The sequence below is a fragment of the Barbus barbus genome (assembly GCF_936440315.1).
Source record: "Barbus barbus genome assembly, chromosome: 31".
In the NCBI taxonomy this organism is placed as follows: domain Eukaryota; kingdom Metazoa; phylum Chordata; class Actinopteri; order Cypriniformes; family Cyprinidae; genus Barbus; species Barbus barbus.
Window position 1 is genome coordinate 10224383 of NC_136759.1, and position 288358 is coordinate 10512740.

Genomic DNA, 288358 nt, shown 5'->3' on the forward strand with positions numbered 1-288358 from the left:
GGCCAGGCAGCGTCTGTACCATCTGAGACGCTTAAAGGACTTTAGACTTCCCTCTCGGGTGCTTAAGACTTTTTACACCTGCACCATCGAGAGCGTCCTGACGGGCAGCATCACTTCCTGGTTCGGGAACTGCACTATGCAGGACAGACGAGCCCTCCAGAGGGTGGTGCGTTCAGCGGAACGTACCATTCACACCGAGCTCCCTAACCTGCAGGACATCTACAGTAAGCGGTGCCTGACCAGGGCCAGGAAGATAGTGAAGGACCTCAGCCATCCCAACAATGGACTCTTTTCTCTGCTGCGTTCAGGGAGACGCTTCCGCTCCATGAAGGCGAACACAGAGAGAATGAGGAGGAGCTTCTTCCCGCAGGCCATTCGGAGTCTAAACCACTCTCCACTCTAATCACATCACCCCACACTTCCACTTTGCACATTTTTCAAGTACAATCTGCACTAATTTGTAGAAGGTTACGGAAGGATAAATGAGTGGGACTTACATACCATTTGTCTTTGTCTTTAGTATCCTTTTACTCACTTATACACTTTACTGCACTGCACAGCACAGCACACGGACACTTTATCACTGACATACACTTTACTTTTTATAGAATCTATATAGAATCATATTCTATTTTTTATTCTCATATCTATTTGTTATTTTATTTTATTGCTAGTTTATTCTGTATATATGTTTACTGTACTTTTTCTATTTGTATTTTTGTAAACTTGAGGTTTTTCTTAATTTTGTTGGACAGTCGTACAATACATTTCACTACATGTCGTACTACGTATGTATATGTATGTGACAAATAAAATTTGAATTTGATTTGAATTTGATATTTTTTTATTTAGGTAATAGAAATGTATTTAATTTGTAATTAAATGGTCAAATATAAAGCAATTGACAAGACACAGATTGCTATTTACAAGTCAGCACAGATCTAAAAGGTACCAACTCAAATCTCACTTTTAAATCACTTTGAATCAATCAAAGCTCGCTCACTTTTTGCCTGATATGGACAATGACTCAAAAATGAGTCAATTTCCTGGAGTATATGATGGCAGCTATATTACTACTATTACTGACTAATATTACTACATTGATAATGAATCTATCTGAAGTCAATTCTCATTTAATGTTTACAAACAGTATTCTCAAAAGAAATTATGTAGACTTCCAGTGTCAAAGCTATATATAGTCTCTTCTGTGTCTCGTTTTGAAGGCTGGAGGTCACATTTGTCGGCCAAATGCATCATCGTCTCATTTCAGAGAAGCAACTATTATGAAATTGACCATTATTCTTCATGAGGCATAATTACTATCATTAATTTCTAACGTTAGAACTTTAGAATGGTTGCTTGTCTGAAATCAGAGGCTATGACGTCTGCAACTGATAAATGTGACCTCCGAAGTACACAGCCTTCAAAATGAGACAATTCTTGGAGTCTTGGAGTAATTTTTGGCTGCTATTTTTGATATTTATTATCCATTTAGCAAGCTACTTTTTCCATATATTTTTAGTGTAGCTACTAGTCTAAAGGCTATCTTTAATCTTAGCTTAGCTAATTGAGTGGTAATCAAGAACATGATGCACACGCTGTCCATAGTTGTATGTTTAACCCCAGATTTAATGGCACTACAAACAAAGCAGGTAACTAGAAGAAAGTGACAAGAGCACTGAGATTTAACCATGGAAACAAATTAACGAGACTCAGAAGGTGAGGTGTTAGAGACAGGCTTTATCTTATATGCTGACAGCGTTTAAAATGAATACTTGAAAGTGTCTAGAGTTCAGCTCTCCTGTTAAGCTAAAAGCATCTCACAAATAACAGTGCCTTTGTTGCTGATTCAGTCTCGTCCATTGAAATGCATGCAGCAAGAAGTCAGCTAACAGGGAACATTCTTTGTTCAAACTTTGGCTAAGTGTCTAGCAAGGTTTTCTCAAAGTTATGAACAAACATACTAGCAGTAATGTTAACAGAATATTTGTTCAGGGTTACCTGGGCCCGTATTCCTAAAGATTCTAAGAATCCTTTTAGAGAGCTCCTAATTTATCAGAAAAATTTCTAACTAGGAGTCTTAGCTTAAAAGTGATTCAGGACCAATCTGAGAATAAATCTGAGGGAGGAAAAGACAAAAACTTTTATCTTCGTGAGAATGCGGGACCCCGTTGCTAGCTATGACACAGTCTTTTGAAGACTGTGATTGGTTGGTTGTCAAAAAAAGGTGGACAACGAACCACCTTCTTGGACAACCTTCTTGGAAGGCGCTTTTAAGAGTAGGGTTTATTATTAGACTTCACTTTGAAATTACAGGCATAATTTTTCCATACTCTCTCTCTCTCTCGCTCACAACGTATTTTATAGGAAATGAATAGTGACATAATAAGTGCTGTAACAGACCCAAATCATCACTGCAGCATAATTGCATTTTTCCAGTTGCCAAATATGTTAATGTAGTGATTTACATCCATTTCTGGCGCTATGGCATTTCAGCGTGGTGTCGGAGATGTTAGCATGTCTTTCATAAGATCGGTCACAAACATGATCCCTGCACGATCTAATGTGTAGCGTCATATTAACTCACTGTCATGCATTGTGTGCAACATATTTCTTCTCCCTCTTCATGTTTCGTCCATTTTCTCCGCTGCTAAAGAAACTCTTAATCCCCTTAAAAGTCCTCGTCTGTACTCCTAACAATTTTGGACCTTAAGACCTCTTTTAAGGGTTAAGATGCTTTCTGAATTACTTTTTTCTTTACTAGGATATTTTCTTTAATTTTAAGAGGAAACACCCACATTTCAAGAATTTTGTTACTAGGAGCAACTCTTAGCACTAACATTTTTCATGAATACGGGCGCTGGTCTTTAATAATGTTCTCAGAATGTTAGCAAAAAATCGTTATTTATAAATCCTTCATAGAACGTTTTCTGAAATGTCTAATTGTTTAAGAATGCACAGAGAAGGCATTGTTAGCAAAATGATCAAATGGAATGTTCCCTTAATAATTTCCATAATGTCACTGTTACGGTTCTGTTTCTGTTCAGTTTGGATTTGCCCATATTTGGTTCTTCCTGTTTTAGTTCCTGACCTAGTTTTGTTAATTAATGATCTTCCCCACCTGTGTTAGATTAATTATCTTGTTTCCTTGTTTGCCCGATCCCTTTATAAGTCTTGAGTTTTCCCTTAGTCCTCCGTCCGTTCTTAAGTTAGTTAATGTCTAGAAGTGTGTTGATGCCACTTAATAAAGAATACGCCTTTTATTTGATTCCTTCATCGAAGCGCCTTATTTACCACAACCACCCGACGCATAACAGTCACACAGCCAAGAAAAGAAAACATTTTACAAATGGGACATTTTGATTGTTCAGAGAACAATCAGAAATAACATTAACAATGGGACCGTTAGCAAAATGTTCTCAGAACATGATTTTGTAAGCAGAAGTAGGAACATCCATACTGAACACTTTAATTAAAAAAATGTTTGCAATATTTAAGTTACATAAACAATAGTTGTGTTAAATGAATAAACCATGAGTTGTATTTATTATAAGGCATTCAATATTACTTTACTTTACTTTTAGTCATTTAGCAGACGCTTTTATCCAAAGCAACTTACAAATAAAAAGTAACTAAAACTAAAAGTTAACACTCTGTAAATATTCTATGCACACCCATTTAAGAATACTCAATATTGAGATATGCACAAAAATCAGTCCAGTGTTTTGCCATTTAAATGTGGTAGATGGCTGATAAGAAGGAAAAAGTTATATCTATATTGTGCTTCTGTTATCCACTCTCGAGGGGAAAAAAAGTCATTACTGAACAATAATTCACACTTTTAAAGCTTTTAATGTTGTCATGGAGATTCATCTAGAATTTACAGAGGAATATATATGGAGGTCCTCTGACTGTACAGCTCTGAAAATGTTCATTAGCAGCATTATTTATCATGTTTCCCGTATGACCAGAGGAATATTTGCTGCAAGATTACATTACATTTTCTGTATGAGTATCGGAATGAATTCCTGGGGGATAGTATTGTTGTGAAAAATATACTGTATTGCATTGCCTCAAAATGTTTTGTTTACCTCGCTGAGATTCTCTAGATGGATTTGCTGGATCATTAACAAATGAAAATGCACAGTGTCTCTCTACATGCTGTATTTGGATTCACAATTAAATCACATAATCACAACAGGATCCAAATATTTTTGGGACATTTTACAGCAAGAGAATCTGCCCACAATGTGCACACCAAACTAAAAAGTGCTCTTCTACACACCCACACACAAGTAAACACACATTGTGGGTGGACCCCAAATGTAGTAACAGTACGGATGAATTTATCTAACAACACCACCTCATGGCTATTTTATTTTTAGTATTCAGCCTTATTATTGAAGTTACAACAATGCTCCAACTCCTTCATTGCTCAGTGCTGTTACCAGTAATATTTTGGTTCTGCAAGTACTCATGGGATTCGTGTTCTCCGTTAATCAGAACAGACTTAAGTAAACAATGGAAAAAGGCACATGGCAAATGAGATTAGCACATATTTGCGATGGAGGTATAGGCACGCACATAAACATCTCAAATCCTCGAACTCCATCAAACTCCCAGCCTCCTTTCTTAGCACTTTGTGCTTTGTTAGCATGCCAAATTTGCATATTATGACTTGCACTAATTACAGGCCTCATTAAGGCAGTGCTCCTCTGAGGTTAGCTGCAGCATGTGCTTGTCTGCCATTGTGAGCTGCCACTTGAACGTTCCTGCTCGCTTAATGATGAAAATGTGTCCTGCTTCATAATTAGACATAAAAATGATCTAGCAACGACAAAAAGAGACAGACGTGTTTGAAAGCGGGGATGAGGAATCGCGTTTTGAATTATTTGTAATTTACATTTTTTATGAGGCACGAATGCAAATGCGGATTCTAATGAATTAAGACAGCTAGACTGAGAAAATACAACAGAACAGCTGTAATTATAACACCATCTTTCTAAATCATGTCCTCAAAGTTATCATTAGCATACAGGATTGCTGATGGTTTCCGTAAGGGAGACCGTTCACTCATGAATGTGAATGTCAGCGGAGAGGAATCTATAATTAATCTCTATTTGTGCTTAACATTTTTTCACATTTCTAAGATAAATATGTGTTATTAAGAAGTTTTGTGAGCTCAATCTGTAATATCACTACACTAATGCTGCCAGCTGAAACTGTTAATGTTGTATTTGAATGAGTATTTGTCTTGTACAACTGGTTCTAGACATAGATGAAGTCTAATCATTATTTTAACTGCTCAACAGGGGCATTTCATCAACAAAACAAATGCAGTAAAAACAGAGACTTAATGTATTCAAAAAAGGCCTCAATCTCACCAGTAACATTTCAATTACTAGCCTTACTGAGCTGTATAGCCAGCAGTGTTGAAGTCAACACTTCATTTATTTTATACCTATACACTTAACAAAAATATATATTGGGCTTGTTGAATTCTAAAATTAAGTGTTAAGTTGAAGTGCTAAACCAAACTGTCCCTTTCAGTCACTATCAATTGCTTTCTGTCTCATAACAGAGTTTAAGAGCCCCTGTGAAACATTCTATTACAAAAACCCTATTCAGTTGCAGTTTATGCTGTCAAGGGAAAAATATACATGAATGTATGATTCGGTATAAAAACTGGACTATTTAATACACAGTTTCTGTACAAACCACCCACACAGACTTTTGACACTTTCTTTGGGACAGAATATTTTTGCTTTTACAGAGGCTAGAAGTCTAATGAACTACTAAATGACTAAATAAAACTGCACATTCCTTGAGTTCAGGTGAGGTTTTTGCTCTGTTGTTCACTATACAGTGTATACTGAATGTTTGAGTCAGTAAAACGATTTGACTCATTAGAATCATTCACTCATTGCAAGTATGCCTACACTGGCTGCACTGCATGTTTTCATTTTCTCATTAGAGTCATTTTTGTCTGTACTCCGTTACCTTGGTTTCATTGTATGTTTTTGATTCCCTAAAAATAATTGATTCGTTAAAGTCGTTTGTTGTCTATTTGGTTTACAGTAGTTGGGTTGTGTGTTTTTGACTCATTAAAGTCATTCATTTTAAATAGATCAGTGTTGGCTGCGCTGTTTTGGATTCACTTAAAAGAAACAATTCATTAGTCATTCTTTTTAGTGTCAAAGAACTGATTCATTAGAGTCATTCGTTCTAAACAGATCCACACTAGTTGTGTTGTTTTGATTCACTTAAAATAACTGATTCGTTATTCATTCGTTTTGTATTCAGACTATGCTGCTCTTGCTGTTTCACGCTGTAAATTCATTAATCATGTTGTACTGACTTTGAATATTGCAGGTAAGTATTTAAGTGCGGTCTTTTATCTACTTTGGTGGAAGAATTCACATTTAACAACCGTTAATAGAACCAAAAATCAATCACATTCACAAGTTAGCCAACAAATTGCCTCCTAATTCAGTCTGTTTCAATTTGCAGCGCGTATTTCAGCGAGCTTCACATGACAAAGAATCGGGTTGAAGAGTCATTTCGTCTGTCACCCCTTTCATTCTTAATTTGTAAGTGTGACAGACCTCCAACAGAAGAGGGACGAGCTTTCAACCTAAAAGAGTCGGTACGTCTGACATCACCCACCAAAATAGAGTTATTTTGAGTTAGCTATAGCGGGCTGTCTTTACGGGTGAGAAAATAGATGGGAAACTAAGGGAAATGACAATGACACTGAAAAGCTGCGAATTGAAACTAAAACTGATGCTGAGAGAATTTATTTCAATGTTTCTGTGACCGCCATTTTTATCTGAATGACGTAAGGTTTTACCAAATGGGAGTTCGACCTGAGAAGGACGAGTGAGCAGATGTCAAAGCCTGATGTGAAACAGCATTTAGCTGACTCCAGATTGTCTGTGGGAATAATCAGCTCTAAGAAATCAAGCAGAGCACCCATTGGCTGCATTTTAATAGTCTGCCAATCAGATTGTGACCTCACCACAGCGCACTCACAAGTAATTTGCTTTCATATAAATCACAGAAACGCTTTCAAAATACCTCTCTATTTTGGTGGTTGAACCTCTATTTGGTGCCTACTCTTAAATGTCATTGCGAGTATTATTGTCATTGCACTGAGTGCACCCCTTTCTTTACTGCTGTGTGTGTGCACATTGGATGGGTTAAATGCAGAGCACGAATTCCGAGTATGGGTCACCATACTTGGCCGTATGTCTCTTCACTCAGTCACTCACTCACTCACAATATTTGCTGATTTTATACAGTTATGAGGGCATCATATACCTACTTATTAGCTATATAGTATGAAAAATTTTATTTCATATCTAAACAATACTATACCAAAGTTAGGGGTCAGTAAGATTTTTAGCGTTGAAACCCTATTGTAATTGTTAGAATGGTCACGAATGAGCGATTTCCACATAAAACTGATTGTGCAGACCAAACCGTAAGTCATAGAGACTTGAAACTTGGAGGGATGGTATTACTCTCACCACCTACAACGTGACCGAGGCTCGCCCCAATCGCCCTGAAGGTGATCGAAAGTACAAAATCGCTCATAAACCATCGGTCGCAAGCTCAATTCTCTTATGTTGTTGGAATCATTAGCTCATGCCAGACAAAACACACAAAATTTTCGGGTATTTCGCATTTTTTGCAAAACATACTTTTGCGAACTAGTCCTAGGTTTTTCGCCCGATCAGAACCAAACCAGTGCAAAAAGATTCTCTGGAGAGTGAATATCAATAATTATCAAAAAAAGTTGATCTTTCGACTCACAGTGGCAAAGGGATGCCAAAACGTTCGAAGGGGGCAGGGCTACTTTTAGTAAAATGCCTATAACTCCTGAACGGAATGAGATATCTTTACCAAACTCGGAACATTTATGAGCTCAAGAGCTGAGGTCACAGGGAAAAAAATGCGGAGATTGGCCATTTGGTGGCGCTATAAGAGGGAAAAATAAAAAATTGGCTATAACTAGGCAAACATTTGTCCTATTAACATGAAAATCGCTGTGCACGGTCTTGGTCCATAGTGCCACAAGTGTCTATGGGGACATTTGCGTAAACATAGCTGCCATTGGCCGATGACGTTTCACCACCTATTAGACAAGGTTAACGGAGGCCATTCGGAACAAAACTTGGTGGGCCTGTTCGACTCATGGTCTGAGAGAAATTCAAAAGAAAGAAAGAAAAGAAACTTGAAAGAAATCGGCCACTGGGGGGGGCGGTATCGCATTTTTTGATGGCGTAAACAATTGTACATTGCACGGTTTTCCGCACTTACACGCTATATTTATATCGTATGATAGACCTCTTAATTCTGAATAACTTTGCCTGTCAACCACTGCTGTCAACCAAACCGTTTTTTTAATTATTGAGAAAATGTGAAAAACCTACTTTTGCGAACTAGTCCTAGGTTTTTCGGTCTGTCTGGAAAAAAAACACCACAGTGCAATTCTCTGGATTCTCTAGGTCAATAATTATCAAAAACATATTGAAATTTACCCTTTGGGAAGCTATAACAGGGTCCTTTAGAAAAGGAAAAGACTATGAAGCCTAAACGAAAACTCAAAACTTCACAAAACCCGCTGAGCACATGCGGCAGGTGAGTTTAAACAAGCATGCAGAGTTTCAGGGAGATCGGACCACAGCTGGCGCTATAACAGTCATAAACGTAATATAAACATCATATTTATATGGTAAATCACCAAGATTTAACAAAAATGCTTTTTTAATTATTAATTTAGGTGGTTACAGGCTTACTAAATAATAAGTAATGTCTTTTTCCTTATGAGCTTAAATACCTAAAGCGCTTGAACCCCGGTAATTGCTGCTTGCAGCTTTATTTTAAAATGTTTTTGATAGAGGTCTCTTATGCTCACCAAGGCTGCATTTATTTGATCAAAGATACAGTAAAACAGTATTTTAAAATTGTATTTATTTCTGTGATGGCAAAGTAGAATTTTCAGAAATCATTCTAATATGCAGGTTTGGTTCTCAATAAATGTTTTATTATTATCAATACTGTTTATTATTATCAGTACTGTTGTGCTTCTTAATATTTTTCTGGAAACTGTAATACAGTTTTTCAAGATTTGGTCTTGTATCGGTTGTGGCCACCCACCAATTAAAACATCACAATGCGAGTGGACTTTGCACATGCCTGAATGATCTTGAGATACTGAGGCAGTCTGGTATACAGTATAATTGAGTATAACAACACATTTGAATCAAATACATCAGTTTATTCAATGTTCAGTCAACAAGTTCTAAAATTTGAGGCTTGGGTTTGTACTGAAGCCCCTTTCTGAGTGCAAATGTGATTCTGTAAACGATAAAAGTCCTCTTAATTATGATTTGGTGTCTCATAACACTAAGAACATTTCTCATAATATTGAGAAAATATGTCACTATTGAGTAGAAACCTCAAGTAAAGAAAAGAAAATACTTAAATATAAAAAGTATCTCATAATAAGTTTTGTCATGATTATGAGAAACATGAGTAAAAATGTCAGTAATGTAAAATAAATGACATAAGACTAACATTCTCTAAATAATGAGAAACATCCTTATAATATTAGTGTCGTAATTGAGAAAAAAGTATATTTTTTATCATATTTCATAATTCTGCCATAATAACTTAATCTCACAATATTAAGAATATTAAAAATCATTATTATGAGAAAATATTCATAATAATGAGAAATAAGCCATTAAAAGGCGAAAGTATCTCATAATACCCTTCTTCATAAGTAAATATGTTTATATTAAGAAAAAAGTATTATAATTATGACCCAGTATCTCATAATGATAAAGTTTATAATAATTATTAATGTCAATACTGAGAAATAAATTTCATAATTAAGACGGTCTCATATTAATAAGAAATGTTCTCATAATTGTGAGTATATCAATACTGAGGACATAAATTGCATAATTATGGCATATTGTACTTCATAATGAGTCATTATGACAAACTGAAGTCTTAAAATGACTTAATATATCATAATATTGAGAAACTGAGTCGTTATTATGCTAAAGTTTAGATGCTAAGTTATTATTATGAGAAAGTAATGATGAGAAAGTCATTATTATAAGAAAGTTTCTCATTAATATGACTTAAAGAATCATGTTTTACTCAATTGTGGAGGAAATGGGCTTCCATAAGGTCGTGCACGCGTATTGTTAGCACACACTCTGGGGTCCTGGAGTCCGCAGTGAGGCCAACTTAATTGCAGCGCAACACAGAAAGAATTGCCAGTCTACTGGAGTGAATCATTTGTAGCCCGTAGCACTTGTGAGGTGTGGAAATCGGTCTTCTTTAAATACTCAACTCTATATCTGTAATTATCGCTTCCCTTGTGAGCGCTAATGTTTCTAATTAGTCAGTTTTACATTTTACGGCTCATTGGGACTATCGAACGCATGGCGCTTGTGTACGGCTTCCATGATAGAGCAGATGCAGCGTTTCCCCCAGCAGTCTCACATCTGTCGTGTGGCAGGTACACACACACACACACACACACACACACACATAGACCAATCAATAGTGGCACTCGGAGTGAGATGTTTGAGAATTGCACTATATTGAGAGCGTTTGCAGGTAGCGAGGTAAAAGCTGCCCAGTGGTGAGCATTGACCTGCCTGTTTGCTGACGGAGACAAGCAAGATAAAGTTGGCCAGGGCGCTGTGACCTCATTTCAGAGGCTTATCTCCTCAGCCGTCTGATGCCTGGGACTTTATTGATCAGCCATGTGGGGATCCATCATGCCTTGGGACCACCTTAGAGCCTACCAAAAAGGTAAAGATTGAGAGGAAAAAGAAAAAAAACAGAGATAAAAAAAGAGACAGAAAACAGACAGGCAGAGAGAAGAGGCAACATGAGGACAAGACATTACACAAATCGTTAGTCAGCCTTGTGGTTTGGAGGCTGGTTTCCAGCAGGATGGTGCCCCACCAGACTTCTTAACTATAGTTTAATGAGCACATATATGGCAAAAATAACATTTTCAGACACATTTTACAATATTTTTTTTTATTTGAATCTTACAAAACATTGCCAAAATTTTCAAATATATATATAATGCATTTTGTATTTACCCAAAATGCATTTTAACAAGGAAAATATATTTTCTTTGAAGTATATTTACTGTTTAGTTTTCTTTTTTTTAACGCTAAGTGTCTAATAGTAAGGCTGTATTAATTTGCCCAAAAATGCAGGAAAAAACATATTTCAAAATATTATTACAAAATCCCATGATCCTTCAGAAATCATCCTAACATACTGGTTTGGTGCTCAAGAAACATTTCTTTTGATAAATTTGATAAATGTAAAGTCCAAAAGAGCAGCATTCTTTAAAATAGTGTCTTGAATAGTAGTGTATCTATGTAAAGTACATCTTCTAATAGATTTTTCTTTTTTTAATTTGAAGGTTTAAATAAAGTATTTTGCAACTTGAAAAAATATATTTTCTTAAGCTATTTTGTTTACAATAAAGTTTGCCTGATTTTATTTATTTTATTTTATTTTAAGTTTTATTTAGGTTAACCAGCTTTATCAGCAAAGCCTGGAGCAGAATGGATATAATGTCTGGTCTAAACTAGACATTTCTCTTTTCAGGGGGAAAGAGAATCATACTAAGCAAGAAAAATGAAACAAGTAGAAGGAGACACTGAGCCACAAAAGGAGGGCATTAGATTGGCAGGGGTTGTGGACAGAAAGACAGAATAAATATATCTACTATGCAGCCAAGCATGTCCAAACAACACAAACCGAGGAAACTTGAGTAATGCAGTACAAAGAGTAGTTACTATGATGATTGCTCATGTTTGGCAATGTCATGAATCAAATCTGTACATCCCCAATTATCTAAAATGTTTTAAACACTAAATTAAATGATGGGGAAAATCCACCATACTGTAGCTCTCAAATCATATGTATGCTTCCATCAAATTTTAAATGCTGAAAAACACTGGTCATGAGACAAGGGAAACTCATATGGCTTTAGTATAGCTGAACTATAGTGCGTGAGTCTTTTTACAGAACTTTGTGAAGTGTGACGGTCACATTCATTGTATAGAAAATAGCTCTACTTTTGTGTTCCATGGGAGAAAGAAATTAGATCTGTTTATTTTTGGGTGAGCTATACTGTTATACCCATAACTATTTTCTGACTGTGGAAATAAATATAATAGAAAATAAGAAATATATGCTATTGGAAATTATCATTCTGAAGTAATTTTTTACTATAAGCTCCATAAGCTTCCATATAGCTCTAGGATGCAACATTTTTAGCAAAACAATATTGAAGATGGTAACAAAGCAGACAAAGAAAAGAAAAGTCAAAAGAAAATTCAATGGTGACATTGTAGACTACATTACAGAAAGCAATAACTGGTTCTCTGAGCCCAACACCCAAGCAAACACTCCTCAGACTGTAAATTGGATCAAAGAATATAATCTTTCACGGTACAGGGGTGGCCTTGGTTTTAAAGAAATCATTTGCTTCTGTTTTCTCGTTTCTCATTTGTATGTAACAAAAGAGAGAGCATCATTTTAAGAATTTGACTCGCTGTTTTTTTTTTTTTTTTTAAACTGCCACGCAAGCAACATATCCAACTTATATCACTGCAAAAATAAAAAGCTTTTGTAAGTAATTTGGGGATTTAAGGACCAACATTCTCAGTTTAATGAGGCAAGAGAAAGGAGTGCAAGCAGACAGAGGTTTATCTCCACATTAAGGAAGAAAAGGTAGAAAATAAATGGACTATAACAAATATCCATTGATTCTGACAGTTCGGCTTCATGGAATTTAGTGAGAGCAAGTTAATTCAGTGAGAGAAGCTTCTGGATTTCAGGTGTTGCAGTGAAAAGAGCAAGGTTTCCTCATGCTGTAGGAAACATTTCACACTGAATTTATGATTCTGGGAACAAACTCAAAATCACACAAAGCCTGTATTCAGGAAAACAAATACTGCCTGACACATTGGAAAATTGTACAGCATATTAAACTGTACTGCAGCATCGTCTGTGAGAATGAACATTAATGAATTCTGTCATTTTTGTGATAAATCTTGAATATTTCACCCAAAATGTAATTTCCATTACATTTCAAATTATGTATTGCATTTAATTGAATTCTGAGGTGGAAGTGACAAGGAAATCTTTGGAATAAAGCTCCTTTGTCTTGCTATAAGTTTGTTATAGCTAACATATGCTGGTCACTGACATTTTTGTATTTTTGGTTAATAATAATAATAAAACTTTCCTGAGCAGCTAATTAGCGTACTAAAATGATTTCTGAAGGATCACGTGACACTGAAGACTGGACTAATGTCTGCTGATAATTCAGCTTTAAGTATAATATATTAAAACAGAAAGCAGCTGTTTTAGGTTGTAATAATATTCACAACATAACTGTTTTTACTGTATTTTTGTTTAAATAAATGCAGCCTTGGTGGGCATGAAAGACAGCATTAAAAAATTATATCAACCTAACAGCAGTGTAAATATATAAATAATATAAATGGAAATACAAATGTAATTAATTTTCATTGTGGACTTTAATATTTCTCAAAACTGATTATTTTTATTTTTTTTCAAAAACGCTTTAGAAAACGAGTCGGGCCGAGTAACAAAACAAACTTGTAGCCAATCAGCAGTAAGGGGTATGTCTACTCATGATGGGGTGGAGAGAGCGCTCAGTGCACAGGAGCCGAGCGACGACAGAAAGATAGCGATAGCGAATAAAAAACAAAAGAGGAAAAGGTCTGCGGAACAAAAGAAGGCTTATACCGTGTCTACACCAGACGTGACAGTTGTCGTGTTGTGCCGGCTAAAGTCTGTCTGCACTGGACGTAACAAAGCGACCATTGAAAATCATTAGAAATTTTTGTCAATGTCATAAATAGAACGAGGCAGCACTTTACTGTTGGGATCCAGTGTAGACAGCATTATTAGTGGTTATAATGAGTTCTATACCACCCCGCTCACGTCCGGTGTAGACACAGTAGGACCCATGTAAATATCAGATCTGGGGTGTATTCCAGAAAGCAGGTTATGTGATATACCCGGGTAAATTTGAGGATAAGCAAGCGCATAAACTCAGCTTTCTGTTCCAAAATCGGAGGTTACTTTTAGGGTATGTATAAGTAACCAGAGTAACTTGCTCTCTGAAGATAACTTATATATATATATATATATATATTATTATATAGATTTTATAATATAGCATTATATAATATAGCCTTATATATATATATATATATATATATATATATATATAAGCGCTAATATAAGTAATAAATAAGGTAGTATATTAGGTCCCACTTTATATTAGGTGGCCTTAATTACTATGTACTTACATTTAAATTAATAATTTGATACAATGCACTTATTGTGTAAATACATGTTTTTACATTGTCCTTATATTTTTAAAAATACCTATATGTAATTACATCTGTAATTAATTTCTGTAATTATATTTATAATTACACTGTTGACCCATCCCTTACACCTAACCCCACCCTTAAACCGACCCATACCACCAAACCTGTCCCTAACCTTAACCATCTCCCACCTCAATAGCAGCAGAAGTGTTTTACAACTACATATGAATACAATAAGTACATTGTACTTATTTTTTGATGCAAGTTCATAGTAGTTAAGGCCACCTAATATAAAGTGTGACCGTATATTATTCTAATATGGTTATTTTATTGGTATATATAACAGTTATCTGTATAAATTATAAAACACTATGACCAGGTAATGTTTAATATATTATATATACTTATTACATTTTATATTATCATCTCACACTGTAACAGAATGGCCCGTCTCCACCGTCATCACGATCACTTTCACCTGCACCTTTTTACTAATCCTGCTCCTTATCACCACCGTCATCAGGATCACATAAAAACACACACCTCCAGTCACTCAGGGTCCGATCTTGTTGATCCATTGTGGACTCCATTCCTGCAAGCCTAACTCGATGAGTATTACCTCCAATCCTTTACCTGTTGTACTTACCTCCTGTTCTCCGTCCCATTGTCTCCCTGTGTCCAGATTGTTCCTCTCCGTGGTCAGTTTCTCTGTCGCCCCGATCCTCATCGGATGCTCTGCTCCTCGCTCCTGGAAAGCACAAAGACAACACTCAGTTCCTTCCCCATTGGCATCCCAAAACCTCTTCGAAGCGGACTCTCACCTCTCATCCCCAGCCGCACTCATCCACTGCATGATCTCTGCAAATAAAGTCACTGTGTGTTACACTTACCTTTGTGTCCGGCGGCATCTCTAACACACACATGGACTGGCAAGAAAGAAACAGCATGGCACGCTTTTTCTGAGTGTCCGTTTCCATAGTGACTTGTCGATTCATCGCTCTGTTGAGAATGTCTTGAGTCTTAACCGGGAACATACTCTGAGTTGAATGAACTTACTCCTGGACGCGGTTTTGGAAGCAAGGTTTGGGGTTAATCAACCCGAAGTTCAGGGTTTAGCTGAAGGTAAGTTAACAGTGTTTTCTGGTATACACCCCAGTTTTCCAGTGCTGGAGAGAACTAAAGGAGCGGGAAGGCCTGCGATCGGACACCGATGTTGCCTTGTTTCTTCTCGATAGGTGAGTAACATTGGTTTCGCTTTGTTTCACAGAACTAATCGTTGCCTGGGTTGCGTAACATTACTTATGTGTGGGGCGAAGCTATCAATATAGGGGCGAGACCCTTTTGGGGTAGGGGCGTGTTTGTTTTGGTGATTTCAAATATCAACATTGGTTACCAGAAATCATTTAACCCACCTTCAGGGCTTAATTTGTGCTCAATTTGTCGGATCCCCCTTCTCACACGCCAATGGAAGATGTTTGTGCTGACCTATAATGTACATAATATGAAAATTCCTCTATAATGACCGCGCTTGCGGCACATTTACATTTGACATAAAGAACCTGAGCATGCAAAAGACGCGACATGTGAACTGCTCTGCTCTCACAAGACATAATGCACGGATCCATAGCCTATACACATGCGTTTTCTTTCTCAGCTGTTCACATTTACTTAAGAAAAAAACTGGATACTGGCCAGGACAGCCCATTTTTGCGTAATTTTGTGTGCATTTGGCCACTTATATAAACTACGAAAAATAACTCAATATGATACTAGCTAGGGGCCTTTGGATGTGATTGTGAGTGCTCAGCCTTGAAACAGCCTCTGGAGCACACCAGTGCCTATTGGCTTAAAAAGACGTGCAAATTACACATTTTTGTGAAGATGCAACAATGACCCGATTAAGCAAGTGACAGTTTTGACATCTGTCCTGAAATGCGAGTGCAAGCCTTGGATCAACGACAGCGTGCAGCAGCTCCTATTGCAGAGGAGATGGAGGAGGTGCGCTGATGTCAAGCTGCTTTGAGAGGGAGAGAGAGAAGACGAGGTCCAGCTGAATCACTCATGCTGTTTTCAAATGATTTATTTAATCTGCTAGTTTGTGTGGATTTATTTACCCATACAGGGCTCTAGACTCATTCTTCCCACTGGTTGCACTTTTGCGACTAACTTTCTCAGTTTGTCGCACAAGCACATAATTTGGTCGCAATTTTTTTTATTATTATTTTATTTATTTATTTATTTTGCTACGACATTTGATTAATCAATGCATGCTGATGAACTTTTATCATAGTTTATATTATAGTTATATGGTAACGAAAGTGTTCAACATTCAACCCGTTCTTTTTCATCAGTAGCCTATATTATTTGTGATTTAAATTTTGTGAACAGGAATTCCTTTTTTCGTGTGCTTTCACTTTCAAATTCGCGATCTTGGTGTCAAGTTTTACAAGAAAAGATAAATGTCTGTTTTGCTTGTATCTATACACCTTTCGCTTTTTGAGACTAAAACAAAGATGGATTCATTGTTATTCTTAATTAAAAAGCACAACAACAATAAAATAGTAGGTTACAATGACAAACTAGCTTACATAACATTTATTAACAAAAAGGAATAAGAAGAGGCATAGGATACATCACATGCTGTATTATTTACTGACTAATAGCCTAAATTACAGAATGTTTAGCAAACACTGAGGAATCAAATAAATAATAATACAAAAAAAGAAAAGCCTCTATAGCATAATGTGAGGTAAACAGCAAAGATAACATGCTTTCAAAACGAAAACAAAAAGAAAAGTAAAACTAAACTGGCTGTCGCTGACAGGACTTGCATGTTTTGTTTTTTTGCTTTTTTTTCTACAAGAATATCAACATGTTAACCTTCTCTGGTTTAAGAAGCGGTATTTTACTTTAGTTTGAAAACCAAATTCTCCATTGCGCGAACCTTCGCAGGCTCTAAGCGCTCGCGCTGAAAGCGCCCCTCTTCACGTGATCAGTGAGATCTGACTCCTACAATGTGCCGCGGCTCTGCAGCTCAGCTCGCGCTGTATGAAGCAGACGCTTTGGAGCAGCGCAGACCATGCACTCGCACAAGTGCGACCACGTCAAATTTTAACTGGCACATTCTCAAAAAATGGTCGCAGTCTAGAGCCCTGCCATACTTGCTATACTGAATAAATGTTTGCAGGAATTTCCCTCATTATAAACTTGAAAGCTGCGGGGATGAGTAAAACTGTGATATACACACAATCCCCCACGAAATTCTAGACAGGATTTATTATAACTCTACTACAGAGATTTGTGAAATAAAATTCCATAATTGTTTAGTAGCCTACCCATAACACCCCCCCCCCCCCCCCCCCCCCCTCCCCATGCTTAAAAATCCCAGAGTAGATCTGCACAGGAGGATTGTGACAGTAAAGACGATTCTGTGGTTGTGGGAGGTTCATGGTGAATATGACGACAGAGAGCAGTCCTGCCCTCCTGCTACAGATGCTTTCAACCGGAAAGATGAGAGGTCAAGTCTGACTGAAGTGACAGCACGTCTGGAAAAAAGCACTTCTGTGTGTCCTTGAGCAGCTGGGAGAGAAAAGTCTCTTGATGTCTGAGTAGGCAAAACTGACACACATATACACACAATACAATGCTGTGAGAGGTGTCTAAGTGTTGCTCTGATCGCCTTAAGTCCGGTTACGCTGTGACAGCTGACAACATTGTCACGAATATTCTTAAAATACTTCTGGAATAAAGTATTCATCAGCCAGTACCTCACACCAAGACTCTACAACAACAGCAGCTCATCATTGAAGCATATGCATTTCAAAGCTGCTTCCGTATTCCTGTGAACATCTCTGAAATCACTGCACTTCTTGCCAGGATCCTGAAAATACAATGCAGAGACCTGAGAGATTATGAGAGCGATCTTTGCAGCTGTTTTAGAATGAGCAATTGGGGCCTATACTGGCAATCATCCTGATATTATAATGAACCCTTTCATAATTACAAATATAGCTCCATATAAACAATCAGTGATTAGTAACCTCAATCTGGACTCAAACAACACCTGTTACAATACAAAAAAATAAATCAAACGATTTAAATACTCAAATTTCCATTCAGACTTGTTGCATGTGGATAGTTCTTCTATCTCATACATACAAAATATGATGGTTACACTTTATTTTAAGGTGTCCCTGTTACAGTGTAACTGTACATTTAAGCACTGAGTGATATTAATTAACTACATGTACTTACTATATGGTTAGGATTAGGGTTGCTTGTATGTAAATATTCATAATTTATTGTTATTATAATAGTAAATACATGTAACATGTGTAACAAGGACACCTTAAAATAAAGTGTTACCATATGATAATTTAAATCAAATTAAATAGATAGAAAGAAAGAAGTTAATAATAAACTATGCCATGAGGTTTTGAGTGCAGAAGTCTTACCTGTTTTATTAAAGTATAAATGACAGTCAAAGTTGCGTCATATTAGTTATGATGAGTATGATGCATGTAATTTTCAAATAAGGCCAATGGCTCCTGCTTCTTTCCCACGCACTCCCCAAAACGTCTGTTTCAGATATTTCGTAAAAAGAGCGGATTGCTTTACTGCAGCAACATTGAAAAATTTATGACAGTAAATTTTGCTCACTTTACTGTAGGGGGCTCCGAAGTAAAAAAAAAACCTACAGTTGCTTTAAATTTATTAGTTTATGTTAAAATTGTGAAATCCAAACGCACAGGAATTTTATGTGCAATTCAAACTTCAAATTCAAAATTTATATGCATTAGGTCTAAATATTTTTGATTGTTAAAATGAACTTGAACGTGCATTTCTATAATTGTAATATTTTATGTAAGTAATTGTATGGCAGTTGCATATGCCATCCTTAAGTGTACTTTCCCAGCACAAACATTTCTGTCATGTTTCCTCCTCAGCTTTAGTTATTTGCAGTGAGTGGACATGTGCCATGAGAGATACTGTGCAGTACAGGAAGGCAGCGCAGATGTAATCATCAAACAAATCTCCTGCCTTCTGTTATTTCCTGCCTTCCTTTGATCATTTTTCTACTAAATATGAATGTATGTTTCCACTCAAGATTATGGTGAACTGAATAGACAAGCTCTCTAACACACTAGCACAGTACTGGTGCAGAAATGGTCAAAGAAAACGTTTGAAAACACTAAGGGGTGAAAATTACATGCTAATCTCTTTTACATGCAGTACATCAATTTAAAAATGTTAATAATTGTAATATAGTACAGTTCTGTGTTATCTGCCCTGTATATAATGGTTTCTGTGCATGATGTTTTTAACTTCAAACCATTGTCCCCTTATTTATGATATTGCTTTCTCCAGTGAAAAAGTTGTGCTTTATGAATAAGGAGAGAAATATGCACAGATCAAGCAACGTTTACTCCTCTAAACACATCTGTAAGAGGATTTTAGTTTGAAAAGACAACAGGGGATGGAGCACTGAAGCACTGAAAGAAGCATTATTATGGATTATGGACTTGTAATTTGGCCAGAACCAACAGTTTCAAGTTCAAATGTCTTAATGATGCATTTGTTTCTTACAAACGTTTCGCTTCACAAGATGTTAATTGATGGACTGGAGTTGTGTGGATTACCTGTGGATTATTGTGATGTTTTTATCAGCACCCATTCACGGCACCCATTCACTGCAGAAGATCCATTGGTGAGCAAGTAATGCTAAATATCTCCAAATCTGTTCTGATTAAGAAACAAACTCATTTGCATCTTGGGTAGCCTCAGGGTATATATATTTTCAGCAATTTTTTTTTTTTTTTGGTTGAACTATTCCTTTAATTGGTTATTAAGTTGTAAACATAGTTGTCTAACATGCAAAATTGAATTGCGTTATCTTCTTTTGTAGTAGGAATTTATCTCTAGCAGTGTGCACATTACGAATCAGTTCATTTCCCATAATCCCCAGGTGTCCAAAAACAGTAGGAGCTTGATGTGGCTCCAGAAACTACCACGGAGTGTGCCAGTGGCTCATGGTGCAGCGTGAGCGTGACATGACAAGAGTAATTTATCAAACTATTACTCACGTAATGTGCTCTTAACTGGAAGCGGCATGTGCATACATATCGTCATAAATGTCTAGAGAGTGAGGATACCGCGCCTGCCATCATCACTGGAGAAGCAAGAATAACTACCCTCATCACTGACGAATACAAGACATTTAGATTTATGAGTCTGACTGAAGCTCTCTCAGGAATAGTGATGTCTCTGTGGAAACGAGTGGACTTATGCACGTGTGAACGCATTCTTGCGTTGCCATGTCTCACTGATGGCTGATGCCATCCTTGTTTGCATGTGAAATGAGAAAATGCAGGCCTAAGGACAAGATGTTGTTGTCCCTGATCATCTTGACATCCTGCTGTATCTGTAATGGTGTGATAAAGTAAGTGTTATATGCCCACACTGATCTGATTATTAGACTTTTTACAACAACAACACGGCCCCTGCTGTGCATCTGCTTTATTGTAATAATGCTAGTCACCGTGAGAAGAAGTTTAGCTGATTTATTTCATCTGAGAAGAGCTGAGGTGATGTTTTCTCTATGATGGCATATATCCCTAATGTTATTTTCCCCCAGTTGTCCTTCTGTTTCCAAACCAGGAAGCTCAAGATGGCTCCTCTCTTACTGTGCTGCATGAAGAACATCTGCCGGAACGTTCCCCGGCCTCATAAAAAAAAATGCTTTCTAGATGTTTTTCTTTCAGGGGTATCAACAAAAAATCAGCATTGACAGACACGTTGGCAAATACTCAAACTGTACAGTATATTATAGCTACGGTTTCAATCCATGTTGTTACATTTTTAAAAGTCAATAGTCTACACCTGGCTGGCGTTCCACTTGAAATCACCTGTCAGTCAACCACTAAACAAAAACTAAAATTTCATTCAATATAGTAGAGAGAGAGAGAGAGAGAGAGTGCAGCTTAAGGAAATCTTGAAAATAAATGCTATTTAAAACTTCAAATTAAAGTAAATCAAATTGAATATAAAAATAGGCAAAAGCAAATTTGGAAAAATTATTTATGTTTGCATATTTTATGTTTATGTTAAATGTTGGCCATATACGATGCAGGTACTTTGATAATGCTTACAATCAAGTAAAGTAATAAAATTTTCATTAGAACTAAATTTAGGCGAAAGATTTTATTTCTTTTTCTTTTTGCAATCACCAAAAAAGTGTAAACTAGTGTATACAGGGCCAAATTGTTTGCAAGCACCAAATAAATTTTGTTATGGACACCCAACTATACTCTAGATTCAAAACAAGTCAACTTTATTCTTTCCACTCATTTTTTTATGCTGTGGAAAAGGCAATGATGGTCAGGATGAAATGCAAGCTAAAAGACTTGGGTGTTAGCCATTCCACTGTGTTTGTCCACTTGTCTTTGTGAGTTAAAGCTCTCTGCTGGCTATCAGGAGAGTGACCAGGCTGTTTGTCATCACATTTTGGCAAAATATCAGCCAATTTGCCAGTTCCACACTGCTCTGTCTCGGACAATCGGGTCATGTTGTCCCTTGGACCTCTGGGGAGGGCATTAATGAAAACTCAGGGGAGTGCCAGATTAAAGTGCAGCCATCCTCCATCGCCTCCACCGAAATGATTTATCGCCAACAACACTAACCCCCCAACTCCTACTGAACTAATAGCCTTTGCAGAATAAACCATGTCTCAAAGTAGATAAAAACGCTTGTGGTGTCAGATAGCACTTTCCTATCTGCCAGATTCTGTGCATGACAAATATATCACTGCCTCAACAAATAACAGCCCTATGCTAGCAATTGCTTTTTTGAAATGTTACACTCTTGTAACATCCTCTTATAACTAAAGATAAGTCTGGCCAGCTCTTTGAGTTGCAGTTGCAATTGCAGTTTTACACTAGCCACTATTGCTATCCATAATTAAATTCCTTAAATATAATTAAAGTAGTTCACTTAAAAATGAAAACATGCTGAAAATTTCTTCACCCTCAGACCATCCAAGGTGTAGATGACTTTTTTACCAATGGATCCTCTGCAGTGAATGGGTGCCGTCAAAATGGGAGTTCAAACAGCTGGTAAAAACATCACAATAATCCACACAATGTTTTCTTCAGAAATCAGGCTGAGCACTTCTCAGGTGCTATGTGAGAAAGTGGGGCGTTATGTGAGAAAGTGGTGTTCTCGCGAGACAGGTGCGCGATTCAACATGGCGGCGCATTGCTCCAGTCAGCTCAAAAAGTCAACAAATTTTTTTTTTTTTTTTTTCTCTTTCTCCCCCTTTTACTTTACCTACTACAAATACAATACACTGGATTACAATTCGGACCTGGATCATCTGGAAGACTACATCGACGAATGCTACAATAGACTCTGCATCATGGGACGCTCTCAAAAAGCCAAAAAGCCATGCACATCGGGCTCACCCGCTTCATCCAACTCTCCTCCTTCACCCACATCCCCACACCCCCCGTGCTGTTCCGAGGTAAGTGACATACTTACATCCATAGACAATAAACTATCCGGACTGGACGCCAGAGTAGCCTTAATAGAAGTATTGCACAAAGAATTCCAACAACTCCGCCACAGCCTGGAATACAGTCAACAACAAATCGACACATTCGCACAAGAAAACAGCTCACTCCAGAACTCAGTCACAGCCTTCACAACGCAGCTGTCCACTGTTACCACTCAGCTTGCATCAGTCACCTCCGAAAATAAAACGATGAAGGAAACAATTCTGGATTTACAAGCACGCAGCATGAGGGACAACCTGATATTCACCGGCATCCCTGAACCACCCACTGGCGATCCAGAGAAAGCAGTCAAGGATTTTATTGTTAAACAGCTCAAACTCTCAACGGAAACTGTCAACAACATCACTTTTCACCGCGTTCATTGTCTAGGGAAAAAACTCAGTAATGTCGCCCGACCTCACCCAATCATTGTCAAATTCGAACATTTTAAGCAAAAAGAACTGGTTCATCGACAGGGCAGGCAGTTAAAGGACACTCACTACGGAGCACCCCTCCCTTAACAATATCATCTCCGCTATAATATATCGCCCTTGCTGAGTTCTATAAACACTTTTAGTCCATTTTATCTCCATTATTCATCAGAGCAATAACAGAAATAAAAGAAAACTCAAGATTACCAGTGCACATGAACACAGCCACTATTTCACTCATCCCCAAATCTAATAAAGATCCAACCCTCCCGTCAAACTACCGTCCTATTTCTCTCATCATTAACGTAGACATTAAAATAATCAGTAAAGTTCTTGCACATAGAATTGAAAAAATGATCCCATGTATAATTCACCCAGACCAGACCAGTTTCATCAAAGGTAGGCAGGCATCCAACAACATACACAGATTATACGATTTAATCCATTATTCATCACTACAACAGGAAAACACCATTATAGTTACTTTAGATGCAGAAAAAGCTTTCGACAGAGTCAACTGGAACTTTTTATTCACGCCATTAAAAAAATTTGGCTTTGGGGAGTCATTTATTCATTGGATCAAGATTTTATACACATTACCTTCTGCCACAGTCACCACCAATGGACTAACATCACAAAGTTTCACACTGTACAGGGGGACCAGGCAAGGATGCCCACTCTCTCCTTCTTTATTCACCACCTTCATTGAACCCTTAGCAGCAGCCATCCGCCAGAACCCACTCATCAGAGGAATCCACACACCCCAAGCACAACATAAGATTAGTTTATATGCTGATGACATTTTACTCTTTTTGCAAAATCCTCAATCATCTATGCAAGAAATAACTAAAACCATTTATTTATACTCTACAATCTCAGATTATGCAATAAATTGGAATAAATCGTCAATTCTTCCACTACATCAAACCAAATGGGATGTGGCCGCCCAGATATCACCCATCCCTCTATGCACAGGTCACATCACCTATTTAGGCTTTAAGGTTTCCTCCAGGCTGTCAGAGCTGACTGGATTCAACTTCACTCCTTTACTGAAAACATTAGAAGGCGACCTTCAACGCTGGCTCAATCTACCACTTTCCATCCAGGGAAGAATAGCTATAATTAAAATGACAGTACTCCCAAAAATAAACTACCTATTCTCAATGATCCCAACCCAACCTACTCTCACTTGGTTCAAATCTTTAGACTCCATCATCACCCGATTCTACTGGAAAATAAACCACCACGGATAAAACTAAGCACTTTACAAAAACCAAAATCTTTAGGAGGCTTAGAAGCCCCACATTTTTACCATTACTCACTAGCAAACCAACTTCAATACATTTATAAATGGACCCACCCCACTCAGTCAGACATCATATGGCTAGATATAGAACAATCACTCTGCGAAAACTTATGCATATCAGATATCCCATTTATCAGTCAGTCCATTAAACACCACCCATGCTTCAAAGCCTTGACAATAGCTTCGTCTCTGACAGCCTGGTGGAAATATCTCCAAATCACAAACACCAATCAGGTTCCATCTAACCTCACCCCACTCTGGAACAACACTGACTTTACAAGCAATAAAAAATCACTCAATTTCCATAAATGGGCAGAAAAGGGTATCACACACATTAATCACATCTTTCAGTCTAACAACCTGGTTTCATTTTCCTACTTAGTCCAGGAGTAGGGTATCGAGAACAATCAATTCTTGAATTATTTACAACTCAAATCAGCCGTTTCATCTAAAATCAACACCAGAACCTTCAATCCTCACCTTCCTTCCGCAGTAGCAGATTTAGTTAATATATCCTCCCCGAAAAAAATTACTTTCCAAAATATATAAAATTATAACTAATTCAAATAAAACCATAACTTTACAAACAATCAAATGGGAAAAAGACCTTTCTATTGCTCCCGATGCCGATTTCTGGACTCAAATCTGTAAAAATATTTATTCCATGACTAAAAATGCCAACCTTCAGCTAATACAGTATAAAACTCTTCACAGAACACACTATACTGGGGAAAGGCTGTCTAAAATGGGATTCACATCAGAAACTTGCTCGCACTGCTCACAAAATTGTCCAGACACATATATCCACGCCACATGGCATTGCCCACCCATTAAACGTTTTTGGAAAGATGTCACTGAATCCCTATCTGCCGCATCCCATTATCCCCATTACTCTGTCTACTGGGTGATTTATCAACTCTCAATCAGGAAATAACAAACAAAAGGACACTCCTTGTAGCTTTAGCCATCGCCAAGAAAACTATCTTCTTGAACTGGAAATCCCGAAACACTATTCACATAGCACATTGGAAAAATTTGCTCACAGAACACATCTCCCTAGAATATTTTTCACCTCCTTACAATACTTCGGAACCACAACACTCCAGTTCAGACCTCTTTCAACTTTTACAAATGTGACATGCTGATTCTGATTATTTATTTACCCGCATATTATTATACATATTTATACAAGGTTTTAATAATACTATGAGTGTTTTCATTACTACTATTATTTTTATTAGTAGTAGTAGTAGTAGTAGTAGTAGTATCTTAGAAACATTGAGCTGTTGATGGAATGATGTTTGGTATAAGGACGGTAACGGTTTAATGAAGATCATAACACTAAATATACTTAAAATATATAAATATAACTAAATCAGATTTGCCCCCAACATATACCATACGTTTTTAATGCACCGCATGCTGATTTTAATGCACCACAGCCCTTCTTTTAATGCACCACCTCAGCTTAGACATATATACATATAGTTATGTCATCGTGAATGGGAGGAGAGAAGGAAGAAAAAAATTAAATATAAATAAATAAATAAAAATACACTGACACAGAAGTTAGAATAGGTGTGGTATGTGTTGGGTATATGCCATTATTACATTATTATTACTATTGTTACTATTATTATTACTTTTATCTCTATTGATATTACTGTTGCCGTCATCTCATCACAGAATATTGTTATCATCACCATCTTTAGTATTTTCATTATTATTATTATTATTATTATGCATGTTCTCCTCCTTGAACTGCCACCTTAACGTGGTGGAGGGGTTTGAGTACCCGAATGAACCTAGGAGCTATGTTGTCCGGGGCTATATGCCCCTGGTAGGGTCTCCCAAGGCAAACAGGTCCTAGGCGACGGGTCAGTCTACGAGCGGTTCAAAAACCCCCTTATGATGGACAACAATCAGAGGACCGTGACGTCGCCCGGTATGGCGCAGCCGGGGCCCCACCCTGGAGCCAGGCCCGGGGTTGGGGCTCGTATGCGAGCGCCTGGAGGCCGGGCCTCCCCCATGGGGTCCGGCCGGGCTCAGCCCGAAGGAGCGATGTGGGGCCGCCTTCCCGTGGGCTCACCACCTACAGGAGGGACCGTAAGGGGCCGGTGCAAAGAGGATCGGGCAGCAGTCGAAGGCGGGGGCCTCGACGACCCGATCCCTGGACACAGAAGCTAGCTCTAGGGACGTGGAATGTCACCTCGCTGGCGGGGAAGGAGCCTGTGCGTGAGGTTGAGAGGCTCCGACTAGAGATAGTCGGGATCACCTCTACGCACGGCTTGGGCTCTGGAACCACACTCCTCGAGAGAGGATGGACTCTTCACCACTCTGGAGTTGCCCATGGTGAGAGGCGGCAGGCTGGTGTGGGTTTGCTTATAGCCCCCCAGCTCAGCCGCCATGTGTTGGAGTTCACCCCGGTGAACGAGAGGGTCGTTTCCCTGCGCCTACGGGTAGGGGATAGGTCTCTCACTGTCGTGTGTGCCTACGGGCCGAACGGCAGTGCAGAGTACCCGGCCTTCTTGGGGTCTCTGGTAGGGGTGCTGGAAAGTGCTCCAACCAGGGACTCCGTCGTTCTACTGGGGGACTTCAATGCCCACGTGGGTAGCAACAGTGACACCTGGAGGGGCGTGATTGGGAGGAACGGCCCCCCTGATCTGAACCCGAGTGGTGTTCAGTTATTGGACTTCTGTGCTAGTTACAGTTTGTCCATAACGAACACCATGTTCAAGCATAAGGGTGTCCATCAGTGCACGTGGCACCAGGACACCCTAGGCCGTAGGTCGATGATCGACTTTGTGGTCGTTTCATCTGACCTGCGGCCGTATGTCTTGGACACTCGGGTAAAGAGAGGGGTGGAGCTGTCAACTGATCACCACCTGGTGGTGAGTTGGATCCGATGGCGGGGGAGGAAGCTGAACAGACTCGGCAGACCCAAGCGTACTGTGAGGGTCTGCTGGGAACGTTTGGCCGAGTCTCCTGTCAAAGAGATCTTCAACTCCCACCTCCGGCGGAGCTTCGACCGGATCCCGAGGGAGGCTGGAGATATTGAGTCCGAGTGGACCATGTTCTCCACCTCCATTGTCGAAGCGGCCGCTTGGAGCTGTGGTCGTAAGGTCTCCGGTGCCTGTCGAGGCGGCAATCCCCGAACCAGGTGGTGGACACCGGAAGTAAGGGATGCCGTCAAGCTGAAGAAGGAGTCCTATCGGGCCTGGCTGGCTTGTGGGACTCCTGAGGCAGCTGACGGGTACCGACAGGCCAAGCGAACTGCAGCCCGGGTGGTTGTGGAGGCAAAAACTCGGGCCTGGGAGGAGTTCGGTGAGGCCATGGAGAAGGACTATCGGCTGGCCTCGAAGAGATTCTGGCAAACCATCCGGCGCCTCAGGAGAGGGAAGCAGTGCCCTACCAACGCTGTTTACAGTAGAGGTGGGGAGCTGCTGACCTCGACTGGGGATATCGTTGGACGGTGGAAGGAATACTTCGAGGATCTCCTCAATCCCGCCGTCACGTCTTCCATTGAGGAAGCAGAGGCTGAGGGCTCAGAGGTGGACTCGTCCATCACCCAAGCTGAAGTCACCGAGGTAGTCAAGAAACTCCTCGGTGGCAGGGCACCGGGGGTGGATGAGATCAGCCCTGAGTACCTCAAGTCTCTAGATGTTGTGGGGCTGTCTTGGCTGACACGCCTCTGCAGCATCGCGTGGCGGTCGGGGACAGTGCCTCTGGGGTGGCAGACCGGGGTGGTGGTCCCTCTTTTTAAGAAGGGGGACCGGAGGGTGTGTTCCAACTACAGGGGGATCACACTTCTCAGCCTCCCTGGGAAAGTCGCCAGGGTACTGGAGAGGAGAATACGGCCGATAGTAGAACCTCGGATTCAGGAGGAACAGTGTGGTTTTCGTCCGGGCCGTGGAACACTGGACCAGCTCTATACCCTCTACAGGGTGCTGGAGGGTTCATGGGAGTTTGCCCAACCAGTCCACATGTGTTTTGTGGATTTGGAGAAGGCATTCGACTGTGTCCCTCGCGGCGGCCTGTGGAGGGTGCTCCGAGAGTATGGGGTCCGGGGTCCTTTACTAAGGGCTGTCCGGTCCCTGTATGACCGAAGCAGGAGCTTGGTTCGCATTGCCGGCAGTAAGTCAGACTTGTTCCCGGTGCATGTTGTACTCCGGCAGGGCTGCCCTTTGTCGCCGGTTATGTTCATAAGTTTTATGGACAGAATTTCTAGGCGCAGCCAGGGGCCGGATGGTGTCAGGTTTGGTGACCACACGATTTCGTCTCTGCTTTTTGCAGATGACGTTGTCGTGTTGGCTTCATCAAAAAATTATGTAAAAATATGGCAAAAGATCACTGGGCAACTGATACAACTGGTACACACAACATTATCAAAAATCCATAGAAAAAATATTTCTACCAGCATTATCCAGTAACTTTATAGACATTTCCTTAAACACTAAAACACAACAATTCCACGTGTAATTCAAAATACAGGTAAAATGGCTGTGAAAAATTAATACAGAAAATTTCTTCATATTAACAGCACATTGGGTCTTATTTTCTTTTGTTATCAACATTTTTTTTTCATACATAACACAACATTTAAAAAAAACTATATATAAAAAATAAAATAAAATAATAAAATAAAACAACAGACACATACTCAACATCTCAAAGTCCAGTCAAAAGGAGGGAGAAAAGGAAGGACAGAAAAAAGAAACCCACAGAAGTCACTCCTCCATACAGTCACGTATTTCAAAGAGAAAGCACTGCCAAGCATCAATGGTAGAAGGCTTGGCCCCATTGATTCGTGCTGTTGTACATTCACAAGACACTATTTGCCAGAGGCTACGGATCCAATATTTTTTCCCACACATATGCGGTGTAAACCAGTTCTGTATTATGGTCTTCTTCGCAGCTGTAAAACCAGCAAACAACATTCTCTTTTGCATCGAACTTATACAGAGACCAGAATCATCATTAAGAAGACACAAGCTTGGGTTAACTGACCAATCAATTTGCAGTAAGGATGATAAAACCAGGTTTACATGTATCCATAGACTGATAGTGATAGGACATTCCCAAAACATATGCAGAAAAGTACCTGATGATGTAGTATTACATATATGGCAGTTGAAATTTAATTGTAGTTTCATTTTGAATCTTTTGTAAGGAGTTATGTATGCTCTATGAATGACTTTGAAGTGAATAAGACGATGAGCCAGATTTTTAGATGTTAAACTGAGATTAGATCACACCCTCTCCCAGTCGACAGATAAATTAAGGTCAGATAATTCCCTATTCCAAATAGTTTTAATAGAAAGAGGTTTTATAATGCAATCAAGAATCTTATTATATATTAAGGAAACAGATGGCCGACCAGCAGATGGTGCAATCCAGTCCCGCATAGGATGAGAGGAAACGGGAGAAGACCGAGGAACGCCATACGCTTTGAGAGCGGAACGTAATTGAAGAAAGACAAAATATGGAGATGCTGGTAGACAAAATTTGGTTCTTAACGTCTGAAATGAACATAGCCCCTGGTTATCATATATATCACCGCACGTGTTTACACCTAAAGAAGACCAAGAGGGTTGGACAAATGGACGATTTCCGCATACAAAATAAAAATTGTGCCATAAAGGTGTACTATTACAAAATTTGAAGGGTCCTCCTATCCGACGTTCAACCGTTTTCCAGATTTTAATAGAGTTGGCTACAACCGGACCAAATTTATAATTATCGCCCAATTATAAATATACATAATTATAATTATGTCCCTGGCAATCTTATGAATGTTTTTATATATGGTAACGCTCAGATAGGTGAAAGAGTCCTTAATAGGGATGAATGAGGGAATAGAAGAATTAACTTTAATATTGTTAATTGGCATTAAAGCAGATTTGCTCCAATTTATTTTATATCCTGATAAGCTACTACAATTATCAAATTCCTTAATTATATTAGGGACTGAAACATCAAAGTGGTCTAAATATAGAATAATATCATCAGCGTATAACGAAATACTATGATTATGATCATAAATCTTAATCGATACTTCAGACTTCCTGATGGCTTGTGCTAAGGGTTCAAGAGATAGACAAAACAATAAGGGGGAAAGCGGACAGCCCTGCCTCGTTCCCCGCTGTAAAGGGAATGGGGGGGGGGAAATAACATTACCACTTATGACTGATGCTGCAGGTGAGTGGATATGTCTTAATCATAGAAATGAAGTGTTCACCGAAGCCGAAGCATTGCAAAACTGCCCACATATAATTCCACTCTAGCCAGAAAGGCTTTTTCTGCATCAAGTGAAAAGACTGCACAAGGGGTTGGGTGGGAGTCTGCAAAGTCAAGAATATGAAGGAGTCGACGCATATTATCAGATGCATTACGCCCCTTGATGAAACCCGTTTGGTCCTCCTTGATCAGACTATGAATTACCTTCTCCATACGAGAAGCAAAAACTTTAGCATAAATTTTTAGATCACATGAGATAAGCGAAATTGGTCTGTAGTTGGAACAATCTAATGGATCTTTCCCTTTTTTAAGAAGTAATGAAATCAGTGATGTTTTTTGATCTCTATGAAATACCCCATGTTCAATAGCAAAATTAAATTAATTAAGCATAAGTGTCCCTACCAAATCCCAAATTTCTAAATATAATTCCGGGGGGAGACCATCTAGGCCCGGCAATTTGCCCTTTTGAAGGCTTTTTAAAGAGACATGGAGTTCCTCCAAACTTAATGGGACCTCCAAAGATTCTTTATCCATCTGTGAGATCCGAGGCAGTTCCAATTTATCTAAATACTGCTTACAGATTGATTCATCAAAATCTGTTTCGGCTTTATATAGATTTGTGTAGAAACCTTTAAATATTTCATTAATTGCCACAGGGTTTGTAGTGACCTGCTCATCCGATGATTTTATTGCGCTAATATATGCCTTAGACTCGCATTCTCTCAACCTAAGAGCCAATAAATGACTAGGTCTCTCCGATTCAAAATAATATTTTTGCCTAGTCCTATGTAAAATAAATTCCGCCTTTGATTGTGAAAGCAAATCATATTCTTCTTTTAAAGAGGACAACTGTGTAGCCTGTTGCTCAGTAAAATGTTGTTTTTGTAGGTTTTGTAATGATTGGATTTTATTTTCCAATTGTGTAAACTGGCGGGTTTTTGCTTTGGCAAGAGTAGAAGAGAAAGATATACAGAAACCTCGTATAGCACAATTAGTCGTCTCCCACAGTTTTTGAGGATCCATTAATTTCAAGAAACTCCTTAATATATTCTTTTAAAGAAGTAATGAAAGTCTGATTACTTAATAATGATATGTTAAAGCACCATCTAGGGGACTTGGCTTTAACATCGGAAAGAGGAACACTGCATAGCACAGCAGAATGATCAGATAATAAAATTAGTAATATAGAGATGGAGGAATCAGACGAAATTAAAGATGGGCTGAGAAATATGTATATCCTAGAGAAAGTATTGTGTCTATTAGAGAAAAAAGTGAAGTCCTTAGATTTAGTATTCTGAATTCTCCAAAGATAACGTTAAGCTCAGTGATAAATTTATTCAGTAATTTAGAGGATGGATTGGCTGTTGTATCAGATTGATTTATGACAGCATTAAAATCCCCACCCACCACTAGAGGGCAATCAATCTGCTCAAGCAGAGTTTTGAAAATCTGTGAAAGGAATAAACTGTCTGTCTCATTCGGACCATAAATAGAGACCAAGGCTAACCTATTATTATATATTTTGCATCGGATAAAAACAAATCTACCCTTCTCATCACTACCAAGGTGTTCAATTGTTAAATTTAACTTCCGGTTAACAAGAATAAGCACCCCCCCGAGTTTTATTTTGAGCGCAGGAAAAAGCTGCTAATTTGTAATACTTATTCTGGAAACGTGCCACGTCGGATTGCTTTAAATGTGTCTCTTGAATTAGGGCACAGGAAATAGATTTACGATGTTACCATTCACATTTAGAGTATGCATTGAATATATAGCGTGTAAACATTGATGTGTATTTTAGATACCAAACCTCCTAGATGAAAAATCCCTTTAGAAATAAGGTAAAATAAATAAAAGTATAAATGTCTGTTGTAAAAAGTAAAAACCACATAAAAACATGAACAACCGACAACCTTAAACAAGGAACAACTCAGACCGCACATTACCCAGAACATAGGTCTGACTGAGCAACAAAAAATAGTGATGGTTCGTGACCAATCCACTCCAACGCAGGACATGTCTCCCAAAAAGCTTGTACTGCCAAAAAAAAATATTTTAAATTAAACCAACTCTCCATTAGTCCCCTCAAAAAAAGAAAAAAGGGGTGTCAGTCTTGACAGCAATGAGATCGTTGTACCGGATATATAGGAACAATATCTCAGTAGTAGAGGGGAGAGAAGAAAAAAGCAAAAACCCAGTTTAGTCAGCGTCCATGTCCATTCTGCCATCATCCGCTCCTGAGCAGCTGGAACCATGTTCATCCCGACCATCAAGCTCCGCCGGGCTAGAGAGACAGCGCCCGCCGTTCCCCCGCGCAGAGCCGCGGCATACGTCTTCTGCTGGGACAGGGAGCTAATAAAATCCTCAGCTTTCTGAGGGGAATCGAAGCTTTTCTGTTCCCCCTTGTGCCGTAGCTTGATTATGGCCGGATAGATGAGGAAGGGCTGGAGACCAAGCGCTGTTATCTTCTTCAAAACCGGACCAAACGCCTTTCTCCTGATCACTGTAGCTGGACTAAAGTCGGGAAAAAATAGCAGTGTGACATTATTCTGTGCGCATTTCACCGGATAAGCCTTTCGAGCACCCTTCAGGATATCTGATCTGTCATGCCATCTCAGTACATGGAAGATGAGAGTGCGTGGTCGAAGCCCCTCCCTCCGTCATACACGCGATGTGCCCGGTCGATCTCAATGTCACGGCCCTTCAAAGAAGGAATCCACTTAGAAATATTAACTCTGAGGAAACCAGCCGCGTCGGATCCCTCAGCCCCCTCTGGCAGCCCCACCAGTCGTACGTTGTTCCTCCTGCACCTGTCCTCCATATCCGTCACCGTCTCTGTGAGTCGCTCCAGCTGATTTCTTAAGCCCGTGACTGTCCTCCTATCCTCACGTGCAGCTGCTTGAACAGAAGCTACGCGGTCACGTGTCTGCTTCGCCGCGGTAGCTATATGGTCTCAAACTCCTCTCTTAGCTCTTTAACAGGCTTGTTGGTCGCTTGTATGTCTTCACGCAGTTCGCGTAATGCTGGAATCAGCACAGAGTCCATCGCCTCTCTTACTGCCAAATTCACAACCGAATTCAACGTGTTTTGCTGCTCTTTAAATGCTAGTTCGATGCGGCTAGCAATAGCATCATCGAGGTCTTCTCTGGAGATGGCGGAATCTCTGAATTTTTTCTTCATTGGCGATTGCTCAATCTCTCTTTTCCGATCCCCTTTGTCTGCCTTAGCACTCATGACAGGTCCAATGCAGAGTGGTTCAAATTTTACAGGATCATACAAAATATGGCAAAGTGAGCAGAGCGAAAGACTCAAGCCTGCATCGCCGTCGAAGGGTCACGTGATCCCCCATTGGGTCTTATTTTCAAGTACTTTTCTTAAAAGTGTTAGTCCTTATTCCCAAATAAACACGTAGAACTTACAGAAGTAAAAAAAAAATAAAAAAAGTCTCAGATATGTTACAATATTTTTTTACTCCAAACTGTTGCTAGGATACAATCATTGGCTAAGATTTTTACTTTAGTGCATACAACACAAAACAATCACTTTCAAATCAGTTTTTTCTATTTTCAGTTGACTGTGGGAAGTATTTGCCTCGATTTGCCTCTGCAATTACATTGTAATATCACACTTAATTCCAGCCAGTGTGAGAATAAAATTAATTCAGCCTTATCGCTTTATAAACAAATCTGACTAAATATCACGCTGTTCAAAGAAATCTCAATTCATTCCAAACATGCCGTAAGGTTTGTCTAAGCCAGCGACAGAAACTAAAGTGGGTGGAGCTTAGCAAATGGTTGAACATTACAATTTGGCTTTGTGTTCCATGCATGCAAAAATCTGTACATTGTGCCAATTTTTTTTTGACGTCAATAGAATATGTATTGAATTGCACACTTTAGAGTCTGAATAAGTACCTTTGATGTTTGTGATAGAAAGCCCAGACAAAGAGAAGAAAAAAATCTTGTTATTTCTCTGCCATTATTTGGAAAATTGAGCTATTTCACACAGAAAGGTTTGATTGAGTTTAAGGGGACATTACTGAGATACTTTTAGACCATTTTCTCTCTTGCTCTCTCTAAATTGTGATGTGCTTTTTATTTTATCCCATGTCTGGCTGGTCGATGGAGAAAAGAAGCTGAATATAAAGATTGTGATGAAGAAAATGACCAATAGCGCATGGTGTGTGTAGAGAAATTAATTGTGTTGTTCAGGCAATGTCTGTCACAAGGCCTATTGAGCTCTTAGCAGCTTGCCAATGATGTCATCTATTCATCGACAGGCGCTGTTAAAAGCCCTGGATTTGATGGAAATGCAGCCTCATTAACAGCTAAATCCTTTGAAAAGATTAAATGCTGGCAAGACTGGCTTCTCAATCTTTTTATGAAACAACAATCAAAATGGGATTTTTTGTTCTCTGATGCATTTAGTTCTTGTTATTGTTGCTTAGGAATTAAAAAATGAAAAACAGGTTGCGATCTGACATTTTAATTCACTTCACAATTAAGTATTAATAAACTAATTGGCTTTCATCTAATTCAAATAAAACCATAATTTTGTGTTTGTGTGTATAGCAGTCTGGAATAAGATTTTTGGGGGTTTCTGAAATAAGTTTCTTACACTCACCAGCACTGCATTTATTATTATTCATTTAAAATTCAGTAAAAACAGTAAAAATAAAATCAAAATTTTCAGCATCATTACTCCAGTCTTCAGTGTCACAAGATTTTTCAGAAATCGTTCTAATATGCTTATTTGGTGCTCAATTATTGGTACTCAAGTATTAATAATGGCTATTATTATCAATATTGAAAACTGTTTTTGTTGCTTAATATTTTTGTGGAAATCATGTCAAGATTCTTTGATTAACAGAAAATTGAAAAGAACAGCTTTATTTTTGTAACATTATTATGTCATAAATGTCTTTACTGTCATAGTTGATCAATTTAATGCATCTTTGCTGAATAAAATAAAACACACATTTATATATATATATATATATATATATATATACACACACACACACATTTTATTTAAATGAAACAGTTTTTTACAATATTACTGTTTTTAATTGTATTTTTGATCAAATAAATGCAGCTTTTGTCAGACATTTCTGGCAGTTTGTATTTATTTATGTATATAAAATACAAATTTGGTGTGTGTGTGTGTGGTGGGGGGGGGGGGGTGTTTCAGTATATGTGTAAATTTTAACCTCTAGATTAAATTGAAACCCTTTAATTTATCAGACCTTAAGTGAAGAAGTAAAATTTATAAATTAAAAATATAACTATATATTATAATGGAAACTGAACTGAGCCCTGTTCTGACCGACAATAAAGGTGTTCTTTACTCTTAGCCTCAGGACTGCCATTAACCAGAGGATGTATTCAGGAAATGACACAGAACAAAAAACCTGCCACACAAGTGGTTAAATTGTTGCTGATGAGATCTTGACAACCCCTTGCACAATAGCTTCAGATTTCACACCGTAAGAGTTCACAAATTACACACTCCCTCTGATTGGAGTAAATGAATAAATGAATGAGTCTCAATTTACTAGTCAAAATGATATGAAAATGCTTTGATACTCATTCTGTGGCCGACTGTGACAATCCACGTTCGAAGCTTAATGCCCTATAAACAATAATATAGTTAGTACCATGTTTCGTAAAAGAAAATGGTCATTACCCCAAATTAAAAACACTGAATAAATACATAAATTATTGATTTAATTATATATATATCAACAACTAAATGAAGACTGCAACACTATAATATGAGTATTTTGAAGTTGTAAATAAAACAGATATTGGAGTATATTTCACAAGAAAATACTGGCTAAATTTAACAAATAATAGTTGCATAGATGCAGCAATAACACATTAAATTAAATCTGAAATTTTGAAGAAGAAAATATTAAATCATATCTGAAATAAAATCATTTTTAACAGTGTAATGCCAAAGTTCTCTGAGGACTTTTTCACAATAATCAATAACTGGTGCGTTTGTAGTCCGAGGTGCAATATGAGAGACATAAAAGTAACGACAATGAAATTGACAGTGAAATATTTGACCTCTGAATGCTGTGATTCACCAATCAGAATTCTGTATTCAAGCTGTGTAATCAAAATAAAGCAAATTGTGGTGTGCTCTGCATCACAATCGTCCGAACTGATTGCGGTGGGAATGTCACGAGAATGACATTGAGATTTGGGATAAAACTGCTACACTGCTGTTTTACTTATAATACAACCTTACCATATCGTTCCCCAGTTCCCAAGTGTATCCCTGATTCATGTTAGCTGCCATTTAGAATCAGTATTTCCTCTAGAGCCTGCAACCAAAATATTGTACGGTATTTTTATCTTATTCCAGAACTGATGTATTTCTGGGAGCATAAAAACATTTGACTTTGATACGTATCTCTATTTTTTATCACTTGCCATTGAGGCACATCATAAACTGCAAAATTTAGCGAACTGCTTCAATGAATAGCAGTTTGATACTTTAAAGGCCCTTAAACAAAACACAAGAAAGGATCTTCTAAGACCAGTCTCCTATAAGATCCAGCTATTGTCTTATCAGTAGCACTATATCAAAAACCATCACATTTAACTGCTGTTTATTGCAGCAAATAGCCCAGAAGCACCTGCAACCACACAAGAGCTGCATACTTCCAAAATGAATGAGTCTCCTTACAGAATAATTAAAATTTAACTGCCTGATCGATGGCTCTGGTTATGTGTTTGATAGGGTTGGCCCCAGGGGCCGGCTGGAGCCTGGAGCTGCATGCACAAACATCTTTGCCTCGGATATTAATTAATGCATGGATTTTCTGTCAGCCAAGGCAACAGTATTAGAGGAGCCCAATAATGCTTTTAAATACAGTATTTTACATCTGCATTGATCTCTGCACCTCAGGGCTTGACTTGTTCAGCAGAACAACAAACTTAAGAGTTGGGAAAGTTTTGACATTAGATAAGACTATTTAACAGGGGGGTGCAGAGATTGTCCCTGCGTTGCAGTATCTTCTGAAGAAGAGAGAAAGAATTGACTCTGCATAACTTCAACATATGTCCATGTCTAGAAAATGGAATATCAATGTACTATGGTATAATGGGGGGGGGGCTGTAGCTAATTTTACACAATGATTACAAAATTGGTCTCATTTTTAAAAAGGTTTCTATTTAATTAAAAATTAGCCTTATTAAATGAACTATTATTTATAAGGTTGTTGTTTTTTCCTCTGGGGTCTAAAATAGAGGAATTTTGGTCAATATTGATAATTAAACAATATTTTGCTGAATGTGTTTTTGTGCTGGCACCTTGGCTGGTTGTATAAAACTAAAAGCACATTTGTGCTCGCGGCCTCGCGCACATGTGCTGATATACAGAAAAGTACGTGCTTGTGCAATGAATATAAAAACGTAAAAACTCAAACATTGCTATTTTTTGTTTCATTGCTGGAATTATAAGGGCATTCTAACTGTATTCTAACGGGCTTCATCGTGCAGTGAATGCTCTTGGACTCTCAAGACGTGTTTTTTTCTCTCTCTCAAAGTTGGATAATATCAGCTGTCCTATCGTCTCTCGGTCCCTCACAGTCACACATACATTATGGCAGGAGAATGACATTACAGAGGGGATGCTTTGTCTTTTTTTTTTCCACCAGGATGCCAGGATGGTGGAAAAGGATGCTTGGATGGTGGAACCAGGATGCTTTGTCTTTTTTTTTTCTCGGTCAAGTGTGTTAAAGTAGAGGTTTTCAAGGGCCAATGTGAATAAATATAGATTTAAATTAAAAGAGAAAAGATAGTTACGTCGTTTTGGATACGTTTTATTCTCATATGAGAAGTAATAATAACTTTTGACAGGCATCACGCTATTGCTGAAGCTAAGCTGAATAACAAGCATAAAACTTAACTGATGAAACGTGAAGACGATATGGTTTGTGTGTTTTTCAAGTCTTCTCCAGGTGATAAATATAAATGATACAGTGGTAATTGACAGCATTAATTACAGTAGCTACAGAAGCTCAAATATATTTTCTGCCTTATTCTGTGATAAAAATGGAAAAAGTCTTTGTAGTATATGATTGTACAATCATAATCATAAAATTGTCATTAGTAAAATATTTATCAAAAAATTATAGAAGACACATTTTTGGTTATTGTCCAGCAGTGTATTGTATTTCTTTGCCAATTAAAAGTAAGATATCTTTTTTTTTTGTCAATTATACATACATAAATAAATATAATAATAATAATAATAATTATTATTATTATTATTACTACTACATTCAACATTTCTGTTCCCCTCACTTCTGAAATGATTGCTACTCCCCTGCCCTGTAACAACTGAATATGAAACTTTAGCTATATGCCGTGTTATCTTTATTTGGGCATCAAATATTTTGTGGCTCCACGGGTATTTTTTTGGTAGAAAAGGGGCCAAAATGGCTCTTTTGACGTTGAAGGTTGCAGACCCCTGTTCTGTCCTAACAAACCATACATCAATGGAAAGCTTATTTATGCAGCTTTCAGATGATGTATAAATCTCAGTTTTAAAAAATTGACCCTTATGACTGGTTTTGTGGTTCAAGGTAACATATATGTTTTTTTTTTGTTTGTTTTTTTTCCAACTACAACAACACTACTACTACTACTAATAATAATAATAATAACAACAACAAGACTAGGGATAGGCCAAAAATCCATTAATTATAAAATTAAATAGAATATAATATAATTTAGAAACATTCAAAATATTGAACATTCTAGACAACAACAACAATAATAATAAGACTAGGGATAGGCAAAAATTAATTCATAATAAAATTTTAAAAATACAATATTTAGAAACTTTCAAAATATCGAACATCTAGACAACAATAATAATAAACTAGGGATAGGCCTAAAATTAATTAATGCTAAAATAATACTTTGAATCATTAGAAATATTGAATATTCCACACTATAATAGTCAGTTTATTGTGAATAATATGTTTATTATTATTATTATTAATAATAATAATAATAATAATAATCATCCTGAAACAGTCTACACTATTTCTAGGTCCCTAATCAAATATTATTGTGATTAGTAAATGACTGTGTTTCAGATCACATGTGAAGTTAGTTGGTAGAGTTCATGAAAGAAATTCACTTTTAACTTAGAATTCATGTTGGCTCCAACTTGAGTCCAAAAATAATAAAAAAAATCAGTTTTTACTTCCCCTATCTCATGACGCAGGGGGTCTAGGTAGAAGCAAGGTCCCATATCGGCGGAGAAGGCCAGCAGGGAAATAACACTGGCCCAGCCTGTGTGGGCAATAGCTGCTTACTGCCATCCAAAGAACAGTCACATTTCCCAATCCCCATCTGTTCCACCAAAAGAGCCATTGGATGCAGGATACTGGCTGCAGTGGCTGACAGTGCGGTCCCATTTCTTTCGATCAGCACATTACTCAGATAGCTCATCAGGGTGACAACTAACCTGCTCGCAGCTGCCAGGCACAACAAGCTGAGACAGTGATAAAGATGCACTTTCAAATTCCTGCAATTGTGGTCTGCGAGTAGAGGTCTTCGTTGTCATTTTACTGATGTTGATATACAGACTGCTTGTGTGTCATATCTATTTTTAGCACTAGGGAACATTTTGAAAGTTATGTCACGGACGCAGAAGGAAGGGTTGATGAATATGTTCTGCCGTTTATCTTCTGTCACGGATTCTGGAAGAGAGATGAGGCGAGGAGTGCAGGAGAATGGTGGGTCCTTTGGTGGGCCGAGACTGCAAACACACACACGACGTCAAACATCTCACATTAAACAACGAAACAGCACAGGACTACAGACACCAGGAGAATAAATAGGGAGACAAACTAGGGAGGGCACAGGTGAAGTCACTGAAACAATAATGAGATAACAAGGAGGGCGGGGTCAGACAATAGACAGGAGAGCACATGGCACAAACCACGAACAACAAGCCATGTACTCAAACAAACACAGTGACATCTGGTGGCCAATCAGGGCACACCAGCAGGCCCGTAACACAACCCCTTCTTTAAGGAGCAGATTCCAGATGCTCCACACACTAAAACTGAAATCAAAATGTCTAGGAGGGAGGTGGGCCAGAGGCGGATCAGGGGAGGGATGGTGGGCCAGGCCCGTGTATCGGCAGAGGGCCTGGAGAGACCTCTGTGCCAGGGTGGTGCCGGCAAAGCAGGAGGCCAAGGCGGGGAAGGCAGAGCAGGAGGATTGTGAGAAGACACTGCCACTGCCTCAGGAGCCTTGTGTGTGGACAATGCCGCCTTGAGGAAATCGTAAGTGGGCACCACCACCTCAGGAGGAACGTGGGCAGAAACCGCCGCCTTTGGAGGTTCGTGAGCGGGCACCGCCGCCTCGAGAGGAACGTGAGCGGGCACCGCTGCCTCGGGAGGAACGTGAGCGGGCACTGCCGCCTCGGGAGGATCGTGAGCGGGCACCGCCGCCTCGGAAGCCTTGTGAGCAGGCACCGCCGCCTCGGGAGGATCGTGAGCGGGCACCGCTGCCTCGGAAGCCTTGTGAGCGGACACCGCCCCCTCGGAAGGATCGTGAGCGGGCACCGCCGCTTCAGAAGCGTTGTGAGCGTGCACCGCCGCCTCGGAAGCCTTGTGAGCGGGCACCGCCGCCTCGGAAGCCTTGTGAGCGGGCACAGCCGCCTTGGAAAACCACAAGCAGACCACGCTGCTCGCACCGACATCAGCGGGGGATCCTGCACGCTGTGCATCAGCCGGAGACGCTCTGAAAATGGACGCGAATTACTGGGTGCGGTAGATGAGGTCTCTGACACCCCTTGGCTAGCAGCTTTGTCAGCCCTCACAGGGGGCGCTGCAGCTTCGGCGAGCACTGCCTGAGGCACACCAGCCACCCTATCTGGGGAACGTGCCAGGCATTCAACAAATTCACCAAACGTCAAGTGGTCCAGCCCCTTCATCCTCCACCTGTTGAGGAGCCCCTCAACAGGTGGAGGATGAGGTGGTCCAGCCCCCTCATCCTCCACCTGTTGAGGGGCTCCTCAAGGGCACTATTGAAGAGGTCCTTGAGGGCTGCATCATTGTACCCCAAACCCTCTGCTGCACCACCGAACCTCAGGGCAAACCTCCTCACGTCAGTGCCCTGCTGACGGAGGGAGCTCAGGGCCTGGAACTGGAGGATGCATTGGTAGAGGGGGCTGCTGACGTTAGAGGCTGGTGGATGGTGTGAGCCCATTCTCCGCTGAGTCCTCATTTGGCTGTTTCGTTCTGTCACGGATTCTGGAAGAGAGATGAGGCGAGGACTCAAGTGCAGGAGAATGGTGGGTCCTTTAATAATAAAATGAAACAAAAACTGAACAAAAACCACCCCAAGGGGGAAAAACAGGCAGGCAGGCAGAGACTGCAAACACACACACGACGTCAAACATCTCACATTAAACAACGAAACAGCACAGGACTGCAGACACCAGGAGAATAAATAGGGACACAGGTGAAGTCACTGAAACAATAATGAGATAACAAGGAGGGCGGGGTCAGACAATAGACAGGAGAGCACATGGCACAAACCACAAACAACAACCCATGTGCTCAAACAAACACAGTGACATCTGGTGGCCAATCAGGGCACACCAGCAGGCCCGTCACGTCACGTGTCCCACTGTGTTTTATCACAAGCCATGCATCTGGACAGGAAAGCCTGAAAAGTCAATGAGCTTTTGAGTCATTCTGTAAAACAGTGCCTTTCCGGTTTGATAAGGTGATTTTATAAGTAAACATTCTATAAGATGAAAAAATATGTGTTAAAGTATTAAACTGGTTTGTGCCAACTCAAACTAAATGTATAATTTATAAAAACTATATATAATATCTATTGGGACATAATTATGTCTTCAGAAAGCTGACAATTTTACAAATAATACATTTAAGAAATAACAATATATTGCAAGCCTTGTGCTGATGGGTATGAAGATAAATTTTCACTTTATTATTAAATTGTTTATAATACAAGTGCATATATATATATATATATATATATATATATATATATATATATATTATATATGAAGAGTTCATTTGCAAAACAGATATCTCCGTTTTTAACAATTCTCAGAAATCATGTTTTTTCATTGTGCATTCCAATTAATCTCAGTCAAACTGCAGTTGGGTTATTTTGACTAGGTTAAAAATAACAAAAAAACTGCTAATTTGCAGAATAAAAACATGATAAGATAATAAAAAAACATAAATGGGTATGAATATAAATGTTCACTTTATTATTTAATTGTTAATTGCTGTATTTAGAAAACAAATCTCTATTTAACACATGAAATAAAATATAATAAAAATAAAATGTAATTAAATTAAATAATTATATTGCTGTGTTTAGAAAAAATCTGTATTTAACACACAGAATAATAAAGTATTATATTTCTGTTGCTGTATTTAGAAAAAAATCTGAATTTACACAATAAAATAATTACATTGATTTTGCTGTTTTTACGCATGTATTTAAGGAAAACAAGTGGCACCTGTTTTGAAGAATAACCTTTAAAATGCAGAAAGCATACTATAGCTTACTAGATTATTTTGCATGGAAGAGCTACACAGCCTCTGCACCACATCTAGATCTACATGAAGGACAGCCACCTAGTGACCTCCATCTGATTACAACCATCCAGGCATTTCTTAATCTGCCTATTTGGGCTGAAATTTCACAGCTGTCACTTTAAAAGGACATACTTTTTACAGCCCAAGAGGTCATCAACCTTTATAAGCCTGACTATTTTTCCAATGCCAGTTCGCAGAGACTGCATCAACGAGCAGCTGCCTACACGGCATTTCATTACAGCTGTTTGCGAAAAAATATGTCAGTCAAGCCATACGACGGCGGCGGGTGCTATCTGAGAGCAGAAATAACCTCTAACTCGGTCCTGATGGATAAGTAGATAGGAAGGCAAGGTAGTGGTGGTGCATGTCGTAAAAGACATTAATGTAATGGAATAAGTTGAGGGCCCTCTGTCAAACTCAGTGCTCTTCGCTGCTTCCTTTCCTGCTGCTTGTCTGTTGATTCATGCCAGATGAATTGCCCTCTTTAACTCGATGTAAAAGCCTTGAGCTCAGTGCATAATTCATTAGCAATGTGATTAGCTTCAAGTGCTACACTGATCGGTTGAACTGAGCTGGAGCTAGAAAAGAGTAAGGCAAGGAGACTTTCAAATAGCTCCAAGCTTACACATTAAACATGTGCTTCTAAATCCTAACCACATAATTAACTACTACAAGTATTTCAATATTTTGTTTCATGTCGCACGTAATGCTAACATTATGGGATGGGTGTTATTATGCTTATGCTGCTCTGTTTTGATAGAGGCCATAAACTATAATCGCTCTTGAGTACCAGCCTTATTAACCTCTTCTCAGATGGATTGGTACACAAGTCATCAATTTGCTCCTAGAAAACTTGCTTTAAGTTCGCCATCCGTCTTTGTCAGGAACAATCGCCAACTTCATAACTCAAGCCAGGGAGGCCAGCGAGCGGGATTGGCACGGCGGTTCTTGTGACTTTCTTACTCCCTGCTGCCTATTTCGGCCTTCTTCCCATACCCTGTCAGAGGGGTTCTTCCAGAAGGTTGTCAAGGGCAAGGATAGAAGTGATGCCCCAGTGGTAACATTTCCAGTGGGCTTTGCCAACCCGATTATACACGCTATCTGCAAGCGGTCAGGCCTCAGCGGGGTGTCATGATTGGACTATCCAGGGCCTCCCTAATCCGTTAGAAGCAGTTGAATATGTGTGGTCAGAGAGAGGTCAGGCTTCAGCACCTAGCAAAAATCTGCTGAAAAGAGGGTACTTTGGAAGAGACGAGCATGTTCATAACAGGGCTGTGCACTTGAGAAGGTCTCCTAAACTGCACTTTAGATCCTAAATTTGAACTGAATTTGAAGTGAGGCTGCAAACATGATGCAGTATTGGAGGAAAGAAACTTTAAATGTAGAAAGTAGTAAAAAAAGATTAGATTGCTGAAGTTTCATTAGCGTAACAGATAGAATGAGAGATGGAGAGAATGATAGATAGATAGACAGACAGACAGACAGACAGACAGACAGACAGACAGACAGACAGACAGACAGATAGATAGATAGATAGATAGATAGATAGATAGATAGATAGATAGATAGATAGATAGATAGATAGATAGATAGATCGATAGATAGATCTTGTGGGATATAGCCAATATATATCAAATTCAAACTTATGAATTGAAAGGGTGCTAATTGAATTTGGCAGAACCCAGGAAAAAGGAAGACATACAAGAAGGAAGAGAAATACCTTGGTCATCTTTTTTCTAATTTTTTTTTGCGCTCACAGCCTCACAGCCTCTCTGATCACAAGCTTCAGTTCACACCTTATCGAGTTTTGTGCAGTCTTTGCAATTTCCTGCAAAGTTGCCTTTTCTTTCCATTTCACCCTGTGCGAGCACGAGCCGGAGTCTGTCGGGAGCTGTCCACGGTGCTGAAACTTGAGCTTTGCCAAACTAAACTGAACACTTTCCACTCTGTTCAACTGCTTTTGTTTCCCCCGCTAAACTCCTGGAGTGACTGCTTCTATTTTGTCACCAAGTCTTCAGGGATGACATGCAATACTCCTAACCTCGTCTTTAATCCACAGTGCAACAGTAAAGAAATAAAACTCAGAATTGCACTAAGGGCCAATTTACACTCAGGCTGACTCTTGAGGTTTTTAAGCTCGGGGAGCAAATGAGCCCAAACGATCAGGAATGCCGTCTCCTTTGGTAATGAGGAGACACAGGCCTCCCTGTGAAGAGAAGAACCTGGACTGCACGCAGGCTGGAAGGCAGCCTATTCACAATGAGATCCCTAGAGAAAAGACGGTGGCCCAAACAGCCACAAAGGGCTCTACTAGAGACCAATTAGGGACATTGCAATGTCAGGTAGAAAGTGGGTGAGCTGAAAAGGTTGCATCTTTAAACCTACAGTAACAAGTCAAAGTGCATTTTTGGGTTTACGACCAATGTCTGGAGTAGTTGGTGTAGCTTTTTGACCTTTAACTTTTTATCTAACAATTCAGACTTTTTTCTCACAACTGAATTTCCTATTTTTTCTTTTTTTTACAATTATTAACTTGCAAGTCTGAGTTTATAGCTTGTAATTCTGACTTTTTTTCTGAATTCAGAGTTTACATCTCGCAGTTAGCAAGGAAAAAGACAAAACTGTGAGAGATAAAAAATTCAGAATTTTAAGATAAAAAGTCAATTTTACCTTTACCTTTATATTTTTATCCCGTGGCAAAAAGAAGCTTCCATAATTGACACAAAGACTAAAGCTTGAGAGGGTTCCACTCACTCTCCTCCACACCGGTGGAGAAATCAGCAGGCGATGATGGCTTTCATATTCACACCCTAGCTATCTGACAGGCCTGAAGGAACTATGTTTTTATAACATATCAATAGCTGGGAGAAACTCCATCCTTACAGCAGCTAGAGCTGACAAACTACCAACAAAACCCAGTTTTCCTTTCAAACGTTAATCTAACTCAGAGGTTTTCAAACTGTGGGGCAGCACCTGTCAAGGGGGGCGCGAGCATCAATTAATTCAGAGACATTGCCTTGAAGATTTATGAATACCGTCTTTCGGATGAGACGTTAAACCGAGGTCCTGACTCTCTGTGGTCACTAAAAATCCCATGGCACTTCTCGTAAAGAGTAGGGGTGTAACCCCGGTGTCCTGGCCAAATTCCCTCCACTGGCCCTTATCAATCATGGCCTCCTAATAATCCCTATACACTTGATTGGCTCTATCACACTCTCCTCTCCACCTGTAGCTGGTGTGTGGTGAGCGCACTGGCGCCGTTGTCCTGTGGCTGCCGTCGCATCATCCAAGTGGATGCTGCACACTGGTGGTGGTTGAGGAGAGACCCCGCCACATGATTGTAAAGCGCTTTGGGTGTACGGCAATACACAATAAATGCGCTATATAAATGCATCATTCATTCATTCATTCATTCATTCATTCAATACGAGCTTTCAAATCTTCAGCCATCCGCTAGGGGGCAATCTGACTCCCGCTGTTAGGCGACAGTGAGAACGGTGTAAAATGATTTACGGTTAGTCATGTCAGAAATCCAACCACGGATTGGCATGTTGTTATCTCAGAAACAGGCTCAGCCATCACACTGAATCAGGTAAGCTGGTTATATGTTTATGTTTCTTAATGCTACGCACTGGAAATGCAGCAAACAATATGTGGGCTCGGGGGGGGGGGGGTTGTGTTGGGGGGTGCGAGTGAAATTAGACAAACTTGGGGGGCCCCATGTCCTAAAAGGTTGAAAACCCCTGATCTAACTCAACATGTAGCACAGGAGGAGGTAGCTGAGAATACAATCTGAAAGAATGGGTGCAGCGAAACAAGGATATTCCATGAAATGGTAATGGGAGATGTAATGATGAAGATATCAGGAAATTATTTCTATGATATGAGATATAATATGAGTGTTTAATTGAAACATTCAGCTCTCCCCGCGAGTTCTGCTTTCTAATCGATAGTTTTGCCTCAGGCTGGCTTAACAGTTGCTGGAGAATGGGGAGGTGGGATGGGGGCAAAAGGGAAAGGAAATGTGCACGCAATTAATTATAAATGGAGCTCTGCAGATTGAGCAAACTGCATGGGTCATAGAATTCGCAAGAACGCAGTGCAGCTGCCGTTTCCCTCGTAGATTGAAGCCCTCCATCTTGCGCTATGGGCTAATGAACGGCCTGATTGCTTTCCCTAATGAGAACCACACTCTGGGAAATAGGTTCCTGCATCAGAATGGAACAGTGGGTCAAGAATTAGGAAAAAAAAATCTAATTTGTCACTGATACAAACTGCATCACTTTCTCTGTCCTATTTTTTTTTTCTCTCAGTATTTTACTATAGCCTTCCTGTTTGCATTTTACAGCCCAATCTGGCAAAGCCAAGTCAATTGCACAAATGCCCTGACTTGCACAGAAAACACTCATAGGTATGCACAATATGTGTTATTCTATATCAGTTATTGGGCAAAGTTAGTCATTTTATAATTTAATGTGTCAGCTGATATTGGATATTCTGCTGTGCATGCATAAGCAAAAAATCAGCATATTAGAATGATTTTTGTAGGACAATTGAAGACTGGGATAGTGGTTGCTGAAAATGTAGATTTTTAGTCAAATAGAACAGTTGTGTAGTTGTGTTCTGTGTGAAAACTGTTTCAACACCATTTATTTTGCAGTGAATAATTTCAGTATCATTTTATAACATGAAACTAATTATCTGCTTGTTTGTATCGACCAGAATTGTGATATCAGTGCATGCCTCTCTCAATATTGTTAACAGTTCATGAATTGGGAATCTACATTGGGAGGAGTGGATGGATTGTAGTGCCTAAGGCCCAAATAATAAGACACAGGCCTCATTGTCTTGGAAGTGATGGTTATATCAGGGCTTATTCTCTGGAGAGTCACTTGCATCTCTGTAAAAATAACCACACTGTGTCTGCACTAGTTATTGTCAATTAGACGATTCTACATGACTGCATCTCATGGTTCAACCTTGCTTACAATTACAGATTATGTCAAGCAGATGACCACAACCCCTCCACTTGCCTGATGTGTGCTAACAAGCTGTTTTTACTCTCTGGTTTTAATTAACACAGACATAGCACACTGTAGACACTAACTCTGGGGAACAGCAGCATTTCATAGACAGATGAGGCATGAGCTGCTTTTCCCTGAGCGCTGTGCTTTACTCTATGAGGATGCCGTAAAAGTCAAGTGGATATATGTAGCAAATGCTCTAACATATCAGGCCAGGCACAGCACATGCAAATGAGAGAATGCAAGAAAATTGGATCGCAGAGCTTTGAAGGTTATCACCGTGCGTCTGGCCACTGGCAGCTCTGTGGTAAATAAGCGTTGAGAAAAGACTGAGGTCTAGTTTTAGCAAGTAGAAAGGTGAGTCACTTGAATCTAATAAAGATATACTATCAAAGAACTATCTTTGCTTCAAATGCATTGCATCATCTGCAGCAGCTGGACATGTTCAAGGATTTATTCCTTAGAAAAAAATCTATGAACAAGATTTTTGGTACTTTTGATGATCTCTTTTTTTATCAGTACATGTACATAGAGTATGGGGCCCAAATGTAACACTTAATAATCATTTGAGAACATGATGAATCAAATAAGAAACAGTCCAAAGATGTACAACACAACTGTAAAAAAAAAAAAAAAAAAAAAAAACATGCTCACTCTATAGTTTGGGGACAAATTCTCACTCTTAACTAATCTTAAATTTTCTTTAAATACTAATAAACAGTCAATATGCTAGTAATATCATATGTATGTTAATGAGAAACACAAAGGAAATGAGACACAAAAAAATACACTGTAGATTATTGAAGTACGTTTTACAAGAAAATTGTATTTTAGTTTTTTACCTCAAAATGTCCATGTAGATAATTCTATGAAGAAATCAAGTGAGAAACCCAATAAATAAACTGAAAAAAACGATAAATCAATCAAGCAATCAATTACCAACGTGAATAAATGGACAAAGAAATATACAATTTCATAATCAAAAATAGTCAATTGATAAACAGAAAAATAATTAAACTGAAAATACTAAATGCAATATACAATATCAACATTTTATGAAATGAGTAGTTTTAATTGTCAAATTGCAGATTTTTAAATCTATTTATGCACATGCTAATAACTGTTTTTTTAAATGATTTATTTAATTTTTTAAATAATTTATTTTTTAAAAGTTGTAATTAATACAGTTCTAGATTTTTCTACAGTTTCAGTTTCAGTTTTTGTTTTATGTGTACAACATTCTGGAAATGTTGAGACATTTTTAAAATGAAAATTAAAAGAATTTCAAATCATATGAGCCAATATTTTATTCACAATAGAACATAGATAACATAACAAATGTTTAAACTGAGAAATTTTACAAGTTTATGCAAAAAATGGGCTCATTTCAAATTTGATGCCTGCTACAGGTCTCAAAATAGTTGGGATGGGGGCATCTTTACCATGGTGTAGCATCTCCTCTTCTTTTGAAAACAGCTTTAAGATGTCTGGGCATCAAGGTTATGAGTTTCTAGAGTTTTGTTGTTGGAATTTTCTCACATTCTTGCCTGATATAGGTTTCCAGCTGCTGACGAGTTTGTGGTCATCTTTGACGTATTTTTCGTTTAATGATGCAACAAATGTTCTCTATAGGTGAAAGATCTGGACTGCAGGTAGGCTAATTCAGCACCCGGACTCTTCTACTACGAAGCCATGCTGTTGTAATAGCTGCGGTATGTGGTTTTGCATTGTCCTGATGAAATACACAAGGCCTTCCCTGAAATAGATGTCCTCTGGAGGGGAGCATATGTTGCTCTAAAACCTTTATATACCTTTCAGCATTCATAGTGCCTTCCAAAACATGCAAGCTGCCCATATTGTATGCACCCCCATACCATCAGAGATGCTGGCTTTTGAACTGAACGCTGATAACACGCTGGAAGTTCTCCCTCCTCTTTAGCCCGGAGGACATGGCGTCTGTGATTTCCAACAAGAATGTCAAATTTGGACTCGTCTGACCATAGAACACTTTTCCACTTTGAAACAGTCCATTTTAAATGAGCCTTGGCCCACAGGACACGACGGTGCTTCTGGACCATGTTCACATATGGCTTCCTTTTTGCATGATAGAGTTTTAGTTGGCATCTGCAGATGGCATGGCAGATTGTGTTTACTGACAGTGGTTTCTGGAAGTACTCCTGGGCCCATTTAGTAATGTCATTGACAGAATCATGCCGATAAGTGATGCAGTGTCGTCTGAGGGCCTGAAGACCACGGGCATCCAACAAAGGTTTTGTCCCTTCCGCACAGAGATTTCTCCAGTTTCTCTGAAACTTTTGATGATGTTATGCACTGGAGATGACGAGATATGCAAAGCCTTTGCAATTTGACATTGAGGAACATTGTTTTTAAAGTATTCCACAATCTTTTTACGCACTCTTTCACAGATTGGAGAGCCTCTGCCCATCTTTACTTCTGCGAGACTCTGCCTCTCTATGTTACAGACCTGATGTCAATTAACTTAATTAGTTGCTAGATGATCTCCAGCTGAATCTTTTCAAAATGTCTTGCTTTTTCAGCCCTTTGTTGCCCCCGTGCCAACTTTTTTGAGACCTGTAGCATGCATCGAATTTGAAATGAGCTCATTTAGTGGATAAAAGTGTAAAATTTCTCCATTTCTCCATTTATGTTCTCTATGTTCTATTGTGAATAAAAAAATATTGGCTCATGTGATTTGAAAGTCTTTTAGTTTTCCTTTTATTCAAATTTAAAAAAAATGTCCCAACATTTCTGGAATTCTGGTTGTAAAATGTATTATTTCTGATAGAAAATTATTGCTACATCACATAATGACCTTATAATAGTTCAATATGTAAACATAATAAGTACCCAGCAGTGTTGGTCATTAAATAAGCAGTTTAGTGATATTCCTTAATATTTCAACTGCAAGCTGTTTATAAATGCTGTCCTGGTTGGCATATCACAGTTACAAATAACACCAAGCACCTGGGTTCATCCCCTTGGTGTTGCCTGCCAGGCAGATAGGCAAAGCTGGATGTCCCCAGGGAGGGAAAAGAGATAAGAATCTGTGCTTGAGGAGAGTCAGCAGAAGGCAGCACACAACGCCTGCGAGCACTGGCCTCAACACCTCTACACCTGCTTCCTCTGAGGAGCCCATGTCACCACACAGCCTGAATGGCAGCTCATACAGTAGCCCAAAAACATTAGTAACACATAAAAACGTTTGAATGTCATTGTATAAGATATAAAATATGACACCATCTCTAAATAAATGACGCTAGAGCTCAGAATTACCTTGCCTTTTCTTAGCCATTCTTGCAATTAAAGGGATAGTTCACCAAAAAATTTAAATTCTGTCATTAATTACTCACCCTCATGACATTCGTTCATCTTTAGAACACAAATTAAGATAATTTTGATGAAATCTGGGAGCTTTCTGAGCTTCCAGACAGCAGCTCAACTACCACGTTCAAGGCCCAGAAAGGTAGTAAGGACATCATTAAAATAGTCATGTGATATCTGTGGTTCAACCTTAATTTTATGAAGGTGCAAGAATACATTTTGTGTGCAAAGAAAACAAAAATAACGACTTCACTAATTTCTTCTCTTCCATGTCAGAATTCAAAAATATCTTTATATGTGTTCCGAAGATGAACAAAGATCTTATGGGTTTGGAACGACATGAGGGTGAGTAATTAATGACAGAATTTTCATTTTTGGGTGAACAAATCCTTTAAGCAAATGGTGTTGATTGTTTTTTTTAGTTTGTTTTGTTTTGATTTTTTTATGTATGAAGACTGTCATTTTGCTCAATAATGTGTTATATATGCATGTATAGAGAATTAATGAGCAGAATGACACAAATAATTGTAATAATGTTTTAAAATATTACTGTTCTTACTACATTTTTTATCAATTTCAGCATAAAAGACAAAAAAAGAAAAAAAAATAGCAGATCCCAAACTTACTGTATATTGTATATAATAAAATTTGAATTTAGATTTAGATAGAGATTTCCTTTTTTTTCTAAAAGCTCTTCCTATGTATTAATTAAAGGTTTGTAGGAACATTATGAGCAATGCTCAAATCTTAAAACCTTATTATGAGACATTATTTAAATATTTGTGCTGTCCATTTTTCCCAAATAAATGTCACCTGGTTTTACATTTTATCTGATGTAGTGACATTCAGACATGAAGTGTGACTTAAATATCCAAACACTTTGATTCCACTATACAGTATATTCATACTGCCTGAGTGCCTGTAAAGCACAGAGAGAGATAACAGAGAGAGAGAAAAAACAGCAACAACCTAAAGAAGAACCAGCCATTTTGAGATAGGGACAAAGGAAGAGAGAATAGGAACCATTACATTCAAGGAGAGTGCATTTACAGTTTGGACAGATGGCAAAACCTTTTAAATGCTCCCGGAAGATAAAAGGCTATGGAGAAAAGAAGGTAATGATATCAGTCAGCAGCTCTGGCAGGTTGATATAAGATCAGGTGTCGTCTTTCTTTGGAGCCACGGCGACATCAGAGGAACACATCTTCAGCCAGACTTGCTTCCTACCACGCCACTCTGAACAGACTGTGACTGAGGGCTGAATGACTCCGGCTGTCTCTAAGATTGAATAGTCTAATGCTGCCCAGAGCACAGTGCAAAATCCCATAAAAATGATTTTCACAGCACAATTTCTGTCCTTAATTGTTTGTTGATGTATTTCCTGTTGAAACAGGAAAGTGGGAGTTAAAATAAAAGTGCATGCATGCTGCCCGAAAGAAAAAATGCTTTAATCTCAAGCTAATTTTAAAAGCTAAAACCTTTGACATCCTCTCAAAATGCAGGGAATATAATGTAATATAACTTGAACATAAATTTTTTTATTATTATTCAAATGTGATATGCTAATGTAAAAGTCAGTTATAAATGATTTCACTGATGTTTAAACACATTTCAAACAGATCCTCCACCTCCTCCTATACGCCTGCCACATCACACTGGCATCAACGCCACAATCCCAGTCCAAATTTCAGAGAACGAGTGTTATGTTGAAATAACACGCTGTCCGTTTCCCTGTATGGAGCATGACAAATTCATACTGTCTGTCAGCCCAGATCTGACACGTTGTCAGGATTGTGGACTGTTTTGTGTGTTTTGCTCCCCATGTGTTCCCTGTGACCCAGTTTCTCCCTCATGTTGATTGTTAATTTGATTCCAGGTGCCTTGTCTTCCTCCCTGATTACCCTGTGTTTATAAGACCCAGTTCTTTCAGTTAGTATTTGTCGGTTCTTGAATGTCTTCCTTGCCCGTGCTCCCTGTGCTCTGTTTTCCCGTTGGACTATGAAAGACTCTAGATTTGCTAAATTCCTCGTCTCCTCGTTCCTTGCTCCGTGTTCCCTGAGTAAGTGTGACAGAAGAACCGACCTAAAACAGTTACCTCTGCGTCTACCCTCCGTTTTGTTTTCCATTTTTTTCTCAGTGTTTTTCTTTCCGTTGTGCCCATGGATCCCCTCATCCAGCCCGAATTCCTCCTCCTCCTGCTGGAGCAGGGGGACCGATCGCTCGAGGACCATACACGACTGTTCCTGATGTTAGCTAATGCCACCAGCTACCCAGACGACGCGCTGATGTAGTCCGAAGATGGTCCTCAAGAGGATTTTGCCGCCTTCGTGGAGTGGACCCTGGCGAGAAATGGATTGCCCCTCACCATCTCCCACTCCAGACCCAGAGCCCAGCCCACCATCTCCCCGCGGTGCAGAGCATCAGCCCGAGCCCACTGATAACAGAGAACCATTTTCCGCCGTGAGCCAGCGCAAATCCGAACGACTGAGCAGAAGATCGTCCCGGAAGTTGAGCCCAACACGTCAGATCAGGTGCGAGAGCCGGCGACAGTGTCCACCACGAGGAAGCCAGCCTTGGACGGTGTGAGCGTGGAGTGGAGCTCCGCCCCCTGCACCGTGGCTGAGGGTGAGCTGATGATACATCTGGGACTGCTGGACAGGGAGGGGGCGTCAGATCCTCCAGTGCCCGCTCCTCGAATGTGCCCTCCAGTACCCATTCCTCGAAAATGCCTTCCAGTGCCCGCTCCTCGAAAATGAGCTCCTGCCTCCTCCACCGCTGTCGGCTGGCAGCCCCCCCCCGCTCGTCCTGAGACCCCTATCTGTATGTGTGAGCCCCGTGGGTTATATTATATTAGGATCCCTCACCTCCGCCTCCGAGGCCCGGACTCCGCCTCAGCCCGTGGACCCAGTGGCTCCACCTCGGCTCCTGGCTTACTCGCCTCCACCGTCACCCATCGATGCACCAGCTCCACCGGGCTCCCTCGGCCCTCGGCTCCACCCTGGCCCCCCGGATCCTCGGCATACCCCTGGCTCGTTGGCTCTCCGTCTCCACCTCGGGCTCCTCCACCACCTCCTCCGCCGCCATTGGTCGGCCCCCTGGAGTCGGCGGCCATCCCTTCTTCATGGCTCCTCCCTCCATCGGCTCCACCGTGGGCCATCATCACAGCTTGTCGGTTCTTGAATGTCTTCCTTGCCCGTGCTCCCTGTGCTCTATGTTTTCCCGTTGGACTATTAAAGACTCTAGATGTGCTAAATTCCTCGTCTCCTCGTTCCTTCCTCCGTGTTCCCTGAGTAAGTGTGACGCACGTCTCTGTGGATTGGCCATGTGTTTATGCCACTGTTATTTAATGATTAACAGACCCAGTCTTTATTGTGATGGGGCACAAACTGGGCTTTGTTGTGCTGACAGGCTCACTTAACTCTCAGTGAGCGAACTGAGGCAAGTGTAACCGATGGTGAGTTTCACTATGGGATGTGTGATTATCAATAGCCTACTATTTTCTCTTTATGTAGGGCTAACGTAAAGGATTCTCATCATGTTTTATCATACAAAACATTTCTTTCTGCACTTTATTCAGCTACAGTGACAGCTGAATGTCTTTGACCATATAAGGGAGTTCCTGGAAAGTAATTTGTTTCATTACTCCTGTGAGTCAGGCTTGTGGACTTTCTGCAAGGGTGCCCTCTGGTGTCGAGTATGAATGAAACACATGAGAGGGGTCATCGGATGCAAAATGTACTTTTTTGTTGTTTGAACATAAATGTGTGTTGGAAGTGTGTGTACACATCCATCCTATAATTATAAAAATCCACCAAGTGTTTTTTTAAATGCCTATTTTAAAATCCCCTTACTCAAATCAGGCTGTTCTGAGATTCCTGTCAGAATGACATAGTTCTGTACAGGCCACGTGAATGCTGGCGGTCGACACATGCGCACTAGAAAGCTTCATTCATGTTCAGTGTCTGCTCTATTTTTCCTTGTTAAGTCATGACTGATAACAAATATTTTTTAACTCTTTTCAACCAAAGCTGAGCTGTCTCTTACCCTCTCCCTCACAAGCGCTCGTCAATGTGAGCGTCTGTTGTTGCAGTCTCAGCTGATTTGTTGTCAATGTCCGTCTCTTTAGTTTCGTTTTCTACTGTGAAACAACGGCCAGGGACAGTGTTGCTGCCATGTGGGAAAACCCGATTACTGCAAAATAACTTAAGTGCGCATGTGCGACCTGAGCGTACAAAGTACGCGCAGTAACTTTTAGACGCTGCAGAGGCTACGTAAAACGTGAAGGAACAAGCTAACGATAAGCAATTTATTTTTGAAGTAATTGTGGTGGTTAGATTAGCCTGTTTGTAGCTAGCTAAATTAAGTTCGCAGTAGAACAGGACGGAATGCATTTGTATCTGCTGTAAATTATGGTGTTCCAGTTTAAATGGTGATTACCGCGTGAGGCTGTTTTTTGTTTTGTTTTGCGGGAGGCTGCTGATTTGTTTTGTTTTGCGGGAGGCTGCTGTTGCGATCGATATGAAGATTGTAAGTAACATAATCGCTACATTAGAAGTCGATTTGAGAACTGTTCGACCTACAAGTAAAGCATAACGTTTAATGAACAGTAATATTAGAATCACTCAGCTCGAGTGGAGGGAGCGCTAGGTGTCAGCCAGTAACAGCCTGTTTCAAGATGGAGAAACACCTCGCGTTTAGTCAGCTGCTTCAAAAATTTGAATGCTGAAATTAAGATTTACAGTGGTTTATTTGCCCTGACTAAATTCATGTAACATCTTAACAACAATCCTTTTTGATTGTAGACCATAGTTGTCGCTCAAACGTCTTTTAATCATATAAAGGTGTTTATCCTTGAATGGTGCACTGCAAAAAATGCTTTCCTACTCAGTGTTTTTGTCTTGTTTCTAGTCCAAACATATAAATATATTTTTAGTTTAGTTTGTCACCTTTTTCACCCCTGACGAGTTTGCACCCCTGGTCTAACCTCGTGAGCTGTAAATAGTCACTGCCACTGAAGATGCAGAGGATTAACGTTACTTTTGTTTTGAAGGGAATGCGCTGATCCCCAATCTGCCTAAATGCTTCTATGTTCGCGCGAATCATTCGTGATCCAGCTTCATCTACAGAAGAAGTGAGTATAAGGGTTTTTTAATGAATCTTTGCAAATCGCCTTTCCTAATAATGTTGTCTTTCCAGTTTCGTGGCTAAAGTAAACAGTACTGCTAGTCACCCCACAGAAGAGAGGTGTGGGGTCAGCAGAGCTCATTAGCATTTAAAGCAACATGGACTAAAAAAAGTCTTGCTGAAAACAATGCTGATTTTGACAGGGTAAAAAAGGTGTTTTTACATTATCATTGAGAAATTTTAACCAAAGTATGTTTGTATAGACTTTTAATTAAGACCCTAAAGAATCATATCAACTTGTGCAAATTGAACATCCGATGACCCCTTTAACACTCCATAATGGCACCGGCGCTAGATTATTGCATGTCATATTGTCATAAGCATACTGTTAACTTTTAAATATTGTCAGTGCCGATATATTGCAACACCCCTAAAACACAATAACAATATTTCATTATTTCAATATCACAATTATCATAAATATCGGTATATCACGACAGCCCTAGTCAACACAAATGGATGATAATATTTTGTTTATTATACTGTAAACGCATGCTGGAGTTTCATCGTCTGCTTTAAATTTTCAAGTTCCTTAAAGACAGATGGATTCTGATTGGCTGCAATCTGTTCCAATAAAGAAACAAACCGAACTACAACAGTTTTGGTGACCTTTAATGTATGTAAAAAAAAAAAAAAAAGAGAAATTTCTCAAAATATCTTCTTTTATGTTTCACTTGCATAGTTTTAAAGAAACGTTTTTGTTTTGGAAAGATAAGAGGGTGAGTAAATGATGACAGAATTTTCATTTTTGGGTAAACTATCACTTATCATATAAATATAAACTATAACATATCAACTATAACATATAGTATATATTCTAATATAATATAATACTTTAGATGTTACCAAACATTCACATTTTTAGGCTACCTGACAAAACAGCCTTTTTGTCATTATGAAAACAGCAAGCATTTCAAATCAGTCTCAAAGCAATTACCTGGAACCGAAAAAGGTTAGTGGTCAGTAAAGGGTAAGATTTGTGCAGACAGAACAGGTTGATGTGCACGTCACTTCTGTCTCCTGCCGTCATCCATTCACCACTGTGGAAAAAAGTTCTCTCTGCATATTTTTTGTGTCTTACCCTCAAGGCAATAAATCAAAGAATCGACTTTGTGCATGTATAACTGTGTAGTTGTATCTGTGTGTGTGTTGAGGTGTGGGAATAAGTGCTGATCTGTCACAGGAGCTCAATGACAAGAATGACTTTGTTGGATGTAAAGGAAGGACACACTCAAAAAAAAACTTGCAGCAGAACAGACGGGTTTCTGTATCAGGCTCTCACACAAATCTCCTGACTGGCCTCCACAAATTCATGGAACGGGAGCTGGAGAGGAGGGGATGTGAAAAAAAGACATGGAAATATTTAATATCTCTCCGTGGACACGCCATAGCCTTGTTCTGTTATCTCTCTCTATTCATCCATGGATTATTTTTGGAGCAAATTGCAAATTAAGTTAGACCTTGTTCCAGAACTGCAGTCAGCAGCATTGAAAATACCTTTTGATTTTTAGGTGACCTTATCTCCCAATTGATTTACCTTGATGGTTGTAATTTATTGTTTGCTTTTATCTTCCAGAGAAACTTCAAGTAGAAAAAGAGAAAAAATATAAAGAATATTTGAAATGAGATAAATGGTGAGCCATAGCACAGCAGTTAGTGCATATGTTCTTGTGGCCAATGTACATTTAACTCTAACGTTCAATTTTTCCAATTCCAATAACCCACTTTCTGCACAGTGATTCATGTTACTTTCTAATGAAACAGTCTAACGAAAGAGACAAAAAATAAATAAATAATAGGCTATAATTAAATTAATTCTAACCAATGTGTTATTTCTGGTGCTGAGTAAAAACCAGGTTCACTAAGATATAGGAAAGCAATATAATGTATTACTAGACGTTCCTACTGCTACAGTAGATGCTCTAACATTATTGTATAGATGTATAACTGGAAATAACTTCTGAACGTCTAGATTTACAAATCAAATTTTACAAATGATATGCATTGGCAGAAAAAAAAGAAAGTAATTTGCTTTGACAAGGAATCAATTTTCTAGCTCTAGGAAGTGTCTGTACATAAATCGCAGCAGCGCATAATACATCATATCATGAACACGATCAACGATTATCAATGCATCAATCAAACTCATTTAGAATGGTGTCAATGTCTGACACAGGTTTCAATGCATTATTTATTTTTATAATAATTATATATTAAATTAAAATAGCTCGACATTAAAGTATTTTATGCTCACCAAGTCTGCATTTATTTGATCAAATGTACAGTTTAAAAAAGCAGTAGTATTTTGAAATATTACTGTATTTTAATATGTTAATATACATTTTAAAATGTAATATATATGCAGTATATATATATCAATGTTGAAAACAGTTAGGTTGCTTAAAGCTGTGGAAACTATGCTTTTTTTAGGTGAATAGAAAGTTCAAAAGAACACCATTTACTTTAAATAAAATCTTTTATAACATAAACTTGTCACTTTTATCTAAATGCATCACTGCTGAATAAAAGTATACATTTTTCAAAAATTCTTACTGACCCCAAACCTTTGAAAGATTTGTGTCTGGGCAGAGGCAAAACATACAAAACAGTGAAACTGTTCCCAGTATATTGTCTTGCTTAAACATGCAGAAATTAGGTTATGGAACTTCACTGACTTTGCCACATCAAATATGTACTAATTTGCATAAAGTTAAATTCTTCTAAACTTTATTGTATCGCTGAACATGCCCCCAAGTTGCTGTCACTCACATGGTTATAAATACACTCTTGTTACAAAATAAGCAGCAAAAAACCTTGCTGCAAATGGCTCAGTATAAACACCCTTTTAGAGTTACTGAAGGTCACTGATCAATATCCTAATTTCCATTCAAACAGCGTCACATAGGTCATTTTCTTAGTCTTGAGCCTAATGGCACAAGCCTATAATGGGCTCATTAGACCAGACTAGCTCAAACAACCTTCTCTGTACAAGACAGTGACCCCGAAGGCGATCATCTCCACTGTCACTGTGCAATCTGTCATTTAGTTGGCTAGTAGTTAGCCTTTGCCAAATCCATCAGGTAGTGTGTGCACTCCAGTGTCAGCTGGACTCTGAAAAACATGAGATTTGCTGCTCGCTGGGTTGTTTATGTTGCGATGGATTCATCTGTCTTCTATGCCGTAGCTGGCTTTTGTTAATCTTAAACTGTTTATGCTCCCATTGACATACTGTATTAGTCATATAAAATGTCTGAAAGAAGGTTGTCAGAGAACTGAGGCCTTAAAAATATTCATGGCAAAGACATGAATTTATTCCACCCTGCCATTTGATAAAATGATAATAAGCCCTTGACGTGTGGGCAGTCTGACTTTTAAGTAAAAATAAATGTGAACTTTGTGCTAATGGTATCTTGGGATTCAAGTGTGGGGGTTTAATACAAATCAGTGGTATATCTGAAGCAATGGCAAAGGATTTTGAGAAGGCACAAGCTAAAGGTCAAAGCAATAGTTCACCATTGTCATGTTATTTCAAACTAGCACTCAACTATCTATTAATGACTTCAAAATATACGGAAGTTTGAAAATAACTCCTTTGGTGTTACAGATCAGAACAAATTACATGAAATTGAGATGATTATAATTTTTTGGGTGAATTATTTGATCTTTTAATCCAATAACAACTTGTAATTTCAGCAAGATTAACCTAAAACATACAGGTTAACCGAGTTCAGAAAAAATCTAAACTGTGTGTCTTTTTGAATAAAAACATGATGCTATGTAGACTGGTCTTGTATGTATTTGCTGCCCTCAAGTGGCCCACTTGTGTAACGACCTAAAAACATAGTAACCTGCAAGGTAAAAACCTGCAGATTTCATTGGGTGTTTGGCATGACTTCATTTACAAATACTTTCCCACAATTCTTCCTTGCAATCTGAACCCGTTATTTAGCCCACCTGGCTCAAATAGCAATGCTTTTGAAATTACTGTACAAATAGGCAGTTTTTACTAGTTACTACTTGGCTGCTAGTTCTGTCAAGAGCGAGAGACATGTCACCACACCATGTGAAGGGGGTGGAGAGGAACAGAACCTGAATTTCCCCTGACTGGACTTGATCAAGAGACAAAACTGAGTCACATATCTGCCTCGAGGGAGCGCTGAGCTCCTTCCTGTTCCTCCTCATTCTCCCATCTTACTGGAATCCCCTCCCTCTATCAGTCCTGAGGGGGAAACCATCACTACCCCCTTCTGCAGGAATAACTTCTCTGTTATATTATTTTTTAAGACACTTGCTAATTTGCAAATCTCAAAAAGACTGAAAACCATCTTAAGAAGGACTTTCTGGCTCTTAATGAGGAAATGCATTTTGGTGTTGAATTCTTCAACTGAATCAAGTCTAAGTCAAATCATGTTAGAATGATTACAGAACAAGTTTGACAATAGAAACCTGATTGTGATTTCATGTATCAGTAATCATGCTTTGTAATCAATTATATTAGGCTACACATTTATTTGCAACTGTATTGTTTGTTACATAGATACAAGTCTTGCTGACATTTTTTCGCTGTCAGTAACCTTTTATTGACTGTGGCCACTTTGTTTAACAGCAAATAGTGAAAATTATGACATCCATACTGACATGCAGCAAAGTCTTGCAAGAAGCTTAATGCCACAATATGCAATGCAAAGTTTAACTGACACTGACGGAAATTATATATTTGTGTTAAACACATTCCATAAAGGAATTTTGCAGTCTTCTCCCTCCCTCAAGAGTGCAAATAATTTTGGTTATATCACATTTCCTGCATTACTAGCAGTCTTGACTTTTCTACATACTGCAGCAATGCTTGACATATGAAGACCTGCTACTCAAACTAAAAACATAAAACAGGCAATAAAAACAATAAATAGTCAAATAACACTGTGAAATAAAGAAGGCTAAACTATTAGAAGTAAAGTAGGAAGACAAAGCTACAATTGCAAAATGTAAAATCACAAAGCGAGATTTAAAGTCATATTAGTACATGGTCATATTGTGAGACAAAGTTATATTTTGAGAAATAAAATTGCAATGAGGAAAAATAAAGTTTCAGTTGTGACCTCTTCCAATGAGGCAGGAACAGACTTCCATATTAACATGGATCAGGGTCAGGTCTCATTATGAAAATAATATGAATCTTATTCAGTGTTCTAATGGTTTAATCAAAATTAATTTGATTGCACTTATGTTATATCATATTGGTAGAAGGAGTACATAAAATGTATTAGATTTAAAATATATTTATACTTTTAACTACAGTGGTTTGAGTCAGGTTTATAATAAACTGCTTTATTTGGGGATTTGTGCATGTGAAAAACTGGTATGAATTATTAAGTACTAACATAATCTAGAATATACAATAATCAAAATCTTACAGAAGATTTTTTTCAAAGGCATTTGCTGTAATATACAGTATATGTTTTTAACCTGAGAAGTGGATCCAAACATAATATTCACATTATTATATTTACAAATTGCTAATGCTTTTTAACATAACCCTAGCATGAGAAAAGTCAGTGCATACTCAGGTATTGCTGGTATCCATGATATTGAAGGTAACCCAGCTGCCAAGCCAAAGACGGGTTAGCAGAGTCTGCAGAAGTGTTCATATGGTTCTGATGGCAGGTGACCCTCGTCCCATGTTGATATCCAGGTCCTCCACTGTAGTAATCACTACTTTGTTCCTCCCAGTGGTGACTGAAGTGTCCATGGCTGTTGGTTGTGCAGTGGCTGTAGTGAGGGGATGGTACATTGTTCGATATGTCCTGGTACAAAATCCCAGGAGGTATCTCTGGAGAAACTTTGAGAGGCTCTGGCTGATGGGGAATGTAGTTCTCCATCGGTTCCTGAAAAGTTCCTGGCTTCCTGTGCAAGGAAATGTTCTCTTCTGGCTGCCAGTAACACTCCGTATGGGTACACTGAGCTGCATGTTCTTCAGTGTCTGAATGTGTCTGCAGATATAAAGACAGTGTTGAAATGTGGTGGATGGCACGGCGTAGAGTGGCGATCTTGGAGAGACGCTTTCCACCAAGGTCATGTTTGAGGACAGTGCGCAAGGTGTTGAAGGCCTGGTTGTAGTCCAGGATGCGCTTCCTCTCTCGGACATTGGCGGTGACTCTCCGTGCTTTGGACCGCATGGGCCGAGTACGCTTCTTAGTCGCTTTGAAGCCCTCTGTGTCACTGGGGCTGGATGACACTGAGCGCTCTGAACGAATCTTTGCAGGGCTTTTGCTGCCACAGTTGTCATCCTCACCCAAAGCACAATCCTCCAACTCATCCTCTGAAACTTCAGATTCTGTACTGGTGCTGCCCAGACTCATCGTTGTAGATTTTTGTCCTCTGCGAAATGCAAATCTTAGCTTTGGTATAAGAGATGAGAGCTCTTTTGGCCTGTGTGAACTATAAACAGCAAGCGTTGCAAAACAACTGCATTTTGAAATCCTCTCCTCACCTTCTAGATCAGATCTGTCAGTCTCGGAGAGGACGAGAGGGGTTTTTAAAGGCAATCTGTGGATATGTCACGTGAGCCAGCTGCCTATAAGCAAAGGTGTATTCTGTGTTTACAAGTGCCCTCCAGGCAAGCGTAGACATCAGTCAACAGGTTTTGACACACCTCCTCAACACACAGGATCTGATCTTTCCAACTAAACCGTTCCGAAAATGAGGAATGGCATTTGCACGTAACTCCAAGTTTGTATGTTTGGTTTAGTTATGTACTGATATTGCAGATGCTTCCTCCTCATAAATATTATGGAATCAGGGTTCATTCATAGTTGTGTTCAGCAAAAAAACTATAGACGGATACACTTTTAAAAATAAAGGTGCTTTATTGGCATTCATGGGTCCATGAAGAACATTTAACAAAAAATGTTTTTTTTTTTAACAACTTTTTACTAAAAGATTCTTTGTCCAATATTGCTCTGCAGATTTTAGCTCTAGTCTGTCGACTAGATTAGTTTATTTAGGTGTGTTTAATAAGGGTTGGAAACTAAACTCTGCAGGAACAGGTTTGGACTCCCCTTTCGGAATTTTTATTTTTATTATATAATTGATCCAGTAATGAAAATGAATACATGACATGGGGGTAAGCAAATTAAGACACAATTAGCATTTTGCGGTAAATTGTTTTTTTTTTTTTTTACGAAAAAGGGGTTCTAAACGAACCAGATTAGGATTCTTCAAATTACAACCAGTTACAATTTAAAAGCTCAAATTTGTAGACATATTTACAAGCACTTCAGATATACCTGTATGCCGCTGTGGATGGTTGAGCTCAAGAAAACCAGTCAGAAGCTGCTTTGAAATAATTTTTTGACAGATTTAAAAGAAAACAAAAGGGTGGGAATACAGAATCCTTATCCCCAGCTTAAAGAACCATTTCAGCATAAAAGGGTTTTCAAGAACCATATGAACTATGATTACAATTATAGAACCTCTACACCATTTTTTTTTAAAAGCATAACTATGAAAGTGCAGGTACAATCCTGCAGTGTAGAATTCATAATAATGAACACTGGTCAGTCATAATGCATTCCTAGTTTTCCTCCTCCTTGGTCCAGATGGATTGTCTATTAAGCTGTGTCGCCTATAAGGGTGTTGAGAGAAAAACTGGAACATTCATGACAAATTACAGCTTTATCAGATAAGCCTCTTTTACCAATTTGCCTTTACACCTTTTCTCTGCCAGAGGGATGGAAAAACACTTATCATATGTCACATAAACTTCATATCTCTGCATGGTTACAATTAGCTGTTGTGTATTAAGTGATTACTGGCCTTCCTGGGCTGCAGCGAAGGACAGTGTAATTTGGTTGTCTGCAAAGTCATAAATCTAATGTGCGCTTCCTACGGGGCAAGAACAGACAGTTGCCACCTCACTTCAAAGCTGGGGAAAAGGAACAGATATTTTACAGTTATTACCAGTGATGACTGTGAGTTAAGGGCTTCGGACAATAGTGTGAAATTTGAACTAGCTGACCTCCTTCTATTATTTAGTATTTGGTGTGAATAAGAAATGGAAGTTTACAACCACCATGTTGGAATGTGGTCTCAAACCTGACATTTATCGCAGGAGAAAAACCTTCAGCTCAGTGCTTGTAAACTTGTCTCTGTTACTGAAAGGATCAAGATACACTAACGTTTTGCTTCAGGACAAAAAGTTTACTTCAGATCCAACACAAAATTGTTTACTATAAAACTAATGTCTGACAAAACACTGGAATGTTATTTTATTTTTGTATTTTTGTATTTTGTTTTGTATGAATACAATTCATGTAGTGTAAATAAAATCATTAAATTCGTGTGAATTTGATGCAAAAAAAATACAATCTCATATCTTTTAAAATTTTCAAGATTATATAGTTATTATAGCCAAAATTATTAAAAAGAACTATTAAGACATATGCTTAAAACAGGACTTTGGCGATGTTTTGGTCTGACTTTTGGTAGTCTTGGAAACATTCAACTAATAATTCTAAGCATTATTAGAACTAATAATACTAAGCATTTCCCAACATATTGTACTGTTTAGACTAACATTAAATGAAAAATACAAATATCTATTTAAATGAATAAATTGAAAAACTGTTTATTGTGTTTGGGCCAGTAAAATGTTGGCAGGGCAAAAACAAAAATCTAAACTTTTTCTTTTGTTTCTTCTGTGGAAAATGAAAGAAGATTTTAAAGAATGTTGGTAACCAAGCAGTTAGGGTTACAAACTTACAATGGAAGTCAGTGGGAACAGAAACTGTTTGGCTACCAACATTTTTCAAAATAGCTTCATTTATGTTCTGCAGAAGAAAAAAAGATGAGGGTGAGTAAATTATGACAGAATTTTCATTGTTTGACTGAACAAACCCTTTAACAGAATGGTACAAAGTCACAATGAACTGAGGAAGCCACTATAGACAGACCTGCTGTCAGGTCAAAATGGCAAAAATGTTCCCTCTTCTCTTGGGCTGTACCGATCTTACAATTTTCAAGCCTCCAGTCGAACCAGTGGCTCAAGAGTGCTTTCTAACAGCTAAGATTATATCAGCAGTGGGTGGTGGTGCAATAACCTTTAAACAAGAAAGAGACACCATTTCAGACATTGCTTCCTGTCCTTCCTGTCCAACTTTTACTGCCCAATCATGACTTCTGCCATGTAGGTTTAGGTGTCCGGCTGATATTTTTTCACACAATGCATAACTGGCTCATGTTAAACTACAGTGACTAAGCCATCTTTCAGCCCAGTTTTTAACAAAAAACAATCAGCCGGACCAAATCTATTCAGCCATTTACAGTGACAGATATGTAACAGAAATTGTATCTTATTTGCACCTTCATCTGCAGTTTTACATTGTGATGGGGAAAAAAGCATATACATATTAACAACCTCTTTCCTGGTAGCTGAGAATGGTTATTCAAGTCATTTAGCTACAGTATAACATGTTTTGACCGATAGACGTGTTGACTTGATGTCCCTCATGGGCGTGGGGTGTTTTCCAGATCTCCAGTGAAAGGCAAATCAGTTTTTGGTAGCGGAAAATATAGTTGCTTAAGTGGGAATTACAACATCCTCTTCCTTTTCTTGTTCTGCAATTATAATCCAAAATGCAGGTTTGCTTAAACACAGGGCTCTGGATTGTGTCATACTGTGTTTGCTCTATAATTTGAAATTAGTTGTAAAATGCCACAACCTTTACATGTTAATTACAGCCTCCTTTGGGACTTTGCACTCAAACGGCAATAAAATCAATCAGACTTTGGATGTTGGACAGCTTTGTTGACCCGATAAACATAATGATCCCCAAATGCAACAGAAAACACCAAGGTAAGTAAAGACAAAAACAGACGTACCGCAACCAGACAGAGAAGAGCGTGGGAATGTCAGTGTAATTGTTTTTGGCACTTTTTCTCAATGACCATGAGAGGAGCAATTAGGGGTCATGAGCACAGAAAGGAGAGACTGATGTACTTGGTAATTGAGGGGTTTGTTTGCAAGGTTTGGGAACTGAAATACTTCAAAGAACAGGATCTTTTCTTTTGCAGGTATCAAAAACAACAAAAACACCATCTGGCTATATCTAAAATGCTTATTGAATCTAAAAAAATAAAATTTCCTCAGTGTCACCCAATATCTAACCCGTCAGCCAAAGAGTGGTTTTTAATAGTAACAGCTTTGAACTGTTGATGGCCATGTCAAAGCTTAAAGAGCACCCTGGAGCTGGACACTTAACCTGAAATGCCCTTCAAACCAATAAGAATTGATTCCCAGGTCATCAGATCCATTATTAGTATTATTGGAACAAAACTGAGATTGACTTTTAAATTGTAATTTAAATTGATTTTGAATTAAGGAAGCAAACAGGATGCAGAATTGAATTTTGAATGTATAAGGAAGTACAGTATTAATTGCATATGAAAAGCAAAGTTTGAGTGTTTGGAAGTGTAAAATTTTTTTTTTAAATAAATCACATTTAAAAGTTTGCAGAACTTATGGACAGATGAAATGCAAGACAAACAGAAAGGCGGACAGATAGCTACACTAAATGAATTTAAAAGTGAGACAATTTTTCAGTTCTGGATTTTTCACAGCCCTGTATTGAAGCAGTATTCACACTAGTTCACAAGATAAATGTGTTTCATTTTCTCTACCTCCTTGTATTTATATTAAGTCAGTTGTTCCACTCCATGAGTGTGATTCTCTGCACTCCACAACCAGCAATGTGCGATTAATTTGTAATAGAAACATTTGCACACTTGAATCACCTACTGCCCCAGTCTAAGTGATGTACATAAACAATGATGATTTACAAGAAGGGTTGGCAGATTAATTGTCTCGTATGGAGAACTTCAAGCATGCTCTTAAAACCCATCCCAGCCTAGTCCTTTTTTGACAAATGGGAAGACACTAGCAATTATCAGTCGCCATGTATAAATCAAGGTCGTTTTAGATAGTCGTGCTCTCGCTGGGAGAAGCAGAGATAGCCCGGCCATAACTGTGAATTGTCTAAAGATTTGTAAATCTTGAGTCTGAGGTTAGATAATGAGAAGCTGCTTTCTGGCAGTTATTAGAAGACAGAGACAATTATTTAGATACATGCTTTTAAAGGGGTGGTGAGGCTTGAGAAGTATGCAGGGAAATTAGAGGTCCACATGGAAAACATGGATTCGTTACAACATTCTTTAGAACATTTTTGGCTATATACTGTAGGCTACCAGCCACTAATGCTGAAAGTGCTGGCATTTTTTACTCTTCTGTTTTTAAATGTGTTCAAGCAGTGTTAATATTGTGCATCTTTCAAAATTCATAGAGAATACTAGACAAAAACATTTTGTTAACTGAAATAAAAATAAAAACTATTACCGGAAAATACTGAAGCCAAGATAAAATGACTCAAAACTAAAACTAAATAAAAATGCCAAATTATTTTAAGTTTTCATTTTTAATAGTATACTATAAAACTGGAAATTAAATGTCACTAAACAAACAATCAATATCGTAAACCAAGATATATGTCACATTAATCATAACAGTGACTCAACAAGCAATTCTGACTATTATATCCAATTCTATACAAATACAATTGACTCAACTCTATAATAACATTAAACTGTGCTGTAAGATTTAATGACATTAAAAAAAACTATTTATGCTGGTTAGCGCATTAACTTTGGAAGCCCTAATATAACTAAAAATAAGATAAATAAAACACTAAAACAAAAATAAACTGAAATCTTAAATAAAAAATAAAAAAATGAATTAAAAAAATCTAACTATAGTATCTCAGCTCGCAACTAATTCCAATCCTTTCTGCAGGATCAAGGCTAGAAAAATGCATTTACAACATGTCAGGCATGCTCATATACATTCTTGAAGCTTTAACGGTACAAGAAACGGTACATCACAATCCTTCCTTTGGCTAAGTGCATTCATTTCAATACAATACTTTCTTAGTCTGTTTTGATTAGCCATACTGTTCATTTACAGTAGGGGGTTCCCAAACAATATGCTGTGATCGCTGCGGGCGCATGTAGCGGTGTAATGGAAATGTCTGGGACCTCCTTGGCCCTTGTAAAAGAGTACAACAGTACATTGTTGACACATGCCTCCTGATCTTCACTCACCCTTGTTAGCTGGCATGGCTGCCTGAGGTTTGATGAGTCTTGTCAGGGGAGGATGGGCGGATCTTTCTCTTCATCCCCTGACTCACAGCACTGGCTGCTTCTGTTCCATCTACAGATGTCAAAGAAAGAGGCGGCCCAGAAATGAATGACTCCCAGACAGAGTTAGAAGTGAAAACCACTCTGATCTATTCAAGCTATACAAGCTTTCATTCATTCTTCTATGAAGACAGATCTTTGTTGATATTTTACAAAGCCATTATGTAATGTGCAAGCACTACAAATTACATTACAACTACATTTATACATTTAGAAAATGCTTTTATCCAAAGAGACTTTCAAAAGAAGAACAAAAATCAAAAATATTTGTACTAATTTAGACAAATACACTGTAAAACATGTTCAAAGTTGCAAAAACAAAGATTGTTGATGTGTTGTACAAGAAAAATGCATTTTAGTCTTTCTACTTTAAATTTCTTTGAATTTAAAGAAATAAAGAATATTATTGTAATGTTTTTATCAGCTGTTTGGACTCTCATTCTGACGGCACCCATTCATTCCAGAGGATCCATGACCAAGTGATGTAATGCTAAATGTTGAATGTTTTGATGAATTATTCCTTTAATGTGTTACTTGCAGTTTATTTGTAATTATTTCTGGAATTTACAAGCAATTTCTGAGTGAAAATTGTTTCAAAATACATCCTACACCAATCGAAGAGAAGAACTGCAGAGAAGAAAAGAAGTCTTGTGTGTGCACGTGTGTGTGTAAGTGTATTGGTTTATAACCTATGTATCACTGGTAATGCTTGCAAGCCTTATTTTTTAAACGTTTACTGCTGTAACACATAATCTGATTTTGCACATCAAAATGCGTGTGCATGAAGACAATACTACCTCTATTAAGATGAAATTTGCCTCACTAAGTACTGCTATATTTGTGATGAGCTCGTCTCCATGGTGACAGCCAGCAGGTGCAAGAGTCAAATTGACTTTTTACAGCCTGCACCTCACTTTTTCCATATCTGACATCAAGTAATGATTTCCCTTTCAGGTTTACCAAAGCGAGCGCACCTTCCAAACAACACCACAGGCATTACAATTAAACAAGTTTGAATTGATCCATACTGTAGCAAATTCTTAATATTCACATTTGTTTTTGAAACAGTACTGTATCAGAACATTCCAGAAGAGTGAAAAATGAGCTGTTAATGATACTAACTGGCGTTCAGATGAAAGCGTGTTGACAAGACGCAAGGGATATGAAATCACTCCTAGCCTTTCAGCGGCATGCTCAAGGCTAGTCGCCCCAATACCTGTATAGCAACATTACAGAGACAGAGGACTAGCATTATTTGAGCAGCTCTGTGCAATTAAAAGAACCAGCCTTTCACTCCAGGATTGCTAAATTGCTAGATTACTAGAGCCGAGTTATGTGATTTATGCTCTGGCTGGAGTCTGTGTTTGACAGAACTTAAGATGCGATGACATGGCCTGTAGGTAATACTTGTTATGAATGCAAGTTGTAACCTTTCTTCATAGTTCAGACTGCCCTGAAGATATATGCATTAAAACAATTGCGCCTAAACACATTACATGTCTAAGCGTATTCAAATTTCTTAATCTTTCTCATTTAAGTATCAGTTTATACTGATAATGATAGTTTTCCTGCACATATTTGTTTTCTTTGAAATAAAACACATTACCTATTATTTTCAGCTGTGATAGTCCAAGAGATTCATAGAAAAACACATTCTGACATGCTCAACCATAAAAGGTGTTTTGAATACACTATTAAATCTGCGTTTAAAGACACATTGGTGTCTGACAAACACTGTGATCATGCATCAACTGTTTGTGCTATTATTGGAGCTGCTTTGCTCAAAGGTCCACCAATGCCGATTACGCAAGCAGTACAGGAAGGCTAGAGAGAATTCTTAACACATAAAAAAGAAGTGAAAATACATACCTAAATGTGGAACTTAGTAGCTTTTGCTTTCAACAAGTCCTAACACTCAGGACAGTTCAAGAGTTCACACAGGAGTTCACAGAGTTTGTTGTCCATGTCATTCCATCCTGAGAAATCTGACCACTTCAAAGGATTCAAACATGCTAAAAATAGTCGAAGAACTTCCCCTGCTTTATTATAATGAATGGAATGCCAGACCCTGTATGCCACTGGACAATAAATATATTCCTATTATATATTAAAAAAAAAACAATGTTGTTTTTATGATTCTAAGTTAAATAAACAATTACTACTTAATGAAAAATGTGATCTAACAATGAATATAATACCATGCTATATTTAGTATGAATATATATAAAGATACTAATTTTCATAACAGTGTTTGTCTGCCCCCCTCTGGTTAATTTAAGAGAATGCATGGAATTTAAAGCATCTAAAAATAGCAAATCACATCTAGAAAATAGGTTTTTGGGGAAAAACATATAAATGTAATTTAGTAGAAATTATATTGTGAGAGTATGTGAACACAAAAGTTACTTTGATGGTACACTACTGTTCAAAAGGTTAGGGTCAGTATGATTTTAAATATTTTTAAAGAAGTCTTATATGCTCACTAAGGCTGCATTTAATAGTTTTAAAATGCAATAAAAACAGTAACATTGTGAAATTAAGTAACTGTTGTCAATTTTAATATATTTCAACTTTAATATTTTAATATTTTTGTGATAATTATTTTTCAGGATTCTCTGATGAATTGAAAGCTCAAAAGAACAGCATTTATTTTAAATATATTTTTTGTAAATATGTAAGGCTTTACTGTCGCTTTTGATAATGCATCCTCACTTAAAAAATGTAACCTAATTACATAAATCATTAACAAAATAAAACTGACCCCAAACATTTGAATGGTAGAGCACACAGCATTTGGTTCAATGAACACACTGCCCATTCAACAGAATTGTCACCTAAATACAAGAACTGTCAGAAAGGACTATAAACTATAGGATTAATCATGTCCTCGTTCCAATTAACTGTCCGCAAATCCTCAGAGAACAAACAGAAATGTCCCAGATCTACAATCTACCCCCACTCTGCTATTAAACGAGTGTCGGTCCAAAGTGCAACATTCTAGAAGGATAACCATGGATATCTATGGTTTATTCTATCACCTTGACCTCTGTAAGTTTAAATAGGCAGGCAATTGCTTTTGATTAGTACTCTGAGATCAGAGGAAGAAATGTGCACGTGTCAATCAAACTAGACTGCCAATTTATGCCTCCAGCCAAATGAACCAAAACTATACCACTCACATAGGCTATATATAGTGGTGATGTTTCATTTGTGCATAAAACAGATTCAAATAAAAGTGAACAAATTTGAATTTGAATATGAATTTGAATTTGACTTGAATATGTCACTCACACACCACATAATCTTACCCATGATTTTCCACTAGCCAACAGTTAATGGAGATCGCTGACCAAAAATAGGGGGGAGTAGGTGGTTGTTTACCATTGTTATGCTTTAATTATACAGGTGCATCTCAATAAATTAGAATGTCGTGAAAAAGTTCATTTTTTTCTTGTAACTTATTTCAAAAAGTGAAACTTTCATATATTTTAGATTCATTGCATGTAAAACAAAATATTTCAAAGGTTTTTTTGTTTTAATTTTGATGATTAGAGTTTACAGTCAAAAATCAGTATCTCAAAATATTAGAATATTTACATTTGAGTTTCAATTAATGACCATCCCTACAGTATAAATTCTGGGTATCTCTTGTTCTTTGAAACCACAATAATGGGGACGACTGCTGACTTGGCAATGATCCAGAAGATGAACATTGACGCCCTCCACAAAGAGGGTAAGTCACAGAGGGTCATTACTGAAATGTGTGGCTGTTTACAGAGTGCTGTATCAAAGCATATTAAATGCAAAGTTGACTGGAAGGAAGAATTTGGGTAGGAAAAGGTGCACAAGCAACAGGGATGACTGCAAGCTTGAGAATACTGTCAAGCAAAGCTGATTCAAACACTTGTGAGAGCTTCACAAGGAGTGGACTGAAGCTGGAGTCAGTGCATCAAGAGTCACCACGCTCAGACGTCCTTCAGGAAAAGGGCTACCAAGCCACTTCTAAACCAGAGACAACATCAGATGCGTCTTACCTGGGCTACAGAGAAAAAGAACTGGACTGTTGCTCAGTGGTCCAAAGTCTTCTTTTCAGATAAAAGTAAATTTTGCATTTCATTTGGAAATCAAGGTCCCAGAGTCTGGAGGAAGAGTGGAGAGGCACAGAATCCATGTTGCTTGAAGTCCAGTGTGAAGTTTCCACAGTCAGTGATGATTTGAGCTGCCATGTCATCTGCTGGTGTTGGTCCACTGTGTTTTCTGAAGTCCACAGTCAACGCAGCCATCTACCAGGAAATTTTAGAGCACTTCATGCTTCCTTCTGCTGACAAGCTTTATGGAGATGCTGATATCATTTTCCAGCAGGACTTGGCACCTGCCCACACTGCCAAAGGTACCAAAAGCTGGTTCAGTGACCATGGTGTTACTGTGCTTGATTGGCCAGCAAACTCTCCTGACCTGAACCCCATAGAGAATCTATGGGGTATTGTCAAGAGGAAGATGAGAGACACCAGACCCAACAATGCAGGCAATGAAGGCCGCTATCAAAGCAACCTGGACTCCCATACCACCTCAGCAGTGCCACAAACTGATCAACTCCATGCCACGCCGAATTGAGGCAGTAATTAAAGCAAAAGGAGCCCCTACCAAGTATTGAGTACATATACAGTAAATTAACATACTTTCCAGAAGGCCAACAATTCACTAAAAATGTTTTTTTTTTTTTATGAAGGTCTTATGAAGTATTCTAATTTGTTGAGATTGAATTGGTGGGTTTTTATTAAATGTGAGCCTAAATCATCACAATTAAAAGAACCAAAGACTTAAACTACTTCAGTCTGTGTGCACTGAATTTATTTAATACACGAGTTTCACAATTTGAGTTGAATTACTGAAATAAATGAACTTTTCCACGACATTCTAACTTATTGAGATCCACCTGTATAGTTTCAACCATCACATACCAAAATATCAAAATGTAATTCATTGGCACGAAAATACATAGCCTAGATTTATGTGTTATATGTTCACATAGACAACAAAAAATATTTTTTCTTACTGAAGTATGCTTACAAAATATATATTTATATTTTTTAAATATACTTTCAAAAATATACTAAAAATGGCCAATAAAATATATTTACTTATAAAAAAAATATTTACTTATATACATTTTTAAACATATTTTCAATATATATTGGCTATATTTTGTATATTTAGAAATATATTTGCTTTAAAAAATTTGCCATATGGGAACATGTTTTGTGTGTGTGTGTGTGTGGTGGTGGTGGTGGTGGTGGTGGTGGTGGGGGGGGGGGGGTGGGATTGGGGTGGTGGGGGTGGGGGGGGGGGGTGATAATTGCTGTAATTTGTGAGGAACACGTACAATGCTTAAACGGCTCCTCTTTCTGTGGTCTTACTAAATCTGTATTAAATTGTAATAAAAGATAACAGAGTTCGGAGATGGTGATTGTGAGTTCATTAAGGAGTGTCCTGATTCAATGGCTTGCTCATAAAACATAAATTTGTCGCCACCTACTAGCAGAAAGGGGCACCAAAGAGTGACCAAATACATTTTACTCACTAACGAATGAAACTTCCCAACAGTACACCACAGACAGCACTGACACAGCTCTAGGGTGATTGCATGACAGCTTCCTGCGGCCTTGACTGGGAAGCTTCCACGCCTTTTGCATCGCGACGCACTAAACACCGCCCGCCTCTCTCTGGCACCCCCAAACGCATGCGGTGATTGGGCAGTGCAAATGTCTCAACTCCCCTCGTCCACCGAGCACCGGTTGAGCACATTTTGTCATTTGCGCTAGCGTTAAATGGAGGAACGTCCCTGCGAAGGGGCAACCGGAGTATATATCAGTCATGGAGCAGAAAACGGCGCTGATCGATCGAACATATCGGTAAACAATGATCAGAACCACAGTCAGTTCCAGAACGAGAAAACGCAGACGAAGAAAACAGGTTGGTAACCAGCAACGCTCCTTGTTTTTTTTTTTTTTTCCTCTGACAAGCTTCAAATACAAGTCGTAGTTTGTTTGCTTACAGCAATACAGCATTAGTTAAGTCAAATGAGGAGCAGGTTTTGCTGACTGTACTGTTTGAAATAGTTATATCCCGTGTTAGCCGCAAAGCTAGCTAGCGTAAAGGGACATTGACCTTGTGCACCGGTCTTTCAGCACGCATTACACATTTCCCTGACTTATAATTCATTTGCAAACATGCCTCTCAGTTTGGGTCGTTTTTAAAAGGAACGCGGCCGTCAGAGATCCAGAATAGCCTGTTAGCTCTGCCCGTCGCTGCCACAGCAACATGAACCGGCTCCTGTGGAATGTTCCTGCTCGTAGCTTAAGCTTGTTTCCTGTCCGCCATGATGGACGGACAAATCTCACAAACTTCACCGCTGCCCATTTCTCTCACAAACCCGAATACTTTGGGAATACAATTCGAGCGGTCAGCCATGCAAGCATTTGCTGTCAGAGTCGCTATTAAATGTTGTTTTAGGGGTGTACGTTTGGTCAGCTTAGCTCGAATCGCGGCCTATTGCTCTTTGACAGTCATGTGAGGGGCCTGGCAGTGTCTGGGCTCGCGCGTACCGTCTATTCGAACTCGGCACCAAGTGGCCTGAATAGAACGTGTCGGAAAATTCTAAACCTCTACGGATACAAACGTTACAACCCCGTTGAGTGGAAGCAACCGGAAAATCCTATACACAAACTGTCAAGATGCACGCGATGACGTTTAGATTTACCAAATCTTTTGATAAAAGGATTAACTTACATTTGTTATTTTTATTTTAAAGTGCATTTTCTTGACCCCGTTTACCCTGCATTATACTTGTATGCAACGAAGCTCATGGCGACGAAGGCTGCCAACTCTTGTAGAACTCTCACGTATGTTCGATTTCAATCAAAAAGTGACAAACAGCTTTATTGTGTGCATTCTCTCCCGCGACTGTGAGCCTGTGTGAAATGCACCACATGCGTGGGGTTAACTGTAGATATCAAGCTATTTGGGACGATTCTGTTGGCTATTGTGACATGTAAAAGGTTTCGCAGGAGTACACCGCTGCATATCGCTAAAACGGTTCATATTAGGTCCATAAAAACGCTTAGCGCCTATTGAAATGTATCTTTGCAGTTGTCACTTTGTAAAAGCGTTGTGATGTACACACAATCACATCTTCCTGTGGCTAATCATTCAGGCTGCCCAGTCAGCATGCTAAGCTAGCTGATGACTTGGCCGGTTTGTTAACAGAATACACACAAACATGGTTTCAAATAAATCATTAACATTGGTAAACAATTTTGCAAGTGGTTTCATGCAGTATAAACGTTGCTGACTGCCATGTTGCGATTAACCCACTTCAACTAGGGTGACTTTACCACACAAATGAAAATAGAAACTGGCATGGCGTTTGAAACAAACAAACCACACTAATGTAAGCTCACAAAAGGCATGAAATGTGTTGAAAGGGGTTTTGTGTTCTGATTTGCGTTTTGATTAATTTCGGGATTTTAAGACTCGTCCACCAATGCTGGGGAACTACCCAAATATGACTGAGTACTCCATTTTGACACGTCATACCTCTGGTTAAAAATAGGGCGATGTCAGACTTGAGAAGGACGATGAAAGCACACTTGCATGGGGTGCTCTCTTCATGCCTAGTATTTTCAGTCTCAAAGGACAGAGGTCGTTAAGACCGGTTTTAGTGCTCAAACCACTTTTTACCGCATTAATACATTGCACCCTTGATTTCGGTATTACATTCCCCTGATGACTTGTTGATTCAGTTTGTTTACATATACTGTACATGGAAATGAACTGTTGCTAATACCAGTCTTAATTTCCATTGAGGACATTCCATCAGCTGCCATAAATAGTTTCCATAGAAATCATGAAGTCAAGTACACAGTATTGCACACTTGCTTTTTTTATTTTTTATTTCAAGGACATCCAAATATAATGATCCTGTTGCAGAGGATCCCTCTGGATACGGACTTATTTGTTTATACTGTTAATTTTTTATATTACTAAGCAAATAAAATAGACCATATATTTCACATACAACATAAAATATATCATATTTTTTTCTACAGAAACTTTAGATTTTTTTTCCAAATAAAATGTACTTGTATAGCTCATAGAAAAAAAATTAAATTGCAGTAATATTTGCAATAATATATATATATATATATATATATATATATATATATATATATTTATATATAGGCATACACAGGGCTCGCAAAATCTCTAAATCCCTGGTAGCCCTTCGGACAGGTACTCTTCAGATTTTGGTAGCCCGAAAATTTATTTAACTAGCCCAAATAAAATAAAGACCATAAATGTCAATCAAAAACATTTTCAATACACGAATATCAAGGAAAGAGTTTTATTTTACTATTTACAAGGTATCTGCAGAATTCTTAAATCTATTTAAGGCAATTTGAAAAATTATTTCTTAATTTTAAATACGTTAAATGGTAAAAGGCCTTAATAACTCTTCTGTTTAATTTCAAATTTAAGGACCCGTGGGAGCAATGTTCCCTCTAATTTTTTTTCTTGCTGAGCAAAACTTTTCTCTATTGGGCGGACATTTCAGGCACCTGAGCAAAAGCATTCTTTATACCAGACCTGTACAGCACGCACACAAAAAGGTGTGTAACTTTGAACTTTAATGTGCTATTTATATTTGATTTGACCCTTGATGTAACTAAATGATGTACATTTTAGGTTACCTGAGAAAACACTTTTACTGTACAATACACTGCAGTTCAATAAAGTTTTTTAAAGAAGTTTATGCTCATCATGGCTGTATCTATTTGATAAAAATACTGAATATTATTTCACAAAATAATATTGTGAAATATTATTGCAATTTAAAATAAATGTTTTCTATTTTAATATACTTTAAAATTTAATTAAATCCTGTGAAGCAAAGCAGTATTTTCAGAGTCACATGATCCTTTAGAAGTCATTTTAATATGCTGATTTTTAATCAATGTTGGAAACAGTTGTACTGCTTTTTTATTTTATTTTATTTTTTATACTGTATTTTTTGGGACCTGTGATATTTTTAAAAAATAAAAAGTTAAAAAGAACAGTGTTTAGTCAAAATAGAGATTGTGTGTTAAAATATAAACTATTCAAAAGTTTGGGGTCAGAAATTTTTGTCTTTTTTAAAGATACTTTAAAAAAGTTTAAAGAAAGTTAAATAAACTTTATTCAGCAAGGATGTGTTAAATGGATAAAATTGATAGTAAAGACTTCTATTGTTAGAAAATATTTCTATTTTGAATAAATGCTGTTCTTTTGAACTTTTTATTAATCAAAGAATCAAAGAAAAAAGTAACAGATTCCAAAAAAATATGAAGCAGCACAACAGTTTCAACACTGATAATAAATCAGCATATTAGAATGATTTCTGAAGGATCATGGGACACTGGAGTAATGATGCTGAAAATTCAGCTTTGATCACAGGAATAAATGCTATTTTATAGTATAGGTATTAAAATAGGAAACCAATATTAGAAATCGCAATAATATTTCACTATATCACTGTTTTTTTCTGTATTTTTGAAATGAATACAGCCTTAATGAGCAAGAGACTCAAAGTCAAAGACTCAAAAACAAGGTCAATTATTTATCAGGTTTATAATATAGCCCTAACATTATCAAAACAAACTATTTAAACTGATAGAATAGAATACAAACTGAAGCAAAACTTAAGATCTGTAAGTTAAATATTAAAAAACGTGAGCATATGAATTCTTCTATAGCGGTCTACACATTGTTATGAAGTACAGTTTGTACAATACTCTTGTGTGTGACTGTACATGTTTCAGAGTTTTGTTTCCGTTCTTTGCCCATCCTCTGCTATTTCCAGCACTTAATCAAGCCACTCTTCTTTAATACATGAGGATGTTTTATTTAAGATGTCATCGCGTTTGCGTTGTCTCTCGTGTTGAGCGCACCGCAACTATTGAAGTATTCAGTTTCTACAGCGACTCATTTGGTGCACATCGTTCCCTTTCTATGAAACCGGTTCTAACTCTGTCGTGACATCAGCTCTATAGCAGTTTGCCCGAGCATTGCTATTCTTTCCCTTTTACTGGCGGCATTCAATCAAATGGCTTCCCAACTCATTTTTGTGTGCGTGAGGCACATTATTCTGCGCGGCCGCGGTGGAAGAAGAGCGCGGTCAGTTTAGAGGGAACACTGCGTGGGAGCCCTGTATTTAAGGTAGCCCGTCGGTAGAGCTGGAGTCAAGTCCAGCTTTGTCGAGTCCAAGACCAGGACTAGTCGAAACAGAGTCAAGACCGAGTCCAAAGAGGCTCAAGTCCAAGTCGAAAAATTTCGAGTCCAAGTCAAAACCGAGTCCAAATGAGAGAAAAAAAAAAAGGATCCTCTTCAAGACCACATACTCAATTATTGATAATGTATGTGATGCGAGAGACAGCATATCTATTCTTCTATCTTCTATATATCTTCTATTCTAAGAAAATAATTTTTCTTTTAATTACCAACTTTCAAGGAACCCTTTTAATTATTGAATACTGTAGAATAACAGGATTTTTATAATCAACAAGGTAAATCTGACTGTTTTAGGTTGTAAATGAGTTTGGCGATATAGATCAAATGATCATTATGTAAAAACATTACCAACACAGGGCTCCAAACTGCGACTAAAAATATTAATTTGCGAGTGAAGTTTTTGCTGAGGTCGCCACTGGCGACTATATATAATTTGCATGAAAGGACTTTTTTCCCGATTGTTTTGCGCTCACATCTTTTGTTATGTTCACGTATTAAACTTAAGACGATGCGCATCAAAGTTTTACTGAAAAGAGTTTCAAACAGTCCTCGTCTCTGCCGCACACAGTCTGCTGAACGCAGTGAGAGAGACCTGAAAGGGCCTGTTTACACCTGGTCACTTCATGCATTTTCTCTGATCTATATGATTTGTTAAAACGTTTCCCCATTTACACTTGGCCACATAAATGTGTCTTCGCAAAACGGCTATAAATCCGTTCTTCAATTCCCGCTTCATATGCAAATATAACAGAGTTCACGTCAATGAAAGCAATGGATAATTTTATTAATTATCAGCTAATTTCAATATCAGAGACCGTATCAAGAGAGCGCGCGGCATCAGCACCGGAAAGATAGGCTAGTCTCGCTACTTTTAATGAAGAAGATTGTGTTGAGCGTCTGCGGCTTACTTTCAGGTTCATTCAGTTTGCGTGTCGCTTGCTGAAGAAATACTCCGCTACTCATCCGCGGTGATGCTTGTTGCATTGCGCTGTCATATCTGACTATAACATGCCATATAGCCTATAAAACGCTCTCACACGTCTATTATTTTAATATTATGGGAGGAGTAAAATTACCATATGTGGTTTCAACAACCAGATGCATTTACACTTGTCCGGTTTCGCCCAGACCACCTCCTGAAGTGGTTCGAGCGATTGGATTTATATCCGTCTCGAATGCGTTTCGGACGGCATTTACACTTGGTCTTTTCAGGATCAGATAGCTATCCGATCAGGAAAAAATGCATGAAGTGACCAGGTGTAAACAGCCCCAAAGTGCAAGTGCAGAAAAGCCGTGTCTATTTGGTGCACAACTTGAACAATCTTCAACAGGTAAAGCTGTCAGCTCTGTGGATACTGGCAAGATCGTCAACAATTCTCATTTATAATCATTACTAATATGGCTTCTTCTTATCGAGATCTTAGTCTATATGCTGTGTTCTGTTAATGCATGGACTTCCTGTTATTTGAAGCGCACTTGCCATCCAGTAATCGCAAAAAGCTTTGTGCTGTCTTACTTTTTAATAAACAAAGTATCAGCTTTAAAATGCTACGAAATTCAAATTATGCGGTTTGGGTGCTCTTTAATGCGGACCACAAGCGCACACTTTCGGTAATATAAACACCAGTACCCCGCGTCCACACGGTCCGTGTATGCGTCCGGGTCGCGCGAGCGGAGAGTATCGCACTTAATGCTAGGCAAAAGGTAGGCAATAAGAAAGCCTATAGTACAACTTACTGAAATGTTTTATGTAAAAGCTGTGTTTCAGTGTTTCAAACTGAGGAAATGTATAAAGCTTGTAAACATTGCATTGTAATACATTTACCTCAGAATAACCACTCAGTGTCCATAAACTCATCAGTCAGCTAGAAAAATAACTATAAAGAGGAGCGTTTTGCTATATTTATGCGCTGTTGCATATTAATATTTTTACTTATTCTGTTGTACATGATTCAACTCCTCCTATAAAATTGCATTTTACTAATGAAGAAAAACAGACTGAATGTGTGAAAGACGTGACAACATTTATAGCATGCACTGCACTCAGTTGCCAAGTGATGCTTATGGTCCATGATATTGGTACAGATTCTGTGTAACGAACAATTCTTTGTGACTGTATATTTCAAGTTGTAAAAGACATTTAATTCACACTTTAAGTGAACCTTAGTCCCCCGGTCGACCTGATCATCTACAAGATGGATTAAAATGCTGATAAAGCCTAGAAAAGATAAGACATAAACACATGACAAAATGAAAATAAGGGGGAAAAATAAAATGATGATGATAATAAAATAAACCACTTTTATTCTGTGGCACCTAAAAAAATAATTTGACGCCTAAGTTTTTCTTTTATAGGAGCCAATGGCTCCTTACTCTATTTTTTTGTCTGGAGCCCTGCAACATCACATGACCCCTTTTTTCTTTTTGTTTGTCTCTCTGTTGTAACTCAGTTATGGCAGCCAAACAAAACCTAACTTCAAAAATATAAGGGTCAAGAGCCCAACTAAAGTAAACGCTGACCACTATAATGGTGACACAGAAATTGTGATTTTCGTCTTTGGTGATTCTGCTCGTTAACATCAGGTGTCTTAAATAATGGTCAATCACCACTCAATGAATCTCTTAATTACCTCATTAACTCTGCTTCAGTGTTAATTTAACACCCTTATTTTAACACTCTTGAGTGTGGTCTCACATGTACTCCCAGGAGAGTTCATTTCACCCTGGATTTTTTGCTGTGTATAGCAATTTCACACAAGCTGAAGTGCAACTTCACATTTTCAGTCTTTTTATTATAGTGTAACAGTATTGTTATACAATATTATATATAATATATTATATATATTATACTGCTTTATAATAATAATTGTGTATAACATAGACATATCCACTGATTTGCATTGATTTTACCTTAGTAATAATAGTCCTGCACGAAATGAGGAAATTCTGCGATGTGTGATAACAGTTTTTTTTGTTTGTTTTTTTTTTTTGCAATGATGATTACTTGTGATAGATAAATGAATAATTAACTGTGCATATTAGGGCCAACAAAAAAACTTATTTTTAATTTTTTTTTTTTTAACAGCGGTGAGCGTTACAACATACGATTCCATTGAGTTTATTAATGCAATGGCCAATCAAAGGCGTTCAGATGAGTCAAGGCTATAAGGGATGCGTTTGGCGCTACTGGGCATGCGCACATAAATACAGCGTAATTTTTGTCACACTGTACAACAATAATTATTTCATTATTGTAAAGAGTAAGTTTAGGGCTGGGGTAGGTGTAGACGTTAATAAAACACAATCTAACAGATAGAAAATTAAATTAGAAACATCTAAACTTTTCAGAACCAGCAAGTGCACCGTGGGTCATGTGACAAGAACCAGCCAATCAGCTTCATCCTTTCCCGTAACAAAATTGAAAGCTAAGCCAAGATGGAGAGACAGCTGATCATAGCTGTACAAGGATAGCCATTTTTTAAAATAAATTTAGTTGCAGAGCTACTGCAAGGGATTTTTAGTGCTGGAAATCCATTTATTCTTTGCTGAAACCGCCGCGTCTTCATTTGAGCGCACAGGTCATGGTTGCTTAGCAACGGCAGACGCCACAGGAGCGCGAGCATAGAGCGCAGGCTACAAAGTGCTTTGGAAAGAAGGAGAAAGCCGCGCGCATAGCTTTTTCCACGCGTTTTTAGGCACGACATGCGAATGTGGTTTTGTTTTGAAGGAGAAAAAAAGCATAATGCTGGACTCGGTCGAGACCAACGAGAACATTTGGCGAGTCCAATAACCAAATCCGAGACAAGTCTGAGTGCAAACACCAACAAGTCCGAGACAAGTGCGAGACCATAGAAAAATGTCTCGAGTCCGGACTCGAGTACTACAGCCCTAAGGGCAGTGATACATTTTGGTAGCCCGACTGGAAAGCACAATAGCCCCGGAACGTCGGGCTAGCGATTTTGCGAGCCCTGAATACATATAATGCAGATATTTGTCTCAGTACATAAAAAACAAGTTTATTTCCTTTTTTCTGATAAATTTTCTGCAGACCCAGTATGAAAACCGATGATATCTGATTTCACTTTATTGGCAGAGATTTAATTTGATAAACTAGCTCTGTTCAGATGTAGGTTGGTTATGGGTATCAAATCACAGATATTCCAACATTTGAGTCATTTTACACTGGTTTTAATTGGAAGGACAATTAAGCTTGTCAGCTTGTCATCTGCCTGACCCTGGCTTGGTTCCACAGAGCATACCTAGTCTAAATATTTGATCTTGTGCAAACATTGACTAGACTTGACCCGTTTACTGACCCACTTACTGGAACTTGAGATCTGATCTGGACTTTTGCCAAAAGTTGTTGGTTCGGTGAATCAATTGATGCAGATTTGTGGTTTGCATTCCATCTGTTTATTGCTTTTTGTTTCTCCTCTGTGCAGAAAATGGCAAAGTAAATGGAACTCTGAAGGAGGGAGAGGTGACTCCCACTTCCTTTAACCCAGACAGCTCCCTGCACCCTGCGAACAGCAATGGCGACAGACAACTTCTAGACATCAACTTGAAACAGAAGCCCACTCGACGGGCCTTCACCGCTGACTCAACAGGGGACAGAAAAGGTAGAAACACTAGCAGAAACAGCATGGACTTCAAAAATGACAAGTCCTCAGAGTTGAACACACTTGAGGGCAAAAAAGAGGCTTTGTCTACTCTGAACGGTGTGGTGTCGCTCAACTCTGTACCACTTACCAACGGTTACCCTAGCAAACCCGGAGCTGATAATGACGGCAGCGGCTCCGAGAGTGGATACACTACTCCCAAGAAGCGTCGGGCCCAGAGGAATGGCAAAGCTGGGGACAATGTGACTGCTTCTGCCCAGGGAAAAGTCATGCAGCAGGGCAACAAACAAGACCACTGGCCTGTGGCTCTGGACTCGGCCTCTGGCTCTCAGGTGGAGGGCAGCAGAACTGGTTCAAAAGTCGAGCTGCACCTAAAAGCCAAGGAACCACCTGGCAACGCCACCCCACCTCCTCTGCAGGTGGCTGAACTTCAGCGCAAGAACTCGGACAGCAAAGCAGCTGGCAAACGGTTTGAGGATCGCTCCAGCAAGGTTAAGGTGGCTACCTCCACCAAAGAGGACTCATGGACCTTGTTCAAGCCTCCGCCTGTCTTTCCTGTGGACAATAGTAGCGCTAAGATTGTGCCTAAGATCAGTTATGCAAGCAAAGTGAAGGAGAACCTCAATAAGACTGCCCAAACTGGCGGGGAGGCTCTCACTCCTGCTCCCCAGGTGCCTGGGAGACCACCACAGGTCCCCATGTCTGCGGTGAAAACCATCACCTCGGCTAGCTTTACGAACGGTCCCCTGCCGGGGGAAGGGAATGGCTGTCCCCTGCCCGGCACCTATTTCAGCGCCGGTTCTCTGCTGGCAACCCCGGCTGTTGCCGCTGAGAATGTAGCATCTCCCCCTGGTAGCGGCACTTCGGCCGTTGGAAGTTCCACAACCTCTGTGGCTGAGCCCAGGAGGCCCAGTCTGTTCGTTTACCCCATCACCTCCTCCAATATGCAACTCTCGCTCCCTAGCGGCCGCCAAGTCGATCCCCCTGCTGCTCCCACAAATCAGAAGTCTCTGGGGGACATTTTCCAGAATCAGTGGGGCTTGTCCTTTATCAACGAGCCTAGCGCCGGACCAGAGGGCATGGCGTGCCGCTCGAATGGAAAGGACGTGCCGGTGGAGGTGAGCATTCAGGGAAGCTGTCCTGCTACAGTGGCCACTCAGACTTCCAGTACCTCTCAGAGACCAGATCAACCACCCTTCCCCAAGGCTCACGAGCCAGACAAACGGACTAACGCTCGGAATCTGAATCGAGGTACGAGCGGCGGTGCCACGGCGGTAAGCGAGGCCATACCGGAGACCTCTGTCTCCAGCCTGGATGCCCAGAGCGATGAGACGGGGATTCATGGTGCAATAGTGTTTTGTTCTTCCTCTAAGGATATTTGTGCCGAGCTGCCTCCCACCTCCCTAGCTGCACCTAAGGTGGCTTTGGCCAAGGACCAGGACCATACTAAGGGCTTTGACAGGAGGTCTAGTTGGGGGTCGTTTGATCTAAAAGCTGCTGTAATTTATCACACTAAAGGTAACTCACTATTTAAGTTTCTTCTTAAGTACTTCACTTTATTATGTACTACAAGGATATACTGTCTTATGAATGTACATTAGAGATGGACTAATACAATAAATGTGACCCCGGACCACAAAACCAGTCATAAGTAAGCACTGGTATATTTGTAGCAATAGCCAAAAATACATTGTATGGGTCAAAATTATAGATTTTTCTTTTGTCAAAAATCATTAGGCTAAGTAAAGATCATGTTCCATGTTCCATGATCATGTTACGTTTTGTAAATTTCCTACTGTAAATATATTAACTTGTTTTATTAGTAGTAATATGCATTGCTAAGGACTTAATTTGGACAACTTTAAAGGGGACCTATTATGCTCCTTTTTACAAGATGTAAAATAAGTCTCTGATATCCCCAGTGTGTATGTGAAGTTTTGGCTCAAAATACCCAACAGATGATTTTTTTATAGCTTGTTAAAATTGCCACTTTTAGGGTATGAGCCCAAACGCTCTGATATTGAGTATGTTGCTTTAATGCAAATGAGCTGGCGCTCCCGGAGAAGAGCTCAAGCTCCGCATTAGCAGTGCTAGCCTTTGCAAATAAACATTCCACGATTAGTGCAAGGTGGTTATCTTTACAGAAAACATACTCTGTTTCAAAGTCAGTCATCTGATTGTACTGTGCATAATAAATTCGCGTTTATGAATTACACAGATGGGAGCACAGTGGGATAAAAATAACAGCATAGCTGGTCTCATGGTGCATGGCATCCTATCACAAACTTTATAAGACCCATTCGTGATTATGAGCTCAACAAACTCAAGCGATCGACTCGCATTGCTTTCATATGCAACTTTTAACTACCACATTCCTATTCACGATCATTCATGAAGACAGCACCACTGAAAATAGGCAGAGACAATGGTAGCTTTAGCATCATTAGCCTTACAGAGTGCCAAGAATCTCTTTCAGAAAGGCAATTTGGAAAACATACACGTGACACTTACTTTGTCTGGATCTGACGTTCGCGCACGAAGCGTTCGTATTGATTCCTACACGTTTTGGAGACTTTACCAATTTTTTTCCAGGACATTTCCTTAGACAATGAAACTTAACAACAGCTTCCTCAGGCTCAGATGGAGGGAGTCTATGGAGACTCTTATGTTCGTTAGTGCATCCCAAAACACAACACTTGAAAAGCCTCTTTGGTGCTGACCATTGTATATCTCCAGCAGCTACAGAAAGTGATCAGTAATGGCAGTGGCGGACCACAGCTTCTCACTCAGGGCTGTGTCTATAGGACAGCGTCACTAAAGGGCAGGACAGAGGGAGAATCTGAAACGTCTCCTCCTGAGAGACTGTTTATAATTTTTTAGATTATAATAAAATGAGTTGGTGGATTTTTATCATTATAGGCTGGTTGTTTTCACACACTGTGGCCACACAACTGTGTTCTAACACCCATTATAAAAGTGATTTTTGCATAATAGGTCCCCTTTAAAGGCGATTTAACAGAGTAAATATCTGAAAAGACATAATACAAATCATTTCATTTCTGGGGCACATGGCTTTAGAGACATACCGATTGGCAGTGCTGGGTAAATTACTTACTGATTACAAATTCCATGACAAATTGTAGTTAGTAACCTGGATTACACACATTTGGTAATGTACTCTTACTACTTTTTTAAAAAAATTACTTTTAGATTACTTTTGACTCATTTATCACACAGATTTGAATGGGATTATTGTGTTCCATGTTGATAAACAAAGAGAAAGAAAATGTATTCCATTCTTTATAAACATCACAAAATGTATTTAACATTACATTATAGCAGGGTTTCTCAAACTGTGTGCAAGTGGCATGTTCATTTAGAAAGCGAAAAAAAAAATTTTTGAAGTGAATAAATTATGAATAATTTACTGACATTGTGTGAGTACTCATGCATTCCATAAAAAAATAACTAATCTGATTATGAGCATTTTAAAACCTAATATAATCTAATTACAAGCATTTAATTTTTGTAATCTGATTATGTGATCCTAATGAGAGCTGAGCGATATATCGCATGCGATTGTCATTCGCATCTCGTCGGTAAAGCCAGTTCCGTGATTAGTGGTAAATCTCCCATCACCTGCTTTCAAATGGAGTGGCATTTAATACACGGAGCCGTAGTTCACTGACAAGCTACACGATATCGCGTTCATTATAGAAGGTGATTCATCTGCGATAACGAACGCAATATTGCATAGCTTGTCAGTAAACTACGGCTCTGTGTATTAAATGCCGCTCCATTTGAAAGCAGGTGATAGAGATTTACCGCTAATCACAGAACCGGCTTTACTGACGAGATGCGCATGATCATTGTGTTCGATATATCGCCCAGCCCTAATCCAGATTACATATAGTCAGTTACTACCCAGCACTGCTGATTTGTGCCGTTATGGCCGACCCAATTTAAAAGTGTAAATATCTGTATAAAAAAAATATTGTTCAAACTAATTGTCTCTAATGTACAAAAATTGGCCTTTGTGTTATCAGTTTGTGTGCTGCAGTTAAATCGGTTTAGATTGTAACCCAAGTTGTTACTTGGGCTCCTCAAATTAGAAACTTAAGGTTGTATATATAAATGTTATTTCTGTGTGGTTATATAAAGCAGCAAAATAGCAGTATTTTGAAGCTTTTCTGTTTGTTGAAACAGCTCAATCCTTTAGTTCTTTCAAGTTAAATAAAAAGGACCGATCTTGTCTGATTGAATTGTAGCTGCACTTGGGTATTTTTGCACTGAACTTTCATCTTTCTTTTCTTTGCAGAAATGGAATATATTTTGAATTTGCAAAAACAAGGTAAGCTTATATTAGATATTGCAACCCAATGCCCCATCTGCTCACATTCCTCAACCCGTCCCATATCATTTTTGTTTGTGGTTTTTGAGTTCCTAGCTCTCACCTACATTCATCTTTCTCACTTTCTCGCAGATCCAAATCGAGTAGTCCTCTTCAGTGAGTCATGGGACGGACCTGCTCAGTGAAGCTGTGTCTGGACACTATATCTCAGATGAACTCTGCTTCAAAAAGATGTGCTTGAGGAAACATGGCTGCTGCCTCTGAACATCCTGAATCAGAACTAATCCAATGGTTTAGAAAGGACCTTGTTACCCATCAGCAGTCAAGGCTGAGCGCAGAGGAACAGTGCGCGCTTGGGAACACGGGTTAGCTGGTTTTAGAATATTAGAATGGATGAACGGGAGCTGTGGAACTCAACTGTAATGCGCATATATTGCTGAAGACAATTTCAATGACTTTGGGGACATACAACTCAAACGTCAAACACTCATGATAACCCCGTCATGACATTTGGTTGGGCGGAAGCTTCTCCTTTAAGTACTCACGGACCTAAAGAGAGCGTCCAGGAGGAAAGCATGTCACCGTGTGTGCCCTCTTGAATTCAAATAATCATGTAGTGGTCACATTGAATTCATTTGGGCACAGAACCGAAGAGTGTCGCTCTCCAGTGAGTTAACATACTGTGGCCAGAGGAACTACATTGCTTTGTTTGTTTGTTTTGTGTTTTGGAGATTCATGGGAATCGAACTCCATTTATGTGTGGGGGCAGTTAGTTCAAGCCTTTGGGATTAAATAATTGTCTTAATTTAATTTCTAGACAAGATGTGGTCAGTCTTGTTAATGAGGCATCTCCACTTCATTTGTTTTTTTTTTTTTTTCATTTCATTGAAACGCTTAACTCCCAGGGCAGGTTATGAGGAACACTCGGATTGGGAAACCACACGCCCTGTAGTGTGCATGTGCAGTATGCTGCTCTGTGCGTCCTCTTTTAGAAGAGTTCAAAGTGCTATCGTTCAATAGTCTTATTGTCGTCTCTTCACGCTTCTGTCACCTGACAGCCGTTCGAGTCTCTTGCTCGTTGTGTGAGTGTGTAAACGGAGGGCAGAGATCACGCTATACTCTTTTATCTTGAGTGTTTTATGTTTTTAATTAAGTAGCAGTTAGAACCCAGAACTAATCGATAAGATGTGCCACACCACAGAGTTGCTTTAGCTTCAATGCTATAGGTACATTATGGAGGCTTTAGTTCGTTTTGGTTAAGTTCTCTAGAGCTGCTCTTCGAAATAGGGTTTTGTTTTTGCCTGGAAAGGCAGTAGCGACTACTTTTGCTTCATTTGGGACTACACCACAATTTAGAGGGAACCTAGAGAGCAGTCGCTGGCGAACGATCCAGACTTTTTATTTCACTCAAGAGACTAGCAGCCCCTAGTACCACAAGCACCACAATCACACTTTTATACTTTTTATTTCTTGTATGTTTTAATTTGTTCCTGGGTTTCCATGCTTATCGGTTAAGCGCTTGCTAAAGCACATATGAGCCTCATCAATAGAATCGCCGTTGACAGGAATTCTGCCGTTATGTAAATGTTTCTCTTTCTAATGTCAGAAAATGCATTTCAAACTTGCAGTCTATCCTCTGTTTTATCATTTCACAGATTAATTGATTTATACATAAGAATCAGTAGCACTTTATGTATTATGTTCTTGAATTGTATTTCCTTAAACATTGACATATCAGTACATATTTGAAATTCTAGTAATTAATCATAGGCTACTAACTTAACCTCTACCTAAGGACTGTCGGTCCACAATCTCAAAAGAAAATAAATATAAACAAAAGAAAATTAAAAAAAAAAAAAAAAAAAGTGAAAAAAGAAAGAAAATAAAAAAGACACTCAGGTAGAATTAGGGCAGTGTTCTTCTATCTAACAAAAAAAAAATGCACCAACAGTGTTATTGCCAAAAATGAAAAGAACGTCCCATGTTTGTACCAGCTGTTTTTTAAATTGTAACCTTTTGAGGGATTTAATTTTTGCCTCAAAGCCAATGCTTGCATCTTTACAGGTATCATTTGGCATTAATGTTTTCTGTACATGACCATGAAACACTGCCAGGTGAAAAGATTTAACTACACATGGAAGACGTTAACCACATTACGTATCTATATGTCTTTCCTTTTGCAAGAGTTTTTTTTTTTTTTTTTTTTTTCTCATGTTTTAAATGCAGCATGCAATGTTTTCCAGTGTGGCCTGTCTTCAGAAAACGTGGGATGTTTCATGATGGTTCTTAATCTGTTTCTGTTCTTGAGGTATCCGACGTCTGTTCAATGTCTTGGTTCAAAAGATATTGCAGCTGTCGATGAAACCGATGTAAGGTTGTTAAATTCTGCTTCATCTGTTCTAATTCCATTTGGATTCCACTTAAAAGCTTTGTGCAATGTAGAGAAATCCTGCGATTGATGATTAGCTCGTTCCTTGGCTTTTTAGATGCACATCTCTTCATTGCTTCACTTGAGTTTTATTGTAGTTATCTAAATTTTGTCTTTAAACAACTCACATAGAGCTTTTTTTTTTTTTTTTTTTTGATATCCAAGGGATTTGCTTAAGGAGTTACTGATATAGGCGTAATTTATAACCATCTGTTATTACATTAAGTTAATTATGAAATACCTCTGTGAACATGCATTGTCCCGGTATCCCTATTTCCCCTTAAAGGGATCGTTCACGTAAAAATTAAGATCCTGTCATCATTCACTCAACCTCATGTCATTCCAAACCTCTAAGACTTTCTGACCCTGTCCCAACGTATAGTATGTCCTGTCTGTTTCTTTCACTGTATAGACAAAAACAGTTTAAACCGGTTAGGAATAACATGAGGGTGAGTAAATAATGTCAGAATTCTGATTTTGGGTGAGCTGTCTCCTTAACTCAGTTACATCTTTGTAAACGCTGTCAGCAGAATGAACTGAACCTGGCCTTTGTTTCAAAAAACTCAACTCCAGGGGTCAAATGCACATATAGACGTTATATGCACAGAATGCAAACAGAACAGAGTTTATATTTTGGGGAGTTGCACATTGCTTAAGTTCCTCAATTTAAATAAGCACTTAACTACCCCACAAATGATATAATTGTAATATAAATTATTTACATAAATCTTAAATAGCTCCCCTTAGTGTTTAAAGCAATGAGAGCACGTACGGATGGGAGAGAGGTACAGGGAGACTTAAATGGTGTGTTTGATTGCGAAATCTACCGAGAAAATGCATCTTTGTGAAATTTGAATGCCAACGTTTTCTTGATGTATGGATGATTCTTGTCCTGTCCTGACAACTCAACTGGTTTTTTTTGCGTGTGAATGCATATGTGTGTTCGTGTGCAAGCATGTGTATTTGTCTTCATTCATACGCTCAATTATATGCAACGTTAATATTGCGAACTTCTCAAGTTCAGGGTGCCTGTGTTAAGCGATATATTAAACGGAATCACATCAGAACATGAAAAACTCTTGCTTTTCCTATTCCCCTGTCCCTACACCCACATTACCCCCCAACAATCTTCAGTTGTGCCATGTTTCGACTGTTAAAAGTTTGAATTAATATTTCATTTTATGTTTCTCTCTCTGAATTTCCTACAGTGGATATGAAGAGGGGGTTACGTTATGTCTCAAGAATCTTTGTCACTGCTAATAAACTTGTTGAAAAAACTTCTTCTGAATGTCTACTAAATTTGCCTTTTTCTTTTAAAACAGGAATATACCGGGTTCGATACAGGCTTGATCAAGCCTAATGCTGATTGCCCAAATTTCATTTTGTCCCTGATTTTAAGAAACCGAAAAGTGCAAATTACAGTGGCGGTGAATGCCTAATAATACTCGAGTAATAAGCATACCTAACCTGCTCCTTGGATGTACAGCAACACACCCCCCACTTTCTATTTCCGTCTTCCCCTTTATAGCCTTTACTTACTGTTATTATAGCATTAGAAACAGGCCAGACGGAACTTGTGTTTCCCCAGGGAAAGTCCCAGCACCACTCTGGCGTCTCTGAGCTGGCACTGGTGTGAAGGTGAGTCAAGGGAACAGAATGCTGGAAGCTGAGGTGTTTATAAGGACATAGGGATGATTGGTAGCTTGTCTTAAACTAAACCATTAGTGGTTATTTGATTCTTGGATATTTCTTATTTGTCTACGCATTTAGTTGCACTCTAAATGTAGAAACCTGACAATTTTAACCGCTGCCTCGCGTTAAATGTTATTAAAGTGCTTCATAAAGATGGCTCTCGCCTCAGTAAGAATTGAAAAGTGTGACACTAGATGTCGCGGTTGCCCATCATAAAATGAAAGGTAAGCACATAAGCCATCAAGAGTGAGAAGTGTACTACAAGATGATTAATGGAAGACAAATAGGCTTACGTACAGAAATCCAGAAAGCGTATTCAAAAACATTCAGCCATATATTCAAGTGGAAATAATTGTCTAATTCAGTCATACTGTAATTTGTCTTGAAAATATTGGATGAAGAAAGTCACTGAATTATATAATATAATGAATGTATTAAATTCATTGTTCTTTCTTGTTTTTTTACCACTGTAATGTTTCCCAGATTTAAATATTCGCAAAATGAGAAGTTTATAAGAACATCAGTGTAAAACATGGCAAGATGAAGCGAACTGTTTTGCTGTAAATCACATTTGAAGGCTTTTTTGTATTATAACAAATCAATACAAAGAATCAGGCCAAAATTGTTGGGTAGAATTAAGGAATAAAATATATATATATATATATTTTTTTTTTTACTATTATATATCTAAAAATCCATTCAAAATGAAAACATTGCATAAAAATGTAGGATACATTAGATTTAAAAAGTGTTTTTGCTCACTATACATATGCATAGGCATCTATTATTCAGAACAAAGATGTCTTGATTCACATGCCTATAGGGAAAATCCACTATGAAATACATTAATGATAAATGTATGAAGCCTCCAGGGGTCCTGACGTGTCCCAGCATCTCCTGCGAAGATGATAAAAGTAGAACATAACGCTTCAGTCCTTAGTTTCTAATAATACCATTAAACATCACACAAACCTACTTGCATCAAAACAGCACTTCATTTTTGGACCGTGATTGACACATCTAATAAAAGCAAAGCGTGCTTCCTCCAAAGTGATAGAATTGTCGCAAACGGCAATGATTTCAGTCTCCTCCCCCCGTCTCCCGTCAGAAATATCCCCAAGACGGGAGAATAAAAATAGACAGCAGAAAGAATCCTTGTGCTTTAAATAGAGCTGACTCTCAGAGTATGAGGTCAGTGTCACTGAATGTCTTTGTAGGCTTATTCTATGCTTCTGTGACCAAAGCCAAGCAGATACTGCTCTCTTTCTCTCTGCCACAGGCTGAGCAACAATGCTTCAGTCTCTCAGTGTAACACTTGCAGCCTTAGTCACTATGTACACAGTACCACTGTGATGTGTGACGAGCACACAGCGTTTCGCTCTGAAAGAAGGCCTGAAGGCTTCTGTGACTGTAGCTGCATGAACGGCGACATTTTTTCATTATACAACCTGATTTTGCAATTAAAACTTGTACCAAGAGTATTGGATTCATTAAATCCAATCATTAATATTTTACATGCACATAATTTAAAAAATCAATTAATACTTCCATGACATTCCTCATGTGGTCTTTTCTTCGTTTTCGAGCCATGTACGAATTATGTTCTTTTGTTCCGCTCTGTAATCTTTACTACATGTTATGTTTGAATGACTTACATGTACAATAGCTGGCCGAAAGAACATGTACAAACCATAAAACATGAAACTGGGTCCCCGTCTGACCTCAACAGTATGGGATCAAATCCCTGCAGCCATGCTCCAGCTTCAAGTGGAAATCCTTCCCATGGAAATTTAAGGAGTTATAGCAGCGAATGGATGAGCAGTTTCTTATTAATGCCAATGGCTTTGAAATGAAGTGTTCAACTTGGGAGTGGTGTTTGGGTGTCTACTTACTTTTGATAGTGTTGTGGAGCTTAGGACAGATTATAGGCAGTAATTTAGACACATTGTAATTTATTTTTCACATTGTCATTAACAAACCAGTAACCATGCCTTGTGCCTCAGTATACTCCTAATTTGCTGCTTATTAATAGTTAGTAAGGTAGTTGTTAAATTTAAGTATTGGGTAGGATTAGGGATGTCAGAATATGTGCTTGTGCTTCAAGTCTGAGGAGGAGGGGCGAGGTGAAAAACCCCTCTCCGATATTTTGAATTTGGACTGCAATACCTAGTTCAACCTAGTCAATTCTACATACAGCACCTTTAATAGTGATAATTTAAAGTGTTATACCATTAAAACTTCTTCCGATTATCTTAATAATTGTGGTTGTGAGCTGATCTATGATTCTGATTGAGCACATTGCTGGTGCACATCATAGGATTGGAAAATGAGAACCTGGGGCCTGTTTCATAAAACAAGTTTACCAAATAAGACAGGTTTATTTCAATTAGTCTGATTTATTGTCACTTTATTTGGTTCTAAATAAGTCAGACTAACTTAAATAAGCCTGGCTTGTATGGTAAACTTGTTTTATGAAACAGGCCCCTGACCTGGTTATTATTGAAATCTGATTGGTTTGAATTTAAACAAAAGCCCCGAATCAAATGACATCTGGTTCTGTCAACATATGACTCTAGTGAGTCTATTCTTTATAGTGACTCAAAAACAAACAGCGTAGTGTAGTCCAACTCATGAACACATTACTCTGATGAGACGATTCTTTTTAATTCATCAAAAACATATATAGCACAATCAGTGAAGTCTGATTCCTGAACAAATTATGAGATGATTCTTTTTAGTAAATCAAAAACATACAGAGCAACCAATGTAACAATTCCTGACTGAATAATTGTCATGAGTCAGTTTTTTAGTCAAGCAATCACATTAACAGGCATCAACTTTAAGTTTTCTAAATGTGGACATTCCATATTGTTTTTATATACAGTTGTATATAACCTAAAACTTACAGAAAACGTAATGTATTTTTACAGTTTTAAGAAAAAAACTCCTGTTTTGTGAGGTTTCATCAGATTAAGCTCACATCTGGATACAAATTTGTCTCCAAAATATGGTTAAGTAGGTGCACACACAGAGCTCATTTAACTTAAATTAGTAGCTGTTATGAAACAACATGCAGTTATTATGAGATGTGCCAGTATTATGAAATATGTTACTACATTTTTCTTTGTTTATTGTTGTTGAATGCCAATAATGCCAATTATTGTCTGCATAACAGGATGTGTTTCCAACACTGTCCACATGGTTTTAAGGTCAGGATTAGAGCATGTAGTAAAGCCTAACGCCATATCACACCATATGAACGTTATGCTGATAGCACATTATTTTCCTGCTACCTCCGTTTTCAACACATTTCACACTGTGATAGTACATCCAACAGCTTCTCTCATGCCTCACATGTTGTACCAATATTTTCATTTGAACTGTTTTTTAACTACACATGCTGAGTAGGTAGCACAAATTTTCAGACCACCAATTCTATAGAGACTGAAAGTCATTAAACCATTTGTGTAAACGTTCTGTATGCATTTATTATTGAAATTTTCAGCTCTTTTTTCCTAATGTTTATTCCATACATGTAGTAAAATATTGATTAATGGAACAGTTAAGGAACCAGATTAGTAATCTTTACGATTTCTACCCCTAATCATGGTGCACCACCGATTTGGATGATTGTATCCAATGAGCTACTCTGTGTTTTGATGTGTTTTCTTTTGCATGCTCAGGACCATCTGTTTTGCAGCTTCCCCGCCACAGTGCCCCAAACGGTACTCACTGTCAATGCCAGGGCCTAATTAGGACACCGAATCTCTGTGCAGATCCCCACGCCTGGGTTATCCTCAAACATTCAGTAAATCCTTGTAGCAAAGAGAATTTCACTATATCATTGTCCGCTATTAGATTTATGTGTGTACAGGCTTAGATATTATGGGATATGGTCAAGAGTGCAATCATGTTTTTCCTGTGCATCCTTCATTCTTTCAACAGGATGTGAACTGAATCTCTCAGTGTGTCTGAGTAGCTGGTCAAACTGAATGAACAATGAAAAATGCATGTTATTGAATTATTGATCATGCGTGGTGTAGAAAATTATGGGCTGTATTGATGACATCCTCAGCCACTTTTTGCACTCCTATGATACTGTATATCTTAGTCAATATGTCAAACCTTGCACTTAGTAACAAAAAGTTTTAGCCCTTAAAATAAGAAAACTGAACATTTGGAAAAATATGATTAACAAGAATAAAGGAGTCATGCACCCATGCCTATCAAAGAAGCATTTCTACAATGGCATTGGAAAACTTTTGTCTCCATGCCAGTAGGTGTCAGTATAAAGTCTAAGACCTCAGTTATATTCTCCAGTGAAACATTTGCTGATTTCATGTCTCTACAATCCTTTTACTAATAGTACATAATTACACAGTGCATGCATCTTTAAAATGTTTTGTTTTTTGAACAGACTTGACAATCTAGTCAGAATACAATTAAAAATAGCTTTACTTTTCTGGGTGATGCTGTTTGCTGCATTGTGCTTGCAAAGATACACTCGAGTGTACTTGAAGAAGACATTTTCTTGGCATAAACAAACATCAAACAGATATCTTATGCATACAGAATGTCTAAAATGGGTTGTGTTGCCTGAGAACCTCTCATCAAAACCCATGGACACAAAAGCTTGCGTTTTGCATACCACTTCAAGGCAGATTAATGCATTTAAACATGGTGCGTACATAATGAGGTTTATTTAAACCACAATTTAAAAGCATAAAACCCACTAAGCACACGTCTGTTAAGAAGTGCAGCATTTAAAAGCATTACATATATCATAAAAGTCATAGATAGTCCACCCAAAAAATTTTAAATTCTGTCATTATTTACTCACCCTTGTTCCAAACCAGTATGTATGTTTTTCTTCTGCAAAACATAAAGAGGCATAATATGAAAAATGGCAGTTCTTTCAGTTCGTATTGACTTTTATTGTATTTTTCGTCCATATAATGAAAGTCACTGGGAATCGAAACTGTTTGGTCACCAGCATTCTACAAAATATCTTTTTTTATGTTCCACAGATGAAGAAAGTCATAGAGATTTGGAACAACATGAGGGTGAATAAATGATGAAAGTATTTTTAGTTTTTGGGTGAACTACAGGCCGAATGTCCTTACACATTCCAAATAGGAATGTTTTTAGAGATATTTTGCAGACACCATCTACATAGATGAAAATACATATCCGTGGCCTCAATAAATACACATATTATGTATTCAGATACAATAAACGCAAATATTACAGTTTAATATTTTTTTAAAAACTCCCTAAATAATCACATATATGGCAATGACTCAGAATTCAGATTTGGTTGAGAACCCAACAGTGAGATTCAAATTTAAACTATTCTTGAATTTCACAACATCCTATATGGACACTGCATGAGTAAATCACTCCTGCTGCTGTGACAAAACATTTCTTATATTCCTCCTTCATTACTTCATTGATAACCCACCAGCCTAAAACTTATTTCTGGCTGAGATGCGTTCACCTAGGAACATCCATGCGTTTGTCTCCAAGATCATTGTCCTGAAGTTTACTGTTTTTGAAAATGCACAAAAGAAATCTATTAGGAACTGTTTTTTGCGGTGAAAAGTGAGGCTGGACATGTCCCATTCATCAATGTACCTAATAACTGATTTGACTTGGTCTTATAACAGCATGCAGCCTAGGAAATTGCTGTATCTTCATATATACAGTAAAAACCAGCAGGGTTCCTCTATATTGCTTTAATCCAGTTTATCAGCGCTCAGATACTATCAACACTAAACCCTAAATTAATCACAACAATCCAGCAGTTAAAGGGATAGTTCACCCAAAAATTATGATTGTGCCATCCTTTACTCACTCTCATGTTGTTTCAAACCTGCATGACTTACTGTCTTCTGTGGAACACAAAATACAAGATTTTGAAGAATGTTGGTAACTAAACAGTTTCGCTTTCCATTGGCTTCCATTGTTTGGATAAAAAAATACAATGGAAGTCAATGGTTACCAACAGTCTTCAAAATCTCTTCTTTTATGCTCAACAGAAGAACGAATCACAGAATTTTAATTTCTGGTGTACTATTTCTAGGTTATGGAAAATCACCTTTAGTATAGGTTCTGCCAGATACGTCCAGACTGTTTCATTGGTTAGCAGCATTTAATTATTGCAGGTTTTACAAAATGTCCTTAATTGCCCAGCTCTATGTGTTTGCATTCATAATAAAGTCTCACATTGAAGACACAGAGGGATGCTAATAAAAGTTTCATTGTTTTGTTTCTATCTTTCAGTGTTAATTAATTAACACAAATATATCTTACTGTGAACCTTTCAGGGTCATGGATCATTTGTTGAACAGACAGTGATCAATTAATTCATGCATATTATGACTAAGAATGAACTAACTCTCTGGAAGTTTTCATGTGCCATATGCTGCCTGATGAAAAGATGAAACACTGAGAAAGATGAGACAGGATGCAGATAGACCATATAGACCATATTTAATTTTTGACAGGCTGTGAGGAATAGAAGTACAGTGTGTTCAATGGATTGTACTGTTGTTTGACAGCATATCAATTGTTCAGCTGAAAAAAAAAAGTCTTTCTGGAAAGAAATAAATAAAGAAAATGTAGTCAGACTCCATAAAACAGTTTTAAAAGTTTTTAGTCCAGACTCATTTTCATACACATTAAATTCATATGATGTCTAACCTGACTAAGGTCTATACCAATTGGGGATGCGGTGATTTATTTATATAGATTGCATGTGTGTGCAAGTGCAAATTCAACACGATGTGAAGTCATTGTGGATGATGCCTTGTCATTATTGATTAAAATACTGTAGCTGCTACATTTTCAGACAGAACTATGTCCAAATCCATGGGGCCTGATTTAGTTCTGGGAATGTCTTTTTTTATTTTTTGAGGGACAGTTAGCATCCTCCCTCTGGTGCAGGCGAACTCAATGTAGAGCACGTCCCAGTCATCCATAAGAACTGCACTTAAAGGAGGGGACCAGTTTATTTTGGACCTTGACAAGGGGATTAATTATTCTGTTCAAAATATTTCCAATGGTTAATTTCCACAGCTGATCGCTTTGCTTTAGTTTCAGCCTTTAATTCCCTGGTGGTTAAATTCCAGGAAACTACCAAACGTACATATAGCAGAATCACACTGCAACACTGGTTTGCCAAACATTTTTAAAAGGCCATAAAAGCAGATTAAACAAGGTCTATAACCTCATATGTTATCAAATAATTGTTGAAAATTACTCAAAGATTCTGAGTTTCAGTGGAACCATGGCAGAGTTAATGCTTAAACAGAGCTTTAAGTTATATCACGAATAAACACGTCACCTGCATGCTTCAGTACACTGCCAGTGCTGTGAGAGCCAGCTGAGATTAAGCATTTATCCTTAAGAAAACACATTTGAGTTGAGGTCAAAGGTGTGGAATGTACAGCTGTACACTCTAAACTGTTTTCCAGTCTCATAATCAAGCCTACTCCAAAAAAATGTGTGCAAAATGTATGTGTAAGCTGATTTATTAAATTATGCTACCTAATATTTTAATTTTAGAGGATGATGGGGCTAGTTGTCACACTTTGTACACACTGAATAATTCTCATATTGTCAACTGATGTGTAGATACATACCTAAACATCTTTGCTGCAAAATAATCAAATGACTAGAAAAAAAAAGTTTGACACATCGAACAGTGGAAATAATGATAATAATGGAACAGTAAATTAATTAGGCTACTTAACGTGAAACAGCAAAAACGTAATATAATACAAAAAATAATAATATTTACATTTATTTTTTAGGGGGGGCAACGTAGGCAATTGTCATCTTCAATTGACTTAACATTTATTTAAAAAATAAAATAAACACACATTCAATAAACATTCCCACAAGTTTATAGATGTTTTGACCATTAATAGTGAGAAATTGGATCCGTGAATGTGTAAACATTTCTCATTATGAGCAAATTAACAAATTCTGATTCTGATTATTCATTAAGTATTCCCATTTAGACTTCGAATTAAACGTTACACTTCATCTTTCAAAGTTAAATATATTTTAATGCACTGTAACAACAAACTATACACTTTGTAAACTCTATATATTTCTGTTATATAGATTGTATAATGTTTGACCGTCCTTGTTACTTATGGAGGACCAAACCTGCAAAAACAATAAATACGCAAAAATAAATAAATAAATACATAAATAAATCCACAAAATAATACATAAATAGATAAATAAATAAATAATGTGCAAATAAATACATAAATAAATATATAAATATATTCCTGTATAAATAAATATATAAATAATTAAATGTGCGAGAAAATAAATAATTAAATAAATTAAATTTTGGGGGAATGTTGGGGAATGAGAGTAACCTGTTCCAGCTTTTCGAGGACAAAAGGATCTACAGCTACATCAAATGTAGCTGCTAACTGACCTAAAGAGTGTATAGATGAATCTACTCTGAAGAGAATATAATCAGCAGATAGCGTACTACTAATTTGAACAGTGTCAGCTAGCCTTCGCAAGTCTCTGGCAACTGTTAGCATGATGACTTCAACCATCTCTCTAAAACACAATGCTGAATCGATGCTTGTCAGTTGCCTTTACGTTAACGGGCATTGCACAGGCAAACAATCGAACGCAGAACTTTTATAACAATCAACCAATGGTGGCATAAAGACCGCCTTCTCTGATGCTTGATAGACACCCTCTCATTAGCACGTTGAGCTGAGGAAAAATAAATACGGAACTACATTCAAAAATGAATAAACATTTGATGGGGGGGGGGGACTTATTTCCCCCAACATTCGTTTAATTTATTTAATTATTTATATATTTATTTATACAGGAATATGTGGATTTATATATTTATGTATGTATTTATTTGCACATTTATTTATTTATCTATTTATGTATTATTTTGTGGATTTATTTATGTATTTATTTATTTATTTGCGTATTTATTTATTTATTGTTTTTGCAGGCTTGGTCCTCCATAGTTACTGTGCATTTTCCTTCGATTTGAAAAACGATTGGACAGCGAATCATGGCTCTCCTTTCAGATAAGGGACTCACTTAAATGGCAGGTGCTAATTGGATGGCATGTCTCGCGTAATAGCGCTGGGTAAGTGAGGCCCTTCGCGCTCCATTTCGGCTCAAAGCCTCCATAGACTCTCATTGTCTTTTACAGTATCGCGTAGCCGTAATGGCGCTAGCTTCCACATGCAACAAGGGCCGTTTATTATGGCTGGACCGCCGTCTCTTCCTCTCGTCCGCTGATTGGCTGTGCTACTTGCGAAGCGGAACGCGATTGGCTCAGAGACCTGTCGATCAGAAGAGGAATAGACGGGTACCCAAGACGGCAGGGTTGCGCGTGTGCCTTCCCAGGTCCTGGCAGTACCATCCGGCGAGGAGGTGAGGACGCTGGCCGCCTGTTTTATGACTGCAACGAACACTGGATGTTTTGATTTTGATTTCTTCTTCACTGGATATACATGCCCACGATACTGAGCGCAGGAAAGCCGGTGAACGAGCACAACGCTATCGATGGGGAAAATAAGTTGAAGGCTTCGGAAGAATGTTTTCCTCGTTTGTTGATCAGCGTGATGGGTGTTTCGAGGGGATTTTGACATTTGGAGCGGATCTGGAGCTATCCATCTACAGCTTCGGGCTCGAGCGCAACTGAAAGCGGCAACAGAGCGCCATACTGCAAAACAAGCTTCCCGGATCGATACAGTGTAGCAGTCTAAGTAAGCTGGCGAGCAAGTACCAACTCAGCAACGGTGCCCTGATTGAGATCCACGTAACTTCTGCAAACTGCATGCAGCCCTGGCGGTGGAAACAGGGCTGGATGCGCACAAAATGGCAAATATGAAGAAATCTAAAAGATGAATGTTGCATTTCCCCCTTAACTCGTACTATCCACCTAATTTCCCTTTCCATACAAGCCTGAGTTTCGAGCGGAAGCAAGGTGCTTCTCATGCCTTCAACATGAGGGAGGTTTAAGGCCGTGCGGAATTGATTTATTATGGGGGGAGCGCATTATTTTGATTTGATCCCTCTATCCTTTTTTACTTTTCTTTTGTTTACCCTCCGCGAGGGCTTTCTCGGATGTCCGAGGTTGTCATTTAGCTAGTCTGGAACATATAACGCGAAAGATCCTCCGAAGTAGGTCAGATCAAAGCTGGAGAGTTGTTAGTATGACACCTTTTCACGCTCATCTCGATGTATGCCGGACATTTCTGCTTTGATTTGACCCGTCGTTTGGCTCGATGACAGCCAAATGAGAGTTTGACATCTTGGCAGCCTCCCTCTCCATCTCGTTCGCCTCTTTGTTTTGTTTTTCCACCTCTCATTTCGGGCTGTTGAGTGAGTGAATGGCTCTGTGCGGAACGACGGCTTCCAATGCCGCGAAAATGATGGCTGCGTACAACGGCGGCAGCGCGGCAGTGGCAGCGCATCACCCGCACCATCACCACCAGCTGCCCCATCTCCCGCCACCCGCCCATCTCCACCACCATCACCACCCGGGCCAGCATCACCTCCAGCACCCCGGCTCGGCCGCCGCCGTGCACCCAGTACAGCAGCACGCCTCCGCGGCCGCTGCTGCTGCCGCCGCGGCGGCGGTGATGCTGAACCCGAGCCAGCAGCAGCCGTACTTCCCCTCGCCCGCTCCTGGACAAGCTCCGGGGCCGGCGGCCGCTGCAGCCCCAGCGCAAGTTCAAGCCGCCGCCGCGGCCGCCGTGAAGGTGCATCATCATCACCACCACCAACACTCGCATCACTTACAACAACAGCTGGATATAGAGCCGGACAGACCGATCGGATACGGAGCTTTCGGTGTGGTTTGGTAAGCGTTTAAATACCATTCTAACAACTTCTGCGAGTGAATGTTGGAAATGAGCACATGACTTTGTGACTCTAAAAGTGAACTTTATTCAAGACACTTTTGGGAAGCGTAATTAAAATGATATAGGCTACACACTCATGAGAGGAAGTCTCAAAATCTTCTGTTATTCCACACAGAGCTGGTCTCCCCCTCATGGGTGCCGCCATGTTAATGTCACATGACCAAGTGTGGCATGCAGTTGACTACCACAAATATTGACGATATTAATGTTAATCAACGCAATGTTATGAAAAGTAACTATTTTACATGATGCCAATTTTATAAAATGTGAATAATGTGATTTGTATGGAAACGTATGGTTTCTAGAAAAAAACAAAACAAGCATAAAGGTCCACCCCTAAATCTAGCTGATTGTGCAAAAACATACAAATTAGATTTGTACACATTAACTGTAAAATAGTTACAGATTGCCATGAGAGTGTGTTGGTTTTCTTTAAAAAGTGCTCTACAAACAAGTGATGGATCAACAACGTCAAACAGAATAAGTGGACAAATAGTGTAACAATAATCAAAGTTGCCCATTGTGACAAGTAAGAACAAACTAAACCTAAACCAAAACTTACTGAGTGCACCTTTAAAGTGTTTCACCTGTCAGGCTTGTTGGGAGGGAGAGGTTCTGTATTTTTATATTTCTGTGTGACAGTTCAAGGGGAACGAGGAACAGCTTTTGGAAAAGAATTTAAGATGTACACTAAGGGATAAGCTCAGACTTAATTCTCAAGATTTAGTGCATGTCAGTTTGAGTGTCTTGAGAATAGTTCCTAACCCAGGTGTTTACTTCACTCCATGTTTAAACCTATAGGCATTGAACTTTTGGTTGAGTGTGTGATTGAATCTTATATATAATGCAGTCACATTGTCAAGTGCTCAGTGAATAACTTTGATATATGCGGTCGGTTGCTTATTAAAAAGTTTTTTCCAGACGCAACAAAAGTGGTTCACAAGGCTACATCTCCAGTGGCGTACAATTCAGACCAAAGATGAAAAGTTGAGTAATATGTGTAATGCTCAAAGGAAGGAGAGAGTGCGTTGTTCTCAGAATGAGTTTGTAACTCAGAGGAAATGCAATATCCTTTTAAGCACACACCCTCCTGCCTTGTAGAAGTTTTAGCCATGGCTTCTGTTCAGAGGTTAATCTGAGTTAATTTCTTGGGAGAGCAATGTTTTCTTTCACTGACATGCTACTTATTCTAGCATATATTTAGATAAGTGCATTTATCCATTAAGGAATCACCTGTAACTGGTGCCTGCAGAGTGGCCACAAAACTACGGGAGCTTTCACCAAAAGCCACTCTGCCTACCTCCACCCATGTAATCTTAGCCTGACCTTTCCTCAAAATCGCTTCCTGTTGCTCATTGTCTGCTTTTAATCTGCACTGTTGGCTGCTGGTATATTTATAGCTGTCCTCCAGAGACTCGGCCATAGAGGAATGATCATTTAAAGTTTGCACCCACTGGAAAGGGGGTGAACAGATCCATGGTTAACTAAAAGGACAGTTCACCCAAAAATGTTTATTCCGTCATTATATTTACTGCACTCACCTTTATGTAGTTCCAAACCTAAATGACTGTTTCTTCTTTGGAATACAAAAGAAGATATTTTGACCAAATGTGTTGGTTGCGCTTTTCCTTACAATCACAGTGAACAGGGACTGGAGCTGTCGTGCTTCGGAAATGATGCAAAAGCATGACTTTCAGTGCATAATGGCTTAAATGTCAGTTTGTCACACAAAGTTATTGTTTGGTTTGAGAAGACTTAAAGTAAATATGGTCATATTGGTCAACCAATACGTTTTTCAAAATTTCTCCTCCTGTGAAGAAAAATACTCAAGTTTGAGTAAATAATTACCGAATATTCTTGCTTGGGTGAACTATTTCTAGTGCATCCATACATCACAGGAAGTGAGGATAAGGAAATGTACCCACCTATCATTACTTCAAGAAGTTGGACGAAAATAAACAGTAAAAATAATATGTTTTTTATTTAGACTAATTAGTCTCAGGTGCGGTTTGTACCCCTTTGTTCATGGGATGTGATAGTTACAATGCAACGATTATGATTATCATTAAATAAGATAATATACAAATCCAGTATAACCAAATATAACCAAATTTATTTTCATATTACACAATAACGACAGACATTTATCATTCAGCTAGTACTTTTATATGATATGTATGGTCAAAGACATAAAGGAAAAGTTAAAAAAGAGCAAAATATTAAGTTTGGTCCCTGTGTTATCTATAGAAGGCTGTTTTTGGATGGTGCAGCCTAGTTAGTGCCCTTTCAGTCGAGAAGCTGCAAAAGTTTAGATAAATTGGCTTTGGCTCTGCAGCAAAGTGTGTGTGTCATATACTTGGTTCTGATGCAGATGACGTTGGATTTGAATTATCTTTGACTCAAACTATACATAATCTATATTATCATTTTGCATTTGCTTAATTGCTGGATATATTGCTTTATTAAAGTAAGCACATTGCACAGTGAATTTGCAAACAGGTTTGGACTACATCCTGTCCTCAGAATGAAAATGAAAGCAAAATGAAATGGAATATAATTTATGGTTTATGCTAAAGAGACCCTGTGCGCTAAGCGTTACTCGATCATATTCTAGTCTGCAGGAAACAAAGTCCAAACTGCTGGGTTTGATGCTTTCTGAGAAAAACCCATATCTGTCATTCACACTGCCCTCAAAATTGTCACTCTAGTATGATTTTAAAAGCATGGAGTACTTATGTGGAGGACATAATGGCATAACACTCTTTGTCTTGGTGCTCAGCCAAAAAGTTTATTTTGAAACCTATTGGCCTGCATGTACTGTTTACGCTTGTAGTTTGAGATTGACTCATAGAGTATGTGAACAAAGTTACGGGAAACAGGAGCGCTAAATGCTAAACCGCTGTAATTTTAGAAGGCTTCAGTTGGCGGTGATGCCTCATTTGTGGGTTCTGGGAATTCCATGTTGTAAGCCAGGTTTAGGATGCAGCTGTGGTCACTTCTTGACCGTTGATAACTTTTACATTTACATACGTTTTATATTTTTGTATCTGGTACATGCTTTTAGCCAAAGCAACTTCCATTGCATTCAAGGTAGACATTTTATCAGTGACCTATCATGACCTTGGCATTTTTTTAGAGTTATGCTTATTTGAGCTACAAGAAGGCACTTACACTGAAATTTTTCGCTATAGCAGATTTGTGTTATTCTCAACCTGCTCCCTAAATCTTAAGTAAGCACACTACCCAGGGAGTCAGACATTTCTAGGGCTGTCTCGTTGCAAATTATTTTGCTCTCACTGATATACTATTATATAATTATATATTATTTTTAATTAATATTATAAATTATTTTCCTTTTGTATATTTTCTGTTTCCATTTGGATTTTAGTTGCATTATTGGTAATTTTATTGTGTTTGTCATTTGTATTTATTGCATGTTAATAGTTATTTTTTTATTGGTTTAGTTTGTTATTTTAGTGCTTCAACCTAAACTAAAAAATAGAGAAATGGCCTGTTTTTATGCTTTATTTTCAATTATTTCAAGTAATTTTTCATGGTTTTTACTTTAACAATAATAACCCTGTCTCACTATCAAAACTTTTACAGTAAACTGAAACTTTTGCAGGCACAAGTGTATTTTTTTCTTCAGTCTTTACAAAAGTTTTTGTTTGTAATGTGCATGAAAGGGAAATTTATTTTATTATTATTTTATTATTTATTAAGTTTATTAAAAGTAAATTTAATAAAATATGTTTTTTTAGATATTATGCATTATCATTATACATTATGAATATATGAATTAGAATTGTTAGGTTAAAATAATCATTCTTTATTTGTTAATTTTTATTATGTATTTTTTATAGTGCTGTCAAACAATTAATCGCGATTAATCACATCCAAAATAAAAGGTTTTGTTTGCATAATATATGTGTGTGTGTGTGTACTGTGTATATTTATTATGTATATATAAATACACACATGCATGTACATATTTCAGAACAATGTTATGTTTATATATGAAATATTTATAATATAAATTCTATGAATATAAATCTAGACTTAAATGCATGTAAATATTTTCAAAATATATACTGTATGTGTGTGTATTTACATATACATAATAAATATACACAGTACACACACATATATTATGCAAACAAAAACGTTTATTTTGGATGCGATTAATCGTTTGACAGTACTAATTTTTTAACATATTCCTTTAATATTGAATAACAGTTTTGCGTCGTAAAAACTGCAATGAAGAATACTGCCATTTAATGCAGCAATGTTATTGCTGTATTTAATGTATGATCAGCTATATTTAATATATAACCTTTCAGTCATGTTGCAGGTAATTGTCATCTGTGTCTTAATGTTTTGTGAATCAAGGCCCTTGCTAATCCTCAAATTCACAACACGGGGAACTAGGGAGCGGAGTGACACAGACAGCAAGTCTGTTGCCAACAGTTTGCTCATATTTATATTAACGATGCAAATCAAAAAAACAGATTTGGCCTGTTCAACCTGCGTCCCACAGGCCTCCTGCTGCTCAAACCAGATCCAAAAACAGAGACCTAGTAGATAATAATATCTCTGTCTCCATCTTAATCACAGCCCTCATGACTTACTTGTATTTACCCGTGTAGCCTCCATCCATGAGCTGTTAGAGCCAGTGCTGATGAAGATGAAATGCCAGACACATGCATTCTTATGTCATGTGTCCTGTGTAGGCTATTGTTTATTTGTCATTGGGTTTAGTCGATTTTCAAAATGTGTAGTTTTGACAAATTTCTAGTATTTAGTGCAGATATAGCTAAAGGAGCAATGGGTTGAATTGCAGTTCTCATCTATGCCCCCATTGGCCCCTGTCTCTCAGGGAAGAGGCATGGTGCTGCACAGGAATGTTGTCTTCGCTGGCTATTAAAGCGTCTGTTGCGCTCACGGTTTGGTCTGAAGGGGAATGTTAGCGTGGTCACAGACAGCTTGACTGAAGCGTGATGTTCTTAAGATCTTGTCTGGCAGATTGGTGCACCAAAAATATGCAGTCTCTTCTTGTTGTAGACTGGTGAAATGTCTGTATCCTGTTTTGTTGATTAGCATCATTTAACATGACGCTTGTTGACTAAGTGCTTTAGTTTGCATGAATGGAACAGAAAGTGTGATTTGTGTGTTGTGAGTTGCTAGCACACTTCAATTTGTAAAAAAGTTAAAAATAAAGAAGTCTCTTATGCACACCAAGCCTGCATCTGTTTGATAAAAAAAGTAAATATTATTACAATTAACACAACTGTTTTCTATTTGAGTATATTTAGAAAAGTAATTTATTATTATAATGGCTAAGATCAATTTATAGCAGCCAGTCTTCAGTGTCACAGTTCTTCAGAAATCATTCTAATATGCTGATTTGTAAGCATTTCTTATTATTATCAATGAAGAAAATAGTTGTGCTGCTTAATATTTTTGTGGAAACAGTGATTCTTTTTTCCACATGTTTTTTGACGAGTAGTTTAAAAACAGCAGTTATTTCCAGCAGAAATCTTTTGTAACATTAAAATGGCTTTAATATCAATTTAATGTGTCCTTGCATTTCTTTCAAAAGAAAAGAAAATCTTCTAGAATGATAATGTATGTGAAACTAAGGTTGTGTTGTGTAGTTTTCAAATAATATCCAGGCTTGAATTTTAAAAGATTTATGATGACTTGTAAGTTTGCATAGACTCCAAATCTCTCAAGGTCACTGAGTTTGCTTGAAGCACATTAAGTTTTGGGAGAGCTTCAAGAAAATGAGCACTAGTGGTAGCTGCTATTGATGTAATGACTAATTTATTCCCGTCTCCATTGTAAATGTAAAATTTAAATGAAATGTGAATGATTAAAGTTTGATGTGTTTTCTTTTTTGGGAGAGGAACCTCATATCCTCCTCGAATTGTCTCCCTGAAATGAAAATGAAGTCATTTAGCCGCTGATCAAACATGCTTAACGTTATAACATTAAAAATGATTTGTCATGCAGAGTGTGTTTCTTCCCAGTGTGATGAGCAGCATGATTGAACCCGAAAATCTTTGATTTTTTTTTTTTGTTCTCATCATCTATTATCTGAAATCTAATAACATCTTAATTAGTCAGATGTGATCGTTTGTCAATATCATTCCCATAATTAAAAGAGTCATTACATGATTGTCAAATAGATTTGAACTTTCTCTTTTGATCCCATGCTTTTGCTGCAGCTTTGTGTGTGTGTGTGTGTGTTTAGGGATATTATATAATGGCAGGTGGCCTGGAGCTTTTATACCCTGAACTTGAAAGGTTCACAGACAGGACAAGGTTTTTTTTACAACCACAACAGTCAAAAGCAGCTCTTAAGAGGCTCTGGGTTTGGCAGATGCAGAGAAATGACTTACCTTTGAAGTGTTGGGGGTGAAAGCGTGCAGGAGTGTGTACATTAACCCTTCACTCACCTGCCTCTCTCAGCCTATTCTGGGCTGCACTTATGTAGTCATATTGACAGCACTGCTGAGTTTGAGTGAATGTCACCAAATAAAAGTCATATTTCACCCCAAATTCAAAAGAAAAATATGAGAATTGCATTTTACGTAAAGAAAATGTTTTAAAAGTAGTATGAAATTTTGCTAAACATTTAATCATCCTCAGGCATTTCTTTCTTCATCAGAAAAGATTTGGAGAAATTTAGTATTACATCACTTGCTCATCAGTGGATCCTCTGCAGTGAATGGGTGCCGTCAGAATTAGAGTTCAAACAGCTGATAAAAACATCACAGTTATCCACAAGTAATTCACATGACAACAGTCCTTCAATTAACACCTTGTGAAGAGAACATTTCATCAAGCCATTTTAACTTTAAACCTTTGCTTCGCAAAATAGATAATCCAACCCTCTACACTGCTAGTACATCACTCACATATGCGACTAAATCTTCACCCTGTTGTCAAAATAACTGCACTCCTTTGGAATTCTTCGGCTTTTAAGAACTGCCGGGTTCTTATTAGGTGGAACTAATGCACATATGGCAATCTCATTGGTTGGCGCCCCCAAATTATTGTCCCTGTTTTGATTTCAGCAAATCAGTTTGTAGACAATGTGACTGATTTACTGTTCATGAACCCAGCAGCTCATTAATCCTTAGTGCGTTTTATATTGATAGTAGTAGTAGAATTCGTAGTTGTGTTATTGTTATCTTATCGTTTCCTTTTTTTATAAATGTATGACAAACAATATTTTAAGCACCATCACCAGTCCTAAATTCAGTTAAAATGACAAATATGGTTATTGTAATTACTAAAGTTCTAAAGTTAGGTTGGTATCTTTTGTGGATTATTATGCTTTTATCAACTAATTGGACTCTAATTCTGACGGCACCCATTCACTGCAGAGGATTCACTGGTTAGCAAGTGCTGTAATGCTAAATTTCTCCAAATCTGTTTCAATGAAAGAACAAATGAATCGACATCTTGGATAACCTGGGGGTGAGAAAAATTTCAGCAAGGTTTCATGTTTGGGGGGACTTTTTTTTTTTTTTTTTTATTTAGTTATTTAATTAAATTCTGTATAAATTCTGCCATCACGTATGGATACAATTGTACTTAAACAGTAAATGTGCTTTACATCTTTCTCGAGACATGAGCCCCCCCCCCCCCCCCACACACACACACACACACATTAAAATAGGCCTTTGGATTTGTTGTTTTGGATTTGTTGTTTTGGTTATATTGATTGATATGTCAGTGGATTCAGTGTCAAAATTTGCAATTAATCTCAATCTTATTTTTGTAATTTATTGTAACACTGCTGCTGTCTTCTCATTAATTTTTTTTGCAAAAATGTGATTTCATACTTGATTTTCCAAAATAATTGCACAACCACAAAAGCTAAACAACTTAGGTGTGATTTATAAATTACAAAATGAAAATGAAATGTCACATTCGTTCAGGTGAATTATAAATGTATAGTATTTTAATACTAGTTCTTTTGATGTTGGGGTGAAATATGACTCAGACGTTTCTTAATAGTTTTCGTGAGATTCAGCCATTTCCGCTTCATCCTCTATTTGTCCTCTTTGGCTCATTTTCGGTTCCCACCTTTCTCTGTGCTCATTAAAGCGTGAGTGTTTGTTGTAATGTTTCAGTGCTGATGGAGATTTCACCAGTGCCAATGCTCAGACAACATACAGAATTACCAGATTTTGCCATAAGTTAAATATATTAAGGTTCTGCAATATATAAATATATTGTGGAAACGTAATTTCCTGTAGAGCTGCTTTGCAACAATTTGTATCTTAAAAAGCGCTATACAAATAAACTTGAACTTTAGTCACAACTGGGGCAATGCAATAGACTTTCAGAGGGGATGTAGTTGTGTATCGTGTCTGGTGTGGAGCAGAGGTCTGACTGCTTTAGCTTTAATACTGTGAAGACCATCTCTTCTTCAGAGGGCAGAACTGTTCATTAAAAAGCCCTCTGCTCAGACTGAACCTTTCCATTTAGAGCCCTGACACCCCTGACAGTCCTTGTGCTTATTTATAGCTGTCCTATTAGCTGCCCGCTCTCAACTCTGCCAAAAAGCTACCTGGATTCCTCTGAAGCGTACTATAGACGAATGTTATAGATGTGGTTTGGATCTCCCTCGGTCAGATTTGAATATAGAAACAATATCCACCAACAGGATGTCTTTTAAACAAGGAATTTGAATATATCTCTGGCCATGTGTCTGGTTTGTTTGCCATCCATTCAAAACCGACTTCTGAAACACACCCTTAGAAAAACGTTTTTGTACCCTTCGAAATTCAGATGAGATCCTTGAATGTGTTTTTTTTGGTTCGAAAGGAATGTAAAATACTAGACAGTAAGGCTGCACGATATTGGAAATACAAGACTTTTGTCTTGTTTTTTTTGCAGTACATATTGTGATATGAAACAATGCAAGAATTCTCACCAAATTTCTTTTTAACTGTATCTGGAAAGAATTAAGCATTCTTTCTAGAATGATTTGGGTGGTTTTGTTAAGGGAGTGCATCTGTATATAAAAAGTGAATTTATAAAGAAATCTCTTTCAACTTTTGACCCATACATTATGATTTTACAAAAAAAAAAAAAAATGTATATTAAAAATGACACAAAATAAGAAAAATGTAATTATAATATTATTGTAAAATGAAAAATGAGTATTTATTTTAAAAAATAAAATGTATTCTATAGTATAACTGTAAAATTACAATACTAATATTTACATTTCATTATTTAAACGTTAAGATATATAAAACATAGTATACTTCTATGTCTAAATGTAATATTAAACATTTAAAATTAAAAGATTTTCAGCTAGTTGCCAAGGCATCATTTCTTATTTTCTTTTAGTAACAAACTAAAACTGAAATAAAAATTAATAAAATATGCTTTCTATAGATTTGTATGAATATATAGTATATTTTATAGACATAAATGAATAAAAATTCCAAAAACACAACAAAATTACTAAAACGTTAAAATAAAACTAGAATAGTATCTCAGTGATACTAAAGTAACACTGCTGGATGCGTGTAAATGAATACAGTGCCGCGCTTAAATCTTAAACTGGCAGCACATATATTTATTTCATTAAATCGCAGCATTTGCTATTAGACTATTACATTAAACCATATCTGGTATCGATTTTATTTCATATATCGAGCAGCCTTACTTGGCAGTTTGAATGCAACAGTGGTTGATTTACATGAGGGTCATCCCTGTGAGGTTTCAGGTTACAGGCTCTCACCTGTAAACTAGCTTTAGCTTGCTGCTCTGAAGTGGACTCACGACAGGCAAATGGTTGCTTGACTCAGGCTTGAGTCAGTCAGTGTTTGCCTTAACACTTTTCTGTGTGTGGTGGCGAGAGGCCAGGAATGCCCCCACGCTGTGTGCAGTGGGCCGCTCAGGCATGACTGTCCTCAGGGCATCACCAACATTTTGTGATCATCACGCTTGCTCTGAAGTCCTGCTAGCAGAGATGCTCCGGGGAAAGCAAGAAAGACTATCCGTAAGTGTGATTGCTGATTGGGAGTGATGATGGATTGTAGGAAGTTAGGGAATGGATGGGTGGTGGTGGCTGTTTTGGCGTAATTATCTCTTCACCCATTTCCTCAGCGCAACAAACACCACCCTGTTTTTGGCCCTGTCAGCGCACAGTTTGATTAGGAGCTCCAGTTTTTCTCAAGCTACGCCTAGCTGGACTGAGCACGATTGGTTCTTGGCGAATGCGGGAGGAAGTGGCAGCGGCATCTGCCATTACTGGAACCGTCCTCAGTAGGAGAACTCCCTGGATAATAGCATCCATTTATCTAAAGCATGTTTTGGCCTTCCTAAGTGGCTTCAAAGGGTGATTGAGAGTATTGGTGTTATCTGGACTGATTTTTTTTTTTTTTGTTAGTTTTCATCTCCTAAAATTAAATGAACCAAAACCTCACTTCCACACATCACTGCATTATTAGACCACATCTAGGACTGGTATGTGATGCAGGTAGAGATTCTGCTCTACCATGTATACCGCGGTATTCATACAGCTGTCAGTGCCAAGGCCTGCTTCAAGTTATTTACATATAACAATAGAAAAACAAATAAAACCGTTTCTGTTGGTTATGGTTGCCAAGGTATGTGTATGGGTTGGATTTTTAAATCGGAATTTAAAATTAGAATAATTTTTTTTTATTATTTTGCTTGTTTGAGTATTATGGTTTTCATCTGGTTGTATGAATACACTAGTATTAATCATGAATCAAAAATTTTGATGCCTATAAATCCACACAATTTAAAGCTCTTAGAACAATTGATTAGATTTTTTTTTTAAATATAAATTTAATTTATTTATACAAAATAATGTTGAATTTGAATGTCTGCATTTTTTATTTTTTTAAGTTTGAGGTTGGTATTTTACGTTTATATATATATATATATATATATATATATATATATATATATATATATATATACAGTGGGTACGGAAAGTATTCAGACCCCCTTCAATTTTTCACTCTTTGTTATATTGCAGCCATTTGCTAAAATCATTTAAGTTCATTTTTTTTCCTCATTAATGTACACACAGCACCCCATATTGACAGAAAAACACAGAATTGTTGACATTTTTGCAAATTTATTAAAAAAGAAAAACTGAAATATCACATGTCCTAAGTATTCAGACCCTTTGCTCAGTATTTAGTAGAAGCACCCTTTTGATCTAATACAGCCATGAGTCTTTTTTGGAAAAGATGCAACAAGTTTTTCACACCTGGATTTGGGGATCCTCTGCCATGATGCTGCCACCACCATGCTTCACTGTTGGGACTGTATTGGACAGGTGATGAGCAGTGCCTGGTTTTCTCCACACATACCGCTTAGAATTAAGGCCAAAAAGTTAATCAGACCAGAGAATCTTATTTCTCACCATCTTGGAGACCTTCAGGTGTTTTTTTGTGTCTTGCACTGAGGAGAGGCTTCCGTCGGGCCACTCTGCCATAAAGCCCCAACTGGTGGAGGGCTGCAGTGATGGTTGACTTTCTACAACTTTCTCCCGACTGCATCTCTGGAGGTCAGCCACAGTGATCTTTGGGTTCTTCTTTACCTCTCTCACCAAGGCTCTTCTCCCCCGATAGCTCAGTTTGGCCGGACGGCCAGCTTTAAGAAGGGTTCTGGTCGTCCCAAACGTCATCCATTTAAGGATTATGGAGGCCACTGTGCTCTTAGGAACCTTAAGTGCAGCAGAAATTTTTTTGTAACCTTGGCCAGATCTGTGCCTTGCCACAATTCTGTCTCTGAGCTCTTCAGGCAGTTCCTTTGACCTCATGATTCTCATTTGCTTTGACATGCACTGTGAGCTGTAAGGTCTTATATAGACAGGTGTGTGGCTCTCCTAATCAAGTCCAGTCAGTATAATCAAACACAGCTGGACTCAAATGAAGGTGTAGAACCATCTCAAGGATGATCAGAAGAAATGGACAGCACCTGAGTTAAATATATGAGTGTCACAGCAAAGGGTCTGAATACTTAGGACCATGTGATATTTCAGTTTTTCTTTTTTAATAAATCTGCAAAAATGTCAACAATTCTGTGTTTTTCTGTCAATATGGGGTGCTGTGTGTACATTAATGAGGAAAAAAAATCTGAGTATTGTGAAACCTGTCTAGAATACTAAGCAGTTAAAGTCTAGTTTTCTGTGTAGTCAGAATGCATAGTTCCTTTGGGCCGCTTTTCCAACAATTGGCCTTCACAGCTAAATGGTTTGGATATAAGAACAGAAGTGTTTTATCCAGATCCTACTGTGAACCCTCATTTTTATTCTGCTTTCAAGGTTGGCATCTGATCTAACCCAGTTAAATACTTCTGGGTTTTCTCAGTTTATGACTGTCCTTGTACTATGTCCTGTTAGCAAAGTCTCACAAATGCGATCTGTGTTTGTCTCACTAAGTGACTCTCGATGTTGCGAGCGTAAAAAGGGTGTGAGCGAGCTAAAGTGTCCGGCCACTCCACCTCGGGGCGTAACCCAGTGCTCACACTGCCACTGTTATCAGTGTTCAACACATTCTCCTTCATCGTCATTCACACGCAAACACATACCCACTCCAGACAGAGCCTGGACAGATCTAGTAGCTGAGCCCAAGTTTTCGCTGGCACTGGGTCTAATGAGTGCTTGGGGCCTCCGTGAGGAAATTAACCATGCAGTTTCAAAGCCAAACAAGCCACAATCAGCCTCCGATGATAACTCATCTTTTAGTCTCTTTGCTTTCGCTGTCACTCCTTTTCCCATGATGCACTAAAATGTTCCAGCATTGCAGACTGTGCCTGGTCCATGTATGCTGTCCCTTTTCTCTCCCAAGCTCTGTTGGCAATTTGGTGCAGCCATGGTGTGTTTACTGCTTAGTTGCATGGCAGACCTTTCGCAATTATTTGTGTTCTGATTTATAATTAATATGTATTATTAAACATGAATTATAAATCTTGAATCATGTATTATTATTAGTGATGATGATAATAATAATAATAATAATATAAACATACATTATTATTTTATTGTTATTACATGTTAAATATTAATACAACTAATTAATGTACTTTTATAGTTATTATTATTATATTATTATTTACCAATATCAACAATATAATAATAATACTTATTACTGTTATATTGTTAATATTAGTAAATACTACTACTACTACTACTAATAATAATAATGTACTATTAATAGTAAATTATTATTTACTATCATTAATATTTACTTAATATTAATTATTATTTACATTTAGTCATTTAGCAGAGGCTTTTAAGTGACTTACAAATTAGGACAATGGAAGCAATCAAAATCAACAAAAGAGCAATATGCAAGTGCTATGACAAGTCTCAGTTATTCTAATTAATTACAAAATAATAATAATTATTATTATTTAAAAACATACATTTAAACTTGAAAAAAAATATTATTTAAAAAAATACATTTGAACTTTGGCAATTAGATATTAAATTATGTATTATTATTTATTGTTATTAGCAATATCACTTTTGTCATTGTTAATATTATTTATTGTTATTATTATTATTATTATTATTAACAACTTTTTATTTGAACTGAATTCTATATTTAATTTGTTATTATTATATAGTTAAAAAATAAGAATAATATAAACATTTTATTGCTTAATAATAATAATAATAATGTCTATTTAAGGTGCATTTGAATTAAATTAACACTGTAAGTGACATGAACAAAACGGGACTATCATACTCTAGCTTGTACTTTTCTCTGTGCTTGGCCTCCCCCCACCACCTTCTTTCAACCTGACAATCCTCTCCAAATTACCGCTGTTGTTAGGCTGCCATATGTTCGTCTCTCTGATCCTATTTGAATGGGTTTACCTGAGGGGTTGTGTGAGGATGGGAGGTGGTTGGGGGCAGGGTGGTGTGCACTGTGGGAGGGGCACATGCAGGACTTGCCCTTGGCCTGGCATGTTGGTGTCCCTCCCATCGTAGGCATGTGAGTCCCACAGCAGAGCCGCTGGTTACTGCAGCTTGACCGTGGCCCCTTGGACGTTCATTGGCACACACAGAGGAACACTCATTGTATATGATGTATACCCAGAGGGGCCTGTAATTCAGAATCTGTCTAGTTCCACTAATGGGCTCATGGAGGTTTTAAGCTTCCGGCTGACTGGAGGAAATGTCTAGATTGCTGGAGAACAGTTCTGATGATAAAAATAGAATAATAAGTCCATTATTATGACAAGCCATTTATGAGTCAGTTTTAAGTGATAATTCACCTAAAAATGAAAAAAACTGTCATCATATACTTCTCTCATTTTCTCTCTTTTATCATTCCATTTGACTTTCTTCTGTGGAATACAAAAGGAGATGTATGGCACAGTGTTCGCACTGCTGTTTTTCTTCCATTAAAAAAAGGATGAACACTCTTCAAATGACAATTGTGCACTAGTCTTTTGAAGCCATACGACAGCTTTGGTTCAGGAAAAAAAAAATAAGTTGGTGCCTTTTGTAATGGTATTTTCATTGTATTGAAGTTTGCATTTGTTTTGCATTGAAATAAAGTCTTAGGAGTTTGAAGCAAGATGAATTTTAGTACATTTTATATATGTAACTCAAATTGTGAGTTAGAGAAGAAAATCTGAAAATAAATTGGAGAAAAAAAGTCGCAATTGTGAGAGATAAACTCGGAATTCTGAGAAAATATCAGTCTTTTTTATCAGTCTGGATTTTCTAACTTGCAATTGCGAGTTTATCATGCCATTCGGAGGAAAAAAGTCAGAATTGTCAGGTTATGCCTCACAACAGAACAACATAGTGAACAGAGTGCACTAAATATTGCATCAATTCTGACTAAGGTTTATGAGCAAAATAAGATTGCATGATGGGAAAACTTCATTTCCTACTCATATTTTGCTATTTTGTTGTGCTGTAGCATACAGCACATGCTATAATCTCAGCCATTGCGTATTAACCGCTTTGAGAGATGAATGAAAGGTGGTTAAGTCGTTCTATGTAAAACGGCACCAGTCACACTACAGGGAGCAGAGAAAGAGCCTCACTTGTAGCACTTTGTATTTAACATCCTCGGAGAGCCACTGTGCATATTCTCACTCACTCTGCCTCCCTCTACACGAGCTTTGTTTTCTCATCCTCTGGGGTGCTTTGAAGAGAGATGAAATAAAATATTTGATTCTGGTTGGAAGGAATAAAACAAATAACACAGAGTATGGATTAGAGAAGCACTTTCATCTTTCCCTTACTGTTAATGCCCCCCCTTAAATGAATACTTCCCCTAAATTTTCCAGTGGCATCGAGCCCTCCAATTGTCCTCCTATGTTTTTCAGCTGCTGAGCCGGAGTGAGCACAAAAGAGTTGCACTATAATCCATTATCTGCCATCTTCCCCTTGGGCCTCTACTGTCTCCCTCTGATCGATTCTGACAGTGCCACTGTCGTGTGTATGTGTGTGTGTGTGTGTGTGTGTTTTGTGTGTGACTGTGTGTGTTTGTCTGTCTGGGTGTGTTTTGTATGTTCTGTCTCTATGCTTTCATTTAGCGTTCATCCAGCCTGTTAGTAGTTTCAAATTGGGATTTTCAGAAGAATAAACAGAAGAGCAAACAATAAAATTCTTCCTTTTACAGTTTTAACATTTAAATGTTGTTATATTAGTGATATACCAATTAGGAATGCATAATATATCGGTAGAATATCGGTTACTGGCTGATTATTATTTTTAATTTTTTTAGCATCAGAAAATTAGTATTGCACAATATTGGATATACATATTAATCAATAATGGACTTTTAATTATTCATGCATTGCTTTCCATATTTTAATGTTTAGATTGCTTTGCCATCATCTAATGCTCACTTAAAATTGTTTTGTTTTTTTGTTAAACAACACATTCATTTATTAAATGCTTCTATGTTGCATTGTGCATTAAAATAAAGTCATAAGAGCCTGAAACAAGATGAATTGTAGTACATTTTATATATATAAACTGTTCAAAACTATGATTTAAAAATAATACTTTTATTCAGCAAGGATGCATTAAATTGATCAAAAGTGATGATAAATACATTTATAATGTTACATTTCTATAGAAAATAAATGATGGTCTTTAAAAAAACATGAAGAAAAAGTATTATGATTTCCAAAATTATTGATTTCAACATTGATAATAACAAGAAATGTTCCTTAAGCAGCAAAGCAGCATATTAGAATGATTTCTGAAGGATCATGTGACACTGTCATGACACTGATACTGAAAATTCATAAACTTAACTAAAATAAAGCACTAATTATTTAATAACACTGCTAAATGGAATCTTTAGCAAATCCCAAAATTATTATTTATTTTTTTGCGGAAAACATCACTTACTCATTCATTAAATGCTACTATGTTTTGCACTTCCATTTTTGTCAGATAACTTTTTTATAGTAACAGTAGACAAAATATATGAACTCAGTTTTGCATAATTTAATTATGGTTAATCGTTTCAAGAGGCATATGAGCAAAATAATTGTTTCTGCCAGTGTTTAAAATGACACTGTTAACATGTTTTCAGAAAGAGCACGTTTGTATTCATCACATCTTGTACTTCTACCATCTCAGATGCACTCGTGTTTGTAGCTTATAAAAATATAAACCTGAAAACACCATATGTTGATTAACTTTAATAGTCATTTAGCAGATGGCAACATGGTTGAAGCCTTAAATAGACGTTTTTCACCAAATTAATTTAAAATATTTTCCAAGACAACAAAAATGATTCACAAGAAGCATTTTTTTACAAGAAGCATTATTCTCAGCAATAGCATTATAGGCATTACTGGCACTGGACAAGACTGTGCAATATCACTCTCTGTATTATTTACAGCCTCTTCTTCACAATTTCACTGCTTCCCTTTGGTGTATTTTTTAGTTTTTGGGTCAATAAGTACACTGTCTATGCTTTCATTTAGCTGATTGCAGGTTGCAAACAATTTATCTTATTTCTCTTTCTTTCATTTATTCCCTCTCCCTTTTTTCCCTTTTTATGTTTTGTCCTATTCCTCTTTTTTTCATTTGAGCAATAAAGGAGGGAAGATTGTTTCTGTAATATTTACAGCTGTAATACCATTCTGTAGTTGTATGCAATCTCTCTTTATACTGGCTGAACGGGCTTCTGGAACAACAGAGTAAAGATGAATCAGAGGCGGGGTGGGTGCTTCTCGTTGCCCCACAGGCTTCTGTCACACAAGCACTACACTACCTCAGCCTAACACATCAGTAATGCAGAGGCCTGGAGAAGCCAGAGCTGCCACATGCTTATAATACAAACTTATTATTTGACTGAGATGTGTTTTAACTAGATAATAGCGCAGGCAAGTTTTAATACAATGTACATTAAAATACCGACATGAAGAAATTTATGTGTAGGTGATGTAGTTTTTTTACATTAATATATTTATGTCAAATATATAAAGAAAAGCACATTCTTTACATTACTTTGTAAAAATATATTTTTTATTTTTTTTATTAGTTTTTGTTAAATAAATAATAATGACAAGTATACTTCATGTAGCTACTTCACAATTAAGTAAACACTGCAAAATCTTACTCGGGTATTTATTCAAGTAAACATAAGAAAGTGGTCACAATTTAAAGAAAACTTAATGCAAACAATAGAACAAAGATGCAAATCAAGTGAACAGTGCTTTAAGTTTTTTTTTTTTTTCAGGTGTTTGATAGTGGCATGTAAACTTCAGGAATAAAAAAAAAACAGCAAAAGAAAATAAAACAGAACAAAAGTAATCAAATGTAGAACAAAACTACCTGAATAATTGCTGTAGTCTCCACTGCATGAATATTTGATATAATACATTGCTGATTTGAAGCTCAGTTTGACTGTGAAGCAGGTCTGTAATTAAAATTAGCTGTGCAGTTTTTATTTTTTTCTTTAGGCCTAGCTTTGTTCGTGTTTGATTGGCTTGTTAAACCTTCAACAGTTATCCTGCCAAAACCATAAGCAGTGTTCTGGTTTTCTTGTCAATATTGTGTTTTGATTAGTATTAACAACATAATATACAGTATAGTGGCAGGTTTATTAGGCTGCATTTACACCTAATGCACAGATCCAATCATTTAACACCCGTTTTGCACTGGTATTTAAACAAGTAATGGGATGTATTTGATTGCATTTATTTTGTGATTAACTTAAACTGTAATGTACTACACTGTAAACATAATATCAGTACCCCATGTTTGATTATGAGGAAGTTTTTTCATGGACAGACAGCTGTAGAAGTGGGGATGGGGACTACAAGTAAGGCTAAAGTACTTCAAATCTCTGTGGGTGAAAGCATCTGCTTTAAATGACTCATATTTTAGATGTAAAATATCTCTTGACCGATGGCAACGCAAACCACCAGTTCCTCGCAAGTAGGGCTGGGTATCGAGTTCGATACTTTTTAGGCACCGACCGAATTGCCTCGATACCACCGAGTATCGAAAAATGTCTAGTCGTTCGGTACCAAATTTCGATACCTAAGGGGTTAATCTCATCACCGTCAGTGAGCCAATAAGCCTGCAGCACTAGGTGTGTTTGACTAGAAGTGACGCGGCGCTGATTGATCAGTGATTGACATCCGCGATAGCAATTGGAAAGCGTACGGAGCAGTCAGTTTCGCTTACTAAACACAGACTGAAGCTCGCGTGACATTTCAGCGTCTGCCGTCTCACTAAATGAGGACATAAACACATGAACAACAGCTCTAGAACTGCTCTGAGAGACACTTCATGAGCATTTTACCATTTGATTTGAGTAAAAAGTCATATCATATACACACAGAACTGTAAAGGTATTCCCGGAAACCCATCTAAATAAAAGTTCGGATTAACTTGGAAGGCACTGCGGCAGAAATAAATGAATATTATTCAGCAGAGTGTACACACTGCTACTATTAAAATGATTAAAACTCTTATTTTTTAATTAATGATCACACAACATTTCTTCCATGTTTTAATTTTAATAGTAAAATTTTGTTTGCCAAAATAAATAAATAAAGTTTTATTTTCAATAATTTAAAAGAAAAATGAAATTAATGTTTTATGCCTTCATTTGAAAACCAGATACAGAACACAGAATTTCTGAGGAAAAAGAGAACATTTCATAAGGCTGTTTTAAGAATAAATTTGAATAAACAAAGTAGTTTTTATGCATTCAAATAATTAGACATACTACAACATAGAATTTAATAACAATAAAACATATTGTGAAAGAAAATAAAACATCCACTTATGAAAGTGGATAAATATTTTAAATTTCTTGAAGTCTTTAACAACCTAGAATAAATTAATAGAAATGATGATTCTGTCTGAGCTATGCGTTTTAAAACGAGCACGCACAAGTGTAAACTGAAAACTATTTGAGCTGTATTAAAATTATTTGTACTAATTTATTGTGTTGGCTATATTTTGTTCCTTTGTGCAGTGGCTCAGGAGATGAGTCTTTGAGTCTGTATACATGTCAACAAGCTGAAAAAAATAAAACCAAAGTTTTTTGAGATCATGTAATCTTGTTAAAACTGTTTTCATAAAATTGGTATCGAAAAAAGTATCGTTCAGGAACCGGTATCGAACTCAAGGTATCGGTATCGGTATCGGTATCGATATCGAACATTTTTGAAGATTAGATTTGAGAAAGTGAGTCTATGAGCACGACTGAATGTTTTTTCCTCTTTCTCTATATGTCTCTCTTACACTTTTAATTTCCCTAATAACTAGGTCATTGACCTAAATCTACTGCCAGCTAGCGAACGATTTGTCAAAGCCACTAGCTGCATTCTAAAACCCTTATTTAAATAGTGGAGGATTGTGGGACAGATGCACTGATGTGTGTGCAATCTGGTTATCACACATCTGTGTGTGGGTCCTCGGATCATTCAAATCTGCAGCAATTCTGTTTCTCTTTCTCTTAGAGTCAAACTGACATTTGAAAGGCTGGCATTATATAAAGATGTTGGGATATTCAAATTGTGTGTAATTGGCTAGCAAGTGACAATGTGACATGCCACACTTTCTCTAAAGCTGTTTTAAACTATTTTTCAATAGTCTAATAATTTTACGAGGTTGCAAGACATCCCTAGTCCCACTATCTGTCCAACATGCACTGTAAAAAATGACTGTGATTTTAATGGTAAAAAACTGAAAATGCTACAGTGAAAACCTGTTAAATGGTTAACGGTAAGTTCCTGTAAAATTTACAGAATTCCATAATTCCCTGTGTTGCATTTCAAATTTAGTTTGAATTTGATGTTTTTTCTTTGAAATAACTGTTTCTTCTTAGTTTTTTTTTTTTTTTTATCAGTTATATTTATTAGGGTTGTATGTTACATATAATGTTGTTAAATGAGTTTAATGGGTCTCACCATGATGGTGTTTCACCATGATTGGTGCTTGTGTGAATGATACTGTGCACCTTCTACACTGTAAAAAAAAAAAAATTGAGAATCTCCAACAAAAATAAGTTGAGAGAACTCAAAAATAGCTAGTTGCCTCAAAATTTTAAGTTGGCTCAACGTTTTTTTTTTTTTTACAGTGTATATATGTTATTTAAAAGCTGCCTTTAAGCCTTTAAGATCAAGAAAAACACTGATTCAATCAAATGTGTTTTGTATTCTAAAATCTTGAAGTTGAAAATAGGCATTTATGGACATTTTTATTTGTCAAATATCCACATATTATATACTATATTGTATCTCATCATACTGCAGTTCTCCCCATGGGAGTTTGACAAAACAGGTCCTTATTTGCTCACATTTGGAGCTAAAAGGACGTTTTACCTCTGTTTTTCAGTAGAAGCCAAAATTGTTTTGTTGCAGTGTGAGGAAGGTGAAATTTTCACACTGGCTCCTTGTTCTGAGCGCTGGTGGAAGTGTGTCACATGAATCGTGCAGGGACTTCAGATCATCTGACACGATATGCTACTGCCTTTTTCATTCATTATGCAGGCATGTGCTAATCCTTGCTAGGCTAATTCAAACACAACCTTCAGACCCCATCCACCTCAAGGGGCCAGCGAATTAAACAGTCGACATGCGTAACGACTCTGACGCAAACCCTGACTGACGTGCTGATTTTAACTCGCGCCCCTCGTCACCCCCGCTGACAGGAAGTGTACATCAGCGAATCAGACACCGTGTGTTATTTGAGGTTGAGGGGGAAGAATCTGTGCAGAGGGCTGGAAAAGAGGCCGGGCTCTGTAGATTAATTAGGAAAATCAAAGTGGCTGGGGACGGAGAGCTGTGTGGCACTGCCAAAAACCCTACAATCACTCTATCCTCCCAGGGCTCGCAATGAAAAAGCCAGATTCTCTTAGCGCTTTTCCTCTGCGACTGCAAAAAAGGCAGTGTATCATAAATCAACAATGTCTGGTTCCTCATCAAAATGTTGCCCATGAAGTATTCAGGCTGTGATTTCCTGAGTGTGTGCACTTGAAACAGCGTCTGTCATCTTTTGACATACGAGAAGCCATTAAGTATTAATGCGGTTAAGTAAGCAGTTAATTGTCAAGTGCCACTGAATGTGTTTTATCCCTGCCTGCTTGTAGATCTCAGGGCTCAACGGTAAGAAAGTCATCGGACCGGTGTGAGAGGATTTCAGACCAGCTGACTGAATGGTCACAATGTGTTTTAACTTAACTCCTCTTAAACGTTTGGTTTTCATTTGAAGGGAAAGTTCATGCATTGATCCGTTAAATCTTTTTGTAATGCTAATATGACATTTTAACTTTCATTTTGTTGCTCAACAAGTATGAAATATTGTGTGTGTGTGTGTGGCAATATACATTCCTACCATTCCAAGGTTTGGGTTTGGTAAGATTTTGAAAGAAGTATTTTATGATGACTACAAGGCTACAGTTATTTATAAAAATACAGTAAAACCAGTAATATTGTGAAATATTATTATAATTTTAAATGTGTTCTCTAGTTTAATATGCTCATAAATGTAATATTCCTGTGACGACAAAGCTGAATTTTAGGCAATATCGTGAAATATTAGTGTCACGTGATCCTTCAGAAATCATTTTACATTTACATTTGTTACATTTACATTTATTCATTTAGCTGACGCTTTTATCCAAAGCGACTTACAATTGCTATACATGTCAGAGGTCGCACGCCTCTGGAGCAACTAGGGGTTAAGTGTCTTGCTCAGGGACACATTGGTGTCTCACAGTGGATTCGAACCCGGGTCTCTCACACCAAAGGCATGTGTCTTATCCACTGCACCCCACCACCCCACATCCCATTTTAATATGTAGATTTGCTGCTCAAGAACCATTATTATCAATGGAGAAAACAGTTACTGCTGTCTAATAATTTTGTGGGAATTGTAATCATTTTCAGGATTCTTTGATGAATAAAAAGCTATAAAACAATTGCTATAATTTTTAAATTAGTTTTAAATAAATAATGTATCTGTTTACATGTATATTTTGGTTGCTGTTGTATATTTTATTGATTTATATATTTATGCGTGTATTATATGCATGTGTGTTTGTAGTCAGCAGGAATAGAAAAAAAAAAAGAAATAGTGAATTATTGATCTTTTTTTAGTCCTAATTAGCTCTAATACCACAGTCACCAGAGACTGTTCATTTCTGTTGACCAAGGTTTTGTTTTAGTATTGATACCAAAATACCAGATGCTGAGATCTTACCAAAAGCAAAACTTTGGTATCCATTATTAATTCAACCCCATTATAATCATGTCATCTTCATTCTGAGGGACGGTTTAAGATCCATGGCTGACTTCCGCCTACATAGATTTACAGCCTACATGGAACCACAACTTCAGTGCTGCATGTTTGTGGCCTGAAATGCCTTTGAAATGAGTTCTTTACAGTAGTTGACTTCTGTAAAATATGTTATTAGGAAGTCTGAAGTGCCGTTTTGAATGCACAGAACATACAGCATTATTTTTCTGAAGAGTTGTTTTGTGAGCAATTTTAGTTGCAGTATAGACTCCGAGTCTGTTTGCAGTTTACAGCGAGAGCTTTTATACTTTCAAAGCACTGTGCTATTTACCAAACACTTAGAGGAAAGTTCCTTTAGCGACAGGGTAAACAAAGTTTTTCAAATCTGAATTGGCCTGTATTTGTTGTCTTGAAACTGTTAAATAAGCCTCTTGGAAAAATACATCCTCTCGCCAGTGCCCTGAATTCTTGTTTGGTCTCTAAAAATACTTTTTTTTTTTTTTCAAACATGCCATTGTCCCGCAGTACCAATGTGAATATGGTCAATGTTGAATTATTGACGACTGAGGTAAAATGGCTGGCCTCAGATTACAGACTGATCTCTATAGGTTTCACCCAGTTCAGAACGCCCAACCCAAAGAAAAACACTCCACAAGAGAGAGGCTTTTTATCACGAGATACACTTCAGCAGGAATTACCCACTTATTACATGGCTCCCGTTCTCCTGGTTTGGGGCAGATTTTCATCAGCACATTGTTGTATCCACTAACTGGTATTATATTGATACAAAACACGGCAATCTGTCTGCGATACAGATCTGCATGTGTTAGCCAAGCAGAATCAATAGCCTTTGAGACTAGAACAAACCTTCAAGGAGCGAGTCTCGGCTACGCAAAGAGGATTCGGCTCTTGTAGTATTCATGAGATGATCTGGGGTTTTTTGTCTTATGGATTTTTGCTTGCAGAATTCACCTTGAGTTTGAGCTTTGCACTTGAGAGGTTCTTCAACATTTCCTAGACCAGCTTTGCAAGTTCTTATCTCTACGTAAACGGCATAATTGTAGAATTACACATTACAGTGGCATGTTATTATGTGTGTCAATGAATGTGGTGAAAGATACCTTTGTTCAAAAGTGAAAACCACGAATGGTTCGAGCATTAGGGCTGTAACAAGGTCAAGACCTTGAGTTGATATAAACTGGCTGATTTGATGAGAAGGTCAATGACAGAGCATTTGAGCTTGTAGAAAATTTTTATATACACTTCCGTTTAAAAGTTTGGGGTTAATGTTTTTTTTTATGTTTTGAAAGAAGTCTCTTATGCTCACAAGCCTGCATTTATTAGTAAAACAGTAATAATGTGAAATATTATTACTATTTAAAATAATTGATGTTAATATATGTAAAAACATATATTGTGATGACAAAGCTGAATTTATTATTATTATTATTATTATTATGTTCAAAACAGTTGTGCTGCTGAATACTTTTGTGGAATCTGGGATCTTTTCAGGTTTCTTTGAAGATGTAAATAGCATTTATTTAAAATAAAAAAAATTATATCATTAAGATTTTCTAATGATATAAATGATCTCCATGTTGATTAATAAATAATAAAAAATATTAATTGATGATGATTTAACTGATCATTTATGAACAGGTATATATGAACACACACGCATATATATATATATATATATATATATATATATATTAGTTTATGTAATGTATATGTTATGCATGTATGTAAACCCTAACCCTTACATTTTAAGTATTTATTAAATAATGTTCTTTAAAAATTATAGAAATTTAATGGATTTTAATATTTTAACATGAATAGTTATAATAAAGTGATAATGATATATCTCCTACGAGGAGCTCTTAAACTACCTCTCATTATTTATTGCTAATCTCTGTATGCCATGATTTATGCAAAGGTTAAAACAAAGCAAAGCCTTTGTACATGTAAATTAATTACATTACATAAGGTTCACCCAAAGGCTTAACTTGCTGACTGAAAGACATGTTATGTGCACGCTAACTGAAAGACATGTTATATGCACGCTAACTGAATGACATGTTATGTGCACGCTAACTGAATGACATGTTATGTGCACGCTAACTGAATGACATGTTATGTGCACGCTAACTGAAAGACATGTTATGTGCACGCTAACTGAAAGACATGTTATGTGCACGCTAACTGAAAGACATGTTATGTGCACGCTAACTGAAAGACATGTTATGTGCACGCTAACTGAAAGACATGTTATGTGCACGCTAACTGAAAGACATGTTATGTGCACGCTAACTGAATGACATGTTATGTGCACGCTAACTGAAAGATATGTTATGTGCACGCTAACTGAAAGACATGTTATGTGCACGCTAACTGAAAGACATGTTATGTGCACGCTAACTGAAAGACATGTTATGTGCACGCTAACTGAATGACATGTTATGTGCACGCTAACTGAATGACATGTTATGTGCACGCTAACTGAATGACATGTTATGTGCACGCTAACTGAAAGACATGTTATGTGCACGCTAACTGAAAGACATGTTATGTGCACGCTAACTGCATTGCATGGCTAATTTGTGCATTCAGAAACATCTGCACAACAAAATGAAACAGAACACAACAATCTCAAAAGATGATTTAAACGCTGAATTATTTTGAACTTGATTGGCTGCTTTAAAAGCACAGCACTGACAGCAGAAAAAAACATTATTCCAGATTGATATAACTACTCTTTAGTCCACTTGTAGTCAGCTAGACCTTAAATCAACCTCTACATTACTTTTTGGAACGTCAAGCAAAAGAGCCATTTTTGTTTCTGAGGACATATTCATGTGCTCTTTGAGAGAAAAGCCATGTTTGAAGTACTCAGATAATCTTTTTCCCTTTCAGAAAGTCTTTTCATCTTTGAATAGCCAATGATTAAAAGCGGAGGGAAAAGAGAGTGAGAAATAGACGGAGCGATAGACGCAGAGTGAGAGTGAGGCGTATCTTTCTATTTTAGACGTTTCGCTCTGCTATCTCCAGGAAGTAGGTTCTGTGTGTGAGTCCTGAAGTGCGCTCGGGGAGCTCGGGTCCAGGCGTCAGTTGGGCTCACGTGGCTGTGTCGTTATTTTTCTGGCACCTGGAAACGGTGGAGAGGGAGGGATTTTGAGGCAAGGCTGCTGACGAAGCTTTAATGAGTTCAATTAGACAAGTCTATCTCGTGTATGTCTGTGAACTAAGCTTAGAAAGATAGAAGATAACGGAACTAACTAACATCATCACACATATGATTAATATTTAATTCTTAAATGCAAAACATTAAATTGAAGTGTTGCCACTAGCATCAAAACTCAAACACACAGATAGTCCCGCCCCTAAAGCCACACCATTGGTCGAGTCACGGTTGCTGTGACAGGCTGGTTGGGATGTGGGAAAATAAACTCCATCCTTGTTATCCCTGGATAACTTCCTGTGCAAATCTATTTAGTTGTCTGTCACATTTTCATTCAGTGCAGATATCTAAAGACTGTCTTTCTTTATTGCTCTATTTTCCAAGAAACTTGTCTTCATTTCCTGCTGCAGCTTTTGTTTTGATACTGAGGAGAGATGGCAGTGCTGTAGCGACTGCCTTTTTATCAAAGAAACATCTCTCTCTCTCTCTTTCTCTCTCTCCTCCCCCTCTCCCTCGTGCTGTTGTCTAATCCAGCTTGTGAATCACATGCCGTGACCAGGCGTGCGTGTGCGAGAGTGTTTGTGTGTCAGAGCGTTTTCTCTGTTAATCATTCATTTTCCCGGTCAATGTTTCCTCCGACTCTAAATAAACACCTCATTTATTTTTTAATCCCTAATATATTTATCTGTCACTGCTCTGTTCCACTTTGTCTTACTTTCCTGCCACATACATTGCTCCAGTAAACACATCAAGTACTGTGTAATTTATAACATACTGTTCAAAAGCTTTTTTTTAAGAAATGAGTACTGTATTCTCTAAGGATGCATTAAATTGATCAAAAGTAACCGCAAAGACATTTCTAATGTTACAAAAGATTTCAGTTTCAAATAAATGCTGTTCTTTAGAACTTATTTCTCAAACAATCCTGAGAAATAAAGTCATGCTTCAAAAATATTAAATAGCCCAATATGTTCAATATTGAGAATAAGAACAATAAGAATGTTCTTGAGAAGCAAATCAGCATATTAGAATGATTTCTGAAGGATCATGTGACGCTGAAGACTAATGTAATGGCTTCAATATTATTAATATTTAAAACATTAGTTTAAAATTGTAATAATGTTTCACAATATTGCTGTTTTTTTCAAATATATATATTTTTTAATCAAATATTAGAGACTTTTAAAAACATTTAAAAAATGTTACCTATGCTAAACATTTGAATGGTGGTGTATATTAATATTTTTAATATATATGACTTTTATTCTTATGTAAAACACAAAAGAAGATATTTTGAATAATGTTTCCCATACGGTGAAAGTCAATGACTTTGGTTTTCCACATATGGACAAAATTAAAAGTGTGTGTGTGTGTGTGTATGCATTTTTGTGATATATGAGGACACAAATTTGTATAATGACATGGGTATGACATAGGTATTACAAGGAGAAGGTTACCCCATGTCCCCATATTTCAAAAGGCTTTTAAATCATACAGAATGAGCTTTTTTGGGAAAATAAAAATGCACAAAGTTTCCTGTAAGAGGTAGGTTCAGGTGTAGGGTGATAGATAAAAACCACAAGTCACAAAAACAAAGGTGTGTGTGTTTGCGTGAGCATGAATTGTTTTTAAGTCTGAATGTTCCATTCAGTTTTAGGTGAGGTGTACATTGATCACACCTCTGAGGGTTACCAGTCACATTAAGACAATTATAATGCGACAAAAACAGCTAAAGCATTCGGTGTTGTGAAAATCTTATACATACATTATATATGACTCGTCTGTGCATTGGTTTGAGACTTATTGTGCACTTTATAATTTTCATAAATACATGCAAGCTCTATTTTATAATCATGGATGTTATCAATTCAAGAGAGAAAATGTATTTTCATATATAGTCAATACATAAAAAGGAACAGGCAAACAGGTATAGTGTGTAAACGACGCGCTATGCTCTGGAAATGATAGATGTATTTGTGTCATGTGTTTAATATTGCTGTGGAAAATGTGTCACTGTTCAGGGAAGACAGAGGGGCACTTATACCAATTGGCATCTCTCAGTAAGGTCACATTGAGCTGCTCATAGCACAGTGACGACAAAAGATGTTCACAAACTGGCAGCATTCAAGGCTGTTACTGAGGGCCCTTCAGCGCTTACCTTTTTAGCAACAAATCATCTCTCGCTTGTTCTTCTCTTCTTCTTTTTGTCATAGTCATCAAAATATATAATTAAATTGCAGATTAGTTCTGGCCTATATAACAAATATTCACAATGTATTTGAAAAATATGAAAATCAGTTACTTTAATGCACTTTTTATTTGATCATCAAGTTTCCACGTCATGAGACTAATTTCGCAATCACTCCTATCGTGACAAATACTAGTTTTAGAGCTGATAGATTCAAGACTTTAATTATTATGAATCACTTCAAACTGCTTCAGTGAATTAATTCATAATGGTCATTCAATGATTCATTTGTGTCATCAAAAATTGATGTAGATAAGTTGAAAAGCACAGCCATATATATATACACTACTGTTCAAAAGTTTGGGGTCAGAAAGTTTCTTTTAAATTTAAAAAAAAAATGTAAACAATAAATTGCTCATATATTGCGTAAGGATGCATTGTCAATAAAAAGTGACAGTATAGACATTTATAATGTAAAAAAAAGCTTTTTATTTCAAATAAATGTTGTACTTTTGAACTTTCTATTCATCATAGAATCCAAAAATATTACACAGCACAAATGTTTTAACAATGGTAGGAATAAGAAATGATTTCTGGAGGATCGTGGGATACAATTATAGCTGCTAAAAATTCAGGTTTTCCCATCACAGAAATAAATGACTTTGTTATTTATTTATATAATTTATTTATTTTGAATTCAATAAATGCAGCCTGATTGAGCACAAGAGACTTTCTTTCAAAGCTTTAAATATTTTGAATGCTAATGTATATAGATATTTTTTGGTATGAATGTAGACATTAAGCCCTGCCTAATGGCTTTTTCTCATCTTTTCTCCTCAGGTCGGTGACAGACCCCAGAGACGGCAAACGCGTGGCCCTCAAAAAGATGCCCAATGTCTTCCAAAACCTTGTCTCCTGCAAGAGGGTTTTCCGCGAGCTGAAGATGCTTTGTTTCTTCAAGCACGACAATGTGAGCTTCCCACCATGCCCTTCTGTTTTTTTTATCAGTTAGTGTTACCTAACTCTCGCTATCTACGTGATGTCCCCATGGTGCCATTAGCGGGAGCCTGGCTAGCTCTTGTTTTCCCTGGGCTGCTGGTGCCTGGGAAACGAATGTCATATGAAGGCTGGTGTCAGTGCCCACGTTCTCTGGCGTCAAAGCTGACCTCTGGTGCTCTGTCTTTGTTTCTCCACAGGTGCTGTCAGCTCTGGATATTCTGCAGCCTCCACACATCGACTACTTTGAGGAAATGTATCCTAAACAGAAAGCTAATCTACCAGGTGCTGTCAAATGAAGTGATTTTGATCCCAAAAAGTTTGGATTTCAAAAAATGTATCAAAAATAAACATTAAGGCCAATGTGATGATTATTTCTGGCCGATAACCAATATGATGGTCTGAAATCCACAATGTGAGAATAATCTAAAGAGAATCTTCAAGAACATCTGACATCTGACCGTCACAAATTTACACATTTTTAAACTTAAAGATTTTTTTATATAATTTATTTTTAAACCTACAGGTTAGATGTACTTTTTGTAGGTCAAAACAGTTTGACCAAAAAACTGATTCTGATTATATTATTATTATACTGAAAAGATAGTAGCAGTATGAAGCAATAGCTTAGCTTTCAGAACTTCAGCGTTAAAAGGACATCTGAGGTCTTGTTTTAAAGTCTTAAATTGCTGCACAAATGCTTTTTTTGTGCCTTTTGTGGTTGCTAAAGTGGGATAAAGCCTAACATTATGGTTAGAGAGGTGATTGCTTGCCTCATGCTGTGCTTGAATGTTTTTGATGCAAGGAATGATCCAGTGTACTTATAGGAACTAGTATGCCATCTGCAGTATAGGCAAAACTGTTCTGTATTTCTCTGATTATCACAGGTTAAAAGGGGTCTTCTTTTCTCCTGCTCATTTTTCTTTTCATCGCCTAATGGTTTTGTTCTAATAGTGGAACATTGGGATGGCGTTTCAGATGGATTTCAGAAAAAGCTGACATGTTATTTTTAAGGCCTTTTCTTTCCTCTGATATTTCCTAGATGTGGTCTGCAGGACGCTAAAGGCATCCCCAGCTTCTTAATTTGGTATATAATTTATTGAGAGGAATTACACGCTTTCCCCATTTACCGCTCATACCCGGTCACCCGATACGCACTCTGTAAGCCACTTTTCTAACAGTATTTTTTTTCCATCAAATACCAAGAAGCTTTCTATGATTTGAGCTGGGCAGTCTTCCTCTTAAATTAGCTGGAATTTTAGCTCTTCAAAATCAGGAACAAAAAAGGCTTTTGTGTTAATTAGCTGGGAGAATTATCCTGCGCTTTTGTATTTTTAGACTTTTCTCATGCAGCGTGACCGCTGGCTGTGGTCTGGATTCGGCTTCGTGTTTGGAATCATCTAAAAGAAGTATAACATTAGTACACAATGTTGTGTGCAAGTAAATCCACTAAAGAAAGGGTGAACGTGCCAGACAACATGCATATACAGTGATTGATTTTTATAGCTACGAGAGTGCTTAGAGATGTAATGCACATTCAGTTATAGTGCATGCTTGCACTTCTCCATTTTGGCATCAGAATTAAAGTGGACGCATCATGAGAAACAAGATTAATTTAACATATATGCAAAAATAACATGAAGAAACTAAAACTAAGCTTCAAAATTGATTGTATATGTAATCTTCACAGATGTGATGTATTTCGCCCATAATAAACCGAGATCTGCCTTTTTTTGTACATTTGTACACTTCTTTTATATCCATTCTGCAGAATTCCATAAAGTTTACCCCTAAAATCATTACAGAAAATTAGATTTTGGCTGTTTTGCAGAAAACAATATGATAACGTGCAATATGTCCCTTAAAAAAAGGTGAGGGGGTGTATGTGCTTCTGAAAATGTTTCAATTTGTAAAATTATCATCGTTCTTCATGGCTATAGTGCTCATGTTTTCCATTACGTTTCAGACGCAGCATAATAAGAGATTGTAAACACTTTTAAACACACACACACAGGTGCAAAGGAACATTCATATTCTGTGTGATAATGTTCCCCCTCAGTGCCACTATCTTTGTTCTGCTTAACGTATTTATTTACTCGACAAAGACTCATATCCTTCTGCTTGTACACAGCACAGTAGAACCTTTGTGCTCTCATTTGAATGGATTAAGAAACAAAAACATCAATGCATTCTTTGCGGTCGGCTCCTTGAGGCATATATTTTGAAGCCCCGTTTGGTTAGAAATGCAAAAATGTGTGTTCCTCCACATGTACACGTACCATTCACACACAAAGTTAATAAAAAAGCCATATTCAGGAGTCCGGGGATCTCGCTCGTCCTCAGCAGACCTGTTTGGAAAGGTTATTTCATACAACGCTGCCACTGTGTATTCCAGCTAATTATATCTTTTGCTGAATGGCGTCTTTCTCAGTGACTGATGTGTGAATTGCGCTCAATGCTCCTTGTCGTAATGGCTGTTATTTCTTCATCTGACTGCTCGACTGCCGTTTCATATACACTGCATTTTACCAGACGCCTGCGGTGAAATCAATCAGTGTTTGTGTTACAAACATATTTCCTTCTGTTGCAGGAATGTACTTTTTGGTCTGTTGTTCAAAACCTAGTTTGCTACCTACTTAGGGAGCATTTTAAGGTACGCTCACAATGCAAAGGCAACATAACTTAATTATGTTGCTCAAGATACCTTGTTTTGTGCAAATTATAAAGCCTGGAATACACTACACAGCTTTTGTTCAGATCCAATACAAATTTGTGTTAATTTGTTGCATTAATTTTCAAAGAATTCATTTATTTATTAAGTAATTAAACTTAATTTATTTCTGAAAAATGTATTTGCAACAATAATTATAAAAGTTTTAATTAAGACCTAATACATTTTTAGCATTAAATTATAGTTATTTTAAATAAAGCTTGACATTGAAATGAAATATATTATATATATATATATATATATATATATATATATATATATATATATATATATATATATATATATATATACATTATAAATTATATAATGTATAATTTATACATTATAAATGATAGTTATAATGAAAAACTATAGTTATTTTTAAATAATTGAATTGTTTATATATATATTTATATTTCATTTCAATGTCAAGCTTTATTTAAAAATAACTATAATTTTTCATTATAACTATCATAACTATAATTTATAATGTTTCATAACATAAAATGAATATATTTTTGTAGTAGAACCAGTGGTATTGTTGTCTAAATGTTTTTTAAAGACCTAATAAATTACTTGTATTAAAGTATGTTTGTTTTTAAAGAAAGCTTAACATTTCAATGAAAAATAAAAACATGTTTTTCTCACATAAAATATTGCTAAAATAAAAAAATTTGTGTTGCTCAAAACATGACTCAAGTTTCAGAACATGCCAAATTGTGTTTTCGAACAGCTTGAAATTTGTAGTATGTGATCCTTAGTTGTTTTGGTGTAGGATGCCCAGTTTTTCTGTAAACTTTTACAACATCGACAAGTGTATAATACCTTGTATTTTAAAACCTGTTCAGTTTTTGAAAGTTGTGTAGTGTATCCCAGCCTTAAGGCAGCATTGTGTGTATCCTTTGCGAAGAAGGAAATCCATAATACTCAGTTAAAAAAAACAATCTAAGATGTTAGACTAGGTGAAAGAAATGTCATTGATCAATGAACTTGTGACATTCAATACTAAAAATATCTAAAAAAAAATACCTGTGTATATAAATAATAATGAAACATTTCACTCAGTATTTCTGATCGCTCTATTGAAATCAATTGGGAATAGAGTAGCACTCTATTTGTGTGTTGTGCAGAGTTGCTGTCTTGGTAGAGCATTCTAAATTGGTCACTTAGGAGGTTACATGATCTTTAAAATGCCTATGTAGGCAACTCACTAGATTTTGGAACAGAGCCCCTCTTGTTTATGTGGTTTTATGGTGCTTCCTAAGGGTTGTTTTTGTTATGCTTGTGTTTACTTCTTACAGTTAAACTTAGCTTGGTTTCAAAGCTGTGTCAGTGGTTTAGCTACATGAACTGGGTTTCCAACTTCTCAAATGTGCTTCAGCTATGTATGCGAGAGCATGCTTCCTTATATTTGCTCTGTATATACAGTATGCTGTATAAGTAGGTGTTTTTTTTGCCACAGTACATGTGTGGGTACACGTGTTCTCATGTACTTGTATCATAACAGAATCCCTAGGGATGGAATGTGCTGGCTCTCCTCCATTGGAGCCTGCACTCGCTTTTCTGGAACACAGTCCTGCAGGATGTGGTTAAACACACACAAATGAATTAGGGGTGCGCATTTTGGTCGGCTCGAGAACTAAACGGATAAATCAGCAGAGTACTCAGGGTGGGACAGGGAGGCGATGGAGAGAGTTCCATCTGTGGTTATTTTAATTGTATATGTGTAAGACAAATGTCTTTTGGCAGTTGCGTCGTGACTTTTTTCAAGGTCTCTAATCATGAGAATCATTTTTAGAGGCCATTATTTCATTTTCATGATCTGAGTATTTGAGTACAGGTGCCCATTCCTAAATAATTCCTTCAACTGTAAAAAAAAATGTTTCCCCCATTTGGACTTTTTTTTTTTTTCATGCCCTGACAACATTTTCTGGGGCCACACAATATAAAGAGTGTTTTTAGCATTATATGTGTTCATTTAAAAAAAATTATATATATATATATAAAAATGAATAATTTTTAAAAGATCATAAATAATTTGCATAAAGCTTGACATTTTAATTAACAGTAATAATCAACTGTCTCTATTTTTGTGGTGGACTCAATGGCCGTGTTGTCTGTTGTTTGATGCTGTGATCAGTAAAATATCTGAACTTAAAGCAGTGTTCACCACAACCTCTTTCACACTGAGGTCGCGTGCCCCCAGATGCTGTCTTAGCAGGCTATTTAAAGAAAGAACAGTCACTCTAGGCTTCCGTCTGTACCTGCCAAGCTACGCTGCCCTGTCATGCATCTATTATTGAATAAACTCAGAATGTCAAGAGAAGCAACCTGCCGAGTTGCGTTCTGAACACAAGTCAAGCTTTTTAATGCATCTGCGACTTTCTTGTTTCATCTTCCTCGTCTTTGATACAGTTGTCACGAGGTTGCTAGTTTAAGAGGATGTGGATTTCTCTGTGGTATGTCTGAAAGAGGGCTTTTTAACCAGTGTCAACTCCGCTCAAGCCTGTTTAAGATTGTTTGTCGCCATGTTGTCTTCAGTTATGTAACAGAGGTTTGGTAAGATGGTTCTGAGTTTTGTAATTCTGCTGTAGGTGAGACAGGTATGTGTACATAAAGGAGCAGTTCATGCAAAATGAGCTTTTATTATGTGTTTTTAATTTTATTTATTTATTTTATTTAATGTTATATTTTATTATATTGTTTAATTTTTAGCTTATCTTTTTACTTTGTTGATTTTGTTTATTTTAGTATTTTATTTTATCTTATTTTAGGATTTATTTTATTATATCTTGTTATTTGTGTAATTTTATTTTATTTAGTTTTATCTTATTTTTTCTATTTTATTTGATTTTATTGTTATTTATTATTTTATTTATTTATTTTTTGTGGAGCATCTGAAGCACATTTAGATGAGCCAGTGAGCATTTGTGTGGTATGATATGAAAGTGTTTGCCTGGGCATCATGCGGCGGGTGTTTTCTGGGCGCACATGCTGAAGGTGTGAGAAGTCTCATCTCAAATACAGATTGCTTTCATGATTACAGAATGAGTCATGTGTGCTTTAAGGACAAAGACATCGATGATTTATTGTTAATGGCAGTGACTGAACTGGCATGGCTGCTTGTGAAACACCTTTAAAGTGCATTTGGCATGTCTGTTTTTGTGTTCAGCTATTCCTTCTATTCTTTTGAAGTCTTTATACTTCTGTGTGTTATGTTATACAATGCGCATGCTGTTCAGAAATTACTCTTTAGAAGTATAAAATGTGATTTCACCTGCTGAACCAGTCCCGTTTCTCTGTGGTTGTTGCTGAGGCAGGAAGCTCAGGATGTGGAAGATAAAAGGCTACAATGTCCAATGGGCTGACAGAAGCAAGGTTTGCTGGGTTTAATTACCGAAAAGACTGTAGCAGCAGAATTAGCAGATCCCCCCCCCCTCCAGGTCTCAGAGCAGGTCAATTAGCACCCAGCAGAGCTGTGAAATACGCCTCCCTCCATCTGCATCTGGCAACGATTACACCTTGCTATTATGTGAGAGGACTTTGTGAAAGCGTGTTCAGTCTCACACATGGCTAAACCCCCCTTTCTGTGTGTGCAATGTGTGTTTGTACCAATTCGCAAATCTATGAGCGTGTAGGCTAAGTGTGAGCTGTGTGTGTGCAGCATGTTTGTGGGTGGGCTTGTGTGTGTGTGTGTGGATAGTCATATAGCATGTCTTACAGCAGTAATAATGACAGGACTGCGGAATTAGAGAGACATTTGAATAGTTAGAAATGGTTCTTATTATCTTCAAGAGACATATTGTAGCAATTAGTTTTTTCCTCAGAGTTCACTGAACTGCAGAACTGTCTGTTTCCTGTAAGACTTCCAAGTGTAAATAGCTTTATCATACGCTTTGCATGATACCTGCCATAGTTCACATTTATCAGACGGGTGCTGAATACTGAAGAAGTGTTGATATGTAAAGGTTGGTTACAGACCTTTTTGTTTGTGATATGAACTATTCTTCTGATTTTAATGCACTTTTTAATTTTACTTTTTTAAAACAGTTTCAGTCATTTGTCATCACTTAAAAATGTTTGCAGCAGTCCATGCTTACCTGTTTTAAAATGACTGCGGTTAAAAATATGCATGTGTGTATATATGCATGCACACGTAATACCTTTTATAGATTTTTATTGTTTATATTTTGATTTTTATTATATATATTGACGCAGATTCATGCATTTTCGATAGATTGTTTGAATGCTGTGTTATATACACTTTGCTCACACGTGCACACACACGTGTGTGTGTGTGTGTGTGTGTGTGCGCGCATGTGTGAGTAAAGTGTATATGTGTGTGTGTGTGTGTGTGTAAATATGCCCAATTTTGCTGTTAGAGCAAATTCTTCACTACTGCTGACTACTGAGATTAATATCAAATACAAAAGGCAAAAAAATCTGATATTATTTTTATAGCTACATTTGATGTAGAAACAATTTTGACTCCAACATTTCTAGTAAATTTCATAAAAATTGCAAAGAAATGACAAGTAACATTTAATTAAATGTTAAATTTTATAATCTTTATTTACAGTTTTGAAAAATCTATTTTTTTTAGGTAAAAACCAGATATAGTTGGAAGCCATATATTAAGATGCTCATTGCTATTTACCAAATATCATTGGGAATGTTAAAGTGTATGTATTTGTGCATTCATTCTGTATGATTTAGGTGTGTTACGTGCAGGTGTATTCTTGTTTTCTGCTGCTCATCGCCATGGGAACCATTTAGTAGAATCACTCCACTTCCTTCTGTAACTCTCAACTGTCAGTTAGTCATTCTGGAGGGGGCTCCAGACCACAGGTGCCTCTCCACCTTTACCCACAGTGAAGCTGTGCTAGTTGGCATAGTGATCCGGCAGCACTGGTTCCACACTAATTTAGTGGGGGAGAGAGAGAGAGTCACAGAGGAGATAAAGAAAGTCACGGGCCACAGAGAACCGGCAGAGTGCCACAGACTTCACTCCCCATAGTCCCCATTCAGCTCTTCTGTATGTGTGTGTGTTTTTTGCGTCAGCGCTAATGCTCTGCGGAGAACCCAGCTCGGAAGACTTGTAATTTGCATTTCAGTGAAGCAATCAAGCATGGCCGTCATTTGCATGAGGCTAATTAGGCACGTGACAAAAGTTCTGTTCTCTGACGATTATTGAAATATCGTGTGGAGGTCTGCCTGGAGCGCTCCACAAGTCTACTTTTGAGACACCCAGTCTGGTTAAAAAGTCTCACGGGTGTGATTTCTTTAAAAGAGGTTGTTCACTCAAACATGCAAAATCTGGTATTTATTTACTCACCTTTGTGTTATTCCGTATGACTTAAAAGTTTGGTGTTTTCCTCTAGTCAGGCTTCATATTACCCCTTTAATGGTATTTTGTGCTTTGTTTGTCCTTTTAAAGCATAAAAAGCCCCAGTCCTCATTCACTTTTTCATTATATTGAAAGCGCAGCCAGTATATTGTTTAAAAAAAAATGGTCTTTTTGTGAAACCAGCACAGAAGAAAGCAAGCCATGCAGGTTTGAATTGACATGAGGTTGAGTCTGAGGTAAATTATCACTTCGACACTGAATACTATTTTACTCTGTCAGCATGCAGTAAAAAAGTAACATGCATTTAGCATGATATTACTGACTTGTTAACTTGCTTTGGTTGATGTGTTGCACCTTTTTTGACAAGGTTCATGTTCTAGGTGTAGCGTTTTACTAAATAAGTTACTAAATACTCAGAGAATCCTAGTTTGTGTAGCAAATTAACAGCAGAGTTCTGTTGCCCGTTTAGCAGTTTAGTAATGTTTTATTACCCCACAAAGAGCTGTGAAACAAATACTGCTTTTGTTTCATAGTGGATGTGAAAATCTCAGAGAGAAAAAGGGAAGAGAATCGGCTGTTTATAGTCCATATGCTATCAAATTGTAGCCACATAACTGGATTTTTTGCCACCATAATGCTAGAGTGTTCTGAGTTCAGGGACGTGGTGTATGTTTGCTAAGGTGGTCGTGGTTATAGCATGCTGCTAGGGTTTTAAGTGGTTTCTAGGCTGGTACTCTGTGGTTTCTTGTTTGTTCTAGGTGATCACCTCATTTAGGGTGAAATCAAAAACTAAATTTAGACTTAATACTAATACTAAATTTAGTATAATACATGTACAAATCTAAAAAAAAAACAAAGAAAAAACACTTTAACGCTTGGTTTTGGCAAATTTGAGCAATAAGCTTAAATCTACGAAATTTCACCCTCACACAGAATTCATGATTGGATGATTAGCTAACTATTGAAACGACTGGATTTTGTTCACAGAAATCACCTTTATTATGGTTTTATATTTTTAATTATTTTCAATGAATGTTTTCAATTTAACTTAGTTTTTTTTATTTTTTTTTATTAGTTGTGCACAACACAACGAAATCTCCACAACACAGTAAAAACAAGCTGCAACACAACAAAATTAGCAGAACACAAAGGAAACAAACCGCAACCAAATTAGCAGATCACAACGGAAACAAACCGCAACACAACAAAATGACCAGAACACAACAGAAACAAGCTGCAATAAAATTAGCAGATCACAACGGAAACAAGCCGCACAACGCAATAGAAACAAACCACAGCCCAACGAAATTAGCAGAACACAAACGTAAGCAAGCCGCAACACAACAGAATTAGCAGAACACAAAGGAAACAAGTTGCAACACAACGTAAACAAGCCACAACACAATGAAATTAGCACAACACAACGTAAACAAGCCACAACACAACAGAATTAGCAGAACACAAAGGAAACAAGTTGCAACACAACGAAAACAAGCCGCAACACAACGAAATTAGCACAACACAACAGAAACAAGACAATGGAAACAGTTTATGAAACAGCTGTGAAAATGTATGTACTTAATGTAACTTTTCTATAAAAGTTTAGCAATGTAAAATTTTTAACTAAAATTAAAACTAAATTTTTGGCCATTTTCATTCCATTTTAGTTTGTTTTGGAGTCATAAAAATGTATTTTAGTTACTATTTTCCCCAGTTATCTTCCAAGATGTGAATAATTGCGAGATGAGTTGCTTGCAGGTTTAATTATTCGGGTTACAAGTTTAAAAGCAATAATTATGTAAAGAAAGCTCTCAAAAAACCTGCCTAAGAGACACAAAAAGCGGAAGAGAGATTCTTCCAAGGCTGTGAAGAGAAGCCATGTCAATTTGCAGTGACACTGTGAAAAATGGCATGAAAATACTTGTGACACTCTTGTAGCTGAGAAACTTGAGGGAAAACCGTGGGGTGTGTTGAAGATGAGCTTGTCCCAGCAGACAGTCAATCAAGCAGTCCTGCATGCTCAGCTGTAGTTATCTCACACACACACACACGAGAGGGTTGCCTCTGCTGACTCGGCCGCAGTGTCGATGACTGGATGAGCTTTTTTGAACCACAGATCTGCATCTGTCAAACCTTGTGTAGCGTGGTGTGCGTGCCTCCATGCCAGCGAGTGCGAATGCTGGACTGGACCGAGTGGCAGAGAGCAGCTCATCTTTGTGTGTTTATAAAAAGAAGATCACAGGCCGTTTGTCTTTGCCAGGAAGTCCTCCTACGCTTTCTCCATCGCCTGTATTTACTGACAGGCGACGTATCGAGTCTGCGCTCATATGTGTTGATTGCTTAAGTTGGTGTTTGTTTTGAGAGACTAGTAGCGCTGAGGCAGATAATTGCTCCTTGTTCGTTCGTTCTCCGGTTTGTGTTTATTAGCTGGACTGTACAGCAAAGAGCAGCTCATCGTTGTGTGTTTTATATTCTGGGAATTGTAATAGAGAGCAAATATGTGCTTTTATGCCCTTAGACGTGGAAACGGAGCCTTTCATCGAGCCCTGGCGGTCTCGATTTAATGAAGTGAATTATAGTAATAGTAGTTGTGCTGATTAGATTACGTTCCCTTTTGGATTCAGCTGCTCAATGACTGTTGTAACGCTTCTCAAGCGTGTTTTCAACGTCTTCATTCATCACCGCGTAATGCCCATATCATCACACCCTGATCTTTCTTGTGAAGCCTCACAAACCTGCTCTTCCAAGTGTTTGGCTGTCTATCGAAAGCAGAATGCAATGCCTCTTTTTTTCTTTGCAGGTATATAATAACAATTCATGACAGTTCATGTAAAAATTTTCAACAAACAATGCATTTGGAACTATTATTTAAATAACAAAAAATTGATTTAGAGATTTTAGAGATTTTGTTCTCAAGAATAACTATTTTATTTCATTTTATTTATTTTTTGTCTATATTTATGAATGTGTTATAATGTGTGTAACGAAGACTATTATTCACAGATGAATATGAAATATGAAGATTTATGTTTATAAGTAAATGATATTATAAATGATACTGTTAAATACTGCCAAAAACATAGTTTGTTATCAATTAGAAGTAACTAAACTGTCACTTCTTTGTTTTTTAAATGGTTATAAAAGGATCATAGAATTATTATTCTTGGTGGTATTTTTTTAAGTAATTATTATAATAAATATAATATTAAATGTTATAGAAAATAGTTTACTGAAATATTTAAAGTAATATAGTTTTAACTAAATAGTTCTTTCATTAAAAACTTAAAAACTTATTACTTAATGAATATTAAGTGATAACTCCACAATTTTTTATATAACACTGTTTATGCTTCATACTACACTGTAAACTAACAAGTTTAACAATGCAAACAGTGCTTTTTTTATTGTTTTCAAAAACAGCTGTTTTGCATTGCTGGTCGCTCCACAAAGCTGTAACTAAAGTTGGAAAATTGTTAAAAAAGAAAATTGGGGGTGTCACGAGTCCGGGTCCTGCACTCCTCCCTGGCGCCACAGGAGGAGTGCTGGACCCGGACTCGTGACAGGGGGTATATGTAAAATTTATGGTCCACTATCACATTTTACATCTGTAAAATCAGTGATTTAAAAATATATAATGATGTGCGACTAATACTGTTGACTTCATGCTCCAGTTTAGTAGTGGCGCTTTAGTCCTCTTCACGTTCACCCTCTCCACTTCCCTGTGACCTCGTTCTCCACTGGCTCTGTTTTTAGATGAGTGCTAATACTGCCCATCATTTGGAGCGCTGCTGTATGTGTGAACTTCCTGCTGTTATATTTGGCATGCCTGTTTCCCTTGACATAACCCTTACCGCAGTTATGTGGTGACAGAGTTGATGCAGAGTGACCTCCATAAGATCATCGTGTCTCCACAGCCCCTGAGCTCTGACCACGTCAAAGTCTTTCTCTACCAAATCCTCCGAGGTGAGACACACACACACTAAGCCCTTAATTTCAAAATTTTATTTCAAAAGCTTTACCCTCAGAGTTCAGACGTACATTCTCCATGCTGAGTCTTTCTTCACCAAATCTCACGAGTAGAGAAACACACAGACAATCACACACACCTCTCTACTTCGTGTTCCTTAGTATCATATTCTCACCAGAGACAATGAGGAGAAACAGACGGACCACTCGTAGTGTAAGAATAGAAATGAGAGAACAAGAAACAGTCACCTCTTTGATATTCGGTTTACTGCAGGACAACTAACAGGTCTTAAAGAGACCAGTTAACTTAATTCCTAATGAATCAGATGAAACACATAAAACATCAGTGTTTTAAAGTGGCACAAAGCTTTATTACATCTTAGAGTAAAAATGGCATCATAGCGCAAAAGTCTGTTTGTATGTCAACTGGATTACATTTCAAACCAAACAAGAAACCTGTACAGTGTAACAGTGCAGTCTGCTTCATATCAATACAGTTTGTCCACAAAATATCTTCAATGGCTGATGTATATGTTGTGTCCACAGGATTGAAGTATCTACACTCAGCTGGCATTTTGCACAGAGACATTAAACCCGGTAACCTGTTGGTCAACAGCAATTGTGTGCTTAAGGTTAGTGAAATACTAGTCAAACTATTAATTTGTTTTGGCGATTTTTCCTATGTTGGACATTTAGTATTTTCTGGTACATTTGCTTCAATGGTTATATGTAATTTATTTCAGAAATTGACCCTGTAGTTGAACTCTTAAGACAGTTCTTTACAGGATATCAATTAAAGTAATTTAAAATCTAGCAAACTTATTAAACCTTTTTTCTTTTTGTATGGTTTTCACATACCATTATAATTCAGCTTTGTCATTACATAAATAATATTTTAAATCATATATTAACATATAAACATTTTTAAAGTGTTTTAAAACAGTTTTAGCATTGGTCTTTGCACACTGAATATAAAATTCTCGTAGGAAATTTTTGCACGTTAAAAAATAAATACGACCGTACATTGTAGCAATCACATTTACATACTGCCTCCAAAACTTTCGTCTGTCATAAAAAAATTTGGACCAGGTAAAATGTTCTGCTTTTTTTGCATGCGTAACAAGCATTTTGATAGTAAAGGACGTCAGATATGAAAAATTTAAAAACGCATACGAAAATTTCAGAGTCAGTGTGCAAGGACCTTAACTGTTTTACTGTTAAGTCTTTGCAAGCATAGAGACTTAAAAGCATAAGAGACTTTTAAACAATTAATATTTTGAATGTAATTTTAGTACTTCAACTTATTTTATTACAGTTAGTTGCCAAGGCAACATTTTTCATTTTTATTTAGGTTTTTAAAAATGTTCCTTTTTAAAACTAGACTCTTAGTACCGTCGGTCTTAGTACACAATGTAACTACAGAAGAGACAAGCTTTAAATAGGAAAATTATTGAAACTCTTTGGTCATTTTTGATGACCAAATGCTAACGGTCTAATCAGATTCAATGATCTATGCTAAGCTAAGCTAAAAGTGCTACCGCCAGACCCAGAGATCGGCTGAATGGATTCAAAAACGGTTCAGCTCAACTGTTTAACTCTAGGGGAGTTGTAAAATGAACCTATTTCCAAAAAAAGTGGAGTGTTCCTTTAAGCTTTCCATCTAATATTGATATTTTAAATCTATAATTGATTTATTTTTTAATTAATAAAAATAACCACACAATGGAATACTAAACAGTCATGTGACTGAATAATTGTCCAGATAATTGGCTACCAATTACCAAAAGTGACAATTGTTGTGTCTTAAACACAGTTATTTTATTATTATATAATTTTAAAATTCGTAATTTGGATGTAACAGCTATATATATATATATATATATATATATATATATATGGATAGAAAACTATAAGTGTTACATATAATATATGTTTATTTGTACGTATATGTGAAATTCTTTCCTGTTTAAGCTCTATTGTACTGGCTTCTTTTGTCTCTGTGCTCTCCTGCTATTTTAGCATTATATACTCTAGCCTATGGGCCTTGAATTGTGTCTTTATAACTCCTGTTTTCCAAGGAGCAAAGACGCTTCATATCTGTCTGGCCAGGCCAGGTCTACAGCACCAGCATACTCCCACTAACACACAATCTCTGGCTCCAGGGGGTCAGGGCCCCTTTGGGATTGATTCATCTGCTCAGTTCCTGACATAAATCTTCATTTTGGATCCCATAGAGAGAGACCAGCTGCAAAAGAGAAAGCAAGGTTGATATGGGAGATATAGAAAGAGAGATAAAGAAAAAGAGAAATTCTCTGTGTATGTACGTGCTGACTCTACCCAGCATGAGAAATGTGCTTGAGGGGAGAGCGGGAATAGATTGTGCTATTGGACCACAGAGAGGGAATCATTTAGCATGCGCTGCTTCATTTTGTCCTTAATCCTCATTTCCGAAAAAGAAGAATGTTTCCCTCATATAGCTATTACGTGCCAGACCTTATCTTATGGCCATGTCCTGCAATCAAACACACTCGAGTCTGATTTATGTTCAAATTTGATTAATTTTATATCCATAACATGTTTCCTATTATTAGTGTGGGCTCTATGAGACTCATGAATAAGTATTACATGTCAATATGCATCACAACGTATCATTAGCAGTTATATCCAAATTACAAATTGTGAAATTACATCATTATAAATGTCAGCGTTAGAGATAAATGGTCATTTTTGGGTGCCAGTTATCGGAGCAAATTAATCTGTCGCATGACATTTTAGTGTTGGTATTGTGTTAACTAAAGCTATTAAAAATAATTTTTGTTAATTGAAATAACAAAAATAAATATTAGGTTTAAAGTAAAATAAAATGAAAAACAACTAACTGTAATAAAATGTTGAAGTACTACAATTGCTAACACAACAATTGAAATACCTATACATTAAAGCTATGCATATATAACTTAAACCAAAAGTAAATGAAAACTTGAAAATATAAAAATAAAAGTGGATTCAAATTAATGAATACTAAAATACCATATAAATAATAATAATACTGGACTTTATTTGATAAATGTGTTTCCATCAAGTGCATATTTTAAGAATATCTTAAGATTTCTCTTAAAATATGTGGATGGAGAACTGGCTATAGAAACAAACTTGGGCTCTTTGGGCAATTTCATGGGCCAATATGTAACCACCCAGCAAACATTTACAAAACCCAAGCAACCACATGGCAACAACTTGATTGCCCAGCTTGTCGTTCTTTCCATGAATGGTGCTGTTTTTACGTCAATGGAACAAGAAAACACAAGAAATTGTTCCAGAAAATTGTATGTTTAAGCGTTGCTTGCAGGATTTAAATTTGTCTTGTGGGAATGCATAAAATTAGGCCTCTGGGAAAAACTGGGTGGAGCTACTTTGGTATATTGTTAGCAATGCATGATAGGCCCTTTTGTGCCTTCTTTGTGAGAGTGGGTGGAGAGAAGAGGCAGAGATATTTTTCTCATTTATTTATTTCCCAAGGAGCACTCAAGAGGCTCAAGATTATTTGAAACTGGGTCTTGTGTTTATAGCGCGTTTATTGTTTATCTGTTTGGTTAAAATGTGAATGAGCCTCTCCGTCTAATTTTGCTTTTATTGCTTGATTTATTGGAAAAACATGTCAATAAACGCACACCTCAGACTTCACTCGTCAGCCTATTAAGTGTGTAAAGAATCCTAAATTCTGCACAGATTTGTGACTTTGGCCTGGCAAGAGTGGAGGAGCTGGACGAGTCACGTCACATGACCCAGGAGGTGGTGACACAGTACTACAGAGCGCCAGAGATCCTGATGGGGAGCAGGCACTATTCCAACGCCATCGACATCTGGTCTGTGGGCTGCATCTTTGCCGAGCTGCTTGGCCGACGCATCCTCTTCCAGGCCCAGAGTCCCATCCAACAGGTATTCACCTACGCTCCTGTTCAGTGCTCGATCTGTAGGCAGAATCTAGCCTATTCGCACAACTCATTGTGATTTATACAAGTAGAACATGTTCCCGTATCAACATTCTTAACAGCCAATCAGAACCTTCTGATTTTGGGTGTAGCTGTAGAACAGCTAAGGAGTATCTGCTCCCTTTGCAGTATTTGAGGATCATTACAGATTTTGGATCATTTGGCCTCTCGGATGTGTTAAGTAGTTCAGCTGCTTTATCAGGGTCCACAATTAACACTCATCAAGCACCAAATGCAAGTCAAAATTGGCTTTGGCGAGTGAACGAAAAGCTTTCTAACCATTTGGCTTCTAACTTCCTTAGGACCTGCAACATATTTCATGGATTAAATTACAAGAACTGAAGCCTGACCTTTTTTGTCTTACATAGATTATGTGATTCAAGCAAATACATAAGCTGTTGAAGTCACTAATCTTTTCAGAGAATTTCTTCTTTAATATGTCAGCTTTCACGAAATACACCACTTAAAATGTGCTTTATAGCATTTTTTTCTTCAGATGTCTATGTGGTGAAATATTTCTCATATTAAAAAAAAGCGTGTGTGCGTTTTTGTGACAAATGACAAATTTGTATAATGACACAGGTATGGCATAGGTATTACAAGGTCAAGGTGACTTTTCAGGACATTTACCCATGTCCCCACTTTTCAAAACGCTTATAAATCACACAGAGTGAGTTTTTTGGGGGGAAAGTAGAAATGCGCAGTCTCCTGTGAGGGCTAAGTTTAGGTGTAGGGCAATAGCACATACAGTTTGTATACTTTTAGAGTTCATCCCACTCATTGATGTGAGCATAAGTATTGGGACAGTTGAACATAAGGCAGATTAAAAAAAGATTTAAAGCTATTATTTAGTTGCAGATCCCTTGCGCACAATCACAGCAGTGAGTCTGTGACCCATAGACATCACCAGACTCTTGGTCTCATCCTTTGAAATACTTTTCCCAGTCTTTAATGCAGCCAACTCCAATTGTTGCTTGTTTTGGGGAGTTTCTGCCTTTACTCTCCTCTTCAGCTGGTGAAATTCATGTTCAATCAGATTTAAATCTGGAGATTGACTTGGGCAATCTAAGACTTTCCATTTCTTTTCCCTTATAAATTCCTTGACTGAACTGGCAGGGTGTTTTGGGTCATTGTTCTGATGCAATATGAAGCACTTCCCAATGAATCTGGTGACATTTTCTTGGAAGCTTTCTGGAAGTTGTTGGTGATTTTACAGACATGTCTTTTAGGGTTAATTTTCACAGCTTTTATGATTTGTCTGGCATCAACTATTGTTGTTTTCTCAGCTGATCAGGTGCCTACTGTTGTTTTCTCAGCTGATGTAGCCATTACTCAATCTGGTAATGTATGGAAGAAAAAAAATTCCATAAAGATAAAAAGAATTTAATAGAATGGTATGATATTTACAAAAGTTACATTAGTAGTGCTTTTATAGATACCCAGCTTTGTAACATTCTTAGTGAAAACAGAAAATCTTGGACGCTGATGCTAAACATGTGACCTTAATGTACGGTATTTTTGGCAAATGTTGTACAGCCATGCTAATGAGTGAGCAGGGGCAGCTCAAGGCTCTGTTGTACTGAAGTCCCAGTGTGGCCGTGACCCATAAGCCCTCTGTCCTCCATGGCTGTGTGTTTACCACGAGCAGAACCCGTCTCTGGCTTTCACATATGCACAAATGCCTCTACTCTTATTTTGTCCAGAGTCTCATAAACACTGAGTATGACGCAGTAACATAAGTAAGAAACTCTTTGAGAAGTACGACTACAGATACACTTTTTAGTTTTATGTGGTTCACATAGAAGGTTATGAGCCATATGTTCTAATAATACTGGCCCTGCAGTGTGTCAGAGATTCTGGGACTAGCTGTGTGTGTGTGTGTGTGTGTGTGTGTGTGTGTGTGTGTCCACACAGCCCTGAATGTGCACCGACAGCACATTGACATCCCCTTTAAGGCTCATTAAATTCTCTCCAGTAAAGAATTTGATTTACTTGAACATGGTTCTGCTCCAGTTTATGTACAGATCATGAACATGTATTTGGTTTCTTATTTTTCCCATTCACTTGCTCTTTTGTTACATTCAGTTATTTAGTGTTTTTAAGAGTTTTAAAAATAAATGTAATACATTTAACTTTTATAATATATTGTATTTATTTATTTACTGTGTATTAAAATACCGTTATGCAATACAATTTAATATTGTTGTTGTTGTAGTTAGTTTACCATTTCTAATAATTTGGTAACATTTTACTTAAGGTCTTTATATATAATGCATTATAAAAGTAGTTTTATTAAATTAATTATGCCTAAGAATGAGCCGTATAATGCATTGTATGATCTCATAAATAATTATAATTTATAACCACAGTTATAATACATTGTAATACTCATCTATTCATTGTTACACCTTTATATAATGCATTAAGTAAGAGTGAGCTGCTAGATATAGTAACAAATACATTCATATGTTTAAAAAAAAATACTTCAGTGGCAAAAATGAACTCCTGGATCACAGGAGAATATATGTGTATAAAAGAGCTTGTTTATGCATCTTTTTCAAATGCTGTTGTTTATTCATTCTATACACTCATCTGCTCTTCCTTTTTTTGTTATGTACTAGCTGGACTTGATCACAGATCTGCTGGGGACTCCTTCTCTGGAGGCCATGAGGACGGCATGTGAGGGGGCCAGAGCTCACATCCTAAGAGGACCACATAAACAGGTGAGTCTGAAATCTAACCATGTCCTAAAATCCAGTCACATGCTGTTCGAAGCAGCGTCATGAAAGACAATGACTGATTAGTGGCTTGTATGCTGTGCAAACGAATCCCTTGCACTGATATTTTCGGTCCCAGGAAGCCTGATTACAAACAGGCCCTGTGGTGCTGCCATGGCGACTCGCTGTTCCCCCTGAGTGACGGCACCTATTGACCGATCGTGCACCTTGTTTATGGAATCGAGTCGCTTCTATTCTATAAATCGAGTCAATTTTTTAGAAAACATGGATTATCATTTCACTGCTATGCGGATGACACTCAGGTTTATCTGCCTGTTAAACGGAATTCTGTGGGTTTTGAGTCTCTTATGGCATGTTTGGCGGATGTGAAGGCTTGGCTTTCATTAAATTTCTTAATTTTTAATGAAAAGAAAACTGAAATTATTGTTTTTAGCCCTTCTGAATCTTTAGATTCCCCAAAATTGGATCTGGGTGAGATGACTCCATGTCTGAAACCATGGGTAAAAAAACCTGGGATTCATTTTTGATGATGGCTTAAAGTTTGACTGTCAAATAAATTCAGTAGTCAAAGCTTGCTTTTTTTCAGCTGCGTTTACTCTCTAAAGCAAAGCCTTTTCTTTCTTTTAAAGATTTTGAAAAAGTAATTCACGCTTTTATTTTATCTAGGCTGGACTACTGTAACTCACTTTATTTTCGAATTAGCCAGACAGCTATATCCCGCTTGCAGCTTGTTCAAAACGCTGCGGCTCGACTTATGAGCGGGGTCAAGAAGTGGGAGCATATTACTCCTATTTTACGCTCATTACATTGGTTGCCTGTTTGTTTTACAGTGGATTTTAAAAAAGTTTTGCTCCTCGTTTATAAATCTCGAAATGGTTTGGCTCCTACCTATCTTTGTGAGTTACTGACTGAGTATCAACCAATTAGATCCCTTCGGTCTTCCAACCAGGATCTATTGTTTACACCTAGGTCGAGGCTTAAAGGATTAGTTCACTTTTAAAAAAACTTTTGCTGATAATTTACTCACCCCCATGTCATCCAAGATGTCCATGTCTTTCTTTCTTCAGTCGAAAAGAAATTAAGGTTTTTGATGAAAACATTTCTCCATATAATGGACATCAATGGGACCCAAACGGTTCAAGGTCCAAATGACAGTTTCAGTGCAGCTTCAAAGGGCTTTGCCTTGTGATGCGCGTTCGTGACGTCACGTAATACGCAATTGCGTTGAAAAGGTCAGAGAGAGAGCGAGAGAGAGAGAGACATGATGGCTGTTATTGACATTTGCGTGCAGCAATTCAGTGTGTAGACTAAATATTAAAACAAAAATACTAGTGATGAATGATATCATGGGAGTCATGGGATTTTTTTCCCCAAATTTATTGGTGTCAGTCAATATTGTGTATTTCATTGTGCATGCTAGTTGCTAGTATCTGTTTATTTATTTAACGTTGACTTGAAGTTAATTTGTAAAAACACTAATGCTTTAACACTGCTGAATGTAATCTTTATCAAACCTCAAAATTAATATCCATTATAATGTTATGATTCCTAGAATCACAACTAAAATTTAATATGTTTGATTTGATGTACTGTTTTTAATTAATTCACTTATTCAAATTCACTTCTTTAATATCCGCCATTTATCAGTTATTGGCCATAAGCAATAAATGTCTGAATTATTTGAATATTTATCTTAAACTACTAATTAGCGTCCTACGAGTGAGTCGCATTAACTTTTGTTATTCTTAAATTCACATGTAGCTTTTAAAACAATCGATTTTAGTGTTTTATTTATAATTAATTATTTGATTTTAATAGTACTGTGTATATATATATATATATATATATATATATATATATATATATATATATATATATATATATATATATATTATTATATGTAATTTATTGGTTATTTGCTATAACAGAAGGATTGCCAAATACTATTTATAATATATAAAGAGCCCATGCTATGTAATAAACATTATTTTGTTACATTTCATTGATTTTTTTTTTTATTAAATCTATTAGTTTAACTACTTAAAGTCATATAAACATCCTGTTAATAAGTGAGAAAATTGTTAACAGTTATAATTACTGAAATCACATGTAACATTTAAAGTGTTTTATTCGGAATTAAGTTAAATAGATAATAGATTAAATGAAGATGAAGATAAATATAATTATATTATCAGCCTTTTATCGGTTATTGGTGATAACATAATTATGAAAATAATTATCAGCTCATTTGTGGATTTTTACAGTAAATGTTCAAATCTTTTATCTCCAGTTTAAAGTGCAGAGGGCGGGGCTATCTGTTTGTCCAGCCAATGGCAGATGGGGGTGTGTTTGGAAAAACTGGTTTAAAGTCATTCATTTTACAGTTACTCATGGCTCAGAAGTCGCGCACTTCAGGGTTTATCTTCTGTCATAATATCTTTAATGTGAATTTATGAAAGTCTAGAAATGGTTTTTCATCTCCAAGTGCCTTCTGTTTCTTTGTTTGCTAAAGCGAAAAGCTCATGGTTTTGAGTATACAGAAAGCTGTTCTCAGTGTGCAAGTGTGAATATGTGCGTCTTTGTGAGTGTGTATGTGTGATTCGGCGCTGGGTGTTGGCTCTGTGGCTCTAGACAGCTACGCTGAGAAGGCGATACCCTGCAGAGAACAGGAACTGCAGCACAAGGGCTGTGGACCTCGGCTTCCTGCTTTACATCGACCTGATGGCTGCCGGCTCACCAAGAGGCCCGCCTCCTTTGCACACACGCATACAGACATGCACCTGCTAGGCTAGAGAAAGTCTATACCATTTAGGCCTATATGTGAAGAGGCACTTGTTTCTCCGGTCGGCATTCACCAGCCTTAATCCCAGCCAACTACACACACACACACACTCACACTGACATTTGGCTGACCTTGTCACTCGATGCTGCCTCCTGTGTTTGGTCGACCGGCCCTACAGCAGGATGTTTTAATCATGTAGATCAGCTGAGCTTCCCGTTACGTGTAACAGGTTTTGGAAACTGAAAGAACAGGGGTCTCTGATGGATCTGAGGGGTATTGTGATAACACCCTTCTTCACGTTTCTGATCATGTGTCTGGGTCAGTGTTTTCTACAGCATTCTGTTTTTAGGTAGTTGACAGATAACTTGCCTAATAATAATGATACTAACAATAATAATAATTATTATTATTGTTATTATAATTAATTGTACAATGAGTAAAAATATAATAAAATATTATTATTATGTATTATTATTTGTCAGGTAATATTTACTATTATTGTGATGTAATAGTATAATTATATAAATTGTTTTGATAGTAAATATGACCAGACAAATATTATTAATAATAATAATTATTATTATTATTATTAATACTATTTGTCTAGTAATATTTACTATCAATAATAATAATAATTTTTATTATTATTTGTGTGGTAATATTTACTATTATTTTGATATAATAATTAAATAATATAATAAAATATTATTTATCTGATAACTTATTCCTATTTATCTTATTACCTATTTATTACTATTTACCTATCATTTATTATTTTATTCACTAGTGATACTTCTGCTATTATTATAAATTATTCCATTTTATGATGATTATGATATTATTATTATTATCATTATTATTAAGGAATACTTTACCTTATTTGTCTAGTAATAATAAAATATATTATTATTTTGTTATAATACAAATTTTATATCAAAATATATCATATACATATAAATATACATCTGTTATCTCATTTACTACTATTTTTATTATTATAAATTGTTTTATGTGATGATTTAAGAATTATATTATAATAAATTATATAAAGAAATAAATACATAAATTGGCAAATGTTTGCCCATGTTTTTTACTATTTATTATTAATAAATATTTATAATATATAAATGACTCATGCTATGCAACATACTTTTTTTGTTTTAAATTTCATTTATTTTTTACAATTTCATTTAGCAGCAGTTAAAAACTATTTAATTGTCATATAAACGTCCTGTCTATAAGTGAGTCAAATGTGTGTTGTTTCAGACTGCAAACTCTAAATAGAAGTACTTTTACCAAACTTTCTCTCAAAATGCAGGTCTGACTCCTGAAAGACATTTTAGTCATAAACAGTATTTTTGTTTGCTTAAATGTTATAACCAAACCGTGTGTGAACGCAACCTGAGCAGGATGTGCAATCAAGCTCTCATGGGTCTTTTTGTTCTCTTTGTAGTTAGCTATGCTTTTAGTCACCGTTTGATGGGGGAAGGTTGGAAAAGTCAAGGCAATCAAGAGCATTTAGATGGCTGAGGTGGCTTTGCGATCAGATTCCACGTTGCTGGAGTCTTAATGACTGGTAAATATGGCACACCAGACCTCCACCTCCACTTTTTTGAAGGTGAAGAGCTTATCAAGAAGGCTTTTGAGTGAAAAAGATGGCAGCGAGAGGAGCGGGTCTCCAGAGAGTCTGGCAGAGCGATTTGAAGAGGCATTTCAGCGTAGTTCTCAACAACAGTGTTGGGAGATGTGGTATGCTTTAATGCCTGTGCTCAAGATAGAGACAGTCGCTTAGGGTTTGGCTGAGTGGATAGGTTGGAGGAAGAAAGACACAAGGTCTGTCCGAGAGAGCAAGACTTCAGAGATCTAAAAAGAGGTCTGACTCTTAAGATCAACTCGGCTGCCTCCACAGGGGACCTCATTACTTCTATTAATTTTGCAAGGCTCTTACCATCACTAGAAAGAGAGGAAGCTTTTAGCCTCCGCTGGAGCGGGAGGATGTAAAGAGAACCTACCTTAGCTGTCATTTATAGACTGAGAGGAAATAAAGTGAGAGGTTGTGGTGTATCGGCTCTATTGAAAAGTTCAGCATATGTTGTGTTTTGGATGCTAGCGTGTTTGTGTCCTGACCAGGCATCTTAACCAGCTTAACCAGCAAAAGTTCCTTGATTAATCAGCTTTAACGGAAAGACCAAATTAGTTAATCAAGGAACTCTTCCTATAAGAAATACAAGTAATAAACAAGTAATAATATAGAATTTGTTCCTCCTTGCCAACAAGTAATTCAGTTGAAGATTAGATGTAGACTTCTGCATAGTCAACATGAAATCACACTTGACCTGATATAGTCTATTCAAAAAATAAATAATTATTGAAAATTATATAACAATATTTATTATTTTATTATTTAATTATTTAATATTTTTATTTTATTATTTAATCATCTATAATAATAATGATACTACTAATAATAATAATAATAATAATAACAAAAAGTATAATAATAATATTTTTATTATTAGTTGTTATTAATAATATTGTGTAGAAATGATACTTGCAATTAATTATGCAATTATAATCACTTCCGATTAAAACTTTCCTCTTTTTTTTTTTTTTTTTGAAGTTACTTGTCTGGATGTGGTTATATATTACATATATTACTATCATATATTATATATATATATAATACGATCAGTTTTTGAATTATAAATAAACAATGAATTTAAAAAAAAAAACTGCTCATCAAAGTCACCTGTATATGAATTGAACTGCACTGCTCGTGCTGTATGTTTGTTTTTGTGTGCAGTCGAATGAAGACAACACAACAGAAACACATGTTGACTGCAAACCCGGTCAGGAGAAACATCTTGAACAAAATTGATACTTTAAATTGATTATGCCAGTGCCTCCTCTGCCCATTAAAGCTGTGCTCTGGTTGGTTGTAGGTCACCTGAATGTGGTTCCACCACCTGTCTGCTGTGTATGTAAAAGCCAGCAGGGAGCTCTTGGAAACAGATGTATGCTCGGGCCCATGCTGATTTTTCCGCCTTAGCAGAGAAGCAACATGATCAGATCGGATTTCCACCTACACTCTCTCTCACAGGACACACGCACACACACTCAGGTCAGAAAGTGATGACCCCAGTGCTGGATGGGCTTACAGTAAGAAGGGAGAAAGAAGAGAGGGGGTGTTGTTTAATGGCTTTAGGGGGTCTTGCATGTGGACCGAGTGCAGAGCTGGAGCAGATGTGGCCCGTCCCACATCACCAGGGACTGCAAAGCCTGATGTCTGCCCCAAACTGCACTCCGTAGCACCTGCTAACAGATGGCGAACGTTTTATTTTCCCCTCTTGTGCAACAGCGCCACGTAATAACCAGTGTTGGCTTATTGAGGCAAGTACAGGGTTTTTTGCAAATTTGTGTTATTCTGCTGATGTGTTTCAATCACTATTTCCTGTGCAATAAATGAACACAACGGGACATCAGATTGAAAGTACACTGGAAAAAATTAATCAAAACATGTTTATATGTATTTTGACACTTATCTAATCATAATAATTTAAATCAAATTATGCTAGTATCATTATTTTAAACCCAGTGTTATTTTAGTGTCTGGGATACCATCTTAGTATTCTGAATCAGTTCATTTCTGTTCAATTCTGAGTGTGTGTGTGTTACACACACACACACGCGCGCATTTTTATTTCAGTTTTAGTACATCATATGCAAGGACAATGTCAAACAAAGTTCCTACCCTAGAATATTAAGGTTTTTTTTTTTTCTTTACATTTTCACATGTAGCATCTTTTCAAGATGCATTGTACATGTATTGGCATTGGCAGATTTCATTTTCTTTGAGAATGCTCTTAAGAATATAAATATTCTTATATTAATACCCATAAATATTAACATTAATATATTTATAATATGTCATTATAAAAAAAATTACATCATTTTTTTTACTTCATTTAATATTGCACATTAATATAAATGGAAGGGAAACCACTATGTGTCCTCGACCTCATTAGAGAGTTGCCACGGCTATAATGTTCCTCTTCTGTCGAAGCATCTGAAGCTCAGCTCTCTTGCTGACATTGTTTTGACAACGTGGTGACGCTTTCACAGCTCCCAATTTACATTTTAAAAGCCCCGTCATTAATGTGTTCATCTTGATGTTCGCATCAGTGCAGGAGGCCTTAGACACATTTTACGCCCTGTCCCGTGTCTTTGTTATAAATAAAGAAGATCTGATTTGGGCTGTTTTGAAATGAGATCCTTCAGGGGCTTTAGGGATCTTCATCCTCACCATATCGGCTCTATATAACACTTAGTCAGATTAGTTTGGCCATCTGAGTGCATCTGAGAGATACGGTGTTCAGTGCCGTCTCCATTCCCGCTCTCAAACCAGTGCTAAGTGCTACCATTCAAACTGTAACGGAACCAAATATACTTTCACACAGCTTGACTGTGTTTTAAGAGGTGGAAGAGTTACACCCCTGCCCTGCATGAATGTTATTCAATCTCAGAGCGCCACTCTGCTTTAAAAACGCCACTCTTCTCTTTGTTGTTTTCTTGCTCTCCCTCACCTCTTCCTCTTTCTCTTTTCCCTCTGTTTTTCTCACAATGAGTCTCATTCAATAGCATTTTAGTACTGTTTTTACTTACAGCATAGGAACCACAGAAGAGGTTCTCACGCAAAGGCATATGGTGTATATTCCCCTCATTCTAATGTTGATGAATCTGTATTATTGCAAATGAGGGACTGTGTGTCTGCTGTAGTGTTTAGAATATACACCCCTAAGCAACCCCATATAAGGACTTTCTGCACATCCTCACCATTACAGATGCAGGCATGGAGAGGAAAGTCCACAAATGGTGAGAGCAGAATGTGCTTAAGCAGAATTCTACATTAACATGCAAAAAGGAAACAGTCTGTTTAATATTTCACCAGTTGCTGAGGTGATAAACAAATCACAGACAGTAAATACAGAATTATTTATATACTGAATTTTATTGTTTGTTTGTTTTTTTGTTTTCCTTTTTGTTTTTGTTTTTCCTTTTTATACTTTTATATATACAGGTCCTTTTCCAAAAATTAGCATATTGTGATAAAGTTCATTATTTTCTGTAATGTACTGATAAACATTAGACTTTCATATATTTTAGATTCATTACAACACAACTGAAGTAGTTCAAGCCTTTTATTGTTTTAATATTGATGATTTTGGCATACAGCTCATGAAAACCCTCAAAAAAAATCTCAAAAAATTAGCATATTTCATCCGACCAATAAAAGAAAAGTGTTTTTAATACAAAAAAAGTCAACCTTCAAATAATTATGTTCAGTTATGCACTCAATACTTGGTCGGGAATCCTTTTGCAGAAATGACTGCTTCAATGCGGCGTGGCATGGAGACAATCAGCCTGTGGCACTGCTGAGGTGTTATGGAGGCCCAGGATGCTTCGATAGCGGCCTTAAGCTCATCCAGAGTGTTGGGTCTTGCGTCTCTCAACTTTCTCTTCACAATATCCCACAGATTCTCTATGGGGTTCAGGTCAGGAGAGTTGGCAGGCCAATTGAGCACAGTAATACCATGGTCAGTAAACCATTTACCAGTGGTTTTGGCACTGTGAGCAGGTGCCAGGTCGTGCTGAAAAATGAAATCTTCATCTCCATAAAGCTTTTCAGCAGATGGAAGCATGAAGTGCTCCAAAATCTCCTGATAGCTAGCTGCATTGACCCTGCCCTTGATAAAACACAGTGGACCAACACCAGCATCACTGACTGTGGGTACTTGACACTGGACTTCAGGCATTTTGGCATTTCCCTCTCCCCAGTCTTCCTCCAGACTCTGGCACCTTGATTTCCGAATGACATGCAAAATTTGCTTTCATCCGAAAAAAGTACTTTGGACCACTGAGCAACAGTCCAGTGCTGCTTCTCTGTAGCCCAGGTCAGGCGCTTCTGCCGCTGTTTCTGGTTCAAAAGTGGCTTGACCTGGGGAATGCGGCACCTGTAGCCCATTTCCTGCACACGCCTGTACACGGTGGCTCTGGATGTTTCTACTCCAGACTCAGTCCACTGCTTCCGCAGGTCCCCCAAGGTCTGGAATCGGTCCTTCTCCACAATCTTCCTCAGGGTCCGGTCACCTCTTCTCGTTGTGCTGCGTTTTCTGCCACACTTTTTCCTTCCCACAGACTTCCCACTGAGGTGCCTTGATACAGCACTCTGGGAACAGCCTATTCGTTCAGAAATGTCTTTCTGTGTCTTACCCTCTTGCTTGAGGGTGTCAATGATGGCCTTCTGGACAGCAGTCAGGTCGGCAGTCTTACCCATGATTGCGGTTTTGAGTAATGAACCAGGCTGGGAGTTTTTAAAAGCCTCAGGAATCTTTTGCAGGTGTTTAGAGTTAATTAGTTGATTCAGATGATTAGGTTAATAGCTCGTTTAGAGAACCTTTTCATGATATGCTAATTTTTTGAGATAGGAATTTTGGGTTTTCATGAGCTGTATGCCAAAATCATCAATATTAAAACAATAAAAGGCTTGAACTACTTCAGTTGTGTTGTAATGAATCTAAAATATATGAAAGTCTAATGTTTATCAGTACATTACAGAAAATAATGAACTTTATCACAATATGCTAATTTTTTGAAAAGGACCTGTATATATATATACAATTATATATCTCTTCTAAGAAACTGACAGCCTTGTCAATGGCTAATAAATAAGTAATTATTTCCATTATTTGTGAATTATTATAGATGTTGTAAATATGATTTTATGATTTAAAATAATTTTTCAGTTTAAATGCTTTTTTAAATGTCATATTTCTGTGATGACAGCTGAATTTTCAGCATCATTACTCCAGTCTTAAGTGTCACGGGACCAGAAATCATTCTAATATGCTGATTTGTTGCTCAAGAAACATTTTTTATTGTCTAAATGAAGGTTCAAAAGAGCAGATTTGATTTGAAATGGAAATCTTTTGTAAAATTATAAAAGTCTTTTCTGTCTCTGATAAATTTTTCTGTCATTGCTAAATTATTTAAAGTAAATTACTAAAATGATTAAAAATATTATTATATTTACAAAAAACAGAGTTAACGATATGCATACCGCGAATATTTGTTATTTATTATTAATGTTAATGGAAAATTCTTCTTATCACAATTTAAGAAAGTTAAAGATTTAGGGTGGTTTTCAGTTGTGCATGTTGTGCGAATTAAACATTTCCTCGATGTGTGTCACTTTGTGTGAGAATAATGTCTGTGATTAAAGTACAGTATGCAACAATAACATGACAAAAAAGCAAGAAAGTCTGAGTCTTTAAATATGTTCAGAGCGAAAAGCTTTAGTCCTGTGGTGTGCACTTGGCTTTAGCGAATAACACCCAATATCTATTACACACACACACTGTTCAGATTCTGCCTGTCGGAGTATACAGAAGGAAGACTGTTAGCTGCTCTACAGCTCAGCGTTCTCTAGAATCACTGTTGTCTCTGTTACCCCTTTTCCACCAAGGCAGTTCCAGTGCTGGTTCGGAGCCAGAGCCTAGTTTCAAACCGGTTCTTTGTTACCCCTTTTCCACCAAAGCAGTTCCAGGTGCTAGTTCAGAGCCAGAGCTATAGCCGGTTCTTAGTTGACCGGTCGGTGCGAGGCATATCGGGGTGCTGCGGGGGCGACTGGAAAGCAGACTGCTCTTTATGCTTTTGGATCGCTCTCGCGGTGCTTTAGTGTGTTGTGTGCCGATCTATCGATCTGCGTGGCGCTGATGCACCTCGAACAAGCCTGTTGTGCTGCGCTACCAAACCGAAACATGAAACGTATTCAGTGACGTAAGACCTGGCTCTGTATTGGCTCTCTAGCCTGTGGAAAAGCAACCGGTTCTTAAAGGGCTCGCCAGTCAAACTAACTAAGAACCGGCTATAGCACTGGCTCTGAACTAGCACCTGGAACTGCTTTGGTGGAAAAGGGGTATGTCAGCGTTCGTTCGTTTAATGGCCTGCTTCTATATCAACGCTCCCTCCCCCTCTCGTGCCCGTAGGTAATGTGCCCTGCTTTTTTATAGCATGTGAACTGCAAAAATAAACAAACAGACAAGTCCTAGCCACCTGTCTGTCCTCGCTTGGCCCTCTCCCAGGTGCGACGGGATCTGCTCTCCCTGCACTTGTGGGCCTGAAGGGCTTTGTGTTGTTTTGCTGCCAGGATGATCAATGGCTTGTTTGTGATAGTGGGGAGAGATGGCCCGGACCACACAGCCGCAGCGAGCGGGGGGAGGTTAAGGAGGAGCGCTGAGCCAGTTGGGGAAAGCTGCGGCCTGCACCTGTTACTGAGTGTTGCTGGGCCAGAGGGGCGGTCGGACGTCACATGGGCTCCGCTTCACAGGAAGCCGAGGCTCGTTTCTCAACCTTCTCATGACACTGCAGCTCCTCCTCCTTACCTTCATAGCTGCAGCCTGGTCTTGTGTCGCCAGTCAGGAAAAGAAAAAACAAAGCTGGTTTTACCTTAAAGTGACGCTCTAGTAACTTTGCTTATTTGGAGAGAGTAATTATCATCAACCTCTGGCTAATCTAACGAGCTTGATTTCTTTGGCATATTGTTACGTTAAAAAGAAAATTATATATATATATATATATATATATGTGTATATGTGTGTGTGTGTGTGTGTGTGTGTGTGTGTGTGTATGTACACACATATATAATTGCCTTTTTTGGAAAATAAATTAATAGTTTTATTCAGCAAGAATAGATTACATTGATCAAAAGTTACAGTAAATTCATTAAATGTTAAAACGAATTTATTTTTCAAATAAATGCTTTTATTTTGAAATATACTAAATTTGTCAAAGAATTGTGGGAAAAAAAGAGCATTATCATGGTTTCCACAAAACTAGGAAGCAGCACAATTGTTTTCAATGTTAATAATAATTAGACATGTTTCTTGAGCACCAAATCAGCATATTAACATGATTTCTGAAGGATCATGAGGCACTGAAGACTGGAGGAAGTGATGTGTGGCTTTGCCATCACTGGAATAAATGGCATTTTAAAACATATTAAAGTTATTTTATAAATTACAGTTTTTCACAATATTACTGTTTTACTGTATTTAAAAAGAATAGATAAATGCAGCCTCGGCGAGCATAAGAGAAAACTATTTTAAAAATACTTTTTCTGTGTGAATCTGTAAATATATGTTGTAACAATTAGTGTTCATTTCATTTAATAAACATTTTTCCTTTTTATTTTTTGTTGTAAAATAACAGTGTTATTATATAGCAGTACATAAAAAAATATATTTTTACATAATGAATGAATGAATGAATGATGCATTTATATAGCGCTTTATTGTGTATTGCTGTACACCCAAAGCGCTTTACAATCATGTGGGGGTCTCTCCTCAACCACCACCAATGTGCAGCATCCACTTGGATGATGCGACGGCAGCCACAGGACAACGGCGCCAGTGCGCTCACCACACACCAGCTACAGGTGGAGAGGAGAGAGAGTGATAGAGCCAATCAAGTGTATAGGGATTATTAGGAGGCCATGATAGACAAGGGCCAGTAGAGGGAATTTGGCCAGGACACCGGGGTTACACCCCTACTCTTTACGAGAAGTGCCATGGGATTTTTAATGACCACAGAGAGTCAGGACCTCGGTTTAACGTCTCATCCGAAAGACGGTGCTTTTTGGCAGTATAGTGTCCCCGTCACTATACCGGGGCGTTAGGACCCACACAGACCGCAGGGTGAGCACCCCCTGCTGGCCTCACTAACACCTCTTCCAACAGCAACCCAGTTTTCACCGGAGGTCTCCCATCCAGGTACTGACCAGGCTCAACCCTGCTTAGCTTCAGTGGGCAACCAGTCTTGGGCTACAGGGTGATATGACATAATAGCATACATGTTTTTTGTAAAACTATTTTGTAAAAATAAAACAAAAAAAAAAGTTTCCTATAATAAACAATATTTTTAATGTTTTAATGATTTTGTAAAATAAATGTTTTTTTGTTCAATAAAACTTTTTATTTTGGGGTTGATCTTCAGTAAATTGCGTAATATCAGTGTTTCATTTGAGCACCTTTGTGTATCTAATTTGTTGTCATTACATTGCATTATACAATGAACAGTGTATGTATAAACTGTATTATGTACTGTTTATTATGTCAGACATTAGTTACACTGCTGACTAGATATCATGACGGCACCAGCCATTGAAAAACCTTTATTGGTTGACCACTGTCTTTTAAAATCTTTTTGTTTTGATTCTCTTTTAAAGTTTGTTCCAACCACGTCTTGTCTACGTCACTTCTACATCTCTGATGTAGCACTGCTCAGCCCGTCCCCAGTGAAATCTCATTGGTCCTGAATCCCCCTCTATAGCAGAATATAAAATATTGTCTTGCATCATGTAGCATTCTCGCTTTTGGTGTGAACAGGCAAATGAATGGTCACCTGGTAAGGACACTGTGTTCAGAAAAAAACAGTCCACAAGTAAAACTCACTTGTCAGGTTTAAAAGTGTGACCAGTCCGACTCCAAGATACACGTCCAGGATTTGAAGTAGCAAATTTGCTCCGTCCATTACTCCCGCTGTCAGAAATGTGAGGGCGGAACATGAGCTGCCTGCATGCCTGGGATGACTGAAAGCCTGGACTGATGATGTCATGTCAACCCTCCTGACTCATCATTTGTCTAATTGAGCTTAACTGTCTGAAGCCAGATTCCGCTCTAATCCTTAACTAATACAGGCTAATACTACAGCACACGATCACACCACCCCAAAGGGGATGATCGTTCACACACGCCACACTACTGCCAGCTACTCGCCAAAAACTTGCCCACTGTGGTTCCTTAATCACATACGCTCACGCAGCCTCACCACGTTGGAGCATCACTGCACCCTGCACGCTTTTTGACTCATAATCGCATAGGGATCGTTTCGGCTCGACCCACTCAGAATCTGACCCATTGCATTCAAACGCCCATCATTTGATAATCTTTCAGATTTGTCAGAGGAGCCTAGCGGTTGGCACAAACAGGGAGCAGGTTGTTTTTTAGTATATCAGAAACATACGGCACAACTAATCTAGTCCAATTCCCGAATGAATAGCTTTTATAAGCTTTTTTTTTTTTAGTGAATCAAAACTTTAGAGTGCAGAAAATGTCCACTAATTTCTGAATAAATGACTCTTATAAGATGGATCTTTTTAGTGAATCAAACACAAACACTACAGTTCAAATTTAGGATTAGTTCTTTTTTTTAAGAAATTAATACTGCATCAAGGATGCTTTAATTTATTTTAAAATGGCAGTAAAGACTTCTACATTTAAATATTAAACAAGGCAACTGTTTTTAACAATTATAAGAAATTTTTCTTGAGCACCAAATCAGCATATTAGAATGATTTCTTCAGGATGAAAACTAGTAATGTCTCCTAAACAATTTTTCTTTTTAAAATCTGTTTAAACAAAGTATTTTACAGAGAATATTTGTATAATTCATTTTTAAATAATTATTAAATTATTATTTATTATTAACATTTAAATTATTTTTACATAATGTTTTTTTTATTATAATTCACAATATTATAACATTTTGAGCATAAGAGACATCTTTAGAAAAAAACATTCTAAAATCTGACTGACCCCAAACTTTTGAAGAGTAGTGTGAAACTTAATTCTGCATACTTGTGCATACTTAGTTATTCAGTGTGAATTTTTCCTTTTCTTAATATTTGATTGTATAATGTTAATTATTCATTGTTCATTTATTTTTATTATATTCGATTATATTTATTAGTATATTTTATTTTTATTAAATGTATTATTTTTAAAGTTTATTATTAAAATCATCTCATCATTTGGCAGTGAATTTGTTTTATTTCCCTTTTTTTAAGTAAATATATCTCTTTAGGGGTTTTGGGTACTAGCCATGATGTTGCTATGCAGTGTTCTGAGTGATTTTTAGCATGTTGCTATGCAGTTTATGGGATGTTCTGAGATGTTGCCCACTTTCGAGTCTTTATGATATTCTGGTCCCTACGTATGACTCAGATTCTTCCTTCAATGAAGGTCTGATCACTTTAAATAATAGCACACCTCGTTTCCGTTTGGCTCCAGTTATGGCAGAGAGCTTTCAATCCTTGCCCATCGTCTTCCTCCATCTCTCGCCCGACACCTTCACCTCCATCAGCTATACAGTCAGCCCTGACAATACGTCATCCCTTTTTAAATGGTGAATCACCAGCCATAGTTCACATCTGTTCTCGGCTCAAAGAGCCTAACCAGGGAAAACAAGCAATTACCGGTGGGCTTTTTCAATCAACTCTTTGGCGAGTCGGCTGGGGGGCTTGGAAATGGGGGGGAAGGTGGGCGGAGGAGATAATTAGACACGGTTAAAAATATCCCAGCACATTGTCTCCGCTGTCCCACATCCTCAGTTAAGTGTGCGGCTATTGGCGCAAGTATCATGTGCTACTGGGAGGAATGTTTTGCATGTTTGAGACATGCAGTTGAACGGCCGCTGAGGATCACATGACGTTCTTGTAGGAAGCTGTTGATATGTTTTGACTGCTTCTCAAAACAGGATGAAAATGTTCAGAGCTAGCCATGTTTCTAAATCATGTTCATTCTCACACTCTCTACAAACTTTTCGCATTTGTTTGGTAATGTTTGATCAATATGTGTTTTTAAAAAATGTACTTGTGGTCTTTCCAATAATTGAAACATTGATTACATATTAGTTTATTTCTTCCTATCTCTGAATATGTATTTATAAGGTTTGGTAAAATAGATTAAATACTCAGACTATACTGATCATGCCATTTCCTGTTTCTGCAGCCCTCACTTCCTGTCCTGTACACCCTGTCCAGTCAAGCAACCCATGAGGCCGTTCACCTCCTCTGCAGGATGTTGGTCTTTGACCCAGTAAGTGTTCTTGATACTTTATTCTCATAAACTGTAACATTACAGTCTAAAGTATTGGAACAATACAATTTTAAAACTTGTATATATTTATACTCATACATAATATATACTCATACATATACATATATGTGTATATATATATATGTGTATGTATGTGTGTGTGTGTGTGTGTGTATATACACAGTGTGTATGTGTGTATATATATATATATATATATATATATATATATATATATATATATATATATATTATTTTCTTTCTTTTTTTACTATAATATATATATACATACATACATACATGATTGATTATATATTATTAAAATAAAAAATATATTATAGAATTTAATATATTTATATAATTTAGACTTGTTCATATGTGTGTGTGTGTGTGTGTGTGTATGTATGTGTATATATATATATATATATATATATATATATATATATATATATATATATATATATATATATATATATATACACACACACACACACAAAATTCCTCCACAGCGCTGTAACAGACTCATTGCAAGTTATCGCAAACGCTTGATTGCAGTTGTTGCTGCTAAGGGTGGCCCAACCAGTTATTAGGTTTAGGGGGCCAACACTTTTTCACACCATTGTATGTGTGTGTTTGTTTTCATTTAAAAATAATATATAAAACTGTAGAATAGATCATTTTATTGCATTTTTAAAAGGAATGTTCAGTCAGAACAAATCTGTTTTCCAATACAGTCGAAGCGGATCTCTGCAAAGGACGCCCTGGCGCACCCGTATCTGGACGAGGGGCGTCTGCGGTACCACACCTGCATGTGCAAATGCTGCTACACCACTTCCTCTGGCCGCGTCTACACCAGTGACTTTGAGCCTGTCACCAACCCCAAGTTTGATGATGGTTTTGAGAAGAACCTGACGTCAGTTCGGCAGGTCAAAGGTGAGCTTGCTTATAATCAATTCATATGTACTACACGTTTTACTGATTGCAGCACAAATTATATAACACGTGAGACAAACATTGCTTTCATTTAACCTTTTGTCCTCATCCACCCCCGGTTTTTAGACAACATGTTTAGGAGCTAAAGATCTTAATTGAATTGAATCTATTTGAGAGCATGCGCCCGTCATGTCAGCGCGTGTTAATCAGAAGTCTTGCTGGGTGTCTCCTGCTTCAGATCCCCTGCCGCTCCTGTTGTTTTTGTCCCTTGTTTTCACCCTTCATTCGGGGCCCCTGGATCTTTGCTTGCCTTCCACTGTCAGTGGGTATTAGTGAGAGTCTGTCGCTAAAAGCAGGCTTACTGTGCTGTCGGCTCAAAATAACTCTGCCCTTCACCCTCCCTCCTCTTCCTCCATCCTGCGTGCAACGTGTTTCCACTGGAGGATTAGTCAGTGCGGATGGAGCCGACCGCCTGGAGACTTAAAGCGATTTAGGGAGGCAGCCGCGTTTGGAACACGAAGGGAACCCCTCTTGGATAGACACATGAGGAGTTTCCACGTTGGCCGAGCTAGTTTTAAGCTTGTATGCTAAAATAAAGAGTTCAGAGATATTACAGATAGTACAGTCTGCCTGTAGCATCTTCCTTTAGAATCGACTCTCTGACCTGAAAGGTTGCTGCTAGAATAGATCTTCATTCAGTGATTCATTCATAATTGAGATTTGTCCTGAAAATACAAAATTCTAGTTCTAGATGAAAATCTGTAAGGAGTCATCTAATCCTGCGAGTCACATCACTTCATCTTTTTTTTGTTACAAGGAATGATGTAAAATTGTGTGAACTACCAAATGCCTTAAACTAGTTAACAGGTTTGACTTGCTGTCTACCTGTTGAATGAATGAATGAGGCATTTATACCTGTTAATTAGATTGACCTAAAAATAAAAAGCTCATTATTTACTCATCCTCATGGCATTCGGGACCCATATTTTCTTTAACATGAACACAGGAGAAATGTTTTAATTGTTTTGTGAACTGTTCTTTTAACCATGATAGCACGTAACTTGTAAACCGTTATTCATAACTGTGAACTGTAATTTATTCCTTATTTCTCATCATCTCTCCTTTCTTCCCCACACAGAGATCATTCATCAGTTCATCCTGGAGCAGCAGAAGGGGAATCGGGTACCGCTCTGTATCAACCCCCAATCAGCTGCCTTCAAAAGCTTTATCAGGTGAGGCTGCCCTCCGTTTACATCATCATCTTCTTTCTTCAGCTTATGTCCGAATCTCATGATCAAGTGTCCAGGTTATATTTAACTCAGAAAAAATAGCATAAAGAAATTAGACATGCGTTTAGGTCCATTAAGATTTTTGCATTGTGATATTTTTTTCATCACAAAAATTCTCATCACTGTAATGTGAAATGATATATCTAAAGTCAGCATAAATTTAAATCAGTACAAGTATGACAGCTAGTATACACATACTTTATCATTTAAATAATGTATATGTTTATTTATTCAGGTAATTAATATTATTTTACATTTCAGAAGCGAGAATGAGATTTTTAACATTACAAAAGCTACTGACAATTGTGGCAGGGGTTTAAATGTGATCTTTTTTTTATATAATGTTGTAATGCAAAAAAATGTATTTGTCCCACATGCTTTTGTTTGTTTTAATTTTGGAATTAAATAAGAGCCAGAAAGTGGTTGACAGATTGTGAGATTCACCCTCGCATCCATGTTCTCATCCTCAGGGTTAACAGACATGCCAAATCAAAGCCAGTGAGCATGAATGTTATTTTCTGAAGGGGAGCCATGTTTTGGAAGTGCTTTGGGTTGAAGGCAACATGCCATTGTTTAATATTTAGGCAAACATTTTTACATAAATGAGTGCTTATGTAATTTCTAACCATTATTGCTTACAACCAGACCCTGGTAGATTACTTACATGACAAAAATTGTAGTTAGTAACGTGTTCCATTACATTACACATTTTAGGTAATATAATCAGATTACTTTTAGATTACTTCTGGCCTAACTAGTTTATCACATCAATTTAAATAGTATAATGTTGTACCATATTGATATAAAAATACACAGAGAATATATTCCATTCATTGTAATTAACAAATAAATATAAATATATTTATTTATATGAAAAAAAAAGTTTGGGAACGTTTGCATGTAAATAAGAAATAACATGAATTTGTGCATTTTAATGTGTTTGAAAGACACAAGCCTCCCAATGACATAGGAATGCAAGGTTAAATAACCTACTGAGTGATAATTCAAATAAAAATTGTTAATCAAAAGTTGATGCAATATTGAAACACTTCTTAAACCTGTAATGGTTTTTAAGTCCTGTGGTCACATGCTGTGTAGCCACCTGACTGATGTCTTTGTGTGAATGAATTTCTGAGTGTATGTAAGCGGTAGACTATTTTAGAAAGGAACATTTAAAAGAGGAATTAGGGAGAAAAGTGTGTTATCGTATGCATTTGTAATCACATAATCAATAAATAAGTAACTGTAGTCTTATTAAGAGTATTTTAAAATGCAATTTAATCTCATTACAAGTACTTAATTTTTGGAATCTGATTACATAATCCAAATTACATGAATTAGTTACTTCCCAGCTTTGCTTAAAACTACTGCAACTTTTGGTGTCCTATCAAATCTGGGGCTTATCAAGCTTCTTTTGCTAATTATTTGTCAGTGTCTCAACACTAGATGGAGACATCTCCTTAACAAAGCAAAACATAACAATCCCCCTCTTCTTTCTGTCCACAGCTCAACAGTAGCTCAGCCCTCTGAGATGCCTCCATCTCCTCTGGTTTGGGAGTAGCTGAGGACGGCAGAGAAGATGGCGTTGAGAAACAGTGGTGGTGGACGTCCCTCCGGTGGCCCGTCCCGTGTCCACCCCTCGCCCCCCTGGACTACTGACCCCCAGGCATCCCCAAACCTGCGTAGCATTTCACTGGAGTGTAGGACTAGCCATGTTGCTGATGTGTGTGTGTGTGTGTGTGTGTGTGTACTGTAATACTTACTAAATGGAGTTTTATAGAAGCAACCACTGCTGATGAGTTCAAGTGGGACACGGGACGGGTGGGCATGTTCATGGGGGGTCCGTTCGTACATACCCACTGCTCTGTAATAGTATACTATACTAAAGGTTCGTGAAGGGTACGAACCTGTACTTTTGGCAGACGAAGTCGACCCCTGTGGACTTGAATGTATTTTGAACAGCAGGGCGGCAGAGTCTGTGCAGTATCCCTGAAGGAAAACTCATCACGGCTATGTGTGCGAGTAATCATGCTTTATTTATTCATGGAAACAGGAAGTGCAGTGCTTCATGTAGTATGGAAAGAAGGCAAGTGCCTCTGAATCTGTCTTTCGCTCACGCTAGAACCAGGGCGAAAAACCGTTGTCCTCATTAGTAGCCTATTCGTTAGGCCCATCCATATAAATTTGTGAATTTAAGTGACGGCCCTTGTGAAAGGTGTGGTCACATTAACCGCTGCTCGGAATTTCAAGCGCAAAATTTTTCAGGAATCTGCGCGTTTTGAGAAAATTCCTGATGCAGAACTAGTTGGTCATGTAAATTTGTCGCGCCAACCGACAGAAAGCTGCTTCATACATAATTACGCTATTGGCAACGAAAAAGAAAGAAAAATCGGCAGCAAAACTGCAATATCGCTAGTGCATCTTAAGAACTGTGACTATTCGTTCGGCTAGAGTGAGCTGCTCATTGCGTTTATTGCCTTCAACGGCGGTGTGATTTTTGCTGGACCACTTTTGCTGTTGTCTGCACTCTTCCTTTCTTTCTCTATCAATCTATCTTTGTTCGTATCTCGATTTCCGTCTCATATTCGACTCTTCAAATCACTTGGCAGAGATACTGATTCGTAGGCTTCTCTTAGTACTCCTGAATGTGGATGTGTTGTGTCAGTATTTAGTACTTCGGATGGGTGACTGAACGGCACAGCGACTCAAAAGGATCCAAAGCATGCAAGATTGGCCCGAGGCAAAGTGCTCGTACCGAAAGGGTTTATTTGAAGCAAAGGAGACTTTGTGAGCGTGTCCAGAAATCTCGCAGGTGCTTGTCTCCTACCGAGACTGAAAACCCAACTAGCATGTAGCGAAACGATACGGGGAGGTTTATGTTTTCAGATGACCTCTGAACCCTGCTCTCCCTGATGGAATATCTAGAATAGCATGCAAACCAAATTAAAGGCTAAAAACAAAAAAGCAAATAAATAAATAATGGGTTGAACTATTGGTCAACCAAACCATTCCATAATTGCAATGGTATATTAGCAAGCTTTGTCTATGAAGACAAGTGATGAACGCCATTGCGAGTGCATGTATGGACCCTGTGCATGCTTCTAACTGACTGTGGCATCACAATAGTGATCCTGTAGATGTCAGTTCAGTGTCGTCTACTTTGACCCCCCTCAAAAGCCCTTTTTCTGTTAAAAGACTCATGGAGATGATGGATCTGAAAAGGGTGCCTGGGAAATGGTGTTTATTGTGGGTCTGGAAAGAAATTGGGAGTAGTTTTCACTCACTGTACCATTCTTAAACTTCCCATAATGCTTTCTGCACTCTCTCGGACTAAAAGAAAATAAATGGAAAATATTTAATATATTTTTAGAGAATTATTTTTAATTTCTTCCTCAATGTGCTATGGCATGCTTTCCCATGATCCACTGAGTATGGTATGTAAATAAGTGAGTAGCAGGTAGATTTCAATAGAAACGAAAAATCTACGTAAAATGAAATGAAAAAAATGACGTATAAATAAAAATCGCCAAACAACAACAAAAAAAAGTAATACTGCTGTATAGAAGTTGAATTAGCCTGCACATTTTTTAGGGCTGTGAAATTTGATTTTATTTTTGAGACTTGCATATAAATGTACATATTTTTTTCTCTCTCTTTTCTTCTTCTTTTTATTTTCCCCTGCACTAGAAAGTGTAGACAAAGAAATAATCCAAATCAGTATCAGTACAAAAACAAACAAAAAACACATAACCAATTATGTTAATTGTGTATTGTGTGCTGCAGAGCTGTGGATATGAGTATTGAAGTAGAGCCCTTTTTTAATTATTATTATTATTATTAATTATTATTAATTTCCTTTTAAAGAAACACTGAACTGTTTGTGTTTGTGTATATGTATATAATGGATTCACATTGTTGGTCTCTACCTCTCGAGCTCAATGACTTGGTTGTTTACCTCCACGCTTTTATTTTTATGTGGAGATTTAAAACTTGAATGTCCCTTCCGACTTTTATATTCCTATCAAACCCTGTATAAAGAAATCAAAGTCATTAAAATTACGATTGGTTGGAGGTGGTTCCCATCATCATATCCTTGTACAAAGTACCATGTTCTCACCCTAGTGTTCTCTGACTGTTAGATCACACAGCATACCCACGATGATTAACATGGTATCCTTCACCGGATGAGATAAACGTACAAAACACGTGGCAATGTTAGGGCATAAGAAGCGGGCGTGCCTAAGATAACGTGCGGATTGAAACAGAGCCTGTGAGAAGAGACTAACACGCAAGCTCGATCGGGCCAAATGGGGAAGGTACTGCACTTGCTGTCAAGTTTTTATGAGGAAGTTTGAAGTTTATACTCAGAGTTAATGGTATTTGAATACATTTTACGACATATATGACTATAATGTAAAATTCGCATTCGATGCCCTGAAAGCTGAGGAGGTGATTCTTAGGGACCGGAAGGACTCTATGGATGTGTTCTGTGTTTTGAAAAATCACCGGTCTCTTTTCAGAGTGTAGATTTGAAGTACAGTGGTGAAGCTCATTAAATGTTGACATTTAAAAAAAGTGTGTTGTTTCTGTCCCTTTTTTACAAATACGTGGATTTATTAGCACTGCATTCTAAAATGGTTTTAATGGGGGGGGGGGGGGGGTTATAGAAAAAGACTAAACAAAACTGCTGACCAAGTTAAATTGAGTGCCAAATTGCAAACTTCAAATGCCAGTATGGTAAGAATGGTAAAAGAAAGTTACACTTAAGGTTACAGTAGCTATTAATCAGTGAGAGATGGGCTCTTAGCTTAGACGAAGATGCCAAATCAAAGTTTATTTTGAGAATAACCATCTTTTGAAGGTGCTATACAAATCTTTCACAGTAATGTAAATCTTTTCCCTTCCTAATTTCACTTCATGAAGGCAGGAGGATGAAATTGAGGGAACTGGAAAAAATCTAGTAATTTAAACAGTGGTTCTCAATCAGGCAGCCTCAAGATGATTTAAAATAAGATGAGGGAATAAACACATAAAATTAAGATACTTGTTACTTTAGTTCAACCTCTAATCAACTAGAACCAGGGTTCCCACTCTTTAGAAAACTGAATAGCCTAATTTTATAAATATAAATTTTCTTGGCTATGCCAAGCTCTAAAATATTTTCTCAGAAATTGTGAGTGAAAAATATTCTTTAAAATCCTAATCCCTAATGATTAAATCATGAACAACTGGAAAATCATAAGGATTATTGTAGACAATTGGGGCCTTTTGAGTCAAAAATGTTGAGAACCACTGAATTAAAATATTATTTTGCTCAAAACTTTTTTTGTTTTGTTTGATTAGATTAGAGGAAAAACTTTAAGGAATTTATGGATCTGTAAAGAAAAAACAAACCCTTTTTTAATTTATTTTTTTTAAAATTCTGGCATGTTCTCAACCTAAAGTAGTGGAATTATTTAAAATTAAACCATATGTTCACTTAATACTGTTAAAAGAAATCTAATATGATTTCTTTAAAAATAGATAGGGACATAAAAGTGTGCTGTATTGTAGGAATTACTTTTTTTATTCACATAAACAAAACAAAAGCAACTTAGAATGTTTTTCATGCAGCATTCTTGTAACCTAGCCAGGTTTTGTTAAGGTGTTAATGCAAGAAACATGTTGCTCCAAATAAACATGAACACAGAGATCTAATCAAGATGTCTAAATGTGATCATGGAAGAGTATATAAACAGATAGCTGGCAAATCCATTTTCCAGAAAGTTTAGCTCATAAGTGTTTACACCTCTTTCAAGTAACTTTGTTTCTATGAAATTCTTTGATCAGAACAACTGTGATTTATGCATCTTTAAACATTTTTCTATTCAAGCATGTTGTGTTACCATGATGTGTCATAGAAATCAGGAAATATGAGTATTATTTTCATAAACAAAACAGAAAATTCCAACAGATTTGTTTATCATGGAATTTGTAATAGAAGTAAGACCTAATGTCAGACATTTTTTATGTAGTGGTGTATTGACTTGTGAATGCCAAAAACAACAGTTATGATAACATAAGATAAAGTTACACAGTATAAAGGCGCAGTTTGAAGATGCAAGGGATTCATAAACAATGACTGCTATTACTCAGTTATTACATTTTTGGAGAGTTTGTTGAGTATTTTTTCAACAAAACAGCATTCTGTCACCTATCAGCCTACACACCATGACAAAAGCAGTCTAACAGACCCGTCTTTTGTTATAAGGTCAGGAGTATGAGCTATAATGTCTTATGAGATGTATGTGGTTGACTTTTTGGTTTAATATCTTGAAAGCTCCCAAATGTTATCGCTAATGAGTGGGGAATTCTTCATGTGAACGCATACACACACACACACACGCCGTAAGAATGACTTTGATGCTGCTGGGGCTTTTCCTTCTTAAACAATGAACGCTTTCACTGGTGTCTCCAGGTGAAATGAGGGGATTGTGGGTCGCCATCTGGACAGTGTAGTGAATCGGCGTGTAGACAACAAGACAACTGGTTCTCAGCACCTTTTATTTGATTTAAAGTTCAAATACATAGAATAAATACTCTTTAACTACAGTAGAAGGTTTTTTTGTCAGCGGTGTTCTAACTACACTGAATTTACAATAAAATACATATTTCACTTATTAAAAAATTAAATAATAATGAAAAGGTGCAGTGTATAAAAATATTTGGTAACACTTTAGAATAGGGAACACATACACTATTAACTATGACTTTTCCCTCAATAAATTCCTAATTTGCTGCTTATTAGTAGTTAGTAAGGTGATTGTTAAGTTTAGGTATTGGGTAGGATTAGGAATGTAGAATAAGGTCAGAGAGAATTACTTCTATGTGATTCCAATGGTAAGGGGTAAAGCGTATACTACAGTGTTTTTGACGCGAGAGACCCGAGTTCGAGTCCGCCTTTGGCTGAAATCGTTCTTCTCCCTTTTGTTTCAGTTTCATTTATGTGGACTCTGAATGAGCCAAGTGCAATAGATCGGAGGAAGCAGCAGTGTGGAATCCAAGGCTGTAGCTAAAGGAAGTTGAATTTATTAGGGCATTATTCATGTCACGTGGAATGGATTTGACTGACTGCGCTCTGAAAAATGCACAGACATATTCGCTGAATTAGAGACGGTAAAAGTGGGTGGGTCCAATATCATTGGTCTTCAAAAGTGGGTGGGTCCTGTCCCACCCACATACAATGGTCCGGACGCCCATATACACATTATTAATAAAATCACACTATGTACAGTATAGCATGATTTATTAATAACGTGTTTATTGCGTTTTGTTTTTTTGTTTGTTTTTTTAAACACCGTTTTAATGCATTAAGCCACAGTGTTTTAAAATGAATTTATTGGCATATATTTTGCCAATATCTCGCCTTAGACAATACTTCTAATATTTCCCTTACTGTACGTGCAGTACACAAGAATTTTACATGAAAAATTGGACTTAGGCTACATTTATTATTTAAATAATTGTGTACAAGGGATGTATTGGCAAAAAAAAACAACAACAACAACAAAACAAAAAAACACTATATATGTAATATAACCTTTACAGTTTGACAATGTGTTATTTTAAAAAATACATCGGACGTTTTAACCCAGTCAGTGGAATTGTCAGACGGTCCCTTAACCATCAAGCACATATAGCGCTTCAAAACTTTCTCCAGTTTAAATTTACTGCTAATACACGTTTTTAAATATTTTTTCATATCAATATGCAACCACTTTATATCTACAATTTTTTTCCAAAACCGCCAAACTCAATAAACACATTATTAATAAATCATATTATACTGTGCATAGTTTGATTTTATTAATAATGTGTTTACTGAGAATTTTAAAAACAGTCTTAACGCATTAAGCCAGGTTAAGCATATTCCTTATGGGAGGGAAACGCTTTAAGCGTAATTAAACGCGTTACGTTCTTATTCTTGACTCATCTGCTTGTCTATACATCGTATGCTTTATTAATAATATGTTTATTGAGTTTGGTCTTTTAAAAACACTGTTTTAATGCATTAAGCCACGTTAAGCATTTTCAAATGTCCAGCTGCTTCCTTTTACACTGAAATGCCTTCCGTTTACACTGAAAAGTTCATGCACATCCACATATGAAATCACTTACTTGCACATATATACACGTGTATGAGCGCATCGAGTTTATATGCATATGCTAGTATGTATAGGTGTGTCTGCATGCAGCGAGTTTATATGTATGTGCCTGTCTTGGGTGTACATCAAGCGGCAACCTCCCGCTCCCTCTAGTGAAACCAACACGGAAGTGATTAAAACTGCAATTCATCGACTAGCCGCTGGAGGCTGGCTCCAAAAGGGAGTCAATCACATTGACTCTCCATGTTAAAATGCCCAACTTTACAGTAGAAAAAAACATGTTTACAGCCTGGTACAAAAATTTATTTTGGTCTATATAGCTAATTTTGCCCTTCGTGACAACTGTGAGGGGGGTGAATTTTTTTATAACTCATCCATTTAAATTATATTAAGCCTTAAACTTCTGCATAATTAAGGGCGTGGCCACTTGAGTGACAGGTTGATTGACGTTGCTGTCTCTATCTGCTGTCTGTTAGCCGTCACGTTACCTCAGCCGCTGAACTTGGCATCTCTGCCGTGTTTCTGCTTTTTTATACAGTCTATGGTTTTTTTCGTTATTATTTCTTAAAATTATCTAATAAAATGGATTGTTGTGCGGTTAATTGTACTAACAGACCGTCCAAGTCTAGGCTCCATTTTTTCCGGTGAGTGATATTGTAATGTAATTTTATTTATTAATTTATTTATTCTTTATAATTTTATTTAAAACTTAACTACACTCCAGAATCCGACAGACTGTGATTGGCTGTAACGTTAGGCCTGTAATTAACGTTACTGGTTAAGCGTTTTCCTCCAATAGAAAACTGTTAGGCTATAATACAAACTCTGTGGCTTAAAGAATTAAAACCGATTAAAACTGTTTTTAAAAGACGAAACTCAGTGAGAACATGATTAATAAAGCATACTATATACAGACAACCAGGCACCTCAGTTCCGCCCACGTCCCGCCTCATTGCCCATTTTGGATCATCCGGGAGTGACGCGCGGTGACGCGTTGCCAAGATGGCGGCGGTCGGCTCCGCCCACTTTAGGCTTCAAAAACCATAGACATAATTTATGTCTATGTCAAAAACGCTCTTCAGAAAACTACGAGTGACGTCACGGACACTACGTCCATTTTTTTTACAGTCTATGGTGTATATGCATGGATCGTGTTTTGATGTATAAGGGAGTGTCTATAGGTGTATGCATGCGTCAAGTTTATATGTATAAGCAAGTTATTCACAAGTGTATATCATTACTAACATAATATGTATTGGTATGGATTTCATATTAGTGTGCACTTGTATTTCATACATATATATATATATATATATATATATATATATATATTGAACATCCAATAGTATATATGTATATGTGAGTAATTTATAGGTGTATATGCACGTGTTTTATGTATGTATTGATAAGCGAATTTGATTTAAATCTTACTTGGCGCCTCATATAAGTCAACTCTATTTTTTTTTACTTTGTCTCTGTTATAAACTCCAATTTTTTTTAAAGTGCGACAAAGATTTTGGCAAACACTTAACTAACGCATCCGATGTATTTTGTTATAGATGAATGCGCTCACCTCTTCTTTTTATTTAACTTTGTCAAACTAACTAGTTTTAAATTGTAATGATAGAAAAAAATAGCGTATCTAATGCTTTTTTGTTTTATTTTCTACGTTCTTAAGATCACTGGGGTGGATAACCAGATGGCCACTTAGACGGGTGGGGGGTGTACAAGCATTTTTTGAGGGGCAATAAATCAATTTTTGGAGACAAGGTGCCCTACTTCCTCTCTAAGGACATGTAGAATAAGGCATTAATATGTGTTTAATTAGCACTAATAAATGACTAATATTCTAGTAATATGCATGCTACCAAATATTTTGTAGTTTGTTGGTTATGTAGGCATTGTCATACAGCAGACTGAAAGTAAGTTTCAATAAGGAACTTCCATTTTCATTTCTATGAATTAAGCATGTAGTATTGTAAAACTTTCCAGAATGTCATTATGTTGAATGATGTTACGCATACTTGCACAAGTTTCCGGGCTCTGCCCTAAAGTGTTAAACAAGTGATCACATTGGAAGTTCTATGTGTTATTTCATCAATTACATAATGTTTTTAAGTCTTTCTATTACGTAGGCTATAAAGAAATTTTTTTAAATAATCAACCACAATGAGCATACTTTCATAACATAAACATAAGTTCTGCATTTAAAATAAATGAGAGCATGTGCTTCCACAGTTCCTTTTTTTGTGAATGCAGTGTAATCCTTACAATTAAGCACTGAATAACATACTCTAAATGAGCAGGGCTAGTTGTCACACAGGACTAATCTCAGTTTCAGGGTTTCAGGCCAGTGTCCTGGAGGTTTCATTTAGCAGTGATTGTTTTATGTTGGTTTCAAATAAACCTGTTAGATTGTGAATTATGTCCTTCAAATACATTTTTTTAATGTGATCATATTTTTATAATATGACAGAACAACGTTTTTTTGTGTGGTATCTTCACATTTAGGTATACGTTTTGTGGATAATTACAGCATTATATTATTGAGACTATAATGATGTAGTTACACGGCAGAGCGAGGACTTTTATTCTGAAATATATTTAGGTTAGTGCTCAAATCAGGAAGTAATTCCACAGTCATCGTTCACCTTTACAACTCAAACTATATGCATGTGACAGAGTGTTATACGTCTTATTATAGATTTACAAGTCGAACTTTCCCAGATATACTCAGTATTATTGTAGTGTTTAGACTCTGCAATCAAAGTTAAAAAGGTCAGGCTTTCAGAGAAAGTAAGGGCATACAGTAAAGCCTCATGTCTCCTCTGGCGGGCGCTGAGCTGGTCCGCACGCCGGTGCAGCTGTACCGCTATCTGCTGCGATGTTGCAAACTCCTGCCAACAGCAACCATGCAAAAACACTACCAACACGCCATCAGACAGGTACTTCATATACCTCAAATACTGTCATCATTGTGACGAACATAACTGCAGAAATAGTCTGTAAAATCACCTATCCTGCTGTCAGGTGTTAATGTGTTTTTGTCTTTCAGAGCTATAACAGTCATGCGGATGAAGATGATCCAGAAAGGATTCAGATGATCATTCAAAGAGCCATGTCGGATGCTGACTGGATATTAAATAAAGTAACCTTCTAAGAAAATACTAGTAGGCATTTTTTTACATTTCTTCTGAATTAAATAACTGTTTTTCTTCCTAGTACACTAAAGAGAAGTGACCACTGTGGAGAAATGTTCATCAAGCTGACTCAGAACTGCATAGGTCATGCACAGACTGTGAAACACCTCATAATGAAACTGAAATCATACCCACAGGTTATGGATAAACACCATACAATCCCATTCATATAAACATTATCAAGTGTAACAATTAGCTGATGTTTCCTTGATAAGCTTGTGTAAGAGCCTTACGAGTATGCGATTATGTTGTGACTAGTCATAGACCTTGCATTTAATGTTTATTTTGTACATTTTAATGAAATGTTAATAAATACATTTAATATTTAATTAGTGTATTTTGGTGTTTTTTCCCCCACTAAATTTAATAATAATAATAATTGGCAAACCCAGTTATTACGCTACCTACAGTACTCCCAAAGTAATTGAACAATTTACTAACTGATAATTTTATTAATGTGAAATAGTAGCTATGTAGGCAATGCAGTGGGCTCACGTTGGTGTTTTTTTAAATAAAAATAATAATAATTTGTTCTTATGATGAAGCAGGTCTAGTGGTGTAAACTGTGTTTATTAAAGTTTGTTTCATAGATTATGTAATAATAGAAGATTATGTAAATCACAGTCCAGGAATATATTTAGACATTTCCTGAATCACTGCAGTTATTCTCGGAATATCAATGACTTTATTGTTAACTACAGGAAGCTTTCCCGTAAAAATGAAGGTTTACGGCAGGTCAAATGTGCCATGATCTTACAGTAATCAATTGTATAAAGTTACTGTATTTTGAAGTAGTTCAGTTACCGTATCAACATCATTGCTTGGGTGATAAACACAGTAAAGTACTAAATGCAAGATAAAAAGCAATGTTATGTTGTGTTTAAACATGGTAAGGAATATTTTCTTTAAGGGAATTCAAAGGAATGATTCATCAATACTTTGTGTTTAATACATTTAAGAGGTTTAATTAGGTTTTGGTTTTAGTTTAGGGGTTGGTTGTGAAACAGAAGCATCACACTATTAGCTGTGACATCCTGTAATGTGGTTGCTCTGTGTGAATTTCATTATTTGCTAATCAAATAGATGGAAACGTCATTGCAAATTTGAAAGTAGATCATTTCAAGTTTAAATAGCAATAGAGAGGGTATAATTTACTATGTGTCAAAATTTGCTTGATGACCTATTATAAAAACTTGATGGTACAAATGGTAGTAAATACGCCAAAAAAAAATGGTTACTACACTTTTACTAAAACCACACTGTAAAACAATTTTAAGACAACCAGCTATTTGCTGATTTGAGTTCTCAACTTATTTTTGTAGGATATTCTCACATTTTTGTTGTATAAACTTAAAACAAGAAGTTGCGAAAACTCAAAAATCTGCTGAAGCTGGTTGCCTTAAAATTTTAAGTTGGCTCAACTTTTTTTACAGTGCATACCAAGCCCGGATATTGTATATCTTAAACAATTTAATTACAATATAATTATTTAAGTTTGACTTCATATATAAGTAAAGCATATAAAGCATTACTTGTAAGATATACAGTCAGGTCCATAAATATTGGGACATCGACACAATTCTAACATTTTTGGCTCTATACACCACCACAATGGATTTCAAATGAAACGTACAAGATGTGCTTTAACTGCAGACTGCCAGCTTTAATTTGAGGGTATTTACATCCAAATCAGGTGAACGTTGTAGGAATTACAACAGTTTGCATATGTGCCTCCCACTTGTTAAGGGACCAAAAGTAATCGGACAATTGGCTTCTCAGCTGTTCCATGGCCAGGTGTGTGTTATTCCCTCATTATCCCAATTACAATGAGCAGATAAAAGGTCCAGAGTTCATTTCATGTGTGCTATTTGCATTTGGAATCTGTTGCTGTCAACTGTCAACAATAAACAAGTTCAGTTGTTGTACAAGTAGGATGATTGGTTGGTGTAGTATTTGTCCATTGATTGGACGGCTGGGTAAACAAGCGCTGCGCTCTACCCATAGACTGTAAAAAAAATAGGTTCTACCCAAAGTTAAACCGGAGGTAAAAAGTTAATTAACAGCTAAAAAAAAAAAAAAAAAAAAAGATTAAACGAACTTGTAAAATATTATAATGGCAGTTCATCAAAATTCAGTGTCATCAGTTTGCCAAAAAAAACAGAAAGTTTTACATACCATTTACACGTGGTACAGAGCATGTGTAAATTTCTTTCAAGGCAAATAACGTTTTGAAAATACAAACATTTTTATGAATCCAAGAATTTATGTCAGAACGGCTTTACAAACGATTTACACAAAAATAAGTTGGTGTTTCATGAATGAGGCCCACTGACTTTACTGTTAAAAAAAGGCCCAGCAGAGCCTGCATTTCCTTCGCCAGCTGCGGAAGGAAGTTCAACCTGCCACAGGATCTGCTCACACAGTTCTACACGGACGTCATTGAGTCTGTCCTGTGTTCGTCTATAACTGTCTGGTTTGGCTCAGCTACCAAATCAGACATCAGAAGACCACAACGGACAGTCAGGACTGCTGAGAGGATTATTGGTGCCTCCCCGCCCAACACTCTTAAAAATAAAAGTTCCAAAAGAGTGTTTTTGCAGTGATGCCATAGAAGAACCATTTTTGGTTCCCCAAAGAACCTTTCAGTGAATAGTTCCTAAAATAACAATTTTGAAGAACATTTTATAAATCTAAAGAACCTTTTTTCGACTATAAAGAACCTTTCCTGCATTTGAAAGGTTCCATGGATGTTCAAGGTTCTTCATAGAACCATTGATGCCAACAAGGGACCTTTATTTTTAAGAGTGAACCTCCGAGTTCTCTACATTTCCAGAGTGAGGAAAAGGGCTGGTAAAATCACTCTGGACCCCTCACACTGTCACACCATTGGGTGTTCTGTTGTTTTCATCCCCCATGTGCTCTGTGTGATCTAGTTTTCCCTCATGTTTGATTGTGTCATTTAGTTCAGGTGTGTCTTGTTAATTATCTTCAGTTGCCTGTGTATTTAGTTCAGTCTGTCCTGTGTTCCCTCGTCCGGTCTATTTGATCATTTTTGTGTATTGACCCTCTTGTGTGAAGTGAAGTGAAGTGAAGTAAAGTGACATTCAGCCAAGTATGGTGACCCATACTCGGAATTCATTTGCATTTAACCCATCCAACGTGCACACACACAGCAGTGAACACACACACACCGTGAACACACACCCGGAGCAGTGGGCAGCCATTTATGCTGCGGCACCTGGGGAGCAGTTGGGGGTTCGGTGCCTTGCTCAAGGGCACCTCAGTCGTGGTATTGAGGGTGGAGAGAGCGCTGGACATTCACTCCCCCCACCTACAATCCCTGCCGGCCTGAGACTCGAACCCGCAACCTTTGGATTACGAGTCCGACTCTCTGACCATTAGGCCACGACTTCCCCCACAGATAATTCTGTGGGGGAATTCACATATTCCCCCACAGATAATCCAATAATTGTGGATTATTAAAGACTATATGCATTAATCTTTGACGCCTTTGTGCGTTTATCTCACTGTGGTGTGACACTAACCCAGCCAGTGTTGCCAACTGGTAGCTAAATGTCACTAGATGACATCATAATGACAAATTCACTGATATATATATAGAGAGAGAGAGAGATGAATATAGATCATTGGGCAAGATGAACAGTTAAACTGCCTGCTGTTCTTCAGAAAAATCCTTCAGGTCCCACAAATTCTGTGGTTTTTCAGCATTTTTGTGTATTTGAACCCTTTCTAACAATAACTGATTATAAGATCCATCTTTTCACACTGAGGACAACTGAGGGACTCATATGCAACTATTACAGAAGGTTCAAACGCACACTGATGCTCCAGAAGGAAACACAATGCATTAAGAGCCTTACAATGCACGAAGATCAGCATAAATTTAACTTATTTTGTCTTCTGGGAAACATACATATTCTGAATGTGTATGTACATAGCTTCTGAAGGGCAGTACTAAAAAAAAAAAAAAAAAAAAAGATATTTAGGCAAAATAAGAAAAATATACACATCTTCATTCTGTTCAAAAGTTTACTTTTGACTTCAACTGTATATAAATACATGTTGTAGTTAAGATGATTAACTAGATGAGCTATCTGTGCTGAATTGGTTGATTATCTGATCGTGCTCCTCCTTGTTAATAAAACATCATATATTTTTCTCATGCACAACATGTGTAAAAGTATATTCATTGTTCCTTGAAAATAACATACAGATCTCAATCAATCTTCATCAAACTCAACTCAAAGCTCTCAACTACTTCTGTGAGAAAGTTCAATGATTGACATATTTTGAAGAACTTTCCAAGTGAAAGAAGAAGGAAAACTTTAATTTTGCTCACATTGATTTGTGAAATTCAAGGCAGTCTCAAGAGCAGTGTTGTAATAAAAGAACTTACTATTTTTCCCAATTGCTTAGAGACATTTCCTAGAAACAATAACAAATATCTGCAAAAAATAAGCATGATCCAACATTAGGCAAATACATAATATATGTGTATGTACTGTGTATATTTATTATTTAATATATAAATACAAACACATATATGTATTTTGAAAATATTTACATGTACATACATTTATATATTTATATTCTTATATTATATATAAGTATATTTAATATATAAACAACATATTTTTCTTAAATATAGACATAAATGTGTTTGTATTTATATATATATATATATATATATATATATATATATATATACAAAATTAATATCCACAGTACACACATATATTATGTAAACAAAAACTTTTATTTTGAATGTGATTAATTGCGATTAATCGTTTGACAACACGACTTGAAATACATGAATGAGTGGAATAAGAAGTTGTTTTTGGTTTTTTTTATATAATCTGTAAAATTTGTATTTTGTTCATTCATTTATCCATTACGTGACAACTTTTTCAAAGGCTAATAATAATCATAATACTTGAAATACAGATTTGGGTTTATCAGACATGTCCAGATACATTGTGACTGAGGTGTGTTTATGGTTTCTCTTTCAGTTCATTAAACTGTCAGAGTTTCACAGATGCTGGATTATGAATATTCCAGTGTGGGTGTAAGATTATGACATTTGATAGGAACCATGGTCAGACGTAATTGGACTTCTGTCCCACCCTCTTTGAAGCCACAACCAGCACAACTCTTAACCTTCCCTCACTAGCAGGCTCTCTGAGTCGAGTATATAAGCAGGTTAAAGTGGGAAAGCTTCACACAGTTGCAAACTGAGAAAAGGACCTGGCACGAAGGTAAGAATCTCATATTGTTCATGAAATTCATAATTGCAAATGTGTGTATATATATATATATATATACACACACATACATGTATATTGTACATGTATATAAAATTTTATTTATTTATTTATATTCTTTATTATGAATTATTTAAAAATCAAAAACTGAAATACTGCAATGTTTTAATTAAAATGATTTTAAATTCAGTATTTCAGATCAGTATGGGGAACCAGGCCACTAAAGCCAACAAGAATGTAATACTGCACCAGATTAAACCAAATACAGTGAGCAAAACTTTAATTAACATGAAATGCAGTGTCATAAATGAAATGCAATATCCTTATATTCTGTTTTATGCATGTCTAGCAATGGGAGAACAATAATGTAATACTACAGCAGATTACACCGAATACGGTAAGCAAACCTTTAATTTAAATTTAATGTGATGTCATGAATGAAATGCATTATTCTTACATTCTGTTGGTATTTGCCTAGAAATGGGAGAACAAGACTGTAATACCACAGCAGATTATGCCGAATATGGTGAGCAAAACTTTAACATAAAATGCAACGTCATAATTGAAACGTAGTATCTTAACATTTTGATGGTATGTCTAGCAATGGAAGAACAAGGTGAATCAATGCCCATTTTCCAAACAAGTGAGGAACTACCAGGATGGCTCATGCCATAAGGACACGTTACATCACAAAGCAGTTAAGGTGAGCTACTTCTACATTAAAGAGTCATTATAATATTTTTTTTATAATGTAAATTAGACAAATTTGAACAGATTTTGCTAACCCCATGAAGTCTAAATTAAAAGCTTAATTTTTATTTTTATGGATGTGTGTAAAGTTTCAGAATTACTTTTTACAGCGATACTGTCATTTTATATGAGGTCATGTTGGCAGTTGCATAGAGTCATGAGTAATACTGAACTTTTCCCTTTTACTTCAGAGCCAGCTTTGCCTGTCTAATGTCTGTGAAGGTTCTATTATGACTCCAAAGGCTATGACGCGCTGTCCCTCCTCCACTGTGCCAGGCTCCGATGACATCCTCATGCAAGCCATTGACTTCATCAATCAGTACTACAAGTCAATTAAAAAGTAGGAGGCACCTACTAGGGTCATACATTCACCATAGACATTGAAAAGGACACGTTTCCTGAAAATATTCAGATTATTGGTTGATCATTATGGGTTTTCAGTGGCTGATTCTATCAAAGTGTTTCTATTCTTTACTCTGTTTTAATGCCACAATAAAGCAGACCATGAATTGGCTTAATTCTGTAGAGTGCAAAAGGTAGGCTATTTGACTGAATTATGTTTGTTATCCAGCTCAAAGGTCGAGGATCACCTGTCTCGTTTGGAGGAAGTCGCGAAGGAAATAGAGGCCACTGGCTCATATCAGCTAACCACAAAAGAACTGGAATTCGGGGCTAAGCAAGCATGGAGAAATGCACCCAGATGCATTGGCAGAATTCAGTGGGCTAATTTGAAGGTAGTTTCTCTAGTTTGGACCTAAACATATATGAAATGTGCAGTTATATTAGTTATATTCACATTTAGGTCTTGTTTTCCTGTACAGCTGTTTGATGCACGTAAATGCAGAACTGCTGAGGATATGTTTCAGATGTTGTGCGAACATATTCAGTTTGCTACCAATGGAGGCAACCTGAGGTAATCCAGGAATGTGTAATCCCACATTTTTTTAATAATTCAACCATCTTGATTGTCTTTGCAGATGGAACAAGGTGTCATAATAAAATTTCTTTATTTTGACAGGTCTACCATCACTGTGTTTCCTCAAAGAATTGATGGCCAACATGATTTCCGTGTATGGAATAGTCAACTCATACGATACGCTGGCTATAAGATGGCAGATGGTACAATAATAGGAGATCCTGCCAGTGTTGATTTCACAGAGGTAGATACCAGTCTCTCAGATATTTTCTGATTTTTAAAATATTTCTAGTAGATATTTTTCATAATAGGTGCTGTTTATGTCATTGTTAATTAGATATGTTATTTATATAATTATTATAAATGTTATTTTTTAATTTTTGCAATAACTTCCATATTTGAACAGTATGTTGGTAGTTTATGTATAACACATTTTAGTTTAAGATACATAAAGATATCACTCTTATGTCTTGTTTAATTTTGAAATGTTCATGTACTTTCATGTCATTTTCACACAGATTTGCATCCAGCTTGGGTGGAGTCCAAAATACGGTCAGTATGATGTGCTTCCACTGGTGTTACAAGCTAACGGAGAGGACCCTCAGTTTTTTGAAATTCCCCAACATTTGATTTTGGAAGTTCCCATGGAGCACCCACAGTAAGTGGCAAAGGTTTTGCACTCCAGCTAAATAGAAAAACATGCTTGTAGTAGATTAAAATCACTAGTTGATTGATAACGCTCTAAACTATTGCATTACGTCACTATGCATCAATGGTTTTATACACTCTTGACTGAGGTGCTAAGATTTCTGAAATGACTTGCATTCCACTTAATTCTGCAGTAAATCTGTCTGCATCTTGCAAGGCTTTTCCCTTTAAGAGCTTGCATTAAAAGGACCTTTAAAATCAAATGCTCCTTGGCACTTAAAAATCAGGCTAGAGTGGCAAAGCCTTTCAAACCTAAGACAGCCTGTCTCTATGCTACATTCTTTCATCCAGTCCTAACAAATGAGTTTAACCAATGAGGCCCAAAATCATGTTCTCAAACCCTAATTAGTTTAGTTAAGTACCATGCGAATTTGACTGAAGTGCTGGTTGATGGAGTCATATTGGTGCAACCATGCAGACCTACAAATGTTATGGATTTGTAAATAGATTTAAATCATTCAGTTACATGATCAAGGGTCTGTTGCAAAATATATACCAAAGCCTTTGCGTGTCAGTAAAGTTCAGAGGCAGACAAAGTACACAACTTAGTTAAAGTACAGATACTGCTGGTCAAATATTACTCCATTACAAGTGAAAATTGTAAAGATTTTTACTTAAGTAAAAGTACCGAAGTACTTGCTTTTAGAAGTACTTAAGTACCAAAAGTATTTTTTTTTTAATGTAATGTCAATGCACTGTTTTATTATTGTTGTATGTAATACTTGCAATACCTCTAAAGCAATACATTACACCTACTGAATATGCTGACTAGCTTGTAGTATCTTAAGAAATAAAGAGCTTTTAGAATGTTAAAAACCTATGGGGAATAAAAAAAACAAAAAAAAAAACAACAACAACAAAAAACATTTAACACCCCTACCCACCCCCACAAAAGCAGGATGGTAGTGATCTCACACGGCTCTGACAGGGTGTGCACACATCTATGTGTAGCCATTCCTCCACATTTGAACAGAGTGGACAGTGAAATTGCTGTAAATACAGAGTGATAAGGAAGAAAAAAATATATACTTGCTTTAAAACCCAGCAACGCTGTATAACTTTACAACAGCAACACTGCTTTAACAAAAAAGCAAACAGCAAGACTTATTTGACATCAAAACAAAAATTTAAAAAATGCTGTCTAATCGCAGTTGCAATTACATGTCTGTGCAGTGCAGCTTCAAGTCCAACACCTGTTGTGTTTCATTAGGAGAGGCACAACAGTTCTTCTGTGGCTTTATTGGTAATATTTTCATGTACACAATTTAGCAAAATCAGACTATATTATGTCTAATATATGCCACAATATTCACTTCTTATTATTGAATTGTAAATAAATATCACATTTGCAACTGGTCAGTGTTAAAAAAAATGCTGGGAAAACACTTTATGTAGCCCTACAAGAGTGATTACTGATAAACTGTCTGAAAAAATAAAGTCACGTTTTACATAATAACGTCTTTCTACTTCAAGGACCTTGATAGAAATGTAGTGAAGTGAAAAGTACAATATTTGTCTTTCAAATGTAGTGAAGTTAAAGTCAAAAGTTTCCCGAAAAAATAATACTCAAGTAAAGTACAGATACTCAAATAGTGTACAATACTCAAGTACTTAGTTACTGTCCGCCTCTGGTAATGTTGGATGGTTTCATGTACTTCCTCAGGTACAAGTGGTTTAAGGATTTGAACCTCCAATGGTATGCATTGCCTGCGGTGTCCAACATGTTGCTGGAGATTGGTGGTCTTGAATTCCCAGCATGTCCTTTTAACGGCTGGTACATGGGCACTGAGATTGGAGTGAGGGACTTCTGTGATACCCAACGCTACAATGTTCTTGAGGTGCTACAATATTCTTAATGTTACAGTAGAGAAGAGAATGTTTAGAGGGGTTTTTTATACTGATTTTCTTTTATTTTGTTGTCTTACAGCGGGTTGGCCGTCAAATGGGTTTGGAGACACAAAAACTGTCCTCGCTATGGAAGGATCAGGCTCTGGTGGCCATCAATGTCGCAGTGATGCATAGTTTTCAGGTAAAGTGGATTTGCATTGCAAACGAGGATTTTTGTATATTCAGTAAAATCAGTTGCATGAATTTGTGCAATGAGATTTGTACAGAAACGTATCATTTTTAGATGAATCTTAAGCATGATGGTCCTCTCTCTGAAATCTAATCATCAGCGGGTCAACCTAAGCAGATCTTACAAAATAATATACAAATGAGATCATACGATTTAATAAGAATTAGCCACCAATTCGCCGAAACAAGTTCCCATGAGTTTTTTACATTTTTTTTTTTTTGCAGAACTTAAATATATATATTTTTTTTATTGCCCAACTTTAATTTAATTGCCCAAATTTCATAAATTCATTATTAGGGCAATATGTACAAGGAACTAAATCTTAAACAATATAAATGTTGTTGTTATTTTAAGTCAAATTAAATGTATATATTTATAAATTTATAAAAACAATTTAAAGCTGCATAAAATTCTGAAACCTCAAAGCTAAACAATTGCAATGTATGATTTTTGAATGAAATCAATATTGTCTAAAACATTTAGAAAAATGCTTTTTTTGCAAACTTATTCAAAATGTAAAAAAGTCATTCTTCACTGGAAAGATAATAAATGGATAAAGATTAAATTTGACCTTTTGGTAAATGTTTATTCACAGTTTTTATGACCTTTTTGTCTTAATGACATACAGAAAAATAAGGTCACCATTACCGACCACCATTCTGCATCAGAGTCCTTCATGCAGCACATGGAGATGGAGGTGAGTTTGCGTGGAGGCTGTCCAGCCGACTGGATCTGGCTGGTGCCACCAATGTCTGGATCTCTAACCTCTGTGTTTCACCAAGAAACGCTGAACTACATCCTGTCACCCTTTTTCTACTACCAGGTACTATTCTACATTCATCAGAAAAGTTGCATTGCTGGAATATTATTGTCAGACTACTGGTATGTAGCTGTGTGAAATATGATGATGTCCAAACAAAGGTTTTGGATGTTCTTGCCTTAACGTGTCTCGTCTGTTTCCATTTAAAGCCTGATCCATGGTTGACACACAAGTGGAAGAACAAGAAGAGAAAAGAGAGGAGGAATATAATCAGCTTCAAAGGATTGATCAGGTACCGCAATATCATGTTCACACGTCCTCAACCAGAACAACACAGTGCTGTTCTTTCAGAAGAGATCTGTCTGCAACAATGTAATGAATTCTTGAGAGGTTAGCTGTAAACACTTGGTGAGTAGCCAGTATGGCTAAAATGATTGTTTTCTTTTCTCTCTTCTAGAGGAGTGCTCTTCTCTCAGACACTCATTAACTCAGTCCTGGCCAAGAGGGTGCGTTGCACTGTTCTCTATGCCACAGAAACAGGGAAATCACAGGCTTTTGCTAAGAAACTGAACACCATGATGAATTGTGCCTTCAGCTCCCGGGTAAGAGGACCTTTACCCCTGATTCATATGTAATTTATCGCTCTCCTAAGACTCAATTTGAGCATTATTACCATCACTTGGCAGGAAGTGGGCGTATGTGACACATTCAATAATATCACCCTGTATTAAAAGTAAAACTAGGAAATTGGTTCCTTGAGGAGATAAGTCTACCTGAACCTTAACATTACATTTGGGTAGATGATATTATATAATATAATATAAATTATATTATATATACAAAACCAGTCGTAAGTAGAACAGGTATATTTGTAGCAATAGCTAACAAAACATTGTATGGGTCACATTTATAGATTTTTCTTTTATGCCAAAAATCATTAGTATATTAAGATCATGTTCCATGGAGATATTTTGTAAATTTCCTACCATAAATATATTAAAACTTAATTTTTGATTAGTAATATGTGTTGCTAAGGACTTAATTTGGACAACTTCAAAGGCAATTTTCTCAATATTTCGATTTTTTTGCACCCTCAGATTCCATATTTTCAAATAGTTGTATCTCTGCCAAATATTGTCCTTTCCTATATACATCAATGGAAAGCTTATTTATGCTCTATTTTAGTAGCTTATTTTATGATGTATACATTTAAATAAATTAAAAAAATTGACCCTTATGACTGGTTTGTTGTCCAGGGTCTCTCTTTCTCTCTCTCTCACACACACACACACACAGCAAACACATACATTTGTGATACATAAATTATTTATAAATTATACAGGTCGTTTGCATGGAGGACTACAATATCAGCGAATGCGAGAAGGAAAGCCTCTTACTTGTTGTCACCAGCACCTTTGGCAATGGAGACTGTCCAGGAAATGGAGAGGTGTGGACATATTTATGCACAGTGACCTTATAGTAATGCTATAGTAATTATCACCAAACATAATTAGTGCAGAATTTACAATGTGTCAAAATGAAAAGGTCTTTAAGAAAAATCCTTTGCTTTTGCAGTAATTATTTGTACAAGAACCACAATAACTAGAATGTGATTCTTGTTTGCTGACATGGGTTTTCTTCTCCTCTCAGAGTTTCAAGAAGCAGCTTCTCAGCCTGAAAAACCTCAGAAACAAAGTTAGGTCAGTGTTTTACATCCCTTAGCTTTATTTTCTCTCTACTCCTGGATAGAGTATATTGTTTAAATCGTTTCTTCCCCCATTCAGGTACTGTGTGTTTGGTCTCGGCTCTCGAATGTACCCACACTTCTGTGCGTTCGCCCATGCAGTGGATGCTAGGTTTGCAGAGCTGGGAGCCATCCGTGTGTCCGCCACAGGAGAGGGAGATGAGATGAACGGACAGGAGGAAGCTTTCTCAGCCTGGGCTTGCACTGCCTTTAAGGTCTCAGTTATAAAATAAACATTGAGCATCCATTGTTTTCAGAGCTTTAAATTGGTGAACGGTAAAATAATGAGATTGTTTTCTGTATGTACAGGATGCATGCAAGGAGTTTAATATTCAAGGTCAACTTCCAGGAAAAGAAGGTCTGGCAGATTCCTGGGATTCACAGAGGCACAGAGTTCAGAATGACAGCTGTACACTTGACCGAATCACAGGTACATTTAGACCCGTGTCCTTATAAAATCACATCATTTAGGGAAAATTATGGTCAAAACTTGATGAAACCTGTTGGAGTGGTCAAAAAGGAAACAAAAATTCTATACTGATCATTTTGATGCTGCTTCTCATTTTTAAAAACATTTTACTCAACAAAATATAATGCAGTTCAATATTAATTACATAGGAATATGAAACTGCTTAGTGATATTTTTACATCGAAATATGTAGTTTAGCGATCATTATAATAAGTATTTCACAATCAGAAATGAGAATTCAAGAATCATGCCAATAACAGATTTAGTTGCAAGATTTCTGCAGTGATTTATTATTGTCTGGCTTGGTTTTACAGCTCTGTCAGCTCTCCATTCTAAAGCTGTGGTTCCCATGAAACTAAAGAGAAGGCAGAATCTACAGAGCCCAAAGTCAAGGTTTACTCTCAAACCAACTCGTATTCATGCATTTTATTATTAAAAATTAGTTTTAGAATTATTGTTTTATCTATCTATCTATCTATCTATCTATCTATCTATCTATCTATCTATCTATCTATCTATCTATCTATCTATCTATTTTTTTTCTATTATTCTAACTTGCCATTTTTCAGAAACAGTTGCCTTTTTATGTTGTGTTTTGCCTTGTTTTGCCTCCAAACACAGTATTTATTAAAAAAATTTTTAATGTGTTCTCAGTCGTGCTACAATATTGGTGGAGTTAGAGATGGATGGGAACACAGAGCCCTTAAACTTTTCCCCTGGAGACCATGTAGGGATTTTCCCAGGGAACTCACCTGAATTAGTAGCTGGCATCCTGAAGCATCTGCCCAATGCCCCTCCAATCAATCAGAGCCTACGCTTGGAATTCCTCAGTGTCTACCCTGGTACTGAACCATCTTACTGTACCTAATTACATAATGGAAGTCTTACACATAATAGCATAATGATACCTAATAATGTCTGCAGATGGTGAAAGGTGGCAGAGAGATGAACGAATACCACCATGTCCTCTTGCCCAAGCTCTTACCTACTATCTGGATGTCACCACCCCACCCTCACAAAGCCTCCTCCGCAAACTCTCAAAGATGTCAAAGCAGGAAGAGCACAGACAGCGCCTGCTTGCATTAGCAACAGTAAGTCACTTTTTGACCATCACAAATGTTCCAAAACTATTGATGAGACTAGCAAACAATTTTTGTTCTTTAATGATTTTGTTAACATTGAAAGTTTTTTTTTTGTTTAGGTCATTTGAATAATAAATACATTTTTTTTATCTTGTAAAAGGTGTGTTTACACAGACTTTTAATAACTTTTCACAGAACCAACTCATTACAGTCATTTGTTCAGGAATCTGACTACATTGGTTTAATTCCCAAAAAATAACCAACTCAGTCGAATCATTATTCTAGAAATTGGACTAGACTGGCTGCACTGATGTGAGCTCACTAAAAAGAACTGCTTTATTGCATTCAATCAGCCGGAAATCAGACTACACCGCTCGCTTTATGTTTTTGATTCACTTTAAAGACCCAGCTCATAAGGGTCATTATTTTTTAGGATCAGCTTTTACTGGCTGTGCTGTACATTTTTGATTCACTGGTCACACTTTATGTGCTTGATTCACTAAAAAGAACCGACTCCACACTGGTCCACACTGGTTGCGCTGTGAAAATCCAAAGCAGTCCCATTCGATTGAAAATGACTATTTACATAATGGTTTATGAAAGCTTATGAAAAAAATCATTCTACTTATTTTTCATTAAAAAAAATCCATTGTGTGAAATTATCATGGGTTGTTTTCACTTTGTGTAATGGTTAAATACATACCAAGTCATCCCTCCACTACAGGATTTCCAAGTCTACACAACATGGAAGGAGTTCCACAAACCTACTTTCCTTGAGGTGCTAGAGGAGTTTTCCTCTCTGGAACTTTCTACTGCCTTTCTCCTCAGCCAGCTGCCTCTACTGAAGCCACGCCTCTACTCCATCAGCTCCTCCCCAGACCTCCACCCTCAAGAGCTCCACCTCACTGTGGTCGTGGTCAGCTATCACACACAGGGTACAGGAAGCCTGTGTTTCCCAATGATCATTTATTAGTTGATACCTGAACAGTTGAACTCTTTACTAGACGTAGAACTTCTTGAATCACTGAAGAAATTAATCTGTTGTTATCGTATGTTCTGCTCTCTTTAGAGGGAAAAGGTCCACTGCATTTTGGTCTCTGTAGTACCTGGCTCAATACTATCAAAGAAGGAGACATGGTGCCATGTTTTGTTCATAGGTACCCTTCCATATTACATTCCTAAAATGTACAAGATCATTTTTTTTCTGATCATAACTCACTAACTTGTTCCATTTATTCAACAATTCCAGCTCTGATGGATTCCATCTTCCATCTGACCCTAGTGCTCCCTGTATTCTTGTGGGAGCTGGAAGCGGCATTGCACCCTTCCGTAGCTTTTGGCAACAGCAATTCCATGACATGAATAAAACAGGTATTGACTTTTATCCCTTATCACATTCAAGTGGTTTCAAACAATCCAATGATTTAGCTCGCCTCCAGTTTCTGAACCTCAAGTTGTGTTATTTCTTCAAGGTCTGAAAGGGAATCCAATGACACTCGTGTTCGGGTGTCGAGGTTCAGATACTGATCATCTTTACAAAGAGGAGACTCTGGACATGAGAGATAATGGCACCCTAAGCAGTATCATAACAGCTTACTCTAGGCAAATTGGACAACCCAAGGTAGGCACACTTGACACTGTAACTGTAGTAATATATAGAAATATCAATATATACAAATATATACAAATATAATATCTATAATAATTATTATTATTGCTGCAGCTGTTGTATTTTATTATATATTTAGTTTTTATTATTTACAATGGTCCCACTTTATATTAGGTGGCCTTAACTACTATGTACTTACATAAAAAAATACATACAATGTACTTATTGTGTTCATATTGTATTGCAAAACACTTCTGCTGCTTTTGAGGTGGGATACAGGTAAGTTTAGGGACAGGTTTGGTGGTCTGGGCAGGTTTAAGGGTGGGTTAAGGTGTAAGGGATGGGTCAACAGTGTAATTATAAATGTAATTACAGAAATTAAATACAGATGTATTTACATGCAGGTATTTAAAAAAATATAAGAACAATGTAAAAACATGTATGTACGCAAAAAGTGCATTGTATTAAATTATTAATTTAAATGTAAGTACATAGTAGTTAAGGCCACCTAATATAAAGTGGGACATTTAAAACTATTATAATTATGAATTATTTATTAATATTTAATAAGTATTTATTATTTAACACTATCTTATTTTTTTAAGCTTTAATTTCTACTGAAATAGGTACTTTGTTATATATTTTTGCTGATGTTCATAATCAAAAATAATAAATCATTACTTATCGTTAGAACTAAAAATGATTCTAAACGTTGGTTAACACTCTTTAGGGGTCGCTGCTTACTCTTTTTTTCTCCACTCTCGGTGCAGGTTTATGTCCAAGATATCTTGCGAGAACAACTGAATGACAAGGTCTTTGAGGTTCTGCACCATAATCCAGGACATCTGTATATCTGTGGAGGAATGAACATGGCCCATGATGTGGCTGCCACTATCAAGGAAATCTTAGTCAGCCAGCTGGGCATCACTCTTACTCAGGCTGAGGAATATCTGTCAAGGCTTAAGGTGAACCTTCAAATTGTTGACACATTTTATAGCTGCTTCAGATAATAATGTCTTCCTTCATTTATGCTCTTGCAAGGGCTCAGTTGTCTTGAAATGGTAAATCGTTTACAGTCTGTAATGATATATGGGCAGTAATTTTACATGATTATGCTTTTTTGTTCACAGAATGAAAAGCGGTACCATGAAGACATCTTTGGATCCTAGTGCTTGAGATCACCTGGACCACCTCAAGCGTTTCAATATCTAAACGCACCAAAAAAGGGGAGATTTGAATCTTTTAACTTATCATACAGCTTCCAAAACAATGCCAAAACCTCTCTTAACTTAAAAAAAATCACAAAAATGTTACACAAATACACAACAACAGCGTATTAAATTTCCATACACCATGATCGTCGGTAACTTTTGGAATATACAGCTCAAATTTTGGAGAAATAGCCTATTATTTCCTGCTTGTAAATAAACTGTATTATTCCTGTCTGATTGTTTAAAATTAACACCTTTTTGTTTGTTTTTGGGAAGACTGACCTGCACTTCTTTAGAGTAGTGCTTTTGTGGTTAATTGCAGGGACATTTCTTTTGGAGCAATCTAGTGTTTCCATGCTCGAATGAACAACATGATCCCCTCTATCTATCTGAGAGCCTCAAAAGTCTGACCATTCATACAAAAGTTTACTTATTTAATATGCTTATTTAATTAGTGACCTATAAACTGTGCATTTTTCTAGGCTTTTACTTAGATTTGAATCATTTTCAGTGTAGTTTCAGACTATACGTGTTAGTGATGCCAAACTATACTTTCAATTCAGTGTTTATTGTTAATATTTCTAAGTGTTACATATAAATGTTGTATAAATCTTTATTTGGATGTTCACGTTAAATATTGTATTTTGTAATAAACAGACATTCTACTATCAAAACCACGGTAGCTGTTTTTTTCCTTCGCATTCCTGAAGTTTGTCTTTAATAGGTACCCGTAGTAACACCGGAAGTTGTGCATCCATGCTGCTGCAGAGAGCGTGTAACTGTCACGTTTTCCTGACTTTTCTGTCATATTTATTTATATCGAATTCAATTTGTATTATCATATAGACATATTATGGCTGGAAGTCGACTTGAGAAATTCGGGACTGTGTTTACGCGGTAAGCATTAGTGACAGCATGTGCTTCTCGAGTTCATTTCAAGGTTAATGACAAAAATATTAAGTTTAAAACGTGTCTAAGAACAAGAGATCGGCTTATTATAAAATATATTATGTAATACGAAAGTGTACTATGTAAAAGCTTTTTATAATAGCAAGAAAGTTTATTAAATGGGAAATAATAAACCAGAGGCATTTTGTATAGTTGGAGTTCTTATTGTGAGGCTGAATGATTGATTGTTGTTTGTAAAGGGTTCGTGATTTAATGCGAGCTGGAGTCGTCAAGCACGAGGAAAGGCCAATCTGGTTTGATGTATATGCTGCTTTTCCTCCAAAGAGAGACCCTCTCTATGAGAAACCCGTGAGACCACTGAAGATACATGCAGGAGACACTGTACCTGAAATATTATACAAAGAGGATGAAATACGAGCGTAAGTCCAAACATACCCGTTCAGCAGGCGAATATATCATCTTTAGTAACTTGGTTTGGTTTCAGCATCATTGCTTTATCTATTACCATTGGTTTTACTGTCACTTTAATGTGTTTGTCATGTTTTTATTGATGCATTTATTGTATTTCATGTTTTTATTGATTTTTATTTAAGTTTCTTTTGAGCTTGATGCTATATATACACAAACCTTGGGGTCAGTAAGAAAATAATACCTTTATTCTGCAAGGATATGCATTTAATTGATCAAAAATTCCCACACAGACTTATATTACAAAAATAAATGCCGTTTTTTTTTAAACTGTCGATTAATCAAATAATCCTAAAAAAATGTAATGGTTTTCACAAAAATAAGCAGAGAAACGGTTTTCAGTATTTATAAATAAATGTCTCTTGAGCAGCAAATCAGTGATTTCTGAATATCATGGGACACTGAAGACTGGAGTAATGTTGCTGAAAATTCAGCTTTACAACACAGGAATTATTTGCATCACAGAATTAATTTGCAAAACTTTGAAAAAAATAAATGTAAGAATATTCCACAGTATTTCTGAGATTAATTAATGCATTTTGATCAAATAAATGCACCCTTGATGAGCATAAAAGACTACATTAAAACATTAAACAGACCAACCCCAAACCTTTGAATGGTGGTCTATACTTACTTTAAAATTACATTATATTTTAGTGCTGTAAAACCTCCAACCTATTTTTGGGGTCACTGACCCTCCAGTTAATTTTGCATGCGTTGTGTACCTTTGCAGTAAATCCACATGACACTGTTTCCTGTGATTGTAGGAAGTTCTTTGAGGTGTATGGTAATGGACCTAGAGCTTTTGAGCTCCTCAAGCCCAACTTTGTATCACCATGTCAGAGGTAAGTCGTGATTGGGAACTTACACTTATTGTTTACAGTACTTTGCCATTTTTTTAAACTGAATTTTCTATGTGCCTTTTGATTTAGTTGTGTTACTGTATCTCTGTGCAGGTTTGTTATGAAGTACAGTGAATTAGAAAGCAGAGGGGATGTCGAACCTGAGCTGCTGTTTGAAGAGACTGCAAAAGCACTGCTGGCAGAGGGCGTTTATTTAAGAAAGAGAGGAGGACCTGTGGTGAGACTGAAAGCTAAATTATTCTTTAGACTACATTTAATTTTGTATTTGTCCATCATGTTTTTTTTATAACCAGCAGGTGGCACCAAAGTCTCGGGACCCTTTGCTGAACATGAAATTGACTGACATGTTGGCAGAGCAGCAAAGAGAGACAGACACAGAGACAAATATTCCAGAGAAACAGCCAGAGGCTGAGACGGTGAACCCTGACAGACAGACATCATCATAAATGTCCACTTCTCCTCTGTTAGGACAACATAAACTGCACCTGCCTCTAGCACATAGATGTGCTGGTCAGTCATGCATTTTGACGCATCAAACACTGGGACACAGATATAGATTGTACAGTTGTGGACACCATGTAAACCCACATGTGTCTTTACCCCTACTGCTGTCAAATGAGTGATGTTGAAGACATGTTTGCATAGTTAAAATGGCTTGAGTTCTTTATAGCCAAGCAGCTGGGGTTTAGTGAACGACTTTATAATACAGATCTAGCAAGTATTTCATTTCTGTGAAAAGTGTCTAATGTCTTGTGTAATAAAATATGTGGAGTGTTTAATGAAAGTACTTTCAAGTCCATTAACGACAGGAGTGGAAAAGCAGCTGCATTGTAAATACTCAGTGTTCTATTTCCAATTTTCTGAGTCACACCATAAACTTTTGATTTCATATTGATATTAAACTGTTTTTTTTTTTTTTTTACACCATCTTTTTTTTCTTACATTTTTTTTACAATACATCCTCAACAGGATCTTAAAGAAACTTACTTGGGGAAGTTTTTATGTTTTTGTGATGTTTTAGCTTTTAACTTTATTATATAATTTATGGATAGCTGATCTGCACAGACAACTATTAATTTAATTCAGAATTACCATTGTCCTTAACTTTTTTTTCCCCTACTCCTGCAGAGGTATCATTAGAATAAAATATTTTGATATCATCTGAATTATTTACAATTGCTCACCCTCTTCGTTAAATTAACCCTGCTAAATTAAGATACCCCACAAGCTTTCATTGGTTATTATTGATATAATAATTAGACACAGAAGATAATATCACGACAAATATGACTTTGTGGGGTTTTAAAAAGATCAAATTGACAGTTCTGCTGTCATGATGACTCAAACTGGAACATAGAAATGTTAAATAATGACCCAGAAATGACTGACCATGCTAGCATTCTGCGATTGCTTAGACATGAATAAAAAAAAAAAACCTGAAGATATTCACCATCTAATCTGGCAGAACATTACATTTCTTCCCAATCTAAATGTCTCAAAGCAGACATCATATCCAAGATGATTGACAGCATTATTTTTTGCTGAAGAACATACTTTTTCTTTTTTTTTTCTTTTTTGTAAATGGCAAATGTATGGCTTTGTAGGATAGTGAATAGACTGATTCATCACTGCTGAATTTGTTAACCATTTTAGTGTAAATGTTTAAATGTCTAAGCTTACCAGGAACAATGTGAGTTAAGGATGTGAATCATTTCTAGTCACAGTAAAAGCAGGCATGATGCATCAAATAAACATGCACTGCATTGATTGTTAGTGTTTGATTTAGTCTCTAAAGACGTTTTTCAAAATGCAGACTCTATAAAAGCGCCACTTAAGAACAACAACAACAAAAAAAAACATCAGATCCAAATATTTTACATTTTGTGTGCATGATGTTCAGTTACTTTATACTGAATATTAATTAATTTGTCACATTCTAATCATTCCCGTCTTTAAATTTGAGATTGATACATGATGAGGACGTGGAGTGGAACAGTGGAGCAGTTTTGTAATACCTTCAGGTTCTGGCTGTGGTCCTTCACTGCTTAATAATTACGACAGTAATATTTCGTATGTATTATTTTGTAACACTAGCTAAGATAAACGGTCCTTTTCTGTTGACCGCTAGATGGCAGTAATGTGACAACTATCGACTCAAGTGTGATGTTCTGTGCACATGCTTCCCGTCATGCATTTATAGTGCCTGACATGCTGAGAGAACATAAATGTGCATAACGCAAAACACATCTTGGATAACAGTTTACCCACAAGCAATTTATTTTTGTTCGATGTTGCATTTCAATTCGTGTCATTTTGTCAGCCTTAATGGCTTTTATATGTGTGTGTTTTTTCACGTGTATGTGCAGTGTGTGTTGTGAAGGACCCAGATGCAGCTGAAATTAGTGAAGGAGAAGCGTGTAAGTAGTGAAGACATAGGCGCGTGACCTGCTCCTGAACACAACAACAACCCTTCAGCAATTACCATGGTAAACAGTTCCTCCCTAAACACCTCTTTAATGTTACTGCCACAAAAACATTAGAAATTAATACAGGACTGTTTAGAGTATTACTCTCTTTGCTAATAATAGCCCAAGTATGGCTGCACTAGCCATGTTAGAGAAGATTGGGCTAGTTATCACGGTTATATTTCATCAACGGTAAGGTTTTTATACATTTGTTTTGAAACAAACATAAATATAATAGAAAAAATGAATTTTTTTCAAGAAACCGCAAGAAAACCACATGGACAAGAGTCAAATATAATGAAAGTATATTTATACTGTTGTTAGTTTTTTTTAATACATTTTTAAAATGTTTTCGGTTTATAGAGTACAGTTTATTCATTACAGTTCAATATTGCAAGCTGTAAGCTACTCAAACCCAATCTTTTGACTCTTATCTGATATTATGATAGAGTTTATTTTAAATCCTGCACAGGATTTTAATTACGATGACAGCTACAATCACAAACTTACTAAATTATTATTAATAATAATAATAAAAATAAAAAAAACAGTGATAAACATCAGTATCTAACTAAATATTTTGCTTCAAACTGACTGATGTAAAATACCATACAAGGAGATTCAGGCAATTAATAAATTGCTGTGTTTGAACCGATTAAAATAACTGTCTAAACAAACAGAATTCTTAACTCTATTTAACAGAGAGAGAGAGAGAGAGAGAGAGAGAGAGAGCATGTTTGATTGTTGCTTCAGCTCGCTGCATCGTATACAGACAATGCATTTTAATGCTACAAAGCCACTTGTTGAAAAAATAAAAAAAGCTTTCTTACTACAGAAAATGTACTTTAGGTAGTTGCGTCATTGATTTGCACATTGATAACCAAATATTTTCAATTAAAAAACTGATTTAAAACCTGCAAACAAGCCACATTATTTTACAAGGCCTACTTGCCATGAACTATTATAGAAAAAGGAATCCAAACAAGTTAAGTTCCTAACTTCAGAAGAGGTCCGGCTAATTTACACATTTTTATTTTTATTTTATTTTAATGTCCTGAGAATGCAACCGGCTTATTTGAAGCTCAACGTCCCTGGCTATGTCTTCTCCTTTGTTATGCGCTGATAATGAGACATGATCTGTACACACTAGATGTGCACTACTGCTTCTGTCTGGTGGCCAAACATCCCTTTGAGTGCTCCATCACCATAATCAATGGCAGGTTGAGCCGGCTGGGGTTTGAAGACCTTTACACAAACACTGTTTGTTTTACTTCTCCACGGCCATGGAGCTCAGAAGAAAGGCTGCCATCCAGTTGCCCTGGTCAAGGTATCGTTTGGGACCTGCTTGTTTGTTGTTTTATTTATGTATTTGTTTATTCAGCACTGGAACTCTGGGATCTTCTCCTCTGCATATGTCAAGGGCATTTTTTTCACCCCAGCAGAGCTTGATTTTTCTTGTCCCTGGCCTGCAAAAACTTCAATCTGCTGTGCAGTGCAAGCCTGCTGTACTGATTAAGTACATAAAGACGCCTGATTTAATAACAGGTTTAAATTAGCCTGGTATATTACTTGAGAGACCAATCAAAGAGATGGTTTATGAGAATCTGAAATTTGTTAAAAATTTGCACTCTAGAAAGAAATCAACTGAAAAGGGTTTTACAGCCTGATGGCAAAAGGTAAACATAAGCAAAACCTGGACCATAGATATATAATAATTATTCATATGCAAATTATTTATATGCATGAATAAAAGTAATAGTTTTAATCCATTGTAATATCTTTATATATTAGACCTTTCATGCTCTAAAACATGATACTATGTAAAGTAGCAACCATGCATGCAGTATATAATGGAGGTTAATTATATCTGAGAACATAAATCTCTTTGTAACGTATTATGAATCGTGCAGTGCATTACGTAAACTTAAGTAAAATGCTCCTAATCTTCATATTTGGTGTTCTTTTATAATACATTTAACAGGGGACCTATAATGTATTATAACAATTAATAATTATTTATAATGCACACTAAAGTGCATTTTTGTCTTTTCTTAAATAACAGAATTTATAATCCATTGCAGTACTTAAATCTTTAAACGTTAGCCCTATAATGCATTGTAAGAAATTATGTTCTGCTTACATGCTTTAATGCATTAAACAATTTAAAATATTTGCAGCGGTAACAATGCATTATAATGTATTATGATGGCTGTTAGTTATAAAGAAGAAAGTTAAATGAAACATTCACAGTGCATTTTATAAACTTACAGTAAAATGCTCCTAAACTTCTTATTCTTTATCAATGCTTTGACACTTTTGACCAATCATTTGTAGAACCTATCATGTGCTGTTTTTTAAATCTCAAATAAGCCAACACTATATATATATGCACCATTAAAGATTGATTTATTTAGTCACTAATTGCTTGCTATAATAGATAGAAAACTCATCTAAATTTTAGGTTAAATGTTGCTAGAATGAACCTGTTAACCAAGTGAAACACAAAAGAACTCCTGTGCTGCCATGTACACGTTGTTTATATCACTATTGCGCTGTCTGAATATACAATAGCCTGTCTAAAGTCATAAGAAAGATGTGAAAAATACAGTATTTAGGCCAGTTTAGTTCTTCTAAAAGACTCAGTTTAAACTGTCAGGCATCTCAGTTGACCGGGCAAAGGGTTAAAGGCTCTCTCCCACGGAGTTCTGCCTCTTCACCGTCAACACGTGCGATCCAGGTCAATGCAATTTGCTCTGCGGGCGAGTTCATTTTCACATGGCATTGAAATGCACGGCCACACGCGCCGCCTGCATTGCCTCTGTTGGAGGACCTGCCTCTTGAGGTCTGTTTCCTCTATTCTGTCACCTAGAGCTAACCTTTCACATGATACAATTCTAAATAATTGGCCTTGATAATAATCCTTGATAAATAGTTTTCTAACAAGCCTAAATTTCATATAACAGTCTTTCACTTAAGCTGTGCTTTTTAAAATCAGAGCAGAAGAAAGCTCACAATTAAAAGCCTCGGGGGATAAAACGGAGCTCAAAGAGCGACTGCACCCATATGGTGTGTTCATGTCATAACTTGCTCCATCCTTGCCATTTAGACCCTTATGTTGTTCAGTACTGTAATGCACTGACAATATACAGTGAAAAAATATTTTACAAAGCTGTAAATCAAACAGAGATTATTGGTTTTACAAGAAAATACTGTTTCAAGTCAAGTTGAGCTTTATTGTCATTCCGCTACATGTGGGGACATACAGTGGAACGAAATGTCGTGCCTCGCAGGACCACGGTGCTACATGTGCTACTACATGTGGTTTGTACAGTCCTTCACGATGCTGTTGTTGTTTTTTTCAGTCTTTCTACTTCAAAATTTCATGTTTATAACAGTTCACCTGAAAATGAAAAATTGCTGAAAATTTACTCACCCTTGGGCCATCCAAGACAAATGATTTTGTTTCTTCACTGGAACAGATTTTGGGGATATTTAGCATTTCATCACTTGCGCACCAATGCATCCTCTGCAGTGAATGAGTGCCATCAGAAAAACATCTGATAAAAACATCGCAGTAATCCACAGATTATGTAAGGAATCCATAAACTGTGTGTTTGCAATAAATAAATCCATCAAGATGTTTTTTTGAAAAGTCTTGTATCCATAATACAGCTTTCTCCAGCTGAAAAGTTATCTCACGTGAATCAGGAGAGAAATATGCTCAAATCAAGCGCTGTTTACAACTTAAAACAGTATGAAACAGTTCTAAACAAATATGTCTGTGGATCATGATGTGAGAGGACAACAGGGCATGGAGGTTTAAAGGTGAAACACCATAATGATGGATTTGTTTATTATAAACATACAGCTTTCCAATTGTTTTATGTTAATTGATAGACTGGAGTCATGTGAATTACTTGGGGATTATTGTGATGTTTTTATCAGCTGTTTGGACTCTCATTCTGACGGCACCCATTCACTGCAGAGGATCCACTGGTGAGCGAATCTGTTCCTATGAAGAAACAAACTAATCTAGCATGGCTTGAGGTTGTGTACATTTTCAGCATTTTCTTTATTGGGTGAATTACTCCATCAATTCAATGTTTTACTAGTTTCTTTGTAATTATTTGGTAAATTTACTAGCAGTTCCTGAGTGAAATGTTTTTCGGTGTACTCGTTTTAACATAAACCGACCACACAGGAGTCAGCGGTTGGTGTGGTCGCGGCCTTGTGTGGTTGTGCTTCCTGTTTTTTGAGCCCCCTACAGGGTCTGTGAGTTCTGCTGTACCCTACTCCAAAGGTGCAGGTGAGCCCAGACTGATCTGAGATCAGAGACGCAGCCACGGGCGAGCCCTCTTACATGATTCCATGTCCTTAGGCTATGAAGTCTGAGCCGAGCTTTGGAGGGGCAAGAGGTGTTAAGGGATAAATGGAAACCGAATTCAACAGGCTGCCGCCAAGCGTGGTGTCATCAGCCGATGCCACACAGGCACTTTTTTCTTCCTGACAGAATCTGTTCAAGGAATTTTTTTCCTTTCTTATCTTCTTTTTTAATCCTTCAAGGACAGGAAGAGCTCTAATGGGAGACTAAAGCATGTGACATCTACACATTTTTATACAAAAAATGAACATCACTGCTGGAGACTTTTGAAAGAACCCTGCTTTTGTGGGATTTAGCCCATCACTCTCGGTTCTGAGAGGACAACTTGTGTTATTGACACCACAAGCACCTTTCTAACCCTTCAACACACTCATTTGGATGTGCGAGACCAATCACTATCATTCCGCTTGAATCCTTTAATATCATTTCCGGACTTTCATCAAGTTTTTGGCTGGTACATTTGGTTTAGGGAATCAGATTGTATTTGTTAAACAAAGAGAGTCGCTCACACAACCAGAGCTGTTAATTATGATTGGTTTGTTATTGCTCACCAGAGCATAACAAATCGCCATTATGTTGTTTTGCTGAGTCTAATTTAATTGTAACAAAAGTAATTATCCCTCATTTATATTGATGCCATAAGCAGAAGTAAGAGAGCACCTGCTGCCATAAGCCTGTTGTTTACTAAAAATAAACCAGGTGAAATCTAGCCTTGTGTTCTTCAACGTACCATATATCAAGAACGTCCTCTCCCGCTGTATATTTGCAGAAAGAGAGATATGTTCAGAATGCATTGTTTTTGGGTGAGCTGTATAAAACAATTCTTAAAATTTGCATTTTTTTGCACACATTTTTAAGAATCAGTGGTATAAAATAAATTAAAATCACATAACTTACATCCAACTTAGAACTACTTGGCAAATCTGATGCAGTTGTGCTTAAAATAATCTAATAACAGTCAATTTAACAATTTTTCTACATGTTGAAATATCTCACAAAATAAATGCATTTATATTTCAAACAACCCAACAAATGTGAAGAACTAAATGCATGCTCACTAAAAGTGAGACGACAAAAAATATTTTGAAGTTCATGCTTGAACGGAGTTATTTTTTGCTACATTTACTTCACTTTTTTCAGTTATAGGTATTTAAAAAAAAAAACCTAAAGAGATGCTGCTTTGGAGAATATCAAAATCTGATCGAGTGACGACTTATCTTCTACATAAACTTCTCCCTGCTGACTTGTATCTCATCAGGTGTATTTTGACCGTGGTAGAGGAGAAAGAGCCAGGTCTTCCCTCGTAATTTCTAGCGTGACTTATTGAATATCAATGAAACCTACTTTTCCATGAGAAACGTACAGTAAAAATAGACAAACACCTGGGGCTAGTCCAGTCGGAGTGCTGCCAATTACTACACCTACCAAGGAGAACGACACTGATCGTCCCTAAAAAGTTCTACTCAGTCAAGACAATGAATACAAATCAGTGTTAAGGATATTAGCCTACTCAAGTATGAATGTAGAGGACATCTTTCTGTGGCACCATCTTTGCCCAGGGGGATGGTTAAAAGATCCCGTGGTATGCGGCGAAGGCTATTTTTCTGGGCATTGTTTCGTCTGACGGCCCCAACGATATGACAACCCCCACCCTGGAATCTCGGCAACATTTTGCCCCCATAAGGTGGTGTCAATAACAGGCTCCAGTCGCCCAATCTTCAGTCCCGCCCGGCTCCGCAGGCTTTTTCCGGGAATGCATCCTTCAATGTTCATTCTATATTAATGTTTGTCAGGAGTGATTCTCGTGCTGTCTGGGGTGGAGGATTGACTGAAGACACTCGGACAGCTGCATAATGAGAATCTTTAATATCGTCTCCCTGTCTCTCTCCGCTGCAGATGAGATTGTTTGGGGCTAAACTAGCGAATGCGCTAAAATACTATTTATTTTCTGATGGTCCTGTGGCATCTCTCGGTTTCTCTCTCTCTCTCTCTCTCTCTTCTCCATTTCCTCCATCCGTGAGACCTGAGTGCTCATGTGAAAAGTTTGCATGGCTAAAGAGGAAGAGGGAAATAACCTTGAGGGAGTAATTTGACTCCGTCACTTGTCTCCGTCTGACAGAAGAGGCGATTATGGCCTCGGCTCTCAGAACTCGAGTGTTTGCAAATACAGTATTCACGTACAGTTGGGCTCGGGCAGCTGTGTAATCACCCCCCTAAGTAATGTGACACTTTCTTACTGCAGTAATAAGGGAAGGAGATTTGAAATTTTCTCTCTCATCCCCCCATGAATAACATTAAAAATGGAAACCGTCCGAAGCGGAGGACGGTGATGAAGCCCCTCGTATTAATTATGGCTATAAATAAATAATGCATCCTCGTCTGGATCTATTCTCTTCCGCTCGTTCATCCGCCCTCATCATCTCGCTCTCATCCACAGTTCAGCACTTCTGATCAATCCTTCAAGGACGGTGGGAGATTGGATGATGGCCGAGACACACTTTCTTCTGGAGGCTTGAGAATTTCAGTGGAAGTGCTTTTTCTTCTTTTGTTCCTGGCATTACCAGAGAATTGATCTGAAAAATGCACCAATTTCTAAAAGGATGAAAAGTATTGGCAGGGACATGATCTCAGTTTTTCGCTCGGCAACAGAAACTGAAAACAGCACAAAACCTCAGTGCTGGACTGACTGAAAACTCTCAGTCATACACAATAAACATTTTCCAGCAGGAAAACCTCCCACTATACTGTTGTCAATTCATCATACTAGTTGGAATTAGCTTTGACATGTTTCAAACAGCCCAGTGAAATGGAGAGTTGAATGCATGCCATCTAATCTGCAAAACAACATGGCCTTATTAAACTGCGCACTACCATACAACAGTTTGGGGTGTTCATTTAAAAAAAAATAATTTTAATGTCACTAAAGCTGCATTTATCACCAAAAATACTATTATTACAGTTTAAAGTTCTTTTTTAAATATATTTTAGAATGTAATTTATTCCTGTTGTTGTAAAGCATTCACATGATCCTTCAGAAATCATTCTAGATTTGATTTAACATTTATTACAGCCGTGTTAATATTTTTGTGGAAACTGTTATGCATTGTTTTTCAGGATTCTTAGATTAATTGAAAGAACATAAATTATTTGAAATGAAAATCCTTTGTAAAATTATAAATGTGTTTAACTATCAGTTACTATTCGGAGTAGAAAATGAACTCCAGGCACTGCAAAACAAACACCGAACAACAACATCAACAAAAACTCTGGCTTGCAACCAAATAAATTATTCATGTCCCAGTGCATGCTGGGAACACCTGCTTTGTGAAGTTAAACAGATTTTACTTAAATTTTATAAAGTACTCAAATTTGTGGAATATACAAGATTATCCACTTTGGAAACAATAATTGAAATCTCACTATAAATATCTGGGAAACACATTGTCAACTCTGTTTGAGTTTCATTTACTTATTGCCCCTTAAGCTGAACAACACATGAGACAGAAAAAACAGTACTGCTGTTTATTAAAAATGTATGGAATGTGGCATTTGTCACAATTTATACCGACTTAATTTAATATTTATATTTCTATGTTTAAGACTAGAGAACTATAGGCTTAAAGTGTATTGGGTACTTCATCTACCAACCTGCAAGCGCTGTTGAGCTGTTAAACCTGTGATTTCTTACTGATTTTTGGTCAGTTCAATATAACATTATTAAACGAAAGGAACTTGCATACAACACATAAAATCTGAGCAGTTTGCATTTATTGAAAGAGCTTTTATGTTGATGACTTTAATCCATGCAACTTCATTGTACAGTACTTTTTATTTGTGAGTGTCTATTAGGTTTTGAGGCCTCTATACTAAAAGTATACATTCTGGAGCAAAACCCAGCAAAACAGACAAAAAATATAGGTCAATCATTTTACTTTAATGGGCGTATGCAAATGTTCGGACTGTCAATATGGCTCAAGGCTATGATGTAAGCTAAACACTTTTGGCTAATAGAAATATGTCCAGCTCCAACAAAGAAAACTAAGATTTAAAGGTGAACATCAAGAATTATGCTCATAATAATCCATATACATTTTTTCAGCAAGTATTGGAAAGGCTTAAATCGATGTGGACATTGTTACTCCAGATCTACAAGATTTCCCTTTAAACACTTTTTTGATTCCAAGCTCTTTGTACAGATCGGCTCGGCGTGTTTTTCCATTTTTCACTTCTGTGTCCTCGCTTTGTTATAATTCTCCTTTAAGTGCTGTTGATGTCAAGCCTTAAATCTCCCAGATTTATTGTCAGATAATTCAGGACGGCCTTTGTATTTGGCTGTCACTGTCTGCAGTCAAAGAGCCGACCCTGTCTTGACATATCACACGTTCAGCCGCTTTGCCTTCAGTGTAGGGAGGGCAAAGGAAGACAGGAAAAGGCTTGTTGTGGGCCGTACGGATAAAGTATAAAAGAGAAATGAATAAAAAAGTAACCGCTTCCTCCTTTCTCTTCTCAGCACTGGTGCAGAGTTGAGGTTGTCTGTGATAATCTTATCGTGCTATGATGGCGAGCGGACGGGGACAAAAGAGGCCGAGGCACGTTGAAGGTCTGATGGGTTGCTGATTGCAAAGCAAGAGACAGTTACCATGGAAATGATGAATGACATGTGTCCCACCTGATAGGACGGGCACAGCAGTGGAGTGATGAATAGGAACATTTGTGTGCGAGAGAAGATAAACAGCTTTAGGGCTTTTTGGTAGCAGTTTTCATACCACACACACACACACACACACACACAAGTACTTTAAATCCAAGGAATCTAAGTTTCAGTGTGGGGAGTTCAAAAGTTGTAGTGTATGATCGTAATGAGGTTCTAAAGTGATCATTTGGTAAAATTCATGTCCATTTAGGTAAAAAATTAATATAAAAAGCTTAAACTAATAAAATGTAGCTATTTATAATTATTATTGTACATTTATAATTATTGTTTTTTATAATTATTATTCTCTTTTTGCTTTCATTTGTTTATTGTAAAGTGACATTAATTTCCATTAAAAGTACAAATACTATATTCATAAATATTAAATATTATAATATATATGTTAATTACATGATATATTCATAATGTGATTATATAATAATTAAAACAATTCCGCTTTATGCAAATTACATTTACATAACATATCCATGTTAAATTATTATTATCAATAATAATAACAATTAGTAAAATGCTGTTTAAAATCATATAAAATCATAAAATAAGTCTCAATTAATATAAGGTAATAAAATCTGCGTGCATAATGTAATGATATAATAATATTAATACTTATTATTATTATTATTCGGCTTTATGCAAATGAACATTTGAATGAATATACATGTATTTTGTATAGTTTATTATAATTATTAAAAATAGTAAAAATGCTGTTTATAATAAAACAGCAGTATTATGCTTGCAACACAAAGGTCATTGGTTTGATTTTCATAAATGAACAAAAATGTACTATACATTGAATACACAGTAAATTTCTTAAATGTAATTTGCTTAAGTAATTGTACGAGGTCATAATTTTTAATACTTACTAAACATTACATAATAATGTAAGACTTAACATCACTGTCTGACACGAAAAGATCTTGTCACAATGTATTACCAGAGAACACAGTGCCAGATCTCCATCTTTTACCATATTTCCCTCATTTTGCAAGTACAAGGACAAAGCGATCGGGGGAGGGTGTGTTTGCTAATACAACAGACACAACATGGCCTCCGGTCGCCTCCTCAGCTCTGACTGTGATAAATGAGTCTGGAAAAATGTGCAGCTTCACAGCAAACTCACTCGCAGCTGCAACTTGAGCAGGACTTTTCAGGTATTTTTAGAGAGCTTTTCTCCACTCTTTCTCTTACTCTCCTCACACTTCTCTTAGTGTCTTGAGTGTTTATCACCAGGTGGGGAAGCAGGTTCGGTCGCAGGCAGTCGCTCAGCCAACCCGGAAAAAAACGCTCTCTTTCGCACACTGAACATAAACTAATTTTGGGCTCACTTGAGAGAATTGTTTCCTTCATTAGGGAAGCTAAAGTGTGGTGTTCATCTCCCTCTGATTGCTCTTTGGAGGTGCTTGAGGGGCCCAGACTCCCATTAGCCTGATGAGGAGCTTACTCTGCTAACCCAGCTATATAGGACAAATTACATACATATGTGGGTGGCTGGATTCATATATTGGACTTCAGTGGTGTATTACAGGCAAGGAAATCAGTGTACGGTATTGTTCTAAGAGGAAATGAGTTCGGAGTTCACTTTTTCTTTCTTATCTTTGAGCAATAGATGTTTTAAGAAGTTTTTATGAGTGGGAGGATTGATTTAGAGCTCAGAATTTTCCCTTCAAGCTTATGAAACCACAATCGCTTAAAGGAATATTGTATGTTCAACACAAGCTCAACTGACAGCGCTTGTGGCAAAATGCTGATTTCCACAAAAACATATCTCCTTTTCTTTAAAAAAGCAAAAATCTGGATTACCGTGAGGCATTTTCAATGGAAGTGAATAGGGCCAATCTGTAGATGTCAATAGTGTAGCCACAAGAGGTAAACAATATAATTACTAACCTTATATTGTATGTGCAAAGTTATATCCAACTTTGTTGCAATGACAACATAACACCTAAAAATAAGAACAGCTTTAGAGCTCAAATAAAACAGTTAAAAGTTTTACAAGAAAAATTATATACATACAATTATAGGTCTCAAAATTCCTCATAAATTCTCCAAAAATGTACCCCATTTATTTTTTATTTAGAAATATTTAATTATTTTTTAGGGATGAACAGGACCAGAATTCATGTACAGGCCCAGAGAGGGTTGGTATCCACTTTTCAACAAGCATTGTTGTGGTTTGACGTTTATCGTCATTGCAATCCCTCTCTCTGGCCTTCCACGCAGCATCCAAAACCGGCCCATGACATCCGATCATAACTCATGCCGGCTCTGGCACCGGCACACCAGCAGAGCTAGACTCATTGAGTATCTTCAGGGTTGATCAATATTTAATGTGGCCTTTAACAAGATCAGATTTAGCAAAGATATTCTGCTCTCCCTCTTGCACGAACATGGCTGCTCTGGCCTTGGGGTGGAGTAGAGGAGGAGAGGTGCCAAGAGCCCTTTGGGTTTTATTAATATGAGTGCTTGACCTGTGTCTACCCGACACACTACGCTAAGCTGGGAATACATTTTTCCTTTTTAAGTCCAGCTCTCGCTTGAATTCCAGGGAGCAACAGCCAGAGTATTTGTTCAAAAAGAAGAACATGTTTGACTTCACTGAATCTTAATGGTAATTTCTGCACCTGTGACATTTTCTTAACCATAATGAGCCTGACCATAATGGAGTCATCAATTCATCCGCAGCTCGAACCTTAATCACTTCATGTCCCGCAGCGCTCTTTTTATGCAAGCTGCGAGATAACTAAAATATCTGGCTTTTTCTAAGTCAAAAGTTTGAAATAATTAAGATTTTAAATGCTTTTTAAAAAAGTCTCTTATGGTCACCAGTGCTGCATGCTTATTTGATTAAAAATAGTATAAGACTGTGAAATATTATGAGAGTTTTCTATCTTAATATATTTTAAAATGTAATTTATTCCTGTGATGAAAACCTAATTTTTCAGCAGCTATTACTCCAGTCTTCAGTGTCACGCGATCCTTCAGCATTTTATAAATCAGCGTATTATAATGATTTCTGAAGGATCATGTGGGTCAGCTTTTCCATCACAGGAATAAATGACATTTTAAAATATATTAAAATAGAAAACAGTTGTATAAATTGTAATAAAATCTCACAGTATTCTTTTTACTATATTTTTGATTATCGAAATAAATGTGGCCTTAGTGAGCATAAGTGACTTCTTTCAAAACAGCTCATCAACTGGTAAATTTCAAATTCCAAACTTTTCACTAGTTGTATACATAGATTACATTTGGATATCAGATTTAATGTAAGGCACAACAAAATAAAACAACTTGTGATGGTTGTAGTGATTAGAACACATTCTCTAGACACAACAGGTGCCTATGCATTGAAAATGATATAAAATAAAATGCAGAATAAATTGAAGTGCAATATTCTGGTTGTATAAAGACAGGCATCTTCTGCCAAATCCATAAAAAAAAAGAAAAAGGAATCCGATCAGGGTAGGATATACTGTTAGGATAACTCCCCTGACCCTCGTCTCACAGCATCACCCCTGGAAGAAAAGCGGAGACGTCTGTTCCGCAAAGCCAGAGCTTCACATTCATATTCTATTAATAAAGGTAATGCAGGCCGTCTGGCTCTTGATGATCACCTGTGGCCTCCTCTTCAGAGCACTGAGCCAAAGGCGGGGGTACAGAGGGGGGTACCACGAGAAGGTTGGTGGGTGGGGGCTGATCAAATTTGAACGTGCTGATGCCTCATCCGTAAACGAATCACCCACCTCGTCGATCAGACCTTTACACAAATAATACATCCATCAGCTTGTCGTTTCCCCTGCCCTCTTTACCGTTATCTCCTCCCGAGGCGGTCAATATCCTCAGGGCCCTGATCAGATCACAGCGGTTCCATATTTAATAAAGACCTCCCAGCACCCGGGCTTCTGCCTCATTCCAGACCCACATTCATTTCCATTATAATTACCTGAGCCTCTCCCCAACCCCCCACCACAACCTGCCCGAGCCCTTGACCAGAATCCAATCTGTGCCATCGCCCACAGTAAATCTGGCCGATATAAATAATAATGTGCGTGCAAATGAAATGCGAAAGATTACATTTGGTCACATGAAGGAGGGTGGAAGACCTTAAGGGGTGAAGGCTCGGCGGTGTATCCTGGATCGAAGAAATATCTGAAGGTTAATTTGTTTTGATGCCTCCAGTAAAATCTTTGGGGCCCATCTCATCGCAGAGTGACATCTGTGTCGCGGTTAAAGGGACGGGGGACAACTGCGTGTTGGTGGTGACACACGGGAGAAAAACGTGGGACAAGAAAATGTAAAATCCGATAAATATACATTTTTTTAAAAGATGCCTCTTATGATCATGAAGGCTGCATTTATTTGATCACCAGTGTTAGGGAAAGTTACTTTTAAAAGTAATGCATTACAATATTGCGTTACTCCTTAAAAAAGTAAGTAATTACGTTACTTAGCTACTTTTTATGGAAAGTAATGCGTTACGTTACTTTTGTGTTACTTTTTAAATATGAGCAGGGCTTGATTGTTTTTAATACAAGAAATTACATTAATACAAATTTAAAAGCCCTGTGTCTTGTGAAGGAAAAGTACATTCACGTCTGTAAAGTAAAACTCAGGATAAGAAGGTATTCTGATTGTCAGACATGAAGTGATATTGCCAGACATGGTCATAGAGTCAGTAAACACACGCTGATGTCCGTCCATTCAGATGATAATAAAACAGATGGGCCATATAATCAATAATAGCTGATCAATGAATCACAATGATAGCCGTCATAGAGCCGCTAATAAACACGCTGATGTGCCTCCATACATATTATAATCATGCAGACACGGCCACATTCCCCACACAATACACACACACACATATAAAAAAATGTAGAAGAAAAAAAAACATTTTTTTATGGATAAAGCAGATCGCTAAGTTATGCCCCGCTCAGATGACAGTTGCGTCACAGAAGCGTCACTGCCGGCAGGAGGGAGCGCCAAATTCAAATAATCTATATTCCGCTTTTCTGAGACTTTTTTTTTCCGTGGACGGTCTCATTATGTTTGTAAAACCGTATGCTGCAACACCCTGTTGTTTTTTTTACCACCAAGACGCTGTTTTTGAGCGTAATTTATTCCATAACGGACGCGAACAATAACTCTCTGAAGAAATGAAACGTAAACAAAGGAATATTCATCCTTATTACAACGTTATTGTTTCGCTGGACTAAAAGTGCTCGCTGGGATGTTGTTCTGTGGACCCTTACCTCTCTAACTAAACTGGGATTTCAGCAGTGGACGCGTTTGTGGCTCGTTATTACAATGATAAAGGTACGTACTGCTTTTTTACTCTGCGTGTTTGGATGTGTACTGCTTACACAAATGTAGCAAATTTGTGCCACTCATTCCTTATAAGCTTTCCATCGAAAAACAGCGATCTGTCGTCGATGCTTGAGGCTTAGACCATCAGAATGATATATAGTTTGTCAAGATTAACTTTGTCCCGTTTCATTTATTCTATTAGAAAACAATGACACATGCAAACAAAGAGCGTTCAGTGCGACGTCGCTCTGGTGAACGGTAACAGGTTTTAACACTCTTCGGCAATAAAAAAACAATGAAGTACAATTGTTAGTTTATCTAAAGTCATTTTTGCGTATTAGTACGGTTGAACTGGATCATCAGAGGTCAGCAGCAAAGACATTGGTTAATAAAATGGGATTAGATACATTTGTGTTGTTTAACATTTAATTATTGCAGTTTGCATCATATTCTGAGTTTGCATTTCACTGTTTTAATTCATTTTGATGAATACTAAATCTGTTTTTTGCGAGTGGGATGAATTCATACACATTCACATTTAGATCTATAGTAACAGCATGCTCACACAGCGCACTGTCAGTCAATAAATGGGGAAAAAGTAACGGAGTGTCTATTTACACTAAGTGCAAATAGCCCATCTTGTTGGCAAAGGCTATTTACAATAACTCCGCCCACTAACGTGTGATTGGGTTAATCAACAATAAAAAAAGAAGTTAGTTAAATATCAGTTTCAGTGGCGTAGATGGCAAGGCGTATGCTTTTTGACGCGATCGACCTGAGTCGAGCCCACCTTTTGCCAAACATTTTTTTCTCCCTTTTCAAATCTCATATCGCATCAGAAAGGCATTTATTTTCAATAAAAATGAAGGAAATAATCAATGAAGTTGAAAATAAAGTACCGGGTAGGGTTAGGGTAGGTGTAGGGAGGGCTTTATTGTCCCAATAAGGTGGCATCCATTTAATAAATTTGAATTAAAATTATAATTTACACTCAATACGTTATTATTGCATACTGTTTTATAATGTACTACAATACTGAGGTGCAGATAATAGCCACTATTTGCAAAAAGTAGTATAAATAGCAGAAAATTTTGCTATTTTAACAGTGTAAATAGAATCCATTGCTATTTGCACTTAGTGTAAATAGCATCTGTCACTAAAAAAATATGCTATTTACACTTAGTGCAAATAGCCGCTGCCAAAAAGTAACTGGCGTTACTTTTTTGAAAAAGTAGATATTTTCTTGTAAATTAAAAAGTAATGCGTTACTTTACTAGTTACTTGAAAAAAGTAATATTATTACGTAACTCGCGTTACTTGTAATGCGTTACCCCCAACACTGTTGATCACAAACACAGTAAAACCAGCAATTTTGGATAGATGAGTCGGACTTGTAACCCGAAGGTCGCGGGTTCGAGTCTCAGGTCTGGCAGGGATTTTCGGTGGGGGGAGTGAATAGCCAACACTCTCAATACCACGACTGAGGTAAGACCCTTGAGCAAGGCACCGAACCTCCAACTGCTCCCCGGGCGCCGCAGCATTGGCTGCCCACTGCTCCGGGTGTATGTTCACTTGTTCACTGCTGTGTGTGTGCACTTGGATGGGTGAAATTCTGAGTATGGGTCACCATACTTGACCACACACCACTTCCCTTTCCCTTCTTTGATGACAAATCTGACTGTTCAGCCCCATTACTTCAGTCGTCAGTGCCACATGATCCTTCTGAAATCATGCTAATATGTTGAGTTGATGCTCAAGAAACATTTTTTTTTTTTTTTACTATCAATTATGACATTTGACTGATAATTAATCAACAGTTGTGATGCTTAATATTTCTAAACCATTATACATATTTAAGTGTTCTTTAATGAACAGCATTTATTTGAAATAGATATATTTTGTAATAATATAAAAGTATGTGTATATAACAGTTTAAATATCTACACCATATCATATAGATATAGAAAATACTTTGTAGTTTCTGATCAGGATCATTTAAAATAAATTGAAGGCAAAACGGTGATTCAGTTTTATGTAAACTTCAGGATGTAACACTTTATAAATTCATATGAATGTCAACAAAAAAAAAAATCTTGCTGTTGATTTTAAAAAACTCCATGGACGCATTATGCGTCTACTGCTCCACAGATTGCATTCAATTTCAGACTATAACTGCTGTCAATATAATGCACTTTAGCCCAAGCGGAGGCTTTCTAAATAAACTGTTTATGTCTATCCAAATGTCTGTTCCCTGGCAGGCATGTTTTCTTTCCTATAACAGTTCATCTTAAGAGCGCTATTGTAAACACACGGCCTATGGTCTCTTCTCCAAACTCAATTAACTTGTCCCGAGTCAAGCCTGTAACGCACCACCTTGTTTAGACCCAGTAATGCAAACACATATATACACACCCAAACACTCATTCTATAATTGCCAACTTCACTTTAGCGCGTCTATTTCTTGTGGAATATCGATCGACTACATCTTGACTGTACAGCGCAAGAGTTATTTAGGCTTTCGACGTACAAAGCTAAACTCTGCTTCGAAATGCATCACATTCCCCAAATCCTTTGATTGCGAGAGACTGATTCCTCCGTTCTTTAAGATGATGTTGGATACTCTTACACAGAGACTTTGATAGATGAAAGACGGCTAGATAGATACACAGCGTGTCATATGATTAGCTTTTATGTTTTCCTTTGAGACCAGTTTATAATGTGGCAAATCTCTACAGAGAAACAGCATCATGACAAAGGATCTGGGTTTGTGTCAGCAATTCCTGAAGTCTTGCAATCAAATGCCAAACATGATTAATACCCTGAGTGGTAAAAGGAAAAGTGGGTAGACAGAGACGAGAAATAGAACGAGAGCGAGAGGGGAGAGGGACTATCAGTGCTCAAGATAATTTACTTGAGGGACAACCGAAATCTATTCAGGAAGCGTTGCTGGATTAGTAGGAACTGCCTTTAATTAACAGTGACACTGTGCAACCTGTTCCATACGAGCGGAATACCAAATATTTAACTCTCTGATCTCATTATAGAAATAAACACATGGTGTGCACATTGACAACGGCTGTTGACTGTGCCAAAAACGTGTCCAATCATGGATCCTATCCTCCACAGAGTCTTACTCATGCAAGCATTCGCTTTCCTATTATAAATGAAACTACAAAGCATCACTAATGGCTTCTGAATTATTTACTCCAGATACATTTTTAGCTCTCCATAAAGCCTAGGCAATGGCTTGTTCGGTCTTCGCAGATTGAGTGAATTGATTTTCTTTTACTTGTTTTTCTGGATTGTTTTGATTGCTGAGCGTTAACTGACACCCACTTCTTTCTTCAGTCTTTTTGCTTTGTTTCATCACCAGTGGAATATTTTATTTTGTAGGTGAATCATAATGTAGAATGAAAATAAATTAAACAGTTACGGTATAGTGCAAAAACCTGCGTCTTATCCACTAATCATCTGCAATCCAGTTTAATCAGGCGCTAAATACCGCTGTGGTACATTGAAATTTAAAGTAATTCTTATTCATTGCAGCACAAACGTGCCAGCTTTGAATTTAAATCGTGCTCATAATAGATTGCATTTTATTCGCAAAACATAAAACTAGCACGTCACTGCCAGCACAAAGCAGGTAGTAAACTAAATTTGGTTTAAAATAGTCATTTATGTGCATTCTAGCAATCAATGTTTTTGGTTGCCGTTTACAGATGTGATTACCTATGAGGATGTGTAATTGTGTATGAAACATCATAAGAGGAAGGATTTATTTCTCTCTTGTCAGGTAATTATATTCAGATGATTGCATACTTGACTATCCCAAAGAGTTGAGGTTTGGCTATTTATCCACTGCTGGTAGATGCTGTACCATATGGCTCCACCATATTTATCATTCAAACATTCAGAAGTAGCCATGTACTTAAAATTTGCAAGCAGCATTTAATTTGATATTTTTTTTTTTTTACCACACAAGCATAAAAAGGACCTCTACTGGCTCAAAAACAGTGCAAATATATCAGATTACACATATATAATCTGGTGGTTCGAGCGGCTGCTATTGAATGAGAATGCTAACGGATTGTACTTATAATTGGCAAAGATACTCATCTTCAAAAATATTACTGTTATTTTATTCAAGAGAGGCTGTGTGACTCCCAACTTTCTTTAGAAACATGCTGAGTTAATACGAAGCGTCACGAACGCACCGTTGACTGACATGAGAACTGAATGCATGTGAAATTAACAAGTCTTCAGTCAGCGATTTTTCTCAGCATCGCACGGCTTTCACGCAAGTGGTCTAGGAAAGTCGGAAATGAACTCTCTTCTGTATCAAGCACATCTAAATGTGTTTAACTTACAAATGAAGTTCGCCAGCGCATCAGCATACTATTTCACTGGCGCTAATGAGAGCTGAAGAGAGGCTAGAGGGGCTTTGTGGGGTCTAACATGCCAACTGTGGAATATGCAAACTAAGCCCGAGTCAGGGGCGCATCAGATTGGTCACGCACAGCAAATTTGCATGCGAGCCCAAGCAGCGCTGCTCTCGAGTTGCTGCAACGTCGCCCGCCGTGCTACCGCAGTCCCCAAGAGTGAATGTAGCTTGATTACACTTCACACTCACCAAATTATAATGCAAATAACGTTCCAGCCATTAACCATGCAAACCGCTTGAAATGTGCACGTGTCCCTACGGTGTGTGATGTAAATTGCTATGTCACATTAAAAGTGACACCGGTAATTCTGCACATTGTGAAGTTATTGGGTGCCAGATCTTATGAGCCATTGTGACAGCTATGCAGATGAGTGCATTTTGCCGTACAGAGTCAATTTGACACAGTCACAGGAGAGAAATTGCTTTTTTTAAGCATAATGAAACCACACAAATTAAGAAATTACCTTTGAGCAAACCCAACCCTCCTCCCCATCTCACCTACAATTTGCGTAGAGTTGGAATAGCTTCAGAATTAGTCCAACTAAGAATTATTTGACATTCATGTTCATTAATTTCTCATTTAACCATAACCGAATAATTTGAATATGGCCAGCTGAGAGGATTTATTAGAGGTCATGAAGCCTTTCCTACCTTCACATGCGGGATGTGACTGCCACATCTTAGTTAGGCCATTTATTATCTTTTTCTTTTTCGGAATTGGGTGTTTTTTGGACGCTTTACTGTGCCAGAGGTGGATTACATTCCGATGCTTCCCTATGTATAGATTTGATTGTTTTTGTGCTGTTCTGGTTGCAGCTATTCAAAATCTATGATAATCCTTTATAAATATATTAAATGTTATATTTAAAGCAGATAACAAACATTATATAATGAGTGAAAAAAGAGCTTAAGATGAAAATGTCTGAAGAAAAAAAAAGTATTCCAAGTAATTAAGAATTTTTACTGTGTCATTTCCAATTAGGCTTTAATTTTGCATACATGTTGGAAATTAAATGAAACTTGTGTGAATCATAAATGTGTTTTTTTTTTTTAAGTATACAAAGCCACAAGTGTACATGAAACACCCTTGCTAGGTCTTGAAGAACACAAACAGGCTATGAAAGTAGATTTTTATGCAAAACAAAAAGCAAAATAACAAGCTGCGTTTTGTCTTTGAACAAATCGAATAATTTCAGTCCATATGTCCCACTCACTCAACATGTTAGGATCTTTTTTTGCTGACATATGGCTCTCACAGCTGATTCCGAGACATACATAATGCCTCAGAAAAAGCCGTCCTCTCTCTTTGACGTTAAGAGGCAGATGACTGTGCGACTATAAAAAGTGTCAGGAGCGATTTAATTTCCCTCCATCTGTCTGAGTGCTAGTACACTAGGTGGGTAAGCACGCTGTTCTCCCCTCTAACATCACACCTCTCCTGCAATCGGAGCTCATCGCATGCTCCTGCTTTAAACACACATCATTCAGAAGAGGGCTCCTGAGAGGGCTGATTGGCTCCTAATTAGAGAGCTTTGTTAATGACAGGTAGTGTCAGATGCTAATGAGGCCCTGATTGGAGTATTGGGGGAGTGGAGATGATTGGGATGTCTCGCAGTTAGAAGTCAAATACTCATCAGCAAAGACAAGGGGCTGAACAGGTTTCTAATCCTGAAAAACTGTCTGGGTTCATTCAGAACGGGATGGTCTCCGTCTCCCTGATCACACTTGATGTTAATGCGTGATCACATCCGAACCCTCGCGCTGCTCCTGACACCTTAAACGATTGCGGATATCCATTCTGTGAAAGTCGCACAATTCTTTCGGTCATCGATCGTTCAGCCGAGAGGAGCGAGTGATGAGGACGCCATTATGTTTTTCATTAACAACACACTTATAAAGTGTCATCTGCTAAAAATTCAGTTTCCATTGTGGATATGAAGAGGCATGGTGGGTGGACAAACTCTAGTGGAAACGATCTGATTTCACAACTTTGGCCTGCGCATTTCCAGTGACACTGCAGTAAGATCATTTATCAAGCACCATACACCTGCTGAGTAATTAGAGGCCCTGCTGTTAATTACAGTTTGATCATGCATTGAAATTTAATCATTAGAGCTCTAAATAATGGACCACAACTGGTATATAATGCTGGTCATTATCACAAAATAAACCCTGACAGCATGAATGGATCTTGTGTCTCCCTGAAGGGGTTAATTTTGTGATAATGATCGGCTGATTATACATTAATGTACGATTTATTGTACGCTATTCTGCTTAGTAGACAGATACCAATTACATATGGACATGAAATCATGATTGATTGAGTTGAAATGACTAATGATTATACTTACTTTACTTACTTTTGTCATTTAGCAGACGCTTTTGTCCAAAGCGACTTACAAATAAGAAAAAGTAACTAAAACTAAAAAGTTACAACTCTATAAATACTATCTACCCACATATTTAAGAAAATAAAGAAATTAAATAAAATTGACATGCATATAACAACAACATTTCAATAATAAACATATCAATGAAAAAATTAAATAAAAAGCTACTACTATCCCTTGCCGGTGTCCCTGCCCGGTGGAGTCGCACGGTAGAATCGATGGTCTTTACACTCTTTGGTCTTCACACTAAGAGGGCTTCACACGACGACTGCCGCGACCGCTGCCGCGGTATAATAACCTTTTTTATACCAATCCAACAAATGATCATTTCAATTCAGCTGGACCCACTTTCCTGTTTATCAACTACAAATGGCCAAGCAAGTGCACACACTGACAAGAGACACGATACAGTACGAGACCAAACGCGATTTCAGCAACTCTCATCCTAGTAAACAAAATAAGCGTTTCCTAGCAACGGCAAATGCGCTAAACACTGAGACAAGTAAATACACTTACAAGCTGATTTTAAACTTCCGCTGATAGACTGCTTCTCTTAAAGACCACTTCCATTACACTGCCTTCTGCTGGCGCTTGAACCCACTTTCCTGTTTATCAACTACAAATGGCCAAGCAAGTGCACACACTGACAAGATACACGATACAGTACATATTATATATGAGAATAAAGAGCTAAGTAGGAAATAGTCATTATATTTAAGTAACACTACTGTAACAACTAGCAAAAGGACAGTCAACAGATCGTGATATCGCTTTTATCAATAAACAGGAATTTGATAGTGAGTAACTTGCATTTTAAAGGCAATATTGGGTCTATGTAGGCCTATTTAGTGACACTTTTGCCAGTGTTTATTTTTCATCCACGACAGTTCGAAAAGGAGCCACAGCATCGATTAAGTGAACGATTCAATGATTCGCTCGTAAAGACATTTTACGAGCGAACAAATGTAGGTTATTTGTTGCCACCTACTGGTATATCAATGTAACCTGCTGAAGGAGTACCTACAGCCACCACTTGAATGTGAAAATATGAGTTAAAGGGTTACTCCACCCTAAAATGAAAATGGTCATAAATCACTTACCCCCATGTCGTTCCAAACCCATAAAAGCTTACTGTCCCATTGACTGCCAAGTAAATGACACTGTCAAGGCCCTGAAAACTATGAAAAGCATCGCCAGAATAGTCCATCTGCCATCAATGATTCAATCTGAATTTAATGAAGCGACGAGAACTTTTTCTGCAAAGAAAGCAAAAACAATGACTTTATTCAACAGTTCTTCTCCTCTGCGTCAGCGTAGCACCATTTTGGAGAATATCCACTGGATGCAAACGATGCTTTTCATACTTTTCTGGGCCTTGACAGTGTTATTTACTTGGCAGTCAATGGGACAACCAAAATATCTTAAATTGTGTTCCAATGTTGTGAGTCTACACAATATTTTAAGCACAGTGATTTCTGTGGCTTTAAATTCCTGAGCTCTTTAAAACTTCTGACTGGATGGATGTAAATGGTTTTTATTGTTTATCAGCTGGAAAAAATTATTCAGAAAATAATTCCAACAATATATTTTCTCTGTATCGTTATTGTATCAGCTGTGGTGTGGACTTCCTAATTCTTGCAGTCTTTGTTGTGAATGGGCCTTTATAAAGTGATCAGTCTCATTGATGCCAGACTAATCTCTTACAATGGGCTATGCTCCATGTCAGCCAATCAAATTCAAGAAGTGGAACTATTTCAAATAATATTCAACTTTTGAATGCTGCAAATTGACCAATCAGAACCAGAACACTGTGTAATAAAGTCCCTGGTTAAACAGCAACAAGAACATAAAAGTAGCAGTGAAACCCCCTCTGAGCTCTTTCTTGTGTATATAAAAGCCTTGTGTAAAGCAAAGTGAGTTACTAAAACACTTCTCCGAGAAGCATTGAGAGCGAGCAGAGGGGAGCCGGTGATATTTTTCAGCCCGTACAAACACACCGGCAGACCTTAAAGATAAGGCAGCTCTGTCTTAAATATACACCAGAGAACCCAGAACTCTCCAAATGAGTTCTCTGGAGATAGTTTCCAAGACCTGCAGTCATTTTTCAAACAATTTAATTGGTGTACTTAAGTCAGCTGATACCTACGCCAGTTCTTTGTTGCTAGGCATCGTGACACAAAGGTCTCCAGGTACAATTAACCCCATTGTGACACCGCAATGTACACAGTGTTTTCGGAAGGGACCGACTTGAGCATACGTATATCGGGTGGGGTTTAACATACATCACGACTGCCATCACTTGGACTTGTGCTTTATACCAAGGTAATAACCAGTTTTTCCCATACTACTACTACAAGTGGCAAACACATGCTCGCAAGTACATATACGACACAAAGAGACTCCCCCTTCCTTACTATGAGATCCACGCGCTTTCAGCAGACCTGTTTGACAGAATCACGTTTTTTTTTCTGCGATTGAACAGGTTAGGATGCAGTGCTGCAGCTCTCCTGTCTAAGTGGTCTCCTGATAAGAGGGAAGCCGAGATTTCTCTCAGTATTTCTCTCCTGGCAAACAGTGAACACAATGAGTCATGACACTATCCAAGGGCTCCAGTGAAGTATGTGGGTGGACAGCTACAGTGATAGTGACTGTATGAAGAGAGCTTGCTCATCCAGGACTCAGAGATAGAGAGAGAGAGGAGAGGAGGCAGGGTGGAAGATGGATTTCCACACATTTATAATAGCGGTCACACCTTACATTCAGCAAGGCAATTTCACATTTGAGAATGGGACAGCGACTCAAATTAAAAATGACATTAATTTCTGCCAGCCTGCACACATTGGATTTTTCATCCTGCTTGAAACACCTCTTGATTAGGCTCTGGGAAGACACAAACGTACCGCACAACAATAGGACTGTCTGATTGGATTCTGTGTACAGTACATCTTGGGGAAAAATGTATGAAAGGGTGTTGTTTCTGAAATCATGTTTTCCCCCTGAACATTCCTTGTTTTGTGTCTTAAGTTTTTTTTTTTTTTTTAAATCCTGCACTCTAAAACATTTCTAATTAGGAATGTAAGACAAAAACAGTCCAAATCGAGATGTAGCTATTGTTATAGTTGAAACCAACTGGACAACCAGAACATTTAGCAGTGTAATTTCAGTAGCAGAGATTTCTAAGCCACAGACTTTATTTTCTGAGATGGTCTGAGGCTATCGACTTAAATTCTGACCTCTTGAGCTTTATTTGAACCAACTGTACTATGAAATATTTTAGTCTATGGTGTTACATAAGGATTTCACATTTTTCTGGTGATTCAATTTTAACGCTTCACTACTCATTTCAAAACATTTGATAAAGATTGCTATGACAATTTTTTCACTTAATTAAAACAATCTTCATATTTTAGGCTCATACATTATTTAAAAACCAGATTATTTCAATAGTGACCTTCTGATAAAACCAAACATTTAAAAATATTAATATTACCATGAACTGCACATGCCCAACAATATGCAAGATTACTTACAAAAAATGGGCAGAATTTCAAAACCGACAATTTTATAAATGCATAAACAACAGAGAAGTGTGATTTATAGTTATTATAGATGGACCGTTTATTTTCTAAATGTCAAATGAATTTGTGCACGTGGCAGCCAATAATTCACCGCACATGTGTTCAGAAACCATGTTTATCCTCTTGGCAAGTGAACTTGTATTTAATATTTGTATTACCTTGCATAGTTTTGTTCATGGTTATCAAGGATGAGGGCATGTCGAGAACCCTATCTGTGTTGGCATCTGTCTAATCTAGCTGTTTCTACCAAGTAAAAGATGAATTGGTGCCAAAAATACAATAAATGGGCACAGACTTGGAAATCAACAATAAAAGACACTTGTTCCTCTTAAGCCTATTTATGCTGTTATTCTATCTATGCACCTTTTTTCAGTTGAACTGTATTTATTTTATACCCGTGACCCTTTCCGAACAGATATATGACCCACCAGTGGAAAAGCATTACTCTAATGAAGCATTTCTCTAATATATATGTGTGTGTGTAGCCTTTAACAAGTCAGAATTAAATTTACAGATGTAAACAAATGTGAGAATGAAAACAAACTTACACAAGAGCTGTTGGGCTCTGTATTCAACTTTGTGCATTTTAATCGTTGTGCATGTTCTGGCATACAATCTTTTGCAGGTATATTCATTTCTTTTGAATCACAAATCAATTGCTTGAAAAAAGTTGAAAATAAAAACCATGAGTGAAATGGTTCAAAACTCTTATTTTATTTGTATTTTTTATTATTTTTATTAATTTTTTTTATCTTTTCCAGACAAACACATTGATTTCTGGACCACAGTAGAGGATGGAAACCTTTCACAAACATTTTTTATTATTATTATCATTATTATTTGAAAATACAAATATAAAATTATACTTTCCACATCTGAGATGTGAGAGACCCCCATCCACTTTAGTTTATTTTACAACAGGGCTTGAGCAAGCCATACAAGAAGACCTGAAAGATGCTTTCAGACGTCAGTCCGTTCAGTCAGTTCTCGCGGTAAAAAGTCCGTTAACATTAAAAAATGGGCAAGTGTTAGGAATGGGCAAGGCAATCAGCGAGGCCGAGGCCTCAGGAGAAAATGGGAGTCTCCACCTAAAGACACTAATATTGACCGTACTGTCCCCATTGAGCTACACGTCCTCGTCAGGTTTACACGACACATTCTGCAGCTAAACTACAACCGAGCCTCCAGGTACATCTGCTGCAGCTCCTACACGACACATGAAACGAACTACAGCCAATGAAACGAACAGTGTGGACTAGCATCAGTTCACCTACGATGATGAGTCATGAGGCAGTTTCAACAATTTAACAGAGATATATACACTATACATATATATCTTGTATATGTACATTAGACATTACAGTGTAGAACGTTTTGCTGCTTTATTAGTGGGATGATCGTTTTGGCCATTGCCTAGCACTTGCCGCAAAATTCAAGTTTAAATGGATACGGTAGTTCACTCCCAAAATCACTCAACACCTTCCAGGTCATTTTCTTTTTTTCATTTTCATTTTTTTTTTAAACCAACAATTTTCCAATGATTTAACTAGTCTAGCAAGATGTGTAACATTCATCCGCTGTAAACTGCTGTCCATGGAAAACAAAATGACGGCAACAGAGCCATGCTACCTTAAAGTCCAAGCTACAAGACCAAATTATGGAAAAACGGGGGGTAAGCTAACGGATACGAATGGAAAACACTGTTTAAAAGGGTTGCCAGCCTTCATTTTAATCAAGAGTCACAGCTGAGGGGAAATGTGCTTCATCTGCTGTTAAACATCTGCCTTCACGTGCTTAATCACGGACCATCTAAATGTGTACCAAGACCTAAATGGATGCTGGACACTCAACTTCTTAAGAAAGAGACATCCAACTAAGAACATAGTGTTGCAGTTAAAAAAGATGTCTTCAGTAAGAAAACACTGTGCACGGTTGATTCCAACAGCACCTTTAAATTTAGCTCAAATGTATTGAATAAACTTGAGTTAGACACCTTTCATTAAAACTTGTGCTGATCGTAACTCACTAGTAGCATAAAAATGTCCCTTGCGAAGGTGGCTCATGTTTGATATCCCTGAGAACTGATGAGATTCAGGAATACAGATTCAGAGTGACACTGGATTTACACTAAAGTCAAGCTAATTAGCATGACAAGCTGTCTGGTATCGAACATAGATGCTGAATTAAAATGAAAAGCTGGCAATGCAATTAAAAAGTACAAAAACAATCATATCATATGTCCCAGGTGACTCAAAACTAAAGTATGTATTAATCTAGGCATAAAAAAAAAAGTGCCATAGGCCACTGGGAAATTTCTGAAGAGTATAAATATCAAAAACCTATGACAGTTTTAACCATGTCTATAATGATTAGCCTATATCATCATCTTTACTTTGTTAGAACTTACTAAAAAAAATATTTATGAATTTTTCTTTCATGTAATAAAATCACCCTCTTCATAATTATAGCTTGCGTCCCTCTTAAAATAGAAAGTAAAACGGTTTTGCATATCTAGCGTTAGCATTTAAGGTAGTATGGCACACCCCTTTTAAAACATTCAAGGGTGGGGATCCAATTAATGCCTTGATTACAATTCTGTCGTACAGCAATTTCTTTCTCCTAGATTTCATCAGTGAGAGCTTTGGTTAGTTGAAACCATGTGAGACCAGTAAAACAGTGGAACAAAAAGGAGAAAAAAAGAAGAGGAAGAAAAAAAAAAAAGAAAAATTACTATGAAAATAACGCTCAGCATTTTGTCTTTTTGTCTTTAAATGATTATAAAGAGAAAGTTCTATCCTTACTGGTCCTACGGTTGCTAATGGATACCTCTACATCTTAACATTAAGTACATAACACCTACGACTACTCACTAAAGAGAGAGAGTGAGATATAGAGAAAGGGCAAAACGACAAAAGGAGAATGAGAGGGGAAATGTGAAAAATACCAACCAAAAGTGTATAGACCACTACACTGGCATCAAAACAGCACTCTTTTACAAGGTAAAGTCATATTCCTGTTTTTTTTCTTTTTCTGTTGTTTTCTTTTTTTTTTTTTTTTTTTTTTTTACACACTACTAAAATACAATGATCAACATAAGATTACTCAATGAAGTGACAGGGAATGAAGAGAAACAATTGATAAATACAGTACATAATATCTGTATTATTGTCAGTTATATTTAGTATAATCATTAACATCCACAAAAATATTGATAAAAATCCATCCCTATTTAAATTCAAAACATGTTCGGGATCATTTTCTTTCTTTCTTTTTTTGTACGTTTGTCTTTTTTAAAACAGCTCAAACAGTTAGCACAAAGTTCTTGTCTTTTTTTTAATCGTATTACTTTTATCACGTCTTCTCCTTGAGAAAGAATCCAGCATTCTGCCTCACCTGTTAGTTTAGTGAAATGAACAAAAAACTAAAAAATTAAATAAACGAAAATAAAACATTTTCAACAAGATCGAATAACAGCGTACATCAGTCAATTCATATTGTAAATATCATTCATATTTCTAAATGCCATTTGTGTCTCATCAAATCCAGTCCCCACATGTACAACAAATGTGTGTAGCAGCTACTGGTTTCAATCAGTTTCAGTGTTTCTGAGGAAATTAACTATTGCTACCAATAAACTCATCTGTCATCTCTTGATATTCTAGAATAAAATCCCTGGAAAGAGATTATTTAAAAGTACAGTCTTCGAATCAATGCAAGCCAAGACTTGAGATTCGTAAGTGTTATCCCGTGTGGACAGAAACAAACGGCTTCCACAGCGGTCCTTCACATGACCCACGTTAGAGACTGTCAGTTCACATGTGCAAATAGAAAATGATCAATTTTCTCTCACAGTGCAATGATTTACTTAATTTCAAAACAACACTTTAATATCTTTTTCAATATCTGTCTCAGGCTAAAATAAATTAATTTGTAATCTCCTTTAAAATAATGCTCACAGGACTGAGGTAATGGTACAAAAGGTTGGTTTTTCCTAATCGTAAAGCAATTTCAAAACCTTTTGAAATATTGCCTTAGTTATTTGAATCGTTCGGCGTAAATATCTCAACACTCGATGGGAAAAAGAAGCTCACAGCAGAACGCCAAATGAAAAGTCTAAGATGAAATGTCTCGACACGGTTTGAAATCATAGTTCACGTGTGCTTTGGATTTTGTTGTGATTTTTTTTGTTTCTTTTGTTACGATGCTGATTTCTGTATACCTTGTAAAGTACAGTGGCATGCAAAAGTTTGGGAACCCCTTGCAGAATCTGTGAAAATGTGAATAATTTTAACAAAATAAGAGAGATCATACAAAATGCATGTTATTTTTTATTTAGTACTGTCCTGAGTAAGATATTTTACATAAAAGATGTTTACATATAGTCCACAAGATAAACAAACAGCTGAAATTATTAAAATAACCACATTCAAAAGTTTTGGAACCCTTGGTTCTTAATACTGTGTGTGGTTACCTGGATGATCTACGACTGTTTTTTTGTTTTGTGATGGTTGTTCATGAGTCCCTTGTTTGTTCTGAACAGTTCAACTGAGCACTGTTCTTCAGAAAAATCCTCCAGGTCCTGCAGATTCTTCCAGCATCTTTTGCATATTTTAACTCTTTCCAGCAGTGACTGTATGATTTTGAGATCCACCTTTTCACGCTGAGGATGATTGAGGGACTCAAACACAACAATTAAAAAAGGTTCAAACATTCACTGATGCTCCTGAAGGAAACACGATGCATTAAGAGCCGGGGGTGAAAACTTTTGAACAGAATGAAGATGTCCAAATTTTTCTTATTTTGTAGAAATATAATTTTTTTTCCATTTAGTACTGCCCTTCTGACGCGACAGAAGATACTTGCATGTTTCCTGGAAGACAAATGAAGTGCAATTTACCTTGATCTTCAAATTCAAAAAGTTTTCACCCCCGGCTCTTAATGAAAAAGGTTTGAACCTTTTTTAATTGTTGTGTTTGAGTCCCTCAATCATCCTCAGCGTGAAAAGGTGGATCTCAAAATCATACAGTTACTGCTGGAAAGGGTTAAAATATGCAAAAGATGCTGGAAAACTGAAGAATCTGCAGGACCTGGAGGATTTTTCTGAAGAACAGAGCTCAGTTTAACTGTTCAGAACAAACAACGGACTCATGAACAACCATCACAAAACAAAAAAACAGTCGTAGATCATCCAGGTAACCACACACAGTATTAAGAACCAAGGGTTCCCAAACTTTTGAAGGGGGTTATTTTAATAATTTCAGCTGTTTGTTTATCTTGTGGACTATATGTAAACATCTTTTATGTAAAATATCTTACTCAGGACAGTACTAAATAAAAAATAACATGCATTTTGTATGATCTCTCTTATTTTGTTAAAAGTATTCACATTTTCACAGATTCTGCAAGGGGTTCCCGAACTTTTGCATGCCACTGTATATTCTCTTTGTAAGCTGTGCACATCTTAACGTACTATCTAATCCATATGCTGGTTTGACACCTGCACAGTTGTAAAGCCGACAGTATTTACAAAGCGAGCTAACAGTGTTCGATTGAGTTTCGTCCGTACTGGGGTAAATCACGGCCTTTGTGCTACAGATGGACCTCGGTTACTGCATTGAGCCTCAAAGATATTTTTGCACTGACATATTTCGGCTTGCGCACGATACAACCTCTATGACACCATCACAAAAATATGGTTCTCTCTCAGAAACAGTTTGATGCAGTGAACAGAATAATATATACAGTTTCAGAATTCTTTTCTTTTTAAATCTCATTTCACAAAGTATTAAAAGGAAAGCTTTTTTTCATTTTTCTTTTCATCGACAACAAAAATGACATTTATAAAAAAGGACTGTGAAAATATTGTAGTCCTCTTATTGCCCAAAATAGGTAATCATGGTTAACAAGACATCACAATAAACATAGAACAGAGCTACTAAGATTTTTTTTGAGTTACCCACTCATTGCGGTTTAGGCTTGAATTAAAAATGTCACCTTTTCAAGCTGAGTCATTTCAATCCGATAGATGAGGGCTGTGAAACAAAACTGCTATTGGAATCTTACGACCAAAACAAACCAAAAAAATGACATTTTGTGTTTACATAGTCGCTCTCAGCAGAGAACATTCAAGAACAATGAAGAACATCTAGAAACTCAAACAAACGTTGGTTGATTCAACGTGTACACAATAAAAAGATGACTAAAATGCTTCTAAAAGGAAAAACAGTAAAGGAAAAAAATCAAATAAAATCCTAATTTAAGGTCAGGGCTACACTAGGATAAAATATTCAAAAGCCAGGTTTTCAGTATAGTACAGCAGATTGTTTAGTTGTTTTTTTCTTCTTTCTGAGATGATTCTGACATTTCGGTTTGTTCTTCATGTGGTGCCATCTCAGCTTTAGATTCCCGTTCAGCGCTGTAGTGCTTGAAGTTTAATGGCCTTTACCTGTACACAGAACCAATTAGAAACTCCGGCCAGTCTTCCCCGGGCCTCCTGATAAACTCTGCTGAAACAAACAGAGAAACTGCTCAAAATTCACACATACTTTCAGGAAAATGGTGTGTGTGTGTGTGTGTAAAGTGTGCTGCATCTGAGCCTTGCAGGTGACAAATTTGAATACATTTGACTACCAAATACACAGAAGAAAAAGAAAAAAAAAATCGATAAAACGATAGATTTGTAAACAAATACACCACTGTTCAAAAGTATGGGATCAGTAAGATTTTATGCAGTGATTTAAACAAAGTGACAGTAAAGACATTTATAACTTTACAAAATATTTCAAATTTCAAATAAATGCAGATTTTTTAACTTTCCATTCATTAAATAATACTGAAAAAAGGCATCACAGTTTCCACAAAAATATTAAACAGCACAACTGTTGTTAACATTAATAATAATAATAATGTAAATGAATGTTTATTGAGCAGCAAATCAGCATATTGGAATGATTTCTGTAGGATCATGTGACAATGAAGTCTGGAGTAATGAAATTCCAGCTTTGCCATCACAGGAATAAATTACATTTGAAAAAATATTAGCTAAAAACATTTATTTATTTAACTTTATTTATAAAAAAAAAAATAATAATAAAAACTTACCTTTCTGTTTGAACAGTAGTGTACACATTTTTATTTTCAAAACTAATATTTTTTTATAAGAAAACTAATTTTACTTCCAAAACCATATTTATTTTTTTATAAAAAAAAAAAATGTATTTGTTTATATGGGTGAACTACAAACTTTCAGCTTGTAGTTTATAAATTCCGACATTTTGTACAATTCGCATGAATTTCAAACTGTTTTTCTAATAAAACCAAGGTATTAAAAGCATAAATTGGCTTTGGAAGTACATTGTGATTGATGAACTGAAGCTTCCAATCCTACACAGTAAATCTAGTTTAAACAAACCATGTATTGATTCAGTCCGGCTGAAAGTTTACTGCCGACAGCTCTAAATTGATGTAGAGATGTTATATCGTCAGAATCACTTCACCTTCAGCATCTTTTCATTATAAGCTTCGGTTGTTTAGGCTCAGATACAGAACACACTGGCACTTTTATGCCAACACATCTTATCTACATGGGGTTCAGACATTGACACAACACATATGTTAGTGTATCAAGCATGCAGAAACTCTTCGAATGTCCATCCAACCAGGAAATGACAAGTTAAGAACCTGCTTCTGCTATATCTCTCTGCTGCTGTTGCTTTCTCTGACTGCTGACGGGTACTTCAATCAAACGTTTGGAGAATCCATACAGATGGAGCGATTCTTCCTACTCATTAAATCAATCATCCGTTTTGCCTCGAGGACAAAATGAGAAGCTCTTTAGGAAGATTATGGGCAACAAACCGCAGTCCGCAGGCCTCTTATCCAGACGACAGGTCACAGGTAAATGCCACGGAGCCACAGAGTCTGGCGTAATCGCACTTGATGCTTCACCGTAGGAGTGAAAAAAAAAACAGTCTGGGTGCAAATATTAACTAAGTATAGGGGAGAGATTTTGACCGAATAAATGCACATCCACTTATCCACACACACCGCATTTAAATAAGCGAGTTGTCACCGATTTAGCATCTCAGCATATACTCAAAATCACCTTTAAGTCCTTAAGACCTAGCTATACAAGCGCAGTGATTACGGAAATAGCGCCTTATCCGAAAAACCTGATGAATTACATCAGATGGCACCTAAGTCAACAGATTCTCGGCAAAGAGGGCTCGCTTCCAGGTGCACACTAATGAAAGCCGCAACACCTGTGCATAATATCCAAATACAGCACTTCATAGAGGATATGAGTCGATGTGCGTCGGGCGTACTGTGCCGTGGCTGTCGCAATACAACTCTGGCAGTGAAAGAAAGCAACCGCGCAGTTTTGAGTAGACCCGCTCGCAGACATCATGCATGGAAAGGAACAGTCGAATGACAGACAGGCAGGCGGAGGATAAAGGAGGAACTAGTGATAAAAAGTAAAGGGGGAAATGTGTAGCCGCCACATTTACGTTGTTTGCGAAGCGGGAAACACTTTTAAAGGCTTTCAAAGGGCTTCAAAATGTGGAATCAATAATAAAATAGATGTTCAATGAGAGATAAGACTTCTGAAAACCAGGTTGTTGCATATGAAGTTTAAATCTCCTTGTCTGAGATGTAAAAGCCCTGTAAAAACCTACGGTGTTGATGAAAAATAAAAGCACTACACTGATTCAACGTAAACTCATCTGAGATCAAAATGAGAGGGAATCAAAACGAATAGGCAGATGGAACAGGAAGATAGTAGTCAATAGACAATTATGAAGGCACAAAAAAAAAAAATATATATATATATTTCATGAATGGTACAGGATATCTACCTCAAATGAGATGGCAACCAACCACCTGTTAGGTTTCAATGGTATCCATTTGTAAAAGCTGTCGCAATCAAAGGACCCTAAAAGTGTACAGTTAGTAATGGTGTCAGTATGCATTCTGAGTGAAAAGGCTAATATGTCTATCACTCGTAAGTCATTTCAATCATCGCATGTGTTGCTAGCATGAATGAATGTTATATAAACTACAAAGATCAGTCCACATCATTTCCTCGGTCTGATCTAGGTGAACCGCAGGGGACAGCAAGAACAACTGTAACACTCAGTAAATGTAATAGATAGATAGATAGATAGATAGATAGATAGATAGATAGAGAGAGAGAGAGAGAGAGAGCGCGCGCTACAGAAGTGTGGAAGCAAATTAAGCAAAAAAGTTATAAATTTAAAAGTGTACTAAAAAAAATATGTCATTTATGGATTTAGGATCATAATTATATTTTATAAAAGTTACATTTTGGGCCTGTTTTTTTATTGTTTTTACTACAACAACTACTACTAAATATAATGAAAAACTTTATAAAACTTAAAATACATACAGACTAACAGTAGAATCATTCACAATTACATTTTCAATTTTCTGTTACATCACATTGTATCACCATTTCAAATTATGAAGAAAATGTATACTTTTTTAATGTTATCCATCTCAGTTAGGTAAATTTAATAGAGGCTGGTAATCAAAGATATTTCAGGTTAATTTAGGCTAAAAATCGTCTGAGAAAAAAAACAGAAACATTTATGTTAGTTACACTTATAACATTTATAATGTTACATTTATTCCTGCTCTCCCCAATTAAATCTTTTATTGACAAAAAAACAATGAAGTAAAATGGAAAGAAATATGTACATTTCAAAGAACAAGAGAATGGAAAGTATGCTTTTCAACAAAGATCAAGTAATTGCATATATTGTAATCATCTACATTCATGCCAACAATAACAACATTAATGAATTCATCTGAAATCACAATTCATGCAGCAAACATGAGCAAGAGACAAATGTAGTCAGAAATCACATATACGCCACAATCTGAGCAGGAGAACTGTGAACTTCACCTGTGTCAGGTTCCTGTCCAAACACTGGGGAGTGTAAACATTAGCCAGATGCATCCACCTGTTTCCTAAAGAGCCTACTGCGTTTTAAATTATGGGAGGCACTTCCGGTTTGGGGAAATTTGGCTCAAGAAAACACACATATTTCAAATCGCACTACAAATAATCCTTATCCGACAGTTTGACTGAATGAGCTGTAAATTTTCCTTCATATTCTATTTTCAGATGTCAGAAGAATAACGTAACGCCTGGTATTTTAATGTGACCTGTTGTAAGAAGAATATCTATGGCAAGAGCTCTTTTCAATCAACTGCATTCTTTTCCTCCTGGTTATTTTCTTTCTTCCCTTGTATTCCGCTGTAACAATATGAAAAAAGCCAACATGCACTGCACATTTGTGGTCTGCTCTCTCGATTTAATTTACGATACATTCCATGCATAATTCACTGGAATGCACTAAGAATCTCTCATTTTTCTGCCCAAAAATCCTCACGTCTCTTTCCAGGTTTGTTTTCACACGGATGCTTTCAAATGTAATTATCTCCCCTTTCTGCTTCTAATCCCTATTAGCAGTGTTTACTGGAATATTTCTAAAGCAGGTAAATACAATATTTGTAATCACTTTGAAATACTATAACTCAATGTTAAAGGAAACTTTTGATTATGGCAACATATAGACATTACAGTACACAGTGATATTTAGCATGTCTGTAATATATCTGAAAGAATTGAGATTTAACAATTTCCCTTTAATTAAATTCCCTTTTAATGGTTGAAGGGTTAGTAGAATAATGTCACCTTAATGTACCCAGTTTTTAAAAAATGCTTCTTATTTTGTTCACAGGGTGATTCTTTACAGTTTAACAGAAGTTACTCCCATTATTTTCGCAAGCGTCAAGGGGCGTAAGAAAATGGTGGATACATTTATAGAAAGAAATCTTTTGTAAAAAAGCTTTTCAGTTTGTGAGGACACTACAGAGGCCAACAGAAACAGCAGTTCATGTCAGACAGCTGAAGAAAAAAGTCTTTCTTCCTCCAGAACACTGTCAATCACTAGTGAGATGTTCTGAGGGTTTGAGGCCAACCTAAATTTGACTATTTAGGTTAGAAAAACTCCATCTGAAAGTCAAGCGCAAGGTGACATTGTTATTCTGAAGATTTAATGAGTGCCCGGTCTGTTTTGCAAACTGTACTTAAGGGCAGAAGAGAGAGAGAGAGGAAAAAAAAAAAAAAAAAGTAATTTGCTTTTCTTCACAAACAAGAGATTGGAGGGGCATTGAAAGCAGAATGAATCAGAGGTGTGCAGATAGGCAATAAACAGTGTCCTCACATTCAAAGGCTCTTATTCATTTTTCCAGCAGATCTGGACGGCGGTTCAAAAAACGGAGCCGGTAATTCCCTCGGCAGCTTGTGATTTAGTGTGGCCTCCCTCATCAACCCCCTGCAAGTCAGCCCTGGTCCTTTTCTCTTCCGCCCGACTCCTGCTTCATCTCTCTGCTCCGTTAAAATGTTAAAAACTAATGCACGGAAGGAATAATGAATGCCTATGGCTTCAAAGGGCAAGACAACATATTCTTATGACAGGGTTTCTCACAAGAGTTGATTATCGCCTTATTGATTTACATATGCACTTTGTGTGGGGGACCTTTCAAAGGCTGCCTCTGGTATGCCCATCATCTGCTCGAAAAATAAAAAAGCCATTGTGTGCGGGAAACAAAATACCGGGTTGAAAATGAGAGAAGAACTAATTGTGAGATTTCTGTCCTCCGGGCTGGCACATGAACAAAAGCACACTGACACATCACACTGCTGCTGACAGCCGGTACAAGTTCACAGTTTGTTATCCTGAAGTTGACAGAGAGAGAGGAATGCTGGTGGGAATGCAGAAATGTTAGAAATGCTAAAAACCAACGCTATCTAACTTGAGCTATTTGCCAGGGCACCTGCTTTGCACTAATGAGACCGTGATTTCACATTTTTCAGCCTTCAAAAGAGAGACGTTTTTATAGCCTTATTCCTGATAATTAGTATGGGTAAAACATGCACATCTATCACACCTTTGGACCCATTGCAACCTAATACATCTGAGATGATTTATTTAGTACTTTTTTCATATGTATTCACTTCTTTTGATTTCACATACCCGCATATCACACATTCTTTTAGTCCTATTAGTTGTGTTAGAATTATTTGTTCCTTTAAGACAAATTCAATTTTAAAATGTGTGCTAATTAATTTATTAGCTAGATAACGATATGCAGTGAATTCGTTAAAAAGATGCACCATTTTTTTGCAAGGTATTTCGGTGCAAACAAGAGTATTTAAATGATTGTCATTCTTTTTGTACAAGCATGCAAATTACAACAGGATTCTATTTAAATAGATTCTTATTTGAATGGTGCATGGATCAAGTTAGGTATACAGTAAGAAAGTTATAAATAACGATTATTAGAGTATGTTTTATAAGAAAATACTATTCAAAATGTTTCTTGCTGTTTCTTTGTGATTATTTGCAAAATCATAAAACATTTCTGAGTGAAAAATGCTTCAAAGCTATTTTTCTGCTGGCTTTGGGACTGCAAAATGGTGAACTGTGCCATGCAAATTGTATTCCGCACATTTTGTGGGCGTATTTGCACTATTACACAATTACGTGAACTGAGGGCTAAAACAAATCTGACATCAAGTACAAATACGCTATAATACTGATATAAATATGCTACAATATAAAAATGCTAAAAAGTTATTTTTAGTGAATTCCCTCTTGATGCTCAAACATATTCAACTAGTTTAAATGTCAACACAATTCAGTTGACTAGGAATTTTATCAACCTGTTGAGCCAATTGCTTACTTTCCAAAGGAAATTTCAATCTGGACTTTTTCCAACTCCAACTATGGCAAAGAATATTCACTCTCTGAAAACTACAATAGCAGCTACATGAGTCTAAAAAGGCTAACTTGGGCAGGGTGGGGAATGAATTAGATGGCACAGAACAGAGAAGCAGTGATGGAGGTGAATACGGTACTTACAGCAATGCTGTGTCCGAAGCCAGAGCCGGGCTGGGGACTAGCAGCGCTAATGTAGTTGCCCACGCCGGAGTCCTGGCTGGTGGGGCCGTACAGGTCAGCCACTGGCCCGGGACTGCTGGCTCCAGGAAAGGCTCCAGGCCGGGGCGGGTTGGTGCCTGCCGGAGAAGCGGCCGTGCCAACAGTAATGTGAGCAGGGTTGCTAGTCAGGACTGCTAGTGTGTAATACGACTAACTAACAAGCATGCACTATAATCACAAAACATATTTTGAAAGGAAGTTGTGTGTGTGTGTCTATACTGTCTGAGGTGCTTTAGGAATAGAGGCCTAATGTCTTCTTTATGGTTCATCCAAAAGGAATGAAATGAAAAATAAAGAAGCTGGTCATCAATTCTTGCACATAAACATACACACACATTGCATAATGCAAACTAGTCAGCTATGCTTCAAGCTAGCAACTACTGCAGCAATACATCTCACCATTCATGCAGATGAAAGTACGTTTATGTGTGTCGGACAAATTTTTCCAGCATTGACAAGGCATGCATGCTACTCAGGTAGGTTTTAGGTGAGCTGGACTGCCGTGTGATGGAGATCTATGATTTGTTTTTTACACCTCTGAGGGCATTTGTGATGTTTAAAAGTGTGAGCGAGAATGAATCGCTTCCTTGCAGGTTCCTTTCATTATCATAAACCTCACCCTCTCGTACACTCCCTTTCCCAAATCTCATATCAAGTACTCTACACCCATCCTCCTTCAAATTTGACTGCTGGTTCTCCAGTCCCTTTCTGAAAATTGCATGGGGGATTTTGCCACAACACCCCCTATCTAATCAGCACCTGTCATTGAGAAAGTGGTCTCTTTCCTCATCCTCCTCCTCAAATTTAAAAAAAAATATATATACGGTGGTGATTATCTGGCATTTAGCGTCAGGGGGCTATCAGGCCTAGCAGCCGTCTGGAAACCAGGAAATTGCTGAGGGTGTCTTGGGTAAAACGCATTGAAGACTGAATCATGGAGTTTCCTCTCCACTGCGAGTGTGACTCCACTTTTGCTGAAGCTACATTAGAGTCTGAAAGCAGAAACTGTTGAAGATGAAGCTCGGGAGACGAAATTAAACACTCGCCAAGCACAAATTGCTAGTAAAACTCGACTTGATGAATAAATAAAATGCTGGGTCATTTTGCTAAGAAATTCAACAAAATATATTGTTTTATATATATATATATATATATATATATATATATATATATATATATATATATATATATATATATATATATATATATATATATATATATACTATATACAAGTCAAATTGTAAAAATGATGGGCAATTCTAATAATGTACACGTTTTCTTCAAATAACTTTGAATCAGAAGTTTATCAAAGTTTTTAATAAAGTTGTCTCTAGAACTAACATTCAAAAACACAAAACAAACATATGAGAAATGACGTGTTGTCATGTTTTTATAACAAATTTTAAAGGACAAACAGCTATTAGCGGTTTATCCAATTGTCAAAAATTTGAAAAACATTTTAATAATAAAAATGCAAAATAGAGTTTCAAGGTTAGAAAGAAATATTTAAATTGGGTAAGATTTCTCAATTGGCAAAAAAATGTTTGCTAACCGAAATGAACCTGATCAAAAAAACTCAACACTAAATAAGAAAAACTATAGACATTTTGTAACTAACTGTAACAAGTTTAAGCTTTAAGATTACTAACTAGAAATAAAAACTAAACCTGAACTAAAACTAAAGCAGAAATAAAAATAAACTAATAACAATATTAATAGTAATATTAAAAAGCATACATAATATAGCACATAAATAATATGAAAATAACACTGATTATCAGCTGTGGGGATCCTGGCTGCAAAGTTTGTTTGCCGAAGTCGGAACCTCTGAACCCAAACAAAAATGCACAAAGCAGAAATACTGACAAATGTGCAAAAGGAGCAAGGAGGGGCCGGGGGGGTTTTGAAGGGAAAATTACAATTAGACTAATTATATCAGACCACTTGAGCCATGGCTGCTGTCATTTGCAGATGACCCCTCCATTTCCTTGCTGTTGAGAGGCGAATTAAGGAAAATAAAAACAAATGCATGAATTAAATTAAATGAATGCTCTCAGAAACTTTGAGGCCCCTTACTGTGCCACGCTAAATTTTTCTCCTACGCGCATCCCTCTATGACACTTACATTAATAAGCGAATATTAAATCAAGTTCCTCCACAGGCGGAGGCCTTCAGGTCAGCGCCCATTGAAGGGGGAGTTTATTACTGCAGCAGCCTCCAAAAACTCAGGAGGGTAAAAGATATCTGTGTGAATGGAATATTAGCCTGGAGGGCTCATGTAAGAGAGCAAATATGTTAGATAGGGGGCAATATGCCACCGTGGGTAAACCGAACGAGGCAGACTCACACAATCCATCTGCTTTTCACACAAATGAGAACACAGACAACAAGAGAGGAGACAACGGCTCTACAGCCAGAGCTCTCACTTCTAAATGTCAACGTATCAAAATAGCGTCAACTACTTCTAGGGATGACGAGAAAGCATGTATATCCACTGCTAGATCTGAGTGGAAGGGAAAATGGCTGTTGCTAGTGTACCACCTGTTTGCAGCTAGCCCACTATGATGCAAAATATGATGTATAATTAGCATGGGATAACAAACTGACCAAATAATTACAGTCCTGGAAAGTAATGGGTAAATAATTTAGCAATCAGTATTTCTGTCTTGTTTTCAAGTCAAAAAAGTTAAAATACCAAAACATCTTTAAAGAATGCATTTACTTTAGAAGCAAACTTAAAAAAAAAAAAAAAAATTAAAATTGAAAAATAAAGAAATAAGAAATAATATTATAAAAATATAATTTTAATAAAATACTAATAATAATAATAATAATAATATATACTGAATTACACTTATTACTAAAATGTAAAATCTTTTCAATAAAACTGAGATTCATGATTTTAATCAGTAATAATAATTATTATAATAATAATAATAATAATAATAATAATGACCAAAAAAAAGAAAATGCTTAATTCAAGATATTGTTTTTGAACAACAGCAACGTTTCGTTTTCTTTTCAGGTAAATTAAGTTCAAGTTCAAGTTTATTTATAAAGCACATTTAAAAACGACAAGTGTTGTACCAAAGTACTGTACAATTGTAAACATTATTAAGCGATATAAAAAGTAAAAAACAAACAAACTAGCTCATAAAATAAAGATATGCAGATAAACCATAAACAACTAAGAAACCCCAATATTCTCAGGCAACATAATAGGCTAAAGAGAATAACTGAGTATAATATATTCTTAGATTTTTTTGATGTTGTTGTTTACTGGAAAACAATAATAATAAAAAAAAATACTGATTAAAATGATGTTGGTGGTCAATAGTTCAGGAATTGAGCAAGCACAGTATAAAAGCCTCAAGGCATCAGCAGGGTGTTAGACAAACAATGACATACTTCAAAAGTTCTCTTAAATGTTAACTTCCATCTTGAAATTATTTTTGGACCGATCTGGATCAAAGCTTGCACACTCAAATCAGCCTTTCCCTTGTCACGAATAAAGGCTTCTAAAATAAGAGGGGAAACCAGCACACTGTAAGTGACAGCCCTGGTTAGCATCACATCCTGAGCTATGACTGGCTTCGGTATTCCCAATAGACCAGCGCTAATAAGACCTGTTTATTCGCTGTCTTTTATATCTCCAGAAGCCATTAATGGGGATGTGCTCATTAACAGATCAGGAAATTGTATTTGTAGCTCAATACTGCTGTGAAACGAATTCATACACATTACCAACTATGATGATTTATTTCAAAAACTCCCATTATGTGTATTGTGCCTAAGATCATGCAATCATTTAAACTTTCATTTACAGAAAAAAGGAAAGTGCTGCCAAAAAGGACACATCTTGGAGGTTAAGTACAGTATATTGCTCACATGGTTGAAAGAAATGCAGAGAACATAATAATCGGCAACCGCCAAAACCGTCAACATTACTTGGCATTCCCTAACCAGAAACAGTCTGGTTGCAGGCGTGGATGCCTAATCCACACATGCCTCAATGTCTGCAAGACAGGTTATTAGTCATTATCATGGCTCTTGACGGCACTATTTTTCTTTTTTCGCTAAGACGTGTCTTGTTTACTGCCAAAATCTCAAGACTGCCTTCATTTGAACTACAGGCTACTGAATATAAAGTGGAGCACTACTGTTTTAAGGCCGAACTTCAGTTCAGTGGTGCACTACCATGAAGCATTAAAAAAATATGCCAAGAGTTTGGAAATAGCAAAATAGAAAAATGTGCTTTCAATGCGTTTTTTCATCCATTCTTCACTCTTCCCGTTTTCACTTATTAGTTTATGTAATTCTATATCCAGGGCCACAAAAAGAATTTGAACACTTAAGCCACATTTAAAATGCCTGAACTTATTTGCATTAGATAACAAAACAACAAACCAAGGGGATTTTTTTCCTGAGGTTTCTATGGAACTGTTCCACTAACATTTGACAACCAGAAAGTACCCAAATACTCTGTCTCTTCAAGTTTAATCTAGTGTTATTTAAAAACTCACAAACTTATTTTCATGAAATATTTTGCTTGAAAAGTGAAGTGTGCTTGTTCTATCTGTCTTTAGAATAAATGCCACTTGGTTTGTCATTTTGTATGTACTGCAATGACGTTGATTTATTTTAAAAGGATAGTTCACCCACAGATAAACAGTCTCATCATTTACTCAGACGCTCATGTAGAGCCAAACCTGTATAACATTTTTTTCCCAATCAGAACACAAAACAGAAAACATTTCTCAATATCTTCTTTTGTGTTCCACAGAAGAACCTATGTCACACAGGGTTGGAATGACATGAGGGTGACTAAAGGATGACAGAATTTTCATTTCCGGGTGAACTATCCGTCTAAGTGCCTAAATACATTTTGCAGCCACTGTATGTGTGAACAAACAGAATGCATACAGAACAAAAAGTAAAGGGATGCATTAACAATACATCTCAATATGTGATACTTTGTCCAAATGTGGAAACTAAGCGATACAATCAACTTCCAACAAATGGCTTGTCATTTTATACTCATGTACATGACGTCAGATGTTTGGATATCATTTATCACATGCCAGCAGGCTGACAGTTGAGCGTTATGGAGCCGATGGGTGTGTAATGCATATATACGTGTCTGAGTATGTACTGCAGGAGATATGAACTGGCAAGCATGAACGCATATGTCGCATCTCCCGGTTAATTGCACAGGGACTGTGACCGCAGCCAAATCAAATATATCTCGACAGTACATATGCATTAGCGGCCACGTATATACACTCCCTCAAATCCACAGGCGAAATGACAATGCTACCACAATTCAACATGAAGCAAACTGCACAAATCCCTCGCTTTCCCTTCTCATCTGTCCCCCCTCTCTTTCTCTCTTGTTTTAATGAATGGCAGGGTGATGAATAAACCGCATGAATCAAATCAATCACTGAATGAAGGAGAGGCGGGTACACACCTGGGCTCTTATACTGATCCGGGCTGGCCAGGTGCTGGAGAGGGGAGTTGCAGGCTGATGTGGCATGCTCGCTTTGCAGCAGCTGAGCCGCCTGGGGGCCCAGGGAGCCATAGTCCGCAAAGGAGAAGGGGGGCCCCCGTTGGTCGCTTGGTGAGGAATAGAAACCGTAATCGGGGAAGCCTGGGAGATACAGTACAGGGGAGGAGGAGGAAGGGTGGGACTCCATCATTGGGGGAAATAGGACTTTGCATAATAATGTTATGAGGCAATGCTTAATATCTGACTTGCATGGTTGTACAATGCAGCGTGCACTAGGAAGATAGATGGTGAATTTGTAAAGCCACATCTTGCTTTTTCCCCCTCTGTGTGTCTGTGTGTGTGTGAATGTGACGGTGAGTGTGTGAAAACCACCGCTTTACACGATAATACTATAAATACTTGGGTTTGCTGCAGACAGAGATACTGCCAGGCAACAGATCAAATAAGCAAACAGAAGTCATGGTTTACTTTTTATTTTTTTTGATGATTACATAAAAACTGACTGACCTTATTAGATGTTCTGAGAAAGGAACGCGCATCGTTTGAAATGCTAATTTGGATTCAGCATTCACAAATACATCAAGCAGGAAAATAACTACTTTCTGGTATTCTTGTTATTTGGTTAACACGTTTTACCAAACTACAAAGCATGTGTTGAATCATGTCATCCTCTTTATGAGATTTATAATATGTGGTTAATTTTTCTTTAATATGTCAAAATATAAATATAAGAATGTGTGTTTGTGTGTCAATTTGTTGAATAAACTATTATGAATAAAAGGATGATTTTATTCAACTTTTGAATAGTTGAATAGTTCACATTAAAGAAATGTATGAATGGCATTGCATTAGATATCACAATATCTACTTATTTTAAAACAAAAGGAAATTAAATAATTAAAAAAATATTTATGAGGTTATAAAATTCCAAATAAACATAAGACTTTTTGGACACTGTCTGGTAAAGTAATTTTGGAAAAAACAACAACCACCACCACCATAACAATATCAAAAACATCACCATTTGATATTTCATATCTAAAGCAATGAGATTCAGACATTTAAAAGTGTGACTTCAGCATCTAAATATTTTTGGGGCCACTGTACACAAATAAATATATAAATAAAATGATATGCTAATTCTCAAAATGTTGCTTGCAAACATAATTTAATGAAAAACAACTATTACAAAACCAAACTCAAGTCAAACTCACTCTCTCTGTGTGAAAAGCAGACAAATATGAGAAGATGTAACCTTGTAGCTGAGACGAAGACCTGAAAATTTTCCATAGCTGATGGGGTGTAATTAAGCTGACCCCGTCCTGCACTGCCTGCTGTTGTTACAGAAGTGGAACTGTGAACTTGAGGGAAAGTGTTAAAGAGAGGGATGGAAAGAACTCCAGTGTCCCTGCGCTAACTGTTTATAAATAGTCAATATAGTCCCTCTGCTAGAGTTTTATATCAGCCAAACTATCAGCCCAGAGAGCGTCTCATTAGAGCAGCATTGGTGAGGTACTACATGCGATTCTTCTTCCTTTTCCTCTGCTTTAATTAGTTTCAGAGGATCTCAGATATACACAGCAGAACAAATGAGGTCTATGCCAGCCTACATTTAAGAAGAGTTGAGGGAGAGATAAAGAAATATAAATAAAAGAAAAGAGAAAGGAAAGTTGATTCTCTCACAAGCTGTAGCTGCGCTGCTCTGACCTTCTCCAATCACTCATTAATTATCCACCACTAGTCTGCTGACTGCTCACCTCAGCCCAAACCTTAAGTCTGCTCTAATGGAAAAACAACAATGACTGCATTTTTGGTCACCAAACCCATTTATTAAAGACCCAGAGATGTGTTGCTATTGCTTATGCACTACATGACCTAAAGTATATGGACACTAATGTGAATCTCTAACAAAAATGTTCCTAAACAAAGGCTTTTTAAATCACACTGTAAATATACTCTTTCCATAATAACCCACTAAACCAAATTAAGTCAGCCTCAAGTCTCCACAAGGACCATTTTCATGTTGATACTTTTAAATTAATACATAAATGTTTGAATATTTCGTTTAATTAGGCACTGGTCAAATAAAATGTAGTTTTCACTGATTAAAATGAGTAAAACTGACTTAATGAATATGACAAATAAACATTACAAACTGAAATCTCCTTACACAAACATATAAAGTAGAATGAGGTGCACCAAAGCAACGCCCATAAGAATGTAGTTTTAAGGACTCTGGTGTGGAGGGAACTGGCCGGCTTACACAAAATCTCAAACCTGATCCTGATGATTGATGACCTTTGGCAAAAGTCAAATCCCTGCGACCAGAGAAGGAGAAGCTGTCAGGAAGTACCATCTCCCTATTAATGCCAATCATTTTGTAATTAAATGTTCAACAAGCACATACAGGTGTGGTGTTTGCTGTCCACATTTTTTTTGCTATTTAGTGTACCTTTCTTAGGCGTCTTTCCAAGAAAAAGCTAAATAAAATACATGTTGCAAATTCCTGTTTTGCATTCTGTTTCAGAGACTGCCAACACAGACCGGAGAAATTCATAGGCACAAGCAGTGGAAAGATGCTTACGAACAGTAAACAGAAACGAACATGAAAATCCCCGTCCTGCCAGTACCTACACTCCCAAACGCGAATAAATCACAGATACATCCCGACATTCAAGCTCTCTCCTGCTAACTGCGCAAAAATGGAGGAAATGCCTGAGGTATGCTCAGAATCTTCAAGTGTTTCGGCTTCCCGGAAGAGGAGGGGAAAGCCCACTCCAGCGTGCACATCTTTAATCATTTAAGGAAAGCAACCAAAAATGCACTTAGGCTGAATCCATTTTTGATGGGCCTCTCTAATAGATGGGCGTCCTTGAGGTTCAAAGGGAACCCTGGACGCGCCTCTTAATTAGACAAGCTGCCATCCCGTCCTGTTTCCCCTCATCCTCCTAATTAGATCTTTAACAACAAACAAATGAAGACCTTTTACAGGCGCGTGCGGCACGTCCTGCCTCGTCCCCGCCAAGAAAGGGGGGGCACAGAGACGTCCTTTTTGTCTAACCCTCCCTGGCCCCGCCGCGCACGACAATGGCTGGGTCCTGCTGCAATCTGCATAAATATTCCGCCTAATTTCCGTGGAGCAGGGATGGCGGGACGCAAAATACGACATTACCGCACGTACAACAAACACACCTGGTTTCTTTGTTTGCATTGACATAGAAAATTACACCTGAAAAGCTGTTCGTTTTAATGCGGTGGCAGGAAAGGTCTTATCTAATAATGGCCTGCAGAAATTAAGTTTATTATCCAGGTAGATCACGTCCAATGACAGTGCTATCTGAAGCAGAAACACAGAATAAAACGCAGTTAAAAAGTGCCCATTTACTGTCTATAGAGAAAGCCATCTGGCGGAATAGGGCTGCTTGATTACCTTCGCCGGCTAATTCTCTCTCTGAGCGCATGCAAATGATTCACTTTGACCAAGTGGAAGTGAGGGAAAAAAAAAGTGGAGCTAAATTAAACAGTGCCGTTTTTAAACATCAAAAGTTGCCACAATAATGGCTCCTCTGTGATGTTCCATGGTATTGTACGCTGCCAATCAGACAGAGAATAGCACTCGGAATGTTTTATGCCTCTGTGAATAACTCCGGGATGAAGCGAGGACACAGGGTGAGTTTTTTGTGAGTCTATGTGTGTCCTTCCATTAATAGGCACTGCGAACACTGTCTTTAACTGCAACCCCACAGTCAAACTACACAAAAAGCTTAATATCTTCCCTTCTCCTTCCACAAAAACAAATACCTAAGTGTATTGTGCACCATGGGCCTCTCCCCTTCGCTCAGAGAAATCTAATTACTCTATAATGGCAGGTTTGGGGGGAGCGCGTACATCGTTGACAGGTGATAGATGCGTAAACTCACTTCCCCCGACTTGATGAATAGCGGTATAGAAACGTGAAGCTTTCGTTCGTGGTGGGCGTACGACAGCACCTCGTCTATTCATCATTCCGCCTCTGTGAGCCACTCGGAGGCCCGTGAACACACTCTGAGGTCGTGTCTGAACAGCTGGGAGTAGGTCATCCAGATGTGCCTTTGTCTGGGCAACATCTGCACTGAGCCCAGACCCCCCAGCAAGGGGAGGCACGGGGGGCCGACGTGGGAGCGAGCTCAGAATGGATGCACTCTGGAAGGTTGTCAACAGCACCATTACGAGGCCCATCTGGGTGCTTCAGAGCTGTTGCTGAGATGAAAGCACTGGTTGCTTTTTACCACCCCCCCACCGCTGCAGCTTTGTGCTATTATACATAATATCTGTCAGAGCAGCATCAAGAAACAGATACATAAATACATGAATACGTAAATAAGAGGCCCTTTTATCAGCTGTTTAATGAACAGAGAGCGACAATTTGTCACCGCTACATGCATCAACACAGTGGCGGATAGTCTTTTTTCTAGTAGCATTAAGGACTGCATCAGTCGACAGCCAGAGTAATATTAAGACAGTGGTCAATATAATACGTTCAATAAAATCAATTAAGAGCTAATTTAAATTAATTATACAGTCGGTATAACACTAAAAACGAGGGAGTCACAAGTAAGGAGTTCTTAAAGATCTTGACAGCAATAAAATATAAAGTGGCTCATTTCTGGTTAAACATATCTTGTATCAAACTGAGATGTTCTGTCCTAAATTACTCCTTATTTGGCAAAATGGACAGTAACTGTGAATGCTAGCCCTCAGGATGGTACTACAGTGCCTCAGGCAGTCATCTTTCCTCGTACACGAACATCTACTTGGCTAACATGTTTTTTTGGGCAAATCATCCATAGGCCTGCTTGTATTGATCTGTAAGGCTGTAGGTAAAATACAGTGCTAAAGCACTAGATAGGAATAAGATACATCTATGTTTGCAGTGCTATTCACAGAAAAACACCTTGACAGATATTATCTGTCAACATCTGATGTTGTCATATATAGTCACATCAGCATCATACTGCAGTACACCAACACAATAAAAACAATATGAAAAACAAAAAACAAACAAAAAAACAACATGCAGTAGAAAAGTAGAAAAAATAATAATAATAAAAAGCAGAGAAAAAATAAACCACAAAATGCAACAAAATTCTAAATAAAACAACAACAAAATACCTACAAAATGCAAAACAAAAAAAGAATTTTTAAAAATCACAAACAAAAATGCTAAACAGAAAGCAAAAACAAAATAAATAAAAATAAAAACTTATGTTTTTTTTGTCTGTTAATCCCTTGTTTTCTGCTTCATTTCGATATTAGAAGCAATTCACTAGGCCAAATCAATCAGACCACCTTTACTGAGGCCTTTTGGTAAAAACAACAACAAATGATTCAATTGAGACGAGTTCTGTGTTTCACGGAGACACTGACACAAAATTCTGTTCGTCCAGCAGAAAAGTCTTAGTACAACTAAAATGTGTTTGCATTGCAATTTAACATCTTGTACTGTCGGTTGCTACTGAAGAAGGTGGAGAGGAAAAAAAACCCCGAAAGACCCGCTTGGATCAGGCTCAGTACAGTCAGAACAGCTCACACCTGACCTGTCAGCAGTCTATTACCACAATTAGCCTGCTGATGTTAGCAAAATACTGCCATTTACAGAGTCTTTTCATGGGGGGACGATGGAAAAGCTGACATTTCGCGATGTGACTTTCAAACACTTAAAAAAAAAAAAAAATGCTCAAGGACTGCGGCCTGCCTTGGAAATAGCATTTCACACAATCATCTACTCCAGGCAGAAATGTCAGTCACAGAGAGGGAATCCGTACACTCGAACAAAAACACAGACTGCCATTCTATAAAAAGCACTGACTCTGCAATTCCATAATCAGAGACATTATGTTTTATCTCTCGGTCTCTCAAACTCTCTCCACTTGAATAAAGCGGTAGCACTCTTCCCCTCTAACACATCCTCTACCAAGGTGTCAATAAACTTGTCAAATGTGCCTCCGAATTAGCTTTGAAACTTCCGAATGTCCACAATTAGCTACCTCATTTCCACCTATGTCATCTTTAAAGAATTACAATCGCTCCTTGCTGCCTCCACAAAGCATCACTCTTCATTCAGAGATGGTCTTTTCTAGTCATATATTAGAGTAATTATCATTACAACACGTTCCTTCTAGCTGAAGAATGCATACATTGTCTTCAGATAATGTTTTAACATTTAAGCTCGCAAATCTTAGAAAATTACACACATGACAGAAGAAAAAAAAAAAAAAAGTGTTTTGTGACTAGCGCTCACACCATTGCGCATAAGTGGAGTGGAGAAGCGGACAGCTAGCCGCAAGATGGTGAAAACATACATCTATCTTCATCAGGAGCGTGACAGACAAGTATGAAGTGCGTTTCATATTTGCAGCATGGGCGGCTGGCACCGTAGAGACGGCCTGGCCTAGATTGCACCTGCGGACACCACAGCGAACGAGGCAGACACAGCTGCAGTCCGGGGCCTGTCTGTCAGGATACGACAGCTAATGGAGAGTGACACAGGTTTTCTGTGCCGCCAGCTTCTCTAACTCACACGCGAGCACACACACACTCTACTTCCACCTCTCTGTAGAAAGAAAGAAGAACAGATGGAGGGAGGGAAGGGAAAGAAGTTGGAGGGACAAGTCTCGCCCCAGGGAAACCGGTGGCCCTTTGTCCCCGGCCCAGGTGAGTCGAGGTGCTGAGGTTGTCAGGTCTCCAGTGCTAAGATGTGCTTTTGCGAGATGTGCAGTGTCAGATAAATTCTGCATCTCCTGTGAGTCATCTCTCTCCGTTTGCCAAAGAGCTAAGAGGAAGTGGGGTGGCACTGTCATTCTATAAATGCTGCAGGAGATCTCAATAAGTCAGATATTGTTTTACACACCTCCTCCTCCTCAAGCTGAAGGGGTATAAATGAGAAAAAGTACTTTCGATCCAAAACATGTAAATAGCATTTTTTTTTTTAAATTCGGCATCAGAAGACAAAAGACGATAGACATAATGCATTCTTTCCAAATACAAGTTAACAGACATGACCACCTACTCTAATCTAGATCTACAGTTTCTACCAGAACCACTAGAGAGGCATGCAGTTAACTAACAGACACATATAGGTTCAAGAAAAAAAGAAGCAGACAGAAATGGCAAAGAATGAGGAAAGGACTGGAATAAAAAAGAGAGAACAAAAAAATACTTAAGGTGGGTGGAATAAAGAATGAAGTATTAACAAGTGTTAAAGGATTAGTTTATTCAAAACGATACTTCATTTACTCACCCTCATGTTGTTCCAAGACTGTGAATGAGAACTGGGGAGTTTACGGTTTAAAAAAGGATGGAAAAGCACCATAAAAGGATCACAAATTTGGTTTGACTGGACTGTGAATGAATCATTTTGTGAAGTGGATCAACCGATTCACTGGAAATATTCAATTCAAATATGTGATTCGTTCACAAGAACAGGGTTATTGTCGTTAACTAAAACTATTAAAACTAAAAAACATTTTTCTAAATTGAAACAAAGCTGAAATAAAAAAATAAACCGATGAAAACATTCAAAGTTTCATTTAAACGTTTTGAATGACAATAACAAATGCTATGAAAATTAAAAAGTTAACGCAACAAAAACAAAAACTGAAAAAAAAATCTAAAACTGTAATAGTACATATGTAATACGAACATAACACTGCACAGGGATTTTTTTTGTGCATCACTTTTATGATACGTTTACGGAGCTTTTGGATTTCAGTACCCATACATTGTAACTACGTGGACAGAGTGAATTTCTCCTTTTTTATTCATCTGAAAAAAGAAAGCCATATAGATTTTAAATAACATGAGGGTGAGTAAATAATAGAATATTTCATGAACTATCCCTTCAAGCACTGCAGGTTGCACTATATGATAAACAGATCCCAAAAAAAGGAAAATAATACTGTATAAATATAATAATGAAACCCAAGATAAAGAATACATAAATGAGAGAACAGAATAAGATTGAAAGAGAAAGAAGAAGGGAAGGGGGAAGTACAGGAGCAGGGACAAACCTGGAGTGTGACCAGAGGATAGTGTGGAGAGAGGAAGTCAACTGGTGCTGTCTCTGACTTACACACACTGGCTTTCAGCAGGACCAAACCAAACAAGAGAGAAACAACAGAAACATGACCATCGGCCCAGCGTGCTACTATACACCAACACATCAACAGGGTTGGTTTGTGGGTATTTTTATGATCGTTGATATACAAATGAAGAGTTAGCATGCCATTTTCAAGTGCTAGATGAAATCTGGGGTGCATATACATGCCATTTCATGAGCTTCTGCAGAATGTTCTGACTTTAACAAACATGCTGTAATATCTTGACTCTAAGCAAATGTATGTACATTTCACAAATCGTAATCAGTTTAAAATGCTAAACCAATCTGAAAAGTAGCTTGTAATGAATGAACATGTTTCCAGACCATAAAAAATATATCTGCTGATCTGTCCTTGTTAACTGAAGCATAATGATCAATCACTACCAAGTGATGATCTGTTTCATGGGCCAAACTGATACAGAGAGGCCCAGTCGGTAACCAAAGAAAGCCATTCAAATTACACACCATTTAGCCTAGCTAACGTATGTCTCATTCATTTTATTACCTTACTGCCAATAAATAATTATAAAAAGAAGCTGCTCTGGATGACTCAGATCTAGTGGATTATCAGGCTTTAAATCAGTGGTTCTCAATCTTTAGGTCACAACCCTTTTTTTGTTTCAAGATTCTTGAGACCACAATTCACCCACATAACAGACTTAAAGTTACACACTTAAGGATTCCAAATTTAATTTTACATAATACTTTTATTTTGTGTCTTCTATTAAATTGATCAAAAGTGACATTTATAAATATTATAAAAGGTTTCTATTTTAAATTAATGCTGTTCTTTTGAACATTTTAATAATTCTGAAAAACTCTTTTACAGTTTCCACAAACATATTAAGCAGCACAACTGGTTTCAACATTAATAATAAGAAGAAATGTTTCTTGAGCAGCAAATATAATGATTTCTTCAAGATCATGTGACACTGAAGATTGGAAAAATAATGCTGTTTAAAATTCAGCATTTCATCACAGGTATAAATTACATTTTAAAATATATTCAATTACATTCAATTATATTTCTTTGACCTTACCTGCATCTCTGGTGAGCCACATACTGTAGAATTGTGACCCCCCCCCCCCCCCCAGGTTAAGAACCCGTTTTAAATACTTAAATTATTGCATCAAGCAGGTAGAGGAAATGCAACAGCCCTCAGGTGACTGACGGAGATTATGCAGTGATGAAGATGATCTGCAAAAGCCGTCTGCGGTGTCACCATTTCACCAAAGTACCCCGCAGAATGGAGTGCGAAAGCTCGTCTGTCAGAGCGGAGCCTCTGACTTTCACAGTACCCTTGCCGGCAGGTTTGAGCAGGCGTTAACTGACTGACAGTCGGCACGCAAACACATCTCATCCTCCGCCTAGCAGCAAATGTATGCACAGCAGGGGTGTATAAATTGTGCTGTGCAATGGAGATCAGTTGGGTAATAGAGGATGAGGTTCTCGGAAAAGGTCATCCTTAAATGTCAGTGCTCTGTCTCAATGGCTTTCTCACTTCTGTCACAACGCAACCATGGAGCGACTCCATCAGTCACAAAAGAGTGCAACTGCGCCATCAGCTTAAGATGTAGCCATAGGGGGTGGGAGGGTGCTAAAATAACCACGCTGGCCTAATAAACTTGGTCCAGTGGGCCAAGACCTTACCTAATCACATTCCTCTCCAAAACACACAGTATAACCCAAACTTTCAATGTTCAAATGAAAATCAAGCTCACTGGATCTAAATTTCACAATGCCAGCCTCGAGTATGACTTTTTCGAGCTGACAACTATGACCACGAGCTGTTTAAAAGTCTGGAGAAGCCATCGCCTGAGAGTCATTTCTCATGTAGCTCTCGTTTTAAACTCAGAGGCCCGCTCCAAAAAAGCCTGGCGTAATTCACACGCATTAAACAGCAACGAGATGCAGAGAGCTGCATTTTTTCAGGCTAAGTTGGTTTCTTTAGCCGAGTGCTAATCACAATCAAACACGTCTGATTGGGTGGAGAGGCATGACTGATTGGCTCACACTCTGTCGACTGAGTTCCTTCAAACCGTGCGCCGAGCCACTTTTACGCCTGTCTGCCAATTACACAGGGGTGGATAGCAGTCTGCCGGAGAGCAGGTGTCAATGGAGCGAACTAGAGTCAAAATATGCTGTAAACTTGTTTTTAAGTTTCTTCTTTTTATTATTATTATTATTCTTAAAAATGTTTTAATCTTTTTTCCAACTCATTTTTATTGCTGTGATCAATATTATTATAATGATTTTTTAATGACTATTTTACTTTCATGTAAAGCACTTTGAATTACCATTGTGTATGAAATGTGCTATATAAATAAACTTGCCTTTCCTGGCCTTGCCTAAACGCATGCATGTGAGAAAAAAAGTGTATGTTTGCCTTTTTACGTGCTTGGACAACTTATCAGTGTGGATGTGTGTAAATAAACTCTGCACCCGCTATGGCATCTCTTTCTGATGGCCAATTAGCCAAGGCCATCATTTCCCATTGTGCTAAAGGCCAGACGTCAGCGAGAAGGCCGAGGGCTGTTCCTCCCAGCTGTTTATTTATTTAAGTATCCTTGTGTCTTACAGACAAAGTCAGATTGATAGATTAAGCTATCCAGCCTCTGGATCAATAACCACGGCGGAACGAGGGAGCGACTGGGAACTTTTAATGTGCACACTCTGTGTTTTCTAGTCAAAGGCGAACCAAGTTTGTCCGAATGACAGAGAAAGGCATTAACGGCCGGGAGCGCCGACGATTAAATGTGAAAACTGACAAACCAAGAGAAATGAAAAGGCTCATTCATGTAAGTCCATGTGTAATGTGTTTTGCGTGCGTGTGTGTGTGTGTGTGTGTGTGGGGGGGGGGGGGGGGGGCTGGTTAGCAAAACAAATACAACAGCTACAGTAAAGTACAAATGGCTGTGCGAGCGGAAGCCGGCCCCTGCCCCCTGATCTGTTACCAGTTCCACCTACAATAATCCTGACCTTAACTAAATTAAGAAAACGGGGGAAAACCTGGTCTCGGACCATCAGCTAGTGAGGTGACTTCTGCCAGCGCCATAAATCACATCTACAACAGGAAAGGAGGGGAAGCAGGCAGGAGCCTTGAGTCCTGTCCTTTCCTTCTAACTACAGACTGTGTGTATGTGTGAGTGTGTGAGAGAGGACAGAGGCGGCTAGAGTTAATAGCAGCATGGAGAGAGCAGCAGTCACACAGATCTACGGCCAGAGCGTTTACCTGGCCCTGTGCTCTGAGGGTATGCTGCGTAGCCGCCTCTTCCAAGGGCCCCCCTACCTGAGCCGCGCGCTGCCGCCACTGCTGCCGCCGCCGCTACTGGACCGTATGCTGTTGCCGGGAAGCCTGTGCGGGGGTGGGGTTGGGGTTGGGATGGGATTGAGGAAAGAGGAGAGGAAAGTGGAGGAGAAGATGAGTGGAGAGGGAATGAGAGGATAACAGGATGGAAAATGAGAGGGAGGAACAGGGCAGAAAAAGGGAGTAGAAGGAATAAGAGGAGAAGAGAGTAAAAAAATAGGGAAAAGGGTGTAAAACGAGGAATTGTGAAAATAAGAGAAGAACAGGTGTGGAAATAGGGTGAAATATAAAAATGGAGTTTAAAAAAAAATTCACAAATAGGCATGAGAAAAGAGAGGAAAGAACAAAAAGAGGGAACAGGGTGGAAAAGAAGCAGAGAAGTAATAAGAGAAGAGAGGAAAAAAGTGGAAAGGAGAAAAAACGGGCAGATGTGAGAAAAAAAGGGAAAAGTAGAAAATGGGCATTAGGAAAAGAATGAAAGGAGCGGATAGAACAGAGGAAAGTAAAACGGAGAACAGGGCAAAAAATTAGGTATGAGAGGAGAAGATGGAGCGAAAAACAAAAAAGTAGGCACAGACACAAGTGGACGGAAGAAGAGGACAGAAGGAACAGGGTGGAAATAGAGAGTAGTGAAGGGAGGAGAGGGTAAAAAAGGAGAGGGAAAAATGAGAGAGGAGAGGATAAATTAGAAAAAAAGCAGGATCAAGCTACCTCACAACATTACTGACTCAAAGTTGCTGCAGTGTCTGTGCAGGTTCTGCAGGCTGCTGTAATGCACTGTGTACTGTGGGCGTCTTCAGAGTGCGGAGGAGACTGCAGTGGCCCTAATGCACTCTGGGTATTTCTGCATGGGTGACCACGCTGCTCCTTAGCTTATCTGTTTGGAGCACACAGCGGGAGGGCCACGAGCGAGCATCAGACTTTCGGATATGCTACTGAGCTTGTGCGGTCAAGTTACTGTGATAAACTAATTAGATTTCGGCAATCATGTGAAATGCAAAGGGACTAGAATGCTTTAATGGTGGAAATATAACACTGCAGTCCACAGTTATTCAATGGCCTAACATTTGCCAAATAGAATTTAAAAAAAACTTTAAATTTAATAATAATAATAAAAATAAATCCCTTTATTTGTTGGTATAAATACGATAGGGGTTGTAAGCTATATATAACACATTATATCAATGTCCTGTTGATTTGTTTTGACAGTGGCATGTGAAAAGTCTAGTCATTAAAGCTTTACTTGATACCTGTCTATGCAAAGGTATTCTTTAATGCATTCGTATATACAGAGATGCAAACAGTAAAGGGGGAATAAGGTGAGAACACTGCGGAGATTATATGCGCAAAACTGTACATTTTCACCCCCCAAATTTTTTTTTTTAATTAACATCTTGTTGCAACATTTAACAAAAATCAGGGTTGAATATATTTGGTCAGAATCCCATGTTATAAAAGATGAAGTGCTATGCAAGCTATAAAGACAATATTGACTGTTTAGACAGCAGTGCTGACCTAAAATGTAAAATGTTTCCCCTCTCTCTCGTCACCGTTCCCATATCTCTGACCTTAAGTACATAAAATATTACCCTTTTTAGACATAGTATTTAGACACGATAAGACTAAAGAAAATACTATACACAACTTATTGAAACAAACAGTGGTCAGTTGCATGAACTTAGCCACCATGTTAAGACTGTCTTATTTTTCCAACACAATTAAGACCAATCTACCTTTACATGACTGAATTTAAAAAGTAATGACCAGTCTTGAGGAAAAAAATTAGATGACTAAATTTTTAAGACTAGTCTAAAGTCATTAAAAAAATCTTACCAAGTCCAAAGGTTTCACCAGTAATTTAACTACGGATTAATTACAATAAATAAATAAATAATAATAATAATAATAATATTATATACACCCACACACATTTTAGAAAAATGTGATCTTTCGATGAAATTAAGTATTCCAAGGCAAAAAAAAATTGTGTTTTTATTGCCATTTACTCTACAGTGTCCATTTGCCTGTGTATTTTCACTCAAATTTGTCATTTTAGTTTTATTTTGTCTTGAGCATTACAACAAACCAAACACTTCATCAAGCAAATGAGAATTTTCTACACATGCAGCTCCATCTTCCATAACACCTCACAAATTCACAGTATAACGAGCTGAAAAGAGACACGAGACCAGGGGGCGAGTCAGAAACCGCAGCTCGAATTCCATAAAGGCAGAGAGAAATCCAGCAAGAGCCAGAAAGATGATCCAGCGCAACACTATAGGGTTAACTCCAACCATGACCGGCATCGGCAGCACAAAGGCGATATGGAAATGGCTCCACGCTTCCTACACTTTGTAGTCCACTTAAGTCACTTATCTCTGCGCTGCTGCTCATGTTTGGGCGGGAGAACGAGGGAGCGAGACAGAGACTGAGAGTCGTAAAGCCGAGCAGGCGAATCGTCCTTCGGTTTATGCCTTGAAACTCAATCAATCAGGAGGATAATTTGGTCTCCAGGCAGTGTGAACTGATGCTACAGCCACACCGGCTCTGGGTGCTGCAAGGAGGCCGTGATTTGTGAGCAGGGCTGGATGAAAGTGTCTTCATCTCCTTCCCGGTTTAGTGGCTCTTTATGGTGTTATTACGAGATTAGGCATCAGGGATTAATTGCTCGCTTCCAAGTGCCCTTTAATTCATTTTAAGTATGCGTTACACAGGGGAAGGGAACAGGTATGGCACAGCAATGACGGAGGGGACGTGATGCACGTGTGCAAAAGAGTAAACCGACTGTAGGTGAATACACTGACTGCAGAGTCCAAGATTCATGTTTACAAGACATTGGCTTAATGGTTTTATGCATGACTACCTTCCACTAACAACAATAGCTCTGTTCCAAAGCCTAGTGAGCTGCCTCATTGCCTAAATAGCGAGCTGCCTTCTGAGGCTGCATTCAAATCATCATGGTAACTCATAACTGACTGATTTGGAACCCTCTACATAGGCAGAAACTCAATTAGCAACACCAAAAGCAATTCGCAATTGATTCCAATAGAGTTTGATGTTAGCATGTTGCTAAACTAATGGCGCAAATAGTAAATCATGACAGGAATAACGAGTAAAATAATCGAACTGAAAGAATATTGATTAAAACAAGCTATTTTTTAGAATTTGGGAAAAAGCAAAGTATCTTAGGAGGCTGCATTTTAAAAAGATGGAAAATTAATATTCTATCCTCACATAGTTGAAAAGCTGTATTTCATCTGTGGAACGCAAAACAAGATATTTTGAAGAATATTTCAATTGTTTTGCCCATAGAATTAAAAATATCTGTCAACATTTAAGCCTACTGACTTCACTCTATGGAGCGGGAAAAACACACAAACAAAAAAACTAACCAAAAAATTAAATAAAAATAAAACTATCTTCTTAAATATAAAACTTGACAATTTCCTTTTTTGTTTGAACTACTACTTTAAGGCTTATGTTGCCCAAGAAAGCAGCTCTCTGGGTTTTAGAATAAAGTAAATGAGTGCTATGGAACTACCGTACACAGTAAGAACTTGTGTCTTCTGTATTTGTGTGTGTTTGAAAAGAGAGCTAGAACGCGAGAGCACACAAGTGTGTGTGTGGTGGTGTGCCCACGTGTGCATGTCAAAGAGACAGAGAACCACTCAGCTTGCTCAAATCTGCAGTGTTCAAACATCATAATTAAATATTATCATTTTAGTGAACAATGAAGGACATCCACTCAAACGCTTTGTCAAAGTCATTATTATAATATAAATATAATTATAGAGCAGCTCTCTAATTAAAACACACATCTTTGGCTGCAGCGGTCCGTTCATGATTGAAAGCCAATAGACAATAAGTGGGTGACACTGGCAGATGGTTGGGTTCACATAGAAGGATGGATGGTAATTAGCCCTGTCTCTTACGGGTTCCCTCCTATTCTTCAGCACAGACACCCTCCAAAACCTCGTATTAGTGGTCTTAATAACCTTTCATGTGTTGCTAATGCCTAATCAAAAAGAAGTCTTTAGGACAAGATTAGCTGTAGCATTGAACAATGGGAATGAGTACTTAACATCCAGATGAATGAAAGTACAGCCTATATAGCAGCAAGTGTTAAATATTTCAGCAAACAATGCATTTTCTAGTGCCTGTCGATTGACGATTCTTAATTGAAATGAAACCGTTGCTTCCAGTTAAGAGCGTCACCGTCGCCTTTGACAACGTGCATTTCACAGCATTTCTGAAAGAACATGCAGAAACCCTGGATATGTTGCATGTATGAGACAACCTGACAATCACGATGCAAAGACAGATGCATATGTGTGAAAATATGTGGAGCTTTACATCACTTACAAACAGTGTTGAGAGTAATATAGTACAATTAATGCACATCTTGTAATGAGTCTTTTTGGAAAATACACAACAGTTCAAATGTCTAGGGTTTGCAAGGGTTTTTTATGGATTTAAAGGGAAGTCTCTTCAGGTATTTGATCAGAAAAAAAAGGTAATTTGACATTTTTACAATTGAACTATTTTATGATTTTTTGACAAAAATAAAGTTCAAAACAACAGCATTTATAAAGATCAGTTAATGCATCCTTGCTAAATAAAAGTAATAATTAAATAAATATATAACAATAATAATAATTATTATTATATTGTATATATTACTGACCCAACATTTTTGAATGGCAGTGTAAATACATTTTTTTTCATACTATAAATCACACTAAATATCTATAATATATTTCAAACAAGTTATGCACCGGTTATCCACAGCCAAAACAAATGCTTCACAAAAAAAAAAAAAAAAAAAACTTTACATGAAAAGTTACTAATTAAAAAAAAACAAATAAATAAAAAAGAAATAAAATGGCACATTTAATTTCTACATAAGCAGCAATTCCATGCAGCACACAAGCAGCTCTGTGCATAAGAGACTCTTATGTTAGCATGTTGCTAAATAACACAATCCTCTAATAAGACGCACAATCACAGCGCAAGCCAAGTAAATTCATCAGTATTATTATTGTAATCAAAAACTATTTCTGATCAATGCTTTTCAGGCTAATAATGATTAATGAATTACTTTTTAGAGTGAAATGTGACTTAAAAGAATAGTTCACTCCAAAATAGTTTATTCTTCCTCAAGTTGTTCGGATCCCACTGCATTCAAAATATCTTCTTTCTACGTTCCACAGAAGAGAGTACGTTACACAGATTTGGGATGACAGGAGGGCGAGTAAATGTCAGAATTGTTTAAATTTTAGCTGAACTATCCTCTTAGTTAATTCCACAACATCAAACTGAGAGTCTTTTGGTCTCATCTGAGAGGCTGCAATTCACTTCCTGTAAATATTAGTTTTAGTCCCACTTATCAGCCTCTTCAGAATAAAACTGGCTCTTGACACGAGTAAAACATCTCTCAGACAATGTTAAACATGCACCCCGCTGCGTCCTGTCAATACTGCCGTTAATTGTGGTGCTGCTGAACTTTTCTTTTTTTTGTCCTGAGTGGGTACCTCTCCATCCCACATTCATTCAGCTGATGTCAATATTATATGCGGATGCCTGTGTGCTAGAGATCTAGAAAGTTCTGGCAACAAATTACCTACTCAGAAACCGCAAATTAAGAAGGTTAATTCACATATCTCTCCGGCGCTTTGTTCCTGAAGAGGGTCGGCGGGCGAGGGAGGGGGAGCTTGGGGTGGAGGGGTGAGTGTTATCCCCTAGGAACAGCTTGGCAGAATCAAATCAATTTCATGGCCTCTCTATTACCGAGGACATAACGCCAATATTTAGCTTTCCACTTTTACCCATTTTTCCAGCCTGTTTGCTCTGTCAGTGGCCGTGCTCGGCTGGGCCGGACTGGCCTGGAGGAGGGACAAGGACACATCTGTTCCACCCCGGAGGAGATGCCGTCCTCACTCGTCCCCTCTCTCTCTCCCACGCTATTTCCTCCTGCTGTCCCCCTCACTTCTCTGCCTCCTGAAGTCTTCTCTGTACATTTTATGAATGCGCAATTTTTATTTTACGATCGCTAATGCCTGTTTGTTCTTGCCAGCAGTCCTCTGGAGACACTCCAGTTTGGACCGTGCATCGTTTGTTTTCTTTGCTGAATCTGTGAGTCATAGACATTAAATAATTAGACACGGTCGATCATGATTTTAAGTCGTAATGGCCATTAAATGAGATTAGTGGGGCTGCTAACATTAAAACAGAAATGGCAATACATCTGATGAATTTGATATTGAATGTATCAGATCATCATTTAAACCCCTGATGAAAATGGATCAAAGAACAGGAACCCGTGCCCTTGCTTTTCAACCGCACTCAAAAAGAGCTATTAGTTGATGTAGCCATTATAAAAGACATTCAAGAGAGAAATGAATTAGAAATGAGTGTGCTAAAATGAGCATCTTATGAAAAAAAGGTGGATAAAAGAAAAGAGCAATCTCGCAAACCATCTTTTCATCCGGCAAACGAGAGGCGAGTCATGCTTCTCTAGTAGAAGCCCTTGACTTGTATTACTTTCAAAAGAGCCTTTCTGCAGAGCTATCAAAGACTGCCAGGAACTTGGGCAATGAGGCTTCCAAATGCACAAGCCCGAGTGGCGTTCACCAGCAGAGAACTCCTCCGTATTACGCTCTCCTGCTCACATCTATGGCTAATGAGGGTGCTGACGGTGAAGGAGACACGAGATGTGCCGCAACTCTGGTGTCTGTGGCTTTGGGAATTACAGGTGTGAGAATCGTGGGTCAATGCCGGCTGCAGGGGTTCGGCCGCTAGTGGCGGAGAGGTGTGAATTTAGCTTTCGACGAGACAAGAGTGGCAGAAGCCATCGTTTACCACATTCAATGCGGCTACAGAACAATTACACTGCTGTCATCCAGGAGTGCTGAAACAAACGCCGATTTGAACACTTTAAGGACATGCACGATACCTTAAATCATGCCATGGTTTTTGTACAAAACTATTACTTTTTTTTCCGAAGGTTGATGTATAAAAATAAGCACTCAGAACCCCCTATCAACCACACAGACCAATCCTGCAACTGCTTAGAAACAGAGAACACCAGCTAGAAAACCCCAAAATCCATTGTGAGTGTAATATAATACGGCACTGATAACATGACAAAAGGCATCTTGTACATAGGAAAGTAAGTTTATTAAAAAAACTTGTAGAATAATGATTATTTTTCTATGCACTCCGGTGGTTGTGAAAATGTACTATGGTTCACTCATGAACAGAGGTTAAATACACAAGCAATGTTTTCATTGATCTGAGAAGCACATTAAAATGAAAAACACTGGAATATATGAACGGCCACAGGGAGCATCACATACAAGGTGTGAAGCTGTGTCTGACTAATAGTGCATCTTATAGAGCAATTTCTGAAGGCAGAAGGCATGACCAGATTTCTCTAGTACATCCATCATCTCAGGCCTGTATAAAATAGGCCAGGAGGGCTTTCTGAATAGCATCACAAAACAGCAGTACGGCTGGGTACTATGCATCACAAAAGATGTCAAATCACGTGAAATCAGCAAAGGATACATAACAAAAGCTAAGTGAGTATCTTCCTTACAAGCTAGGCCAGTTATTCAAATTTTGCATACAAGGAGTCATCTTACCTGGCTTACATATTATGCTTAATCTACACAAAGCACAGCGCTCTGAGCAGGAAAATGGGGGATGGAGGGGTTGGAGGAAGACGAATGTAACTGTACCCAGGGGAAGAAGCTGCGCCAGGGGAGGCAGTTCAGAGAAGACGCCACTATACACGAGGCAATAAAACCAACAACCACTCAAAAGAGAGACATTTTTAAAACGGTAATGAGCAGCAAAGAAAAATATATATCAGCTCTGGTGCACAGAACAAATAGAGTAAAGGAACAGGCTGACACTGCTGCATAAATATTACTGGTACGGCTTTAGCTAAGAAAACACAAGTTATCGCTTAAGAATACAACAGGGAATGTATAGGGCATAGTCACCGCTCTAAATGTCATATTGATGTATGTCCAGTGAGGAAACCAGCCCATTAGTTAAATACAGAAATGTGTAATGCCATGTGCTCGGCAAACAGGATCTTAATTCAGGATCTAAAGTTCAACTCCAGATGAGAAAGGAAGATCAAAAGGGTGAACAATGCACGAGAGGTGAACTTTGTCACTCCGCTGAAGATCACGACATCTGGGATTTGAAAGATCCGAATCTGGTCGGCCTGCTAATGTCAGAACCTGCCGAGACATCAGTGAGACCTCATACGACTAGAGCAAACCAGTCTGCCTCCCCCATGGCTTCCCGGCCCCCTGGATTCAGGTCCAATCACTGCCATCAGCATGAGCACATATAATGAGACTGCAGCCCAGGGACAGGTCTCCTCTACCGGCTGCATGACGCCCTACTTTGCAGTCTGCCGCCTCCTTGATGAGGGCAATTACTGGCCAGACAAATACTATTTGGGCACAGGGATTAATCCAGCAGGGGCAGGCAAAGTCACCCTCTCATCAGGTCAGATTCTTTAAGAAGCTCATCTGAGGGCACTGGATGTCTCATTGATGAGTGTGAGAGAGGGGGTTGATCTGTGGTTGTATGACAGGCAGAAATGGCAGGGGGCTGATGCTAATCTAATTGTGTAGTAATGTACATCTAACCATATACATTTTTAATGTTGTGCTGCAGATTTCTGAATTCACTTGTGCTCGTAAGGCAGCATAAGAGCAGTGCTAAAGTGCAGAAATGATCTGGCCAGAGGAATGAGAGACAGCTAGAAGTGGCCCCAGCTGACATGTCAGAAAGTGGCTATTAGCTGAAGCAGGCATGCCAAGAACTGACAATTAGATTTTGAATTATTCTTCCATTCTTCAGATACTTTCAAAATGTAATCTAAATGTTTTATAAAGTTTATGAAAATTATCTAGAAAGCAAAGTTCGACTGGCGTTTCCTGCAAATAACTTGCATACTCAGAGTGAAAATTCTGCATGACTAATAATATATATATTCATATATATTTATATTTATTCATTATGAAAAAGATAAAATAAAAAACTAACAAAACGTAACAAAAAAAGAAAAAGAAAATAAAATATGCTAAATAACAGATAAAAAAAATTAAAAATAAAAAAATCACAATATATAACAACATAAAATAAGTATATAAAATAACGTATTGATAAATAAAATAAAAAATAAATGCCATGAAATATCCAAAATAAAACAATACCATGTAATGAAACAAAAATAAAATAAAAATAAATAAAAAACAGAATGCAAAATAAAATAAAATAAAACTTGCTGTGTAAAGCTGGATTTTAGACACCCAAGAAATAGAAACTAAACAAATGACAAAATGTAGCTTCACAGATTAAGTCAGAACAAAAACACCGGATCTGTAAATCTGCATCTGTAGCTTGATCATCTTTTGCTTTATAATCTCTTAATTAACCATGTCAAAAAATGAGCTACAGGACACCGAGTAGTGAAATTGCCTGTCCACAGTGAAATCTGACCGGTTCCCTCTTCACTAAACTGTATATTAAACATCAAATATGCTGTGATTGCGCTGTCATGTGACATTTTGCAGCGCCTCCCTAAATGCAAAAGCTGCTGCTCCATTCAGAGCAGTGTCTGAGTTGTGGATCTGATACAAGCTGATAATTAAACCCGTACTGGTTAAACCGCCTCTGCAGTGCAGAGCTGGATATGACAGGGATTCAGCCCGACTGTGGGGAACAGCAGATGAGTCATCAGCGTGATTACCGCAGGCAGGGCGCATCAGACAGGCTGTCTAATCTATTGCTACGAGACGACCTCCAAAATGACCTCTGCCACCGTGCACTCCGTAAACACACACAACATCTGCCTGCTGCAGCCCACGTCAGTCAAGAATTAGCCCTAAATGAAGCGGCGGGATACGTTTTTAAGAAGCGTGTGTGTGTCCAGCTCAGCGGTCCCCGTTTTGAGCATGTAACGTGGTGAATGTGTTTGTCTCGTGCCTACTGAGTTAATAAGCAGCCTTTTCAATTAGAGCTAATTTGGGTGAAGAGCTGAATGGGGTAGCGCAGCTGCAGGAGACTTCACTGTTGACTATTCATCTGCTCTCTCTCTCTCTCTCTCTCTCTCTCTCTCACTTTTTCTCCTCTTTTTATGATCCTCTCTTCACAATGGGTCAAAGAGAAGAAATTATGCTGCTTTCCTTAAGTCTGTAGGTGCTGCCAAGCTCAACAGGGCTCATATCATACCTTCCCTCAGCAAGTGCCACTCGCGTCGTCTTTCTGTCATCTCCCAATTTCATCTCCCTCTCCGTCTCCCTCGCCTCCCACACAAAGGGCGTCTCTGGCCAGCCAAAGCGGCATCTTTATTTGTTTGCACTTCAATATCCTGCGAGCCCGGTCGTGATATCTGTACGACAGGGCCAGCAGAGGGCTGTGCCGTGGAGAATGGAGAGGGTCCCCGTGCCTCACAGCCTCCGTGTTTGCATAACTGATAGGGCCCTAATCAAAAGTGAAGCATCAATTCCAGCTCTCCCTGTTCTTCCTCCTGAGGAGAACAGATGGATAAATGGAGGAATGAGAGCTAAAGGATAGTGTTCTAACACGCTGTTCGTTCAGACTGGGCCGAGAGGGACGGCGACCTTGACGCTGGAACATCCTTCAGCTTTCATCAGCACCAGCCACATCAAAGGCCAGAAATCACGGCAGAACACAGATGAGGAGAGACGATTCGCTGCTTGGAAAACCAGAAGCGGTCGGCGCCCAACGTGGGGCGATATCAAATGGAGGAAATAAAACGCAAAACAACAACAGGGCCACACTGTAAAATTATCTTTTGTAAGACCACCTCTACTTGCGCTCCTCTGGATCAATGCAGCCTTAATCAACAGACGTATGCCTAAATGAGAAGATCTTCTCTCTCACAGCTTGGGGAAAGCCTGATGGATCCACAGGCTTGCTGGAGAGACACCGAGCTTTAGATGTGTTTCTCGTGGATTTATAGCCTCTGAAACACCCTTCTCGGTCTCATAAAAATGAGAGGAACAATGTGTGTGCGTGTGTGTCCTGGTGAAGGGGGAGATAACAGTGAAGGTGGCCTGATCCTGTCAGCTGTTTCTTATCTTATCTACCAGAGGACATGTTAGTATGAAAATGGCAATAGCAGCAACACTTGTTCAGAAAGTCTGCCATAGTGCCATTGGTTGTTTTAGCCTGTATGTCTTTGGGGCAAAGAAAACACTAAATCCATCCGTGATCAAAGCTGTTCCCCCAAGGAGGACTAGAAAGGTACAAACACTGTATATCGATCATATGCACACGATACGGCTTTGTGCCATTGATAAGCAATTTATAGTTCTTGTTTTCATTAAAAATCTACACAGTAACTTGCATACATGCACGGACTCTGAGAAAACACGCACATGCCATCCCCTGCGACCGGTTACAAATCCAGTCACCTGTGCGGATTACAAGAAGTGCCTTGAAAAAATTACCTTCTCTCTTTTCAACAGTCAATTTTTAACCTTCGCTGCAGCCGAGCTTATAGTAAATCCCAGGTGCTACGGGCAGTCTGGAAAAAAAAGCTTTTTCACCCTATATGTTCAACACCAAGGTCATTGACAACATGTGAAATGGAAGAGAGAGGGGACCCTTTTGGAGTGGCACTGGGCAGATCATTTTACAAGAAAAGCCAAAGGATTAAATGAGCGGAGAAAAAAAGGCCCTTTTTGCACTAGAACTGCAGTTTAAGTCGAGCGGTTTGCAGTCTATTTTCCAGTGAGTCATATACCAGCAAGACCTTCAGCTCTATATCCAGGGTCAATATCACTAAAAATGCATTCGATACACTCTATTGCTTTTCAGCTAGCGTTATGAGGCTTTTGGCATGGGCGGACCTGCATGTGTTTATTCGTCCGGTTATTTTTAACATCAGGTGGGAGTTTAGCGTTTAGATATAGGCCTACACATATATATCTGAGGTGACTTGCTATGTTGTTAGACTCAGAACTGTTGCAAACACGGCACTGGGCGAAGACTTCTCGTTGAAGAGAGTGAGCCCACAATGATGTTTTAATCCCCCTAACCGGGCTTAGTCACAGCAGCTCTACCTCAAGCGCCTGCCAATTTACACTTCCTCATTATCTATTACTCTCGTTCCCTCACCCCACCTCGCTTCGTTTATTTATCCAAGTCGCCACTGGAATATTCTGTCTGCTCTAGACGGTTAGTTTGGGATGCCTGTATGGATTGTTTGAGGTTTATTTGTGCGCTGGCATCAAAGGGGAAGACGGCTAAGTGTTCTCAATGCGACAAACAGCCACCTTTACGCTTAACAGCCATGTCAACAGAAGAATTTCATCGCCAGTGAGGGCCTCTGAGCGACTGACAAACATGAAAAATTTATGCACATAAATAAGGTTGCAACCCCTCTTGAAGATACTCTGATTGCACGGAGATGAGGGAGGCTACATACACATCTACATACGTACAGCTGAAGATCAATTGCATGAACACAATGGAATTTTGAGATTGTCAAGAGCTGTTTTTGAAGAACATATTCATGTGAAGTTCCTATAATTCTAGAATTATTCCATGCATAATTTTTACATTAATGCCAAGCATCAAACCGCAGATATATCTACATGGACAAGTGCTGTGCTTGCTGAAAAAAGACAATAAAACAGCATGGATTTGTCCACCCACTAAATCAGGTCTGCCTAAAAGTAAATATACACACATTACTTTTAGGCAGACCTGGTGTAGTGGGTGGACAAATTTATATTGAGCTTAGGTTCTACAGCACACGTATTTTACATATTTGTTTTACTGTTTCTATTTACACTATGTTAAAATAGCAAGAGTTTCTGCTATTTATATTCTACTTATTACAAATAGTGGCAATTATCTGCACCTCAGTATTGTAGTACATTATAAAACAGTATGCAATAATAACGTATTGAGTGTAAATTATAGTTTTAATTCAAATTATTAAATGGATGCCACCTTATTGGGTCAATAAAGCCCTCCCTGCACCTACCCTAACCGATACTTTATTTTCAACTTTTTGATTATTTCCTTCATTTTTATTGAAAATAAATGCCTTTCCAATGCGATATGAGATTTGAAAAGGGAGAAAAAAAGTTCAGCATAAGGCAGATTCGAACTCGGGTCGATCGCATCAAAATGTATACGCCTTACCACCCACGCCACTAAAACTGATGTAAAATGATATAGACTACGGCGCACACGAGTGCCTTTGTGCATGCAATTGAAGATCACGTGCTGTGAGCACAGTAGGCTACAGTTTCCACACTTGTTTGATTCGCGCCTGCCGCTGAAGTGAAGTGGATCACGCGTCTGAAATGTCTCCGGTTTGATGTGGTCAAAGACGTTCTGCGACTGAATAAATGCACTTCTTGTCAAGAAAAAAAGAGACCGAAACAGCAGTTATGAGTGGGGTGGCCAACCCTGGCCCCGCCCCTGCGTTAAACAATTTTAACGCGTTAAACTGAAAAAATAAATAAATAAATCATCGCCTGCATTATCGCGCTAATTTTGACAGCACTAATATATATATATATATATATATATATATATATATATATATATATATATATATATATATACACATACACACACATACATATACACACACACACACGTGTCATGTGACCCTGGACCACAAAACCAGTCATAAGTAGCATGGGTATATTTGTAGCAATAGCCAAAAACACATTGCTTGGGTCAGAATTATCGATTTTTCTTTTATGCCAAAAATTATTAGGATATTAAGTACAGATCGTGCTCCATGAAGATTTTTTGTAAATTTTACCGTAAATATATTAAAACGTAATTTTTGATTAGTATTATGCATTGCTAAGGACTTCATTTGGACAACTTTAAAGGCGATTTCCTCAGTATTTAGATTTTTTGCACCCTCAGATTTAAGATTTTCAAATAGTGGCATCTCGGCCTAATACTGTCCTATCCTAACAAACCATACATCAATGGAAAGCTTATTTATTCAGTTTTCAGATTATGTATAAATCTCAATTTCAAAAAATTTACCCTTATGACTGGTTTTGTGGTTCAGGGTCATGTATGCATGCATGTACAGTGCCTATAGAAAGTCTTCATACCCCTTACTTCTTACCCCTTATTTTTTTCCCATTTTGTTATGTTGCGTTATGTTAAACTGCTTTAAATTACTTTTTCCCACATAAATCTAAACCCCACTCACCATAATGACAAAGCAAAAACTGGATTTATCACAACTTTACAAATTTATTAAAAAGGAAACACTGAAAAAAAATGACATTGCACAAGTCTTCATACCCTTTGCTTTGACACATGAAATTTAGATCAGGAGCATTCTAGATTCACTGGATTGTCTTTGAGATGTTTCTATACTCCGTCTGGAGTTAACCTGTGGCAAATTCAGTTGATTGGACATGATTTGGAAAGGCACACACACCTGTCTATATAAAGTTTAACAGCTGAAATGGATGTCAGACCAAAAACCAAGCCATGAGGGTCAAAGAAATGGCCTGGCAGAGCTGAGAGACAGGATTGTGTTGAGACAGATCTGGGGAAGACTACAAAAAAATAAAATAAATAAATAAATAAAAATTCTGCTCTGTTGAAGGTTCACATGAGCATTTGGCCTCCATATTCCTTAATGGATGAAGTTTGAAACAATCAAGGCTCTTCCTAGATCTAGCCTCCTGGCCAAACTGAGCAATCAAAGGAAAAGGGTCTTGGTTAGAGAGGTGATCAAGACGCTGCTGGTCACTCTGGTTGAGCTCCATGATCTTATATGGAGATGGGAGAAACTTACAGAAGGACAAACATCACTGCAACACTCCACCAACCTGGGCTTGATGGCAAAGTGACCAAACTCAAGCTTCTCAGTAAAGATACATGAAACCATGACTGGAATTTACAAAAATACACCCAAATAACTCAGACTATGGAAAAAAAAAAAAAAAAGATTCTCTGGTCCAATGAACCTCAATTCCTTATTCATGTCTCCGGGAAACCAAACACCGCTTATCACCTGCCGAATACCATCCCAACGGTGAAGCATGGTGGTGGCAGCATCATGCAGTGGGGGTGTTTTTCAGTGGCAGGGACTGGGGAAGTGATCGTAGAAGACAGAACGCTGAATGCCGCTAAATACAGAGATATCCATAATGAAAACCTGGTTCAGAGCGCTCAGAACCTCAGATTGGGCTGAAAGTTCACCTTCCAACATGACAATCACCCTACACACACAGCCAATACAGTGCAGGGGTGGCTTAGGGACAACTCTATGAACGTCCTCTAGTGGCAACCAATCAGACATCTTTGGAGAAACCTGTAAATGGCTGTCCACTGATGGTCCCCAGCCAACCTGACAGAGTTTGACATGATCTAAAGAGAAAAATGGCAAAAAAAAACCCAAATGCAGATGTGCAAAACTTGTTGCATCATACCCAAAAAGACCTGAGGCTGTAATTGTTGCTAAAGTGCTTTAACTAAGTTTTGAGTTAAGGGTATGAAGACTTGTTTAATGTAATTTTTTCAGTGTTTCCTTCTTAATATATTTGCAAAGTTGTGATAAATCCGGTTTTTGCTTTGTCATTATGGTGAGTGGGGTGTAGATTTTTGTGGGGAAAAAAAGTAATTTAAAGCAGTTTAACATAATAACAACATAAAATGTGAAAAAAAATGGAGGGGTATGAAGACTTTCTATAGGCACTGTATGTAAGCGTATATATATATATATATATATATATATATATATATATATGTATACAGTGTATACGTATATATGTATATGTCATGTGTGTATATACATAAATGTGTATATATGTATTTGTACATGTGTATGTACATATATGTCATTTAGTCATTTATCCAACGCGACTTACAAATGAGGACAACAGAAGCAATCAATTGTAGCATTAAAACAACTAAAACAGATCCAAAACTAAAAGCTAAAACTTTATAAATACTATATATACACATTTAAAAATAAAATATATAAATTAAATAAAAATGACAAATGCATACAACAAAATTGGAAAAATTAACATTTAAATCAGAACAAAAAAAAAAGTATAAGAGTATAATATTGATTCTAACATAACACTTAGCCAAACACCAAAAAGAAAACCTACAACCACACACACACACACACACATATATGCACGTTTATAAATTCAATGAGCCATATGTACATGTGTTTCTACATGTCTATATGTGCATGTACATATATGTATTTATAAATATATGTGTATATATGTGCGTGTACATATGTGCATATATGTGTTTATACATGTGTATATATGTGCGTGTACATATATGTGCCTATGTGTATATGTGTATTTTATTTGATCTGGCTTAGACCAGATAGTCCAGCTTAAACCTTCTAACCAGACTGGCTTAGACCATTGTTTTTTTCAGTAGAGATGCAAAAACAAACACACGTGTATCAGAAATACATACGGTGCAATTAAAGTAGAACAGGATAATCCAGTGAGCAGAACATACTAAAATATACTATGCATGTTTTGATTCTGTTCTGGACCATCAGGTTATCAAAGCTCAGTTCTGAGAACTGAGCCGTGAAATAATAGAGCTGCTTTGCTGCATCACATTTATCCCAGACAAAAAAGACCCGTCTTTGTCGGGATGGCCTAAATGCCTGCTGAGTCAAGATTTTGGCAATCTGCTGAATTGTATTGTATAGTTGAACGTATGAATTATATGTGTGAAAGGAGAGAAAACGAGATGCCCACAGGCTCGTTTGTAGCTCACACAGGTTTTTAAAGCATCTTGTGTGACGGTGTTATCTGTAAAGCTACAAGCAATGTGGATGTGGGGCTTCAGCGGGGGGCCAAACTAGGCAATGTGTGTGTGTCTTTCTACATCAAGATGTATAATCTTTGAGCATGTCAATGTGTATTTAAGTATAGAGCACCACGGCAAAGTTTTCAGCATGGGGCTGTAGAGAGAGGATGGGATGGGTGCGTGTTGGTGTTTGTGAGTTTGCCGGTCAGCAGGGAGGCCATTACCAGACAGCAGCAGGAGAGAGAAGCACCATACAGAGTTTAACAAGATGGAACTTACCAGGGAATTGGTAGCTGTAGCTTGGGGCGAAACCAGTGTATCCTCGGCCATACGTTGCTACAATGTTTGGATAACCTGAGGGGAGAGAAGAAAATCCAGGTATGTGATAAACCGCTCAGACCGCCCAGAGCTTCCCTATCACGCCAAATACACATAAAATACACATACGAGCGAGACGCAAGTGGAAGCGGCTCCTCTTTCACCACATAACCGCAGCCCTCCCCGCCAGGCTGCAATGTAACAGATTAGCTGGCTAGCGAACTTCAGTTTGCAGTGATGAACAGCATAAACATCACAAGACACAATCTCGCTTCATTCCCTGGGGCTCATCCCTCTTTTTCCCCTCGCTGAGGGGACGGACATGTCTGTGGCTGTCATCTCTCTCTCCCTCCCTTTTTCTCACCTCTCCACTGTCATTGATCGATAACCCTTCTTTTATAGCCTGGGCTAATCGATCATGAAGGACATGACAGCGCGAGACAATGGCAGGCTGATAGTTGTGGCAGGACATCACGGATTAAAGTCCCTCCGCACCGCGCAGCTTCGGCCTCCTGCGTGCTAATACCGACAGGATGGCACGAATATGATTGAGCGACTGCAGAAGTCATTCGAAAGTGGAGCGAAATGCTGCAAAAGCACGCTAAGGCCGCAATCTGTTTTTTTTTACGCCTCTCGCCGTCTTTGCTGAGGCAGAACTTTTTAATGATGATGCTCGGGCGAGTGAGCTGGCTTCCCCTTGACTATTTTATTATCTGAAATGCATCTTGTTTGGGAGCAAGCAAAAAAACACGCCATCAGCAGCGTTTACAATAATGGAACGCATCCTGCTCGTGCTGTTAAGAAAAAGTGGGATGCAACCCAACACACATGCTCGAGTTGTCTCTCTGCCAGCATTGAGCGGCGGGCCGCCACGTGTCCCTCTTTACCAGGCTAGAGCCCAAAGACCCATTGTTCTTATTCTGTCACAATGGCTTATTACAGTGTGAGCCTAGATACTAATTATCTGGATGGCTTTCAAACAGAAGGAAAAAATGTTTTCCACCGCAAGCGAATGTATCAGCCATATTGCCGCAAACGCCCGAGGGAGCGGGCCGCTATAATCACGTGTAAACAATATATATACTGTATATAGACTGTACATTGTGCCATCCTCTTTTTTGAGAACTACAAAAAGTGTGCTATTCACCACCAGCCCTGTTTCTTCACTCCCAAACACACCTAAAAGACTTCGCTAATAGTTATTGGCTGTGCACAGTGCGAGTTTGCACCAAATGATCGCTAGTGGCTTATCCTTGGCTCTCGGCCACAAATGTGAGTTGGTGTTGGAGAGAATAAATATACTCCACCGCAAGTTAGGCTAGACATAACTCGGATCAATTCGGTTTGACATTGCAGAGGCAGACTGGTGGGAAGTAGTCTATGTGAAGATATTGATCCTGTCAAAGTTTCTTTGGTGAGGGTCAGCGCTATAGTAGAGGCTTAAAAGAAATAACTTGCTTTTATGAAGTTTTCTGTCGTTATTGACTGGTTCTGAAAGGAGGCTTTTGTGCCGGTTGCGGTAAAAGCAATGTAAACCACAGAGTTGGTTTTAAAATCAAAGACCATTCTTGAGGAAAGTTCAATTCTGAGGGAATCAGGATGAGGAGGAGGATTTGATAAAAGTATTAAATACACTACTGCCTGAAGTATACAGAAAATTGTTGCAGAACCTATACTCCTTAAAGGGATATGACGATTTTTCAGGATATACCAGTCTCTCTATCCTTTCTTCTCTATAAAAAAACTTCACCTTGTAACCTTGCATCCAAACTAAACGCTTAAATGTTCTGCAGCAAGGTAGCCATCTTTAACGTCGCTCCTTCCAAGTGCTGCATCATATGTTTGCGAAGCCTTAATATCTGGTCTCATCCGTCTCTCTCGAGAATACAGCGGCTCTGTGTACTCTACTCTTAAGGAGGAGCAAATGCCAGACGCCCAGACTAAATATACATGACATGGGCTTTTCCTGTGACATTTAGAGAGATTACTTTAAATGTAGAGGGGTGGGGCTCTGTTGACAGTAGGTAATTAACATACTGGTAGGGCCAACACCTATGGGAACAAAACACAGAAGAGAGAAATCAACAGTGCTTTAAGGCCTACAACTTTTCAGTTTTCTGAATTCACCCGAGTCTGCTTGAAAATGTGTTGTGGGGTACAGTTCATATAAGTATCGTTTGCTCAATAAGGCTGAATTTACTTGATCACAAATATTAGGAAATTAATTATAATACTAGGAAATATTATTTCAATTTAAAACTACTATTCTATTTTAATATAATTTATTCCTGTGATAGCAAAGCTGCATTTTCAGCAGCCATTACTCTAGTCTTCCGATTTATTTGAAATAGAAACATTATAAATGCCTATACTTTTGACAAAATAAATGCATCCTTGCAGGAAAAAAATAATTATTTTCTTTCTGGACCTAAATATTTTTGAATTTATTATTTGAATATATTATTCGCTGAACTCAGGTTTGTTCTAAGCAAATAAACAACTAGGGCTGTGCAATTAAATCGAATTCGATCATCATGCGCATCTTGTCAGTAAAGCCGGTTCAGTGATTGGCAGTAAATCGCCATCACCTGCTTTCAAATGGAGCGGGAATTACTACACAAAGCTGTAGTTCACCGACAAGATCGCAGACGAATCGCCTTCAATTATTTACAAGAAATTGCCTAGACTGTCAGTGAACTACGGTTCTGTGTAGTAATTCCCGCTCCATTTGAAAGCAGGTAATGGCGATTAACTACTAATCAAGAAACCAGTTTTACTGACTAGATGCGCATGATAATCGAATTCGATTAATTGCATAGCCCTATAAACAACTATGAGAATTGTCAAAGCCACACCCTCAACTTGAACCAAGAATAATGTCCTGCTGTTCACCAGTGAAGAGCCTTCACACAAAAGCTCACAATAAGGCTATATTTGTCAGAATACTTGGTAAACAAAAGTTGAACAAAAACATGATTTATGCCACTTCTGGCTCAGCTAAACACAGAAAAACAATCACGTAGGGTAACAATTTTTCCCAGAGACATTCCTCCACCTCCTTGTCAAAACTATTCAGCTCAATTGTCAGACCTAAATGGCTCTCCTCTGCGTTTAATGACCGGGCTAAGCCTCAACGTCGAGCAGTAGGCTCAACAAAGGGCCACACCATGAGAGACCAGCTCCAAAAGCACCAGGCCGTCGTAGCTTTGACGTCCTATAACAAGTGGCAAGACTGCACGTTGCAGTCACGGCCCCTTGGCGGGAGACGAGACTGAGCCAGATGACGCTAAACACAAGAGGGAGAAAGAGAGATACCTGAGCCTGAGGAGAAGATTCATTAAGCCACGCCGTCACCACAGCAGACACCTTCCGTCTCCCGGCAACGCTGCAAATAAAGACTGTCACTTAATCTGGCCTAGTGACGACGGCCTCGTCCTCTTATTTGCGTTATTAATATGCATGCTAATGTGCCCATTTTATGGCTCAACAGTTTCGATTCACTGTAAAATCAATTATCCATCTGGTAAAGCTGCACTTTGCGCTGGCTGAGATGTGTATTAATTTTAGCAAACATACATGAGGCCCAGCACAATAAAGATAAATAGCTCGATTAGGTGTGGTAAACACCTTTGCTTAGAGTGGGGCTCTAATGAGATTTCGGCACATAAGGAATTGCGGTTCCTTAAATAATGAGCCTTGTTGATTTTTGTATGCAAATTACCAAAAGGAATGTTTCGCTGTCCTGCTTTCCAATTTCATTTAGATAAGACGGTGTTGCGATCAAGTGAGCGCGACCCCCTTTAACCAGCTCTCTGCTCCCACTGTCTCCGTCTTCCTCCCTTTCTGTTTGTTCAACACTGATCTGCTTTAAACCCTAATAAGCTCATGACACCCACTTGCGGAATAATTTCATCGACCTCGACTCAAGTCGACTTGAGCTGACATTGTGCTGTTGGCATTGTGAAGCCGAATGATATCATAGACTCCTAAAATGCTAGCACCGGTCATTGGCATGAGGTCTCGACATGTACTCGTGTACGCCGAATAACCGACGAACGGACGAATTCGTCCTCCTTTGAGGTCAGTTTGTTGAAATCATAGGTTCATAACTCAGCATTACTTACATTTTGCTCTTCATTTAGCACTATAATGTGGAGCCCTGCTCTGGTGAGGGTCGGTTAGGGATTTGGTGGGGTTGGAAGCAGAACTGGCTGAATATCAATAGCATATTTCATGCAGGCCCGGCGAGGATGCTTCAAGTCAAATTACGGGCAGGACGACCTCTCCTGCAGCTTCACCCATTAGCTGCCATTCGCATTCTGCACCAGGCATCAAACGATTTATTTGCTTCAGTTACTTTCAGCAGACGATCAATCTCACAGTAATTATCTCTTGTCACTGGAGCTGGTTGGGGGGGGTGGGGTGGGGTTGAAGTTTGGGAGGGGGGAGATGAGAGGCGGGTATTCTTGTCTGATTCTACGTTTCCTGTCCTCTTGACACACGTCAAATCTACAGAAAAATGTCAAGACAAGCTCTTGCCGGTGTCGGGATGACGGCTCTGGTGTTTGACGGGTTCCAGCGCTCATCTCTGTGATAGCACGGATGTGTAGTATCCGTGAAGACTCTGAAGCAGGGCTCCCAGCAGAAATGGAGAGGAGTTTCAACTGACATGGCAGTCGTAGAGCCGCTAGCAGAGCGTGGCGACGTTAACGCGAGCGCAGTGCCAGCACCGGAGCGCCAGTCCCAGTGCTCTCTCCGAGGAGCTCTTTCAGTGGGCTGTTGCCTCTCCCTGTCTGCCTGTTCCAAAATTATGATTTGGCATTTTGTTCTCAGTGATACACTTGTTCCACGCCATCAAGCCCAGCATCTATGCTTAAAGCGTGAACACACATATTTACGAGTATCATTCTGAAACGACCATTTGAATCTGAGGTCAGCATGAGACTACATTTGCTCTAAAATCACATTCAGTGAGTAACTGGATCTAGATCCAGTGAGCACAGAATTTCCTAATAAGTCACTAATACTTTTGCACCAATAAAAGTGTTTTCAGTAATAAATATAAATTTTATTTTAAATACTGTGTTTAAAATACTGTATACCGATTCAACTCAGACATATGCAAAATATTGTTCTTAGAAAGGTGGATTTTATTTATAAAATATTATTGAAATAGTACTAGTAATATGTGTTAATATTTACATTTTTAAATATTTTTATATTTAATATGTTATTTATTTAAATATACTATATAACATCTAGAAAAACATTGTGAACTTATCACTACATAGAAAAAGAAACACTACATAGAAAAACATTGTGAACTTATCGATGAATGAATAAAAGTTTTCTAAATTTTTTTTTTACACAAAAATACACATGGACACGTGGTTAGCAAACAATACCCAATCATTAGGTATTTTTAAAATCAACATGAAATCAAATTTGACCCCATTTACATAATAGACGTTCCTGGTCATACTTTCAATGATTCACTGGTGCACATTATTCCAAAGAATCCAATTTTGTCTTTGAAATCTTTTATGAAAATGTCAGAACTTAACTTTTTTACCCTCTAATTTTCAACCCTTCTTCTACAATCAATGGTCATATAGAGATCACAGTGAGCTACCTGTGCTGGTCTATATGTAGTATCCGCTTTTCACAATCCAATCAAATCCCGTCGGCTAAAATAAAGCCCCGGTCTACATTTTTTAAGCTGCATTACAGAAGTAAAATGGGTTGAATGCAGATTCATGCTGATTTGAAATAAGCACAGCAGTCAATGATCAGATTATAGCAGTGATTGACAGTGTTAAAGTATGAATAATTGTAAGCAGAAAATTGAGATGACACTTACTCAGCATGCCCATTCCCAGCATAAAGGCGTCCATGGTGTAGGGCAGACCTCTGGCTCTCCCCCGCGTCCCTGGAGGAAACATCACTTCCTTCGGCTGGGCCTTCTTACATTCTACCTGTGGATGGAGTACAAAATATGTTGTTTCAATAGACCAATTATTGAATCTAGGTACTGTCTGACTATTACAAATGTCCTGCCCACAGGGCATAAGAACAGTTGTCCATATCTGGCTTGTGTCACCTTGCAGACAAACTATCAGAGTTCTCATAAGGAAAATATATCACTTGTTAGAAAAATAAAAGGGACTAAAACAAACAAGTGTTCAGTCTGTGAAATCACAGTGTTTGTGCATCTCAGTTGGTAATGTAGTGCCTTAATGTCGCTGTAGTTTTTTTTGAGAGAGTGCTTTTGATGTTTGCATGTTTGCAAAGGCATGCTGTGCACTGTCTTCGGGCAAAAAAAGAATACGTTCTTAAAAAAAGTTGTTTTTATTTTTTGTTTCCTCATCATTCCCCTACTGTCTTGCCACTCCAATCTGGTCCTCATCATCGAACCATTTCTACCCAGGGCACTTCCCCCGATCACCCCCCAACCAGCTCCCTGCCGCCTTCTACTGATAATTTTCCTGCTGTGCTGACTGACATTTCACCCTCCTCCACAATGCATGGTTAAAAGTCTGTTCATGATAGAACACACAGAGTGGGCGTCAAGTGTGACAGACCAACTGCAAACACCGGCATCAAAATTAAGTACAGCTCCGAAATGAAGGATCCGTGGGTTTGCGGTAGTGACACGGTAAGAAATATCAACCCTAACATTGTGCACGGCATCGTGCACACAATGTGTCAACAAAACCTCAACCACCTGAGCGATGCAGTGGCTCTTTATTTTTAAGCCCAATGAAAGCACAGATGACCGGGGAGGGTATGTAGTGTCTGACAGACTGATTACTGGTGCATGTATACACTCCATCGTGCACACAGCATATAGGGTAGGTATAGTGGTGAATGCACATGAATGGCTTATTGGGATTGACTATGAGCACTATGTGGGGCTCTTGTAGGGTATAGTAGACAATCTGTCCTCACCACGTCAAACTCTATTTGTCCATTTACATTACAGACGCTTGCCTGCTCTTCTCTGGAGCTTCAGTTCGACAGACTAACGGAAAGTGCACACTACAAGACAGACGTTCAGCACCCTTTCATGTTTTAATTATGTAATTTAAAATACTTGTATGAATGTTAAATGAATAGAAAGATCTAAAACATGGGCTTTCAAACTGGTGGCCGGAACGCTCAAGGAGCGCTGTATATATATTCATTTTATTATAATTTTGCTATTTACACTAAGTGTAAATAACAATGGATTCTATTTACACTAAGTGAAAATAGCAGTAATTTGTTTTAACGATATGCTATTTAAACGTGAAAATGCTATTTATAAGTGAAAATAGCTATAGATCATATTTACACTGTGTTGAAATAGCAGGATTTTCTGCTATTTATACTACTTATAGCAAATAGTGGCAATTATCTGCACCTCAGTATTGTAGTACATTATAAAACAGTATGCAATAATAATGTATTGAGTGTAAAATATATTATTTTAATTCAAATTATTAAATGGATGCCACCTTATTGGGACAATATAAGCCCTCTCTACACTTACCCTAACCCTACCCGATACCTTTTTTCAACTTTTTGATTATTTTTATTGAAAATAAATGCCTTTCCGATGTGATATGAGATTTGAAAAGGGAGAAAAAAAACGGATTTGAACTCGGGTCAATCACGTAAAAAATAACTACAGCACATGCTTTACCATCTAAGCCACTTGATCTGCTGTTAGATGATTGTCTTTTGTAGAGTTGACTAGCACAATCACATGTTGGTGGGCGGAGCTAGTGTAAATAGCCTCTGCCAACAAGGAACATAATAGTTGGGGGTCCTTAACATCAAAATGTTTGACAACCCCTGATCTAAATAAGGTTTGGGATTAGTTAGAGAATAGCGTGCATTACACAAATAGAAAAACAAACAAACAAACAACACACCAAATAAAAAGAAATAAAACAAAATGAATCTAAATGAATAAAGTTTGGGATTAGTTAGAGAATAGCGTGCATTATACAAGTGAAAACCCCCCCCAAAACAAATTAAACAAACAAACAAAAAAACCACACAAAATAAAAAGAAATGGATCTAAATAACGTTTGGGATTAGTTAGAGAACAGCGTGCATTATACAAGTGAAATATTAATAAACAAACAAACAAAAACCCCACATAAAATAAAAAAATTAAAACAATATAACTCACTGAATGTGTGCAAGGCAGTAAAATTGTCTTGGCAGTTGTATTTTGCCTAAATTTATCTATTTCTTTTCCACTATCCCAGCTGTTCTAACACATCAGCCCTATACAGATCTTCCAGACACATATGTGATGTGCATAATCTTACAGTCCAATTTAATTGCCAAAGCCCAAAATAAAAATTAATACTTTTGAAAAACTGGCAGAGCTCTTCTAAATGAATTAATCCACCCAGCATGTAACACATCAAGCTAGGTGACTGTATGACAGTATGTTGACCTTGATGTTAACGGCAAGAGAAAATATCCTCGTATTTCATCAGATATCTGTTAAAGATAACGCCTCCATTCTCTCAAATGACCTTATATGTCAACAAATGTGATGAAAGAAAGCTGTATTTTCATGCTTTGAGCAGGCTAACAAACTTCAGACATCGCAACACAAACACTGCGGTCTCTTTTCCAAAAATGAGCACATAAACCAACCAGCACTCGCAATCAGCATTCAGGTCCTCAGGACTTCTCCAAATACAACATGCCTTCATTAGGCACTAGCACTAAAGAGAGAGCGTGTGTGTGTGAGTGTGATGCGTGTAATTATGTCAGTGTGTGGTTTCAGTGATGAGGCCTGCAATCTCTGTGTGTTGCTAATAGGCGAGGAAAGCCTGGCTTCCGATCTGACTGTCATCAATGGGCATTTAAGAGCCATGACTACGGCTTCACATTATTACTTAACTAATTACCCTCGTCAGTTGAGGTAGGCCAATGATGAGCTCCCTTCTCGTTAATGAAACTACGAAGGCCCATGGCTAATGACCTGAGAGCACAGGGCAGCTCCGTTATCATGCTTGTACAAGGGGAGAAAGACGAGGAGAAGACGAGAGGAGGAAAGGACAGGAGGGAGAACTGTTGATGGCTGGAAAAAATCCAAAGCATTGACTTTGAAACAAAGACCAAGCGAAAACCTAGCCCACTTTGTGTATGATATCAAGGCATCATGATCTTCTGTGTAAAAAATGTGAAAAAAAAGGCCTAGTGCTGTTAACAGGTTAATATGGGAAATTTCCTGCCTTTTTGTTTTTTAAGTGAAATGATACAATTAAAATATTGATTTAATAAAATATTAAAAAATAATTACAATGTTAATTTTATATAAATATATTTAAAATATATAGCCACTTTTTTTTTTTTACAAACTCAATTTTAACTAATATAATGCTCATAAAATTATATTTAAGTATTCAAATATTTTTATCTATATTAATATTTGAATGTATATGAATATCTGATATTTTAAGCATTATAAACAATTTTAACAACTTTAGCTTTCAAGAGTGAACTAAAGATAGTTAAGTTTGAATGGAAGGATGACACTAAAAATGACAATAAAATACAGCTTTAACAAATTTGTGATCTTGATTTTTTTTTTTAGGCCATGCTATAAAGTAAATATAGTTAGGTCAGAAGTGGTTGCTGGGATGTCTATGCATGCTGTGCAAAGTCCTTTAGCCACATCTAAATACATAACGTCTCTTGTAACTCACTGCTTAATTACTTAATGTTCAGAATTATTTATATAATGACTTATTAATGAAGGCCAAGTGCTACCAAATGTTTTATTTGTTCATTTAGCCCTGCCACCTGTCTAATGACCGCACCGCCACATGGAGCTCAACAGAGACTTCAAGGTGTTTGTGTGATTGCAATCAAAACCCCATAATCTCGCACATCTACCGTTCACCCCAGAGAGCAGGTTAAGTGGAAGTCCAGGGTGGAAAGGATGACAGCAGAGATGAGAACAGGGTGCGTCCACTCGCATCGCTAATTGTCGGGAAATCATGAGCGGGAACACGGTACCAGTGGGCTGGAGCAAATGTGGCCATTAGTGTCCGTGTCCCTGGCAGAGCCGGTGTGAGCGGGCGAGAGGTGTGAGACAGGATCGATCAGCTCTAGAGAACACACACGCATCTTATTAGCTGGCTGGTTAGGGATAGATTAGATCCAATCTGCTAATCTGCTGCCCTGACCTTGTGACAAGAAATGTCACTCACACTAAAACTTCAGCCACCTATTTTGACTTTGAAAAGGTAGTGATTTCACAAAAGGTACATTTCTCAAAGACTCAACACAGGCTGATGACTGCTGGGATACTCGACATACAAGCCAATCAGATGCACATAATGTAGAAGCATATAAACCAATAAATGTAGATAAGAAGCATCATGCAAAATGTATAGGAAGTGTTCTCCAAAAAAAAAAAGTTACTAATGACAAATCTAATTATTTATTTTATATATATATATATATATATATATATATATATATATATATATATATATATATATATATATATATATATATATATACACACACACATATATATATACAGAAGCAGCAGTTATGACTGGGGTGGTCAACCCTAGCCCCATCCTTGCATTATCTATGTTAAATATTTTTAACGTCGTTAAACTGGAAAAATTAATCGCCTGCGTTAACGTGCTAATTTTGACAGCTATAATATATAGACAAACATATAGACGGACAAACAGACAGACAGATAGATAGATGCATAGAATATACCACTATACAAGTTATTACTTCTTAAATTTAATAATAATAACAATATTTTATTTTTATTTCATTCCTTTGTTGGCTGGAGTATTTATTATTTTCTTTGTTAGAGCATTGAGTAATCCAGGACTGATACTGGAGCCCTCACAAAAATAATAATTAAAAAAATATATATATAATAATAATAATAAATAGAAAAGGCAATGTTCCTGATTGAGATAATAAATAAATCCTGAAAATGAACCTGCTATTTAAATGAAAATCAGAATTAGCATAATCATATTGCAATAATAGACCAGCATGTGTGGTAGACAAAGAGAATCAATAATCTGAAAATTTTCACTCTAAATAATCCACTGTGGAAAAAGAAAGAAAGAAAGAAAGAAAGCCTCTAGAGAAGCTGCAAAAGACAAGACAGTTCAATTTTGCTCCTTAAAGCAGATTTGCTTCTCTTTCAGCGAGAGTGAGAGAAAAAAAAAGGTGTTAATAATAATAATAATTCGTTACATTTATATAGCGCTTTTCTAGGCACTCAAAGCGCTTTACATAGTAAGGGGGGTATCTCCTCGTCCACCACCAATGTGCAGCATCCACCTGGATGATGCGACGGCAGCCATAGTGCGCCAGAACGCCCACCACACACCAGCTTATTGGTGGAGAGGAGACAGTGATGAAGCCAATCAGTAGATATGGGGATGGTTAGGAGACCATGATGGTCAGAGGCCAATCGGCAAATTTGGCCAGGATGCCGGGGTTACACCCCTACTCTTTTTCGAAGGACATCCTGGGATTTTTAATGACCACAGAGAGTCAGGACCTCGGTTTAACGTCTCATCCGAAGGACGTGTTCTCTTCTGACAGGGAGGCTAAAGAAGAAATGAATCAGAACGCTGATTCATTCACTCCAAATCTTTCTTGCTTTCAGAACTGCAGAACTGCAAAAAGCCGGGCCGCCCGCCTGCCTCACTCTCGAGAGTTTGGGATCACATAATGCCTGACATGAAAGGCACTTAACCAAACTCAATAAATAAATAAATAAATAAATAAGCATTCTAAACAGGCAGAGACCCACGAAACATGGACACCTTGACAAGCCCTGCCGCGCTGAGATTGTCACAATGATGGAGTTAGAATTCCCTGCACCTGCTGTATATCTGAGGTGGGCTGCCTGAGGAATCAGTCTTATTTCCACCCTCCGTACCACTCGAGATCATTCATAAAGCAGAGAGGCAAATCAACTGGACCCCCCTCATTCAGACATCCATTTTTCATCTCTGATATTGAGCTTGAAAAAAACGTTTCATATCCCGACAGCAAATAAAGCAGGTTAAAAGAAGAGGCTTTTCAATGCTACAAGAACAACATTGTTTCCCTTTTATGTTACCACATTGGACAGCAAATTAAGATGCACCAATCAAATCACTTGTCAATGGACACAAACAGCCTTATAATATTTTAATTTGGGAAAATTTGAAGTTCAAAACGTGACTATTAGGGAAAATAATCTGGGTGTAATAAAAGTGTAAAATTTTGCAAACTATTTTTCCAAAAGTTATTTAATTTTCACAACTGTCTGCCTCGTGTTCAGTAAGGAAAGTGTCAATCTTTCCTGCAGTGCTTTTCAGCAGCATGACAAAAATAAATCATATTTTACCCGAGTTGCAAGTACATGCGAGTTTGCAGTTCATATTGAATGCGATCAGCTCCAATATTCTACCATTACATGGAATATTGGCAAAAACATCTTTCTTTCGAGTTGTTCTCATGGCCTGCAAGCCAAAAAAAAAATCAAACAGCACTGCAGGTGTAGACTGATTCACAAACAAATGACTCCTATGAACCGGTTCTTTTCGTTAAGTCACATGCATACAGAACGAACAGTACTTATGAGTTCATCTGTATCTCATGAGCTCTTATGGTTCTTTTGATGAACTGTTAAGGCAAATAAGCTGTATGAGGCAGTATGACGAATCCATGACTGAACTGAATCAGTGGTTAAGGAAACAAAATCTGATTCACACTTTTTTGTAAAAAAATCTTTTTTTTAAACAGCATTTTAAAGATGTTGAATATCATTGTGCATATGTTCTTGTTTTTATGTTTGCTGGCCCTGTAAGGATGGGAATGTGCAATTTTTGTAGCATACGGCACGCACGGGGGAAGCTAACTCATATTTAAATTGAACTCGTATTTAAATTTAATGTGGAAGCAACTGTTTAAGTACATAGATATATACATATTCAAACCTAAAGCTGTCTTTATCAGGCCCAGTAGAGTATGTGTGCGTGTCTGTGGTCTCGCATCAAATATAGCATATTTTAATGTTATCACAGCTCTCTCTGGGAACTCCTGTTACATCACTGTGCGAGAGGTCACGCCGTACATGGCATCTTGTTTGTACAGTTCCCAGAGATAAAACAGACATGAGAGGAAAGGGGGAGAGAAAAAAGAAAACAACCCCCTGCTCTTTTGCCCAGAGGCACGAGAACTCTTGGCTTAACACTGAGGCATAATTCATCGCAACTTGAATAAAATTACATTGGAGACTTGGGGCTCCCGTACATTATTGATACACTTACAGCTATTCCATCTGACACAGAAATCTATATTCGCCAACAAAAATGAAAGCCTGTCATTGGCTATTTATGCCTCCCAAACTGAATGTCTGTTTCAACATGTTACAGTGAGAACTCTAGTAAGCACATACAGATAAAGAGAAAAAACACAAAGACTCAGCAACTTCATATTTAATCACGGCTTTGTTCTGGTGTAATTTAAATAGTGAAACGCAACCTTACACAAAGGCTCATCCTGCATCTTTATCACAAAATTTTACCTACTTTACATCATAATGTGTTTACACCCCCTACCTCCCTTAAACTGCATGACATTTCCTAACAGTAATGAAATGTATTTGACGAGATCGATTAAATAGTTGAGAATTCCACTAAATGATGAAAGGAAAAAAATGAAGCTTCTGGATTTTTGATGATATAACAACAAAGTAAAACTTGTCAGTTATTGATTGTTAAAGTCACTGTTTACGAACATTTTAATGAGTAAACAAAACAGCATTTCTGTGGAATGACCCCATCCCTCTGCTTTCTTATTCTCTTTATTGCTATATATTTTACTCATATGCGCACACACACACACCATTTTTCCTCTGGTTTTGTCCGCCCTTCTATTTAAGCCGCGAATGTGCTGAATCTCCTCTTTCTTTGTTGTGACATTTCCAGATCTCGAAGAGCTCTCCGGAAACAGCCTGCTCCATTACAACCAGCTGAATTACTGTAATCTTTTCAAATATCACAATCCCCTTCCATTAGCTCAACCTACTCTTAAGATACTGTGGCAGGAGTGTGTAAATACATCTACAGTCACTGCACACAATAAACATCTATTAGATAAAAAGGGCTAAACAGATCTGGGTGATTATAGAGGGGGACAAATTAACAGACACACTTTGAAATGCGCT

The 288358-nt window shown here is 37.5% G+C and overlaps 7 protein-coding genes across 24 annotated transcripts in view; 5 read left to right on the forward strand and 2 right to left on the reverse strand.

The window, feature by feature from the left end:
* Positions 1–62670: 62670 nt before the first annotated feature.
* LOC306851214 (class A basic helix-loop-helix protein 9) lies at positions 62671–63477 on the reverse strand (the record flags this gene model as incomplete). Its single annotated transcript, XM_079387370.1, has 1 exon — positions 62671–63477. One exon carries the CDS (start codon positions 63475–63477, stop codon positions 62671–62673), a length of 807 nt encoding a protein of 268 aa, XP_079243496.1.
* Positions 63478–74943: 11466 nt separating this feature from the next.
* On the forward strand, positions 74944–90621 carry nufip2 (nuclear FMR1 interacting protein 2). Its single transcript, XM_079388108.1, has 4 exons — positions 74944–75337; positions 84133–85827; positions 88628–88660; positions 88793–90621. The coding sequence occupies exons 1-4, from the start codon at positions 75193–75195 to the stop codon at positions 88843–88845; spliced, it is 1926 nt and encodes a 641-aa protein (XP_079244234.1). The 5' UTR covers positions 74944–75192; the 3' UTR covers positions 88846–90621.
* An 11518-nt stretch (positions 90622–102139) lies between these two features.
* LOC306851110 (serine/threonine-protein kinase NLK-like) lies at positions 102140–173248 on the forward strand. Its single transcript, XM_079387205.1, has 11 exons — positions 102140–103653; positions 132680–132809; positions 133036–133091; positions 144749–144855; positions 145405–145490; positions 148588–148797; positions 151472–151573; positions 167216–167302; positions 168034–168232; positions 169371–169464; positions 171028–173248. The coding sequence occupies exons 1-11, from the start codon at positions 103181–103183 to the stop codon at positions 171080–171082; spliced, it is 1599 nt and encodes a 532-aa protein (XP_079243331.1). The 5' UTR covers positions 102140–103180; the 3' UTR covers positions 171083–173248.
* Positions 173249–180279: 7031 nt separating this feature from the next.
* On the forward strand, positions 180280–181192 carry lyrm9 (LYR motif containing 9). The gene is made up of 3 exons (XM_079387516.1): positions 180280–180610; positions 180721–180813; positions 180888–181192. Exons 1-3 carry the CDS (start codon positions 180485–180487, stop codon positions 180903–180905), a joined length of 237 nt encoding a protein of 78 aa, XP_079243642.1. The 5' UTR covers positions 180280–180484; the 3' UTR covers positions 180906–181192.
* Positions 181193–186110: 4918 nt separating this feature from the next.
* On the forward strand, positions 186111–198143 carry nos2b (nitric oxide synthase 2b, inducible). The gene is made up of 28 exons (XM_079387337.1): positions 186111–186141; positions 186338–186414; positions 186497–186544; positions 186626–186673; positions 186749–186850; positions 187089–187237; positions 187469–187631; positions 187719–187810; positions 187916–188057; positions 188332–188471; positions 190185–190359; positions 190449–190550; positions 191227–191421; positions 191568–191650; positions 191816–191960; positions 192701–192805; positions 193009–193058; positions 193143–193317; positions 193412–193532; positions 193886–193964; positions 194226–194413; positions 194496–194662; positions 195378–195588; positions 195723–195810; positions 195903–196024; positions 196126–196274; positions 197033–197227; positions 197393–198143. Exons 2-28 carry the CDS (start codon positions 186352–186354, stop codon positions 197429–197431), a joined length of 3336 nt encoding a protein of 1111 aa, XP_079243463.1. The 5' UTR covers positions 186111–186141; positions 186338–186351; the 3' UTR covers positions 197432–198143.
* A 49-nt stretch (positions 198144–198192) lies between these two features.
* mrps23 (mitochondrial ribosomal protein S23) lies at positions 198193–200872 on the forward strand. 2 transcript variants are annotated; one of them, XM_079387338.1, is made up of 5 exons: positions 198193–198370; positions 198622–198801; positions 199618–199695; positions 199807–199930; positions 200007–200872. In XM_079387338.1, exons 1-5 carry the CDS (start codon positions 198327–198329, stop codon positions 200157–200159), a joined length of 579 nt encoding a protein of 192 aa, XP_079243464.1. In that variant the 5' UTR covers positions 198193–198326; the 3' UTR covers positions 200160–200872. The 2 variants fall into 2 exon arrangements, with proteins under 2 accessions (XP_079243464.1, XP_079243465.1); XM_079387339.1 differs by having other exon boundaries at positions 200010–200611.
* A 31317-nt stretch (positions 200873–232189) lies between these two features.
* msi2b (musashi RNA-binding protein 2b) overlaps positions 232190–288358 on the reverse strand; it is a 250536-nt gene continuing 194367 nt past the window's right edge. Inside the window, exons 9-15 of one of the 17 annotated variants that reach the window (XM_079387964.1) lie at positions 279998–280112; positions 274099–274173; positions 256960–257025; positions 245494–245673; positions 239946–240100; positions 235848–235924; positions 232411–233495 (exon numbers count right to left, since the gene is read on the reverse strand). In XM_079387964.1, coding sequence (XP_079244090.1) covers positions 235883–235924; positions 239946–240100; positions 245494–245673; positions 256960–257025; positions 274099–274173; positions 279998–280112 — 633 coding nt within the window. In that variant the 3' untranslated portion in view covers positions 232411–233495; positions 235848–235882. Of the gene's footprint in view, positions 233499–235847; positions 235925–239945; positions 240101–245493; positions 245674–256902; positions 257026–274098; positions 274174–279997; positions 280113–288358 lie in introns of all 17 variants that reach the window. The other 16 variants (XM_079387962.1, XM_079387966.1, XM_079387969.1 and 13 more) reach the window with 16 other exon arrangements.

Coding starts and splice junctions, on each gene's coding strand:
- lyrm9 (XM_079387516.1), top strand. CDS start 180,485: ATGTCTCCTCTGGCGGGCGCTGAGCTGGTCCGCACGCCGGTGCAGCTG. Junction 180,611..180,720: donor ACCAACACGCCATCAGACAG/GTACTTCATATA, acceptor TTTGTCTTTCAG/AGCTATAACAGTCATGCGGA.
- LOC306851110 (XM_079387205.1), top strand. CDS start 103,181: ATGGCTCTGTGCGGAACGACGGCTTCCAATGCCGCGAAAATGATGGCT. Junction 145,491..148,587: donor ACAGCAATTGTGTGCTTAAG/GTTAGTGAAATA, acceptor AATTCTGCACAG/ATTTGTGACTTTGGCCTGGC. Junction 151,574..167,215: donor TAAGAGGACCACATAAACAG/GTGAGTCTGAAA, acceptor CTGTTTCTGCAG/CCCTCACTTCCTGTCCTGTA.
- mrps23 (XM_079387338.1), top strand. CDS start 198,327: ATGGCTGGAAGTCGACTTGAGAAATTCGGGACTGTGTTTACGCG. Junction 199,696..199,806: donor TTTGTATCACCATGTCAGAG/GTAAGTCGTGAT, acceptor ATCTCTGTGCAG/GTTTGTTATGAAGTACAGTG. Junction 199,931..200,006: donor GAAAGAGAGGAGGACCTGTG/GTGAGACTGAAA, acceptor TTTTATAACCAG/CAGGTGGCACCAAAGTCTCG.
- nos2b (XM_079387337.1), top strand. CDS start 186,352: ATGGGGAACCAGGCCACTAAAGCCAACAAGAATGTAATACTGCACCAG. Junction 190,551..191,226: donor CAGTGATGCATAGTTTTCAG/GTAAAGTGGATT, acceptor AATGACATACAG/AAAAATAAGGTCACCATTAC. Junction 193,965..194,225: donor CTACAGAGCCCAAAGTCAAG/GTTTACTCTCAA, acceptor ATGTGTTCTCAG/TCGTGCTACAATATTGGTGG.
- nufip2 (XM_079388108.1), top strand. CDS start 75,193: ATGGAGGAACGTCCCTGCGAAGGGGCAACCGGAGTATATATCAGTCAT. Junction 75,338..84,132: donor AACGCAGACGAAGAAAACAG/GTTGGTAACCAG, acceptor TCCTCTGTGCAG/AAAATGGCAAAGTAAATGGA. Junction 88,661..88,792: donor TTTGAATTTGCAAAAACAAG/GTAAGCTTATAT, acceptor ACTTTCTCGCAG/ATCCAAATCGAGTAGTCCTC.